Raw genomic sequence first — 288,358 nt, forward strand, 5'->3', positions numbered from 1 at the left:
ATAAAGAAGGCTGAGTGCCAAAGAATTGATGCTTTTGAACTGTGATATTGGAAAAGACTCTTGAGAGTCCCTTGGACTACAAGGCGATCAAACAAGTCAATTTTAAAGGAAATCAATCCTGATTATTCATTGGAAGGACTGACGCTGAAGCTGAAACTCCAATACTTTGGCTACCTGAGGTGAAGAGCCAACTCATCAGAAAAGACGCTGATGCCAGGAAAGATTGAAGGCAAGAGGAGACAGGGAAGATGGAGAACAAGATGGTTGGATGGCATCACCGACTCAATGGACATAAGTTTGAGCAAGCTCTGGGAGATGGTGAAGGACAGCAAAGCCTGGCTTGCTGCAGTCCACAGAGTCACAAAGAGTTGGACATGACTGAGTGAACAACACAAGTATCATTTACTTCTTCCCTTGATGTTTTCTGAGAGTTGTGGCATCTGAAGAATTTTCTGATTCATTCATTCAATAGAAATTTTTACTGAGCATCAACTATCTGGCAGGCTCTGGACATACATAAATATGAAATTAGGCATGCTTTCTGCCCTCAGATGGTGTTAATGGAGGATTCATGAAAAAGATATTCTGTTTGAAATAAATTCAACCACATATTGCTTATCAGATGATCATTTAAAATGACTCAGAAATGCTGAGAATAAATTTTGTAACTTACTTATCAGGGGGACAGAAAAATAAGGTATGAATAAAGAATATGAATATCTAATTAATTAATACAGTAACTCTTTGTATGATACTGTGAAAGTGCTGCACTCAATATGCCAGCAAATATGGAAAACTCACCAGTGGCCACAGGACTGAAAGAGGTCAGTTTTCATTCCAATCCCAAACAAAGGCAATTCCAAAAGATGTTCAAACCACCTCACAATTGCACTCATCTCACACGCTAGCAAAAAATGATCAAAATTCTACAAACCAAGCTTCAACAGTACATGAACCGTGAACTTCCAGATGTTCAAGCTGGATTTAGAAATGGCAGACGAACCAGAGATCAAATTGCCAATGACCGTTGGATCAATGAAAAAGCAAGAGAGTTCCAGAAAAATATTTACTTCTACTTTATTGACTATGTCAAAGCCTTTGTGTGGATCACAACAAACTGTGGAAAATCCTTTAAGAGATGGGAATACCAGACCACCTTACCTGCCTTCTGAGAAATCTGTATGCAGGTTAAGAAACAACAGTTAGAACTGGATATGGAACAACAGACTAGTTCCAAATCAGGAAAGGAGTACATCAAGGCTGTAATTGTCACCCTGCTTATTTAACTTATGTGCAGAGTACACCATGCGAAATGTACTGGATGAAGCGCAAGCTAGAATCAAGATTTCCAGGAGAAATATCAATAACCTCAGATACACATATGACACCACCCTTATGACAGAAGGCAAAGAAGAACCAAAGAGCCTCTTAATTAAAGTGAAAAAGGAGACTGAAAAAGCTGGCTTAAAACTCAACATTCAGAAAACTAAGATCATGTCATCTGGTCCATCACTTCATGGCAAACAGACAGGGAAACAATGGAAACAGTGAGAGATTTTATTTTGGCGACTCCAAAATCACTGTATATGGTGACTGCAGCCATAAAATTAAAGAGGCTTGCTCCTTGGAAAAAAAGCTCTGACCAACCTAGACAGCATACAAAAAAGCTGAGACATTACTTTACCGGCAAAGGTCCATCTAGTCAAAACTATGTTTTTCCAGTAGTCATGTATTGAGAGTTGGACCATAAAGAAAGCTGAGTGCTGAAAAATTGATGCTTTTGAACTGTGGTGCTTCTTGAGAGTCCCTTGGACTGCAAGGAGATCCAACCTGTCAATTCTAAAGGAAATCAGTCCTGAATATTCATTGGGAGGACTGATGCCGAAGCTGAAACTCCAATACTTTGGCCACCTCATGCAAAGAACTGACTCATTTAAAAAGACCCTGACGCTGGGAAAGATTCAAGGTGGGAGCAGAAGGAGACGACAGAGGATGAGATGGTTGGATGGCATCACCGACACATGGCCATGAGTTTGAGCAAGCTTGGGGAGTTGGTGATGGACAGGGAAGAATGGCGTGCTGTAGTCCATGATGTCGCAAAGAATCAAACATGACTGAGCAACTGAACTGAACTGAAACTCTTTGTACCCTAAAAATAAACATCACCACTTCTTTTCAAGCATCCATCAAGCATCAAATGTTAACACAAATAAATCATATATGTACATGAAATTAAAAAGTAACCCCTAAAAATACCACAAGATAAAAAAATAGACTATATTTTATAGCCTCAATTTAACAAAACAAGGAGGTACTTTAAATGCTTTTATAAATAAGAGCTGATTCAAAGGAAAAAATGCAATTAGAAAATCTTTGAAAGATAGAATGAGGATTTTGCTTATTAGATTGAGGACAAAACTAAACTAGAAGCAAATTTAAAACCTTAATTTAATTGTGAAAATATTAATTCACTAAAATAAATAAATAAACTTTTCATTAAACTGAAGAAATAATAAGTAGGACAACAAAGTACACCTAAAATTAACAGGCAAATGAACATTAAATATAAACATTGAAATGCATTAATTAGAAAATATAGCAGAATGAGCTGATTCTTATAAAAAAGAAAAATTAAAATTAAATTTGAAGTATGAAAATCAATAAAAGGACATAAGTAGATAAATTTTTAAAATAAAAATAATAATATACTAATTAATCTTAAAGTATTCAATGATATATCTGAAAAATATTTGGTTTATGATAATGTAAATAGACTGAATATTCAATAACCAATGAAGAAATGAACATTTTATTTAAAAAAGAAGACCTATAAGTAAAGACTTCGTGTAGGAACAGTGTTATTAAGTGTTTTCAAGCTTTCAAGTAACACATAATTACTATGCTTATAAGTATTAGAGGCCAAAGGAAAATCTAAGAAGCTTCTCAATTTGTTTTATGAAGCTGGCATAGCCTTGATTCAAAACTTGAGGAAAAAAATCACAGACTATAGATGAGTTTTATTTTATAAGGAGAGATGTAAAAAGTGGAAATTTAAAAACTTAAAAAGAAACTACCCATTAAAACTAAACAGTGGTTATATCATAATGCAGAATTTTAAATCTATAATATAACTCATCTCATTGAGTAAGGATAACAAGACAACCTACATTGTTTGGGCTGGATGTTTTAGTCAATATAAAACTATTGGAAAAGAAGAGGCACACATTATTATTCACATTCAGAAAATTACACATTTGGAAACTCTTAAAGAATCTACTAAAAAACACAAATGCTGATAAGAGATTTCAATAAGATGAACAAATACATAGCAACGTGCAAAAAGTCATTGCTTCCTATATTCTAGTGATATGCATTTAGAGATGGAAAAAGGAAGGAAGGAATTGATTTGTAATAAGAATAATAAGAAAATAAGGAAATATACATAATGAAATTTTAAATCTTTCCTGATATCTATATCTATTGTTATTGTTCAGTTTCTCAGACTTGTCTGACTCTGCAACCCTATGGTCTGCAGCATGCCGGGCTCCTTTGTCCTCCGCTATCTCCTGGAGTTTCCACATTCATATCTATCTGGTATACTATGTTCCTAGATCAAAAACACAAATTTGTAAAGATAACAAGTCTTATTATATCAGTATATAATTTGGCATAATTCCAGTTAAAGTCATCAAAGATTTCTTTTGGAGGTTAACACAATTTTAAAGTTGATATGGAACGAGTGTGACTAATCAAGAACATGAAAAGAAATGAGGAATTTCTCTGCTAGATTTTATAATCTACAGTCAAAACATAATATTTAAGACAGTCTGAACCAGGTGCCAGAACCGATGAATGGAATCAGGAAAATAGTGCAGAAAGAGATTCAAACAGATAGACTTTTAACACGTGATAAAGATCGTGTCACAGGTCAGTGGCAAACCAGGAATCGGTCAGTGAATGGAGCTCAGGCAGTGGGTTAACTACTTGGCATAAGACGAGACTATTGCCTCTCTTCCTACTACATACCAAAATTTCAGATGAACGTAAGACAAATGTTAAAGATGAAACCATTTAAAAAATGGGAAAATACATCGGTAAGAAAGAGATACTAAAATGTTTTATATATAAAAGTCATTATTTAAAATTCCATAGATTAAGATCATATAAACATAAATAAACATACCACGTGAGAAAATATTTTCACAAATATAAAGGCAAACATGAACATACATCATATTTAAGAAGTTTATACAAATAATTGGGAAAAACAATGAAATCTCAATAAAACACTAGGCAGAAACAGCCATAAAATGTGTGAAAATCTTAACTCACAATAATTTAAAAAAGAAATTTATCTGATTTATTTCACTAAGCATAGTATTCCCTAGCTCCATCCATGTTGCTGCAAATAGCAATATTTTATTATTTTTAAGGCTAAATAATATTCCATTATGTGCATAGAACATCTTCTAAGCTAATCATCTGTTGATGGGCACTGGGTTGTTTCCCTGTTTTGGATATCATAAAAAGTGTTCCTGTAAACATTGGGGTGAATGTATTTTTTTGAATTGAGTTTCTTTTTTTTCCATATGTATACTCAGGAGTATAGCACAGATAGCAAGGAGAGAGGAGAAAGCCTTACTCAGTGATCAATGCAAAGAAATTGAGGAAAATAACAGGATGGGAAAGGCTAGAGATCTCTTCAAGAAGGTTAGAGATACCAAGGGAACATTTCATGTAAAGACGGGCACAATAAAGGACAGAAATGGTATGGACCTAACAGAAGCAGAAGATATTAAGAAGAGGTGGCAAGAGTACACAGAAGAACTGTACAAAAAAAGATCTTCATGACCCAGATAATCACAATGGTGTCATCATTCACCTAGAGCCAGACATCCTGGAATGAGAAGTCAAGTGGGCCTTAGGAAGCATTGTCATGAACAAAGCTAGTGGAGGTGATGGAATTTCAGTTGAGCTATTTCAAATCCCAAAAGATGATGCTGTTAAAGTGATACACTCAATATGTCAGCAAATCTGAAAAACTCAGCAGTGGTTACAGTACTGGAAAAGGTCAGCTTTCATTCCAATCCCAAAGAAAGGTAATGCCAAAGAATGTTCAAACTACCACACAATTGCACTCATCTCACATGCTAGCAAAGTAATGATCAAAATTCTCCAAGCCAGGCTTCAACAGTACGTGAACTGTGAACTTCCAGATGTTCAAGCTGGATTTAGAAATGGCAGAGGAACCAGAGATCAAATTGCCAATATCCGTTGGATCATCAAAAAAGCAAGAGAGTTCCAGAAAAACATCTACTTCTGCTTTATCGACTACGACAAAGCCTTTGACTGTGTGGATCACAACAAACTGTGGAAAATTCTTCAAGAGATGGGACTACCAGACCACCTTATCTGCCTCCTGAGAAATGTGTATGCAGGTCAAGAAGCAACAGTTAGAACTGGACATGGAACAATGGACCAATTCCAAGCTGGGAGAGCAGTTTGTCAAGGCTGTATATTGTCACCCTGCTTATTTAACTTTTATGCAGAGTACTTCATGTGAAATGCCAGGCTGGGTGAAGCACAAACTGGAATCAAGATTGCTGGGAGAAATATCAATAACCTCAGATACACAGATGACACCACCCTTATGGCAGAAATCAAAGAACTAAAGAGCCTCTTGATAAAAGTGAAAGAGGAGAGTAAAAATGTTGGCTTAAAACTCAACATTCAAAAAACTAAGATCATGGCATTCAGTCCCATCACTTCATGGCAAATAGATGGGGAAACAATGGAAACAGTGAGAGACTTTAATTTGGGGGGCTCCAAAATCACTGTAGACGGTCACTGCAGCCATGAAATTAAAAGACGTTTGTTCCTTGGAAGAAAAGCTCTGACAAACCTAGACAGCATAGTAAAAAGCAGAGACATTACTTCGCCAACAAAGGTCCATCTAGTCAAAGCTGTGGCTTTTCTGGCAGTCACGTATGGATGCGAGAGTTCGACTATAAAGAAAGCTGAGTGCCAGAGAATGGATGCTTTTGAACTTTGGTATTGGAGAAGAGTCTTGACAGTCCCTTGGACTGGAAGGAGATCAAACCAGTCCATCCTAAAGGAAATCAGTCCTGAATATTCATTGGAAGGACAGGTGCTGAAGCTGAAACTCCAATACTTTGGCCACTTGATGCAAAGAACCAACTCACTGGAAGAGACCCTGATGCTGGGAAAGATTGAAGGCGGGATGAGAAGGGGACAACAGACAATGAGATGGTTGGATGGCATCACCAACTCAATGGACATGAGTTTGAGCAAGCTCTGGGAGTTGGTGATGGACAGGGAGTCCTGGCGTACTGCAGTCCATGGGGTTATAAGGAGTCGGACGCGACTAAGTGACTGAACTGATACTCAGGAGTGGGACCGCAGGTTAGACAGCAGTTCACCAATATATTAATAATGGTCAGTTCAGTTTAGGTCACTCAGTCAAGTCTGACTCCTTGCGACCCCATGGACTGCAGCATGCCAGGCTTCCCGGTCCATTACCAACTACCGGAGCTTGCTCAAACTCATATGCATCAAGTCAGTGATGCCATCCAATCATCTAATCCTGTTAATAATGGTAGTTGCTTTCTATTGGGTTAGGGTGAGGGATATTTTTAAACTTCTGTGTATATTTTGTAAAATGAGCATAAATACATATTAAGAAGCAAATAAGCATTGCTATAAAATGAACAGAAAGTTTTATAATGTAATTTAGAATACTGTCATTTGAAATATGTTGATTGAAAAAAAAAAGTAACCTGCCATTATTGGCAGGTTTCATTTATGTAGAACCTTCATTTTCCAACAGTGTTAGATGAACTGGTGGTCAATGTATTTTATTTTGAAATGCAAGAAGCTTCCTTCTTTCACTGACAAAATTCAGGTAAGTCATTCTTTATGAAGAGGCAAGACCTATTTTCTAGGAGTAAGCATGTTCAAAGCTGTACTTTTTAGCTCTTGACACTGAACAATTTCTATTAACAACTATTACTCTAATATATGGATGGCATATTATCACTTTTAAAATACACATAAATATGTATCTAAGGCACATATGTGGAAGCCTACGTATTTGCAAGTGATTCTGGTCCAAACAAAGGAAACCATTTATAACCTTTCCATGTAATTACCATCACAAGGCTTAAACTTCAAGCACATGAGCAAACGCTTCCCCGGATCCCAACACATTTTCCTGCCTTCTCTTCCTTCCAAAAATCATTAAAATGAAGTTCCAAAAGTATGTACTTCTCCTCTCTACTTCTAATTAGCCCACTCTTCAGTTTAGTAGGCAAATGTGACATTTGCATAACCAATAGCTCTCTTTCAAAGAGGACTATGACGTGGGTAAATTTGAAAGGTCTAAAAAAGGTTCTGTAACCTTCAGCAGGGTCCATCTGACCACTCAAACAGAAGCTACCCAGCCATAAACGACCCACGTGTCAGACAGGGAGCTTCCCACACACAGCCTACGTGGATCTCTCCTCTCATCCATTTCCTGCTGGCACAAGTCAGAGGTGCTGCTCCAAGTGTGAAACGTGGGTACGAGCAGCGATTCACAGAGCGTGCACTGCTTTTTTGTGTGTCTGGTGGTGGCACATTGGAAAATGGGTCTGGCACAGCTCATCCCTTGCAAATGCTGAATGCCATCCCTGGGGACAGGAATATCATAAGCCCAGAAAAACACAGCTTTTAGCTGCTTGGTACTGAAAATTTCAGGCAAAATTCCAAAATCCCTCAAAGCTAATGTTGAATTGACAAAGTGCCAAAAACCCTCTCTGGCATTAAATTTCTCTTTATTTTCTCCCTTCAGGTGAACAGCCGGTGAAAATAATAATGTGATAATGCCACCCTGTGTTCCAAATATCTCGAAGCACCATCTTGTTAAGCCTCTCAGCATCCCTTTGAGACTAACAGGAACTGAGCCGACTTACTCATTTTACAGATGAGAAAACCCCACAGGAGATGGGTCAAATCGGGGCGATGGTCACGAGACTTATCACATAGGACCCAGGTCTGAATTTACTTCTCAAAACAATGCCAAGTGTGGTAGGAAAGGACCTGAAAAGCTAGCATTTAAAAGGGCCAAAGCAAGTTCCACACAGGATGCGAGGTGGGTTAGGGTAACAAGCTGGCAAACGTGATCAAAACACTCTAGGGGGGACAACAAGGCATAGTCTAAGCAGAGCAATAAGGCACAGTGTAGGCATGTGGCCAGCTGGAATCAGCAAGCATTGGCACAGGCCATGAGAAGATCAAATGTGGCATCAGGGGCATCTTACAACAGCAGGCAGAGTAGACTTCTTCTTTTCCTTTTTTCAGTGATTCTGAGCCCCCATCCCATAATTACAAATTCCACTGTCATAGGAATTACAGCAAGGAATAGGCCTTTACCCCTCACTACAAAAGTAGCCCCCTTTTCCTGCAGCCTAGCAATCTGGATTCAAACACTGGATCTAAACCAGTCCACAGGATGGCCCTGATAAGGACTCTGCATACGGAGGACGTGGGTCAGAGAAGAGGGCGCATTTTAGAGCTCCTTAGGACCACTGCAGCCCGCCAACCATGCAGGCACCATGCTTTCCCTCAGATGTGCCTTTGCCTGGAGTTCTGGCTGAACGATTTCCCTTAGTGCCTCTTTGTTTCCTGAGCCTGAGTCTCCAGTCTTCCTGCTAATTCAAGGAGAGAGTTGATATCTTTCTAATGAATTCATTTTTAGCTGAAATTAACTAGGCTCAGATTCTGTAGTTTGCAACCTGGAAGACTGAAATAGGCAATGACTAATGCTGTAGAAAGCACTTCCACAGGGGCTTAGACAGTAAATAATCTGCCTGCAATGCGGGAGACCTGGGTTTGATCCCTGGATTGGGGAGATCCCCTGGAGAAGGAAATGGCAACCCACTCCAGTATTCTTACGTGGAAAATCTCATGGATGGAGGAGTTCCATGGGGTCACCAAGAGTCGGACACAACTGAAGTGACTTAGCATGCACATGCTTATTACAACATAGCATAAATATACAATATATAGTACAAACCCAGTTAATCAAGGACAGAGTCAAATTCAGGGCAGCACCAGCAGCAAGGCTGACTCAATGTTGAGACCCCGAGTCAATAGTCTATAGCTTTGAAATTTCTCTCAATTAGGAAAAATACACATAACAACTGGGATAAAATCTCTAAGGGTCTATTATGTGGCTACAGCTACATAGGTTGAAAGGATGCAGGCAACAAAGTTCATTAGAGATTTGACAATTGTGAATAGAATTGTGGAATTTATTAGAGGTCAACAAATCCTAAATTTTTATTTCTTTTTCTTGCACTGAAGTATCTTTATGCTAGAGATAATGAAAAGATAAATTATAACTTAGGTTCAGCTTTTACCCCTTTAACCCAGTTTTCTCCTCAAATAGAGCCAAGTAATACTCCTTCTCCTGGGTCTTTCTTCCCTCCCTTGTATTTTTAATCCATGTCTCAATCTCCCCATTTTCTTGCTCCTTCTCAAGAAAGTGGTTTCTTGGTGGCTCAGTTAGACATGGGTGATCAGTTTTTAGAATCAAACAGTGCCTTAAATGTGTACCTAATGTCTACTGAACAAAGAAATTATTCTTGTTTTCTCTTTTTAATGAGAAAACTTCACTAATGTCTCCTCTCCATGTTCAAGTTGGAAGAGACCTTAGAGATCATCTAGTCCAGTCACTACACACCCAAACCCACACCCCCTTCCACAATATAGAGTCCCCTTTTATAACATTCATTCTATGTGGCCCATTCATTACGTGCATGTATATTTCTGGTGACAAGAAGCTTACTGTTTTAAGGGAAAGTCGATGTCATTGAATGATAGTTTCAAAGTTTAAAAAGTTGTCCTTATTTTAAGTAAAAAAAAAATTCTCAATAAAACTTTGACTAATTGCTCAGCTCTAGGGTTCCTTGGTGATCATATATCTGAAAACAGATTGCTTAAGGACTCAGAAAAATCTGGTTTCTCTTAACAGCTCCACTTTTGCAGCTGACCTTCTAGATGACCTTAGGAAAACTGTCTCTCCTCTCCTGCATGACATGTCCTCAATTATGCAATAAGAGATGTGAAAAGTATTGTATTTAAGATCATTGATTAAAATAATGCTTATAGCAGAAATCTATGACGCACCACTAGACACATCTCCAGGCTAGCTCTGGTTCATCAGTTAACATGATTTTGATAAGGCTATATAACCAGCTAAAAAATTACCAATTTGTATTATTATTCCATCCACAATTATTACCTTCTCCACAGAGATATCAGAAAAAATCTTCATAGTTGTACTGAAGTCCAGATACAATGCCTACAGTTATATTTCTCATAGTCCCCCCAAAAGTTAAATAAAGTTAGTTTGTATGACTTGCTCTAAGGTATTGAAACTGGATGTTCTTTTTCTAACTATTCTCCAATCATTAGTCTGAGTCTATCTTAGACCATATCTTAAAATATAAAGATAATTAGTTAAGTCGTGCATGGTCAAAGGACATGCTCTCCGCGCCAGCACCATCATCTGCCCAGCACAGTTCCACCAGTTCTGCTGCACCCAAAATGAAACTCCAGGAGCAGAGATGTTTCCTTCCTGCCATTGCGGTGCACAGGGGTCAGACATCAAGCACCAGAAGAGCATGCTGGAGAAGCGTGTTACTGAGATAACTGCAGGATGTTGCATTCAAAATGGGTTTTCCATCAAGACAGGTCTTATTAATGGAGTGAGGTGCTGTGTAATGTACTGTGTCAAGTGCATAAGTACAGATTAGATGGTGTCAAAGACATGAGTGAAATCTAAAAATACATACATATATATATGACTCACTGACTCACTTTGCTGTACAACTGAAATTAACACAAAACTGTAAATCAACTATACTCCAGTAAAAAATTTTAAGAAGATACATGTACGGTGAGAATTAGGAGCACAGCAGAAGACAGACAAGATGGAAATGGCCTGGATCCATCCCAGTGACTGGCTGCCTGGATGTGTTTTACAGGCTGTGGCTTGAGTTTACTTATGGAGCTTCATTTGGAGGGGATGGGATTTGAACGACTAGTTACAGTGAGAAAAGCACGGTACAGGCTTCTGTCTCTTTGCAGGTATTTCTGGTCTTTTAGCTCCCCTTGGAAAGTCTCTAAGCTCTGTTTAGTTTCCTGAAACAGTTCAGATTACTCCGCAGATTCTAGTAGCATTTAATATAAATCTCAAATCAGTTAGGTCATATCTACTTAGGTCCAATGTGTCATGTAAAGCAGGAATGGCCCTTGTGAGTTACAAAAGAAAGAGAGAAGGTATATTAACAATAAAACATGGTAAGTGAGGACAAAAATCACGTGGTCGTAATCTCTATGCAGAAGCACTGACCCAGGGCACCTGATGTAATCTGTGCCCAACCTTTACTCATTACAATAAGCCGAGAATCCATTTGGAACAAGTCAGGGTCCCTGCTTTATTGAAAGAATCCCAAGAATACCCATTTTCCTCTAAAAAGCTACCCTTTGGGAACTTCCTATAGCACACTCTACTTGCAGGCTCTCCTTTACTGAAACTGCTCCTGTTGGAACTGTAGCTGGGACAGTTGCTTCTGGCTGGAAGCAGTGATGGAGACATGCAACAGAAATGCATCTGTGAGTACCTGGGATAGAAGAACTATTTCACAGAACCAACTTCTCTCTCTTGGTGTCAAAAAAGGTTGAGATCAATAGAAAGAACCACCCTTGTCAGTCAGCTCCCTCTATGTTCAGCTGCCCTGCAAAGCATCCTAACTAGGGTGATTTTCATTATGTAAGTGAACGTGTTAGTTGCTCAGCTATAACAGACTCTTTGTGACTCCATGGACTGTAGCCCTCCTGACTCCTCTGTCCATGGAAGTCTCCAGGCAAGTCTATTGGAGTGGGTTGCCATTCCCTTCTCCAGGGGATCTTCCCGACCCAGGGATTGAACCCAGGTCTCCTGCATTGCAGGCATATTCTATACCATCTGAGCCGCCAAGGAAACCTTCATTAAGTAAATATGCCCTAAACTCCTTTGTAGCCAAAGGTTACAAAGCCTTTGCAAGGGTGAGTGAACCACAAAAAAGAGATTCATGAGCATATTTTTACATTGGCAAGAAAAACAAAATGTCACTCAACTAAATTTAAGATTGTTCACACACATCTGCTACCACCAGAATGTCATAAAAAATCAAAAAAGAAGAAGAAAAAGAAAAAGAGAAAAAGAAATGAGAATAGTTCACAGTCTAAATAGCTCTGGACATTTTTCTATTGTTCAGATGACTTACGCTATTTCAACAATGATTGAAAGGCTATCAAAGCAGAAGCCAAAACATGTTTGTGGTCTGTCATGTAGCAACAATTTCTGGTTAAATAAATATACAGACAACCATATCTCAACTAGAAAATGTATATGTTAGATAGCTGTTGTTATAAATACATCACTAAAATGTGTGCAAAAAAGCAAGAAATATAAAATGTTACACCTCAGACAATATCATAAGTAAATCACATCCCTCAAAGATAGAGGCAGAGAAAAGACTGCTAGAAAATATGTTTCTGAATCAGGTAAATTTCCTCCCATTTCAGACAATAAAGAAGGTACATCTTACAATATGAGCCTCAAATCCTCTGAATTAGAATATTACAATCTAATTAATCAGAGCAGTTTGTCCAAAGTCTACCACTGAAAGAAATGGATACAGTTTATCATAAAATCACAGTCAAAGTTTTAAAATCACAAAAGTGTGCTCAACAGTGTGTAAAAGGCTCTACTTATTCATCTCAAAAATCAAAGATAATTATAAAACACAGGGAAATAAAACTCAAAGAACTGGAATCATAAATCTATCTTTAATTATTTTAAAAAATGGAGTTCTTTTAAACATTGACATCAATTAAAGAAATCATCAATAGGTCTATTAAGCAAAGCTGACAAAAATATATAACAAGAGCTCCTTAATATAAAACTAAGTCATAAGTCTCCAAAATTTTGCAGCAAACACACTGTCAAAATGTTTAAGTGCCATTTATCCAAAAATCAAATGCCAAATTACTGGAGTCAAGAAGTAACAGTAAATTTGCTTGGAAGTTATAATACAGTAATTAGTTACATTTGAATTAGCTGTTTAGTTAAGTAAGTTGCATTTATAATGGCTTTTACATATGAGGAGAACTACTGAGGGAAATAAATTCCATGTTACAATAAAATAAAAGGTAGCTTTATTAGACTTTAAAATAAATGCTTCAGCATATTGTTCCAAACCTCACTTAATTGTCCTGAGAAAAGATAATTATTTGTTAAATTACTTTTTTATGACACTCTGTTCCCTTAGACAAATTTGAATAGTTAATCAAAATATCTATGGAGATCATTCTTCATAGCAATTCAAAGTATCATTTCTTCATAGGCTGTGTGATATAACAGCATCATAGAACTACACCTTTGACAGTTTTAATGAGGTTGTTAAAAGATACTTTGAATAAACTGTTTTCTAAATTTCTGGTTTGAACAGTTAAATTGGACTACTTTGAAACAAATTAAACACTTCAGAGATGCTAAAAGTACATCTCCAGTGGTTCAAATCTAATCATTTTATAAAAGGATCTGCCCTTTCCACTTCCTATCGGTTTTTACTGTATGTATTTTATACCAGTAAATTTAAAACTTCGTAAGTCATCAGATATACTCTATGAATGCCAACATTAGAATACCCAGACACTTTCTCTTTTGGTAAGTAAAATAAAATCTGCAATTTAAAAGTTTAAAACTGTCCTTTCAAACGAGTATGAATCAGAAACAACTTTCCAAACACAGCCTCGTATTTTCAGAAGGCAACAAACTGTACATTCAGGGCTATTTAAATAAGTATATAAAAATGCTATCCAAAGCAATAGTTTTGTACAACTGCAATTAATTTATGATAAATTAAAACAAAAACTCAGATTATAAAAATTTAGTCATAGTTGACATTCATGTATCAACTGCTGCAATAAGAAAGTAATTCTTCAAATTAACATATTAACACTTTCTAATATTGTATTTTTAAATGGTTAACCCTGAATTTGAAATGTGATGAACACCGTCACTTTTTATAGCTTAGACTGACTTGGTTAGAGCTTGGAGTTTCCTCCTTCTATCTGTAAAAATATGATAGACCCAAAATAGACGATAGACATTTGGAAAACTTACACTGTCAGATTGCTTGCCCCGGTCACAGTCCCACGTTGTCGTTGCTCGCTGGCCAGACCTCTCCATGGTGCTGAAGAGTTGCCCTTGCCCATTTGAGAGGAAAGAGTTGTTTATTCGAACTGGCTTTGCAAGAAATCCATAAAGGACTGTCTGTGTTAGCAAGTGAAGTTATCTGAAGAATTTCTGTAACACATACTACAGACGAGACGCTTTGCTCTTCAGTTATCAACCACGATACTCAGGCAGCTCAAAGAAGATTTTGGAGCACAGATCTTCAAGTATTGACAAGAAAGAGGGAGAGCTCTTTGGGAGATGAAGTTTGCTGATTTTTGTCAATGTTCTTCAAATTTGGGGGGAAAAAAAGAGAGAGAGAGAGAGACTACAAGGCTATTTAGAGAACCGAGGATTCCAGAAAAGTTCTTGATCTTAATGCAGAAAACAAGCTCCCATTAGTCCAAAGAAGCCAATTCGCTTCGTTCTATCATTGCTCCTACTTTTTTGATAAAAATACAATAAAATGAAATAAAGCTCAGAATTCCACGAGGCACTGCACACGCTGTGTGAACAGGTATGCCTCACTCTAGCCCCAGCCTCTGTCTGCTGAAGATTATGACAGCAGAAATCAGGCTCGTGTGGCTTTCACAGATTATCTCTTTCTGAGGCTGAAACGTATAAAGAGCCACATGACACCCAATGATGTCATCTCTAAAGCAGGTCACAGTTGCTGCTGTATGTAGATGAAGTCCTTCTAGTGAAGTATTTGGCATAGTGATTTTCTTAAATATCTACTTGCATTAAACAGCGTGTTCTTCTATCAATATACTTAACCCTATCAATACCATAAAGAGAAAATCAATGTATTCCCCACATGTGAAGCAGAATTTCTGTTTAAACTAAGATCAGCTTCTGCTTCTCCTTTAGGTTGTAATTAACCCATGGTGAAGATAGCAAAGAAGGGATTTCCCCTCACAGAGATGTGAAGGGAATGTGAGGACTTGCAGAGATGTAGAATCTACTTCTAAAACTTCTCTCAGAATTTTTAGCAAGTTTTTTAAAATTATGTTTTAACATCAATCCATGAAAATTGCAAAATAAAAATTAAGGCAACTCTCCTCAACTCCAGGCATTTTACTTGATGGAATTTAAAATTTTCCATAGACAAAAATTTTACTAACACTATCTCACAAAGGATTTGAATATGTTTTCAAATATTAGCAGGAAACTTTTTTATTCACTATTTCTAGAAGTTTTTCAGCTTTGAATAAAGTAACAAGACTTTAGCTATACTATAAATTTTACATGTAACTGGTAATAAATTGTATACACAGATATTATTTTAAAGAATGTGTAATAATGACAAATATCTATTTCTATTCTGTATAGTAATATATTTTCTCTTTCTCAACTATGTAGTCACACATCATAATTTAGGGTTTTCAGTTATAGTTGACAGTCTTGTCAACTAATAATTAAATAATCAAATATCTTTTCATGCCAACTAAGAGCTGTCAAAGTCAAAGGGAAGAATAAATTAAAACTAATCTAATCAGTGCTTATTGAATGTATCCTCTTTTAATATAAACCAAAAGAAGCCTTCCTTGGTGAGCACTGTATTTATATTTTTGAGAAAGAAAAGAACCATAAATCTTAGAAAGAGAAAATGGAATTTTCAACACAATGAGTGCCACTGGGAAAATTCTATTAAAACAATAGTGGGTGTTTTGTTATCAGAACTATGAAAATTTGCCTAAGCACCTCCTCAAGGCACATCATTACAATACAAAAATATCGAGATGAAAATTAGAAAAAATGGACCACCTGGATGATCATGTAAGTTTCTTAAATAAAATAGATTTTTTGCAATTTCTATAACTCAGTGTTTCCTATACTTCAGTGATAATGAAAGTTACCTAGAATATTAAAATAAAAAATACAGAATTCCCCGATATTCTGATTCAAACTATCTACTGTGGTTATAGAATCTGTATTTTTTTAAAGCTCTCAAAAATAATCCTTAATCAGAAAACTGCAATAATTAATAAACTACAAAGCATATAATTATCTAAACGCAAGGGAAGTACAAAAATATTTTAAAATATTTGTCATAATAAAAGGCCAAATTATTGCTGCATGAAGCATCCAATGTTGGAGGCTCCCTTCTTCCCATCTCCTCAGGTTTCCATGAGAAAGAAATTTCCTAAATACTACCAGTCTCTGATTTCTACCCTTGGATTCATTTCAGGAAGGTGGAAGGAGTTACTCTAATTGGAGGATTAGGCAAAGGTCCTGGCGACAAGCATCATTCTCCCTCTGCTTTTTAATGAGATCCACCTCCCTGCACAAGATCTGTGGGTGAGGCTGACAGTATTTAGTGCTTCCTGGGATTGGCAAGTTTCCCTAAAGCCAAAGTTTAGTAGCAGAAGGCACTATGACTGCAAGTCCTAAGTACACTTTCAAATCCAGCTTTGACAGGAAATAAAGCTCAGATTTCGACATCCCTCTGCCTGAATCGCTTGCCTTTCAAAATATGTTTCCAAACTAAAGGCAGAAAAGGAGTTATTTATTGACTCCCTAAAACCCCACCTCCTAACACTGCTATGTTGTTGACTAGGCTTGGTCTTTGTAGCCAGTTAATGTAATAAGTTTTATATGTGAACCAATTGAGTAAATTTTGCATCATATAGCTCTGTGATAGAGACCTATTTAAAAAAAAAGAGGAGATGTCATGTGTAAAACTTTCATTAGAGGTTTTCAAAATACACTGTTCAATTTATATTATTATTGAGCCACTTAGAAACTCCAGTTCCTGGAATTTGCTTCAATAACTACTAACTCTAGTAGTGTTCCATGGATCAGTAATCCAATAAGATGTTACTCTTAATGAGTTTCCTGGTCAAAGAAGTTTGGGAAACATGGAGACATGACTGCCTTCTGCAAATTCAAAATGTGTATTAGCTTATTAGTAAGGCCCCAATAAGTCCTGAAGTAAATAAATTGACTTATTTCACCCTTCACCCAATTAGCATCTGTCTATCAATATCCTATGAGACTAGTACGGCAGGTTTTACATTTTGGGAAATTCTGCTCTGGAAGATGTTTTAGCAGTCAGATTTTTATGCCCAAACCATCTATACAATTAATTACTGAAATGTTATTGAGGATCTCTTTTAAGTCGTCAGTACATCTGTTGAAAGAATTGCCAACCACTACTGGGGGATTATGTAAATTATGCAAGGGCAGAAGTTGGGTGTATTTAGGTGGTCATTTTTATCTCCAGTGCTAGGAAAGGCCCAGCACACAGTAGGCACTCTATATTTGCTGACTGAGTGAACAAATGCTGTAGACTTAACCCAAGGATGTGAATAACTCCCCTTTCCCCCAAGATGTCTTATGTACAAAAACTACATCCTAAAGAGTCTTAGGCCAATGAGCTATCCAGGAAAAAAGAAAAAAGAATACAATAAGAGACCTCACTCCTGTTCCACCGCATCCAATTTCTCCTTGAATTCTAAAGCATCTTTCGATGCTCATCCAAAGACTGAAATGCTGATTTGCGATGATGAAACAGGTTTTGTAACAGAAGGTGCATCTGATTCTAAACTAGGGATTCAACATTTTATCTCACCTAAGCTGTAGAATTAAGGACAGGATCTATATGAGGACAAATGCTGAAACTGGACTTGAGGTAAACTTCAAAAAGAACAAATTCTTTTTCAACTCTCTTTGTGTAAAATGAGGTACTTAATGCCTAGATTTTTGCATCTGTACTCCAAGGTCAATAACTTTTAGACTGCTTAGAAGGATTTATGATTTTACTATGGATGAATGAGTCAGTTATCAAATAAGGAATTGTCAATTTTGCATATCATTCTGAACTCAGGAAATGTTCAACGCCAGCACTTCTTAAAATAATTTTTTAATCCTCAAATTGAAACAACATGCTCACCTCTAAACCTAACAAGAAAAATGTCCACAAATCATTAAGTCAAAAGGATGACTTGGGTGAAGGAATCAGTATTATCAACCAATATTCAAATACATAAAGAAGAGAGTGTTTGTGATATACAGATACTACTTTTTGCTGGAGAGGATGTGGAGAAAAGGAAACCTTCCTACCCTGTTGGTGAGAATGTAAATTTGTGCAGCCACTAAGGAAAACAGTCTGGAGGTTCCTCAAAAAAACTAAAAGTAGAGTTGCCACATGATCCTGAAATCCCATTTCTGGGCATATGTTGGAGAAAAGCATAATTCAAAAAGATCCCTGTGTACACTAATATTCACAGCAACACCATTACAATTACCAAACATGGAAACAACCTAAATGTATATTGACAGATGAATGGAAGAAAACAAGTGGTGCATCTATACAATGAAACACTGCTCAGCCACAGAAAAGAATGAAATGATGCCATTCGCAACAATATGGATGAACCTGGAGATTATCACACCAAGTAAATCAGAAAGAGGAAGAACAATACCATATAGTATCACTTATATGTGAAATCTAAAATATGACATAAATGAACTTACGTATGAAATATAAACAGCCGCACAAACATAGAGACTTGTGGTTGCCTTTTACGTACGAAATATAAACAGCCGCACAAACATAGAGACTTGTGGTTGCCAAGGCGGGGAGTGGAGAAGTGAAGGATCGGGGGTTTGGGGTTAGCAGATGCAAACTATTATATGCAGAATGGAAGAACAACAAGGTCCTATTGTATGGCACAGGGAACTATACTCAATACAAACCATAATGGAAAAGAATATGAAAATGAATTATATATTCATAATTGAATCACTTTGCTATAGAGTAGAAATTAAGACAATGTTGTAAACCAAATATACTTCAATAAAGTAATTTATAGAAACAAGATATTACTTGTGTACAATTCCATTTTATTCATTCACACTGTCGTATATGGTTATATATTATATAATTTCTAAAAGTTTGAAAAAGAAAACACTTGTTCTCTAAGACCCTAGTTTGAAGTAGAGAAAAATGTGTTTACTTCTATATCAAGAAGTCTTCTCTTTTTACATATGATTACTATATTCTCTGAACCAAAATTTGAAACAAATAGATTGGCAAAAAATTTGTGCTATTTCATGGTCTGAAAGACTAGATGTTGGATAGAACTTGGGTGCTGAAACATTAGAACTCATGGAACCTAAATTTATAACAGCTAAGCATAATACTGTAACTTGTCCCTGACCTGGAAAATCTAGGTTATTAAATTATTAAGTAGCACAACGCTTACATTCTCTATAATGTCACAGCTCTCAAGACTGTACTAGAAGTCCAGTCTTTTAAGGGCTGAGTTTCCTCCTAAAACAAATGCAACTTTGTAAGAAGACTTTCTCCCTTTAGTCACTAGATTTTTCCTGATGTATTTAAAGCCTAGAGGTTGTAAATCTCAAAAAGGTTAATAAAGCTTGAGGATAATTAAGCATATTTAATATAGGCGCACTTGCCATGTCTGGCAGGCAGGCTTTGGTGGTGTCCTTGGGAGGTATGGTGGGTCCCCTGGCTGCCTGTTATTGACTACCCAATACTTTTGCCGAAAGCCAGGACCATTCCAGCAACCCCATAAATATGAGGGCTCCACGGCTTTTTCCAGGACAGTTAGGGTATCAGGGTCTTGAGCTGGCCCAGACCACTGCTCCTGAACCTGGTCAAGAATTATAAGAACTACAGAAACTGCTCAAGAATCACAAGACCTGTAATTGCTCCTGAGCAGGAGTGAAGTAGGGCCTCGGGGTGGTGGTGGGGGCGGGCGTGGGCAGCTGCTAGAATGACACTTTCTGCCCTGGCCTGCCTGAGAGGTGAGGCCAGGAAACCCTGTTCTCCCCGACATGCTGCAGAGCCCCCCATTTGTTTTTCCTCAGGTCTGAAGTAAGAATGATCTATATTTTCTTTTCAAACCAGTCAATCCTAAAGGAAATCAACCCTAAATATTCATTGGAAGGATTGATGCTGAAGCTGAAGCTCTAATACTTTGGCCCCCTGATGCAAAGAGCCAACTCACTGCAAAAGACCCTGGTGCTGGGAAAGAATGAGGGCAGGAGGAGAAGGGGAGCCAGAGGATGAGATGGTTGGATGGCATCATCGATGCAACGGACAAGAGGTTGAGCAAATTCTGGGAGATAGTGCGGGACAGAGAAGCCTGGCTTGCTGCAGTCCAAGAGGTCGCAAAGAGCCGGACAAAACTGAGCGACTAAACAGCAAAACTTTTCTTTTACTCTGCATGTGGCTGTGATTTATCAAAAGAAACTCGTTTAGAGGCAAAAGGCTGGCACCTGACTTCAACTTTGAGCACTGAAAATTCGTTTTTAAAGGAGCAATACTAAAACAAATGCATAATATATTATTTTTTAAAGTACAGCTCCAATCTCAAAACCTACACACGTATACATATATACCCTCAACATATGAAAAAAATATATACACACACACCCACACTTTTAGGACACAGTTTGATTCTCATGGATTCATCTGGTGAATTGAAAACAGGCTGCGCACAGCCCGGCTCCCTCAATGGGAATCAAGGTAAAAATGTCACCTGTGCTCTTCACAAGTTTTCCACAGTGTTTTGAAGGCATGGAGTGTTTTCAAGAGTGGGTTCACAATTGACTAGCATTTATTGAGAGATCTCAGGGCCCAGGCTCTGTGCTGTTTTATATATGCAGTACCATTTAATCTTCACAGCAATAACAATCTATCTCTATCTCTAAATCTATTATTTCCAGTTGGTAGTTGAAGAAGGGACTCTCAAGTGATAATCTTAGGCTCACAAGAAGTGGCAGAACTGCTATTTTAAGTCAGGTCCTCGGGTCCTCTTACCAAGCCAGGGCTCTATTCCCTGATCCACACTGCCCCCTACAGGCCAGACGGTAACAGTATGGGAACCAATGGGGGGAAGGGGGTGTGGCCAGGAAGGCAGGCCCAGGCAAAAGGAATCCCTTCAAAACAAATGGGACTAAGAATGTCTTCAAACAATGAAGGATTTTTTTGTATTTATGCAGGGATATGCTATTGATTTGTAAAAAAAGGTATAAATCTAATGGTTTACAAGGTACCATTCTATAGTTTCTTTCCATGATATCCTATTGCACAAATCACAGATTTCTTAAAATTGGGAACTAAAAGAATAAGTATTTGGTCACATGAATGTGCTTAAGAAAAAACAAACAAAGCACAAAGCATTTTCCAGTGTTGTCCTCTATGCAATAACTAATATTTTTATGGTTAAAAAAGTTATTCTTTGCTTCTCACTTTGATACCTACAAGTTCCTTTTCTTAATAACAGCTGCTATTCAAAATTGCTATTTCTAAAGCAAATTTTTGTGTTACCACATGATACACTGTGGTAAAGGGCACTTAATATGCAAATTGCTAACATAACTTAATATTATCTTCCCTCCTGTTGCTCTTTAATTTGGCATTGAGCAGCTGAGGTTTGAGGTTTTAATCAAAGAGCACTGAATGAGGCAATTTATAAAATCAAATAAGCATTCTTTTTTCAATTATTTCATTCACTGTTTATACCTACTAAATTGTAAAACAGTCCTAGAAATGCATTAATGCAATGATTGCGTCTTTCACTGCTTGACCATGTCTAAATGAAGGCTTATTTTCAAGTACTGCAATATAGTAGAACAGTAAAGCATGCAGGCTCCCACCCAGTGAGTAACCCAAGGCAAGCTGGTTATCTCTCAAAGTCTCATTTTCATCATCTGTAAAATGGAGATAATAACAGTACCTCCTTTATATGGTCATAGAGAGGATTAAAGGAAATAATCCACAGAAAGCATTAGCGAAGTGCCTGGCACACAACAAGTGCTCAGTTCTTACTAAGATGATGAATTTGAGAACTCATACGGAAACATTACTGTTGCTATTTAATTTACAGCCGAAATATTCTAAGAACTGTATTAACTACATGCTTGGCCAAAAGTGAACAGGCGCATGCAAAAGCATCATTCTCAGCTCAGCACAAGGACTCCCCCAGATCAGGTTTCTGGCTTCCCATGTAGCACAAGCCCAGGGCAGACAGCTAGGATGAGCAGTAATTGCAGTTATTATAGGCATGGGGGTGGGTGAGCAGCTGGCGAGGCCCACGGGTTAGGCAAAGGCAGACTGGCCTCCAGCTGAGGCTGTGTTAGAGGTTAGGAGAGGCTTAGAAGGAAACAGGCAGCTGATCAGACTGCAGAAGACAGACAATGGTCTCAGCAGCAACAGTGACAGATCACACCCAGAGGAAGAGGGCTGTGGTTCAGCAAGCTGAGAGGATCCGGCAGGAGTCGGGGGCCTGGGAAAGCCCCTAGCGAGACACCTCATTGACAGCATTTGACTTGGACCAAAGGCTTCTAACCCTGAAGTTCCAAAGGACTTCCCGATTATTTGAAAAAGCTCTTGACAAGCTTAGCCAAGGTGAGCTGGGGGTCATCCTTATTCCCTCCATAAACTTGAGGTCTACTCATCAGAGGGTGGTAAAACCAAGTCTTCTTATCTGGGGCTCCCCTGAGGATATATATGAACCCAGTGGGTGTGGCAGGTGAGTCAAGGAAGAGCAAAGTCACTTTCTTTTCATGGAATGGCACCAACAAAAGATGTGAGAATCTTTTTGAATGAAGCCTCAGCAAAGGACTAATCATGGAAGATAAAACAACCTTAGTTATACCAGTTCCAAACAACGAAGCATAAAGTTTTAAACAATTATGGCTTTGGTATTTTACCTGCCTGACGAATGAGACACTTGGGAATGTGCCAACATCTTATATTCTCATGTTTTATTCTGTCTTCAGGGTCACACCATTGCCATCATCAATACCAAAGTTGTTCCCATAGTCAACATTAGAATTCTGGGCAGGATCTGCTTGCTTTCTGAAGCTAATTCCAGTAATGATTTTTGAAAGTCTGTTTTGATTTTCAGTGTCTGTAGGCAGTCAGGAGTGAGCCAGACTCCCACACAGGAAATAGAGTCATCTTTGTCCCATGGGCACAGAGCTAAGGCGTGATGACATGGTGGTGGAGCAGGGTGCCACTCTCAATTCAGTCTGACACACCTTCTGGGAAACTAGATTGCTGGGCACACCAGAAAGGGAAAATCTCCTCTACTAAGAAACCTGAGGGCACCTGGAGTCTAGGCTACATTAAATAAGGCAAAACCATTAGCAAAGCTGTGCAAAGACAGACGTAAACATAATGACCAACGAGGGGGAAGAACAGGCATTTTAGGCACAAAAACACTTGAGGTGTTAGAATCAAAGCGTTGCAGCAGCATAAAAATAAAGCAAAGATAGATTCTTCCAGAATTTCAATAAGCCAAAAGGTTAGTTATCCTAAAGCAATACTAAAACCATCAGAGATTTCTAGACAGTTGATATTGTCTGGAATTAGGGCTGAGAAAGCACAAACGTGGTAGCAAACTCAAGCCTTTCACTGCGGGGCAGAGTGATTCTCATACCCAATTTCCATCACTCAAATCAAGGTTTCACAGTCATTTACTTTGTACCTTCTATTAACATTCACAGCGAAGGTATCCTAAACACTCAATTTTCACATTCTTTTTCACTGACAAATCAAGAATTAAGTACAAACTTTGCTAAACGCAGACATTTTCCAAAGTGGTTCATGAGCACCCTCTAGTGACAGCGAAGCCAGTTAAGACAACACATGCCCCCTACCAAAACTGTCTTTAAAAAGTGCAGATTCACAGTATTTCATTTCTAACGTCAGCTAAAAATAGATGTTCTGCCACTGTTATTTGCACAGCCATAAACTTAACTTACTTCTCTCTTTAGAATCCATAACTAGATAAAGCCATTTATTAAAGAATATGCAATGCAATCATCTGAAAACCTTTCAAAGTACCTTTGCTTGATCCCAATGCGAATGCATTATTTTGGCTGTTGGGAAGCATTTTTACAACCAAATAAACTTGATTATAAAGTATTCAAGGATGACTTTAAAAAAATAACAATATACTTGTATAGTTCATTTCTCTTCCTAACTTACTTCAGTACTCCAGTGACTACGGTAACTGATCACAATGGCTAAATCCATACAACTCTGTGTTACAATTGCCTGATCATTTATTTCCTTACACATTTGGTGTTGTGGTTTTTTCTTTTAAACAGAGGCTTCTCTCAAATTCGTCCATTCCTCAACCCTGTACTCCAGAGTTCTTAAACTAGTTGACCTGGGAAAATTCTGGTCTGCAGGCATGGTCTATTTACATTTAAAATTTTCCTACTGGTTGCCAACATTTAAAAATCTTCTGAAGAAGGAAAATGATCTTTGGCAACATACTTCCAGGAGCTGGGGGAAGTATGTGTGTGTGGGTTGGGGGGGGGGGGTGTCCCTCTAGGTCAACCAGTAACAACTCAGTCCCCATCAGTCACACGGGTTACTTACCTGGCCCTGAAAGCCTTTAAGATGCAACCTCTGAATCCGAGGCCCCTTCCAATTCTTCTCATGAAAGTTCTCTTTAAAATCCTAGTAACCAAGCTAGTCTATCCTATCTGTGCCACTAAAGGCTACCAACGGTGCAGATTAAAAGGAACACACTATCATCAAGAAAAGTAAAAAGATATTCTCAGTAACAGAGGAATGCCAACACCCAAACGAATAGTTTAGACTGATTTCAAATGCAGTCAATTCCCTAAGCCTTGATAAAGTTCACTCTGCCTTCATGACCCTCATCTTCGAGAGGACAAAACCCTCACCATAGCAAACAAGCAACTTGTAGATCACAGACCACCTGCTCACATCCCCAGATTCCTCTCTTAGAGCCAAAGCCCTGGAGACCAGACGACTGGCCAACCAAGTCTTGAGAAGGAAATGCGCACTCACGGGGGTGCTGCTATCTGAGAAGGTGTTCATGCTGACGGAGCTGCTGAGCTTGTCCGAGGACAGGGAGGGCGGGGACGGGCTCCGCTTCTCCAGGGGCTCCTGCCGCTGCAGGTACTCACGCCATGCCCGCTGAATGCTGCCAAAAACAAATCACAGACACCGTCACTCCAGTCCCAGACTCAGACTCCGGCGAGCACGAGGCGTCCGAAGCAACTGACTTTGACCAGGAACCTGAAGCACACAGAACGTGACGTGGGAAGTCAGGAGACCTGGACTGTCTGTGTTACTGGTTTGACTTTCACAAGCTTACCTGAACTAAGCCAGTCTACAAGAATCGACTTAGTCAGAAAAAGTCATCTGTCAAAGTGCAATCGGTTTGCACATGTAAATGTACTTGCTTTGGTTTATGGGACACAAAACCTTTCCATTTCTCATCATTTTTTCAAGTGAGAATAATAAATTATTGTTGAAGAACTGTTCTGCGCCAGGGTTAGCACTTGGCTCTGCACAGAGGAGACAGCACCGCCCTGGGGGGCTATTCACATAGACTTCCAGGTGAGGGGTGTTCCATGATGTCAGATGGTATAGTCTATGTGACCAAATGCATTGGCTCTGCTCTGGGACAAGACAGACAAGTGCCCTGAGAGCATGGATTTTACACACTGTGGAAGGAAACAGGTAATGTATGATGAATGAACAAAGGCGTGGACAGAGCAGACAAAAATATTTGAAAGTGTTATGTACTATTCAGAAGATTAAAGTAACTTCTTGAGATTTCACCCAAGGAAGTTTTTATTTCCTGTGGTTAGTAACTCTCAAAAGAGTCATCTTCTGATCTGAATAACAGAAATCTCTTCTTCATTCTTGCCTGGAAAATCCCCTGGAGGGAGGAGCCTGGTAGGCTACAGTCCATGGGATCGCAAAGAGTCAGAAATGACCGAGCGACTTCACTTCACTTCTTCATGAGAGCTAAGTGACTTTTCTCCATTTGGACTAGTTTCTAATCTTTGAAGAGATTAACATCTAGATTTTCATATGTGACCAGGGAACTGAATCTATTTTCTCCTGGGAGTTGCTAGACATGAACACCAATTGTCAGGATTCAGCATTTGAAAATAGTTTTAAATGGCTGCGCTGATTCTATCATGATCTCTTCTCAATTCCTGGAAGCATTCAATCTTCTTCAATTCTTCAACATACAATGAAAGTCACTGAAGGTGTTTTTGTATTAAACAAACATTTATTTTCATTTGACTAGAATGGTTCAAAGACTGTCCATTCTCAACAATCAGAGGACATAAAGAACACATAAACATTTGTATGTGTTCCCTAATTTATTAATGCTTTGTGAGTTATAAATGTTCAAGGAAAAGTCCAAAAGCTACACTGAAACAACCCTGGGATCAGAGGCCAATTTTCCTGAAACTATGAAACTTCAGCTTCTGGGGCCCTTACTTAGAGGCCAGGAGCTTCTTGCCTTGGCTCATAGATGTTCACTGTTTTCTTATTTAATGTCTTCTCAAAATGTACCCTTATTTATTTATTTTCCTTTGGTTTAAAATTTTAAACAGGATCTCAGAGAGAGTCCTGTAAGATTAAGAGGGTCCTGTAAGGCTGGCTGAGTGTGGTAATCCCATTGTTTCTTCTGGGATCCATTTTACTAAGGGAGTATCAAACTTCTGGCAGCTAATTTCCATGTCATCCAAAGTGCTTGAAGTACTGGGCAACTGCCAGAGCATTGCTGAGAATTTCTGCCACTTTAGGACACCTACAGCTTGTAAACCTGTCCATCAAGCACTTAAAAGCATGTGATTTTTTAAAAAGTAACTTAAAAAATAGAGAATACTGACAACCCATAGGATACCCACACCTTCATAGGACTATGAAGTATTCCTCTCTCCAAGCCCCACTTTTTAATTGCCTTGGTTTTTCAGAAAATATAGAAAGAAAATATAGTAGCCTTTTGAGATGTTTGTCTTCCCTTGTGGCTCAGTTGGCAAAGAATCCACCTGCAATGTGGGAGACCTGGGTTCAATCCCTGGGTTGGGAAGATCCCCTGGAGAAAGCAAAGGCTACCCACTCCAGTATTCTGGCCTGGAGAATTCCATGGACTGTACAGTCCATGGGGTCGCAAAGAGTCCGACAAGACTGAGCGACTTTCACTTTGAGAAGTTACATTTTAGCTTGATGAACACCAGGGGGCAGCATGACACCTTCAAAAAAACAAACAAAACTGCTGGCCAACCCAGGTGAGATCTGCGAAGAATTTAAAGCATTCTCGTCCCCCTTCTAGTTCTATGGGGTCTGGAAAGTGACATACCAGTTTTCCTTAAGTCGAAGATTAAGAAGAGACTATTCTTTCCTTCCAAGTGGAAAGATATCCTCTTCTTAATTGATAAAAGGTGACATTTCTTGCTTGTTGTTTATTCGCTAGTTAGTATCCGACTCTTTGTGACCCAGAGACTGCAGCACACCAGGCTTCCCTGTCCTTCAATATTTTCCAGAGTTTGCTCAAACTAACATCCAATGAATCAGGGATGCCATCCAACGATCTCATCCTCTGTTGCCTCTTTCTATTCCTGCCCTCAATCTTTTCCAGCATCAGAGTCTTATATATATATAAATACCTTTTAAACAGGCATTAAAATCATCTATTGATATAAGCCCACTCACTTCCTTAATTAAAAAGCTATTTCAATTTTTGAATATTTACCTCATTATCCTTGTCTACATATACGAACGAGGGGTATCTCAAGGTAAGGAGCAGCGGCTCCACTTTGCAGGATCAGCCGTGAAGAGATACCCCACGTCCAAGGTAAGAGGAACCCAAGTAAGACGGTAGGTGTTGTGAGAGGCCATCAGAGGCCAGACAGACTGAAACCATAGCCAATCAGATCACAGGACCACAGTCTTGTCTGACTCAGTGAAACTAAGCCATGCCGTGTGGGACCACCCAAGATGGGCGGGTCATGGTGGAGAGGTCTGACAGAATGTGGTCCACTGGAGAAGGGAATGTCAAACCACTTCAGTATTCTTGCCTTGAGTATTCTTACCATGAACAGTATGAGAAGGCAAAATGATAGGACACTGAAAGAGAAACTCCCCAGGTCAGTAGGTGCCCAATATGCTACTGGAGATCAGTGGAGAAATAACTCCAGAAAGAATGAAGGGATGGAGCCAAAGCCAAAAAAAATCCCCAGTTGTGGATGGGACTGGTGATAGAAGCAAGGTCCGATGCTGTAAAGAGCAATATTGCATAGGAACCTGGAATGTTAGGTCCATGAATCAAGGCAAATTGGAAGTGGTCAAACAGGAGATGGCAAGAGTAAATGTCGACATTCTAGGAATCAGCGAACTAAAATGGACTGGAATGGGTGAATTTAACTCAGATGACCATTATATCTACTACTGTAGGCAGGAATTCCTTAGAAGAAATGGAGTAGCCATCATGGTCAACAAGAGTCTGAAATGCAATACTTGTATGCAATCTCAAAAACGACAGAATGATCTCTGTTCGTTTCCAAGGCAAACCATTCAATATCATGGTAATCCAAGCCTATGCCCCAACCAGTAACGCTGAAGAAGCTGAAGTTGAACGATTCTATGAAGACTTACAAGACCTTCTAGAACTAACACCCAAAAAAGATGTCCTTTTCATTATAGGGGACTGGAATGCAAAAGTAGGAAGTCAAGAAACACCTGGAGTAACAGGCAAATTTGGCCTTGGAGTATGGAATGAAGCAGGGCAAAGGCTAATAGAGTTTTGCCAAGATAATGCATTGGTCATAGCAAACTCCCTCTTCCAACAACACAAGAGAAGACTCTACACATGGACATCACCAGATGGTCAACACCGAAATCAGATTGATTATATTCTTTGCAGCCAAAGATGGAGAAGCTCTATACAGTCAGCAAAAACAAGACCAGGAGCTGACTGTGGCTCAGATCATGAACTCCTTATTGCCAAATTCAGACTTAAACTGAACAGAGTAGGGATAAACACTAGACTATTCAGGTATGACCTAAATCAAATCCCTTATGACTATACAGTGGAAGTGAGAAATAGATTTAAGGGACTAGATCTGATAGACAAAGAATCTGATGAACTATGGACGGAGGTTCATGACATTGTACAGGAGACAGGGATCAAGAGCATCCCCATGGAAAAGAAGTGCAAAAAGACAAAACAGCTATCTGAGGAGGCCTTACAAATAGCTGTGAAACGAAGAGAAGCAAAAAGCAAAGGAGAAAAGGAAAGATATTTGAATGCAGAGTTCCAAAGAATAGCAAGGAGAGATAAGAACGCCTTCCTCAGCAATCAATGCAAAGAAATAGAGGAAAACAACAGAATGGGAAAGACTAGAGATCTCTTCAAGAAAATGAGAGATACCAAGGGAGCATTTCATGCAAAAATGGGCTCAATAAAGAACAGAAATGGTAGGGACCTAACAGAAGCAGAAGATATTAAGAAGAGGTGGCAAGAATACACAGAAGAACTGTAAAAAAAAGATCTTCATGACCCAGATAATCACAATGGTGTGATCACTCACCTAGAGCCAGACATCCTGGAAAGTGAAGTCAAGTGGGCCTTAGAAAGCATCACTACGAACAAAGCTAGTGGAGGTGATGGAATTCCAGTTGAGCTATTTCAAATCCTGAAAGATGATGCTGTGAGAGTCCTGCACTCAATATGCCAGCCAATCTGGGAAACTCGGCAGTGACCACAGGACTGGAAAAGGTCCATTTTCATTCCAATCCCTAAGAAAGGCAATTCCAAAGAATGCTCAAACTACCGCACAATTGCACTCATCTCACACGCTAGTAAAGTAATGCTCAAAATTCTCCAAGCCAGGCTTCAGCAATATGTGAACCAAGAACTTCCAGACGTTCAAACTGGTTTTAGAAATGGCGGAGGAACCAGAGATCAAATTGTCAATATCTGCTGGATCATCAGAAAAGCAAAAGAGTTCCAGAAAAACATCTATTTCTGCTTTATTGACTACGCCAAAGCCTTCGACTGTGTGGATCACAATAAACTGAGGAAAATTCTGAAGGCGATGGGAATACCAGACCCCTGACCTGCCTCTTGAGAAACCTGTATGCAGGTCAGGAAGCAACAGTTAGAACTGGACATGGAGCAACAGACTGGTTCCAAATAGGAAAAGGAGTATGTCAAGGCTGTATATTGTCACCCTGCTTATTTAACTTATATGCAGAGTACATCATGAGAAACACTGGGCTGGAAGAAGCACAAGTTGGAATTAAGATTGCTGGGAGAAATATCAATAACCTCAGACATGCAGATGACACCACCCTTATGGCAGAAAGTGAAGAGGAACTTAAAAGCCTCTTGATGAAAGTGAGAGAGGAGAGTGAAAAAGTTGGCTTAAAGCTCAACATTCAGAAAAGTAAGATCATGGCATCTAGTCCCATCACTTCATGGCAAATAGATGGGGAGACAGTGGAAACAGTGTCAGACTTTACTTTCTGGGGGCTCCAAAATCACTGCAGATGGTGACTGCAGCCATGAAATTAAAAGACACTCCTTGGAAGGAAAGTTATGACCAACCTAGACAGCATATTAAAAAGCAGAGACATTACTTTGCCAACAAAGGTCCATCTAGTCAAGGCTATGGTTTTTCCAGTGATCACGTATGGATGTGAGACCTGGACTGTGAAGAAAGCTGAGTGCCGAAAAATTGATGCTTTTGAGCTGTGGTGTTGGAGAAGACTCTTGAGTGTCCCTTGGACTGCAAGGAGATCCAACCAGTCCATCCTAAAGTAGATCAATCCTGGGTGTTCTTTGGAAGGACTGATGTTGAAGCTGAAACTCTAATACTTTGGCCACCTGATGCAAAGAACTGACTCATTGGAAAAGACCCTGATGCTGGGAGGGATTGGGGGCAGGAGGAAAAGGGGACGACAGAGGATGAGATGGCTAGATGACATCACCAACTCGATGGGCATGAGTTTGAGTAAACTCCGGGAGTTGGTGATGGACAGGGAGGCCTGGTGTGCTGTGATTCATGGGTCGCAAAGAGTCGGACACGACTGAACTGGACTGGACAGATATGAAAACAGTTTTACTTAGTCAAAAGCATATTATACTTCGTTCTTTTTTTCATTATTTTAGGGGTCAAAAATGAAAGGCCAGTCACATCACTATTCTAAAATGCTATACTATTTCTTTTGAATGGTAGAGCCTTGCTATTATTACTCTCTGAATCATAGAAAAGTATTTGCATCACACACTTACTCCTCTTTGCACTGATACGATGTTCATAGATTAAAGTAGTCTAATATTAGCCCTCTGAATACCATCTCTAAATGTTATTTTACTATAGGAGAGAATTAAAACAAAATGCAGAGGCATTTGTCCCTCGGTCAAAGGGAACCACTTTCACTCTCTTATTCCAGGTCTATCACAATTCCTACTCACGAGTCTCCTTTATGGCTGCGGTGGAAACCCTGAACACCAACTACCTTGACTACTAGTCTTTACTTCTGAAACTAAGCAATACCATCATAATGCTTTAAAACTGGTTGCAGTGAGGGAGCATTCTCTGTGTGTTCCCATATGTTGAATTATAAATAGGGTATAGAAATTTACTTCCAAAGAGATGATAAATACCTTTTTCAATTTCTTTGCCGGGTCAATTCCAATTTATCTTCTCTTGTCTCAGGGATGGCATAATCATCTGCCTCTACCCTTTCTTTGTACACCTCATCAGTTTCGCAGTGTGGGTGCGTCTCTCCCACACTCACATTACTTGGGGACTCACAGCCTGAGCAGTTCTGGCTATCTCTGGATGTCCTTACAGATAAGAGCAGACGAGAACACTCAGAGTTGGGATGCTTAGAGGAGGTTTGAGGGAGTCCTGGTTTTCAATTGGTTTTCAAGGATGGATGGGATTTAGACTGCTAGGGAGGAAGAGGAAAAGACTTTGGACAAAGGCGTGGAAGTGAAGGTACCAGGCAAGATGCAGGAGGGTCCCAGAAAAGACGGCAGAGCATGAGGTTATGAAGACAGGAAGAGGATCCCGATGTCAACGGGGTCAGGTGGGGGCAGGACTGGGCAACACCTGCCCCTTGTGAGAGAGAAATCCCCCATCAAGGCACAGTCTGTAGTTAACAGACCTTCAACTTTTCAAAGGCAGCCAGAAATCCGGATTCTTGTGTGAAAGTTACTAAATAATTTTTAAAATACATTATTACCCAAAGTAAGTGGAATTTGAGGATGGGAAAAGAGGGCGCCATCAAAGAGAACACAAGTCTAAGTATCTTAGGAAACAACGATTTTATACAGTTCTTTTTGCATGCATTCTCCCGCCCAGTCCTACCACACATGGACTGTGGGGAAGGCTCCACTAATATTATTATTATCTTAGTGGTAGGTTTTGCCTGCCCAGCACTAACTTCTCCTCTTGGTTCCAGCACACATTTCTCCACGGGGACCCACCAATCCTCAACCAATGAGCTATGAATGAGGCAGATCCCACGCCTCCACTGTGGAGAGACTGAACAACCAGAGGGCAGCGACTGGTTCATAGAAACTCACGTGGCTCAAGCCGGGCAACGAGAGGCTACAGGAAGAGAAGCCCCCTCTTGCACCTGGAGGTTTTCAATCGCTAACCTTGAGCTCTCCATGACCAGTTTGCCACAGCGCTGGGAGAGAATGAAGAAAGAAGCGCTTACAGAAGACAGAGATGCCTGCTGACTGTGCCCCCTGGGTGTTTATGTTAGGTGATATAACAAAAATTTCTATTGTTATGTACAAGTTACTCTGAGTTGAGTTTCTGTTACTTGCAACTACCAGTTTCCATGTATTAGATGAAACAGCCCCCTCTCCCCGTCTTGAAGGGTTGGCCTTGTGTAGGAGATAAACCTCATTCAACCTTGCCCCAGCTCTTGGTTGTCTCCCAAGCTTCTGCTTATCCAAACAACCCATTTCATTTTTAATAACTCCCAGTAGGTAAGGGTGTGCCCACGCAGGAGACGTGGGTTCAATCCCTGGATTGGGAAGATGCCCTGGAGGAGAAAATGGCAACCCACTCCAGTATTCTTGCCTGGAAAATCATATGGACAGAGGAGCCTGGTGGGCTACAGTCCATGGGGTTGCAGAGAATTGGACATGCCTGAGCGACTGAGTACGCATACACAGACCAGTGAGTGCTGCAAAGGGGAGGCTCTCAGTCAGCACCTAGATTCAGGCTCACTAGAAGCCAGACCCTTAGGAAACAGCTTTCAGGAAAGTATAAATATACACAGTCTTGTGGGACCATAAGCACAAGCCCTGCTGGCCTCCAGAGCCAGGAAGGGATCAAGGGGTAACATTCCCTGGGTGGCAGTCACAATAACCAGGGCGTGCAGACTCAATTGCTTCAGCCGTGTCCAACTCTTTTGGGACCCTGTAGACTGTAGCCCACCAGGCTCCTCTGTCCATGGAATTCTCCAGGCAAGAATACGGGAGTGGGTTGCCATGCCTTCCTCCAGGGGATCTTTCAGATCCAGGGATCAAACTGGAGCTTCCTGAGTCTTCTGCATTGTGGGCAGATTCTGCCACCAAGGAAGCCCAGTATCCAGGGCACCAGATATAAAAGCTGGGGCCCCAGACACTCGCAAGAGCTCCTCTGCATGAGACGCTGAAGCCCTAAAGTAAGGCCGAGGGACAGCTTGAAGATGGTGCCCACCCCCAGTGTCTCAGGAAAGGTTTACAGTCAGCCCTTAGGTGTGCACTTAATTAGAAACCTCCTGTTTCACATCAAGATTGAGCTCCTGGGTCTGCTCCCTCTCGCTGTGCCCTGGGAGTGGTAACTGTTTATAAGAACACTTTCTCCATTGGTTGTGGTCCATATCCTACTTCTCTGCTGTAAACAGGAGCCTGTGTGCTGGGGCTGACCAGCTTTCAAATCAGCAAATGAGTTTCTTTGACATGAGGCAGCCACTATAACCAGGGCGTGCATACTCAATTGCTTCAGCCATTTCCAACTCTTTTGGGACCCCATAGACTGTAACCCACCAGGCTCCTCTGTCTATGGAATTCTCCAGGCAAGAATTCTGGGCACTTTTTAAAAGGATGCTTCTGTGCTGAGCCCTGGGGTGGGTGAATCTGCACGCAGGCTCTTTAAGAGAGGTCCCTCCGTTCACCATAACCTCTAGTATCTCGTGAGCATGAGCCAGTCCTCAAAGCCAAATGCTTGGGGGACTCATCTCTCAGGGGCCAGTCATGAAAGGTGGGATACTCAATGCAAAGTGTAACTCTTTGTCTCCTCAGAGAGAAGCTCAAGGTTTTGAGTGCACTCCCAAATAGGGGTCATCACTCCAGGGTTTTACGGAGAGATTGTGTCTCAGCCTTTCTTATCCACTTTGCTGTGGTTTCCCTCTTGTCTGCCCAATGTGAAGGTGTCACTCCACCAGTTTTTAATTCCCCTCGGAGGGAATTGTTCCATACGTTGTTGTAGATTTAGTGTGTCTGTGGGAAGAAATGGTACAGGATCTTTCTGTGTTGATGTCTTGAACCAGAACCTCCCAGAAACTAAACATGTTTGCACATGCTTAGTCACTCAGTCATGTCTGACTCTTTGCGACCCCTAGGGACTGTATCCCTCCAGGCTTCTCTGTCCATGGGATTCTCCAGGCAAGAATACTGGAGTGGGTAGCCATTTCCTTCTCCAGGGGATCTTCCCAACTCAGGGATTGATCTTGGATCTCCTGCATTGCAGGCATATTAGAGTGATGTAGATTCTTACTCAGTTTTATTTCTTATTAGCTGTGACCTTGGGAAAAGTACTAAACTTTCAGGCCTACAGTTTGCTGGTGTGCAAAATGGGAACAGCAATAATGTCTTCATAATTCTTGTAAGGAGTGAAAGATATGGTATTTATATTTAAGTCACTTAGCCCCAAACTTCACAAATAGAGGTGCTAGATAAATCACTATAATTACTTAAGAAAATCAGACACTTTCAAATATTTTTAAGTAATAGGTGCAAATCATAAGGGCTTCCCTGGTGGCTTAGTGGTAAAGAAACTGACTGCCAATTTCAAGAGGCTCAAATTCTATCCCTGGGACAGGAAATCCCCTGGAGGAGGAAATGACAACCCGCTCCAGTATTCTTGCTGGGAGAATCCTATGGACCAAGGAGTCTGGTGGGCTACAGCATATGATATACTGGATTTCTGAGGATCTTTACAGGAAATATTTTATTAGCCCAATTTGATACAAAAATATGTTTAGAAAAGGTACAGTTGCATGAGGAAGACACATTAGAGTAAAGGTTTTTCTTAGATTTTCTCACTGAAAGCTCACTACGATCCCTTAAGGTATGGTTCATGTTCTCATTTTACAGAAAAATGCAATGAAGGCCCAAAGAGGTAAGTAATAGTCCCAAGGTCACTCAGCAGATAAGGCGCAGGGCTGGGATTTGGACCTAGGGTGCTCTAGTTTCAAAGTCTGCTCTCTCAACCCCTCATCCCTCATAGCTTCTTTTTTTTTTTTTTTTTTAATATTATTTTATTAGTTGGAGGCCAATCACTTCACAACATTTCAGTGGGTTTTCTCATACATTGACATGAATCAGCCATATAGTTACACGTATTCCCCATCCCGATCCCCCCTCCCACCTCCCTCTCCACCCGACTCCTCAGGGTCCTCCCAGTGCACCAGGCCCGAGCACTTGACTCATGCATCCCACCTGGGCTGGTGGTCTGTTTCACCATAGATAATATACATGCTGTTCTTTCAAAACATCCCACCCTCACGTTCTCCCCCAGAGTTCAAAAGTCTGTTCTGTACTTCTGTGTCTCTTTTTCTGTTTTGCATATAGGGTTATCGCTACCATCTATCTAAATTCCATATATATGTGTTAGTATGCTGTAATGTTCTTTATCTTTCTGGCTTACTTCACTCTGTATAATGGACTCCAGTTTCATCCATCTCATTAGAACTGATTCAAATGAATTCTTTTTAACGGCTGAATAATATTCCATGGTGTATATGTACCACAGCTTCCTTATCCATTCGTCTGCTGATGGGCATCTAGGTTGCTTCCATGTCCTGGCTATTATAAACAGTGCTGCGATGAACATTGGGGTGCACGTGTCTCTTTCAGATCTGGATTCCTCAGTGTGTATGCCTAGAAGTGGTATTGCTGGGTCATATGGCAGTTCTATTTCCAGTTTTTTAAGAAATCTCCACACTGTTTTCCATAGTGGCTGTACTAGTTTGCATTCCCACCAACAGTGTAAGAGGGTTCCCTTTTCTCCACACCCTCTCCAGCATTTATTGCTTGTAGACTTTTGGATAGCAGCCATCCTGACTGGCGTATAATGGTACCTCATTGTGGTTTTTTTTTTTTTTTTTTTTTTTTTTTAATATTATTTTATTAGTTGGAGGCCAATCACTTTACAACATTTCAGTGGGTTTTGTCATACATTGACATGAATCAGCCATATAGTTACAAGTATTCCCCATCCCAATCCCCCCTCCCACCTCCCTCCCCACCCGACTCCTCAGGGTCCTCCCAGTGCACCAGGCCCGAGCACCTGACTCATGTATCCCACCTGGGCTGGTGGTTCGTTTCACCATAGATAATATACATGCTGTTCTTTCAAAACATCCCACCCTCACGTTCTCCCCCAGAGTTCAAAAGTCTGTTCTGTACTTCTGTGTCTCTTTTTCTGTTTTGCATATAGGGTTATCGCCACCATCTATCTAAATTCCGTATATATGTGTTAGTATACTGTAATGTTCTTTATCTTTCTGGCTTACTTCACTCTGTATAATGGGCTCCAGTTTCATCCATCTCATTAGAACTGATTCAAATGAATTCTTTTTAATGGCTGAGTAATATTCCATGGTGTATATGTACCACAGCTTCCTTATCCATTCATCTGCTGATGGGCATCTGGGTTGCTTCCATGTCCTGGCTATTATAAACAGTGCTGCAATGAACATTGGGGTGCACGTGTCTCTTTCAGATCTGGATTCCTCAGTGTGTATGCCTAGAAGTGGTATTGCTGGGTCATATGGCAGTTCTATTTCCAGTTTTTTAAGAAATCTCCACACTGTTTTCCATAGTGGCTGTACTAGTTTGCATTCCCACCAACAGTGTAAGAGGGTTCCCTTTTCTCCACACCCTCTCCAGCATTTATTGCTTGTAGACTTTTGGATAGCAGCCATCCTGACTGGCGTGTAATGGTACCTCATTGTGGTTTTGATTTGCATTTCTCTGATGATGAGTGATGTTGAGCATCTTTTCATGTGTTTGTTAGCCATCTGTATGTCTTCTTTGGAGAAATGTCTGTTTAGTTCTTTGGCCCATTTTTTGATTGGGTCGTTTATTTTTCTGGAATTGAGCTTCAGGAGTTGCTTGTATATTTTTGAGATTAATCCTTTGTCTGTTTCCTCATTTGTTATTATTTTCTCCCAATCTGAGGGCTGTCTTTTCACCTTACTTACAGTTTCCTTTGTTGTGCAAAAGCTTTTAATTTTCATTAGGTCCCATTTGTTTATTTTTGCTTTTATTTCCAATATTCTGGGAGGTGGGTCATAGAAGATCTTGCTGTGATTTATGTCAGAGAGTGTTTTGCCTATGTTCTCCTCTAGGAGTTTTATAGTTTCTGGTCTTACATTTAGATCTTTAATCCATTTTGAGTTTATTTTTGTGTATGGTGTTAGAAAGTGTTCTAGTTTCATTCTTTTACAAGTGGTTGACCAGTTTTCCCAGCACCACTTGTTAAAGAGATTGTCTTTTTTCCATTGTATATCCTTGCCTCCTTTGTCAAAGATGAGGTGTCCATATGTTCGTGGATTTATCTCTGGGCTTTCTATTCTATTCCATTGATCTATATTTCTGTCTTTGTGCCAGTACCATACTGTCTTGATGACTGTGGCTTTGTAGTAGAGTCTGAAGTCAGGCAGGTTGATTCCTCCAGTTCCATTCTTCTTTCTCAAGATTACTTTGGCTATTCGAGGTTTTTTGTATTTCCATACAAATTGTGAAATTATTTGTTCTAGTTCTGTGAAAAATACCGTTGGTAACTTGATAGGGATTGCATTGAATCTATAGATTGCTTTGGGTAGAATAGCCATTTTGATAATATTGATTCTTCCAATCCATGAGCACGGTATGTTTCTCCATCTGTTTGTGTCCTCTTTGATTTCTTTCATCAGTGTTTTATAGTTTTCTATGTATAGGTCTTTTGTTTCTTTAGGTAGATATACTCCTAAGTATTTTATTCTTTTTGTTGCAATGGTGAATGGTATTGTTTCCTTAATTCCTCTTTCTGTTTTTTCATTGCTAGTGTATAGGAATACAAGGGATTTCTGTGTGTTAATTTTATATCCTGCAACTTTACTATATTCATTGATTAGCTCTAATAATTTTCTGGAAGAGTCTTTAGGGTTTTCTATGTAGAGGATCATGTCATCTGCAAACAGCGAGAGTTTCACTTCTTCTTTTCCTATATGGATTCCTTTTATGTCTTTTTCTGCTCTGATTGCTGTGGCCAAAACTTCCAACACTATGTTGAATAGTAGTGGTGAGAGTGGGCATCCTTGTCTTGTTCCTGATTTCAGAGGAAATGCTTTCAATTTTTCACCATTGAGGGTGATGCTTGCTGTGGGTTTGTCATATATAGCTTTTATTATGTTGAGGTATGTTCCTTCTATTCCTGCTTTCTGGAGAGTTTTAATCATAAATGAGTGTTGAATTTTGTCAAAGGCTTTCTCTGCATCTATTGAGATAATCATATGGTTTTTATCTTTCAATTTGTTAATGTGGTGTATTACGTTGATTGATTTGCGGATATTAAAGAATCCTTGCATTCCTGGGATAAAGCCCACTTGGTCATGGTGTATGATTTTTTTAATATGTTGTTGGATTCTGTTTGCTAGAATTTTGTTAAGGATTTTTGCATCTATGTTCATCAGTGATATTGGCCTGTAGTTTTCTTTTTTTGTGGCATCTTTGTCTGGTTTTGGAATTAGGGTGATGGTGGCCTCATAGAATGAGTTTGGAAGTTTACCTTCTTCTGCAATTTTCTGGAAGAGTTTGAGTAAGATAGGTGTTAGCTCTTCTCTAAATTTTTGGTAGAATTCAGCTGTGAAGCCATCTGGTCCTGGGCTTTTGTTTGCTGGAAGATTTCTGATTACAGTTTCGATTTCCTTGCTTGTGATGACTCTGTTAAGATCTTCTATTTCTTCCTGGTTCAGTTTTGGAAAGTTATACTTTTCTAAGAATTTGTCCATTTCATCCAAGTTGTCCATTTTATTGGCATAGAGCTGCTGGTAGTAGTCTCTTATGATCCTTTGGATTTCAGTGTTGTCTGTTGTGATCTCACCCTTTTCATTTCTTATTTTGTTAATTTGGTTCTTCTCTCTTTGTTTCTTAATGAGTCTTGCTAATGGTTTGTCAATTTTGTTTATTTTTTCAAAAAACCAGCTTTTAGCTTTGTTGATTTTTGCTATGGTCTCTTTAGTTTCTTTCGCATTTATTTCTGCCCTAATTTTTAAGATTTCTTTCCTTCTGCTAACCCTGGGGTTCTTCATTTCTTCCTTCTCTAATTGCTTTAGGTGTAGAGTTAGGTTATTTATTTGGCTTTTTTCTTGTTTCTCTCATTGTGGTTTTGATTTGCATTTCTCTGATGATGAGTGATGTTGAGCATCTTTTCATGTGTTTGTTAGCCATCTGTATGTCTTCTTTGGAGAAATGTCTGTTTAGTTCTTTGGCCCATTTTTTGATTGGGTCGTTTATTTTTCTGGAATTGAGCTTCAGGAGTTGCTTGTATATTTTTGAGATTAATCCTTTGTCTGTTTCCTCATTTGTTATTATTTTCTCCCAATCTGAGGGCTGTCTTTTCACCTTACTTATAGTTTCCTTTGTTGTGCAAAAGCTTTTAATTTTCATTAGGTCCCATTTGTTTATTTTTGCTTTTATTTCCAATATTCTGGGAGGTGGGTCATAGTAGGTTCTTTTAATGAATCTTTTGACAAAAATTGATAGGCAGTACTTTCAAACAAAGGCACTTCAGGTTTTATTGAGATACAAGTTTGACTTTATTTGGGGAATTGTCTTCCTTCTTAAGACTATGTCTGTCTGTCTGTCTCTCTCCCTTTTAGAGTCGAAATGTTATTTCACCACTAAATAAAATACACTAATAAAAAGTAAGGAGAGGAATTGAACATATTTAATGGGGAGACTTTTAAAAGATGGTTCATATTTGATAGATCTTTATGTTACTCCATGGCAAAATGAACATATCATTACAAACATAAAGAGACAGACCACACAGAGTTAATAAACAATTTTTAAATGACGGCCTGTGTTCAGAAGATGCGCTTTAGGTCTCATTGCAACATGCAAGCAGTGGCCCTGATGTGAAGGGCAGGGTTTGGAGGGGTTTGGAGGGTCCATTTCCTTCCTCTGCAGTCCGGCCTCTGTGCTAAAACCTACACTTCTCTGCCGTGTGCACCCATTCCCATACCCTCGGGCAACCTTGGCCCGAGCTCAAACCTCGTGCTCCGTGACAACCTGGGGGCTGGGGTGGGGTGGGAAGTGGGAGGGAGGGTCAAGAGGGAGGGGATATATGTATACCTATGGCTGATTCATGTTGATGTTTGGCAGAAACCACCATAATATTGTAAAGCAAATATCCTTCAGTTAAAAAAAAAAAATTTGGGGGGATACTTTCTGCCTTAGGGCTGCATGAGAGCGTTTGTCATAGTGCTTCACTATTACTTTTGCTTTCACTAAGTTTTCTGACTTAAGAGGCTTTCCTTTGCTTGATCTTCCTGCCTTTCACCTCCCCAAAGTGACTTTTTATTAATAGCTGTGCAACCCTGATTGCTTTTGCCCTTTTGATGCAGTTCTTTGATCCTCCAAGTCTAAAACACAAAATTACCTCTTAACGGTGGCATTCTTGAACCAGGGGATGTGCTCTTCCTGACATTTCCTCTAAATCCCACTCTCAACACGCTTGTTCTTCCCCCCACAGCCTCTCATTCCTTCCAGTGGCACGGCCACCTACTTACTGGTTGTGGGCTTTAGTCTCTAAGTCCTGTCTAATTCTTCGTGACCCCATGGACAGCAGCTTGCCAGGCTCCTCTGTCCATGGCACTTTCCAGGCAAGAATACTGGAGGGTGTTGCCACTTCCTTCTCCAGGGGATCTTCCCCACTCGGGGGCTGAACCTGGGTCTCCTGCATTGCTGGCAGATTCTTTACCAAGTGAATCACCAGGGAGGTGCTCTCATCAAACTCTCTCCTTTCAGTGTCGTCCTGAGTGTGAGGGAATGACTGAGAGCCTTTCCTGCTCCTTCTGATCCCTACCAGAGACTGGCCTGCCAAAGTACATCCCACCTCGGGGCTTGCGGGGCTGGACTGTCTAGAAAACCTTCATTGCACCCTCCTTCTCTCTCCTCATCAGGGAGGGGACTGAAGAGTCTACAGGAAAGCAAATGTTATGATGTAGTAACCCCAGCTTCCCCTTCTCCCCACCCCTCTTCTACCTGGGAAAGATAGGTTTCCAGCTGTTTCCCACCAAGAGAAGACAGAAGACCACAAGAGAAAGCCTGTGAAGTTTGACAGTAACACTGGGACATGGAATAAGACCCCACCTTTCATACCCAAGGCTCTGTAGGTCTAAAGGTCCCTTGAGAAGCAGGAATGGGGGTATGCCAAGATATTCCTTGTTGAGAATGCCAAGGTCAGCCTGGGGAAGACCACCAGCAAAACAAGAGACATAATGAGGGGTGCAACCCACGCCACTGGTGAGGGCTCACGGGAGACCCAGCGACCCTTCCCACAGAGCCCCAACTCTTTTAAGGAAGGAACTGCCTAGGGCGTGGAAGCTCACAGGGAACCTGCGGCAGCCTTGGGTTCAGCACTCAGAGGGTGGGAGAAGCGACACCAGCAGGGGAGGGGAGGAGAGAGGGGGACAGGCAAAGAGAGAGAGCAGAGGGAAGGGGAGGGAGCCGGCTGCACAGCTGTAGGGAAGGTATACTGCGTGTAGAGGGGAGGTGCTCAAACTGCCATGAGAGTTAAGAATTTAATAACCAGATTAGACAAGGGTCACTGAACTGGAGTCAATTCTCCGATGGGACTCAAATTCCATTATTGGGTAAGATTAAGTTCTCTCTCCCTCATCCCCCTCCACTGAGTGGAAATGGGGTTCAGAGTTATTAGAAGAGATAAAACCATTCTGTTTGCACCTCACTGAGCTGAGATTCCTCCATCATACCAGCCACACATAAAATCCCAGAGTCTCGGAGCTACTGGGCTCTTAGGCACAGAGATTCTTTTTTTCTTTGCCTGCTCCTCTCCCTGGCACCTGCCCCTCTGTCTCTACAGACTGGAGGAGATGAAAACTGATAAAGACCAGGGAGGTATCTTAACTTCAGTTCAGCATACAAATTAATCACTTTAATTTTTCACACAACCAACCCTCCTTTCCAGTGTTTCCGCAGTTAAGAGGATGTTATCTTAATGAGAAAGTTCCTGACAATAAAGCAACCTATGTTTGGAAACCAACATCTTGTGGAATGAGGCTGACACACAGCTTACATAAAACGATTTGGTAGCCTGATTCGTTATTCACTTAGAAAGTGTGACACATAGCTACTTAGCAGGGGGCCCAACTGGTTGAGAAGCCACATCTGAACTTTACCTTGAGAGGCAGCCCTATGTGCTCACTCAGAGGCAGGCTTTTTACCGATAACTAACGTTAATGTAGATTGATAGGGGTGTGTATTAATATTTGCTTTTATCCAGCAGGATATTACATACTTGCATTATTTCTGTTTCAAATTCCTAAAATCAGCAATGGCTTACTTTTTCAAAGTTGTACACCTCAATACCCCCCTCTTCAAGGTGACTTCTTTCCTAAAAGATTCCTCTTTAGGCATTTTGCAAATGATCAGTGTTCCTGACCAAGCACAGACATGTTCAGATTCTCCAGATACATGCTTTTCAGAGTGTTAAGCTGTGTGTGTATGTGTGTGTGTGAGAGAGAGAGACAGAGCGAAGGAGGGAGGGAAGGTGAGGGAGAGGGGGAGAGAGAGAGAAAGACTATATACACTCACTGGTAATGCTCATAACTTATCCCCAAAGAAAAAATCTGAATGGGAAAGGATCACAGAGTACAAACATAAACAGTTTAAAATTGCTTCTAAAGTGACTATGTGGAGAAGGAAATGGCCATTCCAGTATCCTTGCCTAGAGAGTCCAATGGACAGGGCAGCCTGGCAGGCTACAGTCCACGAGGTCACAAGAGTCGGACACGACTTAGTGACTAAACCAGCCAGCCAACCAAAGTGACTTTGATGGGTCCTTTCCTAATAAAGTTTTAGAAGGTTGTTATTTTGTTCTAGAATACAGCCTGTCTCTCTTTGGATCTCATTACTTTTATTTTTCTTAAAACTGAGGTGCACATAGCAGTATTTTTATACTTTAGTCATTTGAAGTAGGGGAAGGAGAATCTCATTAAGCCATATTAAGACAGAATAAGAAAGTAAAGGACAAGAAGTGAGAAAGAAAAGGAAAGGATTTTTTCTCAAAATAACTGGACAAGCGCTGGACTGGAAACAGAAGGAAGAGGGTGGAAAGAGCCTGCGTGTGTGTGTGTGTATGGCCTAAGGTGGAATAAACCAAGTTATGGAGAAGAAAGGCAGTGAAAAATACTAGTGAGAGTTAAAGAATGTTCCTTTGCCTGAAAAGGAAAAATCAAGAAACAAAGTGATGACAATCAAATAATTCTCTACATTATCCATCGATGGTGCTGTGTGCTCAAAACAGCTTTGTTGCTACTTACAACTGGGAAGAAATACTGTGTAATATATAAATATAAATGTGAATAAATGTGTGATTCTTATACCAATGAACTCCAGAATAGTTCAGAGATTAATAGAGTAAGAACTGTAAAAACACAAAAATTTTAATGTAAACATTAAAATAACTTACATTTTCACCTTTGATTCCAAGGGCTGTAGATTGACGTGACACTTTTGAATGTTATTCTCCACATCCATGGCCAGTTGGTGACTACAAACAGAAATAATGTCTCAATATAGATGAATCCATAAAGCTGTCATTAACCTCAATAAAAGTGCCAATTTAAATTTAATTGACAAAGCAAGTACATACGCACTTTTGTTCATTTTATTAATACAGTCCTAAAAGTTCTTATTGATGGATAGTAGATAAATAACTATACCATAGAAAGAAAATGTGGTGCTGCCTTTTAACATTGCTTTTCTTTTTATTTCTACTACTTAGCTCAACATTCATATCTAAGGCATGTAAATCATTCACTTTACTCAGAGACGAAGGCAGAATATTAAACTGTTTCAGAGGAATAAAAGCCATGAGTAGAGTGTTACAAATCCCATGGTATTGTCCAACTAGCAAGTTGTAGAGAGAGTCTCATTCATTCCCACTGGTGTCACTACCACTGAACCTGTTCTCCTTTCATTCTGTGAGCTTTCTCAGAGCTCCCACTGTGAACAAAGCATCAGTCTGCCCTGGATAAAGATGCAGGAACTGTGAACATATGCCATTGCTCCTATGAGCCTAAGACAATCACTGGGTGCTACAATGGCCAAGGAAGACTATAGCAGCTGTATTGGGCCTTGAAGAATAGACAGGAAGTAGTAAGTTAACGTGTAAAGGATGAAAGTGAAGGAGGAGAGTGAAAAAGTTGGCTTAAAGCTCAACATTCAGAAAACTAAGATCATGACATCTGGTCCCATCACTTCATGGGAAATAGATGGGGAAACGTGGAAACAGTGTGAGACTTTATTTTTGGGGGCTCCAAAATCACTGCAGATGGTGATTGCAGCCATGAAATTAAAAGACGCTTACTCCTTGGAAGGAAAGTCATGACCAACCTAGACAGCATATTAAAAAGCAGAGACATTACTTTGCCAACAAATGTCCGTCTAGTCAAGGTTATGGTTTTTCCAGTGGTCATGTATGGATGTGAGAGTTGGACACTGAAGAAAGCTGAGGGCCAAAGAATTGATGCTTCTGAACTGTGGTGTTGGAGAACACTCTTGAGAGTCCCTTGGACTGGAAGAAGATCCAACCAGTCCATCCTAAAGGAGATCAGTCCTGGGTGTTCATTGGAAGGACTGATGTTAAAACTGAAACTCCAATACTTTGGCCACCTCATGCGAAGAGTTGACTCATTGGAAAAGACCCTAATGCTGGGAAGGATTGGGGGCAGGAGGAGAAGGGGACGACAGAGGATGAGATGGCTGGATGGCATCACCGACTCGATGGACATGGGTTTGGGTAGACTCTGGGAGTTTGTGATGGACAGGGAGGCCTGGCATGCTGTGATTCAGGGGTCACAAAGAGTCAGACACAATTGAGCAACTGAACTGAACTGAAAGGTAATACCTATGAGGGAGATCCTAAAAGATGATGCTGTGAAAGTGTTGCACTCAATATGCCAGCAAATTTGGAAGACTAGCAGTTGCCACAGAACTGGAAAAGGTCAGTTTTCATTCCAATCCCAAAGAAAGGCAATGCCAAAGAATGCTCAAACGACCACACAATTGCACTCATTTCACATGCTAGCAAAGTAATGCTGAAAATTCTCCAAGCGAGGCTTCAATAGTACGTGAACGGAGAACATCCAAATATTTAAATTGGATTTAGGAAAAGCAGAGGAACAAGAGATTAAATTGCCGACATTCACTGGGTCATAGAAAAGGCAAGAGAATTTTTTTAAAAAATCTACTTTTGCTTCATTGACCACACTAAATAAAGCCTTTACTGTGTGGAGCATAACAAACTGGAAAATTCTTCAAGAGATGGGAATACCAGACCACCTGATCTGCCTCCTGAGAAATCTGTATGCAGGTCAAGGAGCAGCAGTTAGAAGTGGACATGGAACAATGGACTATTTCCAAATCAGGAAAGGAGAACATCAAGGCTGTATATTGTCAACCTGCCTGTTTAACTTATATGCAGACTACATCATGCAAAATGTCAGGCTGGATAAAACTCAGACTGGAATCAAGATTACTGGGAGAAATACCAATAACCTCAGATACACAGATGATACCACCCTTACAGCAGAAAGTGAAGGGGAATGGAAGAACCTCTCAATGAAAGTGAAAGAGAATGAAAAAGCTGGCCTAAAACTCAACATTCAAAAAACTAAGATCATGGCATCTGGCCCCATCCCTTCATGGCAGATAGATGGGGAAACAATGGAAACAGTGACAGACATTATTTTCTTGGGTTCCAAAATCACTGCAGATGGTGGCTGCAGCCATGAAATCAAAAGATGCTAGCTCCTTGGAATAAAAGCTATGACAAACTTAGACAGCATATTAAAAATCAGAGACATTACTTTGCTGATGAAGTTTGTATAGTCAAAGCTATGGTTTTTTCCAGTAGTCATGTATGGATGTGAGAGTTAGACCATAAAGAAAGCTGAGTGCCAAAGAATTGATGCTTTTGAACTATGGTGTTAGAGAAGACTCTTGAGAGTCCCTTGGACTGCAAAGAGATCCAGTCAGCCAATCTTAAAGGAAATCAATCCTGAATATTCATTGGAAGGACTGATGCTACAGTTGAAGCTCCAAAACTTTGGCCACCTAATGCGAAGAACTGACTTATTAGAAAAGACACTGATGCTGGGAAAGACTGAAGAGAAGAGGGATGGGGATGAAGGGGATGACAGAGAATGAGATGGTTGGGTGGTATCACCGACTCAATGGACATGCGTTTGAGCAAGCACTGGGAATTGGTGAAGAACAGGGAATCCTGGCATGCTGCAATAGATGGGGTCACAAATACTCAGACACGACTGAGCAACTGAACTGAACTGATAAGGAAGATATTAAAATAAAGGAGTAAAATCCAAAGAAAACAAAAACACTGATTTAAATAGATACTGCTGCACACACCCCAATGCTCATGACAGCATTGTTTATAATAGCCATGATAGAGAAGCAACCTAAGTTTCCACCAATAAATGAATGGATAAAGATGTGGTATATGCATACAATGAAATACTGTTCTGTTATAAAAAGAATGACATTTTGCCCTTTGCAACAACATGATGGACCTGGACGGTATTAGACTTAGTGAATAAGTCAGACAAAGACATACTGTATATTATCACTTAGATGCTGAATCTAAAACATAAAACACATGAATGGATAAAACAAAGCAGAAGTAGAGGATTACAAGGTTCAAGCTACTCTTAATACGTATGAAGTAAATAAGCTACAAGAATATATTGTTCAGCACAAGGAATATAGACAGTATTTTATAATAACTTTAAATGTAGTGTAATCTATAGAATTGTAAATCATTATGTTGCACACCTGAAATTAATATAATATTGTGAATCAACTAAGTATCAATTAAAAAATTACATCTTGATTCCAAAAACACAACCCAGGCAGGCCCAGGCAGGACTAAACCCCAGTGAGGTCCCATTCTGAAGGTGTGAGAAAAGGGAGAGGAGGGCAGGAAGCTGTTTACGTGGCCTGCCCACTCAGGTAAGGGGATCTGGGAGGCAGCTGTTGGTTGGGTCCAGTTAGATCCAGTATCTTTCTGCACCACCTAAAGAATCTTGTTCACCTGTGACTTTATTGGGACAGAAAACGATTCATTGACAGTGACTGTACCGACATTATTGCCATCTGATGGCAATCCATTTCCATGACTGTGAGCATCAAACTAAACAAATGAATGTATTCTTTCATTGAAATGATGATTTGAAGTGCCAATGTTAAATTATTATAAAAGTGACCTATGTTCTTTGGAAAAACAGAGTAGAAGTAAAATGTTCAGGCTATTTTTGAACAATAGAGAAAAATATTGTGGAAGGGGCAATACAAGTAGGAATGTAAAAGGAAATAAGTTTGTATGAGCAGAAAACTAAGAGTCATTGGCCACGCAATGTGTACAAAATACTGTCATGACATTTTGCATGCATTACCTCATTTCATTCTCCCAGTGGCCTCTATTAGTCAAGCATTATTTTCCATAGCATAGAGCTGAGAAATCTGAAGCTCAGAGAGGTTATGTGCAGCTCAGCAGAAATCACATTAAAACCCAAGTCTCGCCACTACAAGGCGTTTGGAAGATTTTAATACCAGACTTTCACTAACCTTCTACTGACTGTGGTTACCATAAAATATTTGACATCTAATCATGTGGTAATGCGTGTGTGTGTGTATGTGTCTGTGTGTTTAAAACTGAAACAAAAGTTTCAGGAATTATGAATTCTCCAACTACATACAATGTACTCTGACATTTTAAAATTATATTTCAGATTTTTTAAAAGGTCAGTGGTGACCCAACCAATCAGTTTAACAAGTCATCAGTGGATTGTAATCTACAGTTTGAAAAAGATTGCTACAGGGAAACAAAGAACTTGAAGCAGGAAAATGAGTTTGAATGGGATGTTTTAGAATGGCTTGTGGTGGGAGTGAGCAAGGAGAATGAAGGCAATCATTTAGTTGAGTATTCAAATTGGCCAGATAATGAAGACCAGGGTTATAGTTACAGGAAAGAAGAGAAAAGGATAAGAAAAAAAATGGGGCTAGAGACATCATTAGAATAACGAATGTATTTTCTCCTCTTGAGAAAGGAATAGCCAAGTGATGGGGAAAACATGGTAGATTAGATATGGCCACTATTCGGTGCCAGCAGCCTAACAGAGTGTTGTGGTTGATCAAGTGGGATGCTCAGCGGCAAGGGAAAAAAAAACCTCTTGTCTGGTCTGTGCTACTGGTATTCAGGGTCCATTATTAACTTTACTCCCTCATTTACAGCTATATTAGATGTCTCCTATGTGCCAGGAATGATGCAAAACATGGGGGACACAGTGATGAAAGTATTAGACATGGTTACTGTTCTTATGGTCCTACAGTTTAGGAGATGTATATTGAAAAAGCAACTAAAAATGTGACAGATGTTATTGAAGGGCACCATAGAGACCTAAGCCAGTGGTGGGAGGCATGCAAAGTCTTATTTTTATAATTCTATGGTCTGGTGGGTCTTTTTACAACAGCCTTGTAAATAGGATACTTTAAAATAGTGTATTATTACAATAAGAAATTAACAATTTGGGCAATACAGATATACATGAAGTGTTGTGGGACCTGTTGCTATATGCAGCAACCAAAGACAAGGCTCAAGTCCATAATGAGAACATTTTTATAATATTAGCAAATTTGTCAATGTTTGTAAATTTGTTAATTTATACATCCTCAGGAAGTGATACACTACAAATACCAATAGGTTTAAATTAGATAACTTTAGTTCATTCTATCAATAATTGCCAGTGGGTAATAAAGTGATTGGGGATTCCCAGGTAGCTCAGCTGGTAAAGAATATGCCTGCAATGCAGGATACCCTGGTTCAATTTTTGGGTCAGGAAATTCCCCTGGAGAAGGGATAGGCTAGCCACTCCAGCATTCTTGGACTTTAATGCTGGCTCAGACAGTAAAGAATTCGCCTGCAATGTGGGAGACCTGGGTTCAACCCTTGGGTTGGGAAGATCCCCTGGAGGAGGGCATGGCAATCCACTCCAGTATTCTTGCCTGGAGAATCTCATGGACAGGGAAGTCTGGTGGGCTACAGTCTATGGATGGAGTTGCAAAGAGCCAGACACGACTGAGTGACTATGCACAGCACAATAAAATGATTATATTAATATGTCAGAAGACTGTGTGACTTGCAATCATGAATTTCCTACTCTCACACCCAGTCTGGCTCAATATTTACAAAAAATAGCACTCAACTTAAGGTCTTAAGTTAATAAATGATTCTCAAAAACAACAGAGTCACAAGCAGCCTCTCTCCTGATTAATGGCCTTAGTAATTGCTCTTCTCTGTTTATGGACATATGCCAAACTTCACTGAAAGACAGACAGACAGACAGAGAGAAAAATGTGCCCAAAGCTCCTGCGTATGGTCTCAAGTAGAATAGAGCTGGAGCCTCCCCTCTCTTCCTACCAACTGTCTACCACAAAACCCTGTTGAGCATTCAGAATAAATGTAATGTTCCAAGGGGGAATAACTGATCAACTGCCATGACACCACTATCGCTTAACTTATGGTCATTTCAAGTAACTGAGATGATTTACACCAGCACCCAAGTCAGCTACAGCTATAATGAAATGCCTAATCTGCTCACTCTAAGTAGCCCAATTTCTCAATCAAATTTGACAGCTTTCAAGGACACTGTGTAGCCCAAAGCAGACCAGAATTCCAGGCAAATGGATAGAGCGGTTAGGACCAGCATGAACGAGAAGTTTGCCCCACAGGCCTGTGTGTTTTGAGAGAAGACTTAATCTCATCCCTCGAATTCCTCAATCATGACTGGGGAATACAAGTGTACAAAGCAGATTGGCCATATCCAGAAGCTTTTAGCTTTCTCAGGTATTCTAGATAATTCGAGAGAAAAGCAGAGGGAGGGCAAGGAGGCAGAAGTCCACATATTGACCACTAGTCTTCGCATATCTTCCTAAGAGCACAGAGCTGGGAAAGATACATGCTGGTGTTAGTGAGGGGTTTAATACAGAGTTGTGATCAATTAGCAGGAAAAAACTTCTAGAGTTCACTTCCCACATTAAAATCAATAATGAAAAAACAGCATAGTCAGATTTAAAAAGTAAACGAGCTGAGCTGAACATCACAGAGAAAGTGTGTCCTCAGAGAATTAAGCTAAATGAGAATATTGAATAACTAAAAAATAATCTAAAATATATGTAGACCACTGGTTCTCAACTCCAGATCCTCATTAGTATCACACAAAGGAAGCTTTCAAGAAATACTGATTCTTGAACCTCAGCCCCAGGGATTCAGATTTGACTTGCCTGGGCTGGTATTTTTATTAAACTCCCTGGTGATTTGAAGGGTAGCCAGGATGAAGAATCTCTGATGTAATGTCATTATAATACTAATTAGTCTCCACAGAAGAAAAATCTTCGTTTTAGTTTCAGCCAAAAAGTCTTCAGTTATTATTGTTTACAAATAATTAATGATGATGGTGATGAGGGAGAAGAGGGAAATCAAACTATTTTATTCTTATTTATCCAAGTTAATGACAACCAGCATAACAAAGATAAATCAAATCCACAGATGAGTCAGCATCTTCATTTGATCCAATGAACTGTTCCTCAAGTGGTACCATGGAGAATTCTTAGAATTGCCATGGGAAGGCGATGAACCTGAAGGCTGGCTAATTCAAACAGCCCCCAGATGGGTGGGGAAGGAGATGATACTGATGGCGCCATGCTATCATGGGGGCCACATTTCACGTGCTCAGTAAGACTGTCAAGCCAGCATTCTTAGCTTCATTTTTAAAGATGGGGAAATGGGCTCAGGATGATTAAGTAATTTGTGCAGACTCATAAGGCCAGGAAAAAGCAGAAAGAGGACTCAAATCCAGGTTTTCCAATGGGCAGAAATGTTTTCCACAGCATCTCAGATGGCCATGTACACTCTTCTTAGGTACTTCCCGTGTCTATCACCTCGCTGCTTAACAAAATAAGTGCTCTCTGCTGAGCGATGATTAATCTTTACTAAATTCATTCTTTTTTCTGCGTCACCAGCTATTTCTCCATCAACCCTGCTCATTAATCCTTGTTCTGCTTTCTAAAACAACAAAAACAATGTAGTCCCTTTTCTACAGGAAAATTTCTTCAAATGTTTAAGTATAGGTACATGTCCCCTCCAAGATCTCTTTCTTCAAGCTACACATCCTCAGCTCTTTGCAGTAGTTTTACATGGTCCCAGAACCCTCACAGTTTTAACCCTTTGGTGCTCTTGGGGATGTCAATGTGCTTTGTAAATGTGGTACCCAGAGACAAATGTGGTGACCCCCACATGGACCTGACCACAGGACTCCCTTTGAAGACAAAAGGGGAACGGAACAGCAGAGGATGAGACAGTTAGATATCAATAGCATCACTGACCCAACGGACATGAATTTGAGCAAAATCCAGGACATACTGGAGGACAGAGGAGCCTGGTGTGCTGCAGTCCATGAGTCCATGAGGCTGCAAAGAGTCAGACACGATTTAGCGACTGAATGAGAACAACGACATGGGCCTTACTGGTTACCAGCGTGGGCTCTGGTGGCACTGAACCTGACTTTCATTCTCACCCTTACCACTCTCAGCTGAGTGTACTTCGACAAGTGCTGAACATTCTCTGGGTCTCTTTTCTCATGGGTAAAATGGAAATAATAATATCTATATCAAAAGGCCATCATCAGAGTTTGCTGAGGAAACATCCGTAAGCATCCACTGGTACAAAGTACATTGTAAATGCTCAATCCATGACAGCTCATTTTTTTCTTCTTTTATCTTGACAGTGTACCTACTACTCAGACTAATATTATGGTGATATTTTTAGAAGCCATATAAAATCTTGGTCTCAAGTTAATGTCAGATAAAACCTCTAAGCATTCACTGACACTGAAATCAGAATATGTCTTTCACAAGCTCTAATTGTACAATTTTCTTTAAAATCTAAATAAAAGACTGTACTTTAATCTCTGTTCAATTTCATCTCTTTCATTCTTGCTTTTAATTCCAGCTCAGGTTTGTGCCACTCCACAGTATTACTTTGAATGGTCATTCTATTAGTCTTAGTGTTACTCTTGTGTTTTTACAAATTCTATGAACTCCTTCTCTACACATCCCTGATTAAAAGCCAAAGACAGAGTCGGGTTAAGTTTCAAGCTCTCAGACATACCATCAGATGCATCTCCAGGTATCATGCCACTCTGTTAATCCGTACAGTCTGGTACTATAGCTCAAGTAGCCATAAGTCTGTTTGACTATATCTCAAATGAGCCACATTTCTGGGTACTGATCAAATAATACCCCAAGATGAATTTACTTAAGTATTTTTGCCTTGTGAATAGTTTTTTTTTTAATGTGAGCCTTTCAACTTTAATTTCCTTTAGTGTTTTTACTTACTTTTCAAGTAAATACTTTCCATCATTAACTTGTTTCAAGGGATTCTGCAATCTTTTCAATTCTTCCTGTGAAAAAGAAAAAAAAAGTCTTACAAGTTGACTCCATGAATTTATGGGTAATATTTCAGGAAAATTGTTACCAATATTGAGATAATCACTGTTACGAGTTCTGGACTTTGCAATGGATGAGTGTTTCACATACAATTTTATCCTGGATCAAATTAAAATACAGTTCTTTCACTTATATTGTATGATTTTTTTTTTACCACTAAAGATAATACCTCCTGTTATTTTTCCAGAGAGGCAATATGCTTATACAGATCCACCCACACACATCCCAAATTTACTCTTATCAACAGTTTTATGTTTGCTGGTTGCTGGGCGAGAGGCCCTAAGGAAGGTGGACAGGGTTTGACCATTTAGCAAACACTGTCTTTTGTCTCTTGGTAACTCTTGGTTACCTCAGCCCCACACACACACACACTTTCCCTGAATTTCCGGCATCCAGTCTCAGTAATCCCATTCCCTCAGTCACAGTGATTGCTTCAGGGATGTGACAGAAGTCAGCCCAGGTTCCCGGTGAGACTGTCTGTCTCCAGACTTGTTGTCAGTCAGAGCAGGATTTAAGGAAGGCCCACAGAGAGTTGCAGTCCATAGGGTCACAAAGAGCCAGACATGGCTGAAGAGATTTAGCATGCAGGCATGCACAGAAGTCTGGACCCGGGAAGGCCACGACTCCTTGAGATCGACCTGCTTGTCTCGTCACCACAAATGGCTGAAATGCCAAGAGGAGGCTCCAATCTGCACTCACTACTCATTCACCTCTGAAAGGCCATCAAGACTAGCCCCAACATGTTTCCAGCCCATCAGCCATCCGAGTCTCCTCAGTTACCCATTCTCTTTAACTTCTTACTCTACTGCACAACCCCAGATTTGACCCACTCACTCACCTCTCCCCAATCCCTCCAGTCTTTCCACTGAACCCTTTGCAACTCACAGTCCATCGTCATCAAAACCCTCTATCTCCTCAGTTTCTTTGAACATTCCCTTAGTTATCTCATTCTAACTGAACCTGTTAGAATGCTGTTCTGGGGACAGCTATGTCTTTGCTGGAAATAGAAGATCAAAGAACAGTTTCAAAAAGAGTTTCAGGATATAGAGGAGTCTGCTGATGACAAACCCGGCTGGTCTCTGAGCACTCTGTCTCCCCTGCAGTCCTCTGGAGAGGTGGCCATTTCCTCCCCATGTGCTACATACAATACACTCTGGAGGAGGGATGGGGCCATTTTTGCTCCTCCCTGCTGTTCCCAGATCCTCTTCATCCTATAAAACCTCACTCTTCTGGAAACACACCAGCAGCCTGTCCAAGGGCTCTGGTCCTTCTCATCTATCTTCTCTCCTCAGGAGGTCTTATCCAGTCCACAGCTTTAAATTTATACTTGCACCTGACCACTCCTCTAAACACCATTCTGACACATCCACCTGACTTCTTGGGAGTTCTGTGTGCCTGGCTGAAAGGCACCTCAAGTTCAAACCAAAGTCTTGATTTCACTGCCTAGACCCTCCCACCCAAACCTCCTGCTTCACCACTTCCTCCTCATTTTAACAAATGACGTCAATATTCACCTAGACATGCAGTGATATGACTCCTAAAACCTAGAAGTCAGCCTCTACTCCTTCCTTCCTCTCTCAATCCACAATCATCAGCTATTTACGTTGGTCCCAAGTTCAAAATATATCCAGAAATTGACCACTACTCCTCAGTCTGGTCCAAAGCAACTGTGAGAGTCTCCTATCTCCCTGCTTCCCAAGTTAGCCCACTTCAGTCCCTTCTCCTTCTATCAACCAGCACAATCATTGAATATTTGGGTTTGCTTTTTTAAGCGACTGAAAAGCACACATCATAAGTGTTCAGTACAACAAGGTTTGACAAATGCATATTCTGGTAAAATTACCACCCCAGATGAAATACAGAACATTTACTTCACTCCTGAAGCTTTCTTTGTATCCCTGTTCAATCAATTCCCCTCTCCCAAAGGCACTCCTGTTCTGATTTTTATCACCATAGATCAATTTTTTAATTAATTTTTATTGGAGCATAGGTGCTCACCATAGATTAATTTTACCTGTACTAGAATTTCACATATATTTGTCTATTCTTTTGTATCTGGCTTAATTCCCTCAGCATCATATTGATACATAGGCAGCTGTATATGGTAAATGGTTATGAAGATAGAGATGACTGAAGCATAGACAGAGAGAGACACAGCATCCTTTTCACTCTTACACATTTTATTTTCAAGGTAAAACTTACCCTTCAACCCTACAGACTCTGGTTTCTAGACTCTGGCTCCTAAGAGTAAGTCTCCACCTCTACACTCTCACTATTAGTCACTCAGTTGTATATTACTCATTGGGACCCCATGGACTGTATGTAACCTGACAGACTCCTCTGTCCACAAAGTTGTCCAGGCAAGAATAATGGAGTGGGTTGCCATTTCCTACTCTGGGGGATCTTCCCGACTCAGGGACCGATGCCATGTCTCCTGCAGCTCCTGCACTGGCAGACAGATTCTTTATCCCTAGCACCACCTGGGAAGCCTGCTCTATTCTCTATTTTTCTCCAAACCCTCCATTCCTCCCAACTAATCCTTCAGCATATCCCACCCCACCTCCAGCGACCAGAGCAATAAATCCAGGTCATAGAAAAGGTCAGGCTTAAAGCCACTTTTATACAGAGAGGAAATAGTTTGGATAAGGATCCTTAGTTCTTGAAAACCAGAGGTGGATTTTCAGGCCATGAACTTTTCCTCGTTTCCCACCTGTTTTAGGATTAGGAAAGAGATTGAGTTGTGGTGGTCCTGGCACTTTCTTCTCTTGCATGTGCCTGTGGGTTTCTTTTCTTTTTCCCTGGGCATCTGTGGGCAGGAAGGAACAGGTTTCTGCACTTGGGGCAGCCACTCTCTTTCCTTTGGGTCTTTTTCATTGCAGGGAGCTTTGGGGAGGGAGGAGGAGGGCTTTGGTGCAGCACTTATTCAATCTGACTATCCACGTTCTAGGAAATCATATTAAACATAAGGTCAATGACTAACAAGAGCTTTCTGAACAGCTGCTCTGCTGACAATTTGGAGGATTGATTTCATCATTTGGTTATTTAAGCTAACTATACAAAAACACTTCAGTTCAATTGGCCTGCAAGTTCCACACCGTATCCTCGTTTTCTGGGAGATGGACAAAGAAACTGACTTATTCCATGGATCTTTGCCTGGAGTTTCACTCTGACACAGTTTTCCATCAATTTACCATTAAAAACATATACATGTCGGTCTTTCCCACCCCTGGTTTCTCTCACTAGTCTTCACTGCCTCAGTTTCACATCCAAGCATGTCATTTCCTACTAGAAACCAGCATGGCTCCCAGGTGCTTTCAGATGAATTCCAGGATCTCAGCCAGAGATTGTTTGTCTTACCAGGGAGGGCCTTGACTCACGCCCTCCCTCTCCAAGTCCAGTCTGATGAAACTTCACCCAACCCTGAAGTCACATGCTCTCTTACACTGGGGGACACTGGGGCCCACTCTCATTCTTCCTTCAGGAAGCTCCCCCCCCACTTTCCCCTCCTCCATAGAGCCTTCCCTAACTCAACAAGAGGATCTGGTACCTCACCCTGCCTCCTCAGCATCCTGTGGGGATGGTGACCCCTGGTTTAGCATTACCTTGTTACCTGACCCACCCCACCACTGGACTTTTCAAAATCAGGGGTGGTGATTTATTCACCTTGAGGTTCATACTCCCCAAATGATGCATTTAGGTTGTGCCTAATGAATATATGCTGAATAAATGAATTGAGCTGAATGAGATGGAAAGAAAACTTAGTGGCTTAACATTCCCTCCAAATCTCAAGATGTTGTATGTCCTCCAGTGATTTTTCCCTGCCTCTCCACCTCTTTTGTTTGTTTGTTTTTTAATCGTTCTTTAGCTTTCTTTTTTCTTTAATATCATACCTTTTCCAACTTTACTTGGGTATACCTGACAGTTACAAATTGTATATATTTAAGGTACATACTTGATATATGCATACATTGTAAAATAATCATCACAATGAAGCTAATTAATATATCTATCACCTCCTATCCCTGCCAATTTCTTTCTTTTTTTTTGGTGGTGGTGAGCACACCTAAGATCTGCCCTATTAGCACATTTCAGATTTACACTGAAGTATTGTTAAGTACAGTATACTGCTGTGTGTTAGATCTTCAGAGTCTACTTGTCTTGCATAACTGCACTTGGTACCTTGACCAGCATCTTCCCATTTACACACTCACTCATCATCTTCATTCTCTTCTATGCTCTCGGAGGTTCAAAATTAGACTTTATCATGCAGGTCCCTTGGTCCTATGGCTTTGAATAGGGTTTGAGCAGTGGGAGGCACAGGCAGGAGATCAGAAGGGAAGAGAAAAGCTGGAGTATTTCTTCTCTGTGCTTCCCTCTTTTATCGCCTTAAGTACAGGCTCGAGCCACTGCAGGCCACAGCTCCTGTGGGTGGTGGCCTCTCTCACATGGTCATTCTTGTCACATTCCCGTAACTGCTCTATTTCCTTGCCCCTCCAAAGCATTTCTTTCCCTCTCTTCCCTCCTTCCCCTCCCTTCTTCTGGCCCTTCCAGCTGTTGATAGCCCCAGACGCTTCACCGTTCCCCGTGGGTCTCCCTACATCCTGCCCATATCTACAGTCACTCAACTCAACTCTTCAAATCACCCTTCTAAATGAGCCATCTGCCTTCTCCCTGGACTCCGGCTCACATGTCTCAAGGATCCTAGAATTGCTTTGGTTTGCCCCATCCATGCAATTCCTTTCCCATTAATATAATCCAACAAATTCAATTAACGTTAATTAACCACATTAATTAACATAAGAACATGCCTGTTTTATGGCTGATCCCTATTAGAGAAGTTATCCTAACTCAAGGGCCCAGCTCAATTTTATGACTCAGCTTGACTCACCAGATCAGGGGACAATTTCTACCATGCTCAATTTCATTTCTGTCTTTTTGACATTTGGGCTAAGCCCCTCAACAAAGCACAAATTGAGCTATTCAAGTACAACCTGGACATAGAGCGTTCCATATTCCTTAATATCATTTCTTCAAATGAAGCCTGTGTTATAAGGGGCTGTGAAATGTAGGCTGCCTTAAGGGAGAATAATTGACTGACTACTTGCCAAACAAAGTCCATGCTTCCCGCCGTCATCGGAGTCCTTCTGCAGTCACTTTGGTGTGAAATGCTAGACTGGATGATGGGTTCTGGATTTTGTCCTTTTGTGTCTGGCTTCCCCCTCCCACCTCAATCCTGTAGGTTTTCTCCTGTCACAATCAGGAGAATACAGCTAAGAGGTTAGACAAATGCATCTCTGTGGCCACTTGGTCAGCCCCTTAACCTGACCAATAATAAAACACTCTACTTGTTTTTTTTTCTGTCTCTGCCACTTTTACTGTCGAAACAAGCAGGGAATGTTCTTTGGACAAGTTTAAAATCAGAAATTCACTCAAAATTGCTTTCTCTCTAAAGTGCACTTGTGTCTAAGCGGCAACCTTTTAACTTTTCTGAATTATGCCTTTGCCATTTTATTCTCAGCATATCCCAGAGCATTTAAGGTAGCTTAAAACCCATAGCAACAATCTACAATTTACTTCATTGTGTAGCTATGGGTGACAAAACCGATACCACTTTCATACATCATTTTTGAGTTGGGAATAATTTCATATTAACCTAAGGGTAACTATTTAACAAAAGTTAAATGCCAAAATTACTTTTGACTATTCCATCATTCAATTAAACACCACCAGGCTTCCTCAGCCCCCTCCACCACCCTCCCATTGCCCTTTTTTTAATGGAAGTGTAATAAGGGCACTAAAAAAGAGGTTACTAATGTTTGCATAATTTGGAAAAGTAGAAGACATAAAATCTATACTAATTTTAGCTCTGCATCATTAAACATGAAATATTGATTATTGCTCTTTGCCACAGAATTTATGAAGCTAGTAGCTAGGCTGCTGTGTCCACATAAAGAGAGTCTGATGCTCTGCCCTCGGACCTCAGTGGCTGTAAATGATGCTTCCTGGTGACAGCTGGGAGGCTGGCATTCTGATCCACAGCCTTAAGAGATACATTTCCCAGATTAGACCAGGAATGACCCAGCTGCACAGCCCAACTTCAGAAAATTAAATTGGAGGGAGTCCAAACCTCTGTTGAAATAACTGTGTGAATTACAATGCTTCCGTGGGTCTTGTTATAATGTAAATGTGCTTTACAATTTACTGCACTTCCCTCCTACCCCTGCTGTGAATATGAGCATTAATAGTCATCTCATATATTTAAAGGCAAAAAGGCATCAAAAATAAAAATGCAAGATTCATGTTTTCTCCCTTTGGAAAGCAGAGGCTAAACTCCTTTCTTTTTTTCTTTGGCTTTTTTCTTTTTTTTTTTTTTTGCAAAAAGCACATACATTTTGTTTATGTATTATGCATTAATGTTTTTTATGGCTGACAGACCTGTAAATTTTACACAGGGAAGTTACCTTGCAGCTGAATGTGAATTTCTTTGGGAGGAAAAAAATGGCTAATAGGACATCAACAGCTCATTTAAAAGATTCATTCAGGTAAGTTATGGGCACATGAGGCATATATGAGGTAGCAGACTTCGAAAGAGATTTGATTTGCCTGTTTCTAGCACTTTAAGAACATTCTGAATGTCCAATGAGATGCATCGGGGGCTGTGGTTTTATGGTGACAATCACTTAGTGAGGTGATCCTGGTTACACTATGCAAGGTCTCAATAGCATGATTATTCCTCACCTCATACCCAGTGAAACCTACAGACTTAAGAACATACAATATGATGCTAGGCATCGATGTGATAGCTCATTCTTTAATCTGGTTTGACCAACCAGGCTCTCCTCATAGGCATTAGGACATAAAAGCCTTCGACTGCCAATGCTGAGCATGCCAAACACCTGAGCTCGTTTGAACAGAGGCCAAAGAGAAACATCTTAAGTAAAAATCCAATTATAACTGTTTCAGTCAGTGGGCACCTTGAATCTGCTATGATATCAGCCCCTAAGATTCTCCTGGAGTGATGGCTGGGAGGATACACCTATAACCAGATCACCCAAGTCAACCCTGTGCCCTAATCTGAATAAGCACCCACAACTCCATCCACTTTCACTATTCGGTGCCAGTGGATCCAGGATTGTCAGACAGGGTAGCCAGCCCAAAGCCATGTGGAAGAGCATCCTCTAGGCTTAAATGTTCCCCGTGTCCTTTTCCTAAGATTGTGCATGATGTTCTCAAGGACTTTTGCTAGTTTTTAGAATCACCGACATTCTAAAGTTACCATTAAGGAATGAAGCCCCAGCTCATTACAAAAAGTCTAACCACTTCGACTAAATCTAGGATATGAGGAATTAAAACACTATTAGTAGTAGTCTTAAGTTGGTTACTCTACTCAGCCAATCTGGGCTTCCTGGATGACACAAGTAGTAAAGAATCTTCTGCCTGCAATGCAGGAGACACAGGAGATGCAGATTTGAATCCCCACTCGGGAAGTTCCCCTGGAATAGGAAATGGAAACCCACTCTTGTATTCTTGCCTTGGAAAATCTCATGGACAGAGGAGCCTGGAGGGCTACAGCCCATAGAGTTGCAAGAGTTGGACACGACTGACCTTGCAGATTCATGCTCACTCTACTCAAAGTTAATTCAGTTTAATTTGAGCAGGACAACCATGAAGACTCAACTGAGGCTGAAATACTAAGTTACAACCACTAGGGTGTAGATATTTTTGCATCTTACCTATTTCTGCATTTTGCGGGGGAAAAAAAATCTAGATACCATGATTCAAGCAGAAAATTCAAATACACATTAGCACACAAGTCAGCAAATAAACCCCTCTGAGAATGCAGACAGAATAGCAAAGGCGGATGAGTGAGTCCACACACACGAAGTCCAGATTTCCTGGGCCAAAGGACAAAAAGAAAGTGCAGGTAATCAGAACAACATGTGACTCCTGAAGCAGATTCTGGAATGCGTTTCATTGTAGTGCAGCAAATGCTGTCCAGATTAGATTTTTGGCTTAGTCCAATCAGAAAATGAGTTTGGGTTTCGTAGGTACTCATCAAGGGATACTGTGGAAAAGCAGCCCCAGTGCCTCTGGGAAGAGCTCTCTAACATGCCTGCAGCACCTCAGACCTGGTCACCCCTCCTCCCTGTTCTCTCCACTCCCAAGGTATTCAGGACCATTTCTGACTCTCACCAGGAATGGGCTGCACTGGGCTGCCTAAAGGCTTTTCTTTAGGTACATTTCTAATAATTTAACACTCCTGCTCATAAACCCTACTGCCAGCCTCAACAAAAATCACCTTCAGGATTAAAAATAACTGTTAATTTCCTAACCCCAGCATCGCTCCTTCAATCCCTTCTGAAATCCTTTCAAGTTCATTGCAAATGCCATTTTGTATATTTCAATATTTCCTTCCACAGCTAACTGCATGTCATTTCTTTGAACTACTGTTATTACCACTAACATTTATTGAATTTTACTAGGTGCCACGCATTTTGCATAAATTATCTTTTGAAAATTATGACTTCAGCCCCATAAAAATAGCAAAAGATGTGATTATTATTCCCATTACCTGGATAAGAAAACAGACTCTGAGAGATTAAGTAACTCGACCAAGGTCTTACAGGAGAAATGGTATGTCAACCCAAGCAGTCTGACTCCAGAATCTTTCCTTTCCACTCTTTCCCCATGAACGACATAAACGGTGTGAGCAGCAGCAGTATCTCACCAGTGGCGCTTGTAAAGCACAAGTCATACAGGTCTGCAAAGTACTCAGACTTCCTACTTGAGCCAGACATGTCATCCACCCACTGTGTGACCTTAGACAGCTGACTCACACTTCTCACCTCACTTCCGTCATTTGTAAAATGATGACAGCCTCTAGTACAAAGTGTTTTGTGAGGATCAACTAAAACGACATATTTTAAAGTGTTTTGTGTACAATAAAGTGCTGGCCACTCATAAAGACATTCCTTAAGTGCCTGTGTTCCCAAGGACAGCACTGACATCTCTCTCGTCATTGCTGAGGTGCCTTTTCTCTCAGTTCTAACTGTGAGTTCTTGGGCTGGGGGACCCCTCAGTGTCATCATCTTTAAAATGAGGACACTAATTGTACCAAATTCCAAGGATTGCTGTGAGGCATGACGATTAAAAATTCATGTACGTCATTCAGCCTTGCACTAGGCACAGAGTAGGTGCTCAGCGTGTTTGTTATTTTCATGGTTTTTATTAGTATATTTCTGTAGCCCCTTCAAACATGGGTCTGTACCTCGACACCTTCTCCTGGCCCGCTCTAAACCCACTGCCCATTAGTCACCCTATTCTGACAAATAGACTTTCTAATTGTGTCTAGATCACACCTTCTCTGTTTCCACTGGCCCTGGTTGAGGATTTATCACCTGCCAGACAGAGCAACCTAAATGTTAACCTCATCCTTGGGTCAGTCCCCTGTTTGAAACCCTTCTTGCCTCCCTTCACCTATAGGGAGAGCTTAAGCCACTGGACCTGGAAGGACCTCCTTTGAGGTTCTGTGTGACCTGCCCCATCTGTTCCTCCAACTCCTTTCTCTGATCATCTCACCTCCCTATCCCACTAAATCCTCTTAGAACATCAACAAGTCATTAAAACCCAAATTTAAGATCAGGTGCTCAAAAACTTGAAATGAGTCAGTCCACATATGAGTTGAAATAAAACAATGATAAAGATATTTTTAAAAGCAGAAGCAAGAGTAATAATGCATTATAGTATATATTTTATCATTAAATACTACAATATCACCTCAGTTATCTGGAGAGTGGGCTCTTGGAAAACTCAATACTACACTGGAACATGTCTCCTAGGTACTAAGTCCTCTGAATTCCAAGTATCCCTCACACAGTCCCTAAACCCACCCATATGACCTGGCAAGTTTTCATTTAGAGTTTTCTTTAGAAAACAATTCTTGTAAATCAACTATACTCTTATGAATTTGTAAAAGAAAACAATTCTTCAGCAAATTTAATGTGTTTCCTAACTTGCAGCAAATTAAAAAATTCAAAAGAATGAGATTATCAGAAGTTGTGAGCTGAGATATTCTCAGACTAAATGTGGGAGGAAGAAACAGAAAAACTAGAAAGTGGATCCTGATCTATATTTTCACTGAACACATAAAGGAAAATTCTTACTGCCTGGAATGCTGCCTTTTCTTGAAAACTTCCTGCAATTTCTCCCCTTTTGAAGTAATTTTAATTTCCTGAAACCTTGTATGTGTTTACACTGGGTATAGCCCTTAATGTTGCTAATGTAATTTGTATTTTATTTTCCTTAACATAACCTAAATGTTTAAGAGTAAAATTTATTTTTTTTCATTAAGTGTAACTATCTTTCAAGCTTGCAAACTCTACTGCTGAATCTGGCAAAGGAGGGTGTACCAGCAACAGGCCAGGGGAACTAGGAGCCCGAGATCAGGACACAGTTTCCCAGGGTATCACTTTACCCCAAGGATAACAAATGCATGGTTTTAAAATGAAGTCCAAGGCTCGCATCAATTTTAAAGTAAAACCAGAAGGCCTAAAATAAGGTTTAGGTTTCCTATGTCAACTTCTTCTCATAACCCCTAACAATACTCTGTGCTCAGTTGCAACCTCATGGACTGTAGCCCATCAGGCTCCTCTGTCCATGGGATTTTCCAGGCAAGAATACTGAAGTGGGTTATATACATGCTCACTATTTTATGCTTTCAATACTTCTGCCTGAGAATTTGATAAGCACTACCCCAGTCAGGAAGGAAAGTGACTATCATGTATTTTTAAAACTAAGATTGCTGAGCAGTGTGCAATAGTATGATTTCTATCAACAATGGATAAAATAAAGAAACATTTTGTACTTGTAAGGCTAACACTGTTCTTTTCATTGCCATAGGACTGTATTTCTACTGAAAGGCTATTTCTAGAACTAGAAAGGCTATTTCAGGTTCTCTTATCGCACTCATTGGTTTTGGAGAGGGAAGTGGAATCCATGTATGTCTGCCCATATGAGATCAAATGAAGTAGACTTCACTGTACTTGTGGAAGGGAAAACTCACTCCTACATCTGATGGCTCATCAGACCCAGTGAATGCTAAGCTTTCTAAGCTTGGATTATGATCTCAAGGGTACATCAATATGATCAATTTAGTGCCCAGCATAATTCTGGGCACTCAGCAATAACTTGACTTCTAAGAGGAATATTTAATAAACAATCATTAAAAGAAGAAAGAGACACTTAGGGGTTAATGGAGGCCCCAACACAGAAAGCATGAAGCTGAAAACACAGAGGAAGAACGTGAAGAAGAGGCTCCACAAGTCTGCAAGCTGTCCTTTCATCATTTTTTCGTGGTTTCACTCATGATTTAATGGAAATATAATCCTACATGTTCAGCACTGTGCTAGGCACGAGGCAACAATGGGGCTCAGGGAAAAAACAAGAAGACACAGTTGTCCAGCTGCCCCTTGACAGGTCCAACATAACCAGAGGAGGAAGGGTGAGTTTTAAGTAGCCAAGGAGTTGTCTTAAGATTGTTTTTACTCAAAAATTGGTTTAAATGTTTTGACATTCAGAACGGAATGCAGATCAGTCAAATAAGCCTGACTCTTGCATGTGGGACAATAGAGCCTGAATGATGACATCCTGAGAGGGCCAAGAAAAGGAGGTGAGTGGGTCCACGTGCTCACGATGGAGCGCCTGCTCCTACCAGCTGACCAGAACGCTGTGCATGAGTGCAGCGTGCAAAGGGTGATGGAAATGGCACCAAAGTTCTAGGGCACATATTAGGGGCTCACTCCATAAGAATGACATGTACTGAGGGAGACAGAGATGAGGCAGGCAGGCAGACAAGAGAACAGAAGACAGTGTGTCTGAATCTGCTTTGTCATACGGTCAGCCATGACATCATCACAACTAAGAATGCCTAGTTAATCCTTGCATATTATAACCTATTAATAACGGAGTATCACATACATCTAGAAACACCAAAGGCAGATCATACTGAATAATAATGCTTCCTTCTATAGATTATCCACTCTAAACTAAGTGTTAATTTTCTTGAACAGAGAAACCCATGCAGAAGGGCGAATAAACAGGGCATCACTTTTCAAAAACCAAAGAAATTCCCAATGAGATGACTTTATTCTGCTTATACATGAAAATTCCTCATTACATTTCATGATTTTAGTGATCGCCCAAACTGCTTCATAACAAGTAGCTGAACAACTCGATAAAAAGTAATTTATCCTGAACTGAGGTATGTTGGAATTGATGCTTCCTTCAACAGCTATAGCAGAATGTTCAGAAAGAACACCAACATCCCAAAAAGGATATTAAACTTCAGTTGAGCTCTCTTTTATTAAAATTACTATTACATCTTTTAGACATGCGATCTCTATGTACTCAAGATATAGTGACATTGTTATCTAAAAACCAAGAGAAAATACATGGGGGCAAAAATGAGTGGTTATCCAAAGGTGGAAGATGAAGAAGAAAAGAGAAGAGAGAATAAGAAATTATTGGAACAAAAACAATAGAAACAGATAAATAATAAGAAAATAAAAATAAATTATTGGAACACAATATGGAATGGCAACTGGATGTGAACTTCTCTGAGCAGCTCACTGAAGCTCCCATCCCCAGCCTGGTGACTGGACTGCTCATCTTGCTTCTCTCTCTTCATGTTAAATTGCTTTACTGACTATCATTTAGCCCTCCCTATTCAATATGAAATAGTCACTCTCAATATCTGTAAAATCTTCAAATTGAGGACTTCATCCTGAATTCTCCAATGATTTCATGCACACCTGCTCTGTAACTTCCATGTCCCCACCAATAACAGAAAGCTCTTCTGAAAACGCAATCCTTCTCTGACAAAAAATTTACACCATAGTCTTCAGGTAAATGTTTCTCCTTTGCTATATGAAAATCTAGCAGAATCTTCTCTGAAGAATGCTCTTAGCCACAATCTTCAAGAAAAACTTGATGCACACAATATGCTCCATCCATCTAGCATCTGTTTAGAGTCCACTCTGGACCTGGTCATTCTCTGCCATCAAGCAGCTTTGAAGAGCTAAGGCAGGGAGACAGCCTTAGATGAATGAATCCACAATGTCACATTTAAAGGCCATTATAATACACCCCAATATTTACCCAGATGCAAGGTGAGTGGGGCAAATGCATTCTGGAACATCTGCTTTAAGGAAAATAGTCATGCTATTCCACCCCCATCCTGATCCTACAAAAAAAAAATAAAGATTCTCACTCTGTTAGAAGGTCTTGAAAATATCAGTGTAAGTGGTTATAAGCTTTAATAGGCCTTGGAATCCAATTAGCTGCAATTTTGTGGTGGCTTAATAATTTATGATAATTGCAAATTCATTAAGTTATAACTCACCACAGCCAAAACTATGGATTTCCTGATATCTCTAAAAACATGCATTCTCAAGGTGAAGCATGGTATTGTCTACGTTCATTGCTACCAAAATAATCTAATTTTAACCATTCAGAATGCATCCTATTACTGAATCCTGGATCATTTGGAGGTTTTCCCTGTTAACGCGAAGACATAAAACTGTTACACCAGCTCATTAAGCCTTCCGATTTCAGCAGCTGTCGAGTATTAGCTGCATGCAATCCACTGTGTGTGCTTAAATGCTCCCCGTTCACCTCTGCTCCTCAAACAAAAGCGCACCCCGAGAATGTACACAAGCATGAACTTGCACACCACAGACATAACACTTGCACAAAAAAGGTAGAGTTGGTGAGTTATTACTATGTATATCCTGTCACTATCTCCTAAGAAAGAGAACTCCACCAAACATGTCGGAAGCCCCTTCACGTGCCCATTCTGATTGCAACTCTCTCCTCGCTCCCTCCAGAACCACTCTCCCCACAACTTACACAGGAGCCGCTTCCTCTCTTTTTGCGACAGTCTTCTCATCCAGTTGGACAGACCTAACCACTATTGTCTAAGCTTGCCTATTTTTTCAAACTTTTTGAGCAATAATGACAGATTCTCAGGGAGTTACAAAAAATGTACAATGTGGTTTCACGCACCCTTCGCGCTCCCTGCCCCCCACCAATATTAGCATCTCGAATCACTGCTGTGCACTAGGAGCACTGTGAAAATGACACTGGTACAATTCACAGGACTTATTCAAATTTAACCCATTTCATATTCACTCATTTATGTGTGTATGTGTTTATAGCACCATGCAGGATTTATCGCCCATGTAGCTTTGTGCAATGACCTCCACAATCAGGATGCCTAAATGTTAATCACCACAAGGCTCCCTCATGCGCCCCTTTTCAGCCACAGACACCTCTTCCTCTCCCCAATCCTGCTCCGGCCAACTAGTAACCTGTTTTTCATTTCCATAATTTCTTCCCAGAATATTCCTGAATGCATCCATAAGTCATGGGGGTTTCTGAGAGTATTTATCACATAACATAGTATCCTTGAGGTCTACTCATATTGCGGTGTGTATTAACAGTATTGTTCCATTTCACTGTTGAGTGCTATGTCCAACTCTTTGCAACACCATGGACTGTAGCCCGCCAGGCTCCTCTGCCCATGGCATTCTCCAGGCAAGAATACTGGAGTGGGCTGTCATGTCCTCCTGCCGGGGATCTTCCCAACCCAGCGATCAAACCCAGGTCTCCCACACTGAAGGCAGGTTCTTTACTGTTCTGTTCCATTTTATTGTTGAGCAGTATTCCACACTATGGACATATTGCAGTTTGTTTAACCAGTCACCCATTGAAGAACATGTAGAATGTTTCCAATTTCTGACTATCAAGAATAAGGCTGCTATGCACATTCATATACAGATGTCTGTATAAACATAAACTTTTTACTTACCTAGGATAAATGCCAAAGAATGCAATTTCTGGGTCATATGATTGGTGCATTTTTAATTTTAGAAGAAACTGTTGGAACTATCGTCCAGAGTGACTGTGCTATTTTACATTCCCACCAGAGGTACAGGACTTAGCCTATTTCTCTGCATCCTTGCCAATACTTTGTTTTTCCCATTAAATTTTTTTTGATATGTACTCGAATTTTTTTTAATTTACAGATTCTCCCTTTATCTCTTTCTTTTCCTGAAAATATGTTTGTTGAAAAACTCAGGCAAGTTGAATTACAGCGTTTCCTAGTCTGGATTTTACTGATTTATGTGTTGATGATGAATCCGTGCATGCAGTTGGACCCAGAGGCATCATCAGATTTTAGTTTGGTCCTCTAGGTGTAGAGTTAGGTGGCTGTGTTTCCTCTCATCAGGAGGTTCATCCTGGTCTGATGTGTCTCTGATGAGAGTAACCACTGAGGCTTACTGCTTAGTCTGCTCAGGCGCTTGGTCCTGTCTGACTCTTTGTGACCCCGGGGACTGTAGCCCACCAGGCTCCTCTGTCCATGGGATTCTCCAGGCAAGAATGCTGACGTGGGTTGTCATTTCCTTCTCCCTACCCGGGACTGAACCCACATCTCCTGCGTCTCTAGCATTGGCAGGTGGATTCTTTATCACTGAGCCATCTGGCAACCAGACCCTAGTGTCTGCTTAATCTACATCCATTAATTTTGGGGAGTGAGTTGCAAAATGATTGTGTGCTAATTAGATGATTTTATTGTATTTAATATATAAAATAATTTTATAAAGAAACTTTCCCTTATTTACTATTTGCTTACCCACTAGTAAATTGATACAGGAGAGGCAGGGTACATTGTGATTATTTTCTTTTAACAGTTTTCAAGATGAAGTGGTTCTCTGTCATCCTGCAAAGGTGGCCAATTATTTTTCTAACCTCACTAGGAATTTATGAACTTAAATTTGTTTTTTCCTTATTGTTAAATACTACATATTTTAATTTTTGTTGTGTTTCTTATTATTAAAACTCAAATTGTTCCATTTTGGAACATTGAGAACCCCCTTCAAACTGGCTCCTAAGTCCTTTGATATAGCCTTGTAATCTCTGATAGCTTCCTGGCTGTTTGCTCTGACAAAATAATCCAGACTTATACATTTCCTGCCACAAAGCAGGAATCAGCCATTTCTTCAAGAAGCCCTGGTTTCTTTTAGTGGGAAATGGTATTTTAATATCATCATCTGGGCAGTAGGAATGCTCATTATCACTGCACTGGTCATTATTTCAAGGACTTTTCAGTAGACTGAGATAGGATATATAATAAAATACCTCACGGGCTCCTACTGAGATTTCCAATTCAATTTCAGGACTGCAGAGTTTTAACTTAACCTCTTTCATAAATATCTCTATTTCCATCTCTCACACTGAAGTCCTGGTCTCAAGGACATAGGAGGTAATAGAATTAGAATCCTGTATAATTACTCACTCCATAATAACATCATACACAGAAGAACTTACACATGTAATATTACTAATACCACTACCACTCATTACAATTACCAGAAATAATTAGATTTTTACGTATGTCATCCTCATTTTGATCCCTCATTTCTTTAAATAGCTTTATTATATCTACATTGTTGCCTGTGGCCATTGTATACTATATGCTCTCTTTTTTGATCCTGATCTTAATCTTAATTATTCAGTGAGTTTATGTTTAATAAAGACCACCATTCCATCAGCTCGCATCTCTCTAATCAGTTTGGCTCTCTGAAGTTTTTTCTCTAGTAAACTCCTCTTAGAAACAAAATTCCGTAAGTTCTTGTCTGTAAGAGTTTGTACTGAAGAAGTTTAGCTCATGCCACATCAAAATGTGCTGCTTGTTACATTGATTATTTTGAGCTGAAGGAAGCTGAAAAATAGCAAAAGTAGGGACAGGTTTTCCTTGAACTCCTCTTATCTGCTTAAAGACAGATCCTCCAAAAGGAACCTGATTGTCACAAATCCGTTCCCTGGGAGGTCTATCAACCATTACAGGAGAGCAGATGGCAACGCCCACACCACACCCAACTCGATCACAAACGACCACCTCTCCCAACCAGTTTTCTAAGGGTCCATTCATCCTCCCTAAAAATCAATCCCCTCCCCCTCCCCTATTATGATGCTATAGAAACTCTCAAAGCTCACTGCTTTTAGAGTATTTACTTTCTCTTGTGATACCCCTGTGTATGTCATATTAAAATTAATAAATGTTGTTTATAGTAATGGTCACTTTTTTCTTGTTAGTCTACCTGTTATCAGTTTATTTCAAGCCCAGCTAACCCACTTGGAGGGTAGAGAAAAGGTTTTTTTGTCCCCTACAGAGCATTTTACATTTGGAAGATTTCTTTCAAATACATAAACTCTTTGGCATACTTTTTTTTTTTTTACTTGAATCTCTTAAAAATGTTACTCCATTTTCTTTGGAACTAGTGAAAAATCTAAAGGTAATCTAACTTTTTTCCATTGTAAATCACATGTACTTCCTGCCTAGATATTCAATGGCTATTTTTCTTTTTCTTTTTAGTTGAAAAAGTTCACTAGAATATATCTTGGTATTTAACATTATGGATTGATAGGTTTGAGTACACAGGATTCTCTTTCAATATATAGTTACAAACAATTATTTTAGCAAAATTTCCTGATGAATTATAATTCTGTTATTTGGTTTCCTTGATTTTATTTTCTTCTTTACGGGTTGAGTATGTTACACCTTTCTTGCAAGTCCTAAGTATTTGTCATATTCTCTTAAATCTTTTTTTTTTTCCCTCTTTCATTTCTTTTGGATTTTAAGCATTTTTCTCTTTTTCACTTTTTTCTTTCTCTTATGGGACTGAGTACTTATTCACTCATGTGTCTTCTAGTTTCATGTTCAATTCTAAAATTGTTTCCTGGGCTCTGTCATCTCCCTGGCAGAGAGAGTGGATCTAGGATAAGACCACCAGATTGGGAAGAATGAATAGAGTAGAAACTTCTCTTAATAGCGACTGTGGTCTGGCTTAAGGGACTGAGACAGCAGGGTTTTATGTCATTTGGAAGAATCTGGACCAAATAGAAAGCCGACACGCATTCTATATTCACATCTCCATGAAGTCTGTGAGAAGAAGAAAGTCTGTGCCTAGTAAAGCCCCAGTGTGTGTCTCTACTTAGGAAAACTTGTTGCAGTTTATAATCACTTCACTTTCTGTAGGAAAACTCTCAGACACAATCACCTTCAGGCTTTTTCCTTCAGAATTCTAGGGCTGAGATACAATTTTAAGAACAACTTTTCAGAAAAGCATTACGTAATTCTTGAAGGTCTCTTGTTAAGCATCTGTGGTACTGGGGAAGGTGCCTGGAAGTTAACGGAGCATCTATTCTGTATCAGGAAACTTACATTTATGACACAACCAAATTCTCCCCCACAAGCCTATGACACTATTTCAATCATCATCATTTTAAAGAGGAAAACACTAACACTCTGAAAGGTTAAGTACTTGTCTAAGATTACACAGAAGGGTGGGCATTTGAATTCAGTCATGTTCTAACTTCAAGACTATAAATAATGTCACATTCTGTTTTAAATTTGAAAGATACAAAAACAAAACCCAGGTGTTGTTGTTTCTGACTTCCTAATTTACCTGCTCTCTGCTGTATTATTCTAAATAACCTTTCAAATGTTGGCAACCTGACTGTTATCCTCTCCATAACAGATTTTTCCTTTATATCATTAGGTCTTTCAAATTCTGAAAGAAATTGAAGGGTAGCACAATATGCTATCCTAAATATGCCTCTTTGACATTTTAATTATTGAGCTGAGAGCAGCTGAGATGAAGCAGATATAAGAAAAGCTCTCTGACCTTTCCTACTCGCCTTAAAGCAAGACATAAATTTATAAAGGTACCTCCCCTCCCCTCTTCACCAGGAAGGACAGGCATTAATCTCCAGAGACAATTCTGGACCTTTAACAGTGCAGAGACCACCAGAAGAATCTACATAATACATCTTGCTGAAACTAGCACTTATCTACCATGAGTCCCACCACACATTTACTGCTTTCACAGCTTGCTGCCCTAGAAACTCAAAGTTCCTTTCCTCTGTCTTGTCTTCTCTAAAAAATGTATTGTTCTTTTGTTAAGACGCTATGAAACCCAAGTTCTAAGCACTCCTTTGAGTTATTCATTGCTGAGTGCTCCCACATGTGTATGCAATGCACATGTTAATCAACTTCTGTTTGATATTCTCTCGTTAGTTACTCTGTCTTCTGTCAATGTAATAAAGGCGCCCAAGTCTGAGAATCTAAGAGCAGCAGAGAAAAAGGACTTTTTTCCCTCCCCTACAAACCAAACATGTAAATGACAACTGCTAAGGAAGAAGTCTAGTACAGAAATGGAAGCTTCAGTTCGGGACACAGAAGAACTTGGGCAAGTCACCTAAACGGTCAGCTTTATCTTCCAATATTGAAGATGAAAATTACCACCACCTTATCAGCAGTCAGGACATGCAGCCCCAAATCTTAGTGTTCCAAACCCACAGAGCTGCAGTTTTTGCCCGTGTCCCATACTCATCACAGACCCGCTATTGAGCTGCTGTGTCTTTGTTGCACTGAGGTTGGGACCCAGGCCAACGCAGCGGTCACCCTTTGATACCACCTGAAGTGTTTCCAGTTCAGATGTTTCATGACTAGAAAGAAGAGAGTGTATTTGTTTTCTGGGACTCCCAAAGCAAAATACTGCAGGCTGAGTGGTTCAACCAACAAAAATTTATTTTCTCACTGTTCTGGAGGCTGGAAGTTCAAGATCAAGGTCCCAACAGGGTTGATTTCTCCTGAGACATCTCCTCTTGCTATATCCTCACATGTACTTTTCTCTATGCATATACTTACCTAGTGTTTCTTTCTCCTTTTATAAGGACCCTAGTCCTGTTGGTGGTGGACAGGGAGGCCTGGCATGCTGCGATTCATGGGGTCACAAAGAGTCAGACAGGACTGAGCGACTGAACTGAACTGAACTGAGTCCTATTGGATTAGGGCCTCTACCCTAATGACCTCATTTAACCTCAGTTGTGTCATTAAAGGGATTCCCAGGTGATGCTAGTGGTAAAGAACCTGACTACCAATGCAGGAGACATAAGAGTTGTGGTTTTAATCCCTGGTCAGGAACATCCCCTAAAGAAGGGAATATTATCCCCAAATATGCCACTTTGGCATTTTAATTATTGAGCTGAAAGCAGCAGAGATGAAACAGATACAAGAAAAATTCTCTGATTCTCCAGTATTCTTGCCTGGAGGATCCCATGGACAGAGAAGCCTGGAGGGCTACAGTCCACAGGGTTACAAAGAGTCGGACATGATTGAAGTGATTTAGCATGCCCACATAGCTCTTTAAAGGCCCTATCTCCAAACACGGTCACTTAGGGCCTTAGGACATCAGTACAGGAATTTTTTCAGGGGAGGAGGGTTGCAAAACTCAGACCAAAACAGAGACCATAGGGAACTATGCATTGACTTCAATCCCATAATCTTCTCCCATTTTTAATCTGCTACAGAGATTGCCTCTCAAAGTCTAATGTGAGAGTGAAAAAGGAAATATCGGGGAGCACATGTCATGGGACATACAAAGAATGAAAACAGACCTGCTGTAGACTCACTGCTTGTCCATTAGGATTTATTCATGCCTCAACAGAGAAAAATTTCAAAAAACATAAAGGGCAAAGAGAAAGCAGTCAAATTGCTCCAGAGATACTCCTGAGTGCAGAGGAAAGCATACCATTTAACTAGGCTTCCACTTTCACTCATCTAGGGCCTCATCCCGTGGGACCAACAACTGGAGAATATTGCAGACTTGGATGTGAACTGGAAGTTATAAAGAAGTTGTTTTAGGTTAGACCAAAAGTCCGTTCTCACATATAGAAGTATGAGTAAGCCTATGTGTATATTCTGATGAGATCAGCCATTCCATTATGTCAAGGATACAAGCCAGTACAGTTAGGAAAAAAAAAAAAATTAAAGCCTCTAGCAAAGGAGAGACCCTTAATGCTTTATTGGTAAAACCTTGTGATCCTTTTGAAAGATCTGGAGTTGGCTCTTTTTCTTTCTCAAATAACCTTTTTGAAGTTTGCTCATTGATGACTACAAAATTTACCTTTACCTCCTCTGCTAAGCAGATAGTCTTGTCTCTCTTATACATCTAGAGGTGGTCCTCTTTTTTAACTACAGGTCAGAGGAGGTGGGGTCCTAGTGTAGTCTCATGTATAGAAGGCCAGTGACTTTGATATGTACTGAACTGAGATAGGATAGTCCCAAGCTTCTAACTGAGGAAGACTTCCCTCCATCCTCCCTGCAACACAATTCTTTTTAAAAGTAGTTTCTTTTTACACTGTAAGTTTAAATAAAAAAAATCTGAGTCTTTGGATTTATTTTCTACAATGCCCTCAACCAGTTGTCCTTGCTACGTATACTTTTCTTAGAGATTGTTAATAGTCGTCATAGACAGAATAAAGGTCCCCACCCTGAACGACGTTCCTGGAATCTGTGTTCCCTTACGTAGCAAAAGGGACAGTACAGATGTGATTAAGAGTCTTGAGATGGGGGGATTATTGCAGATTATCCAGGTATGTGCTCAGTTACTCAGTAGAGTCTGACTGTGACCCATGGACTGTAGCCTGCCAGGCTCCTCTGTCCATGGAATTTTCCAGGCAAGAATACTGGAGTGCATTGCCATTTCTTCCTCTCGGGGACCTTCCCAACCCAGGGATCAAACCCGAGTCTTCTACATCTCCTGCTTAGCAGGTGGGTTCTTTACCACTGAACCACCTGGAAAGACCAACTGTCCAGATGGGCTAATGTAGTCACATGCATCCTTATAGGAGGGAAATAGAGCCAGAGGGAGAATAGATATTTGATGATGCTCTGCTGCTGGCACTGAAGATTGAGGAAGGGGCTAGGAGCCAAGGAACGCAGGTAGTCTCTAGAAGGAGGGGGCGTGTTCTCCTTGAGAGTCTCCAGAAGGAATGCAGGCTTCTATACACTTGATTTTAGCTCAGTAAAGCCCACTTGTTTCAGACTTCTGACTGTCAGGTCGGCAAGATAATAAACTTGTGTTGTGTAAGCTACTAAGTTTATAATTATTCATTACAACAGCAATGGAAAACTAATAAAAAGTTTCAATCCATACAACTCTGAAATAGACTTTGAAATAGAAAATTATGCCTACTTTTTTATTTATCCCACTGACAATATAAACAGTTCTGAGACTTGTGAACTCTCAAATCCTGTTCCCCATGCTAGGTCACCTAAGGATTTTCAAGTGGTCCAGTGAAGCCACAGGTAGATTCTGACACTACTTCTTGTCCTCTCTTCGTATACAAAAGACAAAGGCAAGCTTATTCAAAAGTTTATGACACAGTATTGCATATTTACATTTCTGACCACTCCTGAGCCATCCCAAACATGTCATTGACTGACTTGTCATAATCTTGCATCTTGTGTATTTAAACTTCTGACAATACGTTATCTTTCTCTCCATCTCAACTCCCCACTCTCTTTCTCACACACACACACACACACACACACACAATTTCTCTTTGGGAAATGTGATTATTACTATCTCAATAATTAGCATACTCACTCAGAGCACACCTAAGTGAAAGCCACAGTCATGGTGCCTCTCAGCATCTGTAACTCTGTACTAATTCAACTATACTTGTTTATTCAGCTATTCATTAAGAACTCAGAATTCAGAACCAGATTACCTGGGTTCAAATCCCAATAACTCTTCTTGCTAGCTATGTGAACTGAAATATTCAAGTTAATTAACCTTTTTGCTTCATCATGTTTAAAATGGAAATAATAGCAATAACTACCATATAGGGTTGTTTTTAATTTAAGACTTACATGTATTGAGTATATAAAGTACTTGGAACAGTGATTGCCACCAATGTTGCACTAGGACAGAGAACACAGCCCTCATCATCAGAGTTTTCTAGCAGGAGATTCAAGTAAGAAAAGAGGCCAGTGTGACTGAGGGTTCATGCTTCAACACACAGGCTCTGGAAGTGCTTAGGGGGATGCAGAACCTAGGGTGAAGGGGCAGTTAAGAAAGGCTACTTGAGGAAGGAAATCCCTCCGCTAGGGTCTGAAAAGCAAAAGGAGTTGGACAAGTAAATGGAGGAATTAAGGGAAGAGGCTGTGATTTAGGACAGGCAAACAAAAGAGAAGACAAGAGGGCAGTGGGAATTAAGCATTCCTGCAGCAAGGACAGAATGTGTCCAGAAAGGACAGTATCTTGGGTTTAAAGTTACTCTCTCTCAATTCACTGGAGCCCAGAAAGCTGAATCCTGCTTTTAGTTCAATATGCAAATTCAAGATCATCGTTCCTAAGTAACAGAGATTGAGAGAGAATTCATGTTCTGGATTCTTACATGACAGAAATTATACATCTCACAAACTTTTAAGCCACCATGATGCAGTTCAGCCAAGCATGTCATAAATGCTCAGCAAACACAAAAGATATTTTATTTTTCTAAAGAAAAGTGTCCTGAAGGACCGCCTTGAAATCTAGATGACAACTCAATCATCCAACAATAAAGAAAGCACAATTTAGTGTTATTTATAAGAGTTCTACTGAGCAAAATTTCTAGAGGTTTTCAACCCTGGTTGGACATCAGAATTACCTAGAGAAGGGGGTTTCCCTGGTGGCTCAGGGGTAAATAATCTGCCTGCCAATGCAAGAGACACATGTTTGATCCATGATGCGGGAAGATCCCACAGGCCTGGGACAGCTAAGCCCGCAGGCCACAGCTATTGAGTCTGTACTCTAGAGTCAGTGAGCCTCGACTACTGAAGTTGGTGTAGGGAGCCTGTGCTCCAAAACAAGGGAAGCCACGGCAATGGAAAGCCTGCACACGGCAACTAGGCAACTAAGAGTAACCCTCTGTCACCACAACTAGAGAAGCAGACACAGCGACGAAGACCCAGCACAGCCAAAAATAAATAAATAAAATTATGTGTATATATGTAAAGAATTGCCTGAGGGGGGTTGAAAATTATCTATTCCCAAGTCTTATCTCAAACCAATTAAAACTGAGTATCTATGGATGGAAACAGTTCATTGATATGGTTTCAAACCTTCCTAGGTGATGGTTAAATGCAGTCAGGGATGAAAATTACAGGCTTACCACTCTCTGTAAGACTCTAGACTTTTGAAATATTCCAAACTTTTCTAGTAAGTGATCTATTCCAATTTTGATAACTATTTCAACCCAAATTTGTTAGGCAGAAAAGGGAGAGATAATTGAGTTCTTAAATTGGTAAAATGGCAACTATTAATTCAATGATTAAATTGATAATGCTATTTGGATTGTCTATTTACCTTCACATATACTCACAGTCAAGTTACTGACTGCTATTTTTTCCAAGTGACTTTATTTTGGTTTTAAAGATAACTTTAGGGGCTGTTTGGATAACACCCCTCTGACATTTTATTGCATTGCCTAAATGAATGCACCATTGATGGGAAATGGACTGTGTGCATGTATGCACTCATTTATTTTGAGGGGGAAAAAATCATATATGTCAGTCAAGAAACAAGTCATGGACTGCAGAAAAAATGTCCTGCTGACCAGAAAATTAGGCAATGGGCAGGAAACAAAGGGCACCATAATGGAAATCTTTCAAGCTTGAATTAGGTTACTGACTAATGAGGGTCCTGCAGGGAGCAGTGATAAGGGGGCTGGATGTTTATTAAAGAGCTATTCATGCAAATTACCTGACTGCTGGTGTTGCTGGCAAGGCCCCTAAAATCCCCCTGATAAGGCAGGACCTAAAGGGCAGCAGCCATTAAGCAATTCAGATGCAGAGGCATCTGAAAAGAAAGTAATTAGGAAATTTCTTTACATGTATTAAAGGAGGAGAACTAGCATTATTTATTAGTAGGAAGATACTTTGGCAAAAATGCCCTAAATTATACCTGGTTGACAACTGAAAAAGAGGGATCTTTTATTTGATGTTCACTCCGTCTGTGGGGTCGCACAGAGTCGGACACGACTGAAGTGATTTGGCGGCAGCAGCGTAACAATGTGGGGCGTTGCTGTCAGAGGACATCTGTGCGGCAAAGGTGCCCATGAATGCCTGAACTTACGGAGCAGGCTAGTGGTAAAGAACCTGCCTGCCAATGCAGGAGACGTAAGAGATGCAGGTTTGATCCCTGGGTCAGGAAGATCCCCTAGAGGTCATGGCAATCCACTCCAGTGTTCTTTCCTCATACATGCATGCACATGGAGAGAGAGAGTGAGGTGGAGGACAGAAGATTCCCAATTCCTTTTCTGAGTCATATATATGACATAAATACATATGTATTTTCTCTCTCTCTCAAAATCTCTCCCTCTTTAATGGAAGGGGGGAAATCCTTCAGAATCTATATGAAACACATTTATTCATTCCATCTGCAGTTAGTGAGTTATTTCTAAGAAATGTAAGATGTTCTAGAACCTGGATGTGTGACTTGAACCCAACCCCAATTCCTGAGAGAAACCTGAAACACAAGACAAATAATTATAGCTAACTCTAGGGGGAAATTGGGCTTCAGTGGAGAACTACACATTATCTAATCCAGCACACCCTCTAGTTTATCCGGTCTAGCTGTTCATTGCCTTTGAGGTACTTCACAACTCTGTAAATTGTAGATAACTGACAACAATGCAAAATAACTCCCACCTGCAAACTCTGTCCTGTCCAGGAGAGGTTTAGTTGATCTCTCTTCACTATAGTAAGCCAAGTTTACCTCCATTTCATTTGCATATTCATTTTTCAATATTCCTGTTCTATAATGGGTGTTTTTCAGCTTTGCTGGTTTTCTAATTAATGAATTAAATAAAATCATTAACATGTTCATTTGGAGATTGGAATGAGGGGTATTTTAACTTCTTGTGAAATTATTTTTTAACAGCCGACTTCCCTTCAATGTGATAGGCTGAAAAGGGATAGCAATACCCCCTCTGACTCCAAACACATGCATTTGCTGGACGAACTTTAAAAAAAAATTGTAGGTTCATAGCCAAGCTCAACAGTAAGAAAGAAAAAGCTCCGGCATCCAGAAACAAAGAAGGAAACAATAGCCAAAGCTACAAGTCAGAGTTGAAATTGTAGCGCTCCCAGAGAAACTGGGTTAGTGCCTGCCTCACAGGTGGGTTTTTATGTTTGTGAATGCACAGGTCCTGGTGATAAGGTGAAAAGGGTCTCATCTATGGGCTGGGAGCCAGAAAGGTTTGGTGTATGTGAATGAGTGAGGGGAGATCATTGCCAGCAGCCTGCCCTTGGCCGCATGGTGAAATTGAGACATCACTGACAGATGAGGACATAAAGCCTGTGCTATATAAGTGAGAGGCTTGAATTTGAACACCCATTTGATTAGAAACATCAAGCCAAGAAACTAAGCTTAAGAATCATGCAGAACCAGTGAATCCTGTGAAGATCCTAATAGGAAGATCTTGAAATAGTTCAAGCAAAATATGTTGAGGAGTGAACTAGGTCAATGGCAGTGAGGATCCAGGGAATGTGGGATGCAGATAAGAGAACTCCAGGAGGCCAAACAGCTAGCACCAGCCTCAGATCAAATCAAGGAAAGAGAGAGAGTTGACTACAATAATTCCCAAGATTTTTTTACTCCATTAACAAGTGTCATTAATAATAATGAACAAAGAGAGAGTAAAATGATAGACTCAGGTGGAGATAGAGGTGATCATAAGTCCAGTGCTGTGTTCTGGTCATGCTGAGTTTAAGGTCTAGATAGATATGCCCAGAAGGCAGGTTAGCAACTCAAGAAATAGTCAAGGATAAAGACAGACATTTAGGAATCAGCAGGTAGTAATAGGAAAGAAAAACAAAAGCTATGACAAACCAAGACAGCATATTAAAAAGCAATGACATCACTTTGCCGACAAAGGTCCATATAGTCAAAGCTATGGTTTTTCCAGTAGTCATGTACGGATGTGAGAGTTGGACCATAAAGAAGGCTGAGTGACAAAGAATTGATACTTTTGAACTGTGGTGTTGGAAAAGACTCTTGAAAGTCTCTTGGACTGCAAGGAGATCAAACCACTCAATTCCAAAGGGAAATGATCCTGAATATTCATCGAAAGAACTGATGCTGAAGCTCCAATACTATGGTCCCCTGATTTGAAGAACCAACCCACTGGCAAAGACCCTCATTCTGGGAAGGACTGTGGGCAGGAGGATGAGATGGTTAAATGGCATCACCCACTCAGTGAACATGAGTTTGAGCGAACTCCAGGAGATAGTGGAGGACAGGGGAGCCTGGTGTGCTGCAGTCCATGGGGTCAAAAAGAGTTGGATATGATTGAGCAAATGAACAACAACAACAAATATGAAGGAAGGGTTTCCCCAGGAAAAGCGTGTCAAGTGAGAATTAAAGAACAAAAATGGCTCTTAAGAACATGAACATTTAAAGAATGAGTTGAAGAAAAGAAGCCCACAGAATAGATGAAACATCTCAAGCTAGTAAAATAGGAAGAGGAAATGGGGGCCACAGAAGCCAAGTTATGAGTTTGTCAAAAAAATGCTTAAAAGTAATCAAGAAGATCAGAATTGAAAACTGGCTTTCATAAGTGGGAGACTGTGACAACAGCAAAGTTTATTCTTTTGGTTTATTGATATGTTGAGGGTAAGTGCAGATTTCAGTACTTGAAGAGTAAATTCTTTCCAGAGCCTTCTGCCATTAAAGTAGGCTTAGCTTCTCCCTAAAACACTATGACTCCCTTAGAAATCTCCCACAAGGAAGCAACCTAGATGTCCATTGGTAGAGGAATGGATAAGGAAATTGTGGTTCATATACACAACGGAATCTTACCCAGCTACAAAAAGGAACTCAGTTCTAATGAGGTTGATGAAGCTAGAGCCTATTATACAGAGTGAAGTAAGTCAGAAAGAGAAAGACAAATACCATATATTAATGCATATATATGGAATCCAGAAAGATAATACCAATGATTCTATGTACAGGGCAGCAAAGGAGACACAGACATAAAGAACAGACTTTTGGACACAGTGGGAGAAGAGGGTGGGATGATTTGAGAGAATAGCATTGACACATACATTACCAAATGTCAGTGTAAGTTTGATGTACGAAGCAGGACACCCAAAGCCAGTGCTCTGCAACAACCTGGAGGGATAGAGTGGAGAGGGGAGTGGGATGTGGGGTTCAGGATGGAAGGGACACATGTATACCTATGGCCAATTCATATTGATGTATTGCAAAAATCATCACAATATTGCAAAGCAATTATCCTCTAATCAAAGTAAATAAATAAATTTTAAAAATGAATTTTCAACTCCCTAAGAAATCCCTTTCAAAGACCTGGAAAGGTGAATCACCAGCATTCATTCTTTGATTCACTCAACAAATATTTATTGAGCAACTAGTATCAAGAAGAATTCTGCTAGGCAGTGAGATGTAAAAAGTTATAAGACCTAATATTTGGAGGAAGAAGTTTAAACTGAATTGGAATATAAAATAAATGCTTACAGCATAGGACATGCTGTTATAGTGTCTAATGGGAGAATTCCCTATGATTGCTTGGAAGTGAAGTCAGGAAGTACTCTCAAGAGGAAATGATTTCATGAGCTGAATTTTAAATATTAACAGCTAACATTTACGTAGTGCTTCTCAGGAGCCAAGTTTCATTCTAAATACTAAACATTTAATTCACTTCATCTTCAGAAGAACTCCAAAGGGTAAGCACTATCATGACCCAGATTTTACAGATGAGGAAGAGATATAGATATTAACTTGCCTAGGATCACACAGCTAGAGAGTGATAATGCTAGTTCTCTGCTTCCAAAGTTAGTGATTAAAACCACTATACTACATTGCCTTTGGGGGCTTCCCTGGTGGCTCAGATGGGAAAGAATCCACCCACAATTCAGGTTTGGAAGATCCTCTGGAGAAGGGAATGGCTACCCATTCCAATATTCTTGTCTGGAGAATTCCATGGATAGATGAGCCTGGCAGGCTACAGTCCAGGAGGTCACGAAGAGTTGGACACCACTGAGGAACTAACACTTTCACTTTTCACATTGCCTTTCAAAAGACAGCTCAGAATTTGTTCAGTGGATGAGATGAGAATGGTTGTTCCTAATCTAAGAAAGAGAATGCTCTAAGACAAAGACGCATGAAGGAACACGCACAGTTACACTGGGCTTCACGCACGATTACTCTGGGCTGTGTCATCTTAGTTTTGAGCTCAGTTGCTCTGTTGTGTCCAATTCTTTGTGACCCCATGGACCGTAGCCCACCAGGCTCCTCTGTCCATGGAATTTTCCAGGCAAGAATACTGAAGTGGACTGCCGTTTACTACTCCAGGGCATCTCAGTCTTCAGTTCAGTTCAGTTCAGTTCAGTTGCTCAGTCATGTCCAACTCTTTGCGATCCCATGAATCGCAGCTCTCCAGGCCTCCCTGTCCATCACCAACTCCAGGAGTTTATTCAAACTCATGTCCATCGAGTCAGTGATGCAATCCAGCCAGTTCCTCCTCTGTTGTCCCCTTCTCCTCCTGCCCCCAATCCCACCCAGCATAAGGGTCTTTGCCAATGAGTCAACTCTTTGCATCAGGTGGCCAAAATATTGGAGTTTCAGCTTCAGCATCAGTCCTTCCAATGAACACCCAGGACTGATCTCCTTTAGGATGGACTGGTTGGATCTCCTGGCATTCCAAATCTTATCTACTATCTAAATCAGGTTGTGCTTTTATTTTAAGTCTGATTTATTCTCTCTATAGTTATACACTCTTCTACTGAATCTCAGCTGACTTATCCACACAGTCCAACACTAGAACTTCTCTGCCTCCTTCAACTCTTTCCACTGTGTTCATTACCATGCTGTAGGATTCGACTCAAGCTGTGACAATTTTAAATCTCTATCTCAATCTCTTTTCTGTCTAGACTGTGTGTCACCACTCTGGTAGTCCTTCTAAAACCGTTGAGCAAAGAAATAGAAACTTGATGATCCGCACCCGTGCTTTCCTGCTAAACCCCTCATAGGCCTGCTCAACCAATGAAAAGAGTTGCAATTTATTGCCATTTAAACAGATTCATAACTCCCTCTCTATTCGCTGGTTAAACAATATGTGTAACTCACAACTGACAGTAAAAAAACAAGTTGTCAATTGCCATTCTTACAAATAGAACAAACTTATCACTGCAGATGGTGATTGTAGCCATGAAATTAAAAGACGCTTACTCCTTGGAAGGAAACTTATGACCAACCTAGATAACATATTTAAAAGCAGAGACATTACTTTGCCAACAAACGTCCGTCTAGTCAAGGCTGTGGTTTTTCCATTGGTCATGTATGGATGTGAGAGTTGGACTGTGAAGAAAGCTGAGTGCTGAAGAATTGATGCTTTTGAACTGTGGTGGTGGAGAAGACTCTTGAGAGTCCCTTGGACTGCAAGGAGATCCAACCAGTCCATCCTAAAGGAGATCAGTCCTGGGTGTTCATTGGAAGGACTGATGTTGAAGCTGAAACTCTGATACTTTGGCCACCTGATGTGAAGAGCTGACTCATTGGAAAAAACCTTAATGCTGGGAGGGATTGGGGGCAGGAGGAGAAGGGGATGACAGAGGATGAGATGGTTGGATGGCATCATCGACTCGATGGACATGAGTTTGAGTAAACTCTTGGAGTTGGTGATGGACAGGGAGGCCTGGCGAGCTGCAGTTCACGGGGTCGCAAAGAGTCGGACACGACTGAGCGACTGAACTAAACTGAACTGAACTGAATGTCCATTTATTTAAAACTACAAACAATATTTCAGATTCTTAACTCTGTTCTGTGTTGGCAAAACTTGCTCCTAATCTAAAGGATAATTAATGGGACATACGGATGGGTGGGAGGGAGGAGCTCCATTAACTACAATACTGGGCAACAGGCTTAAGCTAGAAGTATCCTAGCAAAACCAGGACATATGGTCACCTTAATTATCTAAATAGCCTCCTTCTTTTCTTTAAAAATTTTTATAAAATAGTATTCAGATTGAACAGAGTAACTACAAGCAAAAGATTTAAATTTGGAGGAATGAACTTAAAACACACCATTCCTCAAATTCTACATCTGTTCTTCCTCATCTACACAATTTTTGTTCAGTTGCTCAGTCTTGTCTGACTCTTTCCTACCCCATGGACTATAGCATGCCAGCCTTCCCTATCCTTCACCATCTCCCAGAGCTTGCTCAAACTCATGTCCATTGAGTCGGTGATGCCATCCAACCATCTCATCCTCTGTCAACCCCTTCTCCTCCTGCTTTCAATCTCTCCCAGCATCAGGGTCTTTTCTAATGAGTCAGCTCTTCACATCAGGTGGCCAAAGTATTAGAGCTTCAGCACCAGTCCTTCCAATGAATGTTCAGGACTGCTTTCCTTCAGGATTGACTGGTTTGGTCTCCTTGCTGTCCAAAGGTCTCTCAAGAGTCTTCTTCAACACAGTTAAAAATCATCAATTCTTTTAGCACTCAGCTTTCTTTATGGTGTAACTCTCACATCCATACATGACTATTGGAAAAACCATAGCTTTGATTAGATGGATCTTTGTCGGCAAAGTAATGTCTCTGCTTTTTAATGTGCTATCTAGGTTGGTCATAGCTTTTCTGTCAAGGAGTAAGTATCTTTTAATTTCATGGCTGCAGTCACCATCTGCAGTGATTTTGGAGCCCCAAAAAATAAAGTCTGTCACTGTTTCCACTGGTTCCCCATCTATTTGCCATGAAGTGATGGGACCAGATGCCATGACCTTAGTTTTTTGAATGTTGAGTTTTAAGCCAGCTTTTTCACTCTCCTCTTTCACGTTTATCAAGAGGCCCTTTAGTTCCTCTTCACTTTCTGCCATAAGGGTGGTGTCATCTGCATATCTGAGGTTATTGATATTTCTCCCAGCAATCTTTATTCCAGCTTGTGCTTCATCCAGCCTGGCATTTCGCATGATGTACTCTGCACATAAGCTAAATAAGCAGGGTGACAAATATAGCCTTGATGTACTCCTTTCCCTAATGGCATAACTCAAATATTTGACACCCAGGGTGGATCATTTTTTAATACCCCACCCAATATAATAAAATTTATTTTCAGAAAAAAAATTCACTGATCAGCAATAATCCTATTTTCTTGCTCTGTTCTTCACTCTTTAAACAATTAATAATTTTAAAATAATTCATTGCAAATTTAAAGATATTTAAATTCAGTAAAATACTTCATGTATGAAACAAAATTTGCATTTACCATAGAAAAATAGTACAACTTGCAATGTGCACTCTGTTTTACTGTTTCAAAACTCAGTCCCAAATAAAATTTCAGAGTATTTGCAAAGTGACAGAATTAAAGTAACTCCAATTATTTCTTGGTCTTTAGAATCCATGCGATTTCCCTGATTTTTATGAATCAGTCACTGACACACAGGACTATGTAGTCCCAGGTACTGAAAATATGAACAGTCCCAAAGAAACCTCAAACAATACCTGACCCTAGACACTGACTCTCAAAACAACCACATGTAGTTGACTCTGCCTGTCAGGGGTTGATGGCATAGACTTCTATGTAGAATACAATGTTTATTAAAGTCTAAGTAATAAAAACATGCTCATTTTAAGCTTTTATGTGTATAATATTAAAACTCATCAGTACTTCAGCAGTTGTTTAAAACATAGTAATGAAAGATTCGTGAGGAGGAGACAGACAAAATCATTTCTAATTTTGGCCCACGGTGTTAACAAAGAGCAGACTGATTTTTAGTGACTCTTGTTATTTTGTTATGTTCCCTATAGCCTATGAGCTTCTCACTGTCTGCATTGGGCCAACCACACCCATAGGCCCACTCCCGGTTAAGCACAGCTTTCTCAAGACCATGGCCCCTCCAGCTCACTCAACCACTCCTTCTCCTGGGCTCTGGCATCACTTCTCCTTAGCTGTGTCAGTTTATTTTGGTGTGCCTGGTATCTGTCTTTACAGGTAAGATGACCCATGACATAATAACATAACTTTTTTTTTTTTTTTTAATGTTGAGGCATTGCGCTGACAGCTAGAATATAAACTTCCCAAGAAGGGAAGTAGATTTATTCTCATCCTCAGAGTGGGAATTCACAAGTCTTCACTTCTGTGATTTGTTTAATGGTCACTGCCAAGATACCCCCCATCCCTGCAGCTTTCATAGTACAAATCTAGGTTAGTATGGAGCAGTTTCATCCAAGTCCATCCGTGACTACAGCAAAGATAGTTTATTAGTTTCCTGGAGCTGCCATAATGAATGATTATAGACTTGGTGGCTTAAAACAACAGAAATTTATTCTTTCACAATTCTGGAGACCAGAAGGCCAAAGTCAAGGTGTTGTTAGAGTAACACTCTAACTGAAGGCTCAAGGGGAAAATTTGTCCTTATCTCTTCCAACTTCTGATGGTACTAAGCATTCCTTGACTTGCATCTGTGTAAGTCTGTATCTAAGCAGGACTCTAAGGGGTCTTCCCGGGACAGACTCCTCTCCCATATCCTTTGTTTTGGCTCCTCTCTGAAATATCTAGATAACCGTATTTGATGCCCATTTCCTGTGTTGTTTTACAGATGCTAACTCCCACCATACACCAAATAGAAGAAATTAACCACCTGATGCCTATGAGCACAAAGCCCCCAGAACTACTAGTGCCCAAGGACTGACAATGTTAGCCTCTGTGACACCACACTATTATCTCACTATCAACCAATCAGAGAACTGTGCATGAGCAGGTCACATACCCTGGGACTCCCCTCTCTCTCACCTTGCCTTTAAAAGTGCTTTGTTCAAACCCACTAGAGAGTCTGGGCTTTTTGAGATTTAATTGTCCTATGCATTATGGAGCCTTACAACAAATGCCGCAGTTTCCTTCTCCACAATTCTGTGTCCATAGACTGACTTTACTGCATGTGGAGCCAAGCTTGGTTTGGTAACAACTCCAATCTTCCTGTCTTCATGAGGCCGGAGACAGCTGGGCCCCAGTCTGAGCCCCTGGAACTTGTCTCCCATTACTTTGATTTAACAGTAAGGGTAGGAGCAGACCCTCTTTGAATAAAGATAAGGAGGCCATATTTTTCTAGGGATCAAGGAGGCCTCGTAGACCACACATGTGCAGAAAAGATCCTCAGGAGTCAGGGAACAGAGAGAGTGGCAGCCCATAGTATGTCCTGCCAACCTCCCAGAAGGCCTCTCACCAGAATCCATCTTGGCTAAAAGATGCACAGATGCGCTGAGGAGGGCCCCGAGTTAGACCAGATAAGGACAATGAACAAGATGATTGGCCAGATGGAATCTGGAAAACTGTCCCCAAAGCACAATTCTGAGGCCACTCATGGGTCCTTTTGACACATACTCTGCTTCTAATAAACACTTTACTTGCTTCACTACCCTCCATCTCTTTGCAGAATTCTTTACTCAAAGAAGCAAGGACTGAGGTCCTCCAAGATAGCTGGCCCTTGTGGTCTAGCAGTTAGGATTGGCACTCTCACCACTGCAGCCCAGGTTTGATTACTAATCTGCTGAACCCCTCGGCTCCCTGAGACCATTCACATGGCCTTCTCTCTGTCTTCCTCCTCCTATCTATCTCATAAGGACCTCTGTCATTGGATTCAGTGCCCTTCCTAGTCCAGAATGATCTCATGTCAAGAGATCCAGATCCTTAATTACATCAGTAAAGACTCTTTTTTCAAATAAGTTCACATTCTCCAGTTCCTAAGGTTAGGACATGGACATAACTTTTGTGCACCACTATTTAACTTATATGAAGAGTACATCATGAGAAATGCTGGGTTGGAGGAGGCACAAGCTGGAATCAAGATTGCTGAGAGAAATATCAATAACCTCAGATATGCAGATGACACCACCCTTCTGGCAGAAAGTGAAGAAGAACTAAAGAGCCTCTTGATGAAAGTGAAAGAGGAGAGTGAAAAAGTTGGCTTAAAGCTCAACATTCAGAAAACTAAGATCATGGCATCTGGTCCCCTCACTTCATGGAAAATAGATGAGGAAATAGTGGAAACAGTGACAGACTATTTTTCTGGACTCCAAAATCACTGTAAATGGTGACTGCAGCCATGAAATTAAAAGATGCTTACTCCTTAGAAGGAAAGTTATGACCAACCTAGATAGCATATTAAAAAGCAGAGATATTATTTTGTCAACAAAGGTTCATCTAGTCAAGGCTATAGTTTTTCCAGTAGTCATGTATGGATGTGAGAGTTGGACTATAAAGAAAGCTGAGCGCCGAAGAAATGATGCTTTTGAACTGTGGTGTTGGAGAAGACTCTTGAGAGTCCCTTGGACTGCAAGAAGATTCAACTGGTCAATTCTAAAGGAAATCAATCCTGAATATTCATTGGAAGGACTGATGCTGAAGCTGAAACTCCACCTGATGTGAAGAGTTGACTCATTTGAAAAGACCCTGATGCTGGGAAAGATTGAGGGCAGGAGGAGAAGGGGATGACAGAGGATGAGATGGTTGGATGGCATCACCGACTCAATGGACATGAGTTTGGGTAGGCTCCGGGAGTTGGTGTTGGACAGGGAGGCCTGGCGTGCTGCAGCTCATGGGGTCGCAAAGAGTCGGACACGACTGAACACACCCACTACGGGCTTCCCTGGTGACTCAGATGGTAAAGAATCTGCCTGTAATGTGGGAGACCTGGGTTCGATCCCTGGGTTGGGAAGATCCCCTGGAGGAGGGCATGACAACCCACTCCAGTATTCTTAGAGAGTCCCCATGGACAGAGGAGCCTGGAGGGCTACAGTTCACGGGGTCACAAAGACTCTGACATGACTGAGCGACTAAGCATAGCACACAGCCCACTATAGACAGTGACAGTTTGGGGTTAATTCAAGAACCTTCCACAAATAAGAAGTTGGAGAAAAGAGAATATCCCTTGGCAAAGTGAGGATTATTAGGAACAGAATGGTTTCTAGTCCATTGGTCAATAATTTTGCACTGGGGACAAGTTCCTTAGAAGAAGGCTAAGAAATATCAGGAACAGAAGAAGCAGAGAAAAAGAGGCTTAGGATTGCACCTGACCTCTCCACAGAGGAGAGTGGTAGGAGTCAAGAGCATTGTAGAGAATACTGACGGTGGGGGGCGAAATGTGGACAGGACAGTTTGTGGCCCCTGAAGGCTCACCAGCTGGGGCAGCTGACTGCTGACCTGGTCCCTCTGATGCTGGCGGGAAGTGGAAGGCATCAGTAGGACTAGCTGGGTGGGGTGAGGTGGAAACAAGCGCTGAACATGGCACAATTGTTCTGGGGAAGGCTTTCCCTGGAGGAATAGTCTGACAGTCTTTCTATCATCTGTGAGGAGTTCCCGGAAGCACCAACAAAGAATCCTTTCACACTGAAAGGTCTCAGGACCTGATGGTGCGTGAAGACTCAATGAACTCATTTTTCCTCCCTTCTAAGTTGCTCCACACCCACACTAGCAAATGCACATTCATTATCTTGTCACAACTGTGCTAAAGGGTAAGTTTTAAAATAATGGTGCTCTGCACCACAGCCCTAATTGCCTCCGAACTACTGTATGTTTGCTTTCTTAGCATGTGTACAAATGAAGTCAAAAGATCTGGCTGCATTCGCTTTTCTGCTTGTTCAGCTAGGGATGCATACCGGAAAAATCAGAGCAATTTCCAAGCGCCCCAAAGGTTCGGAATGAAGTTAGTTATTACCTTCACAATGCCAACCAGATGGAGCGAGATTTTTAATAACAGCCACAAATTTTCCCAAAAAGAGAGATCTTTTCAAAAACAACTTTTTAGCCTTGTTTGCCATATTCCCCAAATGCTAAACTTTCCTTCTTATCAGCTTTTGATGAATGATCAGAAATCTTATTTACAACTTCCCTTAGTGAGAATAGGACTCCTTGAGGCCTGCTTACTCCCATGACACCAGAGAGGCAACTGCTGTGAAAGCCATCAATGCAACAGTCAAGTGACTTTCAAAGTCATCTATTTCTTTTCAAAATAATATAAAGACATTTATTTTACTCTCTGATCATTTTATGGTATCTTAAATTTCCCCATAGCTCTTCATTTTGAAATGCCATCACTTTTAACTTTCATATCTTATTAATAAGAAAGGAATATTGATGGAAAATAAAACAATAAAGTGTTTATCTACTGTTTTTTCATGACTATACACAGTCGAATGCAGTAACCACTTGGATTTTGAAGGAAGGTTCTAAAACATGAAGAAAATCATAGAATATTAATTATGAAATTAACTGTTTAGGTCTAGGGCATGAAAGCAAAAAGGAGTAACAAAATAGGGAATATAAATAGACTGTATGTATAAATGCCCTTCTTCTACTATTGCATGTGGAACAATGACTGCCGGGCTCAGGGGCTCTGCACAGTAATTCCAGAGCTTAGTAGAATTCTATTATGATGTTGACCACTGATTAGTGTCTTGGGATCTTAGATGAAAGCAAGTTAGAGAAACCAAATTACTAGGGTTCAAGAACTAAAAGTAGAGTCGGCAAGCACGGATGTCTCAAGAAATCGGCAAGTGAAAAAACCATATGGGACTTTTGACAAAGCGCATAACCTTTGTGAATTTAAATTACTTAAACTAGCTGAACTAGACATTTTATTCAGTAGATATTAGTTTCCCTCATCCCTGTACTTTATAAGACTAATGAAAAGTCAATAATAAGGTTCCACTGGGGTTCTTTGGTTGCCAGCAGCAGAGACTGCCAGGCTAACTGAGAGGAAAAGGAAGAATTTATCAACAGGATACGGGTAGCTCAAAGAATGAGGAGAAAAGCTGAAGAACTAGGTCTTGGGAAATGGCATGAACCAAGGCAGAGTTGGAGGATGCGGGTAGTGAATCTAAGGGTCCACCTGTTCCACCATTCCCAGGGATAAGTGATGCTATCCACTTTGAATCTTGTATTACTCAGCTAAGATTTCTGTTCCAGGGAGGGAGCCACTTATTGGCCAGGATCACACAACAACTCCTTGGCAAGAACAGGGTGAGCACATGGACTTACAGTCCCAGAAAGATTGTTCACCCCAAATGGGGAAGATACTGTGCTGCAAAATTGGGGTGTTACTACCTAAAGAAAGGGAAACAGCTACTAGGTACATGAAAACAAGGGGTCCCACCATGGCATGCAATCATGCATGGTTAACTACATGCATGCATGTGTGCTGAGTCGCTCAGTCATATCCAACTCTTTGCAACCCCATGGACTGTAGCCCACCAGGCTCCTCTGACCATGGGATTTTTCCAGGCACGGATACCTGGAGTAGGCTACCTTTTCCTTCTCCAGGGGCTAGCTACATGGCACCACATAAAGGCCCATTACAGTCATTATGACTCTATGAGTGGAGAGAGTTAGAAAAAAAGGAAATGTAAGAAATGGTTCCGTTTAAAAATGGAAGGTACCAAAATACAGAAAATGGTGGTTAGAAGGGGAATTGATAGGTGTGAGCATGTTCCACTGATGTAGCAGAAACTGAAGCTGAAAACAGGAATGACTAGAGATCAAGAATCCAGAGGAGCGGGTGGGGGTGGGAAGGAAGGAACATAGGAGACAAAGTAAACAGGCAAATCTGTGACAGAGAGAAGCTGAAGCAGTGCCCATCCTATTTATTCTTGTCATGCTCCTAGCAAAGGGAAGGTGGTACCCAGGGTTCTGGGGGTGGCGGCAGGGGCTACAGAGAACACTGGGGGGGAGAAAAGAAGAAGAAATTCTGAAATACTTTATAGTCTAGAAGCAGGAACATTACAATTGCCAGAATTGATATACCGTAAAGAAACATGTCATCCTAATTCCTGGATGCCACTCAGAGTGTTCACATGAGGGAACCTGTCCACACGGCTGGTTGCCTTCTCTACATGAGACTGTGTAGCAAATAATTTAACCTTACCGTAACAGAGGTCTGGCCTCTGCCCTCAGCTCCTGAGACATAATCTTTGCTCAGTTGTGGTCCTTGAGCTAGCTGGATTATTAACAACTTGAATAAGGGTAGGGGCTGGCCACTCTGAGAAAAACATCAATGTGATTTAGGGTGGAGGATTTGAGTCATATAGTATTAGTGGACTTGGAAGCTGAGACCAACCATATGGGAAATTAATCAATTATCCCAGTGTAAGGGAGTCCCAATAAAAACTGAACACAATGGCTTGGATGAGCTTTCTTGGCTGGCAATACTGTGTGTACAGTCACACACTGGTGCCAGGAAAGTGCCATGGCCTGACTCCACCGCAGGAGAACCGTGGAAGCTCAGTGCTTGGCACTTTCCCATCTCTGGTCTGCACACTTCTTCCCTTGCCTGCTTTTAATCTGTATGCTTTCCTTGTAATAAACCACAACCATGAGCATAACAGCATTCACTGAGCTCTGTGAGTCCTGGCAAATTACCAAAAACTGACGGTAGTTTAGGGAGGCCCCTGGTTTCAGAGGTGAGAGCCGTCTTAAGGACTGTTCCAACTTTACAGTTGGCCAAACTCCTCACAGAGACGCACTGCATGGTGCAGAAATGTTTGCTACTTGTCAGCATGGAAATAAACTTGTGAGGTCAGGGCAGCTGGTTGAGTGACCTGCCACTTGGCACTTATCCGTCTGAGACCCACAGCAGGACTTGCCTGGCTAGGCACCCTTCAGAGCATCAGCTTACCAGCCAATGACACAGGAAGTGACGATGCAGCCAGCGAAGTTCTGAATGCAGAAGCACAATATTCACTCAGTCCCATTCAGAAACCCCCGTTCTGCCAGATTCTCCTACCTCCAGCACACAGCCACACTGGTCCCCTCCCTTTGGAGTCCACCCTGCAGGAATTCCGTCCTATTCACACACACACACACACACACACACACACACACACACCCTGTCTCCTGATACACCCGAGGACCCAGCCCTGTAGCACTTCCCAGGTGGTGCTAGTGGTAAAGAACCTGCCTGCCAAGGCAGGAGGCATAAGAGATGTGGGTTCGATCCCTGAGTTGGGAAGATCCCCTGGAGGAGGGCATGACAACCCACTCTAGTATTCTTGCCTGAAGAATCCCATGCACAGAGGATCCTTGTGGACTATAGTCCATAGGATTGCCAAGAGTCAGACATGACTGTAGCAACTTAGCAAGCAGTGTGCAGCTCTATTAGGGACAGAGAGACTAATCCATCATTACAGCAGATTGAAGACGGTCACAAATTTTCTGACATTGCTCCCACTGGAAGATGGTATGTTCCCTCCCCTTGAATCTGAGCAGACTCTATGACTGCTTCAACCAATAGAATGTGGCAGAAGCAACACTGAGCCATTTTCTGTATGAGAAACACAGATTCCATCTCCTGTCTTTTGGAGTACTAGCAATGTGGGGAAGCCATCCATCCCATAAGAAACTCAATCTAGCCACTAGGAAAAATGACTGGCCAGCTTCAGTGTGCCAGCCACCTGAGCAAGATGCCAACCCCGAGAGTCAAGAAGCCCTTCTGCACATTCCAGCCTCAGCCAGTGCGACCTGGAGGAACAAGAGAAAGAGAGCCGGCGCTGAGAAGGCCCCAGGTGGGCCACTCTTGCCATCCACAGTCACCTGAGCCACCCCAGCTGCAGTCACTGCATGCAGACAGAAGCCAGGCAGGCCTGTCCCGTGCAGGCTCCCACCTCACGGGGCTCTGGGAGAGCATAAAAGGGTCACAGTCCTATGACACTAAGTCTTACCAAGCGTGGCATGCGACCATCGGTAACTGCAGTGCTCCCTCACAAACGGGGCCCAGGCTTCCATACCTGGGGTTCTGCCTTCCCGTGCCCATGGGGGCCTGGTTCTCTCTCACACACAGAGCCATGACCCTCTGACAGCTGCAGAAACCAACCCTGCTACACACGCAAGAATTCAATCCTCTTCCTCCTGGGGACCCTGTGCTCCCACCTCAGGAGGACAAAGCCCTTTCACACATACCAGCATGGCCCTCCTACCTCCATGGAAAACTGCCCTTAACACACATGAAAGGACTGAACCCTCTCCCATCCAGGGACTGAGCGCTCACACTCCTGGAGGACCACCCTCTTCTGCCCACCTAGAGGTATTTTGATGGCCTGTCCTCCCATGCTCAAATATGTCTCCTTCTTAGATAGGACTCAGGCTCTGTCTTCCTCATGGCCCCCCTCTCATGCAGACTCACAAGAATCCAGGAGCCCCCATATAAACGGTCTTTCTCTCTTCAGCTACAACTTGTACTTAACAGCCACCTTAAAAAGACCATGATGGAACCTCTGGGGTCTGGGGTGTAAGTCACTTTTAATAAGCAACATTTCAAACCTTTTAGGAGGAGAGGGGACAGACTGCTAAGCAAATGAGTGGGTTTGAGAGTGGCATTTGGGGCCATGCCGTGATAAAAGCATTGCACACGAAACCAGAAGACCCATCATGTCCATTCCTTATCACCACTGTGAACCTGACAAATGGCCCTGCTTCCCAGAGCCGCAGGTTCCTTGGCACTAAGGTGGGGAGAGTCACTCCACAGACCACACTCTCCCTAACTATTGCTGACCTGCTCAAACCAGAGCCCTTAGCCCCTTCAGTACACAATCCTATGTTAGATGAGGCTTTCCCCGTGGCACTAGTGGTAAAGAATCTGCTTGTCCATGCAGGAGATGCAAGAGACATAGGTTCAATCCCTGGGTCGGGAAGATCCTCTGGAGGAAGAAAGGGCAACCCACTCCAGTATTCTTGCCTGCAGAAAGCCATCAGAGGAGCCCAGCAGGCTACAGTCCATGGGGTCACAAAGAATCAGAGACAACTCAGTAATTAACTCACACATGACCACTAAGAAGGGAGCAGAATCTCCTCTTTAACTCACTCAGGAACATTGGGAGTTTACAGATTGGACAAAGGAGAAAAAGTTTTCATAAGCTATAAGAAGTTTGTCAATTTCTGGGTGAAAAAAAAAACAGCCAGTAGAAAGGAATTTTGTTTACGACACATTTCCTAGAATGCTAGCTCCTCTAACAGCCAGCACGTATAGGTCAAAAAGCAGTTAGGAATGTAAGAGTCAATTAAAAGCCCATTGTACCTTATCAAAAAGAATCTGTCTTACTTGTCTGTGTGCTCAGCTGTAATCATCGAGCTAAAAAGAAAGCTGACAGAGGCGACTCCCTCCTTTTCCAAACAGCACAGGCAGCAATCTGCTCCATTATGCAGGACTGCTGCTTACGCAGCCCAGAACAAGCGTGGTGATTGGCATTTATGGCTCCCGCCATAAATCCCACTCTGCTCTGGCAGTTGGAGTGCGTATCAGGGAGGCCCGAGAGCATCCAGAGGAACCATCGAGGAACGGCCACCACTTTCACTTTATGCTTATCTGCTTCAGGACAGAACCAAGTTCTCTGGGGGAATTCTGAGATCCTTAGAGGGCATTTGGGAAATGGAGACAGGGAGATGGAGAGTCCCTCAGGGAACAGAAATGCAGGAACTTGCTGTTCAATCACATCTTCATATTTTGATTTGCTTTTTGTTTTCATAAACCACCTGGCTTAGTTTTCATGTTCAGAAAAAGACGTTGATTCATCTACTGATTTCACCTTTCCTTCCAGCTCTCAGACTGACAAGTCTTCTTGTCTTGGAACATTCCAGAAGGAGAACTAGGGTTTATCAGTTCAGTTGCTCAGTTGTGTCCGACTCTTTGTGACCCCATGAACTGCAGCACACCAAGCCTCCCTGTCCATCACCAACTCTTGGAGTTTACCCAAACCCATGTTCATTGAGTCAGTGATGCCATCCAACCATCTCATCCTCTGTCGTCCCCTTCGCCTCTTGCCCTCAATCTTTCCCAGAATCGGGGTCTTTTCCAATGAGTCAGCTCTTCACATCAGGTGGCCAAAGTATTGGAGTATCAGCTTCAACATCAGTCCTTCCAATGAACACCCAGGACTTATCTCCTTTAGGATGGACTGGTTGGATCTCCTTACAGTCCAAGTGACTCTCAAGAGTCTTCTCCAACACCACAGTTCAAAAGCATCAATTCTTCAGTGCTCAGCTTTCTTTATAGTCCAACTCTCACATCCATACATGACTACTGAAAAAACCATAGCCTTGACTGGACAGACCTTTGTTGACAAAGTAATGTCTCTACTTTTTAATATGCTATCTAGGTTGGTCATAACTTTCCTTCCAAGGAGTAAGCATCTTTTAATTTCATGGTTGCAATCACCATCTGCAGAGATTTTGGAGCCAAAAAAATAAAGTCAGCCACTGTTTCCACTGTTTCTCCACCTATTTTCCATGAAGTGATGGGGCCAGGTGCCATGATCTTAGTTTTCTGAATGTTGAGCTTTAAGCCAACTTTTTCACTCTTCTCTTTCACTTTCATCAAGAGGCTCTTTAGTTCTTCACTTTCTGCCATAAGGGTGTCATCTGCATATCTGAGGTTATTGATATTTCTCCGGGCAATCCTGACTCCATTAAAGATGAGAAAAACTTTTAACCACTAGGACCTTAAAGAGTCTTTGAAGTTGCAAGTGAACCATCAAGAGGCTAATGAAACTATGGACATTCTCCTCTGGAAAACTTGAACATGAACTTGCATGAAAAACTTACATACTTTTCCAGGCAACCTATGAGTCAGTAGCATCTCAGAAGTGAACTGACTTGCCCAAGGTCACACTCTAATTACAGGGGACTGGGAAAGAACCCACATCTCCCATCTTCCAGTGTAGTGCTTTTCACAGTCTCACATTCCCTATACTGGAAAAACAGACTTGCCAAGTCAGTCAACTGAACTGTAGGCTCCATAAAGACAAGGATCAGAGGGTTTCTGCTTTCCAATCTAGACCATAATTAATTCACTCACTCATGGAGAAGAGTGAAAAATTAGATTAAGAATCACTGTCAAAAGTTTTGTTTTTAATAATGGCATTTTATACCATTAACTCTCAGCAGACTTGGTCTTCTATTCAATTTGAAACAATGCTCTTCCACACATATGCTTTCATAAAGAACGCTTCTAGAAATTCTTACATAAATGCACCAGCATTAAGTATATCAGAGAATCATCTTTAAATAATAATTTTTTCTAAATCTCAGTCTTCCCATTCTGACATGCTCAATTGTACATAAAATACCCTTGATTGGATTTTTCTAAATCATACTACTATTAAAAAATTCAGATCTTCACTTTTCAAAGGAATCACAGAGTAGTGTCTATTCAATGTAAAATTATAAAATCAGGTAATAATATTAACTTCTCTGTGCATATATACATAATAAGCAGAGGCCCTCACACAAGTGTAATCAGCCAACTACATGTCAGTTTCTATACTAGTGCCTTTTCTTTTACAAAATCATATGTTCCCTACTTCTCTCATTTCATACCCTAGCTAGGTAAGTTTTAAAACCTCATGATTACTGATGAACTTCTCTTAGCTTTTATATAATTCACTTCCTCTTCACTTCTTATTTTAAAAAAAAATATCTATTTTTATTTATTTGGTTGTGCTTGGACTTAGTTGTGTGGCATGCAAACTCTTAGTTGCCTCATGTGAGATCCAGTTCCCCAACCAGGCATTGAACTTCAGCCCCTTGAACTTAGAGCACAGAGTCTCAGCCACTGACCACCAGGGAAGTCCCTTCACTTCTTTCTTAGTTTTCTGCAATTGTCATTAAACCATGGCAGTGCCTCGTTAGAACACAGATCTTCTTACACTACTTTCTTTAACCAACTCTCTCATCAGCACACTGCTCTTTCACTCAACTCAGACTAGATAGGATCCCCAACTCTAGCTTTCTTTATCTGTCCATGAGGCTTTTGAAAGGTCAGTAAAGATGCGGCAGAGTCTTGCTGTGATGGGAAGGTCAGAGGCCAGATCCTTTTCCTGTCTGCCCAGTAGAGCCGAAGAAAGGGCATGAAGCTAGAGCACATTGAATCAGATGTTCTCTTTCAGGACACTCAGTCTTCAGCAAGAGACCAGGACAAACTGGCCCTTCAGCTGGAGCACCTGCTTCCCAGGTCTTCAGTCTCCCCATCAATTCTGACAGCCCCACCACCACCAATCCTGCCAACTAGCTCTCTTCCAATTCAATCAGCCCAAGCAGTTTCTCTGGTTGCAAACAAACAATACTTACTGATTGATGAAGAAACCCAGGGAGCAGATTAACCCAGTTCACTCCACCGCTTCCCTGATGCCACAGCCCCATTATACTACTAGGAGGTTAACTGCGTCTCCTCTCCCAGCTGTTTCAGGACATCACTCTGTCTTCTAGTAGAAAAATCCCTGAACCAGGAGATAGGATTTCTGGATACCGGGCCTGGCTGTGCCAATAACGGCTGTGAGTCTCAGCGCTATTCATTTACCTTCTGGGTAGCAGGTAGTTGTACCTGCTTACACTCCTTGAGCACTTACCATGTGCCGGCCACTGTTCTAAGTGCTTTACATGATTTACCTCTCACAACAGTTCCACAAAAATACTACAGCTGTTACTCTTTTTTTTTTTTTTTTTAGAAAACTGAGGCATGAAGAGGCTAAATATCCTCTTGGGAAGTCATCACACAACTTAGGAAGTAGTTTGAATCCAGGAAAATCTGAAGCCTATATACTCTTAGCCCCTGCACTCTGCTGCCCTTTTGGGTCTTCATGAACTTTTCTCTTAGTTGTAATTGGACTACTCTGAGGATCTTACTCTCTGTCTGGAAGAGATATGTACTCTAACTATAGACCACTGTGACCAAGCATGAAGGATCCAGGACAGCTTACCTCACGATTGCTTAAAGCTTTCGCCCTCTCCAAAAGGCCTGGTCCCTCTCTTCAGCTCCTAATGAATGTTCAGCTGATGTCCTCAGAGTCTATTTAATCAAGACAGAGAAAAGCTCTCTTCTAGCCACACCTATGAGCTTCAGCTTAACCATCTGTCCCTATTGCTGCCATAACTGCTGCTGCTGCTGCTGCTAAGTCGCTTCAGTCGTGTCCGACTCTGTGCGACCCCATAGACGGCAGCCCACCAGGCTCCTCCGTCCCGGGGATTCTCCAGGCAAGAACACTGGAGTGGGTTGCCATTTCCTTCTCCAATGCATGAAAGTGAAAAGTGAAAGTGAAGTCGCTCAGTCATGTCCGACCCTCTGTGACCCCATGGATTACAGCCTACCAGGCTCCTCCGTCCATGGGATTTAACAAACTGCCACAAATACACTGGCTTAGACCAACACACATTTTTACTGTTTACAGGTCTGGAGATCATAAGTATAAAATGGGTCTCACTAGGCTGAAGGCATGGTGTGCAGAGCTGGTTCCTTCTGCAGATACTAGGAAAGAATCAGGTTCCTTGCCTTTTCTAGTTTGTAGAGGCAGCCTGCATTCCTTGGCTCATGGCCTCTTCCTCCAACACCAAAGCCAACAATGTAGTACCTTTTCTAATCCTTCTGTGACTCTCTCTGCTTTGGTCATCACATCTTCTATGGCTCTTTTAAGCGCCCTTGTTATTATAGTTAAGGTCAACCTAGATAGTCTCCTGACCTCAAGGCCCTTCACAAAATCATAGGTGTAAGGTCCCTTTTGCCATGTAGGGTAACATATCCACAAGGTCCAGGGATTAAGTTATGGGAACCTTAAGGACCATTATTTTGCCTACTACATTGCCTGAATGCACAACAGTTAAATCTACCACAACAATGGAGGGGAGTTTAGACATCTAAATCCAGAAACAATGATGGGAATTCCATATTTCTTGTACTATTCTAAATGAATATTTATTAAAGGATCTAATTCTCCTTCTGTGCCAGAGAAATGCAGGCAGACACCCAGGAGAAGGGAAAATCACAAATTGGGACTCCCTCTGATTAGCTGCGAGAGTTATGTGAGCTTTTATTTTTCAACACTTTTTGAGTCTATATTTTATTGTTTAAATTCAGAAGCAGCTGGCTTTTCAAGCCCAGTGAAGCCCTGAATTTCTGGATTCTCTATATCATCTCCCATCTTTTATCTCAAACTAGCCAATTTTGGCTTTAACATCTTGTCTAATGAAGCAAGAAAACCATTACCAAATGTCCTGCCACTGAAGTTTCCAACTTTTCAGCCTGAAATATCTATTTTCCTAACTCGCTGACTGCAAATTTAGAACTACATATTTTAGGTTTGCATATGGCAATACTCACTTCACAGTACTAATCTGTGTATTAGAGTAGTATCAATTGTTGTAAAAGAAAAAAAATGTTCTCAAAGGAACTCCTGCACAACTTATAGTTAGCAGGGGGCAAAGGGAAAGGGATAAATTGGACGATCGGGATTGACACATATACACTCAGCTCAGTTCAGTTGCTCAGTCGTGTCCGACTCCTTGCGACCCCATGAATCGCAGCACGCCAGACCTCCCTGTCCATCACCAACTCCCGGAGTTTACTCAGACTCATGCCCATCGAGTCGGTGATACCATCCAGCCATCTCATCCTCTGCTGTCCCCTTCTCCTCCTGCCCCCAATCCCTCCCAGTATCAGGGTCTTTTCCAACGAGTCAACTCTTCGCATGAGGTGGCCAAAGTACTTGAGTTTCAGCTTCAACATCAGTCCTTCCAATGAACACCCAGGACTGATCTCCTTTAGGAAGGTCTGGTTGGATCTCCTTGCAGTCCAAGGGACTGTCAAGAGTCTTCTCCAATACCATAGATCAAAAGCATTGATTTTTCAGTGCTCAGCTTTCTTCACAGTCCAACTCTCACATATACACTACTGTACATAAAATAGAAAATAAGGACCTACTATACAGCACAGGGAACTCTACCCAACATATACAGGCCTATGTGAGTGTTCCAGGTAGCGAGTGGCTTCCTTTCACGAGGTAGTTCAGTTCCCTCAGTTCTCTGTTACCCTGAGGCTCTGCCATCAGTTCCAGGTCCTAGTTGCCATCACCTCCATCTAGCTCACATAAAGGGAGAAGGAGCATGCAAGGACCATGGACACATTTTTTCAGTTCTGGGGCCCAGAAATGGTACACTTTTCTTCAGTCTAAATTCCATTCATCAAAATCATTGGCCAGCGTTGGTGGTATAGTGGTTAGCATAGCTGCCTTCCAAAATCATTGGCCAGTCTGCAAGGGAGGCTGCAGAGGGTGGTCTGTCTACTTTAGTTTCCAGACGTATACATTTTGGTTGGTTTATCTGCTCACCAAAGTGAGAGTTCTTGGGTGACTGCCTTATTTGCTTCACTCTGTTTCATTTTTTATTATTATTTAAATTTTTACTGGAGTATCGTTGATTTACAATGTTGTGTTAGTTTTAGGTGCACAGAAAAGTGAATCAGTTATGTACATACATATATTTGCTCTTTTTAAGATTCTTCTCCCATGTAGGTTATCACAGAGTATTGAGTGGAGTTCCCTGTGCTATGCAGCAGGTTCTTATCAGTTACCTATTTTATATTTAGAAGTGACTTAGCAGCAGCAGCAGCAGTGTGTATGTGTCAATCCCAGTCTTCCCATGTTTCCCACCTCTGTTGCCCCATGGTAACTATAAGCGTATTTTCTATACCTGTAACTCTACTTTTGTTTTGTAGGTAATTCTGTTCTACTCTGTTTTAGAAGGTAGTAGAAAGTACCTAAGAATTATGCCTCAAAAATTCCATGGTTTCCCACTTTTAATATCATTCAGATCACTGATTTCAGATCAGCATCATCCAGCTTTCAAACTCTTTTCATCAAAAGTAGAAAAACGGTGGGGTGTGATGGAAAGAACACAGATTTTATCATTAATACAGAATTGTGTTTGAATCCTGGGTTTATTCCTTCACTAGCTATTTCATCTCCATTGCATTACTTCATTTCTTTGAACTCTCATTTTTTTCAAGAAAAAAAGAAAACTTTACCCATGATTACCTTTTTCCATACATCTCATAGCCTAATCACTAATATCTCAATGGCAAAGCTAATAGCTTCTCATCATTCCTTTAACATTATCATATCAACTTATTTTATGGAGAATGTGCTCAGGGGCAGTAAGTGCTCACCCAGCCACATTTCTTGGTCATAGGAAGAGTTAACACCATTTTTACTATCCCTCCAAGCATGCTTTGTATATACTAGATGCTCAGGAAGAGTGCATGCCATTATTTTCTCCTTTCCCTTTTCCAGTTGTTCAGAACTAGAGAAACTTGCCTCTGTGAGGAATTCTTGGTTCGGTGAAGTATACACATGCTTTTCTGCTTGATTAAAACTTCACAGCCCATCTACTTACCCTATAACCATTGAAGGAATGTCTCCATTTCTACCACACATTCTTTGTTTAATAGGATAAAGCTCATTTCAGAGATTGCTGGAGAGCAGTTTCCACCAGGATTTACAGGACCTACTTTTAAAATTCAAGGCCCTAGGGTATTTACAATTCAACCAGAGAGTCAGAGTACGCAGAGGAAAAAACAACCTTCCCTAGTCCACTGGTTGCAAACTGGAGGCCACAGACCATATCAGTCCTGGGTATGATTTGTTTGTAAGCATATAATATGCTAGTAAAAATTCTGACTTAGTTTGTAACATTTAAAAGTCAGGAGATGTGATATTAAATGGAAAGTTCTGGCTTCTGGAGAAAAATGGGAAGAGCTGGCCTTCCTGGGCCCAGAGCACCCAAGGTATTGATGTACCCAGTTGAGAGCAGTTACTCTCTGCATAAGGAAAACACTTCGGTTTGCCTTAGCATCCTGCCTCCCCATCTCCATACTTACCTATATTCCCTGCCTGGCCCCTGTAGGCAACTGAGTTTGTGCCTTGTGTTCTAGATCCTATAGCCTATAAGATATAATTAAGAAGCCTGTAAGGTATAATTAAGATAGTTATCGGCATAGTTTCTATTTCTTCAGGAGAAAATCTGTTGGATCAAGTGACATGGTTTTCTAAATTTTCTATGATGTCTATGAAAATAATTCTCACATTTGAGAATGTATTTCTCCCCAGCGGATTCAAGGTGGACTCAGATGCCATGATCAGACCTGTGTTTCAGTCAGGCTTTATCTGGATCTAAGGAGGCCTGGAGGTGGGAGAGAAGGGAAATCATTTAGAAGAGACAGAGGGAACAGTGGTTTGAACCAGGGCAATGGCGGCAGCCATGGAGAAATGCTGGATGTGGGAGATTCTAAGGAGGCCAGTGGACCAGAGCTGACAATGGACTGGATTTTAATACGAACCTACCCTTCACAACTGCCCAGATCTGCCTGGACTTCCCACGCCCACACTCCCCACTTCAGTCAGGCTCCACTGCTCAGTTTCCAATTTCTGCCTAGCATTCTATTAGGTCACTTATACAGACGTACCAAAGGAAATGGGGGCACCAAAGACGAATCAGATTTTAGCTGCCTTTAATGAAGACAAAGAATGCAGGAGAACGGACATTTGTTTTCTTTTTCAGAAGGTGGGGCATGAGGGAAGGCTGGAGGTGGGGGAAGTTAAAAGGTTTAGCTTGGCACATAGAATCAAGAAATGGATGGATATGTCCAGTAAGTAGTGGCATAATATAATAGCCAATCACATGGACTCTAGAATCAGATCTGGGTTTGGATCCTAGCTCCGCGACTTCCTAGCTATGTTACTCTGGGTAAGTAAGTTACTTAGTTTCACAGAGCCTTGATTTCCTCTGAAAAATGGGAATTAAAAATTGTGCCTATTGCATAAGTGTAATGCAAGGGGTGAGTCTGGGATCCTAGAAAGAGACATGAACCATCACACGCATGGACAATGAACGTGCTCCCTGGGGAAGACACTGCAAAGGGAAGAAAGTCAAGTGCAGATCCCTGTTGGGAGACAGAGAGGCAGATGGAGCCCTAGGGCAGCAGTTTGCAAATACAACTGCATATTATAATCTCCTGGAGACCTTCCAAAAAATACTCGTGTCTGGTCTAGCCTCCAGAGATGCTGATTGAACTGTTTTGGCATGTGCCCTGAGGGTTAAGAGTTTTAAAAGTTACCCAGGTGATTTTAATACACAGACAATTTTGAGAATCACATTCCTAAAGAAAGGATGAATATGAGTGTTAGTTGCTCAGTCATGTCCAACTCTTTGAGATCCCATGAACTACAGCCTACCAGGTTCCAAGACAAGGAAACTGGAGTGGGTAGTCATTTCCTTCTCCAAGGACTGAACGCAGGTCTCCTGCATTACAGGCAGACTCTTCACCACTGAGCCACCAGGGAAACCCAAGGAAAGAATATCCCATTTTAAAATGGGTTCCATCCATCAAAATGTAGCTCTAAATGTAAATTCCAACAAAGCCCTTTCTTATAACATTACTGTATGTCAAAGACTTGTTAGAAGATGTAAGAAAAATAATTGCCACCATTTATTAGCAATTAGAGCAGAATAATGTACCAATTATGAGCATGGGCTCTGAAATGAGACCTGGGTTCAAATCACTTATTCACCTGTGCTAATTTGAGAAAGTTACTTATCTTTCTACCCTTTAGGATTATCACTGATAATCACAGAGAGTTATTTGTGAGGTAAATGCATGAATATGTGAGAAGAACTTAGAAGAGCCTGGCACAGAAAAAGCACTTCATAAAGTGCTTACTCTATTATTATCCTTACTGTCATTACTTTGTATTTATTGGTGCCAGAGTGACCCAACATAGGAGACCATAAGATGGAATTTTGGGGAGAGGTCATCTGCTAGCCAGCTGCAAAGATGATTCCCTCACTACTCAGAGGGGAAGAATTGACTAACCCTGGCATATTTTAACAGTGCAGTTGTTAAACCTTTTAATCAATGGTGAACTAGAAAGAGATACCAGAGGAGGGGAGTGTACTGGCAGGTGCAAATACATCAGATGTCTGATAGATCCTGGAAAAGTAATCATTAAATAACAATGACTGACTGCCATAGCAAGCATTTACAGCAATCAATATTAACTCAGGTCTTCCCAGAAGGGATCTATGACCATTTACTTAGGTAATACACCAAAGAAAGAGAAACACTGAGATATTTTGAGGACCATGGACACTGATACCTTCTGACAACTAAGTGGACAGAACTCCTAGAGCACACGATGACAGCCAGCCTCCGTCATTGGGCCCTATCAGCTTTGGCCAACGCCAAGTAGCCATGGCAACAGGAAGGGAGGATACAAAGGGGCCTAACAGCATGGGCTTCCTTGCACCAAGCCTTATCTAGCTTCCACTGCTATCAAACGTTCCATCTGCTAGTACAAAAGACCAGTGATTCTCCGTATGGCATCATCCCCTGAGAACGCGAAATATCTACTTACAGACAAGTTGATTACACTGAACCCCTTCTATTTAAAAGTGATAGTGATTGATCTTGACTGGAACTGACACATATTCTAGGTTTAGATGTGCTTTTTCTACCCATAGGATCTCATCCTACCCTACCATGCAAGGGCTTATAGAGTGTTTGTCCCACCAATATGGAATCACAAATAGTATCACATTGAACCAAGGAACCCACTTTGGAACAAAGCAGGAACAGCAGAGGGTATACAAGCATGGGGTCTAGTGCTCCCATCGCTTACTGCACAAGCCATAAGCTGCTGGACTCAGCTGACCTTTGGAAGGCTTATTGAGGTATCAGTTTAGAGATGACACCTTTCAAATACTATCTGCTACCTAGATGGGGAACCAAGGGACAGAAGTGGGAGTGGCCCCACTATGATCACTCCCAGTGACCTACTTGGGAAAATTGTGTTTTCCATCTTCATAACTCTAGACTCATCAGCTCCACAGGTCCTGGCCAGCAGAGGGGAGTAATTCCTTCTGAGCAGGTGTCTACTGGGGTATCTCCCGGTACTTTCCTACCCAGTTTTTAAGATTAAACATTAGCAGTCACAGACCACGAAGGACATAGGAAGAAGGGATTCAGACCCCTAAGGGATGAGAATCTGGGTTGCCTCATAAAATAAGCCACTTGGACCTGCAAAGTGCTAACTTAGGGCGAATGGTGGGTAGTAAAGGAAAGAAATGATGAGTATCAATGTGACCCTGATACCAGCAACTATGAAGGGGCTGAGGTTCATCTTCTAACCTTCTTTTTATAAGCTTCCCTTGGAAAGAGGCTAACTGGAATTCTGGATAACCTGTTTCCAAACAGAGAACCTTATATTTGAAAACAGTAGATCTGAGCAATCAAGTGGTGAACTATAGTCAGTGCTGAGGTGCATGGCTCGGGCTGCCCCTTCAGGACCAAGACACCCCTTCCCTCAGGTGCCAGGAGTGTTGGCCACTGGTGGCACACAGCAGTGTCCCTCCCAGGAACTGCTCTTGGCTGAAGAAGCCTTCCTTTCCTCAAAGTTATATGACCTCTCACAGCTGGTTCACATTCAATGGCTGGTAACGCAGAGATATGGAAGGCGAGGCCCTCTTATCCCAATTCCGGACAACTCTGATAGACCTTTCTTGTTCTAGAGTTCCCAGCTGAAGCCTTTGTTACAACTGCTTCACAGGTCAACTCCTCCCTCTTCCCAGCCCTACTTCCTTCACCCCCTCATATAGGTGGTTAATGACAGGACTCTCCTATAAATATCCTGACACAAATACCCATCTCAGAGTCTAAGGGAATAAAACTATGACAACAGAATAAAGGTTTTGTACTTGTGGTGCTGGAGAAGACTCTTGAGAGTCCCTTAAATGGCAAGGAGGTCAAACCAGTCAATCCTAAAGGAAATCAACCCTGAATATTCCTTGAAAGGACTGATGCTGAAGTGAAGCTCCAAAACTTCAGCTACCTGATGCGAAAAGCTGACTCATTGGAAAATACCCTGATGTTGGGAAACACTGAAGGCAAAAAGAGAAGGGGAGGCAGAGGATGAGACGGTTGGATGGCATCACCAACTCAATGGACATGATCTGAGCAAACTCCTGGAGATAGTGAAGGACAGGGAAGCCAGGTATGCTGCAGTCCATGAGGTCACAAAGAGTGAGACACGACTTAGCAACTGAATACCCACTTAATGGATAAAAGAAACAATTTCCTCCACTCTAAAGTTACTCTTGATGAGAGTGGCAGTTCATGGATTCTAAAGGAAATTTGTCTCCAGAGCATGTAATTCCTATCAATAAAAGTAAAAATGAGAGCGATGCCAGGGAGAGCATGCTTAAAGGAGCCAAAATTCTGATTTTTCCAAATGATCATCTACCAAGATACCTTGGAAAGCAAACTCCCTCTACTAACTTTAGCATAAATTCATGCGTGAACTTAATTAAGAGGGAAGAGTCTCCTCTCACTCCTCTGAATTTAACAGCATCAATACTCTGGGGAGGACATGCCAGCTTCCTAAGGGAAATGATTTTCTGCTAACATGTCTGAAAGGGCTTCAATGGCCCCAGTAGTCTCCTGTACAGAGAAATGTACCAGAGATACTGACAAGAAAATCATCATAATGATAAAATATAGACCTCTACATAGAACCTAATGGGGAAAAGGGAAAACAGAGCTTGTATCCAATTGCCTCTGTTTCCTGAATAGAATTTTCAACCTTGGCCAGGGTGTTTTCAGAACAGCTTTATACTAACTTGTAACAGATAAAATCTCCCTGTTAAAATAGCTATAATATCAGTCACCTCAGGGGGATGCTGCCAGGCTTTGCAAAGTGCTTTGTGGCTCTTCAGATAACAGCAGAGATAAAGCTATAGTGTTATTATTTTTCAACTTGGAGGGCTATTTGGCTAACCCTCTGCATGAACTCACTCTAATAAACCAACTGAAAAGCCTTATATAGGCTGTAAATCCCATCGCCCACTTCATTTCAGCGATGACAGGGAAAACGAGATGACCACTAGCTCTGTGGGCCAGCTGAAGTGTCAGACTCCCAGAAGGGAAAACATGAGACACGGAGCTATGGGTGCCTAAATGGGGGAGGAGGGTATCACTGCTGCCCCGCCTAGCAACTATTACAGCTTTGGGCAAAATCTAGATTCTCAGTCCAGAGCCACGATGCTTATGATCAGTTCCCAGCGTCCTCCTCTTTTTCTTTCTCTTCATACTCCTAACTAACAGAGGCAGAGGCATCTAACTCAAGACCAAAATCCACACCCACCCACCCACCCACCATGAGCAAAAACTGTTCTGGGAATTAGCTGCCAGCTAGGTAGGGCCGTGGGACATGGTCTCACCATACGATATGTGTCCCTTTCAGGCCTGGGTAAAGGTTAGGAGGAATTGTGTTTTTCCCACCCCCATCTGCTGACTAAATGCCAAGGGCTCATGAATGGTGAGTCACTGAATTGAAGAACTTCTGAGAAGAAGACCATCCCTATAGGACCAATGAAATGAATGAAATTACATGAATGAAAAATCAACCTCTATTGTGTCAAGCACTGAAATTTGGAGGTTTATTTGGTATAATATCTAGCAGTATCCTCACTGCACAAGAACATCTTGAGCTGTTGCTGTGTGTCATGGATTTTTCCAAGCATGTAACCTGGATATGTCTCTTCTTTTGGAGAAGTATAGAACAAAATATAATTATTGGAGAACCATTGCTCTATAATCTTGTGTTGGCCTCTGCCACACATCAAGACCAATCAGCCACAGGCATACATAAATCCCCTCCCTCCTGAACCCTCCTCCCGTCTTGTCCCCATCCCCTTCTAAGCTGTCACAGAACACTGGGCTGAGCTCCTGTTCTACACAGCAAATTCTCACTTGCTACCTCTTTTACATATGGGAATGTGTATGCTTCCGTGATGCTCTCTGAATTCATCCCACTTTCTCCTTCCCCCACTCTGTCCACAAGTCTGTCATCTCGTTCCCTGTGTCTGCATCTCCATTGCTGCCGTGCAAATAGGCTCATCAGTACCATCTTTCTAGATTCCATATGCTGACATCAAGCCTCCAAGTTAGCTCCTGCTATTGTCCCCATTTTACAGATGAGAAAATGAGGCACAGAAGAGATATGTAAACCATCCAAGGTCACATTGCTGGTAAACAGGGCTGAGTTCAGTGTTGAATCCTCACTGGCCCCAAGATGCTGTCTCCATTATCTTCCTTCCTTTGTCCTCGGGGCTCCTCAGGCTACAGCCTGACCTGACCATGTACCTCATGGCTAGTCTAACTGTTGGGAATGATTTTCCTTTTCTCCATCTTCTCTTGTCAAATCCAGCAAGGCACTGTGGAACTTCCAGTTGCTTCTGAAGCAGTCCTTCCCAGCAGGACTCACCCCTCAGTTCTGTCCTTCACAGGTCATTTTGCCACCAGAAAAGAATACGCTCCCTAATGGGCCTTCTGGAAGAACAACGTATCCTTTTTTAGGCTTCCCAGACCGGGAATTCAGTACTAACTTACCTAGCTCAGAGGTTCACACATTACCTGGAAGAAGTAGGTGCTCAGGAAATGTTTATTGGGTTGGACACATGGACATATAATACAGAGCAAGAGCAAGTGGTTGTCTTCCTCAGTAATACACCAAGACAATTGCAAGATCTCTGTATCAAACCCAGAAGAATCTAGTTTGGGAAAGGACAGGCTTTCTCCTATTCAGTACATCTGAGCAGGTGCTGACCCTGACCCAAGTCTCCATCTCTGGCCATACATCCGGTGGGTGTGGGTGGTTCCAGCCACAGTTCAGGAGCACTGGGATGGAAGGTATCCTCCTGAAAACTGTACCCACCCTCCACGCCCTGCTCACAGCTATCTAGTGCCTGAAATTTTACAATTAAAGGTCCACTCCTTGACAAAGATGGAATATTTTCAGATATTTATATCCTGATACAAACAGGTTCGGCAGGCCCTTTCCAGAGAGTGTACTATAAGAGGTAAAGAAGAGGGTACAAGGATCTTAGCATGATGGCCCTTGAGTTAAAAAAGAGAGGAATCAGAATCAGCAACAAGGGGAGAGATGGGGAAAGAACCACCAGGATGTGGGACACAGGGGTTGTCTGCCGCACAGATGTCCTCAAGGTTGGTCCAAGCCCAAGACAGACCCCCTCGGGACCGCATGCCTTTACGAGGAGGGAGGAAGCTAGTGACAGCCTCCTAACCCCCTCGGGACCACATGCCTTTACGTGGAGGGAGGAAGCTAGTGGCAGCCTCCTAACCCCCACGGGACTGCATGCCTTTATGTGGAGGGAGGAAGCTAGTGACAGCCTCCTACCTTTCCTAAGTCTCCTTGAAAGAGGACTCAAAAAATCCTACCCTTGGCCAAGACTAACCACTAACTGCCTTCGGGGAGAAAATACCATACAATTAGTTTCCAGAGCTTCACTCACTATCTCTGTCAGTTTTAAGAACTGCCTGTCACTATATCCCTCCAGTACCAGAGGACGAGGCTATGTGCAGCATAAAACCATGAAAGAGCCAGAATTTGCTAGAATAATCCTGGTCTTAAATGTTGCAGGGCTAAAGTTCACAGCTGACTATTAGCAAACTATGAAGGGCGAAACATTGATTTGCTAATTGTGAAAGTTGCTCAGTCATGTCCAGCTCTTTGGGACCCCGTGGACTACAGTCCATGGAATTCTCCAGGCCAGAATACTGGAGTGGGGAGCCTTTTCCTCCTCCAGGAGATCTTACCAACCCAAGGACCAAACCCAGGTCTCCCACATTGCAGATGATTGTTTACCAGCTAAGCCACAAGGGAAGACCAAGAATACTGGAGTGGGTAGCCTATCCCTTCTCCAGCGGATCTTCCTGTCCCAGGAATCAAAGTGGGGTCTCCTACATTGCAGGTGGATTCTTTACCAACTGAGCTATGAGGGAAGCCCTAAATTTGGCTTAAATATATATATATTTATATAGATATCTTTATTTATTATTTATTATTGTGTTTATATTTATTAATTAATATATTTTATTTATAAATAATGAATAAATTATTAAAAGTATAAATTATAAATAAAATTTATTTGTTTATTAATGGGAGGGTTATCTTCCCACCTTCAGGGGCTATGAAAATACAAAATGAATAATAAAATAAATATCACCTCCTATCACCTACTGTAGCCCCAGTTTCCTTTTCCAAATTTCCTTTTACAGAAAGCAGCAGATTAGCTATAGTAGTTATTTCCTTGACCAGTAATTTTCCCTCCTGAACATCCCACACAGTGGTTATCTTCTGAATCCAATCCTCCATTATATCAAAGTTCTATTCATGACATGGGACTTGACATAATCCTGCTTCTATAACATGAATTCAGATGTGCCTTGAAGTCACCAGTAGCCAAATTCTTCCTACCACAATCTCACTACCACTCCCTTCTCCAACAGAACCTGTAATTTCATGCTTACAGCATCATCCTGTCTAGTTTAAATCAAATTCTGGTTTAAAAATATAAATCTTCCTAAAGGGAAAATTCCTAAAACCATTAAATGAACTGAGACTATAAAAGTCAACTTTTATTAATTCAACTATCCAAAAAGTAACTTCTACTCCTACTATGAGCCGGACACATTGACTCAATAAAGGCAATACTTGATTTTAAACCACTTAGTAAAGGAGAGGGAGACCAAGGAAGGTCTGGGAAACTGCCAAGAGTAGCCCAAGAAGAAATGAAAACTAATTGTAATATAGTATCCAGGAACTGTATTAATGGGATCCAGGAACAGGCAAATGATATTAGGTAAAAATAAGAGAATCTAAGTAAAATGTGGATCTAAATAACAATTTATCAATATTAGTTCATTAGTATGACAGACGTACCATACACTGGGGCTTCCCTGATGGCTTAGAGGTAAACAATCTGCCTGCAAAGTGGGAGATGCAGGAGACACGGGTTTGATCCTTGGGTCAGGAAGATACCCTGGAGAAGGGAATGGCCACCCACTCCAGTGTTCTGGCCTGGAGAACTCCATGGACAGGGAAGCCTAGTGGGCTACAGTCCATGGGGTCTCAAAGAGTTGGACACAACTGATCATACATGCACTGTATACTGGAAAGTGTTAATAATCTGGGAAATTAAGCATGGGGTATATATGGTAATCCTCTATCCTATCTTGTCGATTTTTTTGTAAATCTAAAACTACTCTAAAAAAAAAATCTATTAAAAAAAAAAAGGAAGGAAGGATGAGAACACTAAAAACAGTGGCAGAGGCATCCACAACCTCTCCGCTTCTAATAGTGCCCAAGTTTCCTTTAAATCACCTCTCCTTTAACGTCGGCAGGCAACTTGGGTGGGATCCTTCCCAATTCCAGCTGCAAAGAAGAGCTCTCATGGTCTAAGCCAACGAGAATATCCCACTCACCTGGGCCATGTGATTGTTCAAAAGTAGACAGGTAACCAATCAGAGCAGTAAGATTCCAGGAGTTGCAAGAAAAGCTTTTAGTCTTCCTCTGGATCAGGGTGTGAAAATCTGAGGCTTCCAAGCCTGTAGAAGCGATCTTGTTACCATGAAGGGAGCAAAACCGAGGGATGCTATGAGACCACGCACAGCCAAGGGAAGCAAAGCTGAGCAACAGGTCCAGGTGCCATTATCTGAGTTCCCCAGGAGGCACTAGTGGTAAAGAGTCTGCCTGCCAATGCAGGAGATGCAAGAGACACCAGTTCCATCCCTGGATAGGGAAGCTCCTCTGGAGGAGGAAATGGCACCCCACTCCAGTATTCCTGCCTGGAAAATCCCATGGACAGAGGAGCCTGGTGGGCTACAGTCCATGGGGTGGCAAAGAGTCAGACAGGACTGAACACGCACGCAGGACAGACTGTGTCCTGCTCCTGAGGATAGCAGTGTGTTTGGGTTTCTGTCACTTGCAGCATGAAAAACTAGCTAATTTGTGGACTTAAAAAGTTCTCAGTGTTGCCCGTGGTGGCCACCTGACTGAGCAGGGAAGGGCGCCCCCAGAGAGAGGTTCCTGCCTTTACTGAAGTCACCAGGCCTTGTGGCAGAGCCCCTCATTTAAAGAGGCACACGCAGTCACCGTTTTATAGAGCTTGTTTATGACTTTGAAAACAGAGCAGCAAAAAGAGTGAGATGGTGTCAGATGAGAGGTCCTTCTGTTTTCTTTCCAAAGGCTTATCAAATCAAGTCACCTTCCAGTTCCGGGCAACACTAAGTAGAGATCAAAGGGTCAGGCTTTACTTGATTCTGACACCGAGTTTTCAGTCAGGAATAAAAAGCTGGACTTCAACAGCCATGGAGGCAGGAACCACTTTTCTCGTTCACCCTGAATTCCCAAGACTTAGTATACCAACAAGTTTCTAATAAGAGCTCAACACATGTCTGCTGAAAAATAAATAAACTGCTGAAAATTGTCTTTATTTAACTATAAGCTAAGTTTTCTATGTTGAAAGAAACATTTTGCTATAATAGCATGTCCAATCCAGTGTCTTCCAAACAAAACCTTGAGGCAAGTTGCAAGATTAGATGCCCAAAACCAACATTTTAAAGGGGAGTTCAGTGGATTTCTCAGAAATCCTTGCCTGAGCAATGGGGTGTTGTCACCCTGAGGCTTGTTTTTCACTCTTCAGAAAACCAGCCATGTGATTCAAGAAAGCCTTTCAAAGATGACCAATCTGACATTTCATTTTCTTTCTCCAACGACACGTTCAAAAGTGCTGCGCTGGTTTAGACCTGCTAGTTCAGATTGATGAGTGAGAAACATGCTGCTCTGTCATTAACTGCATCTTACTAGACAGGAAGCAACTTTTCAAAAATAGCTAGTGATTCAGGCTGGCTAAAAAAGAACAGTAACAGTCACCTTTTCTCCCATCTGAGTTTGCTGAGCTGAGAGGATGAGCACATTTTCTGCTGCTCGAAAAGCAATGGTTATCTTAATAATATCTACAACACATGGGGCGATTGACCTGCTCCTCGCTGTAGCTTCTATTTGCTGATTACAAACCCTGAACAACAGATATGTGAGGGTTTCAAACTGACTTTCCATGATGTTTGGGTTTTGTGAACTCTTTTGAAATGAGTTGTCTCGTTAAAGAAGCAAGTTAGAACCCAAGCAAGCAGACTGGCTACTGAATGACTGTTTTCATATTATGGTTTGGGCTTCCCTGGTGGATCAGACGGTAAAGAATATGCCTGCAATGCAGGAGACCTGGGTTAGATCCCTGGGTTGGGAAGAGCCCCTGGAGATGGGAACTCACTCCAGTATTCTTGCCTAGAGAATCCTATGGACAAAGGAGCCTGGCGGGCTATAGTCCATGGGGGTCGCAAAGAGTTGGACATGACTGAGTGACTAACATTATTTTGGGATACTGAAAGTTGGGGTTAATTCATCTAGCAATCATCTACCTATTCAATCAGTCCTTCCTTCCTTCCTTTATTCATTCAACATTCACTGTGTATTCCATGTATCTTAGTATTTATGTCATACTAGGTGCTGGGGATACGTAATTGTGAGACTGACCTAGATCCATCATATTTATCTCATACCCCAAAAATTCAGCCCTTACTGGATCAGCTTTATTGTAGCATTATTTCCATCTTGACTACCCTTCTGCCCTGTCAATTCTTGATGGATAATATAACCAAGGTAGTTTTAAAATACATCCACAAATTCTGTGATATTCTTCTCTTCAAAAGATGGAAACAAATTTCCCTGACCTTGAGAATGGATCTGTAGCTGTGACTTGCTTCTAACAAATAGTTGCTGCCGTTCAGTTGGTCAGTCGTGTCCGACTCTTTGTGACCCCATGGACTGCAGCATGCCAGTCTGTCAAACAGAGTTTGACAGAATTCACAGTGTGGATCTCCAAGACTATCTCTTAAAATGTTTGTGGCCTCCGCCTGGTTCTCTCTCTTGGAACACTTGCTCTGTGGGGTGGGGAGGGAAGCAAGCTACCATGTTGTAAGGACCATCAAGTGACTCTAGGGAGAGGCCCACATGGTAAGGAGCAGAGGCCTTCTGCTAAAATTAGCATGGAAGTGAGGCTTCTGCAAACCATCATGGGAATGAGCCATCTTGCAAGGGTATCTTCCAGACCTGGTCAAGACTTTGGATAACTGCAACCCCACCTAACATCTTGACAGCCATCTTGTCAGAGATGCTTAACCAGAACCATGTGGCCAAGCCATTCCCGAATTCCTGACCCTGAAAAACTATGAAAATAATGTCTGTTGCTTTGAGCTGCTAGTTTTGGGATAATTTGCTATGCAGGCAATAGATAACTAATACAATGACTTTCCAGAAACTGCAGGTTTTATGAATATAGTAGAGTGGCATTTAAGATCTTTTCCAACCTTCTTCTAGAGTGCCCTCCTCTACTACAGACATTGTAAGGTTGAAAACCTTACTTCTGAAACGTCCTTGGAGCTAGGGTTCCAAATGAGATTTAGTGTCCACCAATCAGAATCAAATGAATGTTGCATTTAAGATGACTGTGGAAATTGCAGATTTCTCAGCCAGCCATGAGATTCAGAGACTGAAGTACAAGTGAGAGTTCAGAGATAAAGAGGAAGATTTCAAAGTTGTCAGAATATAGCTGGAAGTTTTTGGTTAACAAGAACAGTTTACTTTTTATTTAACTAATTAATTTTAACTTTTGGTTGTTGCTAGGTCTTTGTTGCGGCGTGCAGACTTTCTCTAGTTGTGGCACATGAGCTTCTCTTGTGGGGCACAGGCTCTAGAGAATGCAGGATCAGTAATTGCAGTGCACTGGCTTCTCTAGCTGCGGCCTGCGGGCTTAGGTGCCCAGGGATCTTAGTTCCCTGAACCAAGGATCAATCCCAAGTCCCCTGCATTGGAAGGCAGATTCTTAGCTGCTGGACCACCAGAGCGGTCCCTAGATGGAAGTTAAACCCATGTGAGCCAGTAAGACCTCTTGCCCAGGGAGAATGTCAGAGGGAGGAGAACCACAGATCAAGGACAGGGTGCTGAGGAATACCAGTGTTTAAGAAATGGCAAGGAGGAGAGGCGTGTGACATTTCTGAGAAGGATCCAACTAACACAGGAAAGGCATCAGGGCAGAGTGGTGTCATGAAAGCCAAGGAGACAGAAAACCTCAAGAAAGAAAGATGAGAAGACAGTAAGACAAGAACTGAAATGTGTCAAACGGGCTTGGTGGCGTCTTACATTGCCCAAGAAGTTGCCATGAAGATGCTGGATTTAAGTGGGTGGAAGAGTGAACGGAGGCTGAGGAATGAGAGCGCACCCTTGAAGAAGCTTAGCTCTGACAGGAAGAGGAGAGGACAGTATTGATAGATTAGTTAAGTCTTGATCCGGGAGAATGATTTTTCCATTGAGGGATCTCACTGATGTGAGAAAACGCTTGGGCCACAGTGCTAAGTGAAACGCAGCAGGTCACAGGGCTGTTCATACAACTTGATGACAAAATCATGTAAATGAAAACCATAACTAGAAAAACAGACTGGAAAAAAATGCACCCACATGTTACGATGGCTATGTCTGTTACGATGTGGCTATGTCTGATGGAGGGGGGTGGGGTAGGCTATGGGTGGTTTTTATTTCCTTCTTTTGCCATTTCTTTATCTTTTACGTTTTTTCTTTTTTATGGAAAATTTTAAAGAAAAGTTAAAGGATAACATAGTGTATACCTACATACTCTTCATTTAGAACCTATCTTCTACTAATTGTTAACGTGTTCCACATTTCCTTGTCTCTCTCTCTCTCCTTCCCTCTCTCCATCCATCCATTCATCCATCTACTCTACTCTTCTTTAATAGTGGTCTATATATAATGTATAATATTACATATATATACACATATATATGTACATACACATAGATGTACACAGAGGCCTGGCGTCCTGCAGTCCATGGGGTCACAAAGAGTCGGACACGACCGGGTGACCGAACAACAAGAACATATATGTATATACCTATATAGCATTTTCTGTTGAATTACTTTTAAATGGCAGACATGATATCACTTTGCTTTTAAGTTCTCCTGGGAACAATGACATTTTGAAAAAGATCATTATTAAAATCACACTAATTATATTAAGTGTGTTGTGTTCACATAATCACTAGGATTGTATGTGTGTGTGAGAGAGAGAGAGTGTGTGTTACTGACTCTAGGAGAGAGGAAGAGCTCTGAGTTTTGACCCATGGGTCAAGAACAAATTTCAAATAAAACTCCAAGAGCCAGAATTTGCTTGTGTTGCTCTGTGCTGATAACACAGCATCATGTTTCTATTTAAGCATATTAATAGTCCACAGACAAACCTCCCTGTTTACAACAATTGTCCTCCTTCTCCTTCCGAACCCACCTTGGGTGCTACTTCCTCCAGGAAACCCCTTCAGCCAGGTAAACTTTTCCTTCTTCTCAAATATCAAAGCACATTTGCTCATCCTCCTCTTAGAGCTCCCATCACATCTTCCAGGAGTTGCTCTTTTTCCAAAGTCCTGGTCTTTCTCAGGATTTCTCATACACTTGAATCTACTTGAGCACCAAAGTCACAGCTAAGGTAGATCTGGCTCGCAAACCTGCTTTTATGTTTTAGTTGAACATATTACTTAATCTCTAATTCTCAGTTCCTCATTCAAAATTTTCTCAGAAGGTTGTTATGAAACGAAACAACGTGTTAAAGATGGATCTCTATTAAATACTTAATAGGTGCTAGTTATTTTATAGCTATTATCACAGTCTCTCTTCATAGGTGTGTTCAATAAATACCTGCTTAATTAATACTAATACTAACTCATTAGTAGCTGATACTGGTCAAATATCTCACAACTGCCTCTCCGGCTCCCACACACCTATAGTAGACATATTTTAATTCAAAGAGAAAAATATGATAATTTTAAGAACAGGCATGGATTACAGTAAGAGTCTGTGTGAGGGCTTTTCCATTTTCCCTTACATAACTGCATCATGGTAATTCTCACTTACATTGGTGAGACCAGGAGTGCTACAAGCCTACCAACCAATTACCAGTTTATTAGATTCCTTGAAAGATCGTGGAAAGCAGGAAGAATCAGTGCTCAACTTCTGGGTCAGGAAGATCCTCTGGAGTAGGAAATGGCAACACACTCCAGTATCCTTGCCTGGGAAATCCCATGGGAAGAGAAGCCTGACTGGCTCCGTAGTCCATGGGGTCACGAAGAGTCAGACACGATTGAGCAGACGTGTACGTGTCATGATAGAGGGAAAAGTACGCTGGGCTAAGGGGTCAGAAAAGTCACACTTAAGAACTGATTCCGTACCTTTTCTGTTGAATTCTTGTTTCCTTCAACAACTGAGGTGATAATAATGCCCTCTACTACTGTACAGAGCTGTATGGAGGATTAAGGAGTTCAATAGCTATTAAGTGCTATGCAAATGTAGGGATTATTCTCTACCTGGAATACTCTTACAGGCATGCTCCCTTCCTTCAGAGCAGAATACAATGAAAAGGTGCAAGAGAATATGACACAGGGGTGCAACCAGGGGCAGATAAACAGAATTTGTACAAAGCACCTCTGGGGAGAACCACCAGCCACATAGACCATGTTGCACTCCGCGGTAATAACTCTTTTGTTGCTCTCTGAATATTTCCTTGTGCCAGGACTCCTGTTGTATTCCCACAAGGAATGACTTTTCTGGCTGATTGTAGGGTTGCAATGACTTCGGTCATCAGAGTGAGTGGTTTCATTACTAGGTAACAAATCATTCACCCAAGATTAAGTGGCTGTCAGTCAAGTGGAGGTATGGATGGAAGCATCTGTCCCAGAGCTGTGTGATACACCTCAGCGTGCCCTGGCCTGTGATGGGTCCTTTTCTGACTACTCCTGTTAGTAGGAAGACGTTCTACTCCTATTAGTAGGAAGACGTTCATTTGCTTCATGTCACCCATCACCTCCCCATGAATTTACTCTCAGGATACTGACATCCCCAGTATGAGGAGACAGAAATGAGGAAATGCTTTTCAAAAGCTGTAACTGCCTGGTGTTGCCTCTGAACAGCTTCCTTGGATTTGTTCTAAAAGAGCAAATATGATTAGAACTGAATTTGCCTCATTTTGGAGGACAGAAAATCATAAAAATGTCAATTATATATGCTGTGCATGTCTCACAAAAAACACTGCTTCTTGCAGTCAGAGGCTAAGTTCACTCTCTATCCCTGGACAGAGTACAGTGCTCAGCACAGGTGAGGCATTCAACATCCACTGACCACAATGAGTTAAATGGAAGTAATATTTGTTTCCAGGTCAAATTCCATTACTTGTAGGAACTGGTATTGTATCTTTATATTCTCTTTCTGTTGCATCTCTTTTGGTCCTAGTATTTAATAATTACACAATACATGTTTTGTTTTGTTTTTTTCCAGTAACCTCTGTAGTAAAAGTCATTCTTTTTTTGTATACTGCTCTATGAGTCTGGCAGATGTCTACAATCGCGTAACTACTGATGCAAACAAAATAGAGTTCTATCACCTCGAAAAATTCTCCTGTGCTTCTTCATAGTCATTGCCTCCCCCCAACCTCTAGTTCCTAACAAACCCTACTTTGTGCAAGGATTTCATTTATCAAACTTCCATTCAGTTTGGCAAATCCTAGGAGTGGGATTGCTGGGTCATGTCGTAAATATATGTTTAACTGTATAAGAAGCTGCTATGCTGTTTTCCGGAGTGACTCTGCCCGATTCCATCTTCACCAGCAGTGTAGGAGAGCCCCAGCTGCTCCACACCTCGCTAGCGCTTGGTACTGTCACTTGTTTTTCATCAGGCATTCTAATAATATGTGGTGCCGCAGTAAAGGTGTTATGTGTGAATTATTGAACAGGGGGAGGGAAGAAGAAAACACACCCAGATTCCTCCATACAGTTAGGAATGTTGTGATCATTAAACCAATGAAGACCATTCCAAAGGAGTCCCACTGATAAGGGTTATAGAACAATAGCATTGCTAAACCATTCATTTCTCTACCTGAAGGAAGAAACTTGGGTGTACAGTTTCTGATCAAAAGCTTCCCCACTGTTTTCTGTTTAATAGTAAAAGTCTTCCTGTCACTGACAAGATTCTTAAGACCTATATCCACTTTCCAAGATATAACACACAAATAGAACATTAATGAACCATCCAACGGTATTTCCAGGAAATCTTCAAAGCTGAAATTGCTTTTTGATATTCTCCTGGCTACACAGTTGAATCTTTTCTATTTGATCATCAACACTTGGTTCAATGCTGTCTACACCATAGGAGATTATTCAGTTAAAATAGATTTTGCCTTGCCTTTAGTGTACCAAGACGGTACACCCCTAACCCATGTGGCCTCAGAGCACTTCAAACGTGGCCAATGCCATATTTTAAAATTGTAAACTAAAACAGGGTATGAAAGAAAAAATGTAAAATATCTCATTAATTTTATACTGATTATACGTTGAAATGATAGCATTTTGGGACATATTTCGGTTAAATAAAATATATTACTAAAATTAATTGTGTCTATTTTAATTTTTAATATAGCTATTAGGAAATTTTAAATTACAGTTGTAATTACATACATGCCTCACATTACATTTCTATTAGGTAATACTACTCCAGAATGTAGGACTATGGCTAAAGAGTAGGACTATTGCTAAAGATGTAACTACTGGTTACATCGAAAAGCTCTATGCAGGGTCAGTTGTGCCCAACTCTTTGCAACCCCACAGACTGTAGCCTGCCAGGCTTCTCTGTCCATGGGATTTTCCAGGCAAGAACACTGGAGTGGGTTGCCATTTTTCCCCTCCAAGGGATCTTCCCGACCCTGGGGTCAAACCCAAGTCTCCTGCATCTCTTGCATTGCAGGTGGATTCTTTACCTCTAAGACACCAGGGAAGGCAAAAGATCTACAGAGCATTTCAAAATCCAGTGTAACTTTTAAATAAATACAACCATTATTAACGAGCAGTACGGTAGGTTAGATACTTACTAATTAAAGATATTTTTAGACTCATATCAATATCCTAAAACCAATTGTTAACATACCAATTGTTAAAGGAAAGTACTTTTTAAATAGACAGTAACAATTTAAATAATAAAAATTATTTAAAAATTTAAATATTATTATTAAAGACAACTTCAGCTCTTTAAAAGACTTGCAAAGAAATAAAAAGACAATCCAAAGACTGGGATAAAATAGTTGTACTATATACACACACACACACACATATATATGCAAAAGTAGGAAGTAAAGAAACACCTGGAGTAACAGGCAAATTTGGCCTTGGCGTACACAATGAAGCAGGGCAAAGGTTAATGGAGTCTTGCCAAAAGAACACACTGGTCATTGCAAACACCCTCTTCCAACAATACAAGAGAAGACTCTACACATGGACATCACCAGATGGTCAATACTAAAATCAGACTTTGCAGCCAAAGATTATATTCTTTGCAGCCAAAGATGAAGGAGCTCTATATAGTCAGCAAAAACAAGACCAGGAGCTGACTGTGGCTCAGATCATGAACACCTTATTGCAAAATTCAGACTTAAATTGAAGAAAGTAGGGAAAACCACTAGGCCATTCAGGCATGACCTAAAACAAATCCCTTACGATTATACAGTGGAAGTGTCAAATCAATTCAAGGGATTAGAGCTGATAGACAGAGTGCCTGAAGAACTATGGATGGAGGTTAGTGACAATGTACAGGGGGCAGAGATCAAGACCATCCCCAAGAAAAAGAAATGCAAAAAGGCAAAATGGTTGTCTGAGGAGGCCTTACAAATAGCTGTGAAAAGAAGAGAAGTGAAAGGCAAAGGAGAAAAGGAAAGATATGCCCATTTGGATGCAGAGTTCCAAAGAACAGCAAGGAGAGATAAGAAAGCCTTCCTCTGTGATCAGTGCAAAGAAATAGAGGAAAACAATAGAATGGGAAAGACTAGAGATCTCTACAAGAAAATTAAAGATATCAAGGGAATATTTCATCCAAAGATGGGCACAGTAAAGGACAGAAATGGTATGGACCTAACAGTAGCAGAAGATATTAAGAAGAGGTGGCAAGAATACACAGAGGAACTATACAAAAAAGGTCTTCATGACCCAAATAACCACGATGGTGTGATCACTCACCTAGAGCCAGACATCCTAGAATGCAAAGTCAAGTAGGCCTTAGGAAGCATCACTATGAACAAAGCTAGTGGAGGTGATGGAATTCCAGTTGAACTATTTCAAATCCTAAAAGATGCTGCTCCCAAAGTGCTGCCCTCAATATGCCAGCACTGCTGGAAAACTCAGCAGTGGCCAGAGGACTGGAAAAGGTCAGTTTTCATTCCAATCCCAAAGAAAGGCAATGCCAAAGAATGCTCAAACTACTGCACAATTGCACTCATCTCACATGCTAGCAAAGTAATGCTCAAAATTCTCCAAGCCAGGCTTCAACAGCACTTGAACGATGAACTTCCAGATGTCCAAGCTGGATTTAGAAAAGGCAGAGAAACCATAGATCAAACTACCAACATCCTTTGACTCATCAAAAAGGCAAGAGAGTTCCAGAAAAACATCTATTTCTGCTTTATTGACTATACCAAAGCTTTTGACTGTGTGGATCACAACAAACTGTGGAAAATTCTTCAAGAGATAGGAATACCAGACCACCTGACCTGCCTTCTGAGAAATCTGTATGTAGGTCAAGAAGTAACAGTTAAAACTGGACATGGAACAACAGACTGGTTCCAAATTGGGAAAGGAGTACGTCCAAGCTGTATATTTTCACCCGGATTATTTAACTTCTATGCAGAGTACATCATGCAAAATGCCAGGCTGGATGAAGCACAAGCTGGAATCAAGATTTCTGGGAGAAATATCAGTAACCTTAGATATGCAGATGACACCACCCTTATGGCAAAAATCAAAGAGAAACTAAAGAGCCTCTTGATGAAGGTGAAAGAGAAGAGTGAAAAAGCTGGCTTAATACTCAGCATTCAAAAAATGAAGATCATGGCATCCGGTCCCATCACTTCCTGGCAAATAGATGGGGAAACAATAGAAACAGTGAGAGACTTTTTTTGGGGGGGCTCCAAAATCACTTCAGATGGTGACTACAGCCATAAAATTAAAAGCCACTTGCTCCTTGGAAGAGAAGCAATGACAAACCTAGAAGGCATATTAAACAGCAGAGACATTACTTTGCCAACAAAGTTCATATAGACAAAGCTATATTTTTATATTAATCACATATGGATGTGAGAGTTGGACCATAAAGAAGGCTGAGCACTGAAAAATTCATGAATTTGAACTGCGTTGTTGGAGAAGACTCTTGAGTCCCTTGGACAGCAAGGAGATCCAACCAGTCAATCCTAAAGGAAATGAACCCTGAATATTCATTGGAAGGACTGATCCTGAAGTTGAAGCTCCAACACTTTAGCCACCTGATGTGAAGAGGTGACTCATAGAAAAGATGCTGATGCTGGGAAAGATTGAAGGCAGGAGAAGGGGACAACAGAGGATGAGATGGTTGGATGTCATCATTGACTTAATGGACATGAGTTTGAGCAAGCTCCAGGAGATGGTGAAGCACAGGGAATCCTGGTTGGCTACAGTCCATGGGGTCGCAAAGAGTTGGACATGACTGAGCAACTGAAAAACAACAACATAATAATTATTACTCTAAAATGATCTGAAATATTTATAATAAATTTTAGTATTTTTTTCTGGGGTAGAGATAACAGGTGTTTGTTCTAATCTCTGTGATTATATGTACTTCAGAAATATTTCCTTTTTTAAGTAAAGAATTGTTAGAGCTACTTTAACCACAAAACATAATTACAAACTATAATCAAATGTGACTTTATATTCAAGAAAAGATAAATATTTGAACAATCAGAAAATTATGTTGCTGTTAAAAATTTAAAGAGAAGATAATAATCATAAAATATGACCAGGAGTTTATGAATATAAAAACAAAAGAATATAAAACTAGAACTGAAAGTGTTTTTTAAAGAGCAATTAGAAATTTTATAAATGAAAATATAGTTACTGTAATTTTTAAAACTCAGACACAAGTAGATTAAAAGAGAAATGTAATGAATTTATAAATGAATTAGAAGTTAGAACTGGGGAAATTGCAGACAGTACAGCAAAGAAATATAAAGGGATGAATAAATTGACACATATGAAGGATTTATTGAAAAGTTTCAAGATATGCCTAATAGAATTTTTGGAAGAAGATAACTGCTAAGTGGTTTCCAGAAACGGAGAAAAACACGAGTCAATAGAATAAAAAGAAAACATGATACACAAACAGAAAATATAAAATTAAATTTACATCCATGCATACTAGAGTGAAATGACAGAATATCAAGGGGAAAAACGGTATGGAAGGAAAAGATTACCCAGAAGGAGTAATAATCACTTGGCAGCAAACTCATTAGCAACAAAAGATGCAAAAGTTAACACAGACTATCTCCAATGTTTGGTGGGAAAATCTAGAATTCTTTACCTTAATTAGAGAGTGTGGAAATAATGATATTTTGGGGTATGTAAGAGTGAATTATTACCCACAGATATTTGAAATAAGAGATGTACTTCAGCAAGAAAAGAAATTATCTTGGAAGATAAGGGTGGAATAAAAGGAACCAAAGAGAACAAACAAATTGGTAAACTTTGTTTACAAATCTAAATAATAATAATAGAAAATACACTCTCCAAAAATACAGAAAACACTCTGGTTAAAGATATAAAAATCATGTTGAGTTCCAAGGACATCAAGAACTCAGAAAAGAGACTATAAAAAATGGTTAGTACAATTTTTTTTTAAAAAGAAGCTAGCTTGAAGGAACACTTAAAAACCAAATGCAGAATTTACTCATGTTTTCCTGTTTCAAAATTCTGTATGCCGTTCTAAGGTCTGCCCACAGTCTGATCCTAAGGATGGCATGGGTGTTTATGACAAGTAATCTAGTCTTAATAAGGTCTGCAAAGCAAGATTGCCTCTGACTATCTAAGTCTTAGATTTATTTTAATTATAATGAGCAATCTCTTGAAATAATATTCCCAGTTGTGTGATTTGATCTGTTTTATATCATCTTACATGGTAACGTAGGAAAATAACTCTCAACATCTCTGAAGAACCAGCACAGAACCAAAGAATATATTTGGAGCTTCTTACAAATCCTTAAGATATTCCAGGCATAATGAATAGAGATCAGTTTCATTTGAATGCTTTATCATTCATCATGAAAATGAAACATCAACAGGTCTTCTGCCTCATTTTTTGGCTGCACTCTGCCTAATAGGAACCTTAAGCTCTTTCTATGTCACCTCTGAGATAATTAACATCACTCAGAAAGTATCTGAACAGTAGCTGTAGCAGAGAGCAAGCACTGTTACTTGGGAAAAGTTGCAATTAGGATCTGCAGGCAAATGCAGAATTCTTTTAAATTTTACTTCAAACCAAGATAAAACCCCATTATCATGAAAGAAGTGGTAATGAGTAATCTGATGTAAAATGTATGTATATTATATGTAGTATAGTTATAATTATAGTTATAAAACTGATAAACATAATCATAGAAAATTTGGAAATGAAAGGGAAAAAAAATCCCATCATCCTGATACGACATTTATTGTTTTGGACTATTTCCTTCTGGTATTTTCTTCCTGTGTGTACTTTTTCATGGTTGCAATAATAGCATTTATACATTTTCATGAGGCTTTAAATCATAACACTTTTCCATGTTGCCAACTTTCACAGCTCTCATTTTTAATGACTATGGGGATGTCATTATGGGGATGTGCCATCACTTATTAAACCAAAAACCTACTCTTGGACATTTTTAGCTGGATAATATTTGACAATTATAAAAATCAGTTCTGTGAACATCAAGCTTATAAGCTGTTTTCCATATGTAGTCTATTTTCTCAGAATAAATTCCCCAAAGTGAATTACCAGACCAATAGGCATAAAGGTGTTTATGATTCTTAATATATATTGCTACAATGTTTCCCCAAAATTTTGCAATTTGCAGTGACAACCAGTGGAAGTGTTGCCCTTCAGTCTGCCAGCACAGAACATCAATCTAATCTTGAAAGCAGGATCTCTCAGTGGTTGGTTCCTGGACCAGCAGCATCAGCATAACCTGGGAACTCATTAGAAATGCAAGTTCGCTGGCCAGAGACCTACTGAATCAGAAACTCTGGGAGTGGGGCTTACCAAACCATACTAATGAGCCCTCCAAGTGATTCTAATACACCCCCAAGACTGAGAACCACTGGTCTAAAATCAGTGACCCTCAACTTTCACTGCACATACGAATCACTTGTAAACTTCTAAAAACCTGTTAGGACCTGGGACACAGTTCCAGCAGTTCTGATTTGTCTGGAGCGAAACAAAGGCATCTGTATTTTTTAAAAGGTCCCCTCGAGTGATGTGCAGCCAGGGCCCAGAATTACTAGCTTTAAGCAATGCTAACTGACCCTGTGATTCTTGAATCTACAACAGTATCACCTGGAAACTTGTCAGACATACATATTTTCAGGCTCCACTCTAGAATTCTTGGAATGGGGCCCAGGAATTTGGGGTGAACAAGCACCCTAAATGAAGTTCACAGACATTAACTACTTGTCTAATGGTCTGTTTGGATAAGACAACGTCCAGTGTCTCTGGTGCACAAATACCTAGACAGCCACACACACACATGTTGTTGCAGTTCACTCACTAAGTCATGCCTGACTCTCTGAGACCCCATGGACTGCAGCAATCCAGGCTTCCCTGTCCTTCCCTGTCTCCTGGAGTTTGCTCAAACTCATGTTCACTGAGTAGGTGATGCCAACCATCTCATCCTTTGCCATCCCCTTCTCCTCCTGCCCTCAATCTTTCTCAGCATCCGGGTCTTTTCCAATGAGTCAGGTCCTCGCATCAGGTAGCCAAAGTACTGGAGCTTCAGCTCCAGCATCAGTCTTTCTAGTGAATATTCAGGATTGATTTCCCTTTGGATTTCACACACACACACACATATCCAGTGTCTAATATATATTATATATATTCACAGTTGGAATCATAGCATTTACACATTTTTAATTTAGATTTAAATCACATACTATTTCATAATGTCAGCTTTCACAGCCATCATTTCAAATAACTACTCCATTTTGGGATGTACTATGATATATTAAATCAATCAGTTACTCCTAGAAATACATATATACAAATACAATCATGTATGTACACATACTAAAAAGTACATAGATACAAGGATATGGGCAGGTAGACACAGAGTTAGACAGATAGAGATGTTGGTTAATTTCATGGTGAGGGGAGTGCTGAAAGGTACCTCATTGCTGGTTTTATCATATTTCTTTAATTACTAGTGAGACTAATCACAACCCATATTTCTTCACCTACTGGTTTCCAAGAATAATGACTTTAAACATAGATAAAGTTTGAATGTTCTGATATAGAAAAAAATTTAAAGAACTGGCCAATTACTAATGATGAACTTACCAAGGAGGAGGGAGCAACACTTTCCACAGGCATAAGGAGAGACCAGAAAAGTTATTTAAATACAATCATGCCTAGCAGGATGACTAAGGAAAACATTGCACCTTAATTAACTGGGAATGGAAAGCTAATATTAGATGGTACTAAAAGGATGGATGACTTCACTTTCACTGCTCTCTTTTTTTTTAACTTGGGCTCTGAGAGAACACTGATGAGGAATCCACAGCAGAGGCTTTTGGGACAGGCTGCCACTTCGCACAGGACGTCTGCGGAGCTGAGGTTCACAATCTGGCCTCACTTCCCAGGTCAGTCACGGCATCTCACCCAAACTAGGGCAATCTCTGACTCAGACCAGTACAGTCAAGCTCAAACAGGAAAGGAAAGAGAAAGAGCCAGGACCTGGGAGAGTGAAAGAACATTAGGCCGAGAGTCACGAGGGATGCCTGGCTTTCATCCTCTGAAGATCTTCTTGTTACTTACCAAATTTTTGCTTAGCATATTAAAAAGCATAAAAGATATGCTCATTAGAGCTCATTGGCTGTGGTCTTATTTCAGAATAGCCACCTGGCTAAAAGTGAATGTGTCCCTAGTCATTAGAACTAGTCCAATAAATTATGTACATAAGTGACCATTCTAGCTGGAAAAGAGGGATCATGTTACTTGATTTCTTCTCTTTCCTCCCTTCTTTATTTCTATTTTTCTCTTATTTTCCTTTCTTTTCCCTTCTTTCCTTGCCCCCTTCCTTCCTCTTTTCCTTTCTTCCTCTTTCCTCCTTCCCCTTTTTTCCTTCTTTCCTTTTTTATTTGTCTAACTTACTGTGTAATCTTAAAAACAAAATGCCAACATCTCATCTACAACATTGAACCTACTATGACTTCCTAACCTGGGCTTCTTGACCCTTCAGTGGAAGTGTGGATGGGCTAAACGTGGTCTCTGCATCCCTAACATTGTGAATAATGAGTTGTATGCAGGTGTGTTGTGCATCTTTCCCAAGGAACAGGGTCAAGGTGTATCATACTAAAGGTATTTGGGTATCAAGGAAGTTTACTAACCACTTGCTGAGAGAAACTAACCTTTCTTCTAGGACTGAGTCTCTAGAGTATATCCAGTAGGTCAGTTCTAGAAACGGGTGGGAAACAATCTACTCATAATTATTGACCTGGAACAGTGAGTTACTGAGATGTGGGGGCCTGACACTAGATGGTCACAAACAGGCTAGGGTTTTCATATTCTGTCCTCCCTACTCCACCCAGGAAGGACATCAGAACTTCCTCTACACACCTCCAGAATCTGATCCCCAAATATCCTTCCAGTCAAAAGAATACAACTGGGCCCAAAAGAACACAACTGGGCCCAAGTGATCTAAGTTGGAGTCAGGAATCCTGAGAGGGGATGCGGCAAGGCACCAAGGCTCTCAAGTGCCCCTCTTTATTCTTTATTCCTTATGTTCATTCTGGCAACAGGCTAGAGCTGTGGTGTAATTAAGAATATGGGCTTTGGCATCATTGAAGCTCACCTGTAACCTTTATTTTCAAATTATATTCGGCCCTCTGAGCCTTAGTCTGCTTCCTGTAAGAAAGGAATACCAAAAGTATCTCCTTTAGGAGAGATGAGGACTCAGAGGACTCAATGAGATGATGCATGACAGAGATCAGTGCAGGGCTACAGTGTCCTTGAGACATGTGACAGGAGTACGTGCTAAAATAAGTGGCAGACACTAAACCATAATCACCATCATCCTCATCAGGATCACTGGGAGAGTTTGCTGGGTCTAGCCATGAGACCAAAGTAACAAGAGTAACATCAGCTTTTTGGATCTGTTGTCTCTGTTAAATTAAGTTTTGGGAGTGGTTTTTGGTTTTGTCTTCTTTGTTTTTAACAGATAACTTCAAGATATTTTGTTTAAAAAGTAGTAACCAATGAGAATAAACATTGTGGAGTGTCCCACAATAAATGTTGTGGTCAATATTTATGAGAAGACAAATCAAACTACCAGCTACACCAGTACCCATCTTTACTGTTAGAAATAAACTGTTTCATGCAAAAATGGGAAGTAGACAGGCCAGAATACTGGAGTGGGTAGCCTTTCCCTTCTCCAGGAGATCTTCTCAACCCAGGGATTGAATGCAGGTCTCCCACATTGCAGGCAGATTCTTTACCAGCTGAGCCACAAGGGAAGCCTAGTAGACAGGCAGAGTGGTCTATTACTAATCTCACGGATGAAATAATGAATACACATAAAAGCAGTGAAAAAATCAGTCACTTACATTGCTGCTCAAAATACAGTGATTTTGCAAAACTGGTGTCTAATCACCTATGACCAATGAAACCATTTCTAAGATCACTTCATAGCGGTGGTTATAGGGGAAGAGGAACCACAATTATATTCCACTGAGATTTTAATATAAAAATTTACATGACAAGCAAAACTGAGAGAAGGTTTTAAAGCCACCGATCCCTGGTAATTTTGCAGTGTGTACACTATGGGAGGATGGACTACAGGAGGCTCTGCTCTCCACGGGTCCCCACTTTAGGATTTCAAGAAACGTCCTCAACTTCGCTGTCACTCTATTCCTTCTGTCTGGGGCCTCCCCACTCAAGCTCACAGGACACAATGAAAGGTAATAAGCGAAACAAAGATCCAAAAACAGCAGACTACGTCTACACACGGGCCTCAAAGCAGGACTGGCTCATCTCACAGCCAGTCCCCTCAACAGCGTCAACACGCTTTAGCTATGCTTTGCATCCATCTACCTTTCTGAGGCTATGCACATTCCCAGAATGAAAAAAATAAAAGGCCAGTTTTCTGTCTTTACGAAGGATTTTGCCGCCAGTATCCACTCACCTTCTGCCTCTTCTTGCCCACTCCAGTCTTTCCAGGTGATGAGGAACTTCCCTGAAAAGAATAGTAACTCAAAAATGGTTTGGAATCCTGTGTAGTTAAATTTTATCTCTTGTCCTTCTCTTCTTCCTCTGCCATGGCCAGGATCCAATAACCTTGCTGGGGCCTTCACATCAGAAGTAGTTTGAGATACAGACAACAGGTATCTATTTTGTGAATACAAATGAGCTGCCTGGGATGTGAGGCCCATGAGAGACTCAGGAGAGTAGGGATCACGTTTGTCTGTTTCCAGTTGTAATGCCAGGGTCTATCACATGGTAATACTCAATTAGTATTGACCTATGAATTAATTAATTTAAGAATTATGCCTGGAAATACCATCTCCCATCTTAACAAACAGTTCATGACACCTTAAATCCTCACCTTTTTGTTGTTTTAAAGTATGGCATTATATTCCAGGATTGAGAGTCAAACGTTGCCTTCAGAGAACAGCACTTTATGCTAATATGGGAACTTGATTTATTTTTATGTATACATTAATCAGGCACTTTGGAGAAGGAAATGGCAACCCGCTCCAGTATTCTTGCCTGGGAAATCCCATGGACAGAGGAGCCTGGTGGGCTACAGTCCATGGGGTCGCAGAGAGTCGGACATGACTGAGTGACTATCACTCACTCACTCATTCACTAATCACACACTTAGCAGAGCCCAGTGAAATGAAAGTGTTAGATTTCACTGGGCTCTGCTAAGTGTGTGATTAGTGAATGAGTGAGTGAGTGTTAGTCACTCAGTCGTGTCAGATTCTTTGTGACCACACAGAGTGTAGCCTGCCAGCCTCCTCTGTCCATTGGATTTCCCAGGCAAGAATACTGGAGTGGGTTGTCATTCTTTTTTCAGGGGATCTTCCCAACCCAGGGATTGAACCTGCATCTCCTGCATTGTAAGTGGGTTCTTTACCATCTGAGCCAACAGGGAAGCCCCTAGCAGAGCCCAAATGAGACACAAATCAGTGAAACGGTGAATTACAACTTTGTGGCAAGAGCCCTAAGGTCAAAGTAGGAAGCCCTGGGTTCCAATTTCAGCTCCAAGTAGGTGGTTTTCCTTACTGGAAAATATGAATAAAGCATTCTGCCTTGGCTTGTTGCTATGGCTACTGTGGAAAGCAAATGAGACAAGGAATATGAAACTCAAAAAGAGCTGTAGAAATACAAGAATTCCTCACTAGTTGAATCCACTGGATTCATATGTTTTGAAGGCAAGAGACATCTGTGCTAGGGTTTTAGGTAACTTCCATGTCAGGTGAAGACAGTTGAGAAGGGGACACAGCAGAGGAAATAAACAGGGTTTAAAGGCAAACTCTGTCACTTCCCAGTGTGATCAGAAGCAATCTGTATGTGTTAGACCACCAGCCAGACTAGCAAATACTGAGCTTGCTTCCTACAGAAGTTTTCCCTGGTGGCTCAGCGGTAAAGAACCTGACTGCCAATGCAGATGTGGGAGATGTGGGTTCAATCCCTGGGTCAGGAAGATCCCTTGTAGAAGAAATTGTGACCCATTCCAGTATTCTTGCCTGGGAAATCCCATGTACAGAGAAGCCTGGTGGGCTACAGTCCATGGGTTTGCAAAAAGTCAGCTATAAGTTAGTGGCTAAATAACAACAACAACATAGTTAGAGGTATGTTTCCATCACCCCTAGCACTTCCACTCATATCAGACACATGCCCCTTAGCCCCAGGATCTGCTCCAGCTGCCACAGGTCACCCCCAATGACCTCTAGGAAGCCATGTCAGGGGAGCACATCTCAGATACCAGAATATTCTTCCTTCTTTTCTCTGGGAAGAGTTTTGAAGCTTGGTGGATCTTGAAATCAACTATACTGGCCAGATGGAGCCGTTCAACTCTCCCTTTGCATTCAGTTCAGATCAGTTCAGTCCAGTCCTGTCTGATTCATTGCAACCCCATGAATCACAGCACGCCAGGCCTTCCTGTCCATCACCAACTCCCAGAGTTTACTCAAACTCATATCCATCGGGTTGGTGATGCCATCCAGCCATCTCATCCTCTGTCATCCCCTTCTCCTCCTGCCCCCAGTCCCTCCCAGCATCAGGGTCTTTTCCAATGAGTCAACTCTTCGCATGAGGTGGCCAAAGTATTGGAGTTTCAGCTTCACCATCAGTCCTTCCAATGAACACCCAGGACTGATCTCCTTTAGGATGGACTGGTTGCACCTCCTTGCGGTCCAAGGGACTGTCAAGAGTCTTCTCCAACACCACAGCTCAAAAGCATCAATTCTTCAGCGCTCAGCTTTCTTTATAGTCCAACTCTCACATCCATACATGACTACTGGAAATACCATAGCTTTGACTTGACAGACCTTTGTTAGCAAAGTAATGTCTCTGCTTTTTAATATGTTCTCTGGTTTGGTCATAACTTTCCTTCCAAGGAGCAAGCATCTTTTAATGTCATGGCTGAATTCACCATCTGCAGTGATTTTGGAGCCCCAAAAATAAAGTCTCTCACTGTTTCCACTGTTTCCCCATCTATTTGCCAGGAAGTGATGGGACCAGATGCCATAATCTTAGTTTTCTGAATGTTGAGCTTTAAACCAACTTTTTCACTCACCTCTTTCACTTTCATCAAGAGGCTCTTTAGTTCCTCTTCACTTTCTGCCATAAGAGTGGTGTCATCTGCATGTCTGAGGTTATTGATATTTCTCGCAGCAATCTTGATTCCAGCTTGTGGTTCATCCAGCCCAGCGTTTCTCATGATGTACTCTGCATATAAGTTAAATAAGCAGGGTGACAATATACAGCCTTGATGTACTCCTTTCCTGATTTGGAATCAGTCTGTTGTTCCATGTCCAGTCCTAACTGTTGCTTCCTGCCCTGTATATAGGTTTCTCAAGAGAAGGTCAGGTGGTCTGGTATTCCCATCTCCTTCAGAATTTTCCAAAGTTTGTTGTGATCCACACAGTCAAAGCTTTGGCATAGTCAATAAAGCAGAAATAGATGTTTTTCGGGAACTCTCTTGCTTTTTTGATGATCCAGCAGATGTTGGCAATTTGATCTCTGGTTCCTCTGCCTTTTCTAAAACCAGCTTGAACATCTGGAAGTTCACGGTTCACGTACTGTTGAAGCCTGGCTTGGAGAATTTTGAGAATTTCTTTACTAGCATGTGAGATGAGTGCAATTGTGCAGTAGTTTGAGCATTCTTGGCATTGCCTTTCTTTGGGATTGGAATGAAAACTGACCTTTTCCAGTCCTGTGGGCACTGCTTTTTCAAATTTGCTGGCATATTGAGTGCAGCCCTTTCACAGAATCATCTTTCAGGATTTGAAATAGTTCAACTGGAATTCTAACACCTCCACTAGCTTTGTTTGTAGTGATGCTTCCTAAGGCCCACTTGACTTCACATTCCAGGATGTCTGGCTCTAGGTAAGTGATCACATCGTCATGATTATCTGGGCCGTGAAGATCTTTTCTGTACAGTTCTCCCACATCCGAGGTCAGGGGTGGCAGCCAAGAAGAGCAACCCCACGTCCAAGGAGCAGCGGCTACATGGACTCAAGAGGCCCGAGAGGAGCTACTCCATGTTCAAGGTCAGGAGGGGTTACCTCATCCAAGGTAAGGAGCAGTGGCTGTGCTTTGCTGGAGCAGCCGTGAAGAGATACTCCAGGTCCAAGGTAAGAGAAACCCAAGTAAGACGATAGGTGTTGTGAAAGGGCATCAGAGGGCAGACACACTAAAACCACAATCACAGAAAACCAGCCAATCTGATCGCATGGACCACAGCCTTGTCTAACTCAATGAAACTAAGCCATGCCGTGTGGGGCCACCCAAAAAGGATGGGTCATGGTGGAGAGGTCTGACAGACTGTGGTCCACTGGAGAAGGGAATGGCAAACCACTTCAGTATTCTTGCCTTGAGAAGCCCATGAACAGTATGAAAAGGCAAAATGATAGGACACTGAAAGAGGAACTCCCCAGGTTGGTAGATGCCCAATATGCTACTGGAGATCAGTGGAGAAATAACTCCAGAAAGAATGAAGGGATGGAGCCAAAGCAAAAACAATACCCAGTTGTGGATATGACTGGAGATGGAAGCAAGGTCCGATGCTATAAAGAGCAATATTGCATAGGAACCTGGAATGTTAGGTCCACGAATCAAGGCAAATTGGAATTAGTCACAAGGGAGATGGCAAGAGTGAATGTCAACATTCTAGGAATCAGCAAACTAAAATGGACTGGAATGGGTGAATTTAACTCAGATGACCCTTTTCATTATAGTACCCTATACCTCTATGAAACCATCCTCCAGCCTTTACACAACAGCAGGTTTGATAAATATGTATGTAAATGCCCCCAATGATGTCACTGCTCTTAGTGCTGGAAAGAGGAGTATTTCCAAATTCCTGAAAATACTTCTTTTATACCAGGTCACTTGATTTATCTTGGGAAGTGAGGGAGCTAGTGTTGAAGTTTAATTACAATCCAGTGCCCACAAGGATTCACTTTCTTGGAGCACCCAAGACTTGAGCTAACATAATTTTAACTCAAAGGACATCAGAAATAAATTACAAGAATCCTCATGTCGATGAATGTCAGATTGGTAAAGCCATAACTGAGAGTGGAACAGGAATTCTAACTGGATTTGCTATGTTCCACGGTTAGCTTGACCCAGATCTAAAACTACTGAAGAGTGTGGCATTGTTGATGAAAGTTACGAGAGTAGGAAACAGAAAAGGATGATGTAATTTTTATAAGTTGTATGAGTTCGTTTAAAGTTGGATGGAGAGTTATCTAATTTTTCACATGCTACAGACATTTGAAAGAAAGGTTTGTTTGGACTTTTTTTAACACACTGAAAATGGTTGCTTAGCAACTGCTTCCTGCATGCATGATGCTGTTATGATTTCCACCTGCTGGAAAAAAAATCAATAAAATTATTTCTTTGCAAATCAGAAAATTGGGGAAATGAACCAGTGACTCAAATGAATGCATGATACATTTGCAAGATTCCAAAGACTTTCAAAGACACATATGTATTTCCTTTTTAAAACAATATTTTATAAAATGTACTTTAATAAAACTTAATAGCCCAGGCTTACCAAAATGAGGTTTATTTTAGTATAGTTTCTGTTGTAACTGAATATAAAAAAACAGCTTTATATTCAGAGAGACTATGCAGTTGCTTATGTGGTATAATCTGAAGTTTAACCCCAGAAGCTCTGGAATCCCCAAACCTCCCACTGACACACAGTATCCAAAGCCACCACGCCTGGAAGCAGGTCTCTAGAGTGGAGTGCTTGTATTCATAAGACCCTATTAACATGAAGCGTCATCTGGGAGGGCTCACATTTTAACACCTTGTGATATGTGCTATCATCACACTATATATTTGGGCTGGCAGATATAGTGTCCAGGAGATTTATTTGTCTCACAAGGCAACTGAGTTTAGGGTATGCTGCCCTAGTGATGCTTCAATCATAATGAAGGTATCCTTCTAAAACCTCTCTCGGAGAGAGACTCTCTAGTATTTAATGCACTGTTATTTTGGGTTTCAATCTCATGTAGATGAACCTGAAGGAAGATATGGCCACTTCCTACTTTGTGAACACCTGATTTACACATCCTAGTATTATAAAAGGCAAGATGGTGAGGAAGCAAGAGGTCTAATCTGATCTAGCTTTCTTTTTTATGGTAATAATAGCAAAAAAAAAAAAAAAAAAAGCCAGTAGTGATCATAGCTCTGACAGAGCAACCAGCAACAAGTCTTTGGTATGACTCTGTTACTTTGAGATTTTATGGCCCTTTACCAAAGGTAAGTTTCAAAGAGGTTACCATTTCCATGAAATTAACCTGCCAATTATTTTTTGATAAAAATATTTATCACAGAGCCTTCTGGACTCAAGAATTAAGTATTCCCAGGTTGCATATTGTACAGGAGACTGGGATCAAGAACATTCCTAAGAAAAAGAAATGCAAAAAAGCAAAATGGCTGTCTGAGGAGGCCTTACAAACAGCTGTGGAAAGAAATAGGGGAAAACAATAGAATGGGAAAGATGAGAGATCTCTTCAAGAGAATTAGAGATACCAAGGGAATATTTCATGCAAAGATGGGCTCAATAAAGGACAGAAATGGTATGGACCTCACAGAAGCAGAAGATATTAAGAAGAGGTGGCAAGAATACACAGAACTGTACAAAAAAGATCTTCATGACCCAGATAATCACAATGGTGTGATCACTCACCTAGAGCCAGACATGCCGGAATGCGAAGTCAAGTGGGCCTTAGGATGCATCACTATGAACAAGGCTAGCGGAGGTGTTGGCATTCCAGTTGAGCTATTTCAAATATAAAAGATGATTTTGTGAAAGTGCTGCACTCAAGATGCCAGCAAATTTGGAAAACTCAGCAGTAAAGTAATGCTCAAAATTCTCCAAGCCAGGCTTCAACAGTACGTGAACCGTGAACTTCCAGATGTTCAAGTTGGTTTTAGAAAAGGCAGAGGAACCACAGATCAAATTGCCAACATCTGCTGGATCATCGAAAAAGCAAGAGAGTTCCAGAAAAACATCTATTTCTTCTTTATTGACTATGCCAAAGCTTTTGACTGTGTGGATCACAACAAACTGTGGAAAATTCTGAAAGAGATAGGAATACCAGACCACCTGACCTGCCTCTTGAGAAATCCGTTTGCAGGTCAGAAAGCAACAGTTAGAACTGGACATGGACCAACAGACTGGTTCCAAATAGGGAAAGGAGTACATCAAGTCTGTATATTGTCACCATGCTTATTTAACTTATATGCAGAGTACATCATGAGAAGCTCTGGGCTGGATGAACCACAAGCTGGAATCAAGATTGCTGGGAGAAATATCAATAACCTCAAATACACAGATGATACCACCCTTATGGCAGAAAGTGAAGAGCAACTAAAAAGCCTCTTGATGAAAGTGAAAGAGGCGAGTGAAAAAGTTGGCTTAAAGCTCAACATTCAGAAAACTAAGATCATGGCATCTAGTCCCATCACTTCCTGGCAAATAGATGGGGAAACAGTGGAAACAGTGTCAGACTTTATTTTGGGGGGCTCCAAAATCACTGCAGATGGTGACTTCAGCCATGAAATTAAAAGACTCTTACTCCTTGGAAGAAAAGTTATGACCAACCCAGAGAGCATATTAAAAAGCAAAGACATTACTTTGCCAACAAAGGTCTGTCAAATCAAAGCTATGGTTTTTCCAGTAGTCATGTATGATATGAGTGTTGAGCTATAAAGAAAGCTGAGCGCTGAAGAATTGATGATTTTGAGCTGTGGTGTTCGAGAAGACTCTTGAGAGTCCCCTGGATTGCAAGGAGATCCAATTAGTCCATCCTAAAGGAGATCAGTCCTGAATGTTCATTGGAAGGACTGATGCTGAAGCAGAAGCTCCAATACTTTGGCCACCTGATGAGAAGAACTAAATCATTTGAAAAGACCCTGATGCTGGAGAGATTGAAGGTGGGCGGAGAAGGGGATGACAGAAGATGAGGTGGTTTGATGGCATCACCGACTCAACGGACATGAGTTTGAGTAAACTCTGGGAGTTGGTGATGGGCAGGGAGGCCTGATGTGCTGCAGTCCATGGGGTCACAAAGAATCAGACACGACTGAGCAACTGAACTGAACTGAACTGACATTTGCAGTCAGATTGGCTTCTAAGCTTTTGTAAGTTCAGACAGTTAATCACTTGAAGTCTTGGTAAGAAAGAATGCATTCTTTCTGGTACACATACTCAGAGCGCAGGTCCCCATCTTATAGCTCAAGCCTAGTGAATACGGAGCAGCACTGCTGAGGAAGTGGGACCTGGAGCCACACTGACCAACCTCAGTACCGCTCTGCCACCACTCGGTGACACTGAGCAGGTTACAAGCCCTCCATGCCTCAGTCTCCCCCCCTGTAAAATGAGGGTCATAATAATGGCATCTATTTCATAGAAAAGGTACGAGGATCCAACGAGATGAAACCTTAAAAATATATGGAATTACATGAGGCATGTGTGAACGTTCAATAAATTATAGTCATAATGAATATCTCCTCCATTCAGCACAAGGTCAGGTGTAGAAAGGTCAGGTGTAAGAACAGGTGAAGACGTGGGTGCTTGTAGTGGGGCTAGGGCAGTATCTCTTATAGTATTTATTCTGGTGCTAAGTTTGGCCAAACTTTGGTCCACAAGAAGGACAGACGGAAAATGCAGGAGAGTTAAGTAAAGAAGGCAAGAAACTGAATCGCTCTTCAGAGCTTCTTATCTTTGACCATGGACCATTTGGTAGTCCAGTGAAGACCACAGTCCTTCTCAGAACAGTAAATTTCATAAATAAGAAAATAAAGTACACAGGGTTACAAAAAAATCTAACTAGATTGAAATTTAATCATTAAAATATTTTTAAAAGCACAACTGTAATTATGTAGTACCTGTGCTTCATTATTAACACAACATATAAATATTTTTGAGTAATTTTTATTTCTGTATTTTTGATACTCAGACATTTGGAGCCTTCATCTTAGAGGGGCTGCCCCTCCCAGGGTTCGCCAATTCCTAAAGATAGCAAGGACTTGCCCGTACGCACAGCTTTCATATACAAGCCAACCATCTAGGGCCCACACTACAACTATTTGCTTGAACAAATTTTCACACACCAAGCCAATATTTCCCCCATATCGAAAATCACTTCAGGGCCATGTACAGGGTAATTAGGAACCCAGAGTTTGATGGAATTATTCAAACTGTCAAATCCCAAACTCATTCAGCATACTCATGCTGCCCTGTCAGCAGCTTCTGGCAGGAAAGAGTTTTCTGCAGGAAGCCCCTTTGTCTTGTCATTAACCTTAAACCAGACACCCCTACCCCACCCCTCTACTCATCTCTGGCCCTAGCATATCTTTCCAGTCTTTGGATCACACCACACCCTGCCTAATCTGTTGGTTTTTTCATAGATCAAGAAGTAGAAATGAAGAATAAGTAATTAACAGATGACCAGATCTCATCCCCAGCTTCCCCTTCTGTAATCTCAAGCAAGTTGTACGAACAATAGAGCATCTAAAGAAAGATCATTAGGAGCTGACAAGCCTGCCCACAGTGGGGAGGGCCATGACTCTGACCCCCAGAGATTAAACTGAAATTATTTCCCTTTTTCCCTTTAAAACATGTATAGCTGAGCAGAGTCTTCAGAGGTGGTTTGTGGGGAATACTGAGTAGACCATCTCTCCAGATTGCCAGCATTCTGATTAAAAGTGACTTTCCTTTCTACCAATACTTGTGTCTGTCTGTCTGTCTCTCATATTGATTTTTGAGTGGCAAGCACTGAACCTTATTTGGTAACAGCCTCACTCATTCCTTTACTTGAAAACCTCAATAAATGCTCTGGGCCATGCTTTTCCCTTCTTCCCTTCTGCCTCTGTATCAATCCAACTCTTTCCTCATGTGGCCCTGCGTGGTATGGCATACCTTCTATTTCTAGAGATCTGTGAGTATAAGTTTATTCCTATATGATTATTTCCATGTCTATGTGTCTTATGCGTGCATGCATGTGTGCATGCTAAGTCACTTCAGTTGTATCCAACTCCTTGTAACCCCATGGACTGTAGCCAGCCAGGCTCCTCTGTCCATGGGATTCTCCAGGCAAAAATACTGGGGTGGGTTACCATTTCCTACCCCACCATGTGTCTTAACACCTAATTAAGACAAATCCTGGCTGTGAAATATAGAACACTAGCAGGGGGTCTAATAAATTCATAATTTCAACATAATGATAAGTGCAAATGATGTGGAATATTTAAAATGTCTGTAATATGACATGGCTATACCTGTGACTTCCTTGGTGACAAAATCACACATACTGCCAATTCTACCATAATTTTGCACATATTCAAAATCTAAAAAGTGAAAATTGAAAGTCACTCAGTTGTGTACAACACTTTGTAACCCCATGAACTACCCAGTCCATGGAATTCTCCAGCCAGAATAACGGAGTAGGTAGCCTTTTCCTTCTCCAGGGGATATTCCCAACCCAGGGATTAAACCCAGGTCTTGCGCACTGCAGGCAGATTCTTTACCAGCTGAGCCACAAAGCGAACTCAAAATTAAAGAAAATGTTTCATTTCAGATAAAGGTTAGAAAAAAAGAAAAAGGTAATTTTCCCATGTAAGTTCATAGGTCCCTCAATTCTGTCATCTGTAGCTCCTATGACATAAACCCCTGTAAACAGATGTAATTTGTTGACTTGTTTTGTACTGATTTTGAGGCCAGTAGTTCTCCAAAATTCAGGTCAGATTGGAGTTGTAAGAGTTCCAGAAACTTTCCTTCTAGACAACCATCAAGGAAGCACAAGGCTGTTGACATCACTAAGAAGCTTCCCCACCCTGAACAAAAAGACTTCCTGTGAATAATTGTTTAGAATGAGGAGGACACACAAGAGTGGTTATTTGTTTGTGGGGCCATGGGAGTTGGTTGCGTCACGGTTGACAATGGTAAAAGGGAAATTCTTCCCTTTTGTAATACCTTTTTATATAACCTAAAGCTATACAGATAGACATACACTTAAAGTAAGACCATAAGAGGGTAACACCTATTCCAAAAGATCTTTCAGAGAATGCCTCCATGGTTTTACCTCATACCTACTAACAGTCTAGAATGAGGTCATTATTCACACTGTATAAAGATACATATTTACTCACAAGACAACACTGCCTAAGGTTTCCTCTGACTAGTGACATTATTAAATGGTTGCTTCCATGGGATAAGAAACCACCAGAAATAAGCATATGCAGGACAAGAGGTAAGAGATATAAACCTTATACTCTTGAAATTTAAAGGGTGCCACTTATATTATTTTGAGCAGACTACCACTACCTGTAAACTGACCATGGTCAGTTGACCCTACCACAGTTGATGGTAACAATCCTTCCCCCTTCATTTCTTACCCTCCAGCTCTTCCCCTGCTGGCCAGCCATTGTATGATCAAGGAATGCAAATTAAGTTCAACAATAGACTAAGCAAAACACAATTGAGAAGGTTAATCTGCCACTGATGTGATGAGGCAACACAACACAAAACCAAATGTGACTGACTTGGATTATCAGCTGCCTTGAAATGCCAAATCCATTGGTAAAAATAGTCAAGTGTAGGTTGTAAAGACTTAAGAGAATGGAAAAGGGCCATTGGCTGGCCACCTTTTGGTAGCAGGGCTGGGAGGTGTATTTTGGTATGTTACTACCCAATGGATGGGCTTAAAAATTCTTAATGTCTTTTCATTGACTGTGGTACTGGTTTTCAAGCTTTTATTTTAGTACTTGAACTTTTCACCTCCTTCTAAGCCCAGCCCAGGGCCTCCATCAACACCCACTTTCTTCAGGAAATCTTGCTTTCTCACACCTCTGTGGCACTCACTTGAACTGTGCATTTTATTCATTTCTTATAAACACATTCAATCTTCCCAGTAAAATTAGAAGCTCCTCCAAAACAGAATCCAGTTTTATTTTAGGTTTCTCTCATCTCCAAGATCTAGCACATAGCAGAGCTTAAGAAATATTTGATGAAAATATGTAGGGAATTAGATAAAATTGGAGGCTGTTAAAATGCATAAAGAGTGCTAAATATATGTATATTTAGAAATGAGATGGCATGCGTTCAGTGTTGGCATGCCTTTCAGGTATGTTATGGCTATAGTTCAAATTTCAAAATAGGTTGGGTAATTTTAATACGAGCCAGAAAAGCTAAATTTCACTATCTCAGAGATGATCTACATTAGTAAATAAATGTTCACTGACTGCCAGTCTGGTGCCTGTACTATTGGTAGCTTGGTTAAATGAGTAATAAATTGCTTTTAAAAGGTACAAGTTAGTCATTATTTTATTTTGCCTAAAATATTAGCTGTTTTCTAGAATTTCAAATGATTTGCATATATTAAGGGCTTATGACATTCAGTTTCTATAATAATCTTTTAAAAAGTCAAATTAAAACTGCCATACTAAAACTAGGCCTGAGTGCCTAGAAACTCATCAACAGTATTTTTATTTTCTCATATCAAAAGTTGATGTCTTGTTTAAAAATGTCCTGTATTAACATCTTTTTTCTGTGATACCATAAAGACTGCAAAAAGACAGTGTCAATATCTCAGAAGCAGGACATGTAGTCTTCTGCAAAGTTTTTGGGGTCATAGAGGTGGAACTGCAATTACCTAAGTGTTCTGAATGAAGAAATGATGTATTGGTTGCTGCCCTTCAATGCAGAGCAGCCAGAAACACCATTGAGCTAAGATCACCATATGAATTGCACCTTTGTACTCCATGAACGGAAGTTGTTTCATATCTTACCAGGATCTCAATCTTGTTGGCCTGGAAAAAGAAGTGTGTAAACGGAGAGATGGAGGGGTGGAGAGACTGCAAGTAGGATGCAAGGAGGGAGGTGGGTGAGGAGGTATTAAGGGGAAAAATGGAAGACAAGGAGAAAAGGGGAAAGGAGAGAAGGGCAGAGAGGGGAGAGGAAAGACCAACAGAAGGACAAGACGTGAGGAAATAAGAAATTCCTGTACGTGTTAGAGGACAGAGAGTGTTGACCATGATCATGGCTACTGGCCTTAGCTATGACATTAGACAGCTGTGGCTGTAATGCACAATGACACCCCGGCTACAGGTGATCTGAATTCACAGTAACCGCTCTCTCAGACTCCAACCAGAGAGGCTTTGCTTGGTGCTACCAGACCTGAAAGGGCATTTTGAGTTTAAAAGGACTTTGCTCACAGAGAAAGGTGAGCCAAGCCCCCAGCACCATTGAGAGGAAGAGGCCCAGACAAGCCAATGAAATGGTGAGGAGAAGGCTCCACCTTGGACAACCTTCCAAGCTCAGAGGCCTCAAACAGGTCATATAGGAAAGTCTCTTCAACTGACAAAAGGCAGGGCTGACACCAGCTTGGCTAATCAAAATGATTACAGTTGAAAATCATAAAAAATAATTTAAATATTTTATTTCAAATAAAAAAATGTATCAATGTGATAGGGACAGAGTGAAGGGACAAAGTAGATGATTAAATAGTTGATCCCACTAGGGATTATAAGTAGAAAAAATACAGGAGACCCCTGTAAGTTAATGATTACTCAAGAAAGCAGGATGGCTTAACCACAAAACCAAGCAGGCTTGCTTAGCAACAAAACCTTGCAGCAGAAGCACGAGACATGCACCAAACAATGAAACAACGGTGGCAAGAGACCCACATCCTGCCCAGGAAGCTCAGTAAATTAGTACACACTCTCTGCACACAAAAACACAATAATCTGTGGATCTAGCTTGACCATTGGAGGGACAAGAAAACTCCCTTGCTCAACCTGGAGGAGAAGCTGATGATGGAAGCATGACGTCTACTCAAGAAAGACAAGAAAACTGTTTTCCCCTCCCCACTTTTCCTTTGATTATAAAACTTCTGCCCAGTAGGTTCTCAGGACACTGCATTACTCGCCTGAAGGTGTTAGTCGCTCAGCCATGTCTGACTCTTTGCAACTCCATGGATGATCGCCTGCCAGGCTCCTCTGTCCATAGGATTCTCCAGGCAAGACTACAGGAGTGGGTTGCCATGCCCTTCTCCAGAGGATCTTCCCAACCCAGGGATAGAACCAGGGTCTCCTGCACTGGCAGGCAGACTCTTCATTGTAAACCTCACAGGCATTCTATTCTAATAAATCACTTCTTACCTGTCTATCACTTTGCTCTTGCTGAATTCTTCCCTGTGTTGAGACATAAAGGACTCTGGTACCGGAGCTCTTCAGAGTCCCTGAGATGACACCAGTCGGTTCCAACTATGCATACATATTCCATCTTTCGAAGAGTCGAGTTCTTGCTTTGCACCTTCCGACTGGGGTCCCATCAGGTTATGCGCACCACCTCAATATGCCACAGTGCTGGTTTTCACTTCAGTTTTTTTTCTTTTCAAGTGGAGCCAAAACTAATATGAAAAGTTGTGAAACAATCTTAGTGTGAACTCTTTCTAATGCTATTTAATGTCCCTTCAATTTTGTACCATAATTTTGCCCACAACCAACTTGAAGATTTTTGTGCTTGTTTGGGAACTTTATTTTTAAAGTATTTTCAAAGGGCTTGTGATGGTTGGGGCTTCTTATTGCAAGCAACAGGATTCGTTATGGCTGATTCACTAAAAAAATTAATTTGTAAAGAAATATTTGGAAACATACAGAAGTTGGGGAGGGAGGAGATGAAGAAGTAGGCTCAAAGTAAACTCTCTGTAATTACATCACAGAAATGATTTTCTAAGGAATCTGCCACTGCAGTCAACTCAACCCTAAAACCACAATACAAAACAGATGCCCCATGTCCCAATCTCATGTCCTTCAGTTACAGGGGCATCTGACTGATAAATCCTAGGTGACAAGGGAAATGGAAATTTTAGACGTAGAGAGAAATTTTAAAGATCCTGTGTTAGTCATAAAGGACAGATGTCCACTATAACTTTTTAATTTTCATAAAAGTCACCAATTCTCCTTTCACACTTACTTTTCATTAGTCAGTTGATGACATATTTAACTAAATTACATAATTACAAAAGCAAATACAACCAGAATGCAATAAACATTGGTCACTGCCATATCTCCAGGACTTAAAACAATATCTAGCACAGAGCAGATGATCAGTAAGTTTATGTTGAATAAAAGAATAAATAGACATAGTAATCAGCACAAATGACAACCTTACAACTCAATCGGTTGTAGCAGATAGTTATTCATGGATATACTAACTCTGAACAGTCACTGTGGTGTAGACATCTATCAGAGTATTTTACAGAGGGAATGGAGAGTTTCAGTTATTTGGAGTGAGTGAAAGTCACTCAGTTAGGTCCGACTCTTTGCACCACCATGGACTGTACAATCCAGGGAATTCTCCACTCCAGAATAATGGAGTGGGTAGACTTTCCCTTCTCCAGGGGACCTTCCCAACCCAGGAATCAAACCCAGGTCTCCCACATTGCAGGCAGATTATTTACCAGCTGAGCCACAAGGGAAACTGTTTGGGGAGTTAATCAAAAGAATGCTGATTAAAAGACTTACAGAAAATTTTCTCAGCCTGCTAATAAAAGATGTACGGTAAGATTTCGGTAAAGGATACATGGTAAGATTTTGATTTTATTTCTCCCCTAAAGTTTTTGTTGGGCTTTCCTCATATCTCAGTTGGCAAAGAATCTGCCTGCAATGCAGGAGACCTGGGTTCAATTCCTGGGTCAGGAAGATCCCCTGGGGAAGGAAATGGCAACCCACTCCAGTATTCTTGCCTGGAGAGTCCTATGGACAGAGAAGCCTGGCAGGCTCTAGTCCATGGGGTCACAAAGGTCGAACACAACTTAGCGACTAAATCACCACCAAAGTTTTACCCATTCTACATAATTAAAACATTATTATCTAACCTACATAATCGGCCTCTGAAAAAGCAACAAGCATCCCTTTTTACATTTGATTAAACCATGTGGTTCACTGCAAGCAAATGACTTGCAATATCTATAGCTAAAAACTGGCACAGCCAAAATCAGCTCCAGACCTATCCACTCCTAGTTTGCTATTCTTTCTACCTCACTATCTAATAGATTACCCAGATTTTTCAATTATCTACCCTAAAGCCTTCACTCATTCTTTGCTTCATTCACTCATCCCTGGAGGTTCAGATGGTAAATAATCTGCCTGGAATGCTATGCAGGAGACCCAGGTTCTATCTCTGGGTGGGAAAGATCCCCTGGAGAAGGGAGTGACAACCCACTGCAGTATTCTTGCCTGCAGAATTCAGTGGACAGAGGAGCCTGGTGGGCGACAGTCCACGGGGTCGCAAAGAGTCAAACACAACTAAGCAACTAACACACACCCTAAAACTTTCATTTCTTCTTTGCTTCATTCACTCATCCAGCTAACATTTCCTAAACACCTGTCTTGTGCCCAGAACTGAGGCAGCCCCAGGAATATCAAGCTAAAAAGAAGTTCACATTCTCAAACTAGGGGTAGAGGAAGGGAGATAGATACACCAAACATTCTCTAAAAAATTAAAAATAAAAATAAATATTTTTAATATTTTGAGATAGAGAAACTCTCTAAAATATACTGTATACTTTCCTGAGTCTTAAACACTATTTGACCTTTTCATAATCAGTCAAGGTTATTAATATGACTTACTATTGCAGGGTTAGGAATTATTCCTTCAGGTATGAGGTATGAGTTCCACTGGCCTTTGCAGAAAATGTCCCTGACAGCTCTCTAGAGGAGGAGAACCTGTAGCAGCCCGCCTTATCTCACTTCTTTGCAGCAGATTCTTTTCTCCTTAGTAGGAGAAAAATAAATCTTCCTGTAACTTCCAAGCAAATTATTAATTCATTTCATCCACTGCTGTATGTATCAGGCCATGGTGTAATTATGTGTTCCTATTTCTACCTTCCTTACTAGAATGCAGATTGAGGATGGGGCAAGGATTATGTCTAATTTTTCTTTGCACTTCTCCCCTCAAACTTAATGCGATAACCTGGGCCTTAGTAAGCACTCAAAAACTGTTTGTGGAATTAATTCTCATATAATACTAAAGAGCAGCTATTATTCCCATGTTACAGGTGAGTAAACTGAGGTTCAAACGAGGTCAAAACCACACAGTGAATGGCTGAGCCAGTACTGAACCCCAGTCTTCAGTCTGCCTTAAAAAACCAGTGGTCTCCCCTCATCAAGACATAGCTACTGGTTTTAGAGAGTCTTGAAGAGTTACCTACAACCTCCCTCATGACACAGCAGGACCCTGAGAGACCCTGATTGTGGAGGTCGGGCTCTTCAGAGAAGAGAGACTATGGCCCCGAACATCAGAGTTAGCAGCATTCTTCAGCTCGGCATTTACTCTCCAGCACAACAGAATGCCCCCACAGAAGCCAACGTGCCCTGCTTTCACAGATGTCGTGACTGAACAGCCTGTAGTCACAGCTCTTTACCATCTTATGCCAGCGGGACCGGCTGGTGACCATTTGCCTAACAGATGCATTTCCTGGAGGTGGGAATCTCCATCACAGTGTCTCCGCTGTCCCCAGTGCGCCAGAGGACTTTGTACATCCTTCAGACTTCAACAAGGTGAGTTTGGACCTCAAACCTAGAAATTATGCAACCATGACTGGCAGGGGTGAGGGGAACCACCTTGGGTCACAGAAATTTGAATCTGAGATTTGATTTGGAAGGAATTTTAAAAATCATCGAGTCTGAGGACCTCTGTTTCGTGGGGGTTTGTAAGAAGGGCATGGCAAACCACTCCAGTACTCTTGCCTGGAGAACCTCATGGACAGAGGAGCCTGGTGGGCTACAGTCCACGGGATCACAACGAGTTGGACATGACTGAAGTGACTTAGCATGCAAGTGACTCGACTGAGTTCCCTTCAGGCCATGGCCCTGGAAGAGGCGGCTCCCCAGAGGACGGCTGGTGGGGGGAGAAGGCAGGTAAGAGAGTAGCCAGCACAGTAGGTGGAAGGTGAGGAGGCATAGGCAGTCTGGATGTCGTGGGGGGATGTGCAAGGGAGAGAAATCGAGTGGGCGGCTGCAGCAATTGTCGGACAAAGCCAAGCCAGTCAGACCCGACTGGAAGGCCCAGGCCCCCGGACAGGATAGAAGGCCCATGGCCGTAAAGCACAGGGCAGGCTGGCGCTGAGGGAGGGCCAGCAGACGGCAGTGGGCCCCCACAGCACCGGCTGAGGTTACTGTTTCCGGTCAAGGGGCCCCAGCCCCCTGCTTTGCTGGAAGAGAGGTTGTGCTCCTCACAAAGAGGAGGGCTCTGGGTACCTGCCATCCAAGGTCAGTGTGTTTGAGGAGGAAGGTAGAAGATGACCCAGACTAAACCACCTCCATCCTTACCGCCTTTCCACAGAGCTCCCCTGCATTCACCACCTCACGGGAAGAGGCCCGATGGAGTGTGGGCACCCCGGGGGGCTGTACTGACTGCAAAATTCCCCTAAAAAGTAGAAATATAAAAGCACTGGGCTAGTTGCTGGGACAATGCACGGGACTCTGTCTGACCCATGAGAACTGAGTGAGGAGAAGGAGGGGCGGGATGTGAGGCTGGGCGGAGTGAACTCAAGAGAAGTCATCAGAAACCCAGCCTCGAGGCGGGTCCGTCTGATAGAGTCACTTCGCCTTCCACACGTGCTGCTTCAACACGTGTTCACGGCATGGTTACTGTGTGCTGGGCGCTGCACTAGGAAGCCCACACCATGTACATGTGTGTGTGTGTGTGTGTGTGTGTGTGTACATGCAGGGGCAATGCAATACACGCTCTGACGCCCAGCACACAGCCCCTTGCCTCCCACACTCCAGAACACACCTACGTGTCCTACTGAACGCATCTGCGACCGTCCACCTTCTCTCCCCCAGCCTTGCACAGACCAGAGCTAACGGGGGTTCAGCGCCTCCAGGCCACCCTCCGACAGTGATGGACGGAAACCAGAGGACACCTGCAGCTTGCTTCTCCCCAGGAGAGCCAACTTCACACTGGCGCCCAGTTCCCCAGCAGGTCCCAGTCTGGGCAGCCCACGGGAAACTGCTTCTAACACACCTTGCACTGACTTCCTTCACTCCCCTCCCTTACCCACTTTCTTACCAGGCCTTCATGGACTCACTTTCCCAAAACGACTAGCACTTAAATCCCTGGCTCAGGGTTTGTTTCTGCGGAAACAAACCAGACATTCACAACAAGCTCTGGGAAAGAGGAGTTGAGCAGTGACCTAAGTCCAGAGGGTGAAGAAGGAGGTAATGGCAGGGAGAATGGGGGTGTAGTGGGAGGGGGGGCAGGCATGCCAGGGGCATGCTGGCTCCCTAGGCAAATGTGACCACTGCAAAAAAAAAAAAGCAGAGAGAAAGAAAAAGAATCATCCCGGCGGACGGATAACTTAAAGGCCTTTGGAACGGCTGTGGTATAAAGGGAGCAGATGGGTGGGGAGAGAAGACTGGAGAGGTTTGGAGCAGCTGTGCCTCCTGGCCCTGTGAGTCCTCCCCAGAGAGCACTGTTTTTCTCTGAGAGTCTGCAAGCACAGACTCAAAGCTTGGTGTCAAATGGGGCATAAGAACAAGATCAGCAGAGTAAATCCCTTCAATCCAATTCACTTGAGTTGAGATTGCAGTGAATTGAGAAGAAATGTTAACTCCAGTGTCTCGAACAACACTTACACCAGGTGACTGTACTGAGACCTTCAAAAGCTGAGTTCAAAAGAAGGATAATTTCTCAGGAATATTACACCCCAATCTTAGTTCTCCGTTCCCTTCTCTTTTACCTGGAGAAGTCTTAGAATCAGCCCCAATACAGTCTCTTCATGTTCAATGCTTTGCTAATACAACCCCACCCAGAAGCACCCAACAGCAAGCTGGAACAGGGGGGAAAAAAGTTCTATTTTTAAAACGCCAGCAAAAAAAGATGCTGCCTGTGAAACTGTATGATAGAAGCCGTTCACATCCAGTATCTGAAAGAGCTACCGTTGGTATGAATAATTCAAAAACAGCTCCAGACAAATGATCCTGGGATTATATGGAAATAGAAAAATAAACCTCCGGAGTCTGCTGCTCCTTTTATTAAAGCCTGGTTCACATTGAACACTGTTTTCTCTGGGGTTATTTCTACTACAAATGAACAGTCAATAAGGCAGAATCTTTGCAATCGTGCTGATGTGAGAGCCTGAAGAGAAGTCATTTTGATCTTCTATTCATTTTTACCTTGTAAATTATTAACTAATGTGAATTGGGAAAAAATTAAAGATAAGCAAATTAGTCTTCATTTGTTTATTTTAATTATTTAGTGGCCTCACAAGCTCCATTACAAAACATACAGGAGGGTGAGTCTTCCCCTAAATATTTATGTTTGTTTCACAGATCTGACACAATTAAGAACTGTGAGAGGTGCCATCCATAGCTGAAATAAAACAGGGCCTTGGTGGCCCAGACTATATGGCTGACATCAGGCTACAGCCTGACTTTGCTGATTACGGCACTCCTGTCAAAATGTACCTAGCAATCTGAAGGAGTGGTTGCTGTGTGTCTGAATTTCCCTGAAAGCCAAAATTTTACAAAACCTTTGACACTCTCCATCTCCAAAGCACTTGTAAGAAAAACCCCTCTTTACAATCACATTTGGCTCTCAATGTGTTAATAAAGCCATTAGGTAGAGGTGATTTTGCAGTGTCAAAAAGAATAGACTTTGATGGCAAGAGAGTCCTTGATGAAAAATTTCACTACCATTAGGGAAAGACAGCACCTATAAGAGGCAAATAGGGCTTCTCAGTTTCAATGTATTTAAACTAATGGATCACTTTGCACTAGAAAGATGTCAGTATGTGGGAGCGATCAGATAAAATGAGCCTGGCTATTTAAGCACATGTTTTCCAGATTCTCTCAAGAATATCCCAAATGAAGTTTTCACTTTGTGCATAAAATAAACAATTTGAGAACTGACACCAGGGCATGGTATCAGGGATATTCATGTATTACTCATGCCAAGGAACAAGGTTGCTATTTAATACCTGATCGTTCAGAATATTCAAAATGTAACATAATTGTAGAAGGAAATTGGGGCAAAAGGGCAGAAAATTTTTCATAGGGTGGAAAATAAAAGAACTAGGATACAGACCATGAGATCTTGCACAAGACGAGATTTGGCTGTGAGATTCCTAGCAGCTAAAAATAAAGAGAAAATAACAGTTTTAAGATTAGTTATACAAATTACAGAACCATGGAAAACAAGAGCAGGAAGTGAAGAATAAGCACAATAACATAGTCAGGTAATCTAACTTTCCTATTGTTGCTGTTACTGTTCAGTCGCTAAGTCATGTCCGACTCTGCGACCTCATGGATTGCAGCACACCATGCTTCTCTATCCTCCCGGAGTATGCTCCCGGAGTGTGCTCAAATTCACGTCCATTGAGCAGTGACGCTATCTAACCCACTCATCCTTTTCTGCCCCCTCCTATAGTCGGATGCTTTTCAAATTTAGTTCACCAAGTGAACATACAGAATATATGCACAACACTATAAGTGAATGGTTTGCAAGCAGTTATCTTGCGTGTATCTGAATCACCTGGAAGGTTTGGCAGACACAAAACTTCTGATTCAGAAGGTCTGGACTGTGGCCCAAGAATTTGCATTTTGAGCAAGTGCCCAAGTTCTGCAGATGCTGCTGGTTCAGGAGCCACATTTTCCAAACCACTGGCATAAATGAATTTTCCAGTTTCACACCTCTTTCACTTCAGTCAGCATCCCTAGAAACTTTATCTTATGCCCTTTTTAGCAAGTTTCAGAGAGAGAGGTTCAGATGTAAAAATCACACAGATAAGACTTTGTGCAGAATTTGTATATTGGTTACCTTGGAATAAGCTGAGACAGTTGACAAAAAATCCAATCACAGTAATTATTTCACGTCATTAATTATTATGCTACAACCCCCCCTTAATCCCCCATTCCCAATCTAACCTTCACCAAAATGAAAAGTTTGAGAATTGTCTAAAGTCACAAAGTCAGCTTTAGGATGTTTCAAGATCTAGGTCAAGCTCAGGCCCCTGACAAGTACATAAAGTTCTGAGAAAGAGGATCAACACGTCAACAAAACTGATCCTTGTTCTTGGGAGATCTTCTGTGTTTTAAGCCTTAAAGTGAAAATACAAACTATTATTTTGTCTCGAGACACCATGAGGAAGGAGAGGAACAAAGGTAGCAACTGAAAAGTAAAGTCTTTAGCATCAACTGATATATGCTTCCCAGGTGGTGCTAGTAGTAAAGAACCTGCCTGCTGATGCAGGAGACTCAGGTTCAGTCCTTGGGTGGGGAAGATATCCTGGAGGAGGGCATGGCAACCCACTCCAGTACTCTTGCCTGGAGAATCCCACGGACAAAAGAGCTTGATGGGCTAGAGTCCCAGAGTCACAAAGAATCGGGCACAACTGAAGTGACTTAGATGTACAACCTTCTGGAAATGATAGTCTTTATGCCTTAATGAATATTTTAAACTCAGTCTGAATTCCAGGAGCAAATAAATAAATCATGTCCCTTTCATTGAAACAAGTGCTTCTGTCTATTCCTCCATCCTTAAAAGGATGAAACCTCATTTTGCTATGAATGTTGACTCTAGTAAAACTTAGCATAAATCCTACATCGACATATTAAAGGGAAATTATACAAATGTGAAAAAATGAATAGAATTTTCTCAAGGCTACATCCTGGGAGTGAATGAGGAATGTTACTTAATGCACAGATGCTGAAAAACTCTACATGAGAAACAGGGATTCAGCCTTTATTTATTTTACTAGCTGACATTAATTTTAATTATTTATGACAATTCTTCAAAGTTTATTTGTAATAGTAATGAAATCTTAGGAAGTTAAGCCCCCCTGACAGCCCTTGACTGTTTAATCTCGTTTGAAAAATATGATGAAAACACAAAGTTCTTAGTGAGAATTATATACCCTGTGAATTAATGAAGTGAGAATTAACATATTCCCTTCATGCCGGAGGCTTTTATTTATGCACCTGGAAATATATTTTGAAGCCATTACAGTCCTTTCTAATATCATGCTTTTATGAATGTTTTGGCTGAAAGATTGTATTATCGTAACAAATGAGAAACCTAAAGTCCTGAGAAGTTAAAAGATTTGTCCAAGGTTAAACAGAGAGTAAGCGTCAGAGCCAGGTTCAAACTATGAGTTACTCTGGATTTTTCCCCTCACTGTCTGTAGCGTCAACCCTGTGGGGTGTGGGGTTAGGGGAAGCCTGTCATGTGAAGTGCAGGAGTGGAACTCACCTCTCTTGGTTCTTTCATAAGGCTGAAATCTAAAACCTCAAGGGCCACACACAGCAGAGGAGGAAAGCTGGAAAACAGCGCCCGGGATGTGAAATGAGTGACTTTACCTGGTGTGGAACTCTATTCTATTGCATTTGTCTGCCTCCTCCTTTTTTTCCCCACACTCTGATTTTGAGCTTATCTAAATGTTTATTTCCAAAGACTTCCCAACCTCACCTCTGCTCAAACCAATGGCATCAATTTGCCGTATCTTCAAGGTAGAGCCAGCATCTGGTTCTTTTTTTATTTTCCACCCTTGCTTTCCTTTCGTCCCAACTGTTCCACATTTCAAGTTGAGGTCCTGCCTTCCCAAGGCCAATTCCGTAATGTAAGTGGATAGTGAGGAGGGTTTCTACAAACATCACCAACCTCCACGGCTGAAGGGAGCCAATGTAACTGGCCCTTTCCAATCACAATAGTATGCATCTCCCTCACATCCTTCTTCTGTCCATCCCACCTCCACACACCCATCAAGATCCTACTTACCCTATTTTCTCCCAAATATATCCTTCACGTAGCTTTCCTTGAGGCAGAAATATTAATAGCTCCTCAATCGCTCTGATGATCACCTTCTGCATTGTGGTGGTTGTGGGTCTAGTTTACCCACCTTATCCCAGGTTCTAATCACTCTGGGCACACTTTGCATCCCACATCAATCTCCATGCAGTCTTTCATGTGGTTAACACCCAATGAGTATCTGTTAAAGCTATTAATAGTTATTGAATTTATTCATATATAGGTGGAGCCTTGTATAAAGGATTAATAAATATTTGTTAAATCAGAGAATGGATAGGAAGTTGGAGAAATGAATGAAAAAAATAAACTTATAAAAATGGATTTATTCATCTTTTTCCCCAGATAAGTCTTTCTCCTATGATTTCAAAAAAACATATTTAATAAGACATAACCCTGAGAGTTATTTCAAGAATCAAAATGTTGCCTGTCACAAAAATTTCTTTTACAATTCATATTCACTATTCCTAAAGAAAAAAAAATCTTTGGAACTTTTAAGGTTGCTTACAGATACAAATTCTTTCCTACCCACATAACAGAAACAATTCACTGCTTCTTCTGAAAAGCAAACAGGTTGTATGTGGTCAATCTAGATGAATTAACACTAAACTAAGGATGCAGATGACTCTAACTATGAAGAGATGGGTCATAGATGCCCTCCACAGCCCTGACTGTCTTCTCCTCAGTCTGACCAGCTTCTCCACTGTTCTCTGCAACACATTCTTTTCCCTTCTTCATTTTCTCTCTATATCAGTAGGGAATCACCATAGCAACAATCTGAAATAAATCAATTCAGCTACTATTTTTCTGGATGTTACAGCCTTGTTCAGAGGTCAGATTTCAAAGAAAGCAAAAGACTGAAGCTCCTGACAGATGAAGGAGGCAGAATTTTCTGCTAACCTGAATAACACCAATGAAAGGAACCAGAAGGTGATCTCATTGCTTCAAGTTCAGAGAGAGACAGCTGCAAAAAGGAACAAAAGGGGAAAGAAGAATATGATCACTCAGACTTGCTTCTGCAGAGACTTTTAACCATCTGTGAGCAGCGCTGGAAGAAAAGGTAGAAACAATTTAAGCAAATTAAAAGAGGATGAACATTTTTCTTATTTAAAATGAGGCCATTCATTCTTCATACTCAATTATTTAAAAATAAAGAAATAGTTTACCATTAAATGTGTTTAATGATAAGAGTCATTGATTTATTTCCCCCTATAGGCTTCCCTTGGAGAAGGAAATGGCAACCCACTCCAGTGTTCTTGCCTGGAGAATCCCAAGGACAGGGGGGCCTGGTGGGCTGCCGGCTATGGGATCACACAGAGTCGGGCACGACTGAAGTGACTTAGCAGCAGCAGCAGCAGCATAGGCTTCCCTAGCGGCTCAGATGGTAAAGAATCTGTCTGTGATGCAGGAGACCTGGGTTTGATCCCTGGGTCAGGAAGATCCCCTGGAAAAGGGCATGCAACCCACTCCAGTATTCCTGCCTAGAAAATCCTTTGGACAGAGGAACCTGGCAGGCCATGGTCCATGGGGTCGCAGAGTCAAACACGACTGAGCAACGGAGCAACATAAAAGCATGTATGGATAGGCAGTATGGTCTCTTCCACCCAAAGAAGACAGGAAGATCCTGTAAAGTTCTATCCATCGTACACTATGAGAGTTGATACAACTGGAATCGTGTGTGTGTGTGTCTATAAATAGAATATTTCAGAAAGGTTGAACATAGATCACAAGTAGTCAAGAGATCTGGAAGTTAGTTGTGGTTCAGTCACCTACCCAGCAATGGGACCAGGAACAGGTCACATAGCATCCCTGATCCTCAGTATCTCACCAGTGAAATAGGGCTAATATTATCTGTCAGCTTACCTAAGAGGAATATTGTGAGGCCTTGTGAGGTAATGTGCACAAAAGGATTTGTCCACCATAGCACTGTTTCACCCACGGTCAGTATCAGAGACCTTTATGATTCCCAAATCATGCCAAAGGTTTGCTTGCTATTCTGTACTTGCATACACACAACCGTCAAGTCTAGTTTGCATGCACATGACTGAAAAGTCTTCAAATAACTATTTTGAATAATCACAGTAAGAGTGATCAGTCAAGAGGCTTGGGTTCTAGTCTTAGAGCTGCAAGTAAATAAATGTACAAGCCTGTGTGGGTCATTTTACCTACGAGAATTTCCGTTTCCTCCCTGGTGTCTGTCACCCCTTCTGGCTCCAATATTCCTATAGAACACATTAGGAATGGACTGGTTAGAATTTTGAAGTTAACACCTGTTCCTATTTATTTCAGAGGTAATCATTTACACCTGGAGTTTTGCAGCCTTCTTCTCTTCCCTCAATCAGTAAAGAAAATTAAGGCATTTATTGTTCAGCCTCCCCACCCCAACCTTCACCCTGCTTTTCTGAGAACAATGACAAATGTCCAATGGGGCATTTGTGGTGAGGAGGGTACACAATACAATATGAGGGACCATACAGGAAGGCACAATGAAAGGAAGAATTGAATGATAAAGACAAGATGAGAAAAAAAGATTTTCACAGATGAGAAAAAAGATTTTTCTAGGGTGAAGTGGGCAGGAGGGAGGTCAGAAGCTATCAAAAGGTTCAGGCTACTGAAGAATAGAAAGAACCCTGAGAATTTGTGTGGACAAGTACTTGGATTTCATTAAATGGGAGAAATATTAATAAAGATTTACTTAGGCCCTTATTCTTTAAATGCAGCCTGCTCTGGACCACATGAGTCACAGCTTTATAAGCAATGCTGTGAGTGACTTCTTCACACCCATAACTGGCTATGTGACATGCAGACAGTGACTTCAGGACTTCGTTTCAAAAACATCAGTCTTCCTTCTCAAGCGCTGATGGATAGGTATGGCTGTATAAGTCTGACACTTAATATGTGTAATAACAAAGCCAAAACGGTTTGTTCAAATGTGATTGAATCTTGTATTTTCACAGAAATTATTTTGGGCACAATGATGACAAACACATGTCCACTTACACTACCAACAGTGACTACATATCAAATATAGAAATATACATCAAAGGCTTATCTATATTAATAATAGGACCCTCTAAGGCTGTATGTCTGTAACTTTAAAAAATTAGTTGTAATTATCAAATTATTAAGAATATAAAAAGACTCAGTGGGATGTGAGAAAGCCAATATTACAGATTTTTGGCCACTGCTTAGCAACACAGTCCAAAAATAAAATTTTAAAAAGTCCTGTGCCCTCAGTACATGGCCTCTAGGTGACAACCTGCTCCTCAAGCGTTTACCATCATTAATACCTAAATGACATGCCTTCTCATTTATAGTTCTTGGGACCATGGATACCTGCTGTGGAGGACCCAAGATCCCACGTTCTCTTGGGGGTGCCAACAACAAACAGTTTTCCCCACTGAATAATCTTTGGGAATCTTCAGGGAATAGATTGAACCATAATCAGTTCAACTGGCAGTCACAGGTTTTTGATGAAGACTGAAAACTAAAATACAAAATTGAGACAAATACTTATCCTCCATTTCAAGGAACTGTGACAACCATCTGTTCAATGGAGGAAGCAAAATAATAACATAGTTAGACTCTGCAGAGGAATGACTAGTGAGTACTCTGTAAGAATGGAAGATAATTAATTACTCCATGCCTCGAATTACTCAAACCAAATGAACAGACAGAATAGACAGACAAAAGGGAGGAGACTAATTCTTTATTTCAATTTCCTTTAGGAACAACAAAAACATCATCTGGATCTGATTCAACTGTATGCATCCAAAGTAATCAAAGCACAATGGGACATGTTTTAATATGTCATCATAAAAAATTTATTCCATAAAAGTAGACACATTCATGACTTAATATATAATTAAAATTTGAGTGTATGGGATATCTAAGTAATTCTAGCAGGGTCTACTACGCACTTTGCCTATAGTAAGATGCTTAGCTGATTTGGAGGAAAAATATGACTGGATAGTAGTTTATTAACGTAAATCGTATCTCTAAGTTGTAAAGAGAATTTCTTCAAATACCAATGTTTATTTCTTAAAATGATTTACTATGTTTTAACAATATTTGAAGAGAATTTCTTCTACTCTCTTAGCTAATCAGAAATTTCTCAAAGTAAATATGGGCTCTAATGCAAATGATGTAAGCCTCTTCATTGCCTTATTTGTAGACATAACTACAGATGGAAAATTTCTCTTGATTGTCAATATTCTAAACAGGAGTTTTATTATTCTAATAACCAGTTCCATTTCTACCACTTAAAGTCCTTCAATGGTTTCCCATCAGTCTTAGTATGCAGATCAAAATCCTTAATATACCCTACCAGGTCCCGTGGGCTCTGCCCTGCCCACGCTCCAATCTCACTGTCTGCCCTCAGCTCCTCATTCAATGCTCTTAAGCCTCTCTGGACTGTCAAGTATCACAACCTGACATTGCTCAGTCTCTGCTCTCTGCATGGAACCTTCTATCTCACATTCCTCTTCTGGTCAACCCTTGATCTTTTTTTTCTTTATTTCTGATCCTGTTCTTCAATATAATTTCCTTACAGAACCCTTCCTAGAATCCCTAGACGAGATTTTGTCCCTTTCGGGAGCCAGTCCTTCCTGGGTCTCTTGTGCTCCTCTGCATCTTACTGAATGGATCAAGACTGCAGGGTAGGCTTCTCTGGTGGTCCAGTGGTTGGGAATCCACCGGCCAATCCAGAGGACACAGGTTCTATGTCTGGACTGGGACGATCCTACATGCCACAGGCGGACAAAGCCCACATGCCACAACTAGTGAGCCTGCACTCTGGAGCCTGCGCTCTGCAACAGGAAAGTAGCCCCTGCTCCACACAACTAGATAAAGCCTGTGAGCAGCAGCAAAGACCCAGTGCAGGCAAAATTAATCGTTTTTTTTTTAATCTGCCACCAGATGTGGTCTTTGATGGGTACTCAATATATATTTGCTAACTGAATGGATTTGATGATGATGGAAAACACAGACTGTCTAGATGGGCATGTGTTTTATGCACATTATTTCATCATATCAAATCTAGGAGGTTGGATTATGAGTTGATGCATGTTACCCCCTCAAAAAAAAAATGTTGAAATCTGAACGCATAGAACTTAGGAATGTGACCCTATTTGGAAACAGGGTCTTTGAAGGTATAATCAAGTTGAAATGGCATTATGATTAATTAGAGTGGGCTCTAATCCAATATGACTTGTTTACAAGAATAGGAGAAGAAAAGAGACACAAATACATGAAAGGAAAATGCCATGTGGTGATAAAGGCAAAGTCTGAAGTGATACAGTGGAAAGCCAAGAGACGCCAGATTTCTAGGAAACCACCAGAAGCCAGGGAAAAGGAAGAGTGGATTCTCCCCTGAAGGTTTAAGAGGCATCGTGGCCGACACCTTGATCTCAAACTTCCAGCCTCCAGAAGTGTGAAGGAGACACTTCAGTTGTTTGAAGCCACTCCAGTTTGTGGGACGTTGTTGTGGCAGCCCCAGGAACCTGGCACTGGGAGGTGCCACCGCCTCATTTTACAGATGGAAACACTGAGGCTCCGTGCAGCAGAACAACGTGGCTAACATTTCACTGCTGGTGTGCAGCAGAATCAAGAGAGAAATGCGAGCACTTTGATTCCACAGCCTGTACTCAGAAGCCCTATATGATCCTGCCCCTGTGATGAACTCTTCCTTTCACATTCCACACTTTGCTCTTGGGCGTCTCTATGGAAACTGCCTAATGATTTAGCACTATGGACATGTGACAAAATTTAAAAGGGTGACCATATCTTACATCCGGTGTTGTACAAAACCTAGAGGATGTTAGAGGTTTGTGACAGCCCGGTGTGTGACCCCACAGGCCTCTGCACAAAGCCTCTCTATGGCAGTCCATCCACAGCTGTTCATCTCTGGGCCTTCCCTTCCCATTCCTGGGAAGGCTGGGGAAGCTGCAGTGAATGGAAGAGTCAGTAGGCTTCAAATCAGAAGCCCCTTTTTAACCCTCTTTTAAAAATTCATAACTATTTCATGTAATACTATCGATAAAATGGCAAATACGTCTCATATGTTTGTCAAAGCCTACAGAATGTACACCACCAAGCATGAACTCTAAACTATAGACTCTGGGTGATGGTGTATCAGTATAGGTTCACCAGTTGTAGCAAATGTACCTCTCTGGTCAGCTGTGCATATTAAGGAAGGCTATACATGTGTGACCGGAGAAGGAAATGGCTACCTATTCCAGAATTCCTACCTGGAGAATTCTAAGGACAGAGGAGTCTGGTGGGCTACAGTCCATGGGGTCACAAAGAGTGGCACAGGGCTGAGTAACTAACACACACACACACACACACATATCAGGTATGAACAGGGGAAACTACTTTCATTCAATTTTGCTGTGAACCTAAAACTTCTCTACAAGATAAAATCTATTAGAAATGTTTGATTTACAGCCTATCATTTTTTAAAAGTGACTTTAGGGCAATCAATTAAAAGACCTAAATTCTGATCCTGGTTCTGCTCAACACTCGCTGTGGAACTTGGGCAACAGATCTTAATATGACATATGATATTATACATTATATGAGTATGTGATGTGAAATCTTCACTAGAAAGATGGGTATAGTACTGCATCCTATTGCTAATCTTCCTTGCATGACCTGTAATGCAGCTAAAGAAAAGCAAATGCATGACTGTGAGTCTCAACAAATAGATGTTTGAGGTATGCCTCACTGGCAGTTGCTTCCAGCCGGGATGAGTGTGTGAAGAGGATCTTTCTGTTGGGCTGCCCCCCAGCAGGTATCCCCACCACTATTGTTGGGTTTGTGGGCTCCTGAGCAAGCTCACAGGGGCATCTGTCCTGGTCTTTACAGCAATGGCCCCAACAGTTGGCAAAATATTATTCCTGGGCTGCTGAGCAGGGTCAGCCAGCCAAGCAGGACTTTGGCAAGTCGACTTCAGCCTGGGGGGAAGAGCAGTGAGCCAGACCTCATGCAAGGGGATCATTTAGCAGCTTGACAGTAAAAATATGTGTAAATAATACCGGGGGAAAAAGAAACCGCCCATGACACCGGAGTGAGAAGTTAGGACACATTTAAGCCACACAGCCTCACAGTAAAAGGGCCAATAATATGCCATCACATAAAATATATTTTTTCCAAGTAAAGCTGTTTTCACATATAGTTCTATTAAAAAAAATGAAGTTCTATAAAAAAATGAAAAAAGATAGCTAATTCATTTATTTTTTTAATTATGTTACTTCAAGACCAACATGTCAACAGAACTAACCTAGGATTCCCTTTTTCATCAGTAAGTCAATACAAATAAAAGTAAATAAACATGTAAATAAAAATTCAACATTCTTACTAAGCAGAACCCAAAGAAGAAAAAAATGCTCAGTGATCTCATATTCTTTCCTTACTCAGGAAAATTCATTTTATAAAGATTTAAGTGCAAATGTATAGATTTACTTAACTGTTAGCTTGGCTTCTTATAGAAATAAAGGCATTGTTTCAAGGTCTCAGAGAAAAGATGATTGTTTGATTCAAGGCCAAGTAACAAATAGGTCATAGGTCTTGTTTTCAGGATCTCATTGTTGGAAGAAAATAACTGCTTCTTACATAAGAATCAATCACTATTTTATGAATAAACTTCCAAATTACTTCTTATGAAAGACCACAGTAAATAAATACATATAGAAAATCAAGTATGGACTATCAGGCCAAGGGCATCAGTCTGAAACAGAGATGGCAACAATCTCATCTGAGTGCACTGGAACACATCCACCAGGAAAATTCAGGTGCAGGTGTTAAGGATTACAAAGTGGACATTAACACACCCGCCTGATCCAACAATGCACATATACCACCTCAACACAAGCCCATGCTAATGACCAACTTCTCCTTATTCAAGTACTGGTTAAGCCACAGGCCAGTACCAGAGCCTAGTTATCTAAGATTTGCTGTTTAACTCAATAAAGGTAGGTGGACTTCCCTGATGGCTCAAACTGTGAAGAATCTTCATGCAGTGCAGGAGACCTGGGTTCGATTCCTCAGTCAGGAAGATCCTCTGGAGAAGAGAAGGGCAACCCACTTCAGTATTCTTGCCTGGAGAATTCCACAAACAGAGGAGCCTAGTGGCCTACAGCCCATGGGGTCACAAAGAGTCAGACACAACTGAGTGACTACCACACAAGCACACACAGCATTTGAAACAAAAGTTTTATTTTGGAAGATACATAGGGAAAGCACAGAATTTTGGTCTAAATGAACTGAAGCTTGAACTCTAATTTTACTGTTACAAACCATGAATCCTTTGTAAGTCATGTCATCTTTCTAAATTTCAGGGCTTTTCATCTATTAAAAGAAAGACAGTAACACTGACCCAAAGAGCTATCATGAAGATGACATTCCCCTGAGGAGAGTGGGATGCCTAGCAGATTTCTGGGAACATGCAGAAGGCTCTTTTCTGCTATACTGACTCCACCTGACCACATCTCAGTGGAAATATTCACATTAACTCTCTGCCAACAGGAAGAGGCAGGAAAGCCGAGACACTGAGTCCTTGTGAAAAACCTGAACCTCAGCTGTCCCCTGTGTGCTGTGGGACACAGACAAGTTCCTCTCGGGGCCTCTGTCTTATGTATAAAATCAGATTATAATTATATTCACTTCCCGTAGCCGTGGTGAATATATTAAATAAGATGTTATGAAATTCATCTCTAAATTTCAAGGTACTCTTAAAATATTGTGATTTCTAGTTTATGTATAGATAAAAGGAAAGTATATAGAAATATGAAAAGTTACATTGGAATAAATATATCTCATATCCATTGGTTTTGTTTTCAACTTTTTCTTTAAAAATTGTGGAAGAGTAAAAACGTTTTAAGAGAGTTTAATCCAAAAAGATCAGATACATGATCTTGGAACTTAAATAAAAAGATCAATTTTGTGGTCTGAATGTTTGTGTCCCCTCAAAATTCATATGTTCCCCCTGAAATTCTAAATTCAAATTCAGAAACTAACCCTCAGTGTGATGGCTAGAAAGTGAAGTCATTTAAAGAGATGATTAGTTTCTGAGGGTGAAGCCTTCATGAATGATATTAGTACCTTCACAAAAGGGACCACAGAGAGTGCCTTCACTCCTTCAAACTTGTGAGGACGCAACAAGAAGACAGCCATCCATCAACCATACAGACAGCTCTCACCAGACACCACATCTGCCGGTGTCTTGATCTTGGACTTCCAGCCTCCAGAGAAATAAATACTTGTTGTTTATGAGCTGCTCAGTCTGTGATAGTTTGTTAGAGCAATCTGAATGGATTAAGATAGCCAACATGTCAAAAATAGACAACAGCTAAAATTACAGAATTGTCTAAGTGTAATTGAATTGCTAAAGCAGAGATACTGTCCTCAATTTTTTTTGCTTTACATTTTTAAAAGTCCTATGATGAATCTGATAACATCAAAAACTCAAGGCAAAAACACACACACACACACACACACACAAAAAAAACGTAAAAGACAGATCTTTAGGTATTGTTCATAGACTGCCCTGAAGTGTAAAGGTCAGATCACTGCTGTGGAATATTCTTTAATACTCTCTGTAACCTTCACTCATAAAGGAGTATGAAGGTCACATCAACAGCTCCATGTATTATTTTCCAAGAATAAGTAAACTTGAGTCATAAGAAGGATTTTCTAACATTCACTGCACTCCTTGATACAAGTGGTTGCTGGCATTACCTGACAGGGAAGGCTCTTGGTATTTGTGCTATTAATTCACACCATGCTGAAGACTTCCTGACAGCTTGACTTTTACAAGAGCTGAAGTTAATTCATAGTCTTCCCTTGCTCTTCGTGGATTAAACAAGTCTTTTTGCCTGAGATATTCACATTTTTGCCCATAAAAGTAGCACCAAATGCTCTCTGAGGGGAGCACACTCAAAGACTCACCCACAAAGCCCAGGTGTGGCCATGAGAAAATTCATTCTTCCCAAAGGGGCAATTTACTGCCCTGCTGGTTGTAATGTGGGGAGGCTCATCGATTTCTGTGAAGTGTATTGCACGATCTATAAAATGGGAAGAATATTGTCTTTCTTCAGGGGGTTGTACTAAGATACCCAATTTCCTTACCAATAAAAAATTTTATTCTCATGAAAGAATCACAGTGGGGATGATGCTGGAGTCCATGAGGCACAGTGGTAAAACACAGGCTCTGAAGCCAGGATGTCTAGATTCAAATCCTCACTCTTGCCATTTACTGGTGCTATTACCTAGAGTAATCTGCTTAGCTAGTCTGTGCCTCAGTTTCCCCATCTATAAATGAGGACAATAACAGGACTACTCCATAGGGCTGTATAAGGATTTAGAGAGTTATTATCTGAAAAACACTTAGAGCAACATCTGAAACATACTAAATTTTGTGTGTTTCAACACAAGCTTCAATTAAAAAACCCATTGATTATTGTCCTTGTTTTCGAGAGTGCTGCCCACTAAGTCTCCCCAATATGCATGTGGGTACAGTAGCTTCATGGCTGTTAAAATATTCCCTGGGGCAAACACTGCTAGCTAAGTTTTCCCTTTCTTCTTGGCTACATAGATCACATTTTCCAGCCAACCTTCCATTTGGGTGTGCCCCGAGAAAGTGAGACTTGATGGGCTTAGCACATAAAATGCTTTCTGCACAATCTTTGATAAAGTTTTCCTTTCCATGGCTTGATGCAGAAAAACGCAGTGATGGGGGAAGCTGTGTGCTAGAGATGGCAGAGCCAGAGGCGGAAGGAGCCTTGGCCCCAGTATCACCCCAATTATGGGAGAGGTACATGACCAGGAACACTTGCATTATCCTGTTGTGCTGACAAGAAATAAAGTCTTACTGTGTTAAGCTCATCAAATTTTGCTTTAGCAGCAAGAAAAATCTCTTCAAGAAAATTAGAGATATCAAGGGAACATTTCATGCAAAGATGGGCACAATAAAGGACAGAAATTGTATAGGCTTAACAGAAGAAGAAGATATTAAGAAGAGGTAGCAAGAATAAACAGAACTATACAAAAAAAGATCTTGATGACCCAGATAACCACGATGGTATGATCACTCACCTAGAGCCTGACATCCTGGAGTGCGAAGTCAAGTGGGTCTTGGAAAACATCACTATGAACAAAACTAGTGGACGTGACAGAATGTCAGCTGAGCTTTTTCAAATCCTAAAAGATTCTGTTGTTAAAGAGCTGCACTCAATATGGCAGCACATTTGGAAAACTATGCAGTGGCCACAGGACTGGAAAAGGATATTTTTCATTCCAATCCTAAAGAAAGTCAATGTCAAAGAATGTTCAAACTACCGCACAATTGCACTCATTTCACATGCTAGCAAAGTAATGCTCAAAATTCTCCAAGCTAGACTTCAACAGTACATGAACCAAGAACTTCCACATGTTCAAGCTGGATTTAGAAAAGGCAGAGGAACCAGAGATCAAATTTCCAACATCCTTTGGATCATAGAAAAAGCAAGAGAATTTCAGAAAAATATCTACTTCTGATTCATTGACTACATTAAAGTCTTTGAGCGGATCACAACAAACTGGAAAATTCTTCAAGAGATGAGAATGCCAGACCACTTACCTACCTCCTGAGAAACCTGTATGCAGGTCAAGAAGCAACAGTTCAAACTGGATATGGAACAATGGATTGGTTTCAAATTGGGAAAGGAGTACATCAAGCCTGTATATTGTCACCCTGTTAATTTAACTTACATGCAGAGTACATCATGAGAAATGCTGGGCTGGATGAAGCACAAGCTGAAATAAAGATTGCTGGGAGAAATATCAATAATTTCAGATATGCAGATGACACCATCCCTATGGCAGAAAGTAAAGAGGAACTAAAGGGCCTCTTGATGAAGGTGAAAGAGGGGAGTGAAATAGCTGGCTTAAAACTCAACATTCAAAAAATGAAGATCATGGTATTGGGTCCCATCACTTCATGGCAAATAGATGGGAAAACAATGGAAACAGTGACAGACTTTATTTTCTCAGGCTCTAAAACCACTGCAGATGGTGACTGCAGCCATGAAGTTAAAAGATACTTGCTCCTTGGAAGAAAAGTAATGACAAACCTAGATAGCATATTAAAAAGCAGAGACATTACTTTGCCGACAAAGGTTCATGTAGTCAAAGCTATGATTTTTCTAGTAGTCAAGTATGGATATGAGAGTTATACCATAAATAAGGCTGAGCACTGAAGAATTGATGCTTTAGAACTGTGGTGTTGGAGAAGACTCTTGAGAGTTCCTTGGACAGCAAGGAGATCAAACCAGTCAATCCTAAGGAAAATCAGTCCTGAATATTCATTGGAAGGACTGATGCTGAAGCTGAAGCTCCAATACTTTGGCCACCTGATGCAAAGAGCCTACTCATTAGAAAAGACCCATGCTGGGAAAGTTTGAGGGCAGGAGGATAAGGGGACCACAGAGGACGAGATGATTGAATGGCATCACCAACTCAATGGACATGAGTTTGAGCAAACTCCAGGAGATGGTGAAGGACAGGGAAGACTTGCATGCTGCAGTCATGGGGTTGCAAAAAGTCAGACATAACTGAGCAACTGAAAACAACATGCAAGTAACACTGTCTAAGGGCTTCCCAGGTGATGTAGTGTTAAAAAATCTGCCTGCCAACGCAGGAGACACGAGAGTTATGGGTTCCACCCCTAGGTTGGAAGATCCCATGGAAGAGGAACTGCCAACTCAATCCAGTATCCTTGCCTGGAGAATCCCATGGACAAAAGAGCTTGATGGGCTACAGTCCATAGGAACGCAAGAGCTGGAGTCCATGGGATCACAAGAGTCTGACATAACTGAGGTCACATGCCTCCCCCACCTACACACAAACACACACACACACACACACAAAAAAAAAAAAAAAAAAAAAAACACAAAAAACAAAAAACACTGTCTTAACTACACAGTCCAGTACTTCCTCTAGGGTGCTGCATATTGAGGGCAAGTCACTACACCCTTTAGTGACTACATCAGATGGGACTGGGCTGAAAACCGATGCCTGGAACATGGGTAACACAAAAACTTTATCCAGACAGGAAAGCAGAGTTATGCAGTGGCCAGAGGCAGACACCAAGTAAACCTTGCAAGAAATGTCAAATCCAAAGGGTGAAGCATAACAGTCTAGGAGAAAGTGTAAACTGAAAGATGGCTTCAGTCAAAAAAAAAGCTATCAAAGGCTTAAAAAGCACTTCCAATCAGTTTAGATGATTCTTAGGAAAAGAAATTTTTCTTTTTTGGCCAAAGTTCCTGTCCCCATGAACACAAGCCAAGCATCCTATAGGTAAAATGTTCTGGTCTGCATATGGTATAATGCACCCAAACACCTTTCCAGCTGGGTCTGCCTCAGTGACAAAAATCCCCGTAATTCCTACAACTCAGATCTGATGCAGTGCTGTGCCCTAATAGTGTGGAAATGCAATCTATACATGGGACAAAAAGTAAGGTTATTATCAACTCTGAATTTCTGAGCTTGTGTTGCTTTATAAGAACATTTTCCCAATCTCTTAGACCTGAACAAACTAAATAAGATGCGTGGATAATATTTTGATGAGAGGGGCTAGTCCTCTGCATGGATTGATGCTGAGAAAGGCACGTTTGGGTATGTCACATCCCGTAGAAATGCTAACCATTTGAGTACTAGCAAGCCATCTGCCAAGGGTCCCAAGATGGTCAGAAAAGGCCACTGAACAAAGGATGCAGAAGTTCTGGTCACTCTCAGGTTTATTCTATCACTCTCTCCAAAAGTGGAACTATTCTAAATGCCTAAGCAAAGAAGCTGAATCAATTCATTCTGATGAACAGATCCTCTTCATTCTCTCTGTGTTGAATAGACTCTAGGGTGGCACCATCACCTCCTAGTGTCCACAGCTTTGTGTGATCATCTCCCCCTGATTATGGAAGGAACTTATAACTTGCTTCTAATTTATAGAGAGTGGCAAAGGTAATGGGATGTTATCCTCATAATTACATTATTTTTCAGACTTCTTGCTATCAAACTTACTCTAGAGGTTCTTTCTCCCTGCTGATTTGATAAAGTAAGCAGCCATACTGGAAAGCCAGCATGGTATAGAACTGCGGGCAGGTTCTGGGAATGCTGGGGAGCCTCTAAGAGCCAAGGGCAACTTCCAGCTGACAGCAAGAAATATGGCGGCGACCTCTGTCCTTTCCTCCAACCATAAGAAAATGAATTCTGCCAACGACCTGAGTGAGCTCAGAAGTTAGATTATTTCCCTGTCCAGACTCCAGCTGAGAACACAGCCTGGTTGACATTTTGATTGCAGCCCTTGAGACCCTCAGCAGAGGATCCATTTAAGTAACACTTTGACTCCAGACTCACAAAACTTGTGAGATAAGGTGTTGCTTTAAACAACTAAGTGTGCAGCAATTTGTTACACAGCGATAGAGAGCTAATACACTTCCTTAATAAAAAGTGATGGCAGCTCCCTGCCATTCCATTAATGTTACTCATGTAACTCTTGTAATGTTGTGGGGGCAGTTACTGCTACAGAATTTCATTCTAGCAAAGTATACTCTGCTTCTGCCACTTCCCTCATCATCCCCTGGACAGGTTCTAAGCCCCTCAAAGATCCATGTATTTTGATATTCTAGGGGGCTTGCATCCACATCACATAAACGATACCATAATGGATCCATGTAACACATTAAATTTTCTCCACAGGAAAATGAAATTTTTTAACTTATAATTTTACCTTGAAGTTATTTGGCTCAAAAACTCATCTAATTTAGAATGTCAATGACGTCTTGGCAATTACCATGCACACTTAGGAACCTGTGAAAGAACATATCACCTGCAAATGTTTGCCAATATAATGAAATTTTCACACATACTAAACTGAACACTTGATGAAGTCAACAAAAAGCATTTTTAGGAGATGTTTAAATACTTATTAGTTTCATTTTTGTAGGGTTAAGAATTTGGGGGCCCATGGTTTCTTGTTTAGGTCCCAGTCTGTTTCATCCTCCCCTTGAGAACCTCATGTGTCCTGGACCTCGTGCCAGTAATACTTGACGAATTAAAAAAGACTATCTTTCTTGTATACGTCTTTTTAAAATTAAATCTATAATTTTTCATTCATGCAAAGGTCAAAGATAATGATATCAAAAAGAGAAGAATAAAATAATGCACACATATGTGCATGCTCAGTCATGTCTGACTCTTTTGTGACCCCGTGGACTATAGCCCACCAGGCTCCTCTGTCCATGGAATTTCCCAGGCAAGAATACTGGAGTGGGTTGCCATTTCCTTCTCCAGGGGATCTTCCCAACCCAGGGGTTGAACCCACTTCCCTTGCGTCTCCTGCATTGGCAGGCAGATTCTTCGCCACTGCGCCATCTGAGAAGCCCACAGTTTTCAGAGCTTGTTAGTGACAAACCAAAAGCAAGCAGGCGCATGCACAGACAATGCACACAGACACACATCAGGACTTTCTTCTTAATTTCACACGAGGGTGATGTGGAGCAGTATACTCACGCTTCTGTTTCTCGTTCCAAAAAAGTCAGTGTAAGTGGTATCGTTCTCTACTCAAGGTCCTCAGGTCAATAGCAGCACTCAGATTAAGCTTCTGAATACACTATCCCTAAAACTAGAGATGGCATCTTTCCAAATGAAGAAGTCAGTCCCTAACTCTGAGCCTCCGCTGCCTTATCTGTAAATGGGAGGAACTGATCGGTGGTCAGTAAGGTTCTTTCTGTCTCTAAAACCCTGAGTTCAGAAGCAGGAAACAGACTTGAATTAGACCCTGAATACTGACAATCATGTTATTTGTCTCTGGCCATACAACTTCATCATTCACCAATATTTCTCCTCCTGAAAATAATATATTTTTAAATTATGTATAAAATTATATATATTATGCTAAAAATTATATATTAAAAATCATTTGTGATTACAAAAAAGACTTGTAAAAAATTTTTTTAACTTTTTAAAAATTTTTTTCATTTATTTATATTAGTTGGAGGCTAATTACAATATCATAGTGGTTTTTTCCATACATTGATATGAATCAGCCATGGATTTAAGACTGGTAAAATTAGTTGTACTCATTCAACCATTTAGGAGAAGACAAATATAATCAGAAAGGCATTCAAATGGCAGCATCTTTGTGTTTTTGTTTTTGAAGTCTTTATTTTGCATTGGGATATAGCTGTTTAACAATGTTGTGATAGTTTTAGGTCAACAGCAAAGGGGCTCAGCCACACATATACACGGATTCATTCTCCCCCAAACTCCCCTCCCATCCAGGCTGCTGCCACATATCGCTGAGCAGAGTTCCATGTGCTGTACCGTAGGTCCTTGTTGATTATTCATTTTAAATACAGCAGTGTGTACATGTCCAGCACAAACCCCCTAACTATTCCCCACTGCCCCCCATCCTTCCCCTTGGTAACCATAAATTCATTTTATAAATGGCAGCCTCTTAATCCACACTTGGATATCACAGGGGGAAAGTCTGGGTTAATTTTTTCCCTCATATCATCTTCCTTAGTTACCTAGAGCTTGAAAGTCCCAGTGCCCATCTGCCACCAGTGCTTTGGAGATTCTTTACAGAAAGGAACCTGAAGGACGTGACCCCATGGTAGCTTCCAGTTCTGAGCCTGAATCTTAAAAGCAACAACAACAGAATGTTCTCAACCAAAATGCAGACTGTTTAAAACTCCAGGAGGAGCTTGGCTGATTAGCATGTGTTTTCTCACTCGCTTAGTACAAGAAATACATAGTTTCCAAACCCAAGTCGTGGTAAGGATTTATAAACTGGTTGGAGGGGCTGGCAGGGGAAAATTAGCGGAGGAGTAATCTCTCTGTGGGGGATCAGGCTTGCTCTGTGTTTTGTGTGTTTCCTGTAAAGGAGTAGATTTTATGTAAGCCATGAAGAATAAAAGAAAGTTACTCCCTGCAGAAAAATGAGGCAAAACAACATAGATAAATGAGATCGTGAGAACCCCTGTTTATGCGCCAGATCGAAGACTAAACAATGTTCATCTATGTTTAAGTGTAATCCCTTCCCACCTACACCAGCTGGAATCTCAGCAGGAACAATAATCAGTGCAGCTGGTTCAGAGTAACAGGCCTCAGTGAAGGGTACAGAGGTGGATACACGAGGGCTAAAGGAACCAATAAGGGGTGGCCAGGCACCCAGAGACTAGCAACAGCAGGTAGCAGTCACCTCTCACCAGGAAAAGATAGTATCCCTGGAGTCCAGTGAGAACAAGGACTGTCAGGGAGGTGATGTCCAGGAGGCTGAGATCAAGGAGGGCTTATTCCTTGCCAGAGACTCGGTTGTTTCTTACATTGAGGCAGGAGAGAGCAAAGAAATGCCAGCTTCTTTCCTATCACCATCAATGCCTCCTCCTGGCCAACTCAACTGGCAACAAATGCCTGGATGATGCGGTCACAGTGATGAGACACCAGGGCCCAGAGATGAGCAGAGAAGGGATTGGCAGGGAGGAAGGGGACATGGGAAATAACCAGACACACCTTAAGAGACACACATGTATGAAATGGCATTCCTGTCTGAAATGTCAGCAGGCTGAGGATCAGAGTAGTTACCTGTCGCAGGTCACACAACCAGTACAAACTGGCTGAGTTGGGATTTGAACCCAGGTCTGTCTGGCTCCACGTTCACGCTTACTCCTCCATACCGCTCTCATAACACTTCCTATATGTAAGCCCTTCACTTTACCAATTCTTTCACATATTTTAAGGGGCTTCCCTGGTGGCTCAGATGGTAAAGGATCTGCCTGCAATGTGGGAGACTCAGGTTCAGTCCCTGGGTTGGGAAGATCCTCTGGAGAAGGGAATGGCAACCCACCTCAGTATTCTTGCCTGGAGAATTCCATGGACAGAGGAGGCTGGTGGGCTACAGTCCATGGTGTTGCAAAGAGTCAGACACAACTGAGCTCTCACATACTTTACTGTATCTGTTCCCTAAATAGCTCTGCGGGGTAAGGAAGTCAGATTTTTAGCTCTATTTTACAGATGATGGAGCTAAGGATCAGAGAAGCAATTAACACTTTTCTTCTTAAAGGTAGGCGATAATGAATGGCTTTGATCCAACAGGAGAAGGCACCAGGCAATAGAGGGTGGGGGCTGCCTGATGCATGTTAGCTAAACAGGAAGAATTAAGCACAGATCAATAATTTGCAAAATTTAAAATAAGAAAGGCACTAGCAGGCATTTATTGCTGCAGTCTTTAATTCTGCATATGTCTTTCATCATTAGTCTAAATTTTAGTTTTCCCTAAGACTACATTAAAAAAGATAAGAATTAACATCTAGCTAACCGAGTGCTACTTTGTGAATGGTGTGCCTTCTGAAAAAAGATCACCCAGTAAAGTTGTAGACTGCATGATTTTAAAGGTGTGATGCAAAACCATTTCCTATTCTCTAGCATCTTAGGAGCAAGGGGCTTCCATGGTTAACAACATGGAAGGGATTGTTAAAAGATTTCGAAAGAGGAATACTTTTTTTAAAAAAAGACCTCAACCAGGAGAAGTATGATTCTACTAAATATGTCTATTCTTGTTGAAAAGTAGATCAGACTAGATTATGCGCTAGTCCTGCTTCCACAAGTCATCTAAAAATATACCCTGCTTAACTAAAAGCAGTTATCACACAAAGGTCCACAAAGCCTTGCTCACTGTTGCATCCAACCTGGGTACACCCTGGCAGAGCAGATGCTCTATAAATTTTTGTTAAATCTACACCTGAAGAGCTACTTATGTTTCAAACTCTATGTGCCAGAGAAGTTATACAATCTCTGTATTTCATCCTCTCCTCAATCCTATGTTGTTGAAATTATCATCATCCCCCTTTCAGAGATGAGGAAGCTGAGCTTACATGGCTAGCAGGTGGTGTGGCCAGGATGTGCTCCATACACTGTCATCTGTAGCCCTCTTGTGTCTCAGAGACCCAGGGATCATGAGCTCAAAGATCCACCAACTCTGTGGTCGTTGAAAGTCAAAGCTCTCCTGGAAACTTTTGCTAATTCCCAGGAGTTTTCATTCTCTCACATACCGTCTCTGCAGAGCCTCACTGTAAAGAAACTCTGAGCAGCGAGACACTGCCTTGAATATGACATGAGGAGGAAGGAGGAGGTACTTACATCACAAAACTTCCCAGCAAGCACCTGAAAAATGCCTATGAAAGGTTTCTGTTTACTGTGAAGTTAAAGCGTTAGTCAGTCGTGCACGACTCTGCAATCCCATGGACTATAGCCCGCCGGGCTCCTCTGTCCATGGAATTCTCTGGGTAAGAACACTGGAGTGGGCTGCCATTCCCTTCTCCAGGGGATCTTCCCAAACCAGGGACTGAACCCCAGTCTCCTGCACTGCAGGCAGATTCTTTACCATTTGAGCCACCAGGAAAGCCTTCTTTCTGTTTACTGTATGACTCCATAGATTTTTGTGATTTCAAGAATGTTATATAATGGAGTCTGTTCACTGTATCACTCTATTATATAACATTCTTGAAATCGCAAAATCTGAGAGCTGGAGAACAAAGAGATCAGTGGTTCCCAGAGGCTAGGGGTGGGAGGGGGCTGTGGCTATGGAAGGGTAGCACTAATGATCCTGATAATGGAACTGTTCTGTGACTTGACTCTGGCGGTGGCCACACCAATCTATGCATGTGATGACAGTACAAAGACCTAAACACACTCATGAGCACCTGCACACACACACACGTGCACACAGATTCAAGTGAGCACGTGATAAACTGGTGAAATCCCAATAGGATCAGTGGATGGTGACAACATCAATTTCCTGGTTGCAATCCTGAACTATAGTTATACAAGATTTTACCACCATTGGGAGAAAGTAGGTGAAGAGCAAATGAGAGCTCTTTGTATGATATCTTACAATTGCATGAGAGTCTAAAATTATCTCAAAAAAACCTAATGGAAATAATAATCACATCATAGGCTTTGTTGTAATCTTTCTTCCCTGTTTTCCAAATTATCACTGTTGCTTTAGTGATTTTTTATAATTAAAGTTTAAAAAATGCATTATTGAACATGTGAATTGATTTTATAGATAGGACATTAGTACTATGGGAGATGGGAGTAAAAAAAAGAAGCTTTTTCATACCAAAGAATCAAGAGGACCAAAAGCACGGAGGCAGGAAAGCAGAAGGCCCCTGTGTTCAGGAAACAAAGAGAACCCCATTTGCATAGAACACGGAGGAGTATGTGAGTAGCCTGGGTGAGGTAGGGAGAAAAAGGTGAGTCAGTCGTGTCTGACTCCTTGCGACCCCATGGACTATACAGTCCATGGAATTCTCTAGGCCAGAACACTGGAGTGGGTAGCTTTTCCCTTCTCCAGGAGATCTTCCCAACCCAGGGTTGAACCCAAGTCTCCTGCATTGCAGGCAGATTCTTTACCAGCTGAGCCACCAGGGAAGCTGTAGGTAGAAAAAGGTGAGTCGGGCTAAATCATGAAGGGAAGTCAGTTCTGAAGACACTGTGGGAAGAATAGTGTCTTGTGTGTTTGGGGAAAGGAAAGGGAATGATGTGTTAAGCGTGGAGTTTTGGGGAAAGAGATGTGGTCACACAGGTGGGCAGAATGGACCGGAATGCATGTGAACTGGAAGATGAGAATGTCTAAGCAGGACTTAACATGGAGGATTTAAGTTTAGAAACAAGAAGCCAATGTGCCAACACTGCAAAGAACATGGAATGTGTGGATGAAACTTGCACCTGGGAAGGGAAATTCCAACAGATATCACTAGAAAAATATTTGTGAAATCTGCTTGTATATTCCTAGATAACAAGAGAGGAAAAAACATATTTCAAACTCCCATTCCATTATCAGACGGATAAGAAAATTCATGTCTACACCAGGCGAAATGACACAGATAGTATAAAATTAATATTTGATGTCCTGATTTCTACTCATTCCTCTAGCTCATACATAGACATATCTGAAACCAATTCTAAGCTCAGTTATTACTAATTTTCATCTTAGAATGTATTTCAAATTCACAGGCTCCAAAATTTCTCTTACAATTGTATCCTCTGGTAATCTTGGTTTATTGTCCCATGAATTTTAACACACAACTTTGCTTGAATATAAGACAGAACCATTTTACTAGACTATGGTTTATTCAGAAAAAATGAAATAAAAAAATTTTTTTGAATTGTTTTATAGGTTTATTAAGTTGGTAAGCAGGAAGCAATAATTTCCAATATTTACATCTATGGCCTTTCAGATACACTATAATAAAAGTGACCAAGGTCTCTTTTAAAGTAGACAGCATTAATAACTTATAAGGGATCAATGATAACTGTTTATCACATAAATAAGCACTGTGAGTTACAGAACTCGCAGATTAAATGAGAAGCATTTGTTAAACTTCTGCGTTGCAGCAAAATGTTTGGTACACGTTGGACAGAAAAGCCAAAGGCAGCCCCCCACTGGTTTTTAATTAAGTGTCATTCCCACTGAGTTAATAAGCATGCTATCAATAAGGTGGCTTTCCATTAAAGTTTTGATAATAATTGTTCAAGCTACATTTTGTAATTACTGATAATAGGTTTGATAAAGTTTTCTAACTGACACCCTCTTCTTGACTAACGCAACTAAATATACCACTCCTTTTGTGGTACAAAGGACGATCAGTCTTCCTATTCCGAGAGCCCCTCAGCCTCTCTGAATAAGGTGCTGAGGGAGCTGCCACACTTGCAGCCTCAGACAAGCTCAAGAAAGCAGTTTCCCCACTTTCCTACCCTACAGGGACTGTCTCTGCTCCCACCTGGTTAGAACATTGTTCCTACAGCACCCCAGTGACTCTGCTACACTGGGAGGTCCCCCAGCTTTGTCCCCTATGTCAAGATTGCCATGAATTAGTTCTAGATTTGAACTGCTGATCCAAGTTTGCACCATGGAATTTGGAATGTTTTATCTTCCAAGGACAGCCTTAAGGAACACCTCGCATGGTAGTATAGAGATTAAGGGCAGGGAATACAGCCAGATAACAGGGAACTGACTCTTGGCTATGAACATTACCAGCTCTGTGACCTTGCCTTTTCTTTTCTTTTAATAAACTCTAGTTTTTAAAGCAGTTTTTGGTCTACCAAAAAAATGCCAAGATAGAACAGAGAGTTCCCATTATATTCCACACCCAGTTTCCCTTGTCATTAACATCTTACATTAGCAGGGTTCATTTGTTGCAATTAATAAACCAATATTGATATATTCTTATTAATGAAAGCCCATTCTTTATTCAGACTGACTTAACTTCTACCTAATGTGCTGTTTCCATTCAGGATCCCATCCACGATGTCACACTACATTTAGTCTTCATGTATCCTTAGGCTCCTCTTAGCTGTCACAGTTTCTCAGACTCTCTTTGTTTTTAATGACCTTGATAGTTCTGAGAAGGACTAATCAGGTATTTTGTAGAATGTCTCTCAGGTGGGATCTGACTGATGGCTCCTTCTTTAGTCTTGCGTTTGGGGGAGGAAGATCGCAGAGGTAAAGCACCATTTTCATCACATCATCCCAAGGGAGGGTTTCCCAGGTAGTGCTAGTGGTAAAGAAACTGCCTGCCAACGCAGGAGATATAAGGGATGTGGATTCGATCCCTGGGTTGGAAAGATACCCTGGAGGAGAGCGTGGTTTGATCCTTGGGTCAAGAATATCCCTTGGAGGAGGGCATGGCAACCCATTCCAGTATTCTTGCCTGGAGATTCCCAATGAACAGAGGAGCCTGGCAGACTGCGGTCCATAGCGTCACAGAATTGGACACGACTGAAGTGACTTAGCATGCACACACAAACCAAGGGGACATACCATCACTAGGACTTATTCACGGGGATGACTACTGATGTTGGCCTTGACTACCTGGCTGAGGTAGAGTGTGTAGGTTTCTCTACTATAAATGGCTACTCTTTTTGTCCCCTTCTCCATGATGAACTCTTTGCAAGGAAGTCCCTATGTGTAGCCCGCACTAAAAAAGTGGGTATTTTGCCTTTTTGTTCCTCAGTTTCCTCATCTGTAAAACTGGGGATAATAATAGAATGTCTTTTGTAGATATGTTGCACATCCTGAGTTAATATATGTAAGGCATTTAGAACAGTGTCCAGCACAGAATAAGCAGTAAGCATTAACAATTCTTACTGTTATATTCCTTTTATACCAGCTTCCTTGTGGAAAAACGCACTGAGACAGTCATTCATCCACTTAACCACCATATTCTGAGCATCTGCTATGTGCCAGGCATGGTCCTAGACCCTGGGAGTTACAATGTTGAGCAAAAACAAATACATCTCCTGACCTACAGAACATCAATAGAGATTAATGAAGTAATCACACAAAGGAACATATACTTCTAAACAGTGAGAAGTGCAATGATGAAAACTCATGGAAGCTATGAGGGTATATTTCAGGGAAACCTCCTTATTTTTCCTCTGAAGACATGACATGTTTCCCTGAGAAACATGTGGCTTAGGTGTAGAGAGTGAGGTGGACAGTGGCATGATGGGAGGCAGGACAGGTAGGCGGGTCACCCCTATGGTATGGATCCATAGTAGCCACTGCAGATGGTCAAGCAAGAAGTGATCTGATCCCATATTAGTTTCAAAGAGATCACTCTGGCCACACGTAGAGCTGGGATTGTTTGGGGTCAGAGTAGATGTAGGGAGACCAAGCTACTACAGTAATCCACGTAGAAATGACGGCAAATTGCACCAGACAAGTGGCCACAAAGAAATGCGAGGTGGAAGGACTCTGGAGCGCCTAGTCACAGACTGGAAATGAGAGAGGGGGGAGCAAGAATTATGGAGCCTGACTCTACCTTTCTGTCTTGAGGAATTAGATGGCAAGCAGTGATATTTAGGGAAAGTGGGACGCTGAAAGGAGACAGAGTGAATGAAATGATGAGACAAGAGTGTCACAGAAATTGGGGTGCCAGGTGGTAGAGGACCCTAAAGGCCCCCTGAGGAAGCACTGACTTCAAACAGGAGAACCTATGTCTTCCCAGGTGGCTCAGTGCTAAAGAATCTACCTGCCAAGGCTGAAGATGAAGGTTCGATCCCTGGGTCGGGAAGATCACCTGGAGAAGGAAGTGGCAAACTACTCCAGCATTCTTGCCTGGAAAATAATTCCTCCATGGACAGAGGAGCCTGGCAGGCTACAGTTCATGGGGTCACAAAGAATCGGACATGGTCTAGAGACTATAAACAACAACAACAGTAGAACCTAGGAAAAATAGAAACATGTTATGCTGACCTGTTCCTTTCTTTTGGCCCAAGGCAAGAGTCTAGATAGAAGTTTTTAATTCTATATATCCTAAAACTTTTCTTTATCCCACCAATTCAAAGGTAGCTCCTCAGCCCTGTCAGCAATGATGCCCTTTCAGGTTTTTTAAAAGAATCTGAGGCTGGAAGATTAGAATTTAGACTTCTCAGATCTCCAGAGTATGGTACTTGAGTGTAGAAACATGAAGAGAGTCAGCCCCCAGCTTCTGGCCCCCAGACTCTGGCCTACCTGTCCCTTCTGTTCCCACCCTCAAACCCATCAGTGCCATGAAGGACCTCAAGTCTATGAACAGCCCAACCCATTCATTCAAGCTCCAGTCCATCCCCCATCACCACCCCCAGGAAAAGGAGCTGTTCCTTGATCACCTCTACACAGATCCTAGATGTCAACTGGGCAGGAGTGTCCCGAATCCTGGACGTCTGCACTGATGGCTTTAAGAAGGACATGGATTCCAGGAGGCTGGTGTGAACACTTTGACCCCTGGTGCTGACTTTATTTCAATTACACTCACCATAAGCACCACTGTCATATTACCTTGAGCATAACTTACTGCCTGTCACATTTAAAATTTACTGTTTTGAAAGAAGGGGGAAATGTCATGCCCCTACCTTTCCAAATCTGATGACTGACTGAGATAGATGCTGCTTCCCTCTGAAGGTTCAAATAAAGGAAAACACATCATAATAATAAACATCATCACCATTCATCTCGGTGGTAATTACCCATTCATGCCAACCCCCCTCAAGATTTAAACTCTAGTTAAAATGCAGAAAGATGAACAGACTGAAGAATGTAGCTTATTTATTTATTTCCAAAGAGAAAGTGCCATTCTGCAATCCAAAGACTTTAAGACAAATCTGACAGCCTAAATTACATCCTACCAAAGGAAATGGTTTTGATAGAATAAGACATTAATAAACAATCTGGATTTTCCTCATTTATTTTCACTTTATTTATTTGTCATATCTACCCTATATTTCAAAAGGCAACTTATGATAAAAATCTGTATACAAGAACAGATAGTTAAGAGTGAAGTTAAGAGAATAATATCAGAAGCTGTTTAAAAGAAAAAAAGAAATAATTTAATCACGAATCTGAAATCAGACATAATTCATATGAGTACTAAATGGGCTGAGTTTCCTAGCAGCCAAAGCAAAGGAAAAAAAAAAAAAAAACTGGGAGGAGGGTCACACATTTCTCAAAACTTGTTAAGGAGCATATTCTCAGTTCTTTAAAAGAGACACACTTTCCACCATCACCAAAGTTCTACCAAACAGTACCTCCAAGTAGTAATGTTGAGGGCTGCAAAAAAGTTCTCCATTTCATTACTAGTCCTGCCTATAATCTAAATGTATAACAAGAAGACATGATTGTTAAGAATAAGTGCTGCCAAGCACATGCTTTCAGAAAAAAAAAGATTGCTGCAAACAGCAGAGTTAGGGAAATATCTGGAAATCAATACAAGACTGAGTTTTAAATGCTTACACTCCTGTTAGCTGGACTTCCCTTATAGCTCAGCTGGTAAGGAATCTGCCTGCAATGCAGGAGACCCTGGTTTGACCCCTGGGTCGGGAAGATCCCCTGGAGAAGGGATAGGCTACCCACTCCAGTATTCTTGGGCTTCCCTGGTGGCTTAGATGGTAAGAATTTGCCTGCAGTGCAAGAGACTTGGGTTTGATCCCTGAGTTGGGAAGATCCCATGGAGAAGGGAATGGCTACCCACTCCAGTATTCTTGGCTGGAGAATTCCATTACAGAAGAGCCTGGCAGGCCCCAGTCCATGGGGTCACAAAAAGTCGGACATGACTGTGCAACTTTCACTTCACTCCTGTTAACTAGAAAGTGTCAAAGGGTCTATATTAACTGTAATATAGGAAATAGAGGAAATAAACATGCAAAGAATTTCAATCTCAAAGCAAATATAGCTTAATTTATAACTCCAATTATAAGAGATTTCAGCAGTCAATTTGAAGTCAGACAAAAACTTTGGGAAAGTGTAACTTATGCCAGTGATGCACTCGGTTAACTGGCATGCCAACCTCCTTTCACCAGGCTGGACTGAGATTTCTGAATGATCAAATGGTTGCAGAGAGCAATTCTTCCCTTCTTTCTAGTAATAGAACCCCAACTTGCTCAGGCTGGCAATCTACCCAGCTGAAAATCATCAGGGTTCCAGACTCCTTTGCAGAATGACTCGCCATGTTGATCCTGGGACACAGTTATGGCCAAGGAGCTATGAGCTAATTCTACCAGGAGGGGGTCTCTTGCTAAATGGGATTCCACTGACACTTGCATTTTGATTTGCTCTTCATCCTTCATCTTGTTTGAACACAAACAAAATGTCTGAAGAAAGACCAGCCATCTAGGGACAACAAGTGTAAAAACCAGATATAAAATCATTGAAAAGGGAGCTGGAAAGACCTTGGGTACTAATGGCTCCAGACAGCACCCGCACCCCCAATTCGACACTACTTCCCTGCCCGTCTTAAGAAGTGAAAGAAAATAAATAGACCCCTTTTGAGTTAGCCACTCCAGATGGGTTTTTGTCACAATCAGCAGAACGTAATCCCTAACTGAAAAACAGACACAGATCCATCTCTCTAAATGCTTCATGCAACAAACTAAAAGTGAGATTTCAAGTCCAGGGAGACTGGACAGAAGAGATTCTCCTCAGTGCAGCATTCAACTGGTGGCCAGAGTGTGGTCGACATTCACCAGACCCAGTTTTCCTTCTGGTCTCACAGCTGAGGACATTTCACATCTTCCCCAGAGGAGTCTGTGTGGCTGAGTTCCGGTCAGTGAAACAGGGAAGGCAGTGATATTAGCATAAAGCCCTCCCCTCCCTCAATGCTCCAAGCTGGCTTTTTCCCATCCTCCAGCTGAACGGGAAGGAGGACAAACTCCTGGAAAATGACAGAGCCACCCAATGGAAGAGCCCAGGTCTCTGAACCAGGGGACAGAACCCTGCACCTGCTGAACCAGAACAGCAACACAAAAGAAAAAGGTGTATTATGTTAAGTCACTGGGATTTTGAGATTGCTGGTCAGCCTACTAAGAATATACCTCTAGGAATGGTCTCCAGAGTGGAGGGTAAGTACTATAGCAGATAAGCAAGAGAATCCACTGCGGTAGCCTCTACTTAACCACATTTTAATGAATTTAAGCAATTTGGGGCTATTTTTAAATGTACATTTGTTGGTAAAGTAGTACGTGTATAAAACAAATAAATACATTTATACTAAAAAGTATGATCAAATTTTTTTATTTTTTTTTTTACTGAACAGGATGCACAATTCAAAAAGTCATGAGCATCACTGTTCTAGGGTAGTGGTTTTAAAACAATTTTTAAGCAAGAAAACTTCTTCTCATGAAAACATCCGTGTGCGGTCACTACAGAAAATAGGTGATGGCTTTGCTGCTCTGGTTAATGAGGGTGCCCTAAACCCTGGAAGGAATGAGGCTACACAGGGAAGGAGGAGAAAGATCAGTATTGAGGCTTTGCAAAAGATATTGATTAGAAAGAGAATCACATTGCTTAATTTTTAAAAACAATCAGGCTCCACAGAATCTATGGGACAAAGCAATGACAACAACATTCTCTTTATAACTGACACATTTCTAGTCTCCTTTGTATTGGTCAATTGGTTTGAATGGGTCACTTGAACACTGGCTCTTCATCCAGGGCAAGGGGAACTTGGGAGACCTGACCACCTCCCTCTGCTTGATCCTACTGCCAAATTTCCTTTTCTTCACCTAAGCTTCGGGAACAGAGGAGGAGGAGGCAGAAAAAGGGAGAAAACGGCAAAGTGAGATAACACCACACTGTTTCTTGGGCAGCTGAGGAAACCAGGGGAAGCTTCAACATAGCAAGTTTCCATTTGCAGAGACACAAAGAGGCTGTGGTTTGCTCACCAATCTCCCAGCTTCTCTTTCATTGGGTTAAGCATGCAAGGGAGCTCAGAATTTAGCCCAAAGAAATACTTAAAACCATTTAGAAACAAGAAGTCTTGCGTGAAATTAAACCTATGTTACTGATAAGTGTGAAATACAAAAGAATTACTCACACACCAGAGAACCCCAGAAAATACAGTGTACAGTTTCTACGGCAAGACTATCCAGAAACCCTATATATTCAGGGACCTGGAGCCTATGTCAACGGCTCTTCAACTCATAGCAACGAGTGTCAATCTGAAGTACACAAACCTCTGGCTCATTTCTTCTTTTTCTTCACAGTGAAGAGAAGGAGAAGGAAATGATAACAAAATTACACCCAGCAGCCAAGTACAGAACTGAAAGGAATAACCGACTCGAGCTGTCATGTGACTTTCTATCATTTCTAGCAAGCTTGTACCATCAAATATTTCATGTATTCTTCAACCATTGCTGCCACTTACTTTTTCAATGCATGAAAACAGATGTGAAATTTCCCTGGTGGTCCAGTGCTTAAGACTTTGCCTTCTAATAATGCTGGGGGTGCAGGTTCGATCCCTGATCTGGGAAATAAAATCCCACATGCCTTGCGGCCAAAAAAACCAGAACATAAAACAAATGTAATATTGTAACAAATTCAATAAAGACTTTAAAAATGGCCCAGGTCAAAAAAATCTTTAAAAAAATTTAAGAAAAACGAACTTTTCCTTTCACTTTTCCCCTTGTTATAGTACCATAAGTCTTATGCACAAGTTCAGAGTCCATTAGGTCAGGGCCATTTTGTATCATCAGAGATCACTGAGTAAGCAGTAGTTATTTACACGTGTGCATCTTCCATCTCTAAGTGCTCTTCCAGCCCAGCCCCTGTACTCAGCGGCCTCAGCTTCTGACAGGTACCAATGATGCAACTACTATCCCAGCCATCACATCGAGGTACCAAGAATATCCCTTTGTATCATGAGAGCAATCTTTGAACTCTGTGTTGCTTATTAAATGGACATAAAGCAACTCAAAGGACAATAAGAAGCAATTCTTTAAGCAGAATCTCCCTATAAGAATATTCATTTCCTTCTCTGTGACAGATGCTGTCATGGGGCTTATATGTAACTTCTTTTTCTTTTCCTCCCCTTGAATATGTTTGCTGTCCTGATGATAAATCTACAGTCTCCGCTGAGCAGAAGAAAAATAGCTGCGGCTTTTCTGTATGCCAAGGCTGTGGGCCACATCTATCATCCTCTTGCTTCTGTTTTCCTTTTAATTATCTCACTTCAGTCAGAAACTTGACTTCAAATCATAAGCCTAAGGAGAGACTAGATTTTAATTCACAGAAGCACAGCTAAATATTTTTGTTCTAAGACTGCATTTCATAGTAAAGCTGGGAACCCCAGGGCTCTTTAAACCAAATGGCAACTATAAACATTTTTCTTCATGGCATGGTTTTTTGCTTCAAATCAAACTTGAGTTCACCTACAGCCCAGCAACCAAAAAGTTATTATAAGGTTACATTCCCCTTTTCCAATCTGCCACCCAGCACACAACAGCCTGAATTAATCACACATTAGAGAGGAATTTTCTTAAATGGGCCATTTCTTTAGGAATTTTCTGATGGTTAATTTAGGCCTCTTGTTGGGGCTAGTTGACTGCTTCAGAGGCAGGCCCACTCTCCTCCAGGGGGACAGCGTTCCCTCCTCTCTTTCTGATTTTCCCTCCAGCTCTGCAGGTTCTACCCCAGAGAGACCCAGGAAGCTAACAATCTGGGGCTGCATTAAGACTGCTCAAATGATCTCCCCCACTCATTATTGCACAAGCTCTGTCCCAAAGTACCACAACTCTGCCGCCCACAGTTGAGTTGTTTCAGCTTCCCCGGGGCCCCAGACAAGAGTGTGCATGGCTGTGGATCAGGTCCTGGGTCTGTCGTCATGCTGGAGAGACTTCACACCAATTAAGAGAACTGATGGCCCCTAGAGCAGAGGGAGGGAGGGGACAGTCAGCGCTCCTCAGCGTTCTGTCCAGCAACCTTTGTGAGAGATATTAAAGTCCTTTCAAATGGGATATATACTATTTCTATAAGCACAAAGGTCTGGGTTAAGTATTTTCCTCTTATATTTCTTTTCTTTCAAGGGGAAAAAAAAAAAAGACTTTACAACTTCCAATAAGAAAGGTGAGTTCATGTTTCAACAAAATTGATTGGATGAACTCAAACATGGCAGTGTTGTCAGTGATATCCAAGAAATTGAAAAAAAAAAAATCCAATTTTATGGGTCAGGTTGGGTGATGTGGTGGAAAAGTAAACAAATGGCAGAAACTGGCAGACTCTGGAGGCTCTCATTTTAGAGATGGAAGGAGCTAAAGAAGTCCTGAAACCCAAGCACCAAGTTGGTGAGGTAAGGAAACCAAGTCTGCAACTTGCTTACATCTGCCCAATGAGCAGGGGGCAGAATGAGAGCCCAATGAGCAGGGGGCAGAATGAGAGCAAGAACCCAGGGTGCTCCTCAGGTTCACTAACAGTCTGCTGAGCACCTACGGCATGCAGTACGCCATAGGACAAGGGGCTCTTAGGTCACTGACAAACCCTTCCCCACAAAGCAGCATCGTAAGGACGACCCATTGAAGTATTTCTCAAAATGGAATTATATGGCTTGTTTTCAAAGAACTGGAAGGAAAAAAAGCTCAAGATCTAATATTGCATTACATTAAAAAAATCATAATGTTATTTAAATATGTGTAAATGTAAAACTAAACCCTCTATATTGTTCTTTTAAGCAACTATCAAACCAGAGCAAATTTTCAAATTAAATGTAAATAAAACTACAAAACCAACAAAATCCAACTAACAGCCTCACTTTAGTGTGACAAATTTATGTGCTTTTGCCAAAACTGAGTCACCGCTGGGAAGGTGCACTGTGCTGCTGACTGCTAACGGCAGGTTCTTCGGACTGAGCACACCCATTTCACCGCATGTGGGGGCTGCGCCATTCAGCCAGCCTCTGGGCTTCCCCCTTAGTCTGGACTAGGAATCATCTGATCCTAATATGAGAAGGAATACAAGCCCAGTGTTCAGTTACAGGACAGCCTAGAAGATGCTTAGATTAATTTGCACACTGTCATCTAAAAGCCCTCATTGTAAAGATTCTCTTAGAATACACATTGTACCCTCAAAAACAGATCTGTTTGAGAGATGCTGGTCAATTTGTCAGTTTAAGTGATTTTTTTTCATTGTTTTCTATTTAAAGTCATATAATCAGAAGAGGAAGTTGGCTCAAATAGAAATATGTTTCAATATAATATGATTAAGACAAAATCATTTTACTGGATAGTTTTATATTATTTCAAGTTAGAGCACCACTTTCATACTTGAACTCCATCCCCTACAATGAATGTACCCACACCCATTTGCTGGTATGGGATTTGAGGACACTCTGTATTCATAAAGGCTTGTCCTGGAGCTTTCTGGGAATATGAAAATCACAACTATAAGTCAAAACTGTGTGGCAGTTACAAGGGAGTCCCCAGTGAGGGCTAAAGCACAAGATGGGAATCCCAGTAGCAAGGAGGCCTGCAGCAAGAGCAGGGAGGCCCAGGGCAAACGTCTGAAACTGTGACTTGCAGGACCACATCAATAAGGTTTGCTACAAGCCTCTTCTGTTATCATAAAGGGTCTAGTCATTTTCCGATACAGGTCATTTTCAAGTTCTGTTGTATACAATACAATGTCACACTAAAATTCCTTTAACCACAATTTCAGACAGGATGTTCTTTTTTTTTTTTTTTAAAGTCTATCAACAGAGGGCTTGCCTCATGGCTCAGCAATAAAGAATCTATCTGCTAATGCAGGAGAGACATGGGTTGGTCCCTGGGTTGAGAAGATCTCCTGGAGAAGGAAATAGCAACCTACTCCAGTATTCTTGCTGAGAAGTCCCATAGACAGAGAAGCCTGGCGGCTATAGTCCATGGGGCTGCAAAAGAGTCAGACACAACTTAGCAAATAAACAACTGTAAACAGATCTTAAATTGAAGCAGCAGGTGAAGCGGAGAATGCTTATTGTTAAACACCCTGGATCGTCAGATCTCAGTCTCTGGATTCATTACACCAGATGCAGCACAGCCTATGTCTGTTAGACTTTCAACTGAGTAATCATTCATGGAGCACCCACTGCCTGGGTACTGTGCTGGGTGCTGGGGATACAATGGTGAGTAAGAACTGTTCCTCGTAACAGTCACAGTCTGGACAAGGAAAGAGTGACTCAGTACGCAACCATCCAGGCAGGGCATCTAATGTTACAGCAGAATCAAACAGAAGAAGAGGAAAGAGCACTGAAGAGGAACAATCATTGTGTCTGGGCTAGAGGAGAGGAAAGGATCCCTAGAGGAATATTCTAGGATATTCCTACCAAGCTTTGAAAAAAATGAAAAGGAGTTCATCAGGAAAAGGCCAAGTGGGAGAAGATGCAGAGGAAAGACAGATGCAAACAGTAAAATGTGATAACAAAGATGATAATCAGATTATAGCCAACATTCACTGAGTGGTTCTATGTGCCAGATACTGTGCTAAGCACTCCAGGTGCTCTCATTCATTAAGTCTTCACAACAGACTATCCCTGTTTTATTGATGAGAAGTTTGAGCCTTGGAGAGATTCACCTGTCCAAGATCCTACAGCTAATAAGTGGCAAAGTTCAGGTCAAACTAGGAACACGATAGTCACAGCCTACATTTTCCACCTCTCCAGTCTACTGTTCAGAAGGCTAGAGCATGAAGTAGAAGGCAGAGAGGAAAAACATTTCTGACTGCTAAAAAATGTTGACATTTCTATCAGCATTTCTATGGATGAACATGAAATACTATCAAACCCCCTCAAAAGTTGTTGCAAAGGATAGGTTTGATGTTTCACACACAAACTATGTTACTAACATTTATATGTATTAGAGATCTTTTTTTATTCCAGACTCTGATTTCATTCTTCTCGTGAAAGGTGGAATTTTTGTCTACTTCTGATTTTAAATACTCAAGGGAATATGATGAACATCTTCATAAGACATTCACATATAAATAAACTCATGAATTAGACAAAATTCTTTATTAGTCCATATGTCCCAATTTCAGGTTAAGAAATCAACACATACATATGTACACACACACACACACACCAGCTAAACAAAACATTGAATCCTAAGGCTGTCTCTAGAAACTAGTAAAATAACAGAGAATATGACTATTTCTTGCTAAAAATATAAGGATTTTAATTACAACACAAATGACAACAATTACAACTGGCATGGTTCTTGGTTAATACAATTAAAAACAGTCTATGATATGTTGTGCTTTCTTAGCCTTTGAGAAATTTTATGTGCTTGTTATTTTTTTAATTTGGCTCTTTGAGAGTTAAAGAGAAGTAGTCTCCTTAGTTAAGAGAAAGTGAATATCATTATCATAAGGCAAAGTAAGCAAAGCGTTAACTTTTGCAGGTAGTATGATCATTTCCTTGTAAATGTTCTGCTCTCCTCAAGTGAGCCCAACAAAAAGGGTGGATTTACGTATTCAAATTGCCACAGTTGGAGAGACCTCTTGTAAGGAAGCTAATCCCTCTACCCTACAAAAGGAAAAAAAAACCACAGCAAAAACAGCAGGCATGGAAATAACTTTCTATCAACCTACTCAGTAAGTGCCAGGTGCAAGATTCATTCCACCCAGCTTCCACTTAGCTCAAAGCTGCTGTTAAGACAGGAGACAGGCAGAAACAACGTCCATGTCTAAAGATTTCTGGTTGAGTTCAGTGCTTGTCACTGGTAATTTAAGAGCTATTATATCCACTTCACAGAGTTATTGGGAGGATTAAATTAGATAATGTATTTAAAATGTCTAACATAGTCTTGGACCTGGGAGCCATCCAATATGGGTTGATCCCATCCCCTTTCACACACAAACCCCACTCCCTCCCTATCTCCTGGTGGAGACTGCCGAACAACAGCATTTTTCATTACAGTGCTTTCTTAGAAATCTGATGAAAACAATAAAACACAGGGAGTTTATAGGGTAATCATTTTATATTTTCGTGACTTGAAACAGTTGCTTCTGAGTGGTAGTGCATGTGGATAGTGGTAGGCGTGTGAGGGTATCAGGATGATGAGGATTTACTGCTGAGCTCCATCTTGGGGCATGAAATTCACCAATAAATAACTGCAGAAGAGTTTCATGGTTAACGGTTATGTAAATCACAGTTTGAGAGTGGTTTTTTTTTTTTTGAAAGACTTGATATAAGTAACCAAAAAACCTCATTTTCTTTCCTCATCACCTATTTTATGTAGGGAAGAAGACATTCCTCTTTAATCCCCTCAAATTAACACTTAAGAGGTCAAAGAATTGCCTTTACTTTAAAATAAGAAAACATGATTATAAATGTAAGCCTTTGTCTCTTCTAGTCTTATTGCTATCTAATTTTTTTAAATTTTGTTATACAAGATGAGAAAATATTCAGGTTTGTAGAAAATGAGTGATTAGTAAAATGCATGCAAATCAAGTAATTAATTTTAACCAGGTCTTCAATATCCTTACCGCTGACAGTAAAGGAGAGCTGGGAAATTTAATCTCAATTTGTCAATATTTACAATCTCTAAATGAAACAGCAATCACAATGGCAGTTCCTCAGGGCTCCTGGCAAGCACTTATATTTTGCAAGTTCTCATTTCAGTAACTTGAAGTAGAGACAATGTTGTGTTTGTCAAACCAATATTAAAGTTCCTTCCATGCCCATCAAGTTGTTCTCTAGAAAATGTTTTGGAAATTCACAGATGCAACATGCATATTCTCACGCTATTCTGGAAAGCCCTGACAAGCAGCAGTTAGGGATGACAGCAAGTTCAGGGTGTAGAAGGCTGCTGCCCCTGTCTGTCATCCGTGCACAATACCTCAAGAGCATCTAGAGAAAGAGTGAATGAATGAAGACGATCTGCCTTGATGGTTAGGAAGCTCAGGCCTTGGGTTCTGAGGCCCTCCACTTACCAGGTGCTTGACCTTGACCATTTGCTTACCTTCTGTGTCTCAGTTTCCTCATCCATAAAGTGCAGTAATAACAGTACTTAGCTCATAGGTTGCCATGAAGATTAAAGGAAGCAATAAATGTAAAGCACTCAGAACAATATCTGCTGCTGCTGCTAAGTTGCTTCAGTTGTGTCTGACTCTGTGCGACCCCACAGACCCATAGACGGCAGCCCACCAGGCTCCCCCAACCCTGGGATTCTCCAGGCAAGAATACTGGAGTAGGTTGCCATTTCCTTCTCCACAGAACAATATCTAGCACATGGCAAAAACCTAATAAATTGTTTCACTATTGCTCTCAGTCTTATTAATATTACTCATCACTTACTAGTATTAATATTAGACTCAGTAGCACCATCCTTAAACAAACTGGACAGAAGTTTCATTAGCAGGTGCATGGCAATTTAATTTAAATTAAATTTTAATTTTAAAATCAGAAAATAAATTTAAAGACTTCAAGTATATCAAGCAGTTGAGTATGTCAGGTAAAGGAATGAGAGTTTTACTTGAAAAGAATAGAAAAGAAAGATGCCCACTACCGGAATCACAGCTCTTAGAAAAATTAAGGGCTGATAATTTGCAGTAAAACAGAATATTTGACTTCCCAAAAGGACTCCCTTCAGGAAAACCATTTTAAGTAACAGGATCCTCTCGCACCTATAAAGCAGAACTTGATGTATAAAAACACAAACAATTAACATAGAAGTATGTACATTCGCTTTTCAGCTACACTGCAGGAAATAGATCTTGGGAAAGTTTTTGATGATCCCAATTTTTGACAAATCCAGTGAGCAGTGGATTTTGTGCAACTTTTCAGCAACATCTAATAGAAATGACCAGTCCCCCTCTTGATCACTTCCTCCACTTTCTTTCTCTCCTTTCCTTCCTATCTCACTGGCAGTCCTTCTCGTCTCTTTTGCTGGGTGTTCCTCTTCATCTGGACTTCCAGGTGTGGAGGTACCTGGAGTTAAACCCTTCACCCTTCCCCTTCCTTCTCTAGCTCCCCTCACTCCCTCAGGGCTGGCTTTAGAATGATCCATACACAAACAGGGGCTTCCCTGGTGGCTCTCAAGATAAAAGAATCTGCCTGTAATGCAGGAGACCTGAGTTCAGCCCTTGTGCTGGGAAGATCCCCTGCAAAGGGAATGGTAGCCCACTCCAGTATTCTTGCCTGGAGAATTTCACGCACAGAGAAGCCTGAGGGGCTACAGCCCACGGGGTCACAAAGAGTCAGACACAACTGAGCGACTAACACTCCCACTCTCACTTCATACACAGACAGCTCTCACATTTCTATCTCAAGGCCTAACCTTTGCTCCAGCCCTGAGCTGCTTCTTTACTTGATAAGGTCCCTGGATTTCCAGCAGATATCACAAACCAAACACATCCAACACTGAGGTCCTGGCTTCCTTCCTGAAATCCGCTGCTTCCTCAGTCTTTCCCATCTCAGTCAACAGCTCCACCGTTCCCTACAGTCAGCCTTCCTTTCTCCCACCTTCCGCACCCCAGACTCCCCTCTTCCTCTGACACATCCAGTGAATTAGCAAATCTTATTTGCTCTACTTTGAAATATATTTCAGATCTGACCACTTCTTACCATTCCCACAGATACCTCCTTGGGCTACAACAATGGTCTCTCTCCTACAACTGATCTCTATCCTTCTATTCTATTTGCTTCTATAATCAGCCAAATGGGCCTTTCCAAACAAAAGTGAGATCAAGTAACTCCCTGGCTTAAAACCTGCCCACGGCTTCCAGATACAGTCACAAGGTCTTACTCATGGCCTCTAAAGCCTAATGTGACATGTCATCTGCCTACCCGCCTGCTATAATTTGGAAGTTTGTGTCTCTCCAAAATTCATACGTTGAAATCCTAATCTCCAAGGTGACCATATATGGAAGTGAGGCCTTTGGGAGGGAATTAGATCATGAGGGTTTGTCTTCCTGAATGGGATTAGTGCCTTTATAAAAGAGGCCTAAAAGAGCTCTCTCATGCTTCGCTGATACACGGACACAATGAGAAGCTGGCAGTCTGCAACTCAGAAGTGAATCCTAACAACAACCTGGCCATGCTGGCACCCTGATCTTGGATTTCCAGCCTCCAGAACTGTGAGCAATTAATTCCTACAGTTTATAAGTCACTAAGTCTGTGGTACGGTGGTATTTTCTTACAGCAGCCCCAAATGGACAGAGACACCATCCACCTCACTTCCTCCACTCCCAACTTGTTCACCAAGCTGCAGGGGGCCTCCTTCTTGTTCTAAAAGCCACCAAGTTTCTTCTCCCCTCCCAGCATTCACACGTACATTCCATCTGCCTGGAATGTTCTTGCTCTGGACTTTTCTGTGACGGGTTCCTCCTCATTCTCACCCATTCCAATATCCTGACCAAGCGATTTAAACTATCCACTACCACCATAAGACCACTCTGAAGCCTCCTGAAACCACCTGAAACTGTATGTTTACTTGTCCGCTGTCTCCCCCGTGAGAAACACAAGCTACACTGCAGTAGAGATTTTGCTTGTTACCTCAGCTCCGTTCTCAGCCCCTTAGACAGAGTCTAGAATGTAGGAGGGGTTCAACAGAGATGCTCTGCTGAATTTCTCTGCTAACTTCCCCTTCAGCCTACAGCTCCAGAAGAAGTGGGCTAGGCATCAGAAGTTAAAAGTCTTGATTATAGCAAAATCATCCATCAGAAAAAGCCCCAGACTAGTCCCAAAAGGCTTCAGGATCTAAAATGCCATGATACGCAAAGATATGTGTCTGAAGCCCACCTCCATGACTCATTTGCATGTAACTTTAAGAATTTTTTTTTTCTGAGCTTCAGTTTCAAATAAAATGGGCATGCTACTACTAACTTTATCATTGGGAGCATTAAGAGCTTCTTGGATTCAGAGGCTACGTCTTGATTTCATTCATACACTTGTTTGTTCTATCAACAACAACATTTTGATAGAACATCTACCACGTTTTAGACATTGGGTAGTTACTGACCAGTTAAGCCTTCAACAGTGAGCAGAGCAGACATGATCCTGGCTCTTGAGAGCTCACTGGCTAGTAGAGCATCATAATATAAAGTGTCATCTTGGTTTCAATAAAGGAAGTACTGAGTGAAGAACAGGACCCTAAGGATACTCTGGAGGGAATATCAGGAATGACTTCTCAAACTAAATTATATTTTTAAGAGATATAAATAATATATTCAATATAACAATATGTGTTATGCAGGTGGTAGACATGAGGGCCAAACAGGAGATGCAAAGACTGCTGCTGCTTTAGAGGAAAGTAAAGAAGTCAATATGGTCTGGATTCAGACTTGGAGAATGATGGGAGCAGGAGCTCTAGAATAATAGAGAAGTATAAATTCATCATAATGACTTTATACCATAATGACTGCCCAGAATTAGAAGCAATGAACCAGCTGTACACACAAATAGATATTTTAAATGTATTGAGGGCAAAAGGCAATAAAGAATGAGAGCTATAACACAGTAATATATACAAATCTAAACAGACACAAAGACTTCATATTTTATAAGGAATCACACATCATCACATTTACATCAAACACATTTGAATGGATGTCTTGGGGGGAAGGAGAATGAGTATGGATTAAGAGGAAGATAATTTCATAAAACAGAAGAGAGAACTTGCATGAACTATTGATAAGAGAGTCCAGTGAGCTGAGGAATGGGAATTGCTCAACTCCGCATCCAAGTACCAAAGGAAGGAAGGAAAGGAGGGGTGGAGCAGGAGACCAGAGACGAGATCCCCAGGAGGCCAAGGAGAGAACTCTTATGACCCACCTGGGAAACAGCGAGTGGTCCTGCACAGTTTCACATCCCTCCTGAGAGCACAGGGTACGTTTGCTTTGCTCATTTCTAAACTGCCATCTCCCCAACAAGCACACTTGAGATCTACAGGTCAAGAAGCAAAGACACCGGATCCATTTCTAAGGATTCCAGACTGAAAGCAAATATATTAGAGAAAATGAAACAGGGAGAGACTGGATGGAGGTGCTCTCAGCCTCACTAGTCTGGCCTCAAAATGATGCATACATACATACATACATAAGCAAACAAACAAAATGAATATAAAAAAACAGACACAGATTCACAGACACAGAGAACAAACTAGTGGTTACCAGTGGGGAGACGCCAGGAGGGAGAGGCAAGATGGGGTAGAGGATGAAGAAGTAAAAAATACTATGCATAAAATAAATAAGCAAACAAGGATATATTATACAACACAGGAAAACATAGTCATTATTTTATAATACGTTTCAATGAAGTATAATCTATAAAAATACTGAATCACTGTGATGTACACCTGAAACAAACATAATACTGTAACTCAACTATACTTCAATTATTAAAAAAAGAAACACATGTAGGTTTGTGCAATTTTAATATATATTAAATCAAATCACTGCAGGGTTTACTTTTTTCAAAAATGGGAAACTGAAACTACCCAGCATTATTCCTTCTTAAAAAATTCTATCTATTCCATATTTAAGCGCTAGCAGCTATTAGGCATTTAAAGTGTCCTTGTCTGCTGTAAAGAGAAATGAACACTGCCTCTCTCCAGTAAACCAGCAATGTAGATGTGAAACACTGCAGACAAGTCAGTGATTGAGTGGTAGCTCTCAGAAGATTCCCCACAAACTTCTGTAAGAAATACCAGCATTATGGAATTTCAAATTTAGCCCTGAAAAGGAAAATACAAAACTTGTTTCATAAATATTTTATTTCAGAATGATGAATTTTGTTTGGACTTTTTGCCCTAAACTGCCCAATAAAACATACTTGCTCTTTAATAAGGGAAAATATAGATCCTAAAACACTCTTAAATCAAGTCATACGCTATTACAACTCCATCTTGTGCTTAATCCACTCACCAAACACCTGAAGAGTAGAGTATGACACATTTCAGGAAGCTTTATAAATGTCTGTCAAATCACAGGTCAGTAACTAAGAACCGAAAGCATAAGTCAATTTACCTACAAAAGAAGTAATTCTCCAAGGCTTTAAAATATAAAATGACACTGTAGATTTTCTGCAAATATTTAATTATGTGCACTTTTTACAACTGAGAAAACATTTAATAATATTAAAAGTAAAGTTTATACTAACTTGTAAGTAACTTTCACGTAGAATCTTTGTGAACAGAAGTGGATATTTCCTCAGTGATCTGAACTACAGACATACCTGAAATATACCGCTAATACATGATAGCCTCATCCCTGGTGTAAAAATAAATGAAAAGCCTAATGCTAGGGGTAAGATGCATAGATGCTTGGAAATGCACTTTGATTTGAAACCAAAAAGCAAAAAAGTGAAAGGAAAACCTTCGGAAGTGGCAAATCATTTCATGCAGCTCTTACACAAGTAAAGTTGGATCACATCATAGAGCTTTTATAGGATGATCATACCAGGGATAGACAACCAAACTTTACTGCAATTGGTTCTTTCAAAAAAGAGAAAGTGAGAGAGAGGAAGAGAGAAAGAGAGAGATCCTCTCATTTAAGGCAAAAATGTCACCAGTCAACAGAATTTTTAATTGCTCCCATTTGATGCAGAGAAAAAAGCACAACACTTATACAAAACTAAAAGACTGAGTACCAGCTATTGTTCTCAGCAGAATTAATTCATTTTTTGGCTCTGCTGTAATATATTCTGTCAAAGCTAATTATTTGTTTTGCAAAGGTTCAGTTCAGTTCAATCACTCAGTAGTGTCCGACTCCTTGTGATCCCTTGGACGGCAGCATGCCAGGCCTCCCTGTCCGTCACCAACTCCTGGATTCACTCAAACCCATGTCCATTGAGTCGGTGATGCCATTCATCCATCTCATCGTTTGTAGTCCCCTTCTCCTCCCACCTTCAATCTTTCCAAGCATCAGGGTCTTTTCAAATGAATCAGTTCTTTGCATCAGGTGTCCAAAGTATTGGAGTTTCAGCTTCAGCATCAGTCCTTCAAATGAACACTTAGGACTGATCTCCTTTAGGATGTACTGGTTGGATCTCCTTGCAGTCCAACGGACTCTCAAGAGTATTCTCCAACAACACAGTTCAAAAGCATCAATTTTTCAGTGCTCAGCTTTCTTTATAGTCCAACTCTCACATCCACACATGACCACTGGAAAAACCATAGCCTTGACTATCCAGACCTTTGTTGGCAAAGTAATGTCTCTGCTTTTTAATATGCTATCTAGGTTGGTCATAACTTTCCTTCCAAGGAGTAAGAATCTTTTAATTTCATGGCTGCAATCACCATCTGCAGTAATTTTGGAGTCCAAAAAAATAAAGTCTCTCACTGTTTCCACTGTTTCCCCATCTATTTGCCATGAAGTGATGGGACTGCATGCCATGATCTTAGTTTTCTTAATGCTGAGCTTTAAGCCAACTTTTTCACTCTCCTCTTTCACTTTCATCAACAGGCTCTTTAGTTCTTCTTCACTTTCTGCCATAAGGGTGGTGTCATCTGCATATCTGAGGTTATTGATATTTCTCCCAGCAATCTTGATTCCAGCTTGTGCTTTATCCAGGCCAGTGTTTCTCATGATGTACTCTGCATATAAGCTAAATAAGCAGGGTGACAATATACAGGCTTGACGCACTCCTTTTCCTATTTGGAACCAGTCTGCTGTTCCACATCCAATTCTAACTGCTGCTTCCTGACCTGCATACAGATTTCTCAAAAGGCAGGTCAGGTGGTCTGGTATTCCCATCTCTTTCAGAATTTTCCACAGTTTATTGTGTGATCCACACAGTCAAAGGCTTTGGCATAGTCAATAAAGCAGAAATAGATGTTCTTCTGGAACTCTCTCGCTTTTTTGATGATCCAGTGGATGTTGGCAACTTGAACTCTGGTTCCTCTGCCTTTTCTGAATCCAGCTTGAACATCTGAAAATTCATGGTTCACATATTGATGAAGCCTGGCTTGGAGAATTTTGAGCATTACTTTGCTAGCATGTGAGATGAGTGCAATTGTGCAGTAGTCTGAGCATTCTTTGGCATTGCCTTTCTTTGGGATTGGAATGAAAACTGACCTTTTCCAGTCCTCTGGCCACTGCTGAGTTTTCCAAATTTGCTGGCATATTGAGTGCAGCACTTTCACAGCATCATCTTTTCAGATTTGAAACAGCTCAACTGGAGTTCCATCACCTCCACAAGCTTTGTTAGTAGTGATGCTTCCTCAGGCCAATTGACTTCACATTCCAGGATATCTGGCTCTAGGTGAGTGATCACACCATCGTGAGTGTCTGGGTCTTGACGATCTTTTTTGTGCAGTTCTTCTGTGTACTCTCGCCACCTCTTCTTAATATCTTCTGCTTCTGTTAGGTCCATACCATTTCTGTCCATTATTGAACCCATCTTTGCATGAAATGTTCCCTTGGTATCTCTACTATTCTTGAAGAGATTTCTAGTGCTTCCCATTTTATTGTTTTCCTCTATTTCTTTGCACTGATCCCTGAGAAAGGCTTTCTTATCTCTCCTTGTTATTCTTTGGAACTCTGCATTCAAATGGGAATATCTTTCCTTTTCTCCTTTGCTTTTTGCTTCTCTTCTTTTCACAGCTATTTGTAAGGCCTCCTCAGACAGCATTTTACTTTCTTACATTTCTTTTTCTTGGGGATGGTCTTGATCCCTGTCTCCTGTACAATGGCACAAACCTCCATCCATAGTTCTTCAGGCACTCTGTCTATCAGATCTAGTCCCTTAAATCTATTTCTCACTTCCACTGTGTAATCGTAAGGGATTTGATTTAGGTCATATATGAATGGTCTAGTGGTTTTCCCTACTTTGTTCAATTTAAGTCTGAATTTGGCATAAACTCAGAAGTTCATGATCTGAGCCACAGTCAGCTCCCTGTCTTCTTTTGCTGACTATATAGAGCTTCTCCATCTTTGGCTGCAAAGAATATAATCTATCTGATTTTGGTGTTGGCCATCTGGTGATGTCCATGTGTAGAGTCTTCCCTTGTGTTGTTGGAAGAGGGTGTTTTTTATGACCAATGCATTCTCTTAGCAAAACTCTATTAGCTTTGCCCTGCTTCATTCTGTACTCCACGGCCAAATCTGCCTGTTACTCCAGGTGTTTCTTGACTTCCTACTTTTGCACTCCAGTCCCCTATAATGAAAAGAACATCTTTTGGGGGTGTTAGTTCTAAAAGGTGCTGTAGGTCTTCATAGAACCGTTCAACTTCAGCTTCTTCACTGTTACTGGTTGGGGCATAGGCTTGGATTACCATGATATTGAATAGTTTGCCTTGGAAATGAACAGAGACCCTTCTGTCATTTTTAAGACTGCATCCAAGTACTGCATTTCAGACTCTTTTGTTGATTATGATGGCTACTCCATTTCTTCTAAGCGGTTCTTGCCCACAGTAGTAGATATAATGGTCATCTGAGTTAAATTCACCCTTTCCAGTTCATTACAGTTCGCTGATTACTTAAATGTCTACATCACTCTTGCCATCTCCTGTTTGACCACTTTCAATTTGCCTTGATTCATGAACCTATCTTTCCAGGTTCCTATGCAATATTGTTATTTACAGCATCAGACCTTGCTTCTATCACCAGTCACAACAACAACTGGGTGGTGTTTTTGCTTTGGCTCCATCTCTTCATTCTTTCTGGAGTTATTTCTCCACTGAACTCCAGTAGCATACTGGGCACCTACTGACCTGGGAAGTTCTTTCAGTGTCCTATCTATTTGCCTTTTCATACTGTTCATGGGGTTCTCAAGGCAAGAACACTGAAGTGGTTTGCCATTCCCTTCTCCAGTGCACCACATTTTGTCAGACCTCTCCACCATGACCTATCCATCTTAGGTGGCCCCACACGGCATGGCTAAGTTTCTTTGAGTTAGCTAAGGTTGTGGTCCATGCGATCAGATTGGTTAGTTTTCTGTGATTGTGGTTTCAGGCTGTCTGCCCTCTCTCAGCGCCTACCGTCTTACTGGGGTTTCTCTTACCTTGGGCGTGGGGCATCTCTTCACGGATCCTCCAGCAAAGCACGGCCGCTGCTCCTTACCTTGAATTTTAAAGGTTAGAAACCTCAAAACCATGAGTATCAATAAAGGGTGATGTATCAGAAACGCCACAGGTGACAGCTGATATCTAGCTCAGGGCTCAGGTAATTCAGCCAGAAGTTGCCTTTGTGGACACACGTGATTGGTACAGGGTATTTCAACAGGAAAACTACTATTTTTCCTGGTCAGAGTCTAAATAGAAGCCTCATTCATGAATTAATGATTGTTCTTTCCAGCTATGGATATTAGTTGCTATTCATTTCTAAGCTTTTAAAATACCTGCTCTTCTCTGCAACTATTTTTTACTGAAATTTTGAGTAGATTTGTCTTTTATCACTCTACTCCCTAGGTGCTTAGAAGGATAAATACTATTATCAAGGTGTACTGCAAAAGTGAATTCATTTTAATAGGATTATGATAACAGAATCTTTATCCAGCGACTGTTGCATAGAGGAGAGGAGACTTCTGTTTTAAGATTAGAGTATAGTCTTTGAAATGGAAAGAGGATTATCTTATTAGCTTGGCAACTGATGTACAGCACTCAAAGTCCTGTTTCTTGTTTGTACAAAGAACCATTTCAGGTGAACATGCTTTTGACTGGCTACTAGTATGACATTCATCATAGCAAAAGAGCAGGAGAAAATATAGTCAAAGACAGCCATTCTGAAGACTCAAGCCAGCTGTGGTTACTTTTTTCTGTTCTGAAAGGCAATCTAACACACTAGAAGCTAAAAATGTACAGCTGCTATGTGTAAATAGTACATAAATGAAATTGTATACAGAAATACACTCTCATCGGACAGAAATATCTTTAACTACAAAATAATTTATGAGTTTAGCCTTTCCTACACTTAAAAAAAAAAAAATTTAACTGAACACAAGCTAGAGGCGATGGATATTGGCATTAGAAAAGTATCGATCCTGGAAAGACTTCAGGCAAAACCTGATGAAACCAGAAGAAAAGGAGAATCTAATGTCTGGCGGACACTAACTGGGTTTAAGGCCATGGACAAGGAGAAGTCATCATGGGAGACACCAGAGGACAATTCTTAGGAGGTCACTAGCAGAACCTCTACTGACAAAGATGGAGTCAAGAGATGTCAATAACTCGGGAAGGTTGCCATTGTAACAAAGCACATTGGCATGATAGCTGATACTCACTGAACAACTCTCTCCTTCCCAGGGAACAGCCTCATCCCCTATAGGACAATCTACCAACATGCATGCAGTGCCTCTGGTATGCACATCTCTGTTGTGCTTGATGTTACCTTCATTTTCCTCTTGACTGATGGTTTCCACATTCCATATAGAGGCCAGTTCTCTCTCAAGCATTCAGGAATATGTACATTATCCATACACATTTACAACTTGAACTAGAAAATTACTAAGACTATAAGTTTTCACTTGATGTCATGGTTTTGAAATAGTTTTTAACAGTTTGCCAAGTTCTAAAGTATAAGAATATTTTATAGGAATAATTGTATAATTGATTGGCATGAAATTAGGCACTATAGTAATAAACAGGGAAAAGAGAATACTGACAACATGTAACAACCAGTTTCCTTGTTATACCAAGCATCAATCCTTTGGTGGCTGGATTTTCGAGATACAGATGGTAGACCTGGTTCCAAAGAGGATGCTGGGAGAGTGGAGGTAAGCGTTTTCATGTAACAGCAGTTATAATCAAATAATGTGGAAGTATTTCAATATTGTAACAACTGGTTTCACTGTACAGGTGCATACTAAACAAATATCACCAAAGTTCTGATGAAAACGAATGTATATCAACCAACAGTTAATAACAAGGAAGATAACTTAAAACATCACTCAGGATTTGACCCATCCAAGGTCAAATCCTATCTCCCAAAATACAGTTTCATGAACTTAACACTTGACAGAGAGCAGACATCTTTTAGCAGCTTCAGTCTCATCCTCCTACGTCAAGGGTTCAGAAGAGGCTACGCTGCCACTCTCGTCTCCTCAGTAAGCCCATCCAGGGGTGACACATTTGGCTCTCACCATTTTGTAGTTGTGCAAAGATAGAAGTCAGTGAAGTAGAGCAGCATTCCCCAACCTTTTTAGCACCAAGGACCAGTTTCGTGGACAATTTTCCCATGAACTGGATGGGGGATGGTTTTGAAATGATTCAAACACGTTACATTTATGTGCACTTTATTTCTAATTTAACACTGACAAGAGGTACTGGTCCACGGCCCAGAGGTAGCAGACCCATGAAGCAGACTGAAGAAAATGCCACTGCAGACATGGCAAGGAGCACAGGTTTGGGGCATTGCCAAGAGGACACATGTCAAGGAGGAAAAAGCCCCGAAGCACTAGGAGGCCCAGACCCTGTTCTCATCACTCGACCACGAGCTACCTGTGTGACACATTTTCCTCCCCAGGCTCCATCACCCCGTCATGAAAAGAGGGTGGCCCTGTCCTGCCAGCCTCGCCAGGTTCTGGGGAAGGTCCATTTGGATGACAACACACAACACAGTTGACTGCAGCTGCCATGCAAAGGTGATGGGGTTCACGGAAAGCAGGGGAGTCAGATCTTGATAAAAATATATGAAGTCTTTATATATAGCATCTATATGTCTGTGTGAATAATGATAATCTAAAGAACTAGTTCACAAAAGGGGTTTTCAGTGGTGGCACAGAGGTCCCTGACTTTCCTCTTTTCTAAATGATTATTCTCTCAGAAACTAGTGGTCTAGATTCAGTTTCAGACAAAGGTTAGATGGAAACCAGGAAAAGACAAATTCCTCCTGCAAAACTGTCACAAGAATCTAAACAACGGTAAGGATCATGCAGGCTTATATGCTAATCTACACCCACTGATTGAGATGCAGGTGGAGGATCCTGAAGGACATAGGAGATTAATCCAAATCCAGGCACTTCCTTCATCATTGCTGAGAAGGTACAAAGATGAAAAGAAACCAAAAAGCTGATGAAATGGGAGGCAAAGTTCAAACTGCCACAGAAGGATGTTAAATGAACTGTCATAACTTTGAGAAAAGGGAAATTCCAAATTAATAACCACTAAATTAAAGATTGAAACCAACTGTATCAGATCATAAGTTCCCAGAAAATGTAGTTATTTGAAAGTATGTTGTGGATATTGTGACGCTTCATCTCTGAATACTTTAACATATACATCCTAGAAACAAGGGTATCTCTTATATGACTACAACACAGTTTGTTGCTCCGTATCAGCATGGAATTGGTCCCAGGACCACAGCGGATTCCAAAATCTGCTGATGCTCAAGTTTCTTAAATAAAATGGTGTACTGAAGTTGGTCCTGCATCCACAGACATGGAACCCTCAGATAAGGAGGACCACAGTGCAGTATCACAGCTTTAAAAAAATCATATTAATTCAAGAATATTATCTTGAATACCGTCCTTATTTAAATTTCTCCAGTTGTCTCTAAAATGTCTTTTACAGTCTTTGCTTGAGATGGGTAGTGGGGAAGAGAATCTAGCATCCAACCAATATTCATATACTATACTAGGATGCTGTGTTTCTCTTTAGACTTTTTACAACTATAACAGCCCCAATGCCATTTGTTAGTCTGTTTCTCAAGACACTGACTTTTATACAAACACACGCCACTTGTCTGATAAATGGATTTCTGCATGTTCCAGACTGTTTCTTTCTGATTATATTCTTAATTAACATTTTTATCAAAGGTACTGGTAGTTGATGTTGTATTCTCTTACACATGAGGAAACAGATAATGACAGGGATGATAAGCTGGTAAGGTGATGTCCTCTGGATCACTTCACTACACAGGTATATTTTCGTTTTGGGGGTGATATACTAAGAATATTATAAGAATGTCCTTTATCTCCAAAATGATTTTAGCACAATTGGTGACCTTTGCCTAATTTATTGTGAATTTCAAAATAGGGATTGTTTAACACCACTATGTCTTCTGCATTCTTAGAAAATATAATTCTGCATTCATAGGCTTACATTCTTCTAAGAAGAACAGTATTCCTCACTCCTTCTGCCTTTTTTTTAGTACCACTATGAACTCATAGACTGTTTAAATTTTACTTAGTGAATTATAATCCCTTAGTATTCTTATTATGATGCTTAAATTGTCCCAGACTTTGCCCACAAGCTGTCTTGTGTGTGCGTGTGTGTGTGTGTGTGTGTGTGTGTGTGTGCACGTGCATGTATGTATGTTTAATGATTCCCTTAGGTTTTGAGCACTGCCTTTAATTTTTTTTCCAGATTTCAGTTCAGTTCAGTTCAGTTGCTCAGTCGTGTCTGACTCTTTATGACCCCATGAACTGCAGCACGCCAGGCCTCCCTGTCCATCACCAATTCCTGAAGTCCACCCAAACCCATGTCCATCGAGTCAGTGATGCCATCCAACCATCTCATCCTCTGTCGTCCCCTTCTCCTCCTGCCCTCAATCTTTCCCAGCATCAGGGTCTTTTCCAATGAGTCAGCTCTTCACATCAGGTGGCCAAAGTACTAGAGTTTCAGCTTCAACATTAGTCCTTCAAATGAACACGCAGGACTGATCTCCTTTAGGAGGGACTGGTTGGATCTCCTTGCAGTCCAAGGGACTCTCAAGAGTCTTCTCCAACACCACAGTTCAAAAGCATCAATTCTTCGGGGCTCAGCTTTCTTTATAGTCCAGCTCTCACATCCATACATGACCACTGGAAAAACCATAGCCTTGACTAGATGGACCTTTGTTGGCAAAGCAATGTCTCTGCTTTTTTAATATGCTGTCTAGGTTGATCATAACTTTCCTTTCAAGAAGTAAGCGTCTGTTAATTTCACAGCTGCAATCACCATCTGCAGTGATTTTGGAGCCCCAAAAAATAAAGACTGACACTGTTTCCACTGTCTCCCCACCTATTTGCCATGAAGTGATGGAACCAGATGCCATGACCTTAGTTTTCTGAATGTTGAGCTTTAAACCAACTTTTTCACTCTCCTCTTTCACTTTCATCAAGAGGCTCTTTAGGTCTTCTTCACTTTCTGCCATAAGGGTGGTGTCATCTGCATATCTGAGGTTATTGATATTTCTCCTGGCAATCTTGATACCAGCTTGTGCTTTACCCAGCCCTGTGTTTCTCATGATGTACTCTGCATATAAGTTAAATAAGCAGGGTGACAATATACAGCCTTGACGTACTCCTTTTCCTATTTGGAACCAGTCTGTTGTTCCATGTGCAGTTCTAACTGTTGCTTCCTGACCTGCATAGAAATTTCTCAAGAAGCAGGTCAGGTGGTCTGGTATTCCCATCTGGAATCTGGTATTTCCAGATTTACTGAGGTATAATCAAAAAATAAAACTGTAAAATTTTAAAGTATATAATGTGATAATTTTATATAATACATTGTGAAAAGATTCTCATAATCAAATTAATTAACACATTCTTCACTTAACATAGTCACATGAGAATGTTTAAGACCCACTCTCCTATAAAACACACTATTATTAACTATGGTCACCATTCTGTATATTAGACCTTCAGAACTTATGCATCTTATATAACAGTTTGTATCCCTTGAACAACTTCTCCGCATTACTCCCACTCCTCAGCCCCTGGCCATCACCATTCTGCCATTTGTATTTGTTTCTTTGAGTTTTTTTTTTTAGATCCCACACATAATGCCATACAGTATTTTTCTTTCACTGTCTGACCTACTTCACTTAGCATAATGCCCTCAAGATCCATCCCTGACGTCACAAATGGCAGAATTTCCTTCTTTCTCATGGTTGAATAATATTCATATATATATGCTTGTTTGCTAAGTCGGTTCAGTCATGTCCGACTCTTTGGACCCCATGGACTGTAGCCTGCCAGGCTCCTCTGTCCATGGGATTCTCCAGGCAAGAATATCAAAGTGGTTTGCCATGCCTTGCTCCAGGATTCATATATATTATTATATATATATAGTCTTCTTTATTCATCCATCAACAGACACTTAGGTTGTCTCCATATCTTAGCTATTGTGAACAGTGTTCCAATGAACATGGGAGTACAGACATCTCTCCAAGATCCTGACTTCATTTCCTCTGGATAAATACCCAGAAGTGGGATTACAAGATCATACGGTAGTTCTATTTTTGATTGTTTTAAGAACTTCTATGCTGTTTTTCACAGTGGCTGCACCAATGCACACTCCCACCAACACTGCACAAGAGCTCCTTGTTCTCTACACCCTCACCAACATTTATTACATCTTGTCTTTTTGATGATAGGCAAATAGGTATGAGGTAATATCTTATGGCAGTTCTGATTTACATCACCCTAAAGATTACTGTTGTAGAGCACCTTTTCATATTACCTATCGGCAATTTGCATGGCTTCTTTGGAGTAATGTCTATTCAGATCCTTTGTCCATTTATTTGGGTTTTGGCTAGAGATCTACAGGTTCCTTATATTTTTAATATATTAACCCTTTATTGAATACATCATTTATAAATATTTTCCTTGCTCAATAGGCTGTTTTTTTAAATTTTGTTTACTGCCTCTTTTGCTGTGCAGAATTTTTTTAATTTGATGTAATCTTACTTATTTCTGCTTTTGTTGCCTTTGCATTTGATGTCAAATCAAATAAAATCATTGTCAAGTTCACTTCAGTCGCTTAGTAGTGTCAGACTCTTTGTGACCCCATGGACTGCAGCATGCCAGGCTTCCCTGTCCTGCACCAACTCCTGCAGCTTGCTCAAACTCATGTCCATCGAGTCAGTGATACTATCCGACCATCTCATCCTCTGTCATCCTCTTCTCCTCCTGCCTTCAATCTTTCCCAGCATCAGGGTCTTTTCAAATGAGTCAGTTCTTTGCATTGGGTGGCCAAAGTATTAGAGCTTCAACTTCAATATCAGTCCTTCCAATGAATATTCAGGACTGATTTCCTTTAGGATTGACTGGCTGGATCTCCTTGCAGTCCAAGGGACTCTCAAGAGTCTTCTCCAACACCACAGTTCAAAAGCATCAATTCTTTAACGCTCAGCTTTCTTTATGAAGAAAAACTTCATATCCATACATACATGACTACTTGAAAAGCCATGGCTTTGACTAGGTGAAATTTTGTCGGCAAAGTAATGTCTCTGTTTTTTAATATGCTCTCCAGATGTGTCACAACTTTTCTTCCAAGGAGCAAGCGTCTTTTAATTTCATGGCTGCAATCACTATCTGCAGTGATTTTGGAGCCCAAGAAAATAAAGTCTGTCACTGTTTCCATTGTTTCCCCATCTATTTGCCATGAAGTGATGGGACCAGATGCCATGATTTTAGTTTTTTGAATGTTAAGTTTTAAGCCAGTTTTTTCACTCTCCTCTTTCACTTTCATCAAGAGGTTCTTTAGTTCTTCTTCACTTTCTGCCATAAGGGTGGTGTCATCTGCATATCTAAAATTATTGATATTTCTTCTGGCAATCTTGATTCCAGCTTGATCTTCACCCAACCTGGCATTTTGCATGATGCACTCTGCACAGAAGTTAAATAAGCAGGGTGACAATATACATCCTTGACGTACTCCTTTCCCAATTTGGAATCAGTCCGTCGTTCCATGTCTGGTTCTAACTGTTGCCTCTTACCTGAATACAGATTTCTCAGGAGGCAGGTAGGGTGGTCTGGTATTCCCATCACTTGAAGAATTTTCCAGTTTGTTGTGATCCACACAGTTAAAGGATTTGGCATAGTCCATAAAGAAGTAGATGTTTTTCTGGAACTCTCTTGCTTTTTCAATAATACAAAGGATGTTGACAATTTGGTGTCTGGTTCCTTTTCCTTTTCTGAATCCAGCTTGAACATCTAGAAATTCTCAGTTCACGTACTGTTGAAGCCTGGCTTGGAGAATTTTGAGCATTGCTTTGCTAGCGTGTGAGATGAGGGCAATTGGACAGTAGTTTGAGCATTCTTTGGCACTGCCTTCCTTCAGGATTGGAATGAAAACTGAGCTTTTCCAGTCCTGTGGTCACTGCTGAGTTTTCTAAATTTGCTGGCATATTGAGTGCAGCACTTTCACAGCATCATCTTTTAGGATATGAAATAACTTAGCTGGAATTCCATCACATCCACTAGCTTTGTGCATACTGATGCTTCCTAAGGCCCACTTGACTTTGCATTCCAGAATGTCTGGCTCTAGGTGATGATCACACCATCGAGGTTATCTGGGTTGTGAAGATCTCTTTTGTATAGTTCTTCTGTGTATTCTTGCCATCTTTTTTTTAACTCTTTTTAATATCTTCTGCTTCTGTTAGGTCCATATGATTTCTGTCCTTAATCGTGCCCATCTTTGCATGAAATGTTTCCTTGGTATCTCTAATTTTTTTGAAGAGATCTTTAGTCTTTCCCATTTTATTGTTTTCCTCTATTCCTTTGCATTGATCTATGAGGAAGGTCTTATCTCTCCTTGTTATTCTTCAGCACTCTGCATTCAGATATGTATATCTTTCATTTTCTCCTTTGCCTTTAGCTTCTCTTCTTTACTCAGCTATTTGTAAGGCCTCCTCAAACAACCATTTTGCCTTTTTGCATTTCTTTTCCTTGGGGATGGTCTTGATCACTGCCTCCTGTACAATGTCACAAACCTTTATTCATAGTTCTCCAGGCATTCTATCAGATCTAATCCCTTGAACCTATTTGTCACTGCACTTGTATAATGACAAGCGTTTTGATTTAGGTCAACCTGAGTGGTCTAGTGAAATCAAAAAACTTATCTTAGGTTTTCTTCTAGAAATTTCATGGTATCAGGTCTTACATTCAAGTCTTTAATCCATTTTGAGCAGATTTTGTGTATGGTGTAAGATAGGAGTCAAATTTCATTCCAAGGCATGTGAATGTTCAGTTTTCCCAACACCATTTATTGAAGACTTCATTCTTTCCCCATTGTGTATTCTTAGCACACTTATTGAAAATTAACTGACCATATATGCATGAGTTTATTTCTGGGCTCTTTAATCTGTTTTACTCATCTATGTGTCTGTTTTTATGTTATTACCATATTGTTGTGACTACTGTAACTTTGTAATATAGCTTGAGATCAGAAAGAGAACTGCCTAAATTTCTGGTACTACAGATTCACCATGTATCTTCCCTACCCTACATCTGTAATCACCCATTTATTCTAGGAGTATTCTTTTTCATGAATGTTACAATAGCAAAACTGATGGATTGATGAGCTATGAAGATGACACTGCTGAAGCATTCAAAAACACTCTAGAAAAAATTCAAATTAAGGTTTCTAGGTATCAGTGTAAATTATTAATATAATTTTAAAAGGTCCTTATTTGATGTTTCTTACTATCCTTTAGGAATTTAACTTTTTAGCTACATTTGTAGGAACAAATGTAGGAAATGGTTGTACAAACCAACTGCGGAAATCAGAACATTCATGTAAGAAAAAATATGTTTTTTCCTTTTTCCTAAAAGCTGGTCATATGTGTATGTTATGTCCATGTGAACCCAGACATTTGATCACTTGGATCAATGACTTCCGATTGGACAATTTAGTGAAAAGAATGGTGGAAGCCTGGGACTAAGTCAGACAAATGGTCTGCGTCAGGCCTCACTCTGTGTCTCGGAAGGAGGGGCCCTGCCAGTTCCAGGCCTTATGAAGAGGAAGATCACTGCAGGCTCTCCTCAGCCCTAGATTCAGCTCCAGAATCATCGCATTTCACCCACTTGCACTTTGGTTTCTCACAGTTGACCTCCACTTCACTCTATTCCCTTCCTCCCAGATCTTCCATGATGACATACCTACTGCATACCTTCCACCTTTCAATCAAGTCTCCTGATCTTCCCTTGGTCCTCAAACACTGATCATGGATAGACCTGGTACCAGCCCTACCCACCAACTCTGAGGACACATGCTTATAAGAACCAAACCATCCTTCCAACAACTTCATATAGTGTCTTTCCATTTTCCTTATTCTTTTAACTTTTTTATTATTAGATAATTGTAGATTCACATGCAGTTGTAAGAAATAATACAGAGAGATCTTGCATACTCTTTATATCTAGTTCCTCCCAAAGATAACATCTTGCATAACTAAATATCACAGTAGGGAAATTGACACTGATACAATCTGTCTTTCTTAATTATATTTCACATGCACTGTGTGTATGTGTGTATGTTTAGTTCTTTGTAATTTTAACCCATGTACATGTTTGAGTAATTGCCACCACAGATAAAATACCATACAGTTCCATATAGGGATGCCACATGCAATGATTTTATAACTACACCCACCTTCTTCCCTATTCTCTAACTTCTGATAACCACTAACTTCTTTGATTCTTTTGTATCTCTAACTTCTGGTCTCCATCTCTATGATTTTGTCATTTTGAGAATACTATATAAAAGCACATGGAATTCTGCTAGATGTGGTAGCGTACACAGCAGCCTGAATGGCAGAGGAGTCAGGGGGAGAATGGATACATGTATATGTGTGGCTGAAACCCTTCACTGTTCACCTAAAACTACCGTAATGTCGTTAACTGGCAATACTCCAATACAAAACAAAAAGGGTTTTTAAAAATAACACTATACAAGTGGAATCATATAGTGTGGACACCTTTGATATTAGTTTTTTTCACTCAGCTTAATTCTCTAGAGATGAATCAAATTGTGTATGTCAATAGTTCATCTCTTTTCACTAGTGAAAGTGAAGTCGCTCAGTCGTGTCCGACTCTTTGCGACCCCATGGACTGTAGCCTACCAGGTTGCTTTGTACATAGGATTTTCCAGGCAAGAGTGCTGGAGTGGGTTGCCATTTCCTTCTCCGTTTCACTACTGAGTAGTATTCTAAGGTGGGCTTCCCTGGTGGCTCAGAGGTAAAAAAAACCTTCTTGTTAATGCAAGAGACACGGGTTCAATACCTGGTCTGAGAAGACCCCCTGGAGAAGGAAATGGCAATTCACGCCAGTATTCTTGCCTGGGAAATCCCATGGACAGAGGAGCCTAGCAGGCTATAGTCCATGGGGCTGCAAAGAGTCAGACATGACTGAGCCACAAAGTAACAAGCAACAGAGCCTTTTTATCTAGGCCTCTTCCCTAAATCTTAGTTGGAAGGTCACCTTTTCTCCGTATCTTTCCCCCCCCAAAAATGAACCCCACACCTAATTGGGCAGAATTAATTGCATCTCCATGAGACTCTCTTTATCCCTCCCTATTACCTCTGTTTTATCATCTGTAAATAGGGATAGTAAAAAAAATTTCTCTTGTAAGTTTGTTGTGAGAATTAAATGAGTTAATACATGTAAAGTATAATAAAAGCATATGCTAGAATACAGTAAGTGCTCAACACATTGATTACTACTGTTGTTAAAATTATTATATACCTTTGCTGTATCTCATGTAGCAGTTTGCCATAGATGCTTTTTCTATATTGGTATTGTACTCCTCTCTTGATAGTCCCTTGGACAGCAAGGAGATCCAACCAGTCCATCTAAAGGAGATCAGTCCTGAATATTCATTGTTAGGACTGATGCTGAAGCTGAAACTCTAGTACTCTGGCCACCTGATGTGAAGAACTGTCTCATTTGAAAAGACCCTGATGCTGGGAAAGATTGAAGGCAGGAGGAGAAGGGTACAACAGAGGATGAGATGGTTAGATGGCATCACTGACTCAATGGACATGAGTTAGAGTAAACTCTGGGAGTTGGTGATGGATAGGGAGGCCTGGCATGCTGCAGTCCATCGGGTCGCAAAGAGTCGGACATGACTGAGCGACTGAACTGAACTGAATGTACTCCTCTATCAGGTTGTAAGACTTTTGATGTATATATTACTTATTCTATTTTAGTATACTGTAGCTTCTTGATAATTCATTACTGAATTAAGTCAAATTAATTTAAACATTATTAAACTAGCTTTCCCCCTTGAATCAACAAACTATTTTATTGAACTAATTATTTTGGCAATTGATGGACATCCCATTACTTCAATTTCTGTTTCAATTGTGCTAATACAAGCCTTAATATTAAAAAACAAAACAGAACACTTGCCCTTTCTGCAGTGAGATAATCAGAGTATTCATTCATGACAGAAACTACAGGTTTCTTTTATTTAATGCTTCTCAATAAGACAATGCTGATCTTTTTAAGCAAAAAAATTGTGCTAAGTCTAGTACACAGGCACTGTTTAAAATTTCCAGTAAAATTTTACTTTCTCCCCATTCTTAGAAGCTGTCTCAAGAAGGTGCAGAAGAGTTAGAATAGTTAAATATTTGGGTAAAGAATAAAAATACAAAATCCTATTAGAGAAAAGTGATGGAAATGATAAGGATTTGGGGGACCACACTAAAAAAATATGTTCATTTGTAGATGGTGGTTATATAAAAATAAAATTTTCTAGAAAGCAACACTGTTCTCTTCTCCCACTGAACATAATTACTGAGCTTCTTAAAAAACCCAGAGCCCCTCTGTCCCAGGATATCTTGTTAGACAAGATAGTGAACTTCCTATTTCTGGCCTACAAAATTACCTTAACTAACATAGCATTTATAGGTGGACTGAGTCTCTAAGTCTGCCTAACACACTGATTTTTAAGAGGGAAACTGCAGTTTAGTTGTTTAAAAGTGTATTCATGCTTACAATGAATATTCTAGAAGAGGAACAGTCAGGCATGCTGTGTAGCTGGTGAGAAGAAGCGGTATAAAGAACACAGGCTCTAGAAGCAGGGAATCTAGGCTCAAATTCCACCTTTAGAGTTCACCAGCTCTGTGGCCTTAGGCAAGACAGTTTATTGACTGAATTTCAGTTCCTTCATTGTAAAATGCCCCTGGTAATGCCTACCTCATAGGTTTATAGGGAATATTAATTGCCATAATGCAGTAATAAAGGGGCTGTCAAATAAAGAACCCAAATAAATGTTAATTTCTCTTCCCCTAATTAATCCTTTGCCAAGCTGAAACACTAACTCAGTTTATTAGACCATTAACACAGATGCTTTCTTTTTTTTTTTTTTTTTTTTTAATATTATTTTATTAGTTGGAGGCCAATCACTTTACAACATTTCAGTGGGTTTTGTCATACATTGACATGAATCAGCCATATAGTTACATGTATTCCCCATCCCGATCCCCCCTCCCACCTCCCTCCCCACCCGACTCCTCAGGGTCCTCCCAGTGCACCAGGCCCGAGCACCTGACTCTTGTATCTCACCTGGGCTGGTGGTCCGTTTCACCATAGATAATATACATGCTGTTCTTTCAAAACATCCCACCCTCACGTTCTCCCCCAGAGTTCAAAAGTCTGTTCTGTATTTCTGTGTCTCTTTTTCTGTTTTGCATATAGGGTTATCGCCACCATCTATCTAAATTCCGTATATACACAGATGCTTTCTTTCCAGCAGGAATTACTCTGACAGCGAGGCTGGTGTCATCAAGAGTGATTCCTACTGAAAAGTTTCCAATCTTCACATTTCTACTGTGAATCCTAACATAGTACAGAAAAGATCAGCCTGGGTTACTTTCAACCCTAGAGAACACTGAGGTGATGATAACCACAGTGGAAGGGTTTATACACTCTTGATTGTCTTATTCTCACACTTTAAAAAGGATATGTGGGTGGAATTAATTAGCTCCAGCGTAACTGTGCTTGTAGTAAGTTTTCCTCCAAATTATTTCAACATTTTCTGTTATAACATTTCTTTCAAAAGCTAATGATATTACACTGATATCATAACCAACCTCTCAAGTACAATTAACACACTAGTTTTTGGATATATTATGTTTAGAGTACAAAACCAAAATGAGATATTGGTATTAACAGAAAGTACTCTATTATTGGAACAACAATACATGTTAGTTTAAAGGGAATAATAGCTAGTAAGTAGCTAGTAAGGGGTAGAGTCAAAATGGGAACCTGGATCCATCTGGATTTTATTAGATGCCCCTTAATCATTATTGTATTATTTTACAATAAATGAATAGAAGTTATGTTTACTTAAATAGTCATTGATCTAGATGCTCTCTTGTACTAATATGACAAAATTTATCTGGCAGATAATTTGATACCAAAGCCATAAATATGCATTTACACTTAAACCTAGAAACTCCACTTAAAGGAATTGATTATTTTAATAATAATTAAAGATTTATATAATGATTTTTCAAGAAAACTTTTTGTGTAGGAAGGAAAACACCTAAGCATTCAACATCAGAAGATCTGCTAAATAATGAAATATCTAAATATTAACTAATAATGAAATACCCAAAAGAATACTACACAACCATTGAAAACGAAACTATAGAAAAACATGTACAGACATGGAACTATGTGCATAATATTCTGTTAGGATTTGAAAGGCCATAAATTATTTCTTTAGTGCTCTACAGTTTTTATAAAAATAAATATACTTATTTATAAAAGTTTCAATAACTACATACCAAAATAAATATGAATAATGCTTCTAAGGACTTTTTTTCCTTATGCTTTGATTCTGCATATTTTCTGCAGTAAGTATAAATTTATTGCATAGTAAAGAAAAATAAGCTTTAAAAATTCAAAAGAAGAAGTAGTAAAGTACTTTTAAGCTAAACAGCAAATAGATTCCTTTATCATTCATTGTGTGGATTCTGAGTCCTGGCCTTCCGGATTTCCCCTAAAATCTGATTTAAGAAGTTGACATTTAAAAGACTGAAGACAAAATCCCAGGGCAAGAATGCTCTTTTAGGGGAAGTGACTATCCTTTTGTTAAAGCCCTGGATGACTGGGTCTTTTTACCTGCCTTATCTCACTGTGGATCATAAACTGATGGACTCTGTTTCAATCTAGGGGTAGTCTCTTTAGATCAAGCCCCTTCTTGAGCACTGAGGCTCAGTGAAGTTTTAGGCAACTTTTTTGCTGTTGCTTATTTCTTTGCAGTTTCACAAAGGTCTCTTTCAAAAGGAAAGAAACTGACTGGTGCCCACTCTGGGATGTAGCTCCTGCAGTCACCTCCAGGTGACAAAATCTGTGCCTCTATCGGAGCCATGCCTGCTGCACTGGCCAGGACTCTGACTTATTTATAATATTATTAATAATCATTATTGGAGTTGTATGTATTGACCCTCTGCTATGCTTCATGCATTCTGTCAGGCACTCATCATACGTTATTTTATTTAAACTCTTAAGAGCAGCCCTGGAAGATTAATACTATCATTATTTCTATTTTGATAGATAAGGGAACAATAGCTAGTACATAGCTAGCAAGGGGTAGAACCAAAATGGGAACTTGGATCCATCTGGATTTTATTAGATGTCCCTTAATCATTCAAATGAGCACATTTATAATTCACAGTGTGGGGGGTGGAGTTCAACTGGGCGTTCCTAGGTCTTCCAGAACCAGAAGAGCCATGATTTCACAAAAATACGAAACCGACTTCACAAGCGTAGGAATGATTCTGCTTCACAGCTCTGCTCTAGATGGTGGCAAGGATAACCAAGATACAACCAAGGGTCCTCATGTGTTCAGGTCCACACTGACTGGCTTCACCTTCGCACTTAACCTCTCCAAACTTCATATCCTCATGTAGAAAATGAGCTTTATAGTACTTGTCTTAAATACCTCATTTGTGAGTATCAAAGGAAATAATGTATGTGCCAGCACTTTTAAAAGAACAAAGAGCAAGGAATCTTGATTAACCCCTGCATGCAAATTATTTCTGCCCTTGAAACCCAAAAGCAGTGGAACTTTTATATAGCATTTTGCAAAAGACTGAGCAAGAAGCTCTAGAAATACAGAAAAATCTTAATGCAAAAAAAAAAAAATCCCAAGTGTAACGTTTCCCCATGCTTAGCATTCAATTTAACAAGTCCTGAGGAAACGTTATTGACTCAACATTCCCTTCTCCCATCTAATGCTCTTTGATTTAACGTTTACTCTCTAAGTGCATGAACCTTCAAATAACAGGAATTTTGCCACAGGACTTAAGGTTCTCCTGTGACTTGATGTTAGGAAATCTCCTTAGTAATTTTGTATTCTGCTCCTTGGGAGCAAATTGGAGCTTTGGCAGTGAGTTGATACACATACTATTTTAATTTAGGATGATATTTGGCTCAATTTTTCAAAAATATACCAAAGTTTAGGATTATACTTGTATGACGGACTAATCTTTTTAAAAACTAATATCTAGTGGTAGGGGAAAGAAAGGAGTTTGTCTTGACTATTTTTTAAATTGCAAAAGCAATACACATCTATATTAATTCAAATAGTACACATACAGTGAAAGGTAAAGATGCTCACTCAATGCACATTTCTACTTCTCATTGGCAAACACTACTAACAGTTACTCATATATATTTTGAAATTTCTTCTATGATTAAATAAGCACATGAATATGTATATAAATACATTAGCCTATTTTTAACACAAATAGTACCATTCTTATGGTAGGGTTTCCTCTGAAAAGTGTTGTTTCCCCCTCCTAAAAGTATGTTTGTACAGCTTTTCCTATCCACTTATATGACTCTAACAGTTTTAAAATCTCTGCGGTATTCCATTGCATGGAAATACCATCAATTATTTAAACTTTTTCTCTGGATATATATTCAGTTGTTTAAAGGTTTTTAATATCACAAACAATGCTGGAAGCAATGACTCTACCACATGCCTTTGATCAATGATATGAGACCATCTCTAGGAAAATTCTTAGAAGTAACACTGATTGGCCAAAAGAGAGGTGCATTTAAAATGTTGATGATATGACAGATTGGCATCTCAAGGTGGCTGTACTGATCTATTCTTCCCCCCACAATCTGTATGTGACCTTTACCTGCAATGGGTGTGGACTGTATAAGAAACCACTAGGCTGATTAGGCGCATGATATCTGTGATTCAGTGGACACTGGTTTAAAATTCATATTTGTAGGTCTTAGATACCAAGAAACTTAAGTTTACTTAGTAAGGAATGGCCAGGCTCCTCGCTCTGAAAGAAACAAGGTTGAAATGAACTGAAGCTCATAAAGAGGGGGCTTAACACTGATGGAGTGCATGCGAGGCACTGCTTTAAGGGCTTTATTCAGATTAAGTCATGCATCCCTCCTCCCAGTTCTAAGAGGAAGGTGCTTTTATTATTCCCATTTTAGAGACCAGAAAACTAAGGCACAGAGGAATTAAGTATTTATCCCATATCACTCAGCTGCTAAATGACAGAGTTCAGATTTGCACTGAGGAAGTTTGAATCCTGAGTCAGGTACTTATAACCACTTCTGTGTCTACTCCTATTGACGAGCTAAACACATCTGTTAAACACCTACTCTACGCCAGAAACGACTCTGTACTACTGTGTCCTCACGGCAATACAAACTATTACCCCCATTCCTCAAAGATATTAAAGTAACTTGCTCCAATGACAGACGGACGGTTTGTACTCAGGCGTGTCTGGTTCTGAAGCCTGTGTTGATTTTACTATACCATGTCTTCAGAATGAAATGTGTCAATGTAAGGAGGCTAACCCAGAGTCACTGATGGCAATAAACAGAGCTTACCTGGGGCTGTATCACACCTAACCTTTCCTTCATCAGACTTCTGCATGGTTAGAATGTTCATGTACTTTTGATCCCATGCATGTGATCACAGAGTGGCAATTGGCCCTCTCCCATTAAGAGTGAGCTCAAACTGTCCAGTGTGGACCAGAATTGAAGGCAGAATTAAGGTCCCCCAATTCCAAATATCAACAAAGCCCATTTAAGAAAAGTGACATAGTTGGGTGAGTGAGGAGAAGCAGATGGACGCTCACACTACAGCATCATATATCACAAGACTGTGGCAGCAGCATATTTTTATCTCAGTGAGCAATTCACTACCAGTCCATCAGAAAATGAAGTTTGGTCCTGGTTCCTGAGTTTACAACTGTACTTCTTTAATGCATACAGAAAGGAGCTAAGGGAAATAAGCAGAGCTGCAGGAAAGAGAGGAGTTTAGAGAAGCGGCTTCCAGGTGGGAGAGCCAGCCAATCACTGCTCCATGCGCACACACCACCACCCGTGCAGTGTGTGTGAGTTCAGGCTCTGGGTTCAAATCTGCCCTGCGGCTTGTGTGCTGTGTGACTCTGGACAAGTTACTGAGCCTCTCTGGTCATAGTTTCCTCATCTGGAAAATGAGCAGTACCAATAGTATTTAGCTCGTTAGCCTGTCATGAAGATTAAATATTGCCCAGTACAGACTGCTGCCCTGAAGGTTGACAGTACAGAACAGAATTACCCAAGTCCACCCAGATAGATCCCTCCCTTTTATGCTGCAGTCTTATTACTTCTTGTTTAATGCAATCAGGAAAATTTATATCTACATCTACATTTGGAACTGAGAAGATTTCTACTCACATAGAGTTACATTCTAGAGGTCAGAGTACATAAATCCTTATTTCTATGTCTGGTAGCCCTAGTTATGAATGGGCATCATCACAGAATGTTATCATCACTAAACAAACATGTTACCAGAGCTTATCTTTGATTATCACTGTTGTTAGTCACCAGTCTGACTGTATATGCCACTTAGTAGCCTTTGGAGGTTAATTTGATCAGTTCTTAAAAGCTTTACTTTTTTTGTACACTACAGCTGATAAGGTAATATTACCACAAGTATTTTCCTGCACTACACAGTAAAATAAGCAAGCCTGAAAGAAAATGCAAATTTTACTATGTTGTTCAGTTTTAAGGGCAATTAAATATTTGCTTTGAGCTCCTCATATTACACTGCAAATCCATAAAAAACCTACTATCATTTCTGTACCTAAAGCTTATTTAGCATTATGGCTTTGCCATTATTTCCCTTTCACTGAAAATTGGGTTTTCAATTATGCATCATAATCCTATATTATGTGAATTTTATTTGCAAAGAAATTTAGTCTTTTTTTCTGTTTATGTTAAATCAATAACCTCTGTTCCTGTGGGAGGCAGTGACTCAGGTCTTCTCTATGAGGAGATATCTGCATCTCATGAGACAAAGTTAGCTCTTCTATCTACCCCATGAACAAAGACTGTCAGTGAGATAGGCTGGTCCTACTGGCCAGGATCAGGTGTATATGAAACCAAGACATCTTCTTTAAAAAAAAAAAGGCATAATAATAATAATTCATTCAAACACGCTGCTGGAAACTGTGTGGGTCCAAAACAGGTATTTTCACAGTTGAATTTAGAAAAAGGAACCTAAGTTCTATTAGAATGGTTGGTGTCTATAAACACAACTTCTGTCTTCTATACCTTAATCTTTTGTTCAAGGAATTAAGACAGTGAATTAAATATTAGTCAAAACTTGAGAAGCGGAATAAGCAGTGCCTGAGATGAGACAAAAATGAAAGACTTGTATGTCATTTATTTGGGGGAATCAATGGGATGGTCCATCATGCACACAGCCAGTGGACCTTTGTTGTCTTCCCTTAATAAAAGCTTCCGCCTCTTCGTTTCTGGCTCCCATACCCTAGCCTCCTGGAACCCAATTCAAACTTTTAAGTTGTCTTTGAGTACTCTCTTCCCTGAACCCCTTCCTTTAATTAATCCTGGAGTCCTGTTCACCTTTACTGCATATTTTCCCACATCTTTTCCATTCTTTACACATTGAGTTCAAGAATCCACTTCCTCTTACCTGGAATACCAAAAGACCCTTCTAACTGATCTCCCTGACTCCTGGCCGCTCGCCATCCGGTGTAGTGTTGATACCAAGGCCACAATCACCTTCATACAAGATTGTTTTCATCATGTCACTTTTCTGTTCCAAAACCTTCAGGGGGGGAAACTTAAGCTCCATGGCTGCAGTTCTTTGACTGATTCTGAGTTATTTTTCCAGGCCTATTTCCCATTAACTGCTTATATATTTTCCATATTCCAGCCAAGTTGCTCATTCCCCTAATCACCCCAAATCACCTCATTCTGCCTCTTCCATAATGAAATAGCTTCTCAACTCTACAAATTCTTACCCATCCTTCAATCCCAAAATCAAATACAACCTTTCTGTATATACAAATCAACACTTCTGCTATTCCTTAGCTGGAGTACTGAAATTCCTCCAGCTCTGGGTCCACACTGTCCACAAAATCAGATCAGACCATACAGGGTCTTTCTGTGCCATAGCAATTAGCTTGGGATTTATTCTCTAGGCTATAGAGAATTAATTAACAGTATTAAGCATTGGAATTATAAATCAGAGTTGCATCTAACTCAGATGATGCTCTGGCAGTGGAGAGACTGAACTGGATGGTAGACACTAGTGATACAAGGACCCATGGATCTCCCTGAAGGAAGGGAATGTTTAGGAAAAGAGGATCTGAGCAAAATTCTAAGTGTCTTGAATTTGAGGTACGGAAGACTAGGGTGAGACAAGCAAAGCACATAGGGTGTAGAACTAAGGAGGCACTCACTCTTAGGCCATGCCCTGCATTTGCATGACCCTGAAGGTGAACACTTCCTGACATTCTTTGTCCTATGTACCGAGCTCGCCTCACCCTGAGTTTCGATGATATATTCTGTATAGACATCACCTTGGCAGCCAAGAAGGTGCACATCACAGATCACCCTTCACAAAAGAACTTGCTGTTGAGTTGCAAGAAGCAGGGATAGCTGACAGTCTCCAGCTATGGAACATTCAGGAATGGCCTCAACTTTTGAGACACAGCCATGCCCTTCCTTCCTGGGAATCTCCAGTCAGTGGTTTAGCAGGTTAGGGGTACTCGGCCTGGCCATTTCTGTCCAATGTGGGGTTCCTCTAATAGGTAGTCTTCCTTTTGGAGATTGTCCCTGAATTGGAAGAGGCTGTGTCTGCACTGTGGTCTGAAGACTTTCCCTGCACAACTCTGCTTCCTTCCTCTTTTATCTTTACCCTCCAGTAAAATACTTACTCAGTAATTCTACCTCAGCATTTGTTACCAAAGGAGCTAAATGATACATTTAGTCAGCGACTGGTCACACCAGTCTGGAACTGGAGCTAAGATGAAGTGAAGGGGCTTTGAAGTGCAGTGGTTAGAAGGTTGGGCTCCAGAGTCTAGGTTCAGATCCCAGCTCACCCATTTCTGACCTTGTATAATCTTACACAAGTTATAGAACTTCTCAGTACCTCAATTTCTTCATATATAGGATGAATATTTTAATTAATCAATGAAGACTATATGAGATAGTCCATTTAAAGTATTAGCATAGTACCTGGCCCAGAGTAAATGTTCAAGAAATATTAACATTATTGCATAGGTTTTGAAATGCTGCTTTACAGAGGTTGACGGAATAAAATAGAAGAAATGTTCACTGGTTCAAAGAATTTTCCATAGGACCTAATAAGGCTAGCAAAGATTAATTTAAAATATTTCATACCCACCTCTGTACTTTTTTTTTTTCAATTTCTCTTGCTGTTACTCCCAATGTGGTTCCTCTTCCCCATATAATATCACCTTTTTTCCTTCTGACATGATTTGTTTCCTCTCAGATTTCTTTTCCATCCATGCAAAATGCCTGTTTCTCTCCTTTCTTTCAATTGCTGCTAATAACTGCCTTCAAAACTTGGTTGAGAATTCACCTTCTCCAGTTTCCCTGGCTTGCCTGCCCTATCCGCCCCAACTGTGATCATTCCTCTCTACTTCAGACTCGAAGAACGGAAACATTTTGAAACTAGGTAGGGGAAAGTATTCTCCAATTAGTAATAAGAAAAGAGCAGGAAAGCATCTCCTCTTTCTTAAGACCTCCCAACCCCACCCACCCACTTACTCAATGCCAGGTTATGATCTGGCAAAGCGATGCTCAGTGAATGCTTACTTAAAGGATGTATGTTTCAGCCATCATGCATGGTCAGTCCACAAATTATATTTTTATAGCTTCCTTCTATATGTGAACCTTAAAAAATGAAATGTTTCATAAGACAGTCTCAGTCATACAACAGAGAAATTATTCTATGAGGTAAGTGTTTCACAATCACTTTAGGTATTAAAGGTAAGATAAATCTGTTTTATAAAATAAAGACCTGATCTATGATACATCTAAAAGCCAGTAGGAAATCATAATTGGAGACGGATGGCGAACGTGGCATTCTTTCCTCTATTTGGTACACATTATATTCCCTACAAAATGGCATTGTATGTTTTCCTGTTGCCACACAGCGCCACACAAACTCAGAAAAATAAAACCTCTTTTTATGCCTATGAAACTGACTTCAGACAAAATAACCAACTTCAAAAGTAAGATGAAAGGGTTTTGTATTGTGGTTGAATGCAATGAATGTTTTTACATAGCTTAATATTTGTATATTACATTAATGCATATTGCAATACATACAAAAAAAGTATTAAATCTTCAGTCATCCTGTACATTCAATTTGAGACCTTCATCAAGTTATTCACATTCAGAGACAAGATTTCTACATCAAACAGTTCACAATATTACATGTATTTAAATATTGGAAATGAATAATACTTAAAATCAGTTACACATAGAACAATACACAAGTCTAACATTAATAGGCAACACAGGTTTTTAATGGCTTCTAATATAATATGTTCTTTCAAGGAACCATTTGAACATAATGAAATGCATTTTTACTGTACTGTTTTGAGCAATTATGAATTGAACATGGCTGATAAAAATAAGTATTAAAATTTATGCAAAATTTTTGGAAATACATATAATCCTCTGTGAGTATACAGATGCATAAGTGATAAACCATTAGATCTCAAACATTAAAAAGTAACAGTGATTTTCACACTAATTTTCAAGAGTATATCTTTTCACTGTTACAATTCAGTAAGCTATTTTACCAAAGTTTACAGTCATCTCAACTTCAAAGCAAATCAAAATTAATTTGTCTATAATCAATATCATGAAGTAAAAGTAATTAATAACCAATATAAAATAATTAACCTGTTTACTACCTCATTTTAAATATGGTAAGTAGCTACAACAAGATGGCATTAACACTATCCTAACCTGTTATACTTAACAAGTTTATATTTAAGTTGTTTCCATTTGCAAATATCAATACCTACTGTACACTTAGAAACTCACTTGTGAAAATCTGCTTCATTTAATTTCTCAGAAAACTGCTAATTCAACCTACTTTTGTTTGTGAATTCTGAGTTGCTACATTATTTTCTTATCTTCACAACAATTAGTAATTACTGATCTCTCAAACAGCAAGAACAGAATGCAAAGTGAAAGAATTATTACAATATGAAGGCAAGAAAGCAAATCTTATTCTACAAGTGAGCAATACTCAAGAGAAGTTGTTTATCTTAAATGCATAGCACATTACAGTCCTAATTAGCTCACCACCACAGTGAGAAATATACATACACATTTTTCAAAACAAGTCTTTTAAATAAAGTACTGCAAGCATCTTTGTAGCTAAAGGATTTGAAATAGCAATTAAGTCTGAACCTTAAATCATCTGTCTCTATAACTAGAAGAGCAAGTTCCCAGGATGTAAATCTCATCCAATGAGACAAGGGATGCTGAATGTATTATTAATTGCTAATAATTTCTTAATTTTAGAAGCTAGCACCCAGTACTGGCAAAGAAATGATGTGATTTATGAGCCCACACGCTCATGCTGCTTTACTAGAGTTCAATAAACACATGCACATCCTAAATGTACAGTGTGAATGCAATTTCTCCAAGCCAGGAAACAGAGCAGGACTCGGCAAGAGCAAATTTACCCCATCTACTTATTATTCCAGCACCAGTATTTAGAGTGCCTAAAATGCCTGCTGAACACTGCGGCTCAGCATCCCCACGGGGTTACTCTGAAGCAGAACCACATCTCTTCCCCTCCGTGATTACTGAGTTTTAAGAAGGCAGGTAACATGGGGTAGAAATTTTCGTGCAGCAGCAAGATAACTCTTCTCTCCAAATTTTCAAAAACACAACACTCCCTGCCCACACACACACATACACACACACACACACACACCACCTTTTTTAAGAAAGAAAGGAGGGTTTTTCAAAAAGGTGCCTAAAACATGCCGTTTGCATAGGGATGAAAAACGTATTTTTTCCTCTACTTGCTGCCATGCGAGATGTTTACAGATCTGATTAGAAAACCTGGATGTACACAAAAAGTAATGCTTTCAATGAGATCCCTTTAGTGAAATCTGTCTGCAGACAAATGTGTCCATAAATAATACATATTTATGTCAACATGTCTACATTAACAAGGACACACACACACACACACCTAGGCATTAATTAAGCTTACACTGTCCTCCAAGCCCCCTTTAACATTTTAGCATGCATGTTATTCAGAAGACAGATTTTTTAAAAAATAATAAGCAGCTGCATATAATGCATGCCAAAGTGGCATGTTAAGAGGAGCAAATACATTACCAGACGCATTTTGAAGTTTCTGGAACACCTGCAGGTAAAAGGAGCCTGTGAATCGGATGCTGGCACGCGGTTATTCCTCCAAATCCCAGAGCTCGGTGTGACTGTGGGGGAATGTGAGGCGAGTGTGAGGCTGGAAACCTTTGAGTTGAGCTCACTCTAGGCATCAGAAAGCCTCAAAGAGGGGAAAGAAAAAGGCAGCCCACAGACAGCTAGATGAGAAACTTCTGGCACCTCTCCAGCTCAGGAATGAATTCTCTGTAATTTGGAGACGTATAGTGATGGAAATGAAGAGAAACTTGGATTTACGGGGGAATTTGCTCAGCCATGCAGAAATGGGCAGGTAGCCTTCTCTCAGCTCATTTTAAGACAGTCATTCAGGAGCAAGACTGAATCAAAAAATTAACAGGCACCCTTTCTCTGAAAAAAAATAAAAAGGCTACTCCTGCCAGCTTCCCAAGATGCCTTTACAAACTTCAAATGGATCATTCCATCAGCTATTTGTTGCACATTTTATTAATCCCAGTGCAGAGGTAAACTGGAAAATCTAATTCCTTTTATGTAGAAAACTGGATTTATTGCTTCTTTTTATAATGCACTTTAGTCATATGAACACACAGATTTACTTACTGAGTTCTCGATTCTTGTGTAACACCACTACTGTTTGGTCCAGATAAAATGCGAAAAGGTTTGTTTGCAGCTTTTCAAGGAAGTGGGAGAAAAATGTTTTAATACTCAGAAGCCAAGCTGAGTACAGATATTTAAATGGAGAGTTTGAAGCAAAAAGAGTATAAAGGAAGCGCCCTGAGCGATTAAGTGCCATGTAAGAGATACGGTTATACATGAGCACCGAGCAGGCAGGTGGCTCAAGTCTATAAATATATACACAATTAAGGATGGGAAGAAAAGAGCTTGGGCAAATTAAGTTCTTAGAGACAATAGCTGTGATTTTGTTTAGGCTTACAAATAGGCTAATAACTCTTGGGAAGCACATGCGGGCTTCACCTTGTCTGAAGAACTCCTCAGCTCACGCATAGAGAGCAAGGTTGGAAGCCTCGCACGCTGGCAATCTATATTCAAATGTAATGAGGAGAAGGACGATATTACCATGAAGAATGTTGTCATATAACATTGTGCCTGTGTGGCTTAACTACTCATCCAACCTTGCAAATGGCCATTTGCCTGGACTCGATAGCAAATGTGCTGTTGATGGGAGGGCGGAGGTGGGAGGCCGGTTTTATTTGTTTTACTACCCGCGCACCTTTGGGAGGCTTGGGATAAAACGCATGGGCTGAGCGTGGGAGTGATTCTTTTCAAGGCCATGTTTATCTGTAATAAATTCAAAGTAGAATTAATGAGGACCAATTAAACTTTTTATTATTTTAACTCTTGAGGTCAAGGGCAGAACAGTGTTTATGTATACTGATAAGAGGGTCGATGGCAAGACAGCTGAAGATGGCCCGGCTCAATAAACACGTATTGACCAAGAAACTTCCCAGCCTCTTCACATCTCAGGGCCCAGTCCTTTCTGTCTAGGAGTCTTTTTTTTTCTTATCTCTCCAATGCCATCTGCTTCATCTTTCCATTCAACACATATGTAGTGAATGAGACACTCCAGCTGGTGCCGCAGACACTTAAGACAAGGCCCCCCTCAAGATGCTTACCGTTGTCTGGCAGGACCACAGTGGGTGTCAGGAAGGGATGAGCACAACCAGAGTACTTACCAGCACCTAGGCTCACCACCACCTCTTTTTCCCTTTGGGTGCACTTTTGACAAGGAGAGGCAAGCAGAGTTTGCACATGCGTTTTGGAAAATCTCCCTAGGTGATTCTGATTGGGTCCTTCCTCCACCACACAGGAGTAAGGGTGATTCAAGATGACTGCAACCAGCCCTCTAGTAACTGAAGGGAGGGCATCCCATCCACTGCTGTGACTCAAGCTGCAGAGCCACTCGAGCCAACCTGTGTCTGTGTCTGCTCATCCCACGCCAAGGAAAAGGCCCACACGGCCTCTGCGTGCCCTAGAGCCTGGATCTGCAGGTTCTGAATGGATCTGGAAGCCAAAGCTAAAGGCAAAAGAAAGCGCAGATGTTTTGCTCCATTCATATCACCTCTCTGAGCCTCTATCTCCTTACGTGTAGAATGAGAGGGCAGGGCGGGCTTTGAGTCTGTGATTTCTCTGCCAAAACATATGTGCACGCCTTCTGAAGGAGTCAGCTCTATGCTACACTGGCACCCACACAACAGCAAGCCTGGGGTCAGAACTCAGAATTCTCCTTTCTACCACCTCACTGCTTTAAAGTGCCTACTCAGCAAATCGAATTTCGTGAGGGTGAAGCTTTAGCGTAAGGAGCTAGGAAACCAACATTACACGCATCTCCTTCTCTACTTCTTCACAGCGGACCATTGAGGAACTCAGAATGTGGAAACAAGCACATTATTCACTGGCTCCCTCCCTCCTCTGCTCCAGCAACTGCCTCGGCTCCAGCCCCAGAGGACCCCCTAGTAAGCGACTTACTGGAACCTGCAGCCAAGCGTGGTCACACAGCCAGAAGCCAGGCTGTCACCCAGCGCCACCCCCTCTATGGCCAGCTCCCTTCTAATGAGTGTGAGGACCTGGAAGGGTGCAGTTGCGTCTTCCAGAACAGCTCCTCCAGGTTCTGCTGCTAATTTCTGAGGGTGGAGGAGAGTCCAGGCCACTCCTCAGAGATGTAGGAGGAGAACAGCCACACCGTCCTCAGATGGCCAGCCTGCCTGCCCACCCCAGCCCTCCCTCAGCACAAGCTCACTCTGTGTTCCACAAGCCCACCCACGGTGACGGTAAGAATAGCTCAGCGGGGACGGCTCACCTGCTTCCTCTCCCCTGGGCTGCTCTGCATTCACTCAGGAAGAAAACCACCCTGGCAGGTATTTTGAAGACAAAGCTCCTGTGACCAACTAAAATATAAATCTCTTCATGTAACAATTTTACTAAAAATTAAATGATTTCTCTCTCCTCTAGTTCTCTAGTTAAGAAGATCAGAAAAGCTTGTCCTTGATGCACAAAGAGAAGGAATAGCACAAATGTTCAAAGGTGGTGGCACTGCAGAAATGCTGGAGACACGGACTTGAGTTTGAAGACAAGATGGTCTACCTAGTGGGTCTTCAGGTAAGCCATTTAAATGTTCTCAGACTGCTTCCTCCTTTGCAAAAGAAAAAATACCTACCTGATCCAGTTACTCTGAGAATCAAAAATCTTAAAAACTCCTGATACATCAAGAAATAGTCATTCACATTATAACAATCAAAAGCGTCAACTCACCCTCAAGACCCATTCACCTGTGGAAATAGGCAATGTCTTAGTCATGGGCCTTCTCCCGAGTATGCATGCCACGTGCCTTGATGGTCATTACAAAAGTTTATTTGTTTTTAGCATCTACGTCTCCCATATTCCCAGCTAGGTGCCAGGGACACGGCAATGGACAAGACACGGGTGGCTCCTGCCCTCATTTGGTTCACAGTCCAGTGAGGGAGATGAAAATTAAGTGTTGCAGTCCATGGGATCGCAAAGAGTCAGACACGACTGAAAGTCTAATGCTTTTAAGCATTTTGAAAATAATACTTCAGGAATTCCTTAGCAGTCCAATGGTTAGGACTCCAGGCTTTCACTGCCAAGGGGCTGGGTTCAATCCCTGGTCAATGAACTAAAACCTTGGGAGCCTCAAGGTACAGCCATTAAAAAAAAAAATGTGGAGGGACATCTTTATGCTGAAGCTGAAGCTCCAATACTTTGCCCACCTGATGCGAAAAGCCAACTTACTGGAAAAGACTCATGCTGGGAAAGATTGAAGGCAGGAAGAGAAGGAGATGACAGAAGATGAGATGGTTGGTTGGCATCATCAACTCAATGAACATGAGTTTGAACAAACTCTGGGAGATGGTGAAGGACAGGGAAGCCTGGCGTGCTGCAGTCCATGGAGTCACAAACAGTTGGACGTGACTGAGTGACTGAACCACAAAATATATAAGTGCAATACATAAATTAAGTGCTTACTAAAATACATGTTTCAGCCTGCCCTAACAAACTACCATAGATGGGGTGGCTTAAACAACAGATCCAGAGACTGGGAAGTCTGACATCAAGGTGCCTAAAGGTTCAGTTCCTGGTGAGGGCCCCCTTCAGGGCTTGTAGACAGTCACACTCTCGCTGTATCCTGGTGTCACTTCCTCTTTGTACAAGGGCACCATTCTTGTCATGGGGGTCCCACCCTCATGGCTCAGCTAAACCTAACCACTTGTCAAGAGTCCTACCTCTAAATACCATCATGTTGAGGACTGGGACTTCAATGTATGAATTTTGAAAAAGCAAATTCAATCCATAAAAATATACAAAGGAATTCACTGACTTGTTAATGATAATCTTTTTAGTTTGTAACAGCCCAGACAATGTCAAGGGCACAAATGAAAGAATATGTGTGACTGCTTCCAATAATCATCTACAAACTGGGGTCTTAGGGCTAGGTGGGCTGGCCCTCATCAAGTGGCAGGTTTTCCCCCTGAGACCCACCAGACTTGCTAGTCCAGGAGACCCTTTGATCTGTCCTCATGGGCTCTTTCATTCCACCAGCAAAACGTTCTGATTCCTGGCCTCACTGTTCCACATCCAAGCTGTCAGAAATGCAATAACGTTTTTTTAAAGAGCAACCAGGATTTTAATTAAAGTTCCAGGGATCCAGCCAAGGATATTTTTTCTAAAAGAGAAGCAATATCTGTTTTTGGAGACAGAACATTTCATAACAGAGATCTCATATATTTCAATGAATGACAAATAGTGACACGTACTGTACCCACACAGGAACCAGACTGTGGAATGCCATGTGTGTGCACATGTGCATGTGTGTGCACGTGTGCATGTGTGTGCATGTTTAATGCTCATCCTGCCTAATGAGGACGAAGTCAGGGAGACAAATGCACTCCAGTTGCTTAAACCATTCAGATACTTAAGGCAGACAGTTAATGGAACAACATTAGAGCTTGTGTCTTGAGGGCAGGAGACTACCTTTTGTTCTCTCTGATGATTCCCTTTGATTTAAAAGGCTTTGGCTACAAGACTCCTGGCAAACAGCATTAGGTAAGAATTCAACTTCTGCAAGTGCTGGTCAGCAGATGCCTAAACACACCTGATATAGGCAGAGACCACGTGGGGCACTACAGTTCCACAGGACGCATGCTCAGTTGCAAAGGAATTTAAAGCAGAATGAGGCCCCAGTATCACAGCTGTTGAGTTTGGCAAGATTATTCCACCTATGAGTTTTGCCTTGTAAATCCATGTTGGCTGCTTGGAAAGTCTCTAGTAATCTCCCCCCCCAAAATCTCTAGTAACCTCCAGAAAATCTCTAATAATCAAGACAATCAGGGGCTATAGAAAGTGAGCTCCAAAGCCACACAGCTTCCTCCATGAACCTGAAAAGGCTTGCTTGTGGGCAGGGGGTGCACCCGTGTCCATCTTGGGCCCATCTGGGGTCCTTAGATACTGTGAAACTGTGGCGTAAGTGGAGCGCCTGTTAGGAGCTGGCAGGCCACCTCAGGCAGAAGGGCCAGAGGCTTAGAAGCTTCTGGTGTCTGCTCGTCCCCAGAGATGTGGCATTGCCATGGGCCAGCAGCCACAGATGGTGCTCTGCATAGACAGAGAGGGGCAGACGCCATGGGTCTGCAGCAAGTCTCAGCCAAGACACTGGCTGAGCACCATTACTAAGCCTATGGTCGTGGAACAGGAAGCTGGAGGTCGGATGGTGTTAGCCCTACTTTCCTAAACTTATGGTTTTATTTCTTTGGATGCAAATCACAAAGAATAAGGAGGGTAACAGACAGTGCCATGCTAGACAGACATCTCAACCCTAAACACTTACTCACATAATAAAACATTGATGTGATTTCCCCACCTCTGGTAAACTATCAGAGGTAAACTATCAACAATTAGGTTAAATTACCCCCCAACCAACCTTTTTACATCAATTTCAGCAGGTGATAATTGCTATAAACCCACAAGATAATGTAACAGATACACATATATGATTCTTTATCATTCTCTATTTTGCTGTAAGGCAAATACATTGTATTCTTTAAGTGACAACAGCAAGTGACAATATTTTCAAGCCCTGAAAGGCTAGCCAGTAGAAGAAAATGAGAAGAATGTGTAAGCACCATCCACAGAAATCTAAGGTATGGAAAGTGAGTGCCTAGGAGTTAATTGTCTGAATCTTTGTGACCCCATGGACTGTAGCCTGCCGGCTCCTCTGTCCATGGAATTCTCCAGGCAAGAATACTGGAGTGGGTTGCCATTCGCTTCTCCAGGGGCTCTTCCTGACCCAGGGATCAAACCCAGGTCTCCCATATTGCAGGCAGATTCTTTACCCTGTGAGCCACCAGGGAAACCCATAGACATACAAGAGTCAATTACCAACTCAGAATGGGGGAGGGCGGGTGTAGATAATTGCTTTACAATGTTGCACTATACAGAGCATGGGGCGGCAGGGAGGTTCCAGCAGGCACATTTGATCCTCACTCCAAAGGAAATGGGTCCAAGCAGGGGACAAGAACTGGACCAGGAGTCAGAAGACCCAGGGTTGCAGTCGCTGCTCCATCACCCAGCCCTGTGATCTCAGCCCCAGATCTCTCATCAGTGTAGTGGGGGTTATGTATGCCCTGCCTATTTTGCAGTATTAATGTATGGAGAAATAACACTGTTATACTAATTTGTATACTGCCTGAAAACAGTATGTAAATATATTGTAGTCTTACTGCCCTACCTCAGCCCAGATCATCACTAGTAAATCATTACTATTCCATCCACGGAAGTTTAAGCAAAGGGAGAATGTGCCTCTAAGAACCTGAAGAGGGAGTCAGCGTATGGAGGATTAAGCCATACAAAAGAGAGACAAGAAAAATCAAACTTCCCCCTTGCTAACCAGTCCAGCCCAGTCAGGGACAGTGCAGCTTCAATTAACTGCCGGGCTTCCAGAGAGCCTCGTAGATTGACTATCAAAATTCCTGCTCAACTGAACTGAAACCCTGCAAAGTGGCCACCACTAAGACTCACCCAGGAATTCCTCATGTAAACAGTAGTCGATGTCAATTAACCTTTGTGAACATGAAAAATAAATGGAAAGGTTGAGGAATTAACAAGGAGATAAACACAGATGCCAGACACAAACATGATGTTACTGTACAGGCTACAATCACATGGTGGTTAATTTTAGTATCCTCGAAATGGCTCTCGTGATAAAAGATCTTTTCTAAAAATGGAAGGGCATTAAAAATAGGGGCTGAGTCTAATCTCTGTTTTCCCCTGTAGCACTCTGATTAGTCCCACATCTGCAGTGGCAGTGCAAATATTTATTGACAATACCATATTGGTGCCCTTCTGAATGAATGCTTGAAGAATCAGTAAATATATTGCATTCAGCTGTGTATCATTCAGCTTCCTTAATTGAAGATTCAAGCAAAATTAATTAAATCCATAAGTTATGAAGACATCCTTTCCCCTAAGGGGAAAAAAAGATTCATGGAGCGTAGAACAGAGTGACAACATCACTTGAGTCCAGTGGCAGGCAGCTCCATAGCAACGATGCAGTTGCAAGCTGCCACCCCCACCCCTTGGGCTGGCCCCCTTCTCTTCACATCTGCACATCCCACTTCCATCCAGCAACACGTGAGGCCTCAGAGACATGTGTCAACAAACCAGAGACAAGTTCGAGCTCTGTTCAGACCACCCCTGACCCATGGCTCAAAACAGCTCCACTGCACAGCTGCTGGGCTTAGATGTGTACGGACTAGTTATGCAGCCCTGCCCTTAAGACGCTGGACCAAATGCAGAGGTCAGTAACTGTTAGAACTCCTATCTCCCCTTACCTTTTTGGCAATATAATGTTGACAAAGTTTATATGCATTTTGTGAATTTAAGATTGATTTCTTTTAATCTGTTTTATTTTCCCCCTTAGATGACAAATTCTTAAATTTAGGGAACACAATCTTTTAGAGCTGTTTGGTCCCCTGGAGAGAGCTCTTCATTCACACAGTTCTTCAAGAAATATTTTACTGAATGCCAAATAAATAAATAGTTTGGTGATTGTGTTATAAGGGGGAGTAGAGCAAGATAAGAGGGGAAAAGAGCAGTGGACACGAGAGGAAATGTCATTTTACTCAGTGGCCAGTGAGGCCTCACTGATAAGATCACATTTGGGGTGAACTGAGGATGGAGGGTGCAAGTCACGTGAATTTCTGAGAAAAGAATTTTCAAGCCGAAGAAACTAAGTCCTGAATGTTTGGTGTGTTTGGGAAAGAGCGAGGAGGCGAGTAGGGCAAATTCTTTCATTTTATAAATGAAGAAATTGGGGCCTAATTTTGGCAGACACACATGTTCCCATTAAGTTAATATTAGCTGCCATAACAAAATGACCAAATACTTCAACTCAAGACAAGTATGTCTTGTTTACAGAAGAAAAAAAATAAAAATAAAAAGCAGAGGACTCCTCCAAGCAGTGATTCAGAGACCCAGGCGCCTTCCATGTTGGGTCTTTACCATCTTCAATGCCATGTTTCCAGGCTCGGTTCAGATGTTAATCTCTGGGGTCTCTTCGGGAGAGATTATACAGGATCACACACAGGAGGTTGGTAAGAGGCCAACCTAGAAATGGTGCACATCAATCCCACACATCAAAAACCCCACTCATTCACTATCATTTTGTTACCTGACCAGCACCTATCACAAAAAAGACTGAAAGATACAGTCTAGCAGGAAGATGAGGAAAAAGGATTTGGTAAGCAGCTAGCCAGGCCAAGTCCCCTTCCTCCTAGCCCCTTGCTTTCTTCTTTGCAAACGTGTGCATGAAAATACACATGTGTGCATGAAAACATGTTCTCTACAAAGTGGATAGTTGGTGCTAATGATAATATGAGACAGGAGATAAAAGAATTTCTAGTTATCTGCTACCAGTCAAAACACTTTCCATTGTCAAGTAGTTTAATCTTACTGAGATGAGAAGACACGCTGTGACAAGGAAGGAAGAGATTGCACAGAAAGAAAAACCTTATCATTAATACACTCCCCTCCACAGCTTCATGAGATTTAGCTTCAACTTAACTACTAGTTGCTCTCTGAATTTTCTCACTCTGTCACTCATACCAGCAATACTGTTGTGAGGATTATGTAGAGATTACACATGTAAATATAAAACTGAGTTATCACTGTTGTTATAAAATGCAATTATAAAAAAAAATAACAGAAAGGAAATATCAACGTTAGAAGGGCAAGAAATTAAGAGTCATACAACAGAATCAGGTTGTTTTATAGCAAGTCTTTTTCAGTATCAAAAACAGTCCAATTAAAACTTATAAAAGCAATACATATCTAGGAAAAACATGATTACCAGGGAATAAGTCAGGATATAAATAATTACTAATGAACAAAGTCTGTGCTTTGAAAACTCTACCCTTTCTTTTTAAACTAATAAGAAGAAAAAAAGCCTTTTTAAAAAACAGTCTTCTATAGTTTTAAATTTCTTAGGAAAAGCTAAAATTGTATAATTAAAGTCAAATGAACCCATCCCATACAGACATTCATAATTTGAGATTAATGAAAGTTGTGGTCCTTTGACGGATAATCTAAATTAAAATGATATAAGGCCGGATTTTATTTAATGCTCATTAATGACAAGAAAACACCATGTAAATTAAACCCACCACTGATTTCAAATTAAGTCCTATAGATAACAACTTGAAAAATCCCTCAAAGATAAAATCATAGGTGGGCTTCCCTGGTGGCTCAGACGGTAAAGATAAAGTCATAAAAAAATCAAGATAGCAAAAAATTAGAAAAGTGTCTATCAACTTGGGAGAAATAGAAAGAGCTGAGTCATATCATTTCATTTTAATAAATATTTGCTGAGCACTCACCATGAGCACTTAATGCTGACCACCTCCTGAAAATAACCCTATGAGCCCCAGATTTCTGAAAACAGTCATAATTCCTCCAAAACTGAGCATGAATTTTATAACCTTACTTGCATCTGCCACCAAGATTTTTCCTTCTGCAAGAACAGGTTAATGACGATATGCAGAACCACCGTGGCTTTGGGGGCATGCTTGATGGAGTTAATTAAGTGGTAGTGGGTAATATATGAGTGTGGGGTACACACAACACAAAGAATTATCCTTTCTCTGAACTCATTACACTCATTTCCTGTCCCCCTGATTCACCCATTAATCATTGATCATGTGCTGCCTGTTACGTTTCCTATCTTGTCAATCAGTATTATTACATTAATCTTACGCTGGTTTAATAGCTTCATCTTGCCTCTCCGAAAACAGAAACCATATATAAAATGTTTTGACTTATTTGAAAATACTTTTGCACACAGTAGGTACCAAATTGTAATATCTGTTGATGTAATGATTGAATTCAGAATCTGGATCTTTTTAGATTAGGCCAAAACAAATTAAAAGTAAATCCAAAAAAAAAAAAAGTAAATCTATGGTAGAATAGGTAGAGTATATCCTTTTCTCCCTAAAACTCAGGATCTGAAGCTCCTATTGGAAGTGTTGAGGTTGACTTTTGTCAGTAATTACAGGAAAAGCTTTGAGTAGAAGGAAATACAGGGGAAATGTGGAGAGAAAGGACTGGGGGAGAGAAGGAAAGAGCAGTGGATTCAAAAGCACCAAACTTTATAAAATCCACCTACTAAACAGTGGATTAATATCTCTGTAAGCGTCACATCCAAATACCAAAAACACATAGAAGATTACTAAATAGTAATAAATTAAAAAATGTAATTGATAATCTCCTTACAACAATCCTTATTTTGTTCAAGATATATTTTACTTTTAAATGTATGAAGACATAACCTTGAAGAAAGGACTGTATTAGGCACAATAACGTTCCCCCACAGACGATCACTTGAAATTGTAACTGTTACATTTAGTGGCAAAGGGAATTAAGGTTGCTGATGCAAAGAAATTTACTAATCAGCTCATCTTAAAATAGGGAGGCTTTCCTGGATTATCCTGCTGAGCCCAATGTAATCACAAGTGAAAGTGAAACTCATTCAGTCATGTCCAACTCTTTGTGACCCCATGGACTATACAATCCATGGAATTTTCCAGGCCGGAATACTGGAGTGCGTAGCCATTCCCTTCTTCAGGAGATCTTCCCAACCCAGGGATCGAACCCAGGTCTCCCATATTGCAGGCAGATTCTTCACCAGATGAGCTACCAGGGAAGCCCAATGTAATCACAAGAGGCCTTGAAAGTGGAAGGAGTAGGAAGAAAAGCTATGTCTGGGTGATGCAATATGAGAAAGACTCCACCAGCCATTGCTGGCTCTGAAGATCGAGGGGGAGGGCTATGAGCCAAGGAATTCAGGCAATCTCTCAAAACTGTAAAAAGCAAGGAAATGGATTCTCCCCTACAGCTTTAAAAAAAATCTGGTCAGCGGACATCTTGATTTTAGTCAGTGACACCCATATCAGACTATTGACCTCCAGAAAGGCAAGATTATAATAAATTTATATTGTTTTAACACTAAGTTTGTGTTAATTTTTTATAGTAGAATATAATACAAACTGTGAAGAAGAAGTCTGGCAATAGCTAGAATGAATGTAGTAATTTTATGTAATGAAGTCTATGTTAGTGAATAAAATACAAATGACTGAATAAAGAATGAATGCTAATCTGGATGAAAAGGAAAAAGTTGGATCCATATCTCACACTTTATATCAAAATAGATTCTAGATACATAAGAATTTTAATAGTAAATATTGAAACCATAAAATGCTGAAAACATGGGAGAATTTATTTTTATGATACAGGGAAGGTTTTTCTAAGAATGATGAAATCCCAGATTTTAGAAAAAGACAATAAATACAAACAGATAAAAGTCAAAAGTTGCTACACTAAACAAAAATAATAAAAGACCAGTAAAAGAAAATACCAATCACGAAAGTGGAAAATAAATATTTGCAATTCATATAACCGGCCCAAAGCTGTTTTCCTTAACATGTGTTCTCTGGGTAATCAACAGAGAAAGACCAAGAACCTAAGGATAAAATGGCAAGACTTACATAACTAACAGAAAATGAAATGCCCACAACTATTATTAGACCTGTGGAGAATCACTCAAGCAACTCTAAAAATAAGAGAAATGCAAATTAAAACTATGGGGAAAATTTTATTCTGTGTAAGATTTGCAAAGATCAAAAAATATGAGGTTGAAGATCAAGGAAAATACACACTCTTGTGATAGAAATAAAAACGGCTACATCTCTAAGAGGGAAACTGAGCAAAATATGTTCAATTCTATATTTGGATATACACCTTGATCCAGGAATTTGACTTCTAGGAATTTATGCTAATGACAAAAGCACAAAGGAATTTGTATAGGTGCAAAGATATTTTCAGAATCAATGGTTTAATACTGCATGTCTGTACAAGTCTGTAAAAATACAAGATAGCTATAAATAGAGGACTATAAATAAATTATGGTATATCCATACTACAGAATTCTAGGCAAGGAAAGAAAAAGGTATTTCTATACAAAGTGATATAGAAGGGACTTCAAGAGACATCACTAAATAAAAGAGAGGTGTTGGTGTTAAAAAAAACAAACAAGAATAAGGGTACTGATAACAGGAAGACCCAAAGAGAATAATACTTATTTTCAGAAAACAGACCCCTAAAACTCAGGAGCTTTTTGTGATTGTAAACCTGCCTTCTTTGGGCAGCTGCTCTTTTCTTTCACAGTGAGGTATAGAGTGTAAAATTCCTTAAGAAAAATGTGATGAAATATATCTCAGAGAAAACGCTAACATGCCTTGCTTTGGTGTGGCCCTAAGCCATACTTTAGTTTTAATTTTAAAGAAAGAAAGAAAAGTGAAAGTGAAGTAGTGTCCAGCTCTTTGAAACCCCATGGACTACAGCCTGCCAGGCTCCTCCACCCATAGAATTTTCCAGGTAAGAGTACTGGAGTGGGTTGCCATTTCCTTCTCCAGGGTATCTTTCCGACCCAGGGATCGAACCCAGGTCTCCCACATTACAGGCAAACACTTTACCATCTGAGCCACCTGGGAAGTAGCCAGGTTTTAAAGAGCATAATATAATAATTGCTTCAAGTTGTCTGATGAGAAGAAGTACCGTACTAGGAATAGCAAGCAGGTAGACTCCGCCAAGGTCGAAATGAACCATTCCCTGGGTGATAGTAAAACTCCAGCTGCTCATCACTTCATCACAGGCAGGGTAGCAGTGAGCAGGACTGGAGCAGGAACTGCACTTACTGCTATTGCTGATTTGCTGATGTTGAGTTGAACTCAGGCTTTTAATTTTGAGAACCTCCAAAATTCATATGCTGTGCTGTGTTCAAATACACATAAACATATACAAATAAGCAAGCAGATATGTAAAGGGAACAGTAAATCTACCCAAAGAAGGCAGGGAAGCAACAGTGCTCCATGACCAAAAGCATGATCGGTACCTAATTATAGCAGAGCTCAGATGGACCATGCCCTAAATTGACAGGTTACCACTAAAAAGCATCCCTCTTTTGTGTTGTTTTAATTGCAGGGAGAAGGTGTTTGGGAAAAATGGGGATCAAGAGACAGATTCCAGGGCTGACTTGCCCAATAATTCATCTTTGTGAAATCTAGATTTTCTACTTTGAAAATTAAGGAGATTAAACTAAGTCAGTGTCTTCCAAACTTTGGGATCTATAATGGTGGAAGTAGTAAATGAGTTGGTGTGTGTGTTAGTCACTTGGTTGTGTCTGAATCTTTGTGGCCCCAAGGACTGTATCCCACCAGGCTCCTCTGTCCATGGGATTCTCCAGGCAAGAATACTGGAGTGGGTTGCCATTTCCTTCTCCAAGGGATCTTTCTGACCAAAGTAGCAAACTCAGATCTCCTGCACTGCAGGCAGATTCTTTACTATTTGAGCTATAAAAAGCACTAAATAATATTGAATCTCTTAGTAAGAAAGTTATTTCCTTTTCAATGCCCTTTTTAACTTTTCTAAGGTCAAGGAGAAAGTCTCAGCTTGTTGCTAGTATAGATTTGACACCTTCATAAACAAAGCAAATCTCCTTTTTTAAGAAAGAGAGGGCAGGCCTTAAGTTCAGAGCTCTCCAAAGACAAAGTCGCTATCTAGAATTAACATATTGCTTTATCTTTATTGATTTCTTTATATCTATATTTCTATTTATGGCATACAAAACTGATTTTCTTTATGGTATAATGCAATTTAAATAAAAACAAGAAGTTAGTTTAAAGAAAAACATTAACTAAATAATATATAAGTGCTAGTTACATGGGTATGTTTTTTAAATCTTGAAAAAGAGGTACCCAACTGACTTGAAGTTTGAAAAATGGGGAATTAAATAATTTCTAGGCTCCTTTCTCATTCTATTACTCACTCTCTGAGCCAATGATCAGAAACCTTGCCTCCACTATCAAGGCAGCCTACTGAAACGCTATCTATTCCATTTAGTTTCTAAGATAACTCTTGGAATTGTTCTATTACTGAATTAATATACAAACATCTCATTTCCAGAAAACAAATAACTGTCCAAAGCCAGGAAAAGCAATGTGTATCTTATTATTGTATATTTAAAGAATAACTGGTTCCTGCCTTCTCTTACATAAGGATATCTGTGGACCTAAAAAGAATTCTAGTCTTAAAGCCACAAATAAGTCAGTGTAAATAAATTGTTTCCGTTTACAGTTTATACACCCTTGAGAACGTTACAAAGATAAACCTCTTCAGTCACTGTCTCAGAACTCAAGATCCTTCAAAACAATGCACTCAATACTATTTGAAAGCTCAAACCTGGAAGTCAATGTAATATTTTATTACTGGCATGCATTATCTACATTTCTTAGCCCAACCAGGAAGGTATCATAAGGTGGATGTCCATACTTATAATCTGCCAACCCAGTTCTTGCACTATAAATCTGGAGAAAGGAAAAGGGCAGGGGGTTAGGGGGCAAAAGCCAGGCAAGACAAGAAAAGTCGTGAAAGTACAGATACTGCTGTGGGCCTTGCAGGGTATGGCTTGTTGCTGATACTGAGTGGGAAGCAGGGAGAGTGGAGACAGTAAATAATAGGATTCAAAGTGGAACCAATGTCCTCCCGAGCAGAAATTAAGGAGCTCATGTGCCAGGCTGACTGGGTCAATTACTTGATGATATGTACACTGGACAAGTTACTTAACCTCTTTTGCTTCAGTTTCCTCAGCTGTAAAATGAAATGGGGCTAATAATAGCTGTCTCTTGGGTTTCCCTGGGGATTATATTAACATGAATACAGGTAAGTATTTACCATCATTGCACTAGCAAAGCAGAAGATATTAAGAAAAGGTGGCAAGAATACACAGAAGAGCTGTACAAAAAAGATCTTCATGACCCAGATAACCACAATGGTGTGATCACTCACACTCACCTAGAGTCAGACATCCTGGAATGTGAACTCAAGTGGGCCTTAGGAAGCACCACTATGAACAAAGCTTGGTGATGGAACTCCAGTTGAGCTATTTCAAATCTGAAAAGATGATGCTGTTAAAGTGTTGCACTTAATATGCCAGCAAATTTGGAAAACTCAGCAGTGGCCACAGGACTGGAAAAGGTCCGTTTTCATTCCAATCCCAAAGAAAGGCAATGCCAAAGAATGCTCAAACTACCACACAATTGCACTCATCTCACACGCTAGTAAAGTAATGCTCAAAATTCTCCAAGCCAGGCTTCAGCAATACATAAACCGTGAACTTTCAGATGTTCAAGCTGGATTTAGAAAAGGCAGAGGAGCCAGAGATCAAATTGCCAACATCTGCTGGATCATAAAAAAAGTAAGAGAGTTTCAGAAAAAAAATATCTATTTCTGCTTTATTGACTATGCCAAAGCCTTTGACTGTGTGGATCACAATACACTGTGGAAAATTCTGAAAGAGATGGGAATATCAGACCACATGACCTGCCTCTTGAGAAACCTGTATGCAGGTCAGGAAGCAATAGTTAGAACTGGACATGGAACAACAGACTGGTTCCAAATAGGAAAAGGAGTATGTCAAGGCTGTATATTGTTACCCTGCTTATTTAACTTATATGCAGAGTAAATCATGAGAAATGCTGGGCTGGAGGGAGTACAAGCTGGAATCAAGATTGCTGGGAGAAATATCAATAACCTCAGATATGTAGATGACACCACCCTTATGGCAGAAAGTGAAGAACTAAAGAGTCTCTTGATGAAAGTGAAAGAGAAGAGTGAAAAAGTTGGCTTAAAGCCCAATATTAGAAAAACTAAGATCATGGCATCCAGTCCCATCACTTCATGGCAAATAGATGGGGAAACAATGGTAACAATGGCTGACTTTATTTTTGGAGGCTCCAAAATCACTGCAGGTGGTGATTGCAGCCATGAAATTAAAAGACGTTTACTCCTTGGAAGGAAAGTTATGACCAACCTAGACAGCATATTAAAAAGCAGAGACATTACTTTGTCCACAAAGATCCATCTAGTCAAGGCTATGGTTTTTCCAGTAGTCAAGTATGAATGTGAGAGTTGGACTATAAAGAAAGCTGAGCACAGAAGAATTGATGTTTTTGAACTGTGGTGTTGGAGAAGACTCTTGAGAGTCCCTTGGACTGCAAGGAGATCCAACCAGTCCATCCTAAAGCAGATCAGTCCTGGGTGTTCACTGGAAGGACTGATGTTGAAGCTGAAACTCCAGTACTTTGGCCACCTGATGCAAAGAGCTGACTCATTTGAAAAGTCCCTGATGCTGGGAAAGATTGAGGGCAAGAGGAGAAGGGGACGACAGAGGATGAGATGGTTGGATGGCATCACTGACTCAATGGACATCGGTTTGGGTGGACTCCAGCAGTTGGTGATGGACAGGGAGGCCTGGCGTGCTGCGGTTCATGGGGTTGCAAAGAGTCAGACATGACTGAGCCACTGAACTGAACTCAACTGTCTTCTATTGTCCCTCACTGTAGCACAACTAGGTTGCACTGCCTCAATAGTCCCTCAAAAGAGGGAAACTGGGAAAAAACAAACAAAAAAAAAAAAGAGGGAAACTGTGCTTCATTCACTCTTACTTCCAGAACCATGAGTGATTCGTAGTACATGATCTGACGTTCTTGAATGAATTCATTAACATAACAATGCTATTGGGCTTTCCTGATGGCTCAGATGGTAAAGAATCTGCCTGCAATGTGGGAGACCTGGGTTTGATCCCCGGGTGGGAAGATTCCCTGGAGGAGGGCATGGCAACCCACTCCAGTATTCTTGCCTGGAGAATCCCCAGTGGACAGAGGAGCCTGGCGGGTTGCAGTCCATGGGGTTGCAAAGAGTCGGACATGACTGAGTGACTAAGCATAGCATCAATGCCATTACGATGAATCTTACCAATATACAGGCTGACTACTTTTAGAGGATGCACTAACACATGTAATCGTTAACACTGCAAGGAGGGAAAGGCTTAACTCATCCCAACAGGCCTTGAGTGCTGTTTTATGGAATTGAAGGAAACAAATTAAAAACACATATTGTGCATTACAGTGAAAAAATGATAAAGAAAAAAAGAGTGGGGGATTGCACAGAGCAGCACTGCTTTGAGCCAAGAATTTTAAAGCACAATCTGGTCTTTCAAACACACTCTGCAGAGATAAATAATTTCTTCAATAGCCCTTTATTTTTCCCAACATTACTAATTAACCTGATGAGAGGGACTTAGCCAAGCTGGCTAGCAGAGTACTGAATCTGGATAAGGGCTTGATGAGGGACATTGCTCAACAGGCAGCTGAGAGGCTCTCTGTCAACACGCTTAACAGTCTCTTCAGCTTTCATAATTCTGCCGCCTCAGACTCTCAGAGCTTGTTTCCCAAAACATGGCGTAACTTGGACTTACTCTCAAGTTAAAGTATTTTGAAAGGTTGTGCCAGACTTTTTGAAAGAAAATATATTATTTAACTTTATGATTCTAAAGTGGTGATGGTGATTCTAAGGAGATGATGTAGTAAACAAAACATTTTGAAAGTGCATTTTGTAAACCAAAGCTAGTTCATCTCCTAAATGACGTATTCTCTCTCCTTTTCTTTCTTTGATGAGGGAGGGTATTCTAAACAGTACCTTGTCTGAATGCCCACAGGTGACTAACTCTGCTGGTTCACTTTGTTTAAAGCTGAACCTAGAAGAACAACAATAACTCTCATTCACCTCCTGGGATCTAATTAGTGGAGAACTTGCAAGCTAAAAAAGTCATCTCCACACCCCACATGTACTTCATTTAAATCTGTAATTTACCTCCCACATTTGAATTACCAGACAGTTCTAAAAATGTGCCAGTCTGAGGTTGTTGGAAACTAATATGCTTAATAATTTCTGAACTTGACTTTCAAACTGAGTTGGCAGAAATTTCAGCCAGCTATTAATATGATGGTCAAAAAAAGAGGATATTTTCTCTTTGCTTACTACTATTTCCTTCGAGAAAACAAGGATGCAAAGACTCCAAACCATCAAGTAGATCTACTGCCTTTTGGAATATGTAATCTCTCTTTACATTGTTTCTATCTTATCAGTTAATTAGTCTCCATATTAAACAGGTATAAAATAGGTAACAGGAAGTAATGAACCTAACTTTAATCCACCAAAATAGCCTTGACATAGATTCAAGTGCAATCATGTTGATAGTTTTATTATTTAAACTTGACTAGATCTTTAAAATGTGGTAGTATTGAAGGTAGCAATCTTAAGTAAATTGCAAAAAGTTTTGATTCCATTAATATGAAGTACACGTGAACATTATACTATGTAATTTGCTAATAAGATTAACAACTAAGTTAGTTGATTGCCCAGAAATTCCTTTTATTTCTATTACTAACTTGTGAAATGCCAAGTTTCAGACATATAAATAGCCCTTATGAGAAACACATTTGATGAATGTGATTGATTCTGTTCTGGATACATAGATGACCAAAAAAATAGCATTTGATGACTCCTGATGGTCAATAAAAATTGTTGTATTAGTTTGCACCAAGGGGGGAAAAATCTCATAACATTTTTAAATAAAATTTAGATATTTCTATGAAGCATTTCTATAAAATGAATACCATGGCGTCAGTAATAACAAGCATAACTGGAAGGGAAAAGCACTTTTATTTTTCTAATTAACTTCATAGCCAAGACTGATATCTTTCCCTAGGATATTTGACTCCTTTTGTTTTGCTTCTAGTATCTATTGCTTCAAACACATAAACTCCTTCACCTAGTAGGGGATGATCTCAACTGCATTTCAAAATATGAATTTCTTTCTCCTGGGTTCTAAACCCTAGAGCATTTCCCATTTCTGCATTTTTCAAAGGGAATATTTGGGCAATGCCAAATGTCTCCCCCCACGTCAAATCTCACAATCTCATATATTTGCTGGAAAGATGGCTGGAAATAATTAAGATCCTCAAAACCATTTTGCTGGGTACTCAGAGTTCTGCCACTCAAACTTTTAATTATAAACTGACATCTAATAAAGCAGAATGTCACAGAGTTACTGCAACTCCACTCGCCTTGCAGTTTTACTGTGGATCTTGCTATATCAAAAGCCTGCCTTGCCGATCATTTTTAATTAAATAAAAGGCAGGTCCTCCCAGAGCAAGAATTACAATGAAAGTCAGCTTTTCAGTGGAGCAGCTGTGTAAACGGGTTCTAAAATTAGCCTAGTCATTTCCAAGCTGTGTTTTACAGCTTCAGCATGTCTTCTGCAGCCCATGTCAGGATGAGAAAATGAATTTTCTCAAGAACATCCCAGTCATTTTGGGTTCAGTCCATTTTAATGATGTCATAGCCAACTCAAACCTTTCAGTCCTAAGCAGTCTGGGTGTAGGGAGATATGATCAAAAAGTGCCATCTGAGAAGAGCGTTTGCTTTAATTTAGATGGTGTTGACAGACCGATGGGTATTGTAATAAAACCACCTGGCCTCTTGCCCAGGGGATGTATAAGCTAAACAAGACAAACAGGAATATAATGAACAACTTGGGCCGACAGGCAGTAGCTAGCTTCAGATTTCAGACTTCCTGTCCTTTATTAGAACATTTAGGAGCCACTTTTTTGATTCCCATTTCTCATACTTGTTTCTGTAGGGAAACAGCGGGGGTTATCAGAGAAAAAAAAATTTCTGTGAGACATGGGAAGCACTATCCCTCCACTTACAACCTCCAAAAAAAAAAGAAGCCTGAAATGATTTCCTAACCCAAACTACTGCACTGTCTGCTGGCTGTCCTAGAAGATTAAGGGGATGAGGGTGAGGAAAGATGTGGAGGACTAGAGCAAGAAGATGAAGTGAATGGAGTTGGTATTGCATGATAGGTGAACATTATGAACATTAATTCATAATAATTATGAATTACTATGAACATTGTAATTTATGCTTCTGAAAGCATTCAAATCCATACATAACCACAAATAAATGTGGTGAGCGTTTGCCTTTGCATTTGCCTTCTGTGTCCTTTATTAGTGAATCTTAATGTTGCTAATGCATATGGCACCATGAGATTCCTAGATAGAAGGGGACCAGAACTTGCAGAATCACGTTTTCATAGAAACAGCCTTTCTAAGGCTAGGAACCAAAGTTTATGAAGTCATCTCTGACCTAGAAGAGAGAGTCAAAGAGATCAGAAGGAAGAGAGAAGGTCATGTCAAAATAACATATTGACCAGTGGTAAGCCCATACAAAAAACTTAGAACCAGGAGCTCAATCCATTCACAGCAAGTCCCCCAAACACCTTCCTGGGTAGGAACTGTTCTTATAGATTCCAGGGGTTCTAAATGGTAACTGGCCGGGATCAGAGAATTGTATAGTGACCATTCTGATGTGTCTATGGGGATCTCTGGACACGTTACTGTAAAATGCTATTTATCTTATCAAGCAGTGAGCACCACAAAACATTCTAGGTGCTCAATTTATTTTCCAAGTGACCTGAAAATGATGAGCAGAGGTAGTTCTACCATAAACGTAATGAAGCGTTGATTTCAAGGCCCCTGATTTGCATCGCCCCTGTGAAGTTACAGAATGTTCCAAGTGGAGAGGGAAGGCAAGCTGCAAGCACAGATTTCTGGTGTGCTTGAGAAATCTATATTTCCCAAACAGATCTCAGAAGAAAGGAACTTGGATCTTCAAGTTTCCACTAATTTGTTGTGATTTCTTTTCATTCAAAAAAAAAAAAACTGACCTCAAACCTGGGCTCTGTAACAACCTAGAGGGGTGGGATGGGGAGGGAAGTGGGAGGGATATTCAAGAGGGAGGGAACATAGGTATACCTATGACTGATTCGTATTGATGTTTGGCAGAAACCAACACAATAAAGCAATTATCCTTCAATTAAAATTAAATAAATTTAATTTTAAAAATTCACTTTGATGTACATGGTATTCACAGCTTCATGTCCTTTTTCTGAAAGCCCTCAAAATCACATTTAAGGCCGCAGAAAACTTGGATTTGCCCTTCATGGTGATACTTAGACTTTCAATATATTCTTGTCAGCCTGTGATTTGAGAGGTGGGTGTGTTGTCAAGAAGTAGTTATTATTACTTTGAAAAGTGTCCCAGTTTGAATAATAGATGATGTGGTCGCTCTAAACATAGAATGATAGATAAGAACACAAATTGGATGAAAGTGTTGAGCTGAAAACCAATCACTGTTATTTAAACTTTGAAAAAGTTATTTAACTTCTCTGTGCTTCATATGTAAAATGAGATAAAAGTACATACACCTCATAGATGGTTATAAAGACTGAAGGAGCCCATATATATGAAGCATGTAGAGCAGTGCCTGGCACAGAGGAAACACTATGTGCTAGACATTTTGTTATTGCTGTTAAATTGTTATAAACTCCTAACTCTTTTTAACAAATCAATTAAATATCAATATTTATTTATGAGAAAGCACTGTGCCCATAAACAGCTAATAATCTACTGGTGAATATTAGTATGTATAATCACTGATTAAAAGATATCTTCATTGACTTTTGCTCACTTTTTCCCAGTCTTATTGAGATATAATTGCCACATAACATTATTTTAGTTTAAGGTATACAACATAATGATTTAATATATGTTGACACCACAAAATGATTTCCACAGTAAGCTTAGTGAACATATATCACCTCAAAGTTATAATTTTTTCTAGTTAGGAGAACTTTTAAAATCTACTCTAAGAAGCTTTCAAATATACATTATTGTTAACTACAGTCACCATACTGTAGATTACATACCCAGAACTTATTTATTATAACTGGAAATTTGTACCTTTTGATCACACTAACTTACCCCACCTCATCCCCTTCCTCTGGAAACCACCAGTATCTTCAGCTCATATGAGTTCATTTTTCTTAGATTCCACACATAAGTGAGATCATAAAGTATGCGTCTTTCTTTGTCTTACTCAGCATAAGACCCTCAATGCCCCTCCATGTTGTTTCAAATGGTAAGATTTCTTTCCTTCTTATGGCTGAATAATAGTACATCTTAGATACAGATATCTAATTTGGATTTAGATTTAGATCATACTTTCTTTGTTCATTCATCTGCTAATGGACACAGATTGTTCCCATACGTGGGCTATTGTAAGTAATACTGCAAAGAACGTGGGAGTACAGATATCTCTTTGAGGGAGTGATTTCATCCTTTGGATATATATCCAGACGTGGGATAGCTAGGTCAGATGGTAGTTCTACTTTTAATTTTTTGAGAAACATCCATAGTTTTCCATAGTGGTTGCACAGTTTACATTCCCACCACCAGGGCACAAGGGTTCTTTGTTCTCCAAATCCTCACGAACACTTACCCCTTGTCTTTTTGATGATAGTCACCCAACAGATATGAGGTAACATCTTATTGTGGTTTTGATTTGCATTTCCCTAATGATTAGCGATATTGAGCACCTTTTTCTGTTGACCATAAGGATGTCTTTTTTTTAAATGTCTGTTCTGCAAATGGGACCTAATTAAACTTAAAAGCTTTTGCACAACAAAGGAAACTATAAGCAAGGTGAAAAGACAGCCTTCAGATTGGGAGAAAATAATAGCAAACGAAGCAACAAAGGATTAATCTCAAAAATATACCAGCAACTCCTGCAGCTCAATTCCAGAAAAACAAATGACCCAATCAAAAAATGGGCCAAAGAACTAAACAGACATTTCTCCAAAGAAGACATACAGATGGCTAACAAACACATGACAAGATGCTCAATATCACTCACTATCAGAGAAATGCAAATCAAAACCACAACGAGGTACCATTACACACCAGTCAAGATGGCTATTATCCAAAAGTCTACAAGCAATAAATGCTGGAGAGGGTGTGGAGAAAAGGGAACCCTCTTACACTGTTGGTGGGAATGCAAACTAGTACAGCCACTATGGAGAACAGTGTGGAGATTCCTTAAAAAACTGGAAATAGAACTGCCATATGACCCAGCAATCCCACTCCTGGGCATACACACCAAGGAAACCAGATCTGAAAGAGACACGTGTACCCCAGTGTTCATTGCAGCACTGTCTATAATTGCCAGGACATGGAAGCAACCTAGATGCCCATCAGCAGATGAATGGATAAGGAAGCTGTGGTACATATACACCATGGAATATTACTCAGCCATTAAAAAGAATTCATTTGAATCAGTTCTAATGAGATGGATGAAACTGGAGCCCACTATACAGAGTGAAGTAAGCCAGAAAGATAAAGACCAATACAGTATACTAACACATATATATGGAATTTTAAAAGATGGTAACAATAACCCTATATGCAAAACAGAAAAAGAGACACAGATGTACAGAACAGACTTTGGGACTCTGGAAGAAGGTGAGGGTGGGATGTCCTGAGAGAACAGCATTGAAACAAGTATACTATCAAGGGTGAAACAGATCACCAGCCCAGGTTGGATGTATGAGACAAGTGCTCAGGGCTGGTGCACTGGGAAGACCCAGAGGGATGGGATGGGGAGGGAGGTGGGAGGAGGGATCGGGATGGGGAACACATGTAAATCCATGGCTGATTCATGTCAATGTATGGCAAAAACCACTACAATATTGTAAAGCAATTAGCCTCCAACTAATAAAAATAAATGAAAAAAAAAAGAGGTCTGTTCTGTTCTTCTGCTCATTTTTAAATCAATTTTTTTTTTTTTTTTTTGCTTTTATGAGTTCATTATATACTTTGGGTATTAACCCCTTATGAAATTATCAAATGCATGATTTGCAAATATTTTCTCCCATTCAGTAGGTTGCCTTTGCATGTTGTTGATAGTTTTCTTTGTTGTGCAAAAGCTTTTTAGTTTTATGTAGTCCCACTTGTTTATTTTTCCTTTTGTTGTCTTTGCTGTCAGTGTCAAATTTAAAAAAAAAAAAAAACAGTCTAACTTGTTCTTTTATTTTTATTATTGGAGTATAATTCCTTTACAATGTGGTATTTGTTTCTGGTATACAAAAAAATAAATCAGTTATATGTACACATATATCATCATAGACCTCCCTCCCACCCTACCCCCATCCCAACCATCTAGGTCATCACAGACCACTAAATACCACACTACAAGGCTCCACTAGCTATCTATTTTACACGTGGTAGTGTATTTATGTCAAACCTCATCTCCCAATTCATCCCACCCTCCCTTGTGTCCAGAAGTCCCTTCTCTATGTCTGTGTCTCTATTCCCATCCTGAAACTAGGATCATCTGTACCATTTTTCTAGACTCCACATACCTGTGTTAATATACAACTGTTTTTTCTTTCTTACTTCACTCTGTATGACAGACTCTAGGTCCATTCACATCTCTAAAAGTGACCCAGTTTCACTCCTTTTTGTGGTTAATATTCTGTTGTGTGTATGCATCACATCTTCTTTATCCATTCATCTGTCAAGGGACACCTGGGCTGTTTCCATGTCCTGGATATTGTAAACAGTGCTGCAGCGAACACTGGAGTACATGTGCCTTTTTGAGTTATGGTTTTCTCAGGTTGTATGCCCAGTAGTGGGATTGCTGGGTCACATGGTAGTTCTGCTTTTAGTTGCAGGAGCCTCTATACCATTCTCCATAGTGGCAATGTCAATTTTCTCCACACCCTCTCCAGCATTTACTGTTTATAGATTTTTTAATGTTGGCTATTCTGACTGGTGTGAGGTAGTACCTCATTGTAATTTCAGTCTGCATTTCTCCAATAATTAGTGATGCTGAGCATCTTTTCATGTGCCTCTTGGCTATCTGTATGTCTTCTTTGGAGAAATGTCTATGTAAATCTTTCACCCATTTTTTGATTGGTTTGTTCACTTTCTGATACTGAGCTTCATGAACTATTTGTATATTTTGGAGATTAAACGTTTGTCCATTGCTTCATTTGCAAATGCTTTCTTCCAATCTGTAGGATGCTTTTTCGTCTTGTTTATAGTTCACTGTGAAAAAGCTTTTACGTTCAATTAGGTCCCATTTGTTCTTACTATTCCAGAAGGTCAGTCAAAAAAGATCTTGCTGTAATTTATGTCAAAAGAGTATGTTTCCTGCTTTCCTCTAAGGGCTTTATAGTGTCCAGTCTTACATTTAGGTTTTAATCCATTTTGAATTTACTTTTGTGTATGGTGTTAGGAAGTGTTCTAATTTCATACTTTCACATGGAGCTGTCCAGCACCGTTTATTGAAGAGACCTGTCTTTTCTCCATTGTGTATTCTTGCCTCCGTTGTCATAGATTAGGTGATAATAGGTGTGTGGGTTTATCTCTGGCTTTCCATCCTCTACCATTGATCTATATTTCCATTTTTATGCCAATACCATACCATCTTGATTACTGTAGCTTTGTAGTATAGTCTGAAGTTGGAAAGCCTGATTCCTCCAGCTCTGTTTTTCTTTCTCAAGATTGCTTTGCTATTCAAGGTCTTTTGTGTTTCCATACAAATTGCCAATTCTTTTGCTCTAATTCTGTGAAAAATGTCATGGGTAATTTGATAGGGATTGCACTGAATCTGTAGATTGCTTTGGGTCAGATAGTCATTTTCACAATATTGATCTTTCACATCCAAGAATATGTATCTCTCTCCAGCTGTGTCATCTTTGGTTCCTTTCATCAGTGTTTTATAGTTTTTTGAGCATAGGTCTTTTGCCTCCTTAGGTAGATTTATTCATAGATATTTTATTTCTTTTGTTGCAATGGTAACTGGGATTGTTTCCTTAATTTTTCTTTCTAATCTTTCATTGTTAGTGTGTAGGAATGCAAGTGGTTTCTGTGCATTAATTTTGTATTCTCCTACTTGACTAAAATGATTAGCTCTAGTAGTTTTCTGGTGGCAACTTTAAGATTTTCTATGTATAGTATAATGTCATCTGTAAACAGTGACAATTTTACTTCTTCTTTTCCAATTTTTATTCTTTTTCTTCTTTGATTGCCATGGCTAGGACTTCCCAAACTATGTTAAAAAAAGAGTGGTAAGTGTGGGCATCCTTGTCTTCTTCCTGATCTCAGAGGAAATGCTTTCAGTTTTTCATCACTGAGAATGATGTCTGCTGTAGGTTTGTCTCACGTGGCCTTTATTATGTTGAGATAGATTTCCTCTATGCCCTCTTTCTGGGCAGAGGGGAAGGGTTTCTTTCTTTTTTTTTTTAATCATAAATGAGTGTGGAATTTTGCCAAAAGCTTTTTTTTGCATCTATTGAGATAACCAAATGGTTTTTATTCTTTAATTTGTTAATGTGGTGTATCATACTGATTGATTGCATATACTGAAGGATTCTTGCATCTCTGGCATAAATTCTACTTGATCACAATGTATGATTCATTTAATGTTGTTGGATTCTGTTTGCTACTATTTTGTTGGGGATTTTTGCATCTATGTTCATCAGTGATATTGACCAGTAATTTTCTTTTTTGTGGTATCTTTGTCTGATTTTTATATCAGGGTGATGGTAGCCTCATAGGATGAATTTGGGAGTGTTCTTCCCTCTTCAGCTTTTGCAAGAGTTTGAGAAGGACAGGTATTAGCTCTTCTCTAAATATTGGATAGAATTTCCCTGTGAAGCCGTCTGGTCCTGGACTTTTGTTCATTGGAAGATTGTTAACTACAGTTTCAATTTCATTACTTGTGATTGTCTGTTTATATTTTTTAATTCTTCCTGATTCAGCCTTGGAAAGTTGTACCTTCCCAAGAATTTGTCTATTTCTTCCAGGTTGTCTATTTTACTGTTATATAGTTGCTTATAGTAGTCTCTTATTAGTCCTTTGTATCATATTTCTGTGGTGTGAATTGTCATTTCTCCTTTTTCGTTTCTAATTTTATTGATTTGAGTCCTCTCCCTTTTTTCCTTATGACTTTGGCAAAAGGTTTATCAATTTTATTTATCTTCTCAAAGAACCAACTTTTGTTTTTATTGATCTTTGCTATTGTTTTCTTCATTTATATTTCTTTTACTTCTAATATGATCTTTATGCTTTCCTTCTACTAACTCTGGGTTTTCTTTGTTGTTGTTGTTGTTGTTGTTGTTTTTTGCTAGTGTCATTGGGTATAAGGATAGATTGTTTGAGATTTTTCTTGCTTTTTCAGGTGAGACTGAATTGATATAAATGCCCCTCTTAGAACTGCTTTTGCTACATCCTATAGGTTTTAGGTCATCATGTTTTGTTGTCATTTGTTTCTAGGTATTTTTTAAAATTTTTCCTCTGATTTCTCCAGTGATTTCCTGGTTATTTAGCAGTGCACTGTTTAGCCTCCATGTGCTTGTGTAACAGTTTTTTGGTTTGGTTTTTTTTTTTCCCCTGTAGTTGATTTTGAATCTCATAGTGTTGTGGTCAGAAAAGATGCTTGATATGATTCCAATTTTCTTAAATTTTCTGAGGCTTGATTTGTGACCCAAGATGTGACCTATCCTGGAGAATGCTGCACATGCACTTGAGAATAAAATGTATTTTGCCACTTTTGAGTGGAATGTCCTATAAATAACAATTAAATCTATCTGGTCCATTGTATCACTTAAAGCTTGTGTTTCCTTATTTATTTTCTGTCTGGATGCTCTGTCCATTGGAATAACTGGGGTGTTAAAGTTCCCCACCATTATTGTGTTTCTGTCAACTTTATCTCTGATGGCTGTCAGCATTTGCCTTATGTATTAAAGTGCTCCTATGTTGGGTACATGTGGTTGTGTGCTAAGTCACTTCAGTTGTGTCCAACTATTTGCAACCCTATGTAGCTTGCCAGGTTCCTCTGTCCATGGGATTCTCCATGCAAGAATATTGGAGTGCGCTGCGATGCCTTCTTCAGGAGATCTTCCTGACCCAGGATTGAACCTGCATCTCTTACGTCTCTTGCATTGGCAGGTGGGTTCTTTACCACTAGCACCACTGTGCATAAATATTTATAATTGCTATATCTTCTTGGATTGATCCTTTGAACATTATGTAATGTCCTTCTTTAACTTTTGTAACAGTCTTTATTTTAAAGTCTGTTTTATCTGACATGAATATTGCTACTCCAGGTTTCTTTTCATTTCCATTTACATGGAGTATCTTTTTCCATCCCCTTGCCTTTAGTTTCTATGTCCCTAGGTCTGAAGTGGTTCTCTTGTAGACAGCATATATATGAGTCTTGTTTTTGTATCCATTCAGCCAGTCAGCATCTTTTGGTTGGAGCATTTAACCTGTTTACATAGATAATTTTCAAGGTAATTATCAACATGTATATTCCTATTACCATTGTCTTAATTGTTTTGGGTTTTTGTGAGTCCTTTTCTCCTCTTGTGTTTCCCACCTAGAAAAGTTCCTTTAGCATTTGTTGTAAAGTTGGTTTGATGGTGCTTGCTGAATTCTCTTAGCTTTTGCTTGTCTGTAACACTGTTGACTTCTCTGTGGAATCTGAAATGAGATCTTTTCTGGGTAGAGTAATCTTGGTTGTAGGTTTTTTCCTTTCATCACTTTAAATATCTCCTGCCACTCCCTTCTGGCCTGCAGAGTTTCTGTGGAAAAATCAACTGATAATCTTATGGGAATTCCCGTGTATATTATTTGTTGCTTTTCCCTTGCTGTTTTTAATATTTTTTCTTTGAATTTAAATTTTGTTAGCTTGATTAATAGGTGTTTTGGTATGTTTCTTCCTGGATTTATCCAGTGTGGGACTCTCTGCATTTCCTAGACTTGCATGGCTATTTCCTTTCCCATATTAGGGAAACTTTTTACTATAATCTCTTCAAATATTTTCTCAGACCCTTTATCTTTCTCTTCTTCTTCTGGAATCCCTATAATTTGAATGTTGGTGTGTTTAATATTGTGTCAGAGGTCTCTGAGACTGTCCTCAATCCTTTTCATTCTTTTTTCTTTATTCTGCTCCTCAGCAGTTCTTTTCACCATTCTATCTTCCATCTCATTTATTTGTTCTTCTGCTATTGGTTCCTTCTAGTGTATTTTTCATTTCAATTATTCTGCTATTCACCACTGTTTGCTTGTCCCTTACTTCTTGTAGGTCCTTGTTAAACATTTCTTTTTTTTTTTTTTTTTAAACATTTCTTATATTTTCTTGATCCATGCCTACATCCTGTTTCTGAGATTTGGGATCATCTTTATAACCATTACTCTGAATTTGTTTTCACGTATGTTGCCTATTTCCTCTTCATTTATTTGGTCTTTTAGGTTTTTACCCTGCTCCTTCATCTGTGACATATTTTCTTCTCATCTCAGTTTTCTTTTTTTTTTTTTTTTTTGATGGATGGGTATTATTGTCTTACAGGTGAGGTGTCCAGCTCTGGGGTTTGAAGGCAGTAGGAAAGAGCCAGGTCTTTGTGTCTAGATGAGAACCTCCAGAAGATTTCACTCCAAGTAATATTCCCTGGAGACTGAGGTTCTCTGTTAGTCTAGCAATTTGAACTCAGTGTTCCCACCACAGGAGTTCAGGCCTGACCCCTGACCTGGGAACCAAGATACCACAAGTGTACAGCAAAAAAAGAAGAAAATGTGAGAGGTGCAGAACAATAACAAAATTAAAAATAAAAGTAGAAAAATTAAAAATGCATGTTAGAAAATAAAAGTATAAATGAAACAACAGTGCAAAATAGAGCCACAACAACAAAACGAAAAATTTTTTTAAATTTAAAAAGGGCAGAAATGACCTTGGTGGGGGGAGCTCAGGCAGGGGTGGGGCATTGGCTTGGGCAGGACCTGGGCTTTGGATGTGTGCGACCAGGAAAGGCCTAAGGGGTGGGGCTCAGACTCATCTCTGCCTGCAGGGGACGCTGAGGGAGGAGATTTAGGACCCACAGCCTCAGCAGGCGATCTGGGGCTCGAGTGGACGGTGGAAACACTGGTCACTCCCCTCCAGTTCCCGATCCCTCCATGTTCTCTCCCAGTGCCCACTGAGCCCTTCACCGCGGGTGGACCACTCCAAGCACAGGAGCCCTTCCCTTCCCTTCCCCAGCCAGCCCTCTGGGGCACCCATCCGATCCCACTTCCACTTCTCCACCTCGTCCTTTCCCATGTCCTACCCAGTCATGGGGGCTTCTCCTGTCCCCTTAGGTGTCCAAGGTCCCCTGCCAGGGTCTTGTAGGTACCCTGTTTGTGAGGAGACAGCAACTCCACATTCTCCTACTCAGCCATCTCCCTCATTGTCTCTAACTTTTCTTGGGTTCAATTCCCTCAATGCATACTGGGAAAATCATTCCTTTTTGTGGCACTTACTAAGTACAGCAAACATGCCTGTAGAAAATTATTTTATACAAAATCATGTTCGGAATTACCTAATTTCATGTAATGGCTCCAGGAAAATAAATTAAAATTAGTGGCTCATTTAGAGGTAGTATTGAACTCAAGATAATGTTCCCAAAATGAATGCTGTCTAGTTACAGTATAAGCAGGTGGTGGGGTAGTGAGTTCCATAATACCATAGGGATGCAAGAAGTGATTAATCAATCACCTATAGATGTGTTACCTGGATTCTGCTTTACGTAGATGATTAAACTTGATGACTTTCAAGGTCAAGCACCACAATTAGAATCTATGCTTCTATCATGTCTTAATATTGAATAATTTATTTCTCCTTACCACTGACTCAAGCTCTCCTCACTGCTGCATTTAGCATGATGGGGTTAACACTCTCAGTGCTGAGGATTAGAATGTGGCCTGTTAATTCACCCTTGTCCTTATAGAAGAAAAACTTCATGAGGACAGATAAAAAATTCACAATAGGTATATAGAAAGCATCTAGATTCTCCAGACTTCAAAATAACAGAGAAAAGTGGAAACATTCAAGGGGCTCAAGAACTTTGCATGAGGAAAAGTCTTAAATATTTAATATGCCTGCCAAGGTCTTTTTGGGAAAGATTAATATTCAAATGCAGTTTGTTTGTATTAAAGTATTTAAATGCTATGCATTTAATATAAAATACAGATTCTCACTTCTACCCTGATGCAAAATCACACTGGGAATTATGTGATCGTGTGTAATTTGTTAAATGCAAATCACATTTTAAATATTCATATACCATATTTGCATTCTGGTTGTTTTTTTTTAATCAGAACTTTCAGAAAGAGGAGGGAAAACAAAGCTGGAACAAAAGTTAAAACACATCCTACTCAAGACACCAAAGAAAAGAATATAATATGCATGTTAGAGAGACAAATCCCTGCAGCTATTGACAAGACAACCAGAGAAATCTGCACCTATTCGAAATTCACAACAAGAGATTTATCAGTACTTAGAAGCCAGTTAGAATCTTAAAGGCAGTTGACCCTGCCATTTGTTTTCATAAATGCAGAAATAGTGGTTGAAAGAAAAAAGTGACCTGCAGTTTGGTAGACCAAGAGGAAACAGATATCAGTTAGATTCTATGATGAATATCCGAACAACGGGGATCCACTCTGCCTTACATCTCTTCCCTCTTCACCTAGCCCAGCTCTTTCAGAAGACTCATTAAGTAGGTTCAGTGGAATCCAACAGCCGAAAACTAAAAATCAATAAGAACAGTACTTCCCTAATGTTGTTGTTCACTGTTCAGTCACTAGGTCATGTCCAACTCTTAGCAACCCCATGGACTGCAGCACACCAGGTTTCCCTGTCCTCCACTATCTGCTGGAGTTTGCTCAAACTCATGTCCATTGAGATGGTGATGCCATCCAACCATCTCATCCTCTGTCACCTCCACCTCCTCCTGCCCTCAATCCTTCCCAGGATCATGGTATTTTCAATGAGTCAGCTCTTTGCATCAGGTGGCTGAAGTATTGGAGCTTCCGTTTCAGCCCCAGTCCTTCCAATGAATATTCAGGGTTGATTTTCTTTAGGGTTGACTGGTTTGATCTCCTTGCTGTCCAAGGGACTCACAAGAGTCTTCTCCAGCATGAAAATTCAAAAGCATCAATTCTTCAGCGCTCAGTCTTCTTTATGGTCCAACTCCCACATCCATCCATGACTACTTGCCTAATATAAATGATAATACTCAGTGCTGGCTGGGATGGTGTGAAATACATTCTTAAATTGCTGGCAAAAGTTTGAATTGGCATACGGTTTCGGAAAGCAATTTGGCACACTTCATCAAGAGTCTTAAGTGCATTCATGTCTTCCTTTCCAGTAATTACAAATTTAAGTATCTAAGTGCAGAGAAATAATGCTTAAACTGAGAAAAAAAAGTCTATGCACACAAAGGTTATTCAAGGCCCTTCACCACAATAAGGCTGTGATCCATAGTGAAGAGTTCTGACAAAACATGGTCCACTGGAGGAGGAAATAGCAACCAACTTCATTATTCCTGCCTGGAGAACTCCATGAACAGGATCAAAAAGCAGAGAGATATGACACCAGAAGATGAGCTCCAACATTGGAAGGTGTCCAATATGCTACCGGAGAAGGGTGAAGGGCAGTTACTAATAGCTCCGGAAAGAATGAAGCAGCTGGGCCAAAGCAGAAACAATGTTCAGTTGTGGATGTGTCTGGTGGTAAAAGTAGAGTCTGAAGCTGTAAAGAACGATATTACACAGGAATCTGGAATGTTAAGTCCAGGAATCAAGGTAAACTGGACATGGTCAAATATGAGACGGTAAGATTGAACATCGATATCTTAGGAATCAGTGAGCTAAAATGGACTGGAATGAGCAAAGTTAATTCAGATGAGCAATATGTCCACTACTGTGGACAAGAATCCCTTAGAAGAAATGGAAAAGCCCTCATAGTCAACAAAAGAGTCTGAAATGTAGTATTTGGGTGCAACCTCAAAAATAACAGAATGATTTTGGTTCATTTCCAAGGCAAACCATTCAACATCACAGTAATCCAAGTCTATGTCCCAACCACTGGTGCCAAAGAAGCTGAAGTTAACCACTTCTATGAAGACTTACAACATTGTCTAGAACTAACACACACACACACACACACACACAAAAAGATGTTCTTTTCATTATAGGGGACTAGAATCCAAAAGTAGGAAGTCAAGAGATACCTGCAGTAACAGGAAAGTTTGGCCTTGGAGTACAAAATGAAGCATGGCACAGGCTAACAGAGTTTTGTCAAAGAACACGCTGGTCATAGCAAACATCCCTTTCCAATAACACAAGAGAGGACTCTACACATGGACACTTGTCAATATTTTGGTCAATACTGAAATCAGACTGATGATGTTCTCTGCAGCCAAAGATGGAGGAGCTCTATATAGTCAGCAAAAACTAGACCCAGAGCTGACTGTGGTTCAGACCATGAACTCCTTATTGCAAAACTCAGGCTTAAGTAGAAGAAAATAGGAAAAATCCCTAGGTCATTCAGGTATGAACTAAATCAAATCCCTTATGATTATACATTGGCAGTGACAAACAGATTCAGGGGATTAGATTTGATAGAAAAGTGCCTGAAAAACTACAGATGGAGGTTCGAAACATTGTACAGGAGGCAGTGACCAAAACTATCCCAAAGAAAAATAAATGCAAAGGCAAAGTGGTCATCTGAGGAGGCTTTACAAATAGCTGAGGAACAAAGAGAAATGAAAGGCAAAGGAGAAAGGGAAAGATATACCCAACTGAAGGCTATGTTCCAGAGAATAGCAAGGTGAGACAAGAAGGCTTTCTTAAGTGAACAATGCAAATAAATAAAGGAAAACAACAGAATGGGAAAGACTAGAGATCTCTTCAAGAAAACTGGAGATATCAAGGGAACATTTCATGCAAGGATGGGCATGATAAAGGACAGAAATGATAAGGACCTAACAGAAGCATAAGAGATTAAGAAGAGGTGGCAAGAATACATAGAACTATACAAAAAAGGTCTTAGTGACCCAAATAAGAATGGTGTGGTCACTCTCCTAGAGCTGGACATCATAGAGTGTGAAATCTAGTGGACCTTACTTGACAAGGAAGCATTACTACTAACAAATCTAGTGCAGATAATGGAATTCCAGCTAAGCTATTTCAAATTCTCAAAGATGATACTGTTAAAGTGCTGCACTCAATATGTCAGTAAATTTGGGAAACTCAGCTGTGACTGCAGGACTGGAAAAGGTCAGTTTCCGTTCCAATCTGAAAGAAAGGCAATGCCAAAGAATGTTCAAACTATCATACAATTGCCCTCATTTCACATGATCGCAGGGTTATGCTCAAAATCCTTCAAGCTAGTCTTCAGCAGTACATGAACTAAGAACTCCCAGATGTACAAGCTGGACTTTGAAGATGGAAGAGGAACCAGAGATCAAATTTTCAACATTTGTTAGATCATGTAGAAAGCAAGGGAATTCCAGAAAAACATCTACTTCTGCTTCATTGTCTATGTTAAAGCCTTTGACTGTGTGCATCACAACAAACTGTGAAAAATTCTTAAAGAGATTGGGAGTACCAGATCACCTTACCTGTCCCCTGAGAAATCTGTATGAGGGTCAGAAAGTGACAGTTAGAACTGGACATAGAATGACTGGTTAAAAATTGGGAAAGGAATACAACAAGGCTGTATGTTTTCACCCTGCTTATTAAATTTATATGCAGAGTATATCTTGTGAAATGCTGGGCCAGATCAATCAAAAGCTGGAATCAAGATTGCCAGGAGAAATATCAACAACCTCAGATATGCAGATGATACCACTCTAAGGGCACAAAGTGAAGAAGAACTAAAGAGCCTCTTGGTGATAGTGAAAAAGGAGAGTGAAAATGCTGGCTTAAAACTCAACATGCAAAAAACTAAGATCACAGAATGTGATCCCATCACTTCATGGCAAATAGAAGGGGGGAAGTCGAAGCAGTGACAGATTTTATTCTCTCAGACAAAAATCACCATAAATGGTGAGTGGAAACATGAAATTAAAAGACGCTTGCTCCTTGGAAAGAAAGCTATGACAAACCTAGAGAGCAGTACTAAAAAGCAGAGGCCTCACTTTGCCGACAAAGGGCCATATAGTCAAAGCTATGGTTTTTCAAGTAGTCATGTACAGTTGTGAGAGTTGGACCATAAAGAAGGTTGTGTATACGTGTGTAGGGGAATACGTGTAACTCTATGGCTGATTCATATCAATGTATGACAAAACCCACTGAAAAATTTTTTAAAAATAAATAAATAAAAAGAAGGTTGTGTATAGTGTTAGTCACTCAGTCGTGTCCAACTCTTTGCAACACCATGGAATGTAGCCCACCAGGCTCCTTTCTCCATGGAATTCTCCAGGCAAGAATACTGGAGTGGGTAACCATTTCCTTCTCCAGCGGATCTTCCTGACCCACAGATCAAACACAGGTATCCTGCATTGTAAACATATTCTCTATCATCTAAGCCATGAGCGAAGTCAAAGGGTTGAGCACCAAAGAATGTATGCTTTTGAATTACAGTGTTGGAGAAGACTCTTAAGAATCCCTTGAACAGCATGGAGATCAAATCAGTCAATCTTAAAGGAAATCAATCCTAAATATTCATTGGAAGGGCTGATGCTGAAGCTCCAATCCTTTGGCCACCTGATGCAAACAGCCAATTCATTGGAAAAGACCCTGATGCTGGGAAAGGTTAAAGAGAAAAGGAGGAAAGGGCAGCAGAGAATGAGATGGTTAATAGCCTCATCGACTCAAGAGACATGAATTTGAGCAAACTCTGCGATATAGTGGAAGACAGAGGAGACTGGCATATGCTGCAGTCCATGGGGTAGCAAAGTATTGGACATAACTTAGCAACTGAACAACACCACCACCAAGGTTTATCAAAGTATCATATATTACAGCCCAAAGTTAGAAATGGTTTAAATGTACAGAATGAAGAAATGACTAAGAAAATTATTATTTATTCCCCACATTAGAATATTCCCCATATTATAATTTAAAATGACAGTTACATGAAGAGTCTATGGAACTTATAACAAAATGTATTCAATACTAATGTTTTTAGGGAGGACTGAACCCATAGTCTGGAATAAGAACTATGTAACATCTACTTCATATTAACTTGAGCATAGATAATTAGAACAACTAAAAGCAGTCATAAGTCTGACATTAACATCTAGTTTCTTTACCTTCCTAAACAATTCCTAAGGTCAGTGGTTTTAAAATTTCATTGTGAGCAACCAAAGAGAATTTATCAAAACTACAGATCCTGACCGGTGGGTCTAGGACAGTATTCAGGAACAGACATTCTTAAACAGACATTCTTAGTCTCTGGATGTCAAGGAAGAAATATTTTTTTTCTCTGATTCCTTCCGAATATTTCTTTTGCCAGGCTTCCTGAATTCTCTCATGTGTTTATCCCAGAAGACGGAACTGTGAACAGGTGAATCCTTGTACCTCTTCTTTACCTAGGCCCTACGTATCTCAGTTCAAGGTCAAGGAGGCACAGTGACAGTTTTTTCCACATTTTCTGTCATGTTTTATTGATTTCACAAATTTAAAAATGTATTTTCAAAAAGAATTTAGAAAATAGATGCATATATAGAACCATGACTAGAGTGATAGCAAAAAAAGATTCTTAAGAGATAAGCTACAACAAAACTAATTTAAATTAATTTCATGGAAGAATGCAAGACAAAAATAAAAGAATGTTGTGAACAATTTTTGGTGGAGTTTTTTGAATACCTAACACTATGATTTTTATTAATGGAAAAGATCTTATCTTTGCCTTCTGAGTTTTACATATTTCAAGTACTATATACAGGAGAAATTATTTTCTTTGGAGAAAAGTAGCATCGCCTTTCAGCAAAATGATGGACCCAAAACTAGATGCTTGGATAAATAAGACAAACTCATAGATTATTTTAGACAAACATATTTTGTAAGGCATTTTGAGCTTAGGAGAAATCCTCAAGAGCCAAGAGAGGGAAAAAAGAAAAATGATGAGATGAATCTTGCATTGTGCCAGTCAGCAAACACAAATGAAGAAGCAAAGTCAGAATTTTCCAGAAGCCAGAGCTGATAAGCTATCTGGAAGGCTGCCCTTGGCCAGGTGAAGAAATTGAACCCAATACTCCTGCTTCAAGCAAGGACTCAAAAGAGCCTGAAACATTCCAAGACTGGCAAACCTCCTGGCTCTTAGCAGGTGCAAACTCCAATCTTCTCTGCAGAAAACAACTAACATTTAGGCCCTCAGAATTTCCAACAGATAAGTTTAATCAAACCTGCCAAGCATACAGGAAAACAAGCCTTCATGAGTATGAGTCCACAGACTGAAGAAAGAAGACTTCTAAGAACTTCTGAAGTTGAAATTATCAGATGCCAAATATAAAATAAATACCTGAGTATAGAATGTTTTAAAATTTAGAATAAAAAAAATGAGCTTTAGAGTTGTCACATGGCATGAAGTCAGACAGAAAAAGACATTCCATACGATACTGCTTACATGTGGAATCTTTACAAAATGGTAAAAATGAACCTGTTTACACAACAGAGTCACAGATGTAGAAAATGAACATGTGGTTATCAAGAAGGAAATGGAGCCGGGTGGGGGGATAAAGGAGTTTGGGACTGACATAGACACAGTACTTATGTACAAAACAGATAACTAATAAGGACCTACTATATATAACACAGGGAATTCTCCTCAGTACTCTGTAAATATCCATATGGGAACAGAATCTAAAAAAGAGTAGATATATGCATATATGTAACTGATTCACTTTACTGTAATTAACACAACACTGTAAGTGTTTTGTGTAACTAACAACATTGTAAGTCAACTATACTCTAATAAAACTTAAAAAAAAGAAATCCTCTCTACATAGCCCAAGAAAACTCATCTCCCTTAAACATGAAATAGATATACCCCCCAATTCCATACTAAATGACTGCTAGGAAAAAAGATTAAGATGAGCTGTTAAATATCCCAACAGACAATGAGAACAAATCAGAAAATGTGGACTCAGAAGCTATAATCTAATATTTCAAAGTGAGCAAATATAAATCAAGAAAACTTAGTTTAAAAAATAGCACCCATCAGAAATAAATGAAGTCATAAATAAAATGACAGGAAAGAAGAGAATAAATGTGAAAAATTATCAGAAATAAGATAGTACCAGAAAAAATTAATCAAAAGGAACATGAGAGAAAACAGACTCACACAGAAATAGAGAAAGCAGTAAAAAGGATCTGAGTAAAAGAAAAGATAGGGGGGAAATGCATAAACATGCATATAATTTCAGTCTTCAAAAAGAAAACTAAAGCAGATGTAACTGAAAAAAATTAATAATAATTCAAGAAAATATTAATATGTCTGAAATTCTAAAAGACTTATCTTAATATGAAAAAGGTACATCATGAGATTGCTAATATATATATATTTGTAAAACTATTAGACTTTTTAAAAGAGAAAAAATCTATTTGGTCATCCCAACAGAAAGACCAGGTCACACATGAAGGGCAGAGAATAAAATTGGTGTCAGACCTCATAACAACAACATTTTATGGTGAAAACAATGGGACAATATTTTTAAAGATATTCCAAGAAAGAAAATATAAGCCAAGGATTTTATATATATCTTTCCAGAAAACATGCCTTAACTAATAATAATGAACATGTAAGAATTCAGAGATATTGACTCCATGAAATTTCCTGAGTATCCTACCAGAAAATGAGTTTCAAACAAATAAGAAATTACTGGGAAAACTTCAGTATAAAGAATAGACTGAGTATTGAATCTATTTTACTGTAGAACTAACATTAAAAGATAAGGATGGGAAAAATAAATAGTATGGAAAGTGTCATATGCTCTGACGATGTAAAAATCATACAGCCAACAAAACAGGAGGAAAGGAAGAACAGGCAGAAACTTCAACGGCATTGGCAAAGTTCTTAAAGGTTCATGAATGTTCACTTTAGTATTATGTTGTATACTGGACATAGGTGGTACATAATTTAAAAGTTTTTTAAATGAGTGTTTGAAGCATTAAGATGTCATCTCCTCATCCCAGCTCTCTGTAAATACATACTGCAATATCCATCAGAATTTGTAAACTAGAATAACTTTTATCAATGATCAAGCTTCAGAAATGGGTCACTAATGTAAATTTGAGTGTTTCTATTACTAATGTAAAGATTCCAAAAGTGAAGCACCAATTAAAATAATGCATTCGTAAGCAGCCACATATCTATCCTTTTACATTTATATATGTGTGTGTATGTGACAGTCTGGCAGTCTTGGGAGCAGGTATAGTTAAGTCAAGGATGAGGGAATTGAGTTCTTAGAGAAACTAAATTTTTTTAATCTTTTCTGGGATAAGGGTTCTTTCTTCAGAATTAAAATGGCCTGATATTTGGGAAGTCAAGCCAACTGCTAAAGAATTTGATTTCAACCGTGCCTCAAAGTTGTGGAAATGGAAGGAAGCCTGGAGCAATGGAAGCTTTCACTTGTGGGTTAAGACAAGTACCAACGCTCTCCAAATATGTCTTAGTAATTAGTGGCTGGCATGGCTCCCTCCAAGTCTGTTGCTTACCATCTGTGACGTGTGTGCTAGCCAATCTCTAACTCCTCATTAAACAGGAGGGCTATTTGACTAAATGATATTTTGAGCTATTGATTACTAAGTCAAGCACCAGTATTACAAATGGGGGCCATAATTCTTGATCTTTGGATTCTGTGAAGAAAGCATCTAAAGACCTACATGAAAGAAGGCTGGTATACCTGGTAGTGGACATGTACAAGTGAGTTTTGTTTTTCATATATTTGACTTTTGGAAGAAAGTGCAGTTGTAGAAAAACATAGGCCCTTGTAAAACTGTGTTCATGTGCACATTTTCATACCTCAGCTGAGTAATAAACATTTAAACCTATCACACTATAGTACTGCCTGCTGCAGACAGTCCCATTTTGGCAGGCACCATCTTTGTATAGCAGTTTGTGCCATTATGTGAATACTTTACTGCATTTCATCCTTATTGGTTTATAAACGAGTGGAAAATGTAAAAATGAAAGTGCTGGTACTAGTGATAGCAAGTATAATTCTCATAAAGTTCATATAATTGGTACAAACTTGGAAATCACTAGGTGTGCTGAAAACAGCGAATCTTTAGGCTCCATTGGTAGCTCACTGGACTCAAGCCAGTTGCCCATGTCTTCAACTGTGAAGGCAAATAAGGAAATTAAAGAACATGCACAAAATGCTGGCACTGTATAATCAAAGATAATGTCTCCAAGGAAAAGTGAAATCAGAGATTTTATGTATTTTAGCTCTTTTATAAAATAGAGGCAGTGGTAGTGGTTGTAATCATACTGACCATTACTACCTGTCGAGCTTTCAGTTAAGGACTTTATATACCTGTCTGGTTGAGTCCTCTCAGTTTCCTCTCGTGTGTGTGTGTGTGTGTGTGTGTATGTGTGTGTCTGTGTGTGTGTGTGTCCGTCCGTGCGCACACACACTTAGCTGCTCAATTGTGTCTGACTTTGCAACCCCATGAACTGTAACCCCCTAGGCTCATCTGTCCATGGGATTTCCCACATAAGAATACTAGAATGGGTTGGCATTTCCTGACCCAGAGATTGAACCCATGTCTCCTGTGCTGGCAGGCAGATTCTTTACCACCAAGCCACCTGGGACTTCTAAATGCTAGAAAGCTCAGATCCCAGGCCTCTTTTCTCCCTCTATACCCACTCCCTTCAAGATCACATCCATTCCTGAAGCTTCAAATGTCATCTACATACAATGACTCCCAAATATCTAGCATCAGTCTCCATATTTTCAGTTCAGTTCACTTCAGTTGCTCAGTCGTGTCCGACTCTTTGCAACCCCATGAATTGCAGCACACCAGGCCTCCCTGTCCATCACCAACTCCTGGAGTTCACTCAAACTCATGTTCATTGAGTCGGTGATGCCATCCAACCATCTCATCCTCTGTCGTCCCCTTCTCCTCTTGCCCTCAATTTTCCCCAGCATCAGGGTCTTTTCAAATGAGTCAGCTCTTTGCATCAGGTACCCAAAGTATTGGAGTTTCAGCTTCAGCATCAGTCCTTCCACCTTCTCCCACACCCAAATATATCCAAACTTACTGACTTCACTCCATCCCCACCACAACCACTCTGGCCTAAGACTCCATTTTCTCTTGTTTTTAACTGGTCTCCCTGCTTCCACTCTTACTCTTCCCCAACCCATTTGCCATGATAGCCAGAGTGATCTTTAAAAAAAAAAAAATCAAATTATGTCTGTTACCTGCTTAAAACACTCTAAGAACTTTTCATTACATTCTGAGTGAGATCTAACTCCCTACCCTAGTTTACAAGGCCATACACAAGCTGCCTCCACCTGCTCTCCAGATACTCTCTCCATTCACAGTAATTCAGCTCCATTCCACACCCTGTTCTTTCTTGAGTATGACTTGTTCATTCACAACCTTTGCACTTGCTGTGTCCTTCCACTTAGGAGGCTCCCCTCCCATATCCGTGCATGGCTTCCACCTTGCCATTATTCAGAACTTACCTTTCTAAAGCGGCCTTCCCTACAACCCACGTGAATCTAGGGACACTGACTCCAGAACCCATCCGCTAATCCTTTCCTGTTCTGCCTTCCTAGAATAAGACTATCATGACTACTATCCAAATTGTCATATGCTCCTCTCAGGAGTTTTCAGGAACAAACACATAATGTTTGACTTGACCAAACAGAGAAAGACCTGAGGTGCTCATGTTCACACAATCAAAGCAGGGAGGAGGGAGGAAGTGCTGGGGAGTCTGAATAAACTCTTCTCTTTCTTCTCATATGCAGACTTCTGGCTCTTTTGAGGTGTATCTTTTCTATCCTTTCAGATTACCTTTGGTCTCAATTTTAACAAGATTTTGCCAAAATTAAAATGTGAATGCAAAAGGGTAGAAGGAAGATATTAGTAAGCAAGGATGTTTTCTGAATTTTCCTCAGCCCTCTACCCAGCAAGGCTAGCCAAAACCACAGTTGAACTGTCTTGAATATGCCCAGTGACGCAAGCCAAAAAGGAGTTACATCTCCCCAGGATCCATAAGGCAAGACTTAGGCCAGAAAGAGTATCCTCTCTAATCAGGATAGATTCATATAACTGAAGAGCAAGAAAATCATTTCCAGTTATTCCACACTGCAGCAGAAACATCCCAAGTGAGAGTGAAAGTGTTAATCGCTCAGTTGTGTTTGACTCTTTGCAACCCCATGGACTGTAGCCCATCAGGCTTCTCTGTCCATGGAATTCTCAAAGCAAGAATACTGGAATGGGTAGCCATTCTCTTCTCTAGGAGATCTTCCTTACCCAAGGGTTGAACCTGGGTCTTGCACATAGAAGGCAGATTCTTCACCATCTGCACAACCAGGGTGCCAGAAACATCCTAACCATCTCCCTACCACAATGATGCTAAACAGAAGCTGTAGATTAAAAACAAAAACAAAAACACAAGTCACCAGTCATAGTCTTCACAGTCAGGATCAGTATTGTTGAGCCATTACAAGCCTGAGCAGCTGAGCAGACTGCAGGGCCATCCTAAAATCGAAAATTGAGAAGGTCTGGCACCTGATGAGAGGCAGAGAGGCAGGATCATGAGGAGAGTGGCCTGTGGCAGCACCATCACAGATGGGAGCCAAAGAGGCCTGACTGGGAAGGTGGGTACCCATGGTCAGCTACTGTCCAGCTCCACCCCCAGCTTTTCACGTTTTTCTGAGGCAGTTTCCTTCCAGGCTCCCACCCTGCCAAGCACCCAACTTTCCCTCAGCTCTTCCCTATCAGGACGTGTCAACCTGGCTGAACACCTGTTCAGAAACAATCTGAAGTGGATGCTTTACACTTTATAAACTGGCATCGTTACCCTTCAGAGACCACTCATTCCATTGAAAGAAACTTCACTACAGTGGTTTCAGATATCAAGTGATGAAGAGTGGGCAAATTCCACTGCGGGAGGAACCTCTTCAGCCTCTCTGAATATAATCTGCTTCTGCTTTTGCCTCCCAGCTAGCAGTGACCGAGCAGGGGAAGTGGAGATGGAACTAGGAGGAATTACCATTAAAAGAAGACGTGGACCTGTAAAGGCAGTCAAACAAGAGGTACGTGGAAACCTGGTACGTTGAGTGTTTTTATTTGATATCCTTAAATCTAGAAATTCGTGTTCTCTTTCATTTTTCTTGGTTGATCAGCCTAGAGGCTTGTCAACTTTATTGATCTTTTTGAGGAAAAAGACCACAGTTTTGGTTTCATTGATTTTCTGTATTGATTTCCTATTTTCAATTTGACTGATTTCTGCTCATTGTTTCCTTTTCTTCTACTTGCTTTGGAGTTAACTTACTGTTTTATAATGTGGAAATGTATGTTACTGATTTTAGACCTTTCTTCTTTTCCAGTATATGCATTCAGTGCTACAAATTTCCCTCTAAGCATTGCTTTTGCCGCATCCTACAAATTTTAATAAGTTAGATTCTCATTTTCAAACTTAAAAATATTTTAAAATTTATCCCGAGATTTCATTTTTTGACCTATGTGTAATTTGGAACTGTATTATTTAACTTCTATTTGGGGATTTTCCAGTTATTGTTCTTTATTGATTTCTGGTTTAATTCCATTGTGGTCTGAGAGCAGACACTGCATGTTTTCTACTCTTAAATGTACTAAAATTTTGAGCAAGCTCTGGGAGATGGTAAAGGGCAGGGAAGCCTGGTATACTGCAGTCCACAGGGTCACAAAGAGGCAGTCACAGCTGAGCAACTGAACAATAACAAAGAGTGTTAAGCTGTGTCTTATAGCCCAGAATGTGGTCTATCTCAGTGAACATTCCATGTGAGCTTGAGAAGAATGTATATTTTGCAAACACTGGATGAAATAGTCTATTGATGTTAATCACACCTACTTGCTTGATATTGCTGAGTTCAACTATGCCCTTACTGATTGTCTTAATCTGTCCGTTTCTACTAGAAGGGTTTTGAAGTCTCCAGCTATGATAATGTATTCATCTATTTCTCTGTGTAGTTCTATCGGTTTTTGCCTCATGCAGTTTGATTTGGTTAGGTACATATACATTAAAGACTGTTATGTCTCCTTGGAGAATTGACACCTTTATCATTTTGTAATTCCCTTCTTTATCCTTGATAACTTCCTGTGCTCTGAAGTCTGCCTGAAATTAACATAGCTACTCCTGCTTTCTTTTGATTAGTGTTTCCACAGTATCTTTTTCTCCATTCATTCACTTTTAACCTATATGCATCTTATATTTACAGTGGAATTTTATAGGCAATGAAGAGTTGAGTCTTGGTTTTCCATTCAGACAATCTCTTTTAATTGGTGCATTCAGACCGTTGATGTTCAAAGTGTTTATTGAGCAGCTGGATTTATATGTAGTACATGTGTTCATTTTCTTCCCTGTTGATCACCCTTGTTCTTTGTTCCCATTTATATCTTCCACTCTTTTCGTTTTTTGTGATTTTAAATGAGCATTTTATATGATTCAATTTCCTTTTACCTCTTAGCATATCAGCTATAATTTTTTTTGCTAGGTCAAACTTAAAATGCAAATTTTATAAAACTCTTTAATAAATATTAGCCAATAAAGTTCATCACTGTATGGAAAAGACTACTGTGTGAAAAAAATTATATGCCAAACCTTAAATGTGATACAGAAATCAAAACCTTGGGTTCAGCTTATGAAAATTAGTATGTCCTTCTGAGGCTAAACATAACTGTTAAAAATGGCTAAAAGCAATTCATAATCTCTAGATGTAAAGACTTAAGCTCAAAATAAGAATATCATAATATGAATAAGGTATGCTACTTTCATTTCATTTTAAAAAGTATACTTAGTATAGTGCTAAACAGTATGCCTTGAAATTACCCAGATGCAGTTAACAGACAGGTGTCCAGAAGCATGAATCATCCCTCACGCTCTTCCACATTTGAAAATCTGTGACTAGAACCAGGCATTTGGTCACTTTCACAGTCTTCAGAGTCATGGGCTGTCTCTCTATAATCAATTTCTAGTGTCTAAAAATGCTTGAATGCTGAATCATTGTATCACCCTTTTAGAAGACATTTTAATCCACAAATGAGATAGGAATTTAAGTCAAGATTCGGGAGAGTGTGGTACTATCAGATCCCAGAACTCAACTGAGGTGCTAACTGGATGAACATGTTCTGCCCAAACTCTGTCCACATATACCTGAGGCCTTGACAAATCTGTCCCAGCCCACTCCTCCACCCAGTTTCTGGCAAGCATCCTTGAGAGCCATTGTAAGATACCCCCTGAAATATATGGGTTAGAGAGAAAAAGGGAACAGTGGGTCTTAGAATGGAAAAAAGAAAAAAAAGAGTGTAGATGACCACACAAATTGTCTCCATTTATTTGCTTTCTTTCCTCCTTAACACACTCCAATCAGTCATCTGCTCATTGAACCTCTGCACTATACTCAGCAAAAGGACCAATGACCTCCATGTAGCTAACGGAGTAAAGGCATTTCTAAACTCATAATGCTTGACTGCTCAGCAGTACTGACCCTTTGTTGACCCCACCCAACACTCCCATCTCCTGGGTTTCTTTTGGTGGTTTCTTATGCTCTATTTCTCTTAGCTGCTGGTGCTCTTTGGGAGTCTAGACTACTATGCCTTCTTTCCTCCTCAATCTCACTCATCCTTGGTGACCTCACCCTGCTCCCCTGTAGAATTCTATGAGAATCTGTCATGTAATTAAAGAGGAATTCAGGTATTTTGATTTTTCTGTAATCTATCACAATTTACCCTTTGTTCAGAAAAGGGGAAAAAGTATAGTAGTTTTTAATCCCCTCCTCCATTATTACTCCCCAACTTCCCAACTCCCCCATCAGCCTCCATCCCCATCACTCTGACCTATTGAAAGGATAAGAACTGACCATTCCCTTCCTTTAGAAGTTGAACTTAGAGATTAGGTATGTGAGTTTTAGCACAGAAGATGACAAGAAGAGAGGGAATTAATATGAAAAGGAGACAGAGAAGAGAGAAACAGAAAAGAAGAGAGGTTTAGGCTGAGCAGAAAGAAAATTAAGTATAACTGATGAGTACAAGATGATGATTGGGAAAAAACCTCTTTGCCTACTCAAAATCCCATGGCTGAGCCACACCATCTGAAATACTTTCCAAAGAACTACTATAATTCTATTACTAAAAGGAACAGTGCATGAAGTGATGCCCAATAGATACCATTTTAATATATTACAGTATGCTGACAAGTAAAGACCACCGAATATTTTAAATAGTATACTAATGACATAAAGAACTAATTAACCTCCAGATGGTAAGCATTTTACTTCTTGCTCAAAAATAGGTTTAGATCCACCACCTTTAATATGAAAAAATTATATTTGTCTATTAGTAGTTTAGCAACTTTATATAAATTCTTCCATCTATCTTTTTTTGAGGTCATAGAGAGCCTAGGCATCCTTAGAGGAGTTAGAAATAAGAACCCCAGTGGTCCAGTAACTAAAACTTCATACTCTCAATGCAGGGGACTCAAGTTCCATCCCTGCTCAGGGAACTAGATCCCACATGACACAACCAAGAAGTCACATGCTGTAACTAAAAATCCCTATGCTAAAGGTCCTGCATGCCACAATCAAGATCAAAGATTCAGAGTGCCACAACTAAGACCTGGCAGTCACTGCAGGCTGACAACCACTAGCTCAAAACCCCACCAGTACCAAACTCAATTTAAAATGTTTTTTTTATTTTTTATTGAAGCATAACTGCTTTATAGAATTTTGCTGTTTTCTGTGAAACCTCAACATGAATCAGTCACAGGTGTACATATATCCCCTCCCTTTTGAACCTCCCTCCCATCTCCCTCCCCATCCCACCTCTCTAGGTTGACACAGAGCCCATGTTTGAGTTTCCTGAGCCAGACACCAAATTCCCATTTGCTATCTATTTTACATATGGTAATGTAAGTTTCCATGTTACTCTTTCCATATATCTCAACCTCTCCTCCCCTCTCCCCATGTCCATAAGTCTATTCTCTATGTCTGTTTCTCCATTGTTGCCCTGTAAATAAGTTCTTCAGTACCATTTTTCTAGATTCCATATATATGTATTAGAATATAATATTTATCTTTCTCTTTCTGACTTACTTCACTCTGTATAATAGGTTCTAGGTTCACCCACATCATCAGAACTGAATCAAATGCATTCCCTTTATTACTGAGTAATATTCCATTGTGTATATGTACTACAACTTCTTTATCCATTTGTCAGTGGACATCTAGGTTACTTCCATGTTCTAGCTATTGCAAATAGTGCTGCAATAAACAATGGCATAAATGAATCTCTTTCAATTTTGGTTTCCTTAGAGTACATGCCTAGGAGTGGGATTGCTGGGTCATATGGTGATTTTATTCCTAGCTTTTTAAGGAATCTCCATACCATCTTCCATAGTGGCTGTATCAATTTACATTTCCGCCAACAGCGCAAGAGTGTTCCCTTTTCTTCACACAGTCTCCAGCATTTATTATTTGTACACTTTTTGATGATGGCCATTCTGACCTGTGTGAGGTGATATCTCATTGTAATTTTGATTTGCATTTCTCTAATAATAAGTGATGTTGAGCATCTTTTCATGTGTTTGTTAGCCATCTGTATGTCTTTGGAGAAATGTCTGTTTAGGTCTTTTTCCCACTTTTTGATTGGTTTGTTTGTTTTTCTGGTATGGAGCTGTATGAGCTGCTTGTATTTTTTGGAAATTAATCCTTTTTCAGTTGTTTCATTTGCTATTATTTTCTCCCATTCTAAGGACTGTCTTTTCACCTTGCTTATAGTTTCCTTGGCTGTGCAAAAGCTTTTAAATTTAATCAGGTTCCACTCTCTTGCTTTTGTTTTTACTTCCATTACTCTAGGAGGTGGGTCATAGAGGATCTCGCTTTGATTTATGTCATCCAAGTGTTCTGCCTATACTTTCCTCTAGGAGTTTTATAGGTTCTGGTCTTACATTTAGGTCTTTAATCCATTTTGAGTTTATCTTTGTGTATGGTGTTAGGAATTGTTCTAATTTCATTCTTTTCCATGTAACTATCCAGCTTTCCCAGCACCATTTATTGAAGAGGCTGTCTTTACCCCATTGTATATTCTTGCCCCCTTTGTCAATAATAAGGTACCCATAGGTGCATGGGTTTATTTTGGGCTTTCTATCTTGTTCCATTGATCTATATTTCAGTTTTTGTGCCAGTACCATACTGTCTTCATGACTAGCTTTGTAGTATAATCTGAAGTCAGGAAGGTTAATTCCTCAAGTTCCATTCTTTTCTCAAGACTGCTTTGGCTATTTGGGGTCTTTTGTGTTTCCATATGAATTGTGAAATTTTTTGTTCCAGTTCTGTAAAAACTGCCATTGGTAATTTGATAAGGATTGCATTGAATCTACAGATTGCATTTGGTAGTATAGTCATTTTTACAATATTGATTCTCCCCACCCAGGAACATAGAATACCTCCATCTGTTTAATGTCATCTTTGATTTCTTCCATTAGTGTCTTATAATTTTCTGTGTACAGTTCTTTTGCCTCCTTAGGTAAGTTTATTCTTAGATATTTAATGCTTTTTGTTGCAATGGTGAATGGGATTGATTCCTTAATTTCTCTTTCTCATTTTTCATTGTTAGTATATAGAAATGCAAGTGATTTCTGTGTATTTATTTTGTATCCTGCAACTTTGCTAAATTCACTGATTCAGTTCAGTTCGGTTCAGTCGCTCAGTCATGTCCGACTCTTTGTGACCCCATGAACCGCAGCACGCCAGGCCTCCCTGTCCATCACCAACTCCTGGAGTCTACCCAAACCCATGTCCATTGAGTCGGTGATGCCATCCAACCCTTTCATCCTCTGCTGTCCCCTTCTCCTCCTGCCCCCAATCTTTCCCAGCATCAGGGTCTTTTCAAATGAGTCAGCTCTTCGCATCAGGTACCCAAAGTATTGGAGTTTCAGCTTCAGCATCAGTCCTTCCAATGAACACCCAGGACTGATCTGCTTTAGGATGGACTGGTTGGATCTCCTTGCAGTCCAAGGGACTCTCAAGAGTCTTCTCCAACACCACAGTTCAAAAGCATCAATTCTGCAGCACTCAGCTTTCTTTATAGTCCAACTCTCACATCCATACATGACCACTGGAAAAACCATAGCCTTGACTAGACAGACCTTTGTTGGCAAAGTAATGTCTCTGCTTTTTAATATGCTGTCTGGGTTGGTCATAACTATCCTCCCAAAAAGTAAGCGTCTTTTAATTTCATGGCTGCAGTCACCATCTGCAGTGATTTTGGAGCCCAGAAAATAAAGTCAACCACTGTTTCCACTGTTTCCCCATCATCTGTCATGAAGTGATGGGACCAGATGCCGTGATCTTAGTTTTCTTATTGTTGAGCTTTAAGCCAACTTTTTCACTATCCTCTTTCACGTTCATCAAGAGGCTCTTTAGTTCTTCTTCACTTTTCTGCCATAAGCGTGGTGTCATCTGCATATCTGAGGTTATTGATATTTCTCCCGGCAATCTTGATTCCAGCTTGTGCTTCATCCAGCCCAGTATTTCTCATGATGTACTCTGCATATAAGTTAAATAAGCAGGGTGACAATATACAGCCTTGATGTACTCCTTTTCCTATTTGGAACCAGTCTGTTGTTCCATGTCCAGTTCTAGCTCTAGTAATTTTCTGATACTATCTTTAGGGTTTTCTATATACAGTATCATGTCATCTGCAACATTGACAGCTTTACTTCTTTTCCCACCTGGATTCCTTTTATTTCTTTTTCTTCTCTGATTGCTGTAGCTAGGATTTCCAGAACTATATTGAATAACAGTGGTGTAAGTGGACACCGTTGTCTTATTCCTGATCTTAGGGGAAATGCTTTCAGTTTTCACCATTGAGAATAATGTTTGCTGTAGGCTTATAATATATGGCCTTTACTATGTTGAGGTAGGTTCCTTCTAGGACCATTTTTTGAAGAGTTTTAATCATAAATGGGTGCTGAATTTTGTCAAAGGCTTTTTCTGCATCTATTGAGATGATCACTTTTTTTTTTTTTAATTTTTTATTTTTCAGTGGGTTTTGTCATACATTGATATGAATCAGCCATAGAGTTACACGAATTCCCCATCCTGGTCCCCCATCCCACCTCCCTCTCCACCCGATTCCTCTGGGTCTTCCCTTGTTAATATGGTGTGTCACATTGATTAATTTGCATATGTTGAAGAATCTTTGCATCCCTGGAATAAAGCCAACTTAATCACAGTATATGATCTTTTTGATGTATTGCTGAATTATGTTTGCTAAAATTTTATTGAGGATTTTTGCATCTATGTTCATCAGTGATATTGGTCTATAGTTTTCTTTTTTTGTGTTGTCTTTGTCTTGTTTTGGTATCAGGGTGATTGTCGCCTTGTAGTATGAATTTGGAAGTGTTCCTTCCTCTGTAATTTTTTGAAAGAGTCTTAGAAGGATAGGCATTAGCTCTTCTCTAAATGATAGAATTCTCCTGTGAAGCCATCTGGTCCTGGGCTTTTCTGTTTTGGGAGATTTTTTTTATCACAACTTCAATTTCGGTGCTTGTAATTGGGTTGTTCATAATTTCAATTTCTTCCTGGCTCAGTCTTGCAAGACAGAACTTTTCTAAGAATCTGTCCATTTCTTCCAGGTTATCTATTTTATTGCCATTTAGTTGCTCATAATAGTCGCTTATAATCCTTTGCATTTCTGCATTGTCTGGTGTAACCTCTCCTTTTTCATTTCTAATTTTGTTGATTTGATTCTTCTCTCATTTTTTCTTGATGAGTGTTGCTAAAGGTTTGTCAATTTTGTTTATCTTCTCAAAGAACAAGCTTTTAGCTTTATTAATCTTTACTATTGTTTCTTTCATTTCTTTTTCATTTATTTCTGCTTGAAACTTTATGATTTCTTTCCTTCTATTAATTTTGGGGGTTTTTTGGTTCTTCTTTTTCCAGTTGTTTGAGGTATAAAGTTAGGTTGTCTATTCAATGTTTTTCTTGTTTCTTGAGGTAGGATTGTACTGCTATAAACTTCCCTCTTAGAACTGCTTTTGCTGCATCCCATAGGTTTTGAGTTGCTGTGTTCTCATTGTCATTTGTTTCTAGAAATTTTTTTATTTCCCTTTTGATTTCTTCAGTAACCTGTTGGTTATTTAGAAATGTGTTGTTTCATCTCCATGTGTTTGTGTTTCTTACAGTTTTTTTCTTATAATTGATATCTAGTCTCATAGCATTGTGGTCAGAGAAGATGCTTGACACAATTTCAATTTTCTTAAATTTACTGAGGTTTGATTCGTGACCCAAGATGTGGTCTATCCTGGAGAATGTTCCATGTGCACTTGAGAAGAAAGTGTATTCTTCTGCATTTGGATGGAATGTCCTGAAGATATCAATGAGATCTATCTCATCTAATGTATCATTTAAGACTTGTGTTTCCTTACTAATTTTCTGATTTGATGATCTGTCCATTAGTGTGAATAGGGTGTTAAGTTCTCCTACTATTATCTTGTTACTGTCAATTTCTCCTTTTATGTCAGTTAGTGTTTGTCTTCTGTATTGAGGTGCTCCTATGTTGGGTGCATAGATATTTACAATTGTTATGTCTTTCTCTTGGATTGATCCCTTGATCATTATGTAGTGTCCTTCCTTATTTCTTGCAAACTTCTTTATTTTAAGGTCTATTTTGTCCATGAGGATTGCTACTCCAGCTTTCTTTTGTTTCCCATTTGCATGGAATATATTTTTCCATCCTCTCATTTTCAGTCTATATGCGTCTTTAGATCTGAAGCGGGTTTCTTTAGACAGCATAGATATGGGTTTTGTTTTTATATCCATGCAGCCAGTCTGTGTCTTTTGCTTGGAGCATTTAGTCCATTTACATTTAAAGTAATTATTGATACATATGTTCCTATCGCCATTTTCTTAATTGTTTGGGGTTGATTTGGTAGATCTTTTTTCTTCTCTTGTATTTCTTGACTATATAAGTCCCTTTAACATTTGTTGTAAAGCTAGTTTTGTGGTACTAAATTCTCTTAACCTTTTCTTGTCTGAAAAGCTTTTCATTTCTCCATCAATTCTGAACAAGATCCTTGTCAGATACAGTAATCTTGGTTATAGATTTTTCCCTTTCAGTACTTTAAATATATCCTGACATTCCCTTCTGGCCTGCAGAGTTTCTGATGAATGAACAGCCTTAAGCGTATGGGGTTTCCCCTGTATGTTACTTGTTGCTTCTCCCTTGTTGCTTTTAATCTTCTTTCTTTGTGTTTAGTCTTTGTTAGCTTGATTAGCACGTGTCTTGGCATGTTTCTCCTTAGGTTTATCCTGTACGGAATACTTTGTGCCTCTTGAACTTCGTTGACTATTTCCTTTTCCATGTTGGGGAAATTTTCACCTATAATCTCTCCAAAATTTTTCTCATACCCTTTCTTTTTATCTTCTTCTTCTGGGACCACTATAATTTGCATGTTGGTGCATTTGATATTGTCCCAGAGGTCTCTGAGACTGTCCTCAGTTCTTGTCATTCTTCTTATTTTATTCTGCTCTTCAGAAGTTATTTCCATCATTTTATCTTCTAGCTCACTGATTCATTCTTCTGCTTAAGATATTCTGCTATTGATTCCTTCTAGAGCATTTTTAATTTCAGTAACTGTGTTGTTTGTATGTTTATTCATTAATTCTTACAGGTCTTTGTTAATTGATTCTTTCATTTTCTCCACTTTGTTTTCAAGGTTTTTCATTCTATCTAACGATAGAATACTATCATTATTCTAAAATCTTTTTCAGGTATTTTGCCTATTTCCTCTCCATTTATTTGGACTTCTGTGTTTCTAGTTTGTTCCTTCATTTGTGTAGTATTTCCTGCCTTTTCATTATTTTTTTAAAATTTATTGTGTTTGAGGTGTCCTTTTCCCAGACTTCAAGGAAAATTGAATTCTTTCTTTGAAGAAGGTTGAATTCTTCCATCCTTTTGGCTTCTGCCCTCCTATGGTTGGTCCAGTGGTCTGTGTAAGCTTCTATAGGGTAAGATTTGTGCTGAGTTTTTGTTTGTTTGATTTTCCTCTGATGGGCAAGGCTGAGTGAGGTGGTAGTCCTGTCTGCTGATGATTGGGTTTGTATTTTTGTTTTGTTTGTTGTTTAGATGAAGTGTCCTGCATAGGGTGCAACTGGTGGTTGGGTGAGGCCAGGTCTTGTATTCAAGTGGTTTCCTTTGTGTGAGTTCTCACTATCTGATACTCCCTAGGGTTAGTTCTCTGGTAGTCAAGGGTCTTGGAGTCAGTGCTCCCACTCCAAAGGTTCAGGGCTTGATCTCTGAATGAATCTCTGAATGAAGACTCCACAAGTGGTTTGTTATGGCATTAAGTGAGATGAAAACAAATATCCAAAAACAAGAAATCAAAGATGAACCCCAGACAAACGGCAGCTACAAAATCAGGCAAATAATAATTAAAATAATGGAATATACACATATACATATACACCCATGAGCAAAGTCAAAACAGTCCAACAAAAATAAAGTACAGCAGATTGACCCAGCGAACAAAGGAAATAAAAATTATATTTACCAGTTAAGAATAAAACTAACTAAAGCACAAACTGGATAACAAAACTAACGCGAGGTGCCAAGTGGGGAATAAAGCAATGAACACAAAACTAACAAATATGTTGAGAGGAAAGGAAAGAAAGATATACAAAGTTAAATAGAGGTAGTTGAAGATTTATATACATTTAAAGATTAACTGCAAGGGGGAAAGAACAGTAGGAAAGGCAAACAAGGGAATAAATGTAGAAAAATATAATAGGTTTAAAAATTAAAATTATAAAAAAAGGGAAAAGAAAAAACGGAGAAAGAAAGAAAAAAGGAAGAAAAAAAAAAAAAGGAAAACTCCACAGAACTGCAAAAGCCCAATGTAGAGACAGAGGTTTATAACAACAATAAAAAGTGTAACTGAATATACACATGTACATATATACCCATAAGCAAAATCAAAACAATCCAACAAAAATAAAATACAATAGATTGACCTGGAGAATAAAGGAAACCAAGAATTATATCTACCAGAACAAAACTAATTAAAGCACAAACTGGAAAACAAAACTAAAGCAAGGTGCCAATTGCGAAAGAAATCAATGAAAATAAAACTAATAAATAGGTTGAGAAGAAAGGAGAGAAAGAGAAAAAGAAAGAATAGATATGCAAAGTTAAATAGAGGTAGATAAAGAAGATTTTTATATGTTAAATATTAACTGCAAAGGGAAAAGAACAGTAGGAAAAGCAAACAAAGGAACAAATGTCAGGAAAACAATAGGTTAAAAACATTAAATTTTTAAAAACAGAGAAAAAAAAAAGGAAAACTCCACAGAACTGCAAAAGCCCAACATAGAGGCAGAGGTTTATAACTACAATAAAAAAAAAAAAATGTGACTGAGAAAAAAAAACTCAAAAACTTAGTTGGATCTCTTACTGCCAATAAAATCGACTATAAGGGCGGGGGGAGAAAAATTTTTTAAAAATCCAAAAAAATCCACAGAACAAGCTAAAAATAAGACTAATAAATGTTCTTGAGTCACTGCTGTCAGAGTCCGTTCCCTTGCTGGGAGTCACAGTCCACCTCACCTCCCTAGGATGCTCTCCAACACTACACTGATCTCTGGACCTGCCGCGGGCGCAGTTCAGATGCTAACCTGGTCCTACTCCTGTGTTCTTGCCTCCGATGTCCACAGCTATCAGAACTAATGCGTTTTCTTCTGTGGGAGCTCTCAGTGACCCTTTATATATTCCATAGACACAGAGTCTGCCTAGCTGATCATGTGGATTTAACCTGCAGCTTGTACAGCTGGTGGGGAGGTTTTGGGTCATCTTCCTCAGCCACACTGTCCCCGGGTTTCAGTTGTGGTTTTATTTCCACCTCTGCATGGGGGTTGTTCACTGGGGTTTTTGCTCCAGAGGCTGCCCTGGAGGACTTGGGTTTGCCCCTGTGAGGGCCAGGTGCGGAGGTGGTGCAGCTGCTTGGGTCTCAGGGGTTCTGGTAGCACCAGGTACTCAGGGGGGTTGGCAGCTGCGGCAGCAGGAAATATAGTGCTCCAGAAGGGTATGGCAACCAATATTGGCCAATACGCTCCAAATTCTTGCTTGGAGAACTCCCCTCCCTGACAGAGAAGCCTGGCAGGTCACAGTCTACATGGTCAGACTTTGCAGACACCTGTCTGCAAAGAGTCAGACAGGACCGAAGCGACCCTGCACACATAGATGCAAGACTTTTTTGCCTGTGGCAGTTCTGCCCCAGTGAGAATTGAGTGTGAAGGTGGCACGGCCGGTTGGTTTGCAGGGACCCTGGCAGTGCCAAGTGTGCACGAACACAGACCGCCTCCGCTGCAGGAGTTATGGCCCCATCAGAGTCTTTGTTCTCGTCTCTTGTAGCTGGCGATCAGAAAGCCTCTTTGGCCAGTCTTTCTCCATAGCCCCACCCATTCTGGCACTTAGAGGGCTCCCTTGCCTGGGGTCCTTCTCTGTCGTTTGCCTGTCAAGCACATAGACAGGCCCCCCTGGCCGGGGTCTTACTCTGTAGATCAGCGCATCAGGCGTTTGATGGGCCAGCCTCTCTATTGTTCAGCTGCCAATGCTGGCGTGGGGAGAGAGAGGCTATGGGGATGGTTCCACCCCTTAGGTGTGACTCAGCAGTATCGCACCTTGCTTCCAGGGCTGCCAGGTTTTCCTCCACCAGCATTTCTCACCACAATCTCCTCCCTCGCATCCCCTCCGCAGCCAACAGCAGCCCTAGCCCTGGAATTGCTCCACAATCCCTAAACTCTAGCTCCCAGCCACTGCACCTTCTAGGGAACCAGCATTCCTGTCTGGGGCATGTACGGCTGTGGCAAGGGCTGTCTGATTCTCATTCCATTTAGGCTACCACAGATCAGCTGTTTCCCTATCAGGCTTAAATGTTTCTCCTCTGACTCAAGACAATTGCCCCAATGTGGGGATCAGACTCCAGCTTCAGTTACCCCACCTGCCGAGTGCAAGTCCAGTCCTACTAACACTCCTGTTTTTCCCCTAGCTCCTTCATCCTATCGAGTTTTACATGGTTCTATATATTCTTTTCCACTGGTCAGCTACTCCTGTCCACTCTCAGCTGATGTTCTGCATGAACTTCTGGGTCTGAAGGTGTATTCCTGATGTATCTGTGGAGAGAAATGTACTCCACGTCCACCTACTCCTCTGCCATTTTCCTTCCCCAAACTCAATTTTTAATACTTTAAGTTATTTTAAAAGTAGCTCAAACTAGGTCCAAGATGGTGACTAGAAAGACCTTGAGCCACAAACACATCAAATCTATACTTACATACAGAGCAATTCCTCCTGAAGGAGACCTGAGGTCTGAAGGAACTGCTACTGCACATAGAAGGACCACACAGAAACAAGTAGGAAAGATGAAGACACATTATCCACAGGAACCCCATCACTGACTTGGCAATCTGCAGCAAGGAGGGATACTGCTGAGGGGCCCAAGCGCAGGTTCACCCATCGTGGGATACAGGAAAAAAGGGGCAGTTTAAAGGTCAATGAGACTATACAGAAATAAAATCCATTTACTAACCCTGGAACTTCTGACAAACAGAGAGAAAACTGCTGGGACCCTTTCCAAACTCAGAAAAACCAGCAATGTCATTTTGGGTTTCCCCTGGGACTCCCCTGGCCCACACCTGCCAAGGCAGCCTCAGTGCATTGTTCCCTAGGGACTTACTCTGGCCCACTTCTGCTCCAACTGCAGTCTGACAAAGCAGCTTTGGGCACAGCACTCCCCACGGATGGTCCTCAGCTCAGGCCTGCTTCAGCTCCAGCTAGCCTGCCAAAGCCAGCAGACTCAAACAGTCTACTCAGGGGATGCTCCCACACAAGTCCACTGCTTCAAGACAGAGGGGTAGCTGTTTCCGCTAATTCACAGAAACAAAAACCAAAGTGGAGAGACAGAAGACTATGTTTCAAACACTTTAGAATGCCTTAAGTGACTATCAGTTTAAAATAGGCAGCTATATATAGCTGCTGCTGCTGCTGCTGCTAAGTCGCGTCAGTCATGTCCAATTCTGTGCGACCCCATAGACGGCAGCCCACCAAGCTCCTCCGTCCCTGGGATTCCCCAGGAAAGAATACTGGAGTGGGCTGCCATGTCCTTCTCCAATGCATGAAAGTGAAATCGTTCAGTCATGTCCAACTCTTTGTGACCCCATGGACTGTAGCCTACCAGGCTCCTCCGTCCCTGGGATTCTCCAGGCAAGAGTACTGGAGTGGGTTGCCAGTGCCTCCTCCCACTATATATAGAGGTCAATATATATATGAACCTGATTGATAACCACAAACCAAAAACCTAAAAGGTATACATAAAAAATAAACTAAAACATAGCACAAAAGTAATCAATCAAACCACAAGGAATGAAACCAAGAGAAGACAAAAGAAACAGAGAAGATTTAAAAAAAAAAAAACCAGAAAAACAAATGACCCAATCAAAAAATGGGCCAAAGAACTAAACAGACATTTCTCCAAAGAAGACAAACAGATGGCTAACAAACACATGAAAAGATGCTCAACATCACTCATTATCAGAGAAATGCAAATCAAAACCACAAAGAGGTACCATTACACACCAGTCAGGATGGCTGCTATCCAAAAGCCTATAAGCAATAAATGCTGGAGAGGGTGTGGAGAAAAGGGAACCCTCTTACACTGTTGGTGGGAATGCAAACTAGTACAGCCACTATGGAAAACAGTGTGGAGATTCCTTAAAAAACTGGAAATAGAACTGCCATATGACCCAGCAATCCCACTTCTGGGCATACACACTGAGGAAACCAGATCTGAAAGAGACACGTGCACCCCAATGTTCATCGAAGCACTGTTTATAATAGCCAGGACATGGAAGCAACCTAGATGCCCATCAGCAGACGAATGGAAAGGAAGCTGTGGTACATATACACCATGGAATATTACTCAGCCGTTAAAAAGAATTCGTTTGAATCAGTTCTAATGAGATGGATGAAATTGGAGCCCATTATACAGAGTGAAGTAAGCCAGAAAGATAAAGAACATTACAGCATACTAACACATATATATGGAATTTAGAAAGATGGTAACGATAACCCTATATGCAAAACAGAAAAAGAGACACAGAAGTACAGAACAGACTTTTGAACTCTGTGGGTGAAGGTGAGGGTGGGATGTTTTGAAAGAACAGCATGTATATTATCTATGGTGAAACAGATCACTAGCCCAGGTGGGATGCATGAGAAAAGTGCTCGAGCCTGGTGGGCTGGGAATACCCAGAGGAATCGGGTGGAGAGGGAGGTGGGAGGGGGGATTGGGATGGGGAATACGTGTAACTCCATGGCTGATTCATGTCAATGTATGACAAAACCCACTGAAATGTTGTGAAGTAATTAGCCTCCAACTAATAAAAAAAAAAGAAAGAAAAAACAGAAAACAATTAACAAAGTGACAATAAGTACAGACCTATTTAAATGTAAATAGATTAAATGCTCCAATCAAAAGACACATAGGAGATGAATGGACAGAAAAACAAGACATATCTAATTGCTGCCTACACATGACTCACCTCAGATTTAAAGACACACATAAAATGAACATGAAGGGATGGAAAAATACATTCTATGCAAACAGAAAGAAAAGAAAGTTGGGGTAGCAACAATCATATCAAACAAAACAGACTTTAAAACAAAGACTGTAACAAAAGACAAAGTAGAGCATTATACAGTGATAAAGGGGTCAATCCAACAAGAGGTTATAACATTATTAAACACTGAAGGGCCCAATATAGAAGCACCTAAACATATAAAGCAAATATTAACAGAAATAAAGAGAAAAGGGGCCATGATACAATAACAGTAGGGGACTTTAATACTCCACTTTCACCAATGGATACATCGTTCAGACAGAAAATCAATAGGGAAACACTCACTGCCCTTAAGTAACACATTAGATCGGATGAGCTTAATAGATATGTATAGACTATTCCACTCAAAAGCAGAATACTTTTCAAGTGTACAGAAACATTTTCCAGGAATAATCACATGCTAGACCACAAACAAGTGTTAATAAACTTAAGAGGAAATTTAAAATTGAATTAAGATTAAGCATTTTCTCCAACCACAGCAGGATAAAACTAGAAATTAAGTACAAAAGAAAAACTGGAAAAAACACACAAACACGTAGAAACTATACAATATGCTTCTAAACAATCAATGGGTCAATGAAGAAATCAAAGGCAAAGTCAACAAATACCTTGAGACAAATGAAAATGGAAACACAACTGCCCAAAATAGGACACAGCAAAAGAAGTTCTAAGAAGGAAGTTCACAGCCATACATGCCTACCTCAAGGGTGAAAAAAAATCCAGATAAACAACCCAACTCGACACCTAAAGGAAAAGAAAAAGAAAAACAAATGAAGCCCACCATTGGAAGAAGGAAGGAAGCAATAAAGATCAGAGCAGAAATAAATTAAGTAGAGACTAAAAAACAAATTGAAGATTAATGAAACTAAAAGTTGATTCTTTGAGAAGATAAATTAAATTGACAATTTTTGCCCAGATTCATCAAGGTATGTCTTTTCTTTTCTTTTCTTTTTTGATACACAAACATGATCTACTTGGTACAAGGAACTACCATCAGTAGCCTTTAGTAATGTAGTGGTGAGGTGAGAGAGGAGGGGAAATGTTCTAGAGTCCCATGAGTAGGTCTCAGTCTTTCAGTGAGCCTAAATCCTGGTCTGTGACCGTCAAAAGTGTTCCTCAGATTTTTTTATTTCTCCTTAGGTGGGACAGGATGGCTAGAGTGGGCTGGAGTACAGTATCAAATTGAGTGCCCATGATCAAGTGTGATTCACTTCAAGGATGCAAAAATGGTTTAATATCTACAAATCAATAAATATGATACCTCTCATTAGCCAAAAAAAAAAAAGGATAAAAATCACATGGTTATTTTAATGGATGCATAGAAAGCACTTGACAAAATTCAACATCTAATCATCATAAAAACTCTTAACAAAGTATACATAAAAAGAACATACCTCAACATAATAGAGGCCATAAGTAGCCCACAGCTAACATTATACTCAATGGTGAAAAGCTTAAGGTTTTTCCTCTAGGATCAGGAACAAGACAAGGATGCCCACCTTCAACATTTTCATACAATATAGTACTGGAAGTCCTAGCTACAACAACTAGGCAAGAAAAACAGATAAAAGACATTCAGACTGAACAGGAAAAAGTTCAACTGTCATTATTTGCAGATGATATGATCCTATATATAGAAAATCCCAAAGACTCCACCAAAAAAAAAAAAAAAATAGAACTAATAAACAAATTCAGTATAGTTGCAGGATATAAAATTAATATATAGAAACTCACTGCATTTCTATACATCAATTACAAACTATCAGAAAGAGAAATGAAGAAAACAATCCCATTTACAATTGCATTAGAAGAATAAATTACCTAGGAATAAATTTAACCAAGAAGGTGAAAGGCTTCCCAAGTGGCACTAGCGGTAAAGAACCTGCCTGCCAATGCAGGTTGACGTAACAGATATGGGTTCGATCCCTGGGTCGGGAAGATACTCTGGAGACGGGCATAGCTACCCACTCCAGTATTCCTGCCTAGGAAACCCCAAGGACAGAGGAGCTTGGCAGGCTACAGTTCATGGGGTCGAAAATAGTCAAACATGACTAAAGCAGCTTAGCATGGCACAGCACAGTACAAGGCCTACAGTCTAAAAAACAGAAAGACATTGAGGAAAAGAAACTGAAGATGACACAGATAAACTGAAAGCTATACTATGCTCATGAATTAGAAGAATCAATATCATTAAAACATCTCTATTACCCTAAGCAATCTACAGAGTCAATTCAATTCCTATCAAAACACCCAAGTCATTTTTCACAGAACCAAAACAAATAATCCTAAAATTTATACGGAACCACAAAAGACCCCAAAGAGCCAAAGCAATCTTGAGAAAGAAGAACAAAGCCGAAGGCTTTATTTACTTTATTTTATATTACAAAGCTATACTAATCAAAACAATAAAATGCTGGCACAAGAAAACAGACACAGATCAATGAAACCGAACAAGAGCCCAGAAATACACCCATGCTCATATGGTCAATTAATCTATTCAAATGAGGCAAGAATATACAATGGGGAAAAGAGTCTCTTTAATAAATGATGTTGAGACAATTTGATACATATTAAAAAAAAACCTCAAAATGGATTAAAACCTTTTTTAAATTTTTTAATTGGAGGATAATTGCTTTACAATGTTGTATTGGTTTCTGCCATATAACAACGTGAATCAGTCATAATTAGAGATACATAGATATATATAGCCAAAAAATATTGCTAAGATCAATACCAAAGTGTCTACATACATGTGTGTATATATATATATAATATATGTATATATAATCTCCAAAAAATATTGCTAAGACCGATGTCAAAATGTGTAACGTCCCCTCCCTCTGTAAAAACTTAAAGGTAAGATCTAAAATCACAAAACTTGTAGAAGAAAACATAGGCAGTACACACTTCAAAATTGGTCTTAGCAATATTTTTTTGGCTATGTCTCCTCAAGCAAGGGTCAAAAAGCAAAAATAAATGGGGCTACAACAAAGGAAACCAACAAAATGAAAAGGCAACCTACTGAATGGGAGAAGATATTCACAAACAATATATATGATAAGGGATTGATATCTAAAATATAGAGAGAACTCATTCAATATTTTAAAAAAAAACAATTAAAAATGGGCAGAGAATCTGAATAGGCATCTTTCCAAAGAAGATATAAGATAGCCAACAAGCACACGAAAGATGCTCAACATCATTGGTCATCCAGGAACTTTAAATCAGTAAGATATCACCTCATACCTGTTAGAATGACTATTATCAAAATGACAAGAAACAGCAAGTGCTGGTGAGGATGTGGAGAAAAGGGAACCTTTACGCACTGTTAAAGGGAAAGTAAATTGGTGCAGACACTAAGGCAAAAAATCTTTGTAGTTTCCTCAAAAAACTAAAAATAGAACTAGCATATGATCCAGCAATCCCACCCCTGCATATTTATCTGAAGAAAACAAAAATACTATTCAAAAGATATATGTACCCGCATGTTCCTTGTAACATTATTTATAATAGTTAAGACATGAAAACAATCTAAGTGTCCATCAATAGATGAATGGATACAAGATGAGACACAAGATACAGACAGACACAATGGAATATTGCTCAGCTATAAAATAAAAGAATGAAATCTTGCCATTTGCAGCAACAAGGACAGATATGAAGGGTATCGTGTTAAGTGAAGTCATAGTGCGGAAAACAAATACTCTATGATTTAACTTATATGTGGAATCTGAAAAGCAAAACAAATTAACAACAACAACAAAAACAGAAACAGACTCGTACATTTGTACATTCTAGCTTATTCAAAAAATCAGTCAGTGGTTGCCAGAGCGGTAGGGATTGAGGGGAAAGCCAAAACTGGGGTGAGGGGATTAAGAGGTACAAACTTCCACATATAAAATAAATGAGTCGTGAGGATGTAGTGGACACAAAGGGACTAGGAAGTAGTGAAGTAATGAAAGTGCGAACCACTCAGTCGTGTCCAACTCTGCAGCCCCATGGACTGTAGCCCACCATGCTCCTCTGTTCATGGAATTCTCCAGGCAAGAATACTGGAGTGGGCAGCCATTCCCTTTTCCAGGGGATCTTCCTGAGCCAGGGATTGAATCCCGGTCTCCTGCATTGCAGATAAATTATAGTTAACAGCTTTGTATGGTGACAGATGGTAACTGGTCTTACTGTGGGGATCATTTCACAATGTATAAAAACATCAAATCACTATGCTGTATACCTGAAACTAGTATATATTGCATTTAATTATAACTCAATAAAAAATAGCCCAAACTAGCAAATTTCTATCCATTCGGGACCTGTTTATTTTGCATACCCCACAAGACCTCACCAATAGCTGTTCTCTAGTCATAAGATGGGATTTGCAGCTATAAAACCCCAAGCCACTGCTGTCCTTCAGAGCTCTCTGACAAGGAGATTCCCACTGCATTGCTGAGGGACACTGTATAGACACTCAAGCCTTCCTTTTGATTCCTCTGTTCCCTGGAATTCACTTGCCCTCCTCCACCTTTCTGGATGGCGGTTCCCTCACCATAAGCCTCTGGATGGTGTCGTGCTGTGAGAACTTCCCTTCTCATGCACCCTGTCCAGTCACCACCCAATAAATCATGTGATGTGTTACTCCCTCTTGCAATTCTAATGTTTTTCTAGATTAGCCCCTAAATCCCTCAATTTCACACACTATATTATTTATTTCATGATTTAATTTGATCAAGTAGCCAGGTGGCCACTGAAGTCTTCCTGCTTGTACTGCAGCATGTTAAGCAAGGTGTAAGGTGAGGCTCCTGCCTTCAAACTCCACACTCCCCTGCTGCGAATCTGAGAGGAGCGAGCCATCACTGAGAAATGGCATGAACGTAGAGAGGTTTGTGAAGGATGAAGACTTGGCTGGCCATTCTTAGGAAATATCTCCATGAAGGAGGGGAAGGAAAGGCATGGGCAAAGGCATGAAGCTGGAGATGACTCATTGCCTATGGCCAGAAAGTAAACAGCCTGGCTGAGCAAATCCTTCCAATGGGAAAAACCAAGGTTGGGAAAGAAGGTTAGGACTGGAGTTTAACAGCCACTTTTTAAAAGATCCCCTAACCTACGAGGCAGCTTCTCTGGTAGCTCAGTGGTAAAGAATCCACCTGCCAAAGCAGGAGACACAGGAGATGCAGGTCCAATCCATGGGTCAGGAAGATCCCCTGGAGTAGGAAATGGCAACCCACTCCAGTATTCTTGCCTGGAAAATCCTATGGACAGAAGAGCCTGGCAGGTTACAGCCCATGGGGTCACAAAAGAGTCAGATATGACTGAGTGACTGAGCACACAACAAATGAGGCAACTGGCATCCAGCCAAGCCTGAAGTCACACTTCCTAGGGCCTACCGTAACCTGTCAGTTCAGTTCAGTCGCTCAGTCATGTCCAACTCTTTGCGACCCCATGGACTGCAGCACGCCAGATTTCCCTGTTCATCACCAACTCCTGGAGCTTGCTCAAACTCATGTCCATCGAGTTGGTGATGCCATCCAACCACCTCATACTCTGTTGTCCCCTTCTCCTCCTGCCTTCAATCTTTTCCAGCATCAGAGTCTTTTTCCAATGAGTCAGTTCTTCACATCAGGTGGCCAAAGTATTGGAGATTCAGCTTCAGCATCAGTCCAAACCTATACCATCTCCCAAACTCATACTGTGAAAGAAGAAAGATTACAATTCATATCCTCAGACCAATTCACAATACACTATATCAATTACATTAATTGAAAGCCCAGGATGGAAATTAATTCTAATTACCAGATGCCTTAATGGAGTTTCCTGAGCACACAGGCTTTACCTTCAGGGTTTTAAAGCTTACTGTGGCTGGCAGAGCCAAATCTTGATAACAAAGGTACAAACATCAAATACTTTTTCATGCCTCTAGGCTAATTACAGAGGTGTTTATTCTCCAAATTAGATGTCATCTAAAGTCATAAAAGGAGTAGTTAGCCTAAAATGTAAAATACCCAGGTCTCCTCTGAGACTTAATGATCTAGTGTCCTGTTAAATAGTAACCTAATCACTGATTCTCCTCATCCAAGGCCTAAAATAGGCCCCTAAACTCTGCAGGAGGCCCAGACTTAAACATCTAGCACATTATTTTTCAACAGGGAAAGTACTTAAACAGGTGTTGTTTGAATTCACCAATGCTTAGATAAACTGCCCTTCAAAACTGATGGCTATTTTGAAAAGCAACAATCATATTTTAACAGTACATTTTCTGGGGAAAATCCTACTATTCTACTAAAGTAGGGAACATCTATTAGGAGGGTATATGTGTGTGAAGGTTAAACAGAAGGGAACAAGGTCTGAGTTTTTTGAGACACCCACTCTGTGGAAGCCAAAAGAGGTGCCTAGTCATTATGGGTGAGATCTACCTGAGCCTCCGTGTGTCACTTCATGAGATTTGAAGGACAGGGAAACGTGAACTGAACATGAAGCTCATGCTTCTTGCTGCAGCATGAGCAACAAGGCCCTCTGCCTGTCATCCAGGCATCCTGTGTCTTCTGGCAGCATCCATAACACTGTAGCAGGCTAACCTACCAGCTTGCAAGTAGGATCAGTTTTCAGAGCCTTTCCAGGTCTTAAAAATGATAAGTAAATGGGCAGGAGTTACAAATCCTGAAAATCTGATCCCCCAACCCCACTTCCCTCCAACCAAACCGTTTTGTGTAGGAGTCTTCATGTAAATGTCCCAGCTCTGCTCTGTGACTCTGGGACATGCACAACCAGGGTTTTGTTTTCATTGTAACTAGAGGCTTCACTCAGGCAGCTTTTGCAAGACATTCCTCTCTCTCCTGAAAGCTCCCTGGGACCACCATGTGCTCCTCGAGTTCATCTCAGGCCAGGCCACTTGGGGACCTGCAGAAATGACTACCTTCTCCTACTCTTTGTAAACACTGTTTGTATTATGAGGCACAAGACAAGGGTTATTGATTAAGGAACAGGTAAAGGATATATATTTTTAATTGAACATCCTAGTCAAAAGATCCATTTTTGCATTAAAAAAAAGACAAACTTTAGAAAAAGCATAAAACGTTATACACAACATTTCAACAGTAGTTATCTCGGGCTGGTAGGATTATGAATACTCTTTTATTTTTGTTAATTTGTATTACCTGCTTTTCTACTATGAATGCAAATTATATTATGTAATGTTTTAAAATCAACCATAGCTTCTCATTTGGC

General features: G+C 40.4%; 1 protein-coding gene across 1 annotated transcript; it reads right to left on the bottom strand.

Moving 5' to 3' along the window:
* Window positions 1–22,719: 22,719 nt before the first annotated feature.
* On the bottom strand, window positions 22,720–222,203 carry IQCJ (IQ motif containing J). The gene is given in 7 exon segments (XM_065943420.1): window positions 22,720–22,758; window positions 22,760–22,886; window positions 23,306–23,316; window positions 25,095–25,230; window positions 44,051–44,131; window positions 53,053–53,117; window positions 222,079–222,203. Coding segments are annotated over 7 exon segments (468 nt in total). The 5' UTR covers window positions 222,088–222,203.
* Between the last annotated feature and the right edge of the window lie 66,155 nt (window positions 222,204–288,358).

The sequence above is a fragment of the Muntiacus reevesi genome, chromosome 8, assembly GCF_963930625.1.
Source record: "Muntiacus reevesi chromosome 8, mMunRee1.1, whole genome shotgun sequence".
NCBI classification, from domain to species: Eukaryota; Metazoa; Chordata; class Mammalia; order Artiodactyla; family Cervidae; genus Muntiacus; species Muntiacus reevesi.